This window comes from Pogonomyrmex barbatus, unplaced genomic scaffold (assembly GCF_055798465.1).
Source record: "Pogonomyrmex barbatus isolate J1 unplaced genomic scaffold, ASM5579846v1 scaffold9, whole genome shotgun sequence".
Classification (NCBI taxonomy): Eukaryota; Metazoa; Arthropoda; class Insecta; order Hymenoptera; family Formicidae; genus Pogonomyrmex; species Pogonomyrmex barbatus.
In genome coordinates this window covers 2,735,130-2,971,967 of record NW_028297193.1, presented here as the reverse complement: position 1 = coordinate 2,971,967, position 236,838 = coordinate 2,735,130, and the positions used below count along the sequence as shown (strand labels likewise).

Genomic DNA, 236,838 nt, shown 5'->3' with positions numbered 1-236,838 from the left:
CTTTAATGAAATTGCTTGAGTATATAATCTCAAAAACATAGACAAGTTCTTTAATTAAACATAGCTATTAATAAATAATAACTAGAGAAAAAGTGAAAAACGTTATAAAACTTTAAGAATTAATTAAAAGTCAAATAAATTTTTTCTACGTTAAAACTTTGTGTTTTTCATGAAAAATCTAATTTTAGAAGACACGTTATTCGCACAGCTGCTTAATTTGTCGCAATGCTGTTAACAAAACTAATATAAAATTAAAAGCTTGAGCCAAAGTGGCACATTTTTACTAGAATCCATTACGTATACTTCTATGCGCATTACGTTAACTATACGTGTTAGATATAACGCGGCTGGTTTTGTAACTTTTCACGAAGTAGCGTTATATCTTTCACGTTTGCTGGCATAGCACGCTGAGAACGTGAGATGATGTTGTCTTTATGGTTGCTCTCTATCTTTGTGTAAAACAGTCTACTCTTGCAGAAAAAAAACAAAATATAACATAGATTAAAAGATAATAAAAATTTGATCATTTTTATGATTAAAAAGAATAAAAGCCAGCTCATTATCATGATTTTATTATTACGTTTAATAGAATTGTTTTGTAAAAATTAAGACATCACATGTCATGTTTATTTAATTAAAAGAAATAAACAAATAGAAAAATTTAATATTTCTATTTGTTTATTTCTTTTATTTTTACATTTAAGTTTTATATTTTGTGAAGAAATGTAACAAAATCAAATAAATGTAGAATAAAATATTAATTTTAATTAATATATTATATTAATATATTTTGTATTAATTTTAATTAATAAATTTTAATTAATATATTTACATTTGTATATAAATGTATATATTTTTTTTTTCTTAAATCAATTTATTTCAAGTTTAACGCTTCGAAAATATACACAATACGATATCACTTCTTATTGATTATAAATTAGTTAAGATTTAATCATTCTTTTTATATTCTTGCACAACACGACATGAATGAAAAAACTCTTATCCTCACTCGCAACTATCGAAATAAATTAAATATAGTAACAATCAATGTACTTAGTAATTTAAGAGTGATGATTTAGCTGTAACATTGTATTTACTTTCTCTTTATCTTATTTAACGAAAGAAAAAGTAATATTCTAGGAATATAATTTTGGATAACTTGCACAAATCTAGCTTAATTTATTTTTTTATTTTAGAGAAAAATTTATTTAAAAATGAAAATATTTTCTTCAAATATATTTAATTTTTAATGAGCATAATTAAATCTCTTAATTTATTATTAAATTTCTAAAATATCCTTTCAGCTATTCTGTTAATTACTATATAGATAAGATAATAACATAAAAGATATAATAAATATCATAAATTTAAATAATTTATCTTTTCGATAACAAAAAATAATTATTGATTTGTAAGAAAAATGCTATATATTTTTTATTCTAGAAAACGACGATAAAATAAAAAATTTTTATTAAAAATGTATGTACTGTTATTTTATTTTTATATGTCTCTTATATTTTGATTATATGATTTTATATCAATTTTTATATTATTTTAATATTTATATAAGAAATATTTTGTGTGTCATTATAAATACACGATATTTCGAATGTGTCATCACAAGTAAATACAAGCATTGTGTAACTAAAACGTTGATATGTGATCGATTTTTTATGTATGAAACTAATACTCATATATATTGTACATTTATCTATTAATCTCATTTTGTTTATACATTACATATATTTTGTTTATACAATTACATTTAGATTTTGTTCATTATTATTAATAAAATTATTATTAATAAAATCAAATAATTTTTTCGAAGTTTTACATTAAATCCCGCTAAATATTCTAATAATATCCGAAAATTTATCTTCGTTAATAAAATATTCGTTATGAAAATAAGTATTTCAAAATAATAATTCTTAGTTTCAAAAATTATGCATCTCTTTGCGTTTGTGTATGTGACGGAGAAAAGATTTTGCTATTTAGAACAATAATCAAAAGCTGATTTTATTTTACATGTAAAAATATGTGTAATTTCCGGTACGTTATACAATTTTTAATAAATGTGTTATTCTCAAACAAAATATTAAAATGTATTTCATGTAAACGGAAATGGTTTTCCATATTTTTTCTTGATATTAAACATTAATAATCTCCATAAGGCTTCCTTATAATAAGGATTCATTTCTTGAGTACGCTTATTATATGATATCTTATGTTGTAGACCACGCTGTTTCAATGCATATTCACACATTACTTTCCACTTCTTAGAAACACTTCTTGCGGTGATAAGTGATTTAGTATCCAGCATTTGTAATATTTTTTGAATAATATCAATTGGCAATTCGCTAATAAAATCTACCTTGCATTCATTAGGTAAATCGATAAACATTACATTCTCATTCATTTTCGGAACTTCTGAAACACACGTACATTATATATAGTTATATTTTTAATACAAGGATGATTAAAAAGCAGTGAAATGTATGTATATATATATATATATATATATATATATATATATATATATATATATAAAGAGTGTGTGTGTGTGTGTGTGTGTGTGTGTGTGTGTGTGTGTGTGTGTCACATAATTTATATATATGAATATATACATATATATATATATATATATAAAGTATACATATATATATATATATATATAAAGGCACACACACGCGCGCGCGCGCGCGCACACACGCACGCACCATACACATCACACTCTCTTGCGGCATTTTTCTATATGAGTTAAATTTCTATCTTTTTTTACTTTATATTTTATACTTTTTTTTACTTTATATTATATACTTTATATTAATTACAAAAATTGACATAATTTATTACAAATCAAGATTTGAATTTAAATAAGATATTTTTATTCAGGAATATTTTAGAATTTTCAAGTAATTCAAATTTAATAAAAAAAAAATAATTTTCACTTACTTGGTGAAGAATCAGTCTTATAAACATTTTTATTTCTTACATCCAAACAGAACTGTTGTTTTGCACTATTCTATAGAAAATCAATAAATAATAACATTGACTTTATATCTCAAATTTACTTTATATCTTTTTAAATTTTAAATTTTATGTATTAAGAAGAAATACTATCTTAAATTTTCTTAATTTAATAAAAGAATTGAAGAACTAGATCATAAAAAGCTATTAATTTCTTTTTATAATTTTACAGGAATAACACGTGCTTCTTTCAAAGAAATTGTGTGAAATGAAATTGAAAACTGAATGTATAAGAAATATAAAAGCATTGATAATAGAAGAATCCAAGTAAATATTTGAACAGAAAAAAATTGATTGATTAAAATTCTAACCCAAATAATAAGCAAAACTTACCTGAAATTAATGTACACTTTTAACATACTAATGATATATCCTCAAATGTACGATAAATATTGGGATAGGGAAAAAAATCTGTTTACATATAGCCGACAGATGGAGATCTGGTCGATTTTTTAAGTGCCACTATTGTGTAACTTATTAAATTAATTTTATATATATATATATATGTGTGTATATATATATATATTAATCGAATCCAATCTATCATTTGAGCGTTAAAACTTAATCGAGTCAATCGTTATTGAGATCCAATAATCTGGAGTATTCGCAATTCACCGATTCACATAAAGATACACGGTAGTATTTCGATTGTCATATGAGTAATATTACCTCATCAAATCTGCTTCAATATAACTTATTATGTTGGAAACATAAAAAAGGTAATATTTTATTATTTATGTTGTAATATGTAATGTTATAATATATAATTTTACAAAAAATTTTTTTAAACTATTTTTAATACTAAATGATTATTTAGACACTTTTTTAACAGAATCACTGATAATAAACTTAAAATTTTAATAAATTTTGATAATTATATTTTTTTTTTCTTCGAACATATGTTTCATGTATAAAATAGTCTAAATATTCTAAAAAACAGGCAAGAAAAAACAAATTTGATTGAAAAATAAGATGGAAAATTTTTTCGTTATGTTATTACTTTTTATACTTGTAAGAACTGAATTTTTATTAAGTAAATTCAAGATCAACTTTCTAAACCAGGACGTAAGTCGTGCAGCTATTCGTGAACTTGTTCCTATATTAATGTGTATATGTGATATTGATAATATCACATTGTGATTTATCTTATTTAAAACGTTTGCATGCAAGTCAAGTCAAGACTAACTATAAGTCTTTATATTATATAGTTATATAAATTTTTATATAATACAGGAATAAATAATTAATTCTACAAAATATCTCTCACACATATGTACAGCTTACGACATGATAATTCTAGCAATGTAAAATAAAATTAAAAACCTAAACTTCTAGCGTGCCTTTATATTATTTATACTAAAAATAATTATAATTAGTTAAATAAAATTTAATTAATTTTGTTAAGTATATTTAGTATGTATCATAAAAATTTGAATGAGAGAAATTGAAAAAGAGATTTTGTTTGATCTTGTTTTATGGGTATCTTCCATTAATGTACTGTTTGTATTTTTCATTACTTGATTGCTTTCAGCTTTAGATCGTAAATTAAATGGTAACTTCATTGTAAGTTGAAACCGAATATCATGAGAGACAATCTTCTTTTGAATAAAGGGATAGAAGATAAGCTTTTTTTGTATTTCATAAATCATCCTTTTATTCAAGATACTATCTAATAAAACTGTCTTTCTCTCTCTCTTTTTTTTCTCTTTTTCTTTTTTATTATAATATTTTTCTACAAACAATTTATGATTTTTTTGTGGAGGCAAAGCAAAATTATTGTTGTTGTGAAAGGTATTTTATATTTACACGCGGATATTGAAAATAGCAATATAACGAAAAGTATCGTAATGTTTATTTATGTAACATTGATTGAAAATACATATTTTATCATATTTGAATTGTATCGTTTACTCTGACAATAGATATCGCACGTGCGGTCCATGTGATTCTGCAGCATTAATTAGAAGATACGGCAGATTGCATCCGGTGAACAGAGGCTTACGGCACGAATAATGACGCAGCCGCCGGCCAATTTCGCCCCTGGCCAAAACGTTCAATTAAATGGTCCGTAAATCACCATTGTCGCGCGACGTAGGCGCAGATCAGTGATAAAATTAGCAATTTCTAGCGCGCAAGGTGAGATTTGCGCAAGCTTATTTGGTGTGAAAGTACAGACAAGATTGACTATGTTTTTGTTTTATTCATTGCTCTCGTTAGAAAATCAATCGCCTCGAATATGAATCGATCTATGTCTTCTACATTATAATTAGTATAAATATTTAATAATTGCAATAGTATATATATATATATATATATATATATATATATAGAGCAGCAAATTACCATATTGTAAAATTATTTCATGTGTACTGATATAAATAATTGTAGATCAAAGTTTATATAATTGCCTGCTTTCGTAATAATGTAATTAAATATATTTTTTCTCTTTTAATTTATAAAGAAATTATAAATTATAGATATATAAATGTAAATAATTTATAAATTATGTAAGTTTATATAACTTATAGTGTATTAATATTTTGTGATTGCATTAGTTATTTAATTTGATTTGTATGATATACACTATCATAACACATACTTTTGAAAACTTTTTTCTCATAGATAACATAACAGATAAATTCTGATTGGACGAATTAATCCTCGATAATTCATTTCGACTTTCTATCGCCAATTCGGCCACCAATTAATTCAATTCTGGTTTCAACATCGCGAAACTAAATTAAATTTTCCGCTAGCAAATATCGGAATACGATGAATCAAACAAAAACGCGTCAATGTTCGTTAAATACTTGTAATATAATGATACAGATCGTGGACATTAATATTTGATACGTAATGAACACATGCGATACATTATAAAGCATAATCCGATGAAATATGCATCGTATATTTTAAATAAAGTCAAGCATCAGATATAAATTTATATAAATTTAAGTTCTATGTTGTAAATGCAATAAGAAAACGTACACTTTAATTAAAACATAATTATGCGATGTATTAAAATATATCACTTGATAATAAATTCTCTACTATATTTCTTATTAGAAATTTATATAAATTGTATTTAACAATTTTGAAAATAATAACATTAATACATAAATTAATACATAATATAAATCAATGAAATTTTCGATAAAAATATAATTTCTAAAAATATTTAAGTATTATGTAATATATGCGTATTATGTAATATATACATATTCATAAAGTAATATCTTTTTATATATTTTTTATTCAGGAATATATCTCAGGAATTTTTCGCAGGAATATATTATAAATTTAAAAAATAAATTCCTTTGTCAAATTATGTTCATATGATAATTAAAAAAATTACGCAAAACAGGCAAATGATGTTTTTCCTGACTCTTTAGACCACCCATGTCTGCTGAAAGCTACATTTACTTGCGAATTGGTTGGATAACAAATTGCCTCGAGTACCTAAGTAAATACCTGTTTCGAAACTAAAGTCTCCAAGATCTATATCGGTATCTTAGCGCATTTCCAAGGTAAAAGAAAGTTTCTGCAAATTCTTTAGACGAAGATTGGAATTGTTAGTTAGACAGATTGTGTCCAGAACAGAATATTGAAGAAATACGGGTAAAAAGTAAAGAAATTGAAAAGCTTTCTTTTAATGATATAACTTAATGATACAACTAATCTAATACAAAGTGTAAAAATAAAAAGAAATACATATAATAAGTCAATCAATAAAAAAAATAATTTGTAAAAAATGTCTATAAATATCAGTAGTGATACAAATTATAATGAGTATAACTGTGAAATAAAATTTATTATTTTCTTATAATTATTTTCACATTTTTTAATTTTTGTTTTTAAATTTTTATAATAATAATTTCCGCTCTATAAATATTTGTATCAAATAGTATAGAATACTTAAAGTATTTTCTTGATCTTTTCTATTATATTTCTATATATTATATTTTTATATATAATATGATAATGATAATATGATAATATAATATTTCTATATTATCATATTAATATATTACCACTGAATAAAGCTTTTGCATTATTATTAGATTTTTCAAAACGACGTATTCCTGAATGTATAAAATAAAACTATAGAACAATACTGCTTGATGATACTTTTTAGCAAGATATACAGAGAATAATAGGAGACCTATATGGCCTTATTTCGTCTCTCAGCCGTATATTATAAACAATCCACACAAACAATACATAGTCCACAGTTTCATTTCGCTTGAAAGCTTTCATAGTAAACTATTGTGTTGACTGCCAGTTCGATTGCGCAGGAAACACCTGCTTATAGGAAATGTACTTGTTATAGGATGCATATGAATTACACGCAATAAACAACTGTTTATGATTATCTATAATTATAAACTAATTATAATAAATTATAACTAATTATAATCTGTCCTAACAGCAAATAGTAATAATGGGTAATCGATCTATTATATTGACGAGTTTATAATCTGCGTTTATAATCTGTATTTTAATAAAAATAAAATATTATATAATTTACAATTAGAAAATTTCAATAAATTGTTTGACAACTGTTTATAATCTATCTTTTTTTACTTTTTAAACAGAGAGGTTTTAAGAATTTTTAAACTATAGGATAAAAAAATGAAAAGTATTTCTCAAAGCATTAAACCGATAAGAAGTAAAGTTGACTTTTTATTTAAAATTATTTTAATTATAGTTTACATTTTAACAAAAATCCATTTAAAGGACTTAATTAAGAAGATACAAATTGCAGAATATTAGAAAGTGTAATAGATTTTTTTTGATCTTTCATGAACATTTGTTTAAATTAGTGTTGAAAAATCTATCAGTAAAATTAAAACCAAAATATTTTCAGATATTCTGTCTATATAATTATCAATATTATAAAAAAATCAGAGATTGCGTCTTTTATGTAGAGACTAGAGTCTGCATCTCTCGTATGCTATCAAAAAATATTTCATGTAGACCATTTGACATTTCCAACTTGATCGTGATTTTTCCATTATATGCGGATTCGTATGGGTGTACACGATGTTTTTTTAAAATATGATACTGGCTTTTCCATAGCGTGAATATTAACTTACCTGGATATCAATACGCCCATCATCCCACTTTGACAGTTGTACGTAACGCAATGGACCTTTCCAAGAAGTCCGATATTTTTCAATACATACAATACCAGTACTTTGCTGAAACAGAACATATTGCAATCAGATTAATTTAAGCCACAAAATATTATTTTAATTATGACATTTGTATTTTAATTTTTATTATTGTATTACAATATTGGAATTATAATACTATTCTTTTTTCTATCTTATATCTTTATTTAGATTATACCATGAACTGTATGTCATGTGCATGATTGATATAATAAAAAAAATATAGAAGAAAAGAATACAAGAATATAAATTATTGAATAAATTAATATTAACCTGTATTACACCTAAGTTATAATATTAATGAACATCAGAATTTAAAACAATATTAAATAAAAAATAAAAACAATATTAAATAAAAATTTTTTATACATAACATTTTCTTATTTAATTGCAATGTTATACTTAATCATTTAAAAAAAGACACAATATTATTATTAAATATTTAATTTGCATACGGTAATGATTAAATAATTTGATCAAAAGTTAAACTCATAACATTTGCATGCGTATCTGGGTTGGAATATATTAAAGTTTCAGACTTGTACATGCATTCGAAAATATTTTCATGTGAATTCGACGAATGCATTAAATTCACATATGGCACAATAAATGTTTCGTGAGCCTGAAATCATAGAAATATTAGCGTGCTTGGCTCGCGTGCTTTGTTTAAAAGCACTGCAATTATATGCGCATACTATGTGATAGATTATCTCCGAATGTTTTATATCGTTCAAAGATTGATGATTTAATAATTCACCGAATGATACAGACTTGTGATAAAAAAAGGAATGTAAGCGATATAATTTAAACGGAGTCTCGACTTGATTGATCACGATTGAGTGTCCTCGAGAATGTCAACCATTCGAAACTTCAAATCATGAGTCATCACTAGTCAATTTACTTGTTCTTCAAGTTTCACTCATCACGTTTTTTCTTTATGTGTCGTTACCTTTAACGTGAATCCTTCCAGTTTCCTTTCACAAAAAACTCATGACAAATATGGATATATCGAATGCTCTTACTCACTTTTATGGCTTGGAGTAAACGGGAAAGACAGCCCGTAATAATTTTCATGGTGCGCTTCCAAGTCGATCTTCAATAAACGATAATGTTTTAGTATCCCCGAGCAGCAGCCCTTATAAGCGCGTGAAATACGATCGCCTTAAAGTTTTCGCAGCGTCGGAGGGTTGACCGCGCGCGCGGAGGGTTCCGTACGTCCGTAGAGTTTTAAAGAGGCGACAGTAAGGAAGTGATAAAAATTATACCGCCGGCATAGTTAACAAGTTTGTATACGCGTAAATTACAAAACGAGCGAATTATGGCGTCTTTTATATAAAATAAATGACCCATTAAAGAAATTCGATAACGCCACGTGGCTTCTTTCATGCTCCCAGTTTTTAAAACATTACCAGCATAATATCTCAAAAAGAACAGTAGAAAATTATGGCAGGAATCTCTTCAATCTTTTAGCTAAAATATTAAAAAATTTCATTATTTATATTAATTTTTTATTTTAATTCTATAATCGCTAATTATTTCTAATTATTTCTTAATATAATAAAGTTGATTCTTGTTTTTCTGACAACGCATTTAAACATGATATATGTGTGTGTATATATATATATATATATATATATATATATATAATGCAATATATGTATATTTTACTATTACTTACAAAGACGCATAAATTAATAAAAAAATGTCTATAATTATAAATTATAAATAATAATAATAATATTATATTATAATAATATTATATTGTATTCAATATGTACTCAAAGTGATAATTTTCTTATCTCAGATTTCTAAAAAAATGAAAATATAACCAAATATATATAATAAGCAAAATATATTTTATACATAAATATCAAGTTTATCAAACATGTAAGAAGGATAATAAAAGAATAACAAATTAAAAGATAATATATTTCTAATTAATAAGCACATTACTATGACTACATATAACTTTATATACTTTGTGAAAATAAAGATGCAATTCTGATTTATCTAATATGTAACCTGAATTATTACAACAAAAATAAACATTTTAAAAATAATAATTAGGTTAACATTAAATTTTAAAAAGATTATGTATAAGATTATGTATAATTTCATTTTCTTTCTAAAATTGTGCAAAACTATTTATTTGATTAAATTTAAAAAATAAGCATATATCGAGAGCACAGTAAGCTTTGATAAAGAGCAAAGCATGATAAAACTGATAGAAAAAGCCAATCTCGTTTTTCTAACTCGTCGATTATTGCCTTGTCTGTTCACTTCGAAGAAAGTAGGATCTGCATCTATAAGACATCAAGTAAAACTAAAATAAACTTTGCACGCGAACATTGAAACGCAGATGGCTTTTTCGCGCAGCATGCCACTTGGAAGAAGACACACTTGACCTTTTTCTTTCGCCTGTTCCTCATTTTCCAATCCCGGAGTTGAAGCTGAAGTTCAGTAAGTCTGTTCTCTCTCGTCTTCCTCGATTTGTCTTCCAGATGAAAGCCAAAAGAGCTAGCGAAAAACGAGTTCCTTTGAAATGATATATTCCTTGTAAAGTAAATTCATTCATCTGTGCGTAAAGGGCAACCTCTGCGATTGGCCGCCTCTATTGCAAGCAATTTTCTTCGTGGAACCTCGAGGCGAACACGCTTTCTTCTTACATCTGCACTTAAAACGTAAAGTAACGAACGCAAATCTTCTTTTGGCATATTTTTATTTCTTTCCTATCTAGTTGACAAAAAGATTTCTTAGCTATTTTCTATTCTTATATCTTTAGTGAAAGTTCGATATAATTATAATAAAGAAATAAAAATTGATTATGGAGAAAAAAATATTTATTTTTCTTAATATTTAAGTAAGTATAAAAACGAGCATCACAGGAGTATGAAATACATGTATATCTTTTAATAACAATTTTAATATTCTAAAAATAAGCTTAAAAATAATAATTCTACAAATCCTTTTCTTATCATATGAAAAATATATTTATATATTACCCACACATACAAGTAATTTTATTTCTAATAATGTTTTTACGGATTCAAAATTAAAAAAAATGTATATCTTTGAGTTCTATTAAACATTTTAGATATCTATGAAATTTATAAGAGCTCTATGAGATTTTGTAAACAATATTTTTAATAAAAGAAATAATACTATTAAACAAAAAATAATTAAATAAATAAGAAATTTTTGCATTTTTAAAACTTAGCATGTTTTTTTTATAAAATATGTAACTCACTTATAGAATTACCTTGTAATGATCACGTATAGAAAATTCTTAATAAATTCAAATTCTATACAAGAAGAAGAAAGGTATATCAAATACTTGTTTTACTAGACCACTTTCGTACTAGCAAGGGAAGGGTGAAAAACTAGGAGAAAGAGTTCATTTGTCCTATATAAGACTGTGTGTTACTCTCGATCACTTACACTTGTCATGGTTTCTACGTTCGATTTAATATCACTGTCAAAATTTTCAAATACCACAAGTTAATATATACTAACTTTAATTATAAAAATTAGTTTTGAAGTTTTAAAAATTATTTGCGATAAAAAGATAAATAATCATTCATGACATACAAAATGCAAATCTTGGTGAGCTTCTTGTAAAAATCATCCATGTGATTATGACATTTCTAAACGTGAGTGTCTTCATCTGTCTTCAGGTTGTCGTCGTAATAATGACGGTGATATCTACAGAAACGTACGAAATTAAGGGAGATGTCATTTTCTCTGATGCGGGTGTCATATCTCATCGCAAGTCTCGTCCACGAAATTTCTTTCTTGATCAATCATTTATCGACAAGACAATCAGTCCGCAAACTTCGCCCGCAATAACAGCGAGAGATCGAATTGTCAGCCAGCGAGCTCTTCGCGATGTGTCCTTGAAAGATCAAGCTATCTATCCGTCCGATTTTCCAATTTTTCATCATCAGCCGATCAAACAGAACTCTTTTACGATAACGTCGTTTAGAGATAAACCATTGTTCAGAGACGCAATACTGAAGAATCGACAATTGCGTGGAGAACGGGCGAACTTCAGAGACAATTCTTTAGAAGAACAATTGCTTACGCCAGAGGAAATCTTCGAGGGACAAGCGTCAACGTATAGAAGCCAAGCACCGTTCAAAGAACAATTGTTTAAAAACTTATTCCACGGACAATCATCCTTGGCTGAACAAGCATCGTTTCAGAAACAAGCGGCTTTCGTCGAATCACCGTTCATCTCTAACTCAATCAAGTCCTATCGAGATGATTATATTAAACCAATCGATTCGTATGGACGATATAAGGATATATTGACTTCGTTTGACGGAAAATCTCCGATGTATACGATGGATTTATGTATGTTACACAATTTCAAAGACATGTAGACATTTTTCATACAATATTACAATAGCAATTTTTTTCTGTTGATAGACAATTCATTTTTTTTAAGCTTTTTATTTAATCTTAAAGCGCAAAATTGATTTTACGACAATACAATATTAAACTTTTTAGAATATGTATAAAGCACTTTATCAACTGAAACATTAGATGATTTTATCCCCTCGGCACTTTAATTTTATTGTAGCGTAGAATAATTTTCGGCTATTAAGTTAAATGTCTACTTACGTGTAATATTTATCTTCGAGTTAAAAAATTATGAATTATGAGAGGCAACTTTGTTTTCCTCCCTTGTTCTAGATATTGAACAATTGTTGTTTTGTCGGAATGTTGGGAAATGTTTAGTGTATAGTGTGTGTTCGAATGTTGATAACAATATTTTACTTTGCAGATAATCATATGCCTGGATTATCTTCAATGCAGATGAGTTCTTCTTCCGAATATGTCCTTCCGTCAAACACCGAAATGCCCATAACGCCTCCATCAACGCCTGTCGTTATGCATGGAGCTAATCCCGCCATGTCTTCTGTTTCCTCTGGTATGAACCAAGCTCATTCCTCAAGAGCTTCCAAAATGGAACTCGGCCCGACACTAACGTCGGCGATCAACTGCAATGCGGTGAGCAAAATCTGTGACAGTTAATATATTTCGGTTTTACAAAACGGGATATTATATAATCAGAATTTAATCCTGTCTGTTGAATCTGATACTCAACTGAAGGCAAAATCTATTTCGCGAAAATTTTGACATATCCATTTTACGGTGAATAATTGCAATTGTAAATGAAAACCGTCATAACTCTGTCAACCTTATCAAGTTTTGCTACATATATCTATTCCCAATTAAAATAATGAAAAATAGTTAAAAAATTTTTGAATATTATTTTATATTTCATATTATCTAATTTTATAGTTATTTCACGTTTACATTAATTATTGCAATGTTACGTGTACATGTACGTTATAATGTCAATTATATATTAAATTTGTATTTATACATTATAATATTGTTCCTTAATATTAATTTTGATTTTTATTTTTATTGTTTATACGTACATTTTACATCTTATTTATTGTAAAATTTGTAATTAATAATATTTTTATTGATTCTCTACTGTACAAAATTTAAAAAATAATTATTTAATTTATTATATAATTTCATATTTTAATAATTGTATAACTGTAATATACAATTAAAACTGAAAATTATAGCAATATAAAATAAAGCATAAACAAGAGTGAACGTACTACTGAAGAAACGTACATTTGATACGAATCAACAGCGCGCAAGACTAATAAATGTTTGTATTGCTTTTAGCCGGTTGACAGCTCACCAACAACCGTTCCATCAATCTCAGTTAGCACAAACCAATCCTCGATTGTAGGTCACATCTTAACGAGTTTAACAACCAAGCCCAGTTCGCCTGTCATGGCTACGGCACCAATAGCACCGTTCGCCGGAAAGTACGTAATGGTTAGCCCGAGCTTTATTATTCGCCCGGTCGGTTACAAGATTGTAACAGAATATGCAATGTAAACTCGTGAAGTTACTCGATTGCTGAACAAGAATGTCATTTGAATACCATTATTAGAGACATCATTAGATTTGAGGCAATCGCATCACATCATGCAATTGCAATTGGCTTTGCATAGAATTAATATAATAAAATTATTTAAAATGAGATGCAGACGTATTTATATTCAATTAATTTTATTTTGTTTAATAATTGTTTGTTATCACAATGTAAATGCATGATGTTAAAATAATAAAAAGTTTTTTACTAATATAAAAACTACTTATAAATAAAATAAATAATAATAAGTAAACTTCTAAGTAATTTTTATATTCGTTAATATTTATTGATTTTGCGAGGCCAAAATTAAACTTCATTATTTTGTATTATTTTATTGTATTCTTTTTAATAATTATTCTTATAATTATTATCTTATATTATATATCTTCTAATTGTAGATGCATTTATGACCTGCAAATTAAGAAATGAAAACAAAGCTAATCAATTAATTTACAAAATAATAATGCAATTATCTTATTTTAAAATTTGGATTTTTTTATGTAGGATTCCCGAACCGATTTATTTTCATGCTACTAAACATGGGGCTGTCACATTTTCTCCTCCTACTTTGAGTGAATTGAATAACATGCATTCCAATTTGTTTTCACCGAAGAGCAGCCTCAAGATCAACGAGCACGATTTTAAATTTCTAGCTCTAGAAACGCCGAAAAACGATATGAAAGTTGAGACTCAAAACCCCATGTTGAACTATATTCTTTCTGAAGAGCACAAGAGCGGACTGAAGGGTATTCAGAACTCCTTTGCGGACTATATGCTACCCGTGAAACTTAAACACGACTGGCCTTTACAATTCTCACAACAGGAAACATCGTCCAATTATATTCCGTTGTTTCTGAGCGGAAAGACGAAGCTTGTTTTGCCTGTCACACCTATTTCTTGGCCAGTAGAGGTTAAAAGCGACATTTCTACAATGCTACCATTGAAATCCATAATGACATCTAACGTAATGACAAGCAATATGCCATTAGGTATGATTTCGTAGCGACATGGTGATTTATTACAAATAATAAATAACTATTAAAACTTATAAAATAATTATATTTAATATAATTATTTTTAAAATATTTTAATTTTGTAAGATCGCTTTCTCTACGTTTGAATATTAATACTAGAGAAGAATATTTTGATAATTATATAATACAATCTTTATTTATACTTTATTACAGGCATAGACTTACCTGCGGACTTCACGGCAAGCATGCCAAACAGTCTGACTCCAAGTACACCCAATGGTATATCTGGAAGCATAACTGGGGGCATATCAACGGGCATACCTGATGGCATGACGGCGGACATACCTGCAAGCATACCAACTTTGAACCTCGAGCAAAGTTTACATCGCGTAGAACAATTACGACAAACTCAAGGAGCAAGAAATCCATGGTACCCCACAGGTATCTTAGTTCTACACGCTAAGCAAGTTTTACATCTTCGGTTTCGATCGTGACCATACGTTTAATGCAAGATTCAGAGTCTCTCTGAAGATACATGAATTCGTCAAGAGTGTTTCGGAATTTAATGGAATAGCGGAGTGATGCAACGTGTTTCAATATTTCGAGGCAAGAATTTATGTGAGAAATTCTTGAAATCTTGACATGAAAATTATTGGACGTAAATGGAAAATTTTGCGCGACACACTGATATGAGATGAAACTTTGACTAAACTTTAAATAATAAAATTTATAAGATTGGTCAAATTCTAAAATTTATATGATAACATTTTAAATAACGCTCATAATATTATTAAGTCTCATCAATTTAATATATATATATATATATATATATATATATATATCTTTTCACTTATTTTGATTTTATGAACCGTTAATTTTATAACCGTTAATTTTATTTATATATAATAATATCTGATCGAAATTATATCCAACAGTATTTATACGTACATATCTCATTTCTTTGTTCTCGCACCTTCGGTACGAGTCTTTCCAACAATTCGATCTCCTGATTACGCTCGTGTATTCAACAACTCTTTCACGCGCAATCGGCAGGCGTAACGCAATTAACGTACTTTGCAGGTTTGCAGTTGGAACTGGGCGGTTTCGGCGGAATAAATTACACCTTACATACGGGTAATCCTGCCACGAGGCCGATGGAGCCTGGGATCGCAAAAGCGGGTTTAACTCTGTTGAAATTACCGCAACCGCACACTCCCGCATTTGCAAAAGTGAGTTTTCAAGGCACAATTGCGAGTTTCGCGATGCGCGATACTTACGTCGCTCGAAAGCTTTCTTAACAATGGCACGTGGTATTACTTTGGTCGCTTTTATTAGCTTCGTGTCTGCTAGTTACGAGCAGCCCACTCTTCGTTTCTTCTTTTCTTCTACATCTCGTGTTCTCTGTATCTTCATCCCCGTACGTACCACGTTTTTCTTTTCTCTCTTATTTTACGACATTTTTCTATTATGTTTTATTTCGCTCCAATGGCATTGAAGTATCGAAATACCATACATTTTTACGAGTAAATCAAGCACGTAATAATTTGTCAAATGGACATACTTTATACATTATTCGAAATAAAGTAGCCGCATTTCTCTGAATATGCGCAAAGAGCAAATAAAAATTAAAAAAAAAGAAATTACAATACTGTTTCAGAGTTTGTCATAAAACTTAATATGCATTCGCATATTTCTGCATTACGCATACAGCTACCAACTCGTTAAGTTCATTATACCTTTTAATTAATTGAATAATTCAATCCCCATTTACCTATGCCAAGCTAAACATAAATGTCATTTGTGCTTTAATGACTATTGTATAATTGTGAAATATGACAATAATTCTTTCTGTGTAATGTTTCCTTTGAGAACAATTTACATTTTATTAAGATTCTAATAGTGTTGCATATTGAAATAATTATCATGTGATTTTTCTTGCTATTGTAGCAAATAAGATACGTATATACAGCTTTAGAGAATTAAAATATTTAAAAACTTATATTAAAATTTATTATTTCATATATATATATATATATATATATATATACATATATTTATATATTATTAAATAGAAAGATAGGACAAAAAAGAAATAACGTGTATCATAATTCCTTGTTAAACTCTAAAACAGTATAAAATAAATATCATTAGAATATTAAAATATTATAATTATGTTAATTTATTTTTAGATAGAAAAGTATTTATAATTTTCTAATCGTTAAAATCCGAGAATTCATTAAATACGAGCGTATAATTCAAAATTCTATAATTATTCATAGGCAAACATATATTAGATATATTGCAAAGTGAAAATTTCAATACTATTCTATATAGTAGATTCCTAATTATCATTTGGAAGTACGTCTATTTGCTTCGGCAAATGCCATCGAACGCTGAAAGTTTACTGGCAGAAGCTTATGAATATGGAACGCGTATTCACGAGATATTAATTAGTAAACCAATTTTGCTAATCATATACGTTGGTACCTGATAATTCTATAGGTCTATAGGTCTATTGACATACGTAAACTCGTACCATTCGATCGAAAGGCAAAACCAGTTTATTCCACTGTTACAATAAAACGAATTTTATTTTGCATAAATTTCTTGCAAAGTTTATTAAATTAATCTACAAATTGTTTGTCCAATATGCGTAAAAGCTTCAGAATCTTTTTTTTCCATTTTTATTCGTCTATCAATCATCGTAATTCCTGTAATAAATGTGTATGAAAGTAATATAAAGTCGTAATAAAATATCGATTTTTAGCAAACACTTTATGAATCATTTTATTACAAAAAATTTCATTTTCAATAAAATTAATAAAATATTAAAATATTGCAATATGTAAAATCACATAATAATTTATAACAGACTGATATTAAATTTTAAAACTGCAGCATTAACAAATTATAAAGAAAGATAAATGTTTAAATTTTTTAAATTAAAACGTTGTACATCTTCGTCGATATTACTTTCGCAAAAAGACAGCCGTGTTACATTTCTTCAGGGACGAGCGGTGAAATGTGTGTGTTCTCCGAGAATGAAAGTTTTCCGCTTTGCGCAAAAGCGCAAATAAAATGTTCCGCGTACTTTCCGTTCAAGCACAATGTCGCTCGTAAATCCTTCAAAAATTTAACGCAAGATACGGCTGTGGCCATTCCGCGTATCAAGTGCCGCAGGTGCCGACTTCCTTTCCGCGAGGCCGTAAGGTAGAAGGAATGAAGGTAGGCAGAGAGAAATGAGGCATCTCGTCCGTAGTCCTCTAAGTTTCTTATTTACATTAATTACACCCGGAGAAGTTTCTATCTTGGCCGAGAGAAGACAGGAGGAAGCGCGTAGCGTGGGCCATTGCTTGTTTTGCAGCAGCGGCAATTATTTTTCGCAGTCAGTAAATATGATTAATCACGAGGGATTAAAGATGAAACAAGTCCCGACGTCGGCCAGAACAAATTGTGCTCGTTGAAATATCGAGCGGCGTATGCTCACGTTCGCATTGTTTATCTTTACAGAGCATTCTCCGAGGAAGTGCATATGAAGAGAATTTAATTAAATTAATTGAAACAAGATACACAAGATGAATTACAACTAGGTTCGAAATGGCGTATTTGTGGATCGCGTATAGATTGAATTACGTTACATTAAATACAATTCTATTAAAATTTAGGGGATATTTAGAGTATCCATTAAATTTCATTAAGGTTTAATTAAATTTAATTGCAGAACACATATTTGTATACATCGAGTTTAATAAAATCTTAAATACGGATTTGAAATGCAAATTAAAATTTAAAATAATAAACAGTCACAAGGTAAATGATGTGCGAATTATAAAATAGTGCAGAAACTGCTTATTGGAATATTTTCATAATTTATTTCACAGCTTTTCAACTTATCATTAGAGAAAATTACACGATTAATACACGTCCCTAATGTTTCTAAGTAATTTATCGTTTGTATTATTTAGAGAAATTATGATTGCTGTGCTGCATCGTTTTATGATAGATGTAATTATTTCTAATATTTTTCTAAGGTGTAAAATATTATTTCAGATTGGAGTTGAATACCATCCATAAATGGTCCGATCTGCATTCATCGAGAGACTAGGACCATCATCTCTCTGGACCATCATCTACCGGGGGGATTCGAGAGAATATACATGTATATATGTATATTGTGATATATGTATATACGTATCACTGTATTGTTGACGTGTTATGCTAAACACATTATTTGCGATAAATATCATCACATGCCTCTGTAATCGAAAGGATAAGATATCTGTTCGGTAAGCAGGAGATCCAGGTTCGACTCCCGATTGAAGTGGTATTTTTTCGCAAAATAATTACAAGTTTTCACGACTGGTTCGTGGTTGGGCCCCGCCGTGGCACACCCTCCCTTCTTTTTTGGGATTATGTGACCATTATTATTGTAGATTGCATTATATGATGTACATGTCATATTTGGAATACAAATTATTGTTATGACTAGAAAAAAATTATCAAAAGCGTTACTCCTACACAAGTGACGTTATCTTTTGTAATTACTCACAATGATATTTAATCAGTTTTAGACATTATCTAGTATTAGAATTTCTTGTTTTTGTTAATATTAAATAAATATATTATATATTAATATATGTTATACATTATTAATAAAATTTTTTTATTTTGCAAAATCATTGGATTAATTAATTTCTTTTTATAATCAAAAACATTTTGTTTAGAAAATTATTATACAATTTTCTTATTCTTTATCTTATCTTATTTTACACATGTTATACATTTATTTTATATTAATGTTACAGTAATATAATTTTTTAGAATTTTATATAAAATGAAATATAACAATTTTTGTTCAATTTGCAGAAATATACTAATAATTCAGAATTTGTGCCAATAAATATTGAATAAAAAAGAATTAAATTAATTAAATTTCTGTTTCTCATCCGTTTTCATATTAGCTATTTTACTATTTTACTATTTATTTGTCTATTTTCATTCGGCTCTTCTTCCTCTTTCGTTTATCACAACAGCCAAGTACCTCAATGCTCATATTGATATAAACGGCCGAAATCCCGGGATATCTTTTATTCTTCAAACGTCTGTAAAAGTTGACACCAAACGATTTCGCTGCAGATTGAATTTCGGTAGCGGCCGCGACCATTGTCACTGCAGATTGTATTGAACCAAATCAATGTAGTCACACATATTGGTTGACTCGAGCTGCAATATCTTGAAAAAAAGTTGTCACATCCAGCTACAGAAATTATCTGTTCCGAATAATTGACTTTCACGAGGATATAAATAGAAATAAATTGAATGTATAACCAGCAATAAAATGTGAGTATATACTTATATTAAATTTATTTAAATATATATTTTTAATCGTGAAAAAATAAATGATACTGATTTTGTTTTTTATTGCTGATTACAGTTTTTTATTGCTGATTTTAATTAATTTTTCATCTATATTTTTAGATATGATGAAGTCACAATTCACCATATTGCTATTCTCTCATGCATATATTTAACAGCAAATAAATAATTAGATATTTAAAGCATGTATAATTCTTCATTTATATTAAACCTTTCACAAACTGAACGTTTCGGTATGTAGCGAGTTTGATACAGATATTCATATTCCACTGTCGCATTGCATTTCGAGTTCATCTCCATTTGAGTTGTCAAGCTATTATATAGGATAATTGTGTGTTTCTCATATCGTCGTTGTTTTACGAATATATGCGATTTAACTCGGTAGATTGCACATCCATCCGCCATTTTCATTATTTTTTGCAATGGGCCGACTGACTGGGAGCCGTTGTAAGTTTCACACTTAATTACGGTCTGGCGAGAATAATATAGGTTTATCTCGTTTTCCTTCCTAGAGAATTTCTCCGCGCCATAGAGTGAATAATCTACCGTCGGCTTATGTTAGATTACTCCATTCGTGCATTTTATGGAGAGAGCATGAGCGATTTAATTGCAAATTAGATCCGCCCGGATTCTTTCGTTATTTTTCATTATTTTAATCGTAATTGAAACTGTTGCGATTACGAACTCCTTTCATCACGCGCGTTTTCGACTACGGAATCGCGACTCATTTTAATACACGTGCCGTGTATGTCGAAACTCATTAGCGATGTTATTTTACGCGGTTCATTAATAAGCGAGATGTTGCAGAAAGGAACTTGCATACTGCGCATTTATTTACTATTTTGAGCGTCTGAATCAATCATATTCATTACAAATTTAATTATTTATATGTTTACGTTTACTTTATTCCTTCTGAAATGTCAAATGGCCGAGAAGCAAAAAAGAAATGCGATTCGAAGGTAGAAATCATAAAAAATTCACTTTTAATTTATACTATAATTTATTATTTTTAACAAGTGTCCTGTTTTGTGTTTGTATGTCCATATCGTGTGTGAATGTATCTTCGCATATTTTTCGCGCATTTTTAAGTATGTATAGGTATTGCCTTCAGTATACATACAGCATGTTTTATTTTTTTACGTTCTCATTCCGCGGCTTAAATCTCAGCAAATTAAAGATTCTTTTCTTAAATCTATGCCCTGTATAGACCATTGGTGATAATAAATAAGAAATTCATAGGAAAACACAGCATCCGATCTCACGCATCGGCGTAACACGGCGTACATTACGTCGTATAATATATTATGTATAATATATATATATATATATATATATATATATATATATATATCTTTCTTTTTTTTTAAATATAATTATAACATTCCAACACTTTCATTCTCGAAAGACAACGTGCCAACGTGATGGTTTCGCGCAAATAGGAAGTTTCTGTAATTCGCACTCAATTGAGAAACTCCATCGTATCCTCCCACGTACACCCATACATACAATAGACGCAAACATGCCTCCCCAATTAGATGTATATTTACACAGATATACAGTACTACGTTGACTTGATCTCGCAAATTGTGACATCGTTTTCACGCACGTATCGCATATATCGTTATGTGTATTGATACATATCATATACATGTGTCGCGTATATATACAGAGGGGAAAGTATCAGGTTAGAAAAATACAGCCATCTTACTCAGAATTATAAGAAACTTTTTAACATCTTTCGAAGTGTCACGCTATAACAGAAGACTAGGCTTATCTCTCTCTCCCTTTCTCTCTCTCTCTCTCTCTCTCTCTCTCTCTCTCTCTCTCTCTCTTTCTCATTCTTGCTCTTTTCGCTTGGATATATTTTTAACTATCCTTTATATGTCTTTATCTAGGACTGTTAAAAGTTTCACGATTCTCTAATTCTTTCATCAGGTTGAAATTCTATATCTTCGCTAAGCATTTGTCAGCACTGACGTCATCTGATGCGCGTTTTAATTTATTAATTGGCCTCAGAGGGTAAGACTTCGGGATCAGATAGCCACCTAGTGTAGTGCTAAACGCGATGCAAAATGGGGATGAGATTACGGCTCTCAAGATCCATATGGAAACGCGAGGATTTCGCGGGGATGTCCGTCACACTTTTATCCCCTGCGCTTCGTTAGCGACACAAGCGAAGCATGTGAATTCGATAATTAAGAAGCGACCAACTTCCGGAAGTCTCTTCACCCTTTACAACGACGTTAAGTGGCACATGGCGCGATCTGCGAAGGTATATAAGAGACGGGAGCAATTCCCGCGGGAGATAATCTGAAAGGTGATCGGTCGACAAGCGAGAGAGAGAAAGTCGACAAACTTCCTGGCGGAGTTATGAAAGGACTTAAAACTTCACAGCCGGCTTGTGCGGATTCATTGTGGCCGAACCGACTTAAGTAGGCTTTATTCCTTTCAGAGGTTTACATAAATTAAAAGATTTATCCCCGAATTGAAAGCCGCGGCTTTAAGCCCGGGCGTCTCTCTTCGCTTCCGTCAAATTATATTTCACTCCACGATGAAGTCGTTCTCGTGTTCTTTCCCGAGAGAGTTTAAACGTTATCGTAACACGGATATTGTCTTGCGCATTGCCAAAATGCTGTTATCTTGTCTCGCGAAGGAAGAAGTTAAAAGTATTCGACGAAACTCGTAAAAATTCTAAGAAACGGAATCCGCGATATTGCATCAAGTTATTCGCAATAATTTTTATTTTTTGTAACTATTTCGCAAGAAGACTTTATAAATTTATCATTATTCTCGTACCATTAGTCGCATATTACTTTAAATAAGATAAATACGTGTAACCAATTACACAAAATGGCGGGATGGATAGTGTTATTAACGGGTTAAAAGGAAAGTCGTGTCGTACAATTTTCCCGGACTTGCAAAATTTACTCATTTAACGAATTAGTTAATGAAGTAATTTCTTGTTTCGCGGAAAGTCCGATCATGACAAATGTTGTATAATTCTGCGACAGGATGTTTGTCAAGCTCGTGTGAACGCACATGTCATTTATCGCAAGTAATCGTGTACTCATTCCAGTTGCATGCGGCATGAAACGTAAACGCGAGATGCGTTTTATCTAAATCAATTCGATCGAATACTCGTCGTAAACCACGCCACATGTAACATGAAACCATACGTAACGATAGGATTGACGGAACTGTTCGTACAACTCGTAGAATATTTACAAATGTACATCGGAGGCTTAAAGCTATGTCGTACGGCATTCAAAAAGTCCATCGAGTAAAAAGCTTTGATTGTAGACGTTATTGCAACAGCACAGGATGCGCACATCGAACTCAACGATATCGTGATTAATGATTTACTCGCAATACTCCGGATGGTGGATAAACTTGCATCTGGATTAATTTAAACGCGTATCACTGTATAAACTTTAATTATATCTAATAATTTAAAAAGATGTTATAAATAAAAAATTATTTAAAGAAAAACGACTACTAGATAAAAAGATTACGTATCATTTTATTTAGTTTTTAGAACATTCAAATAAAATCATCAAATCGATTATTCTTCCTAAAAAGTAAAAATTTATTATCTACAGAGACTGTTTTATTTCAGTTATAAATTTGTCAATTACTTAAATCTTAATATATTTCAAATATTACAAAAGGGACAAAATTCGCTTTTAGCATGATAGATTTCAAGATTTTGCAATTGACAGTGCCAATTTTTGCATAATAAATCTCGAGATTTTGCGATTGACAGCGCCAATTTTATTTTATTCAAAGCGGCAGTAATCGAGAGCTTACATCGACATTGCTAGATAAGTAAAGCATCATTAGATTTCTTATTAAGAAACTTGTTTCCAATGTGATATAATCGAAAGCATGTTTGACGCAAAGTTTCTGGATAAAGGGAAATGGTAATTTTCGTCATTCGTGCAATAAACACAGTCACGTTCGACTGATTGATTTTGCATCTGGCATCGTTGCGCTACCGCATCTCTTGATGATCTAATATATCTCCGACAATTTAATATTAACAAATTGCGAAATACCGCTATTAAATTATACTCTCTCTATACATGAGCTTATAATTATTAGAAACTTCTAATTGTATAACATTTAACATTATTGTTCATTTTCATATTATATAAATAAAGCATTTTCAAACAATTACCTAAATGTTTCACTCTGTTATACATTCTCCGGATAAAAAAAGCACTAATCGCTTGACTTATTTTTAAAACCCGAGACAATTTCCGCATTTTCGACGTGATATGAGATTGTCACATTATGTCGATCAAATATTGGTTGAAACATGAACTTCGTAATTTCGAAGAAAGTCGTGAAACTCTGGCTTAATCAAATAGAATACAGGTCGTATTCTGCGATTTTGCGCGCTTCCGTAATAAGGTTCGGATATGTTCGTTTCTTCTCCCAAATTAAAACTGACGAGTTCAATTTCTGATGCAATTAGGAACAAGGAAGTATATTTTATGCTAAATTTGAACAATTTTTATTCAAATTACATTACAAATAAGTAGAGAGATATTATCTTAGGAGATTGAGAAATTGGTTTCAACCTTTGTTCCATGATTTATTCTACTCGTGGATTTTAAAGACAAATAAAAAAATGAAAATACTTACCAGACTAACTTTGTTACATCAAGATGACGTAACATTCCATAAAATTTAACGCTGCTAAATTATTAAAATTTAAGCATTAATACATATTTATTGACTGCGACAGCAATATTGAACATCTCTGAAATATGAAATATTCACACATATTATCGTCAAGAAACGCGATAACGTCTCATGCCAAGTATAAAGAATAAGTACTAAATGTGTATCTTTCTCACAACATGTGTGATTGTAACAGAGACTAGATTTTTAAATAATATTAAGCAAGAAAAATAAATTAAATACTTTAAAGAACACTTTCACTCTGTTCCACAACAGTCACAGTCCTTAGCGAAGCACAGTTGGCTTTGATGAGAGCGTGAGTGTTGAACCGCACTGTCTCGTAACTCGATGGAAAAGTCTTGAATATACATAGCCGCAGTGACCATTTCACAAGAAGAAGAAAAAGATAAATAACATTGTTTAGAGCCAATTAGCTCTATTACGCTTGATTAATTCGTAGGCGGCTATCGCGCCGCATACTTGTAATTGATATGTTTAGAAATTCGGTCACGGTGAACTTCACGCTTGACCACAAACAGAGAACGTGAAAGATCGCCGAAACTTAGGACACGTACATGCATAGTGTCACGAGAAAGCTCGACACAACTCTCGAGTTAATCTATGAACAATAATCTCTCGTCAGAACTAATACAAAATTCGATAACAAATTCCTCATTAAACGTCTCTCTTATATTTTACATTTTTCCCGCTAGATTTATCTCTTTTTCTTTTTAGTCTTTATCTTTTTAGTTCTTTGTAAGGTATATTTTTTTCACCCGTATTCTTTAAGAGGAATCAATACTCCGCGATGATTTGCGCATCATACGTCACAGGCCCGTAAATCCCGATGTTGCGCTTTTGCGCTCGATCGAGCCGTGAAACCGAGATTGTATTTCCGATCTTCGTGTACGCCGTCATTGTTTCAAGTCCACCTGATTATTCATACAATTCGTAGCTGGTGGCATTAGTATTGGAATATCGTGACAAATCCTACATATCAAAACGCGCTGGAGCGATTGGGACAAGTTCCGGAATTTCGCCGTTCGATCGAGCACGTACGCGAGTCAAATGTGTGTGCGCCACGGCAAAATCGTAAAATAATGTATATCAGGAGTTCTCAATCCTTGCACGTTCACGCCTCGTTTACTATTTATACAACCTGCATAGTTTGCATTTGAATGATACAACTCTTCACAATTTGAGACGTTTAACTGCCACAGAATACAGGAAAGATATTTATATAACACATAAGTTTTATTTAATTTAATTAATAATGAATTAAAATAAAAACAAACATAATATAAAAATGAGTACTTTATATGTTAAATGTATATATGTTTATATGTAATGTATAAAACTTGTCTGCTTCCATAAATTATATCCATATAATTCTGCATATATGTTGTAAAATATACGTTTATCTATGTAATTTGATTTTAAGAAATTTGTGCATTTATTGTTTGATTATGATTCAACTGTCCATTTTTACAAAGCATGAGATTGTTGTATTGTTAATAATCATTCTTATTAATAACCATTCAGTGATTTTAAGAAAATAAAAGTATATAGATTAAATAAATTGTTATTTTTATTGTTATTTTTTTATAAGAAAAGAAGCGTTAAATTGAGAAACCCTAAGATATTCATACATGAAAATATCGAGTGACTAAGCGTTTTGAATTTTTTTAAAAACTCTTTTAATAAAAATTTATATTTATACACCAAGCACATGTTTTCGCAAAAATAATGATCCCAAAAGCTTCACTCAACCATTTTTCTCTTCACGTTCACAGAAAAATAGCTCATTTCTCGATGTACGGGTTTTAATAAGTATTTTGCTATTGTAACTCAGAAATAATTATATTTTCACATTTGATAGTATGAGTAATTCATTAAAGAGCGTTCAAACTAACATTTCCAAGGTACACTATTCCCAATAATTTCTCTTCCTCCATGTTGTCCTAAAGCTTCTGCCTCGTACATGGTGTCACCCTGTATCGTGGAAGGAACGACGTAAATTCTTTTATGTAGTGTATATTTAATACATCTTTTTCTCCCTCTTCTTCTCTTACATTTCCTCTCTCTTTTTCTAATTCTCTATATTTTCCGACGTATAAATACGTACAGTTACACTGCAACACGCGAGTAGCATGTTCCTATGTATCGTCGTACAAACGGCGGTTCCTTTTGCTTTGAGCAAAAAAATATTGCTATACCTTACACCCTACGTTAATACTGTCATGGCGTACTTAATCATCCAGACGGAGACGTAGTATAGTGTGTAATATATGTTCGCATAATAAATACACCTCTAACAGCTTTAATCCTTCGTGCTCTCTCTCCCTTTTCGGATCTCATTATTATTACTGCGAACTTAAAATTATCTTCCAGGGGTATAACCTCCCTTACGAACACGCGATTATTACACTTTAACACAGATCTAGCCTGTCTCTAACGAGTCCCTCGGGCGCCGTAAACGTTTGTCGCGTGTGATTTGTACAGATTATCTAAATTTCCTGCTAATTCGCGCGATACCGCGCGATTGATCGACGCGACGTGTTGGCTTTTGCTTCGCAAAGCCTTACTTAGCAATTACTTGAGCTACTCGTGCGAGAATTCAACTCTGCAGTTCGTGCACGTGTATTCTAGCGCACCTATGTGTCCTCCACAACGCGTCACGTCACAATAGTTCGATATCACAGTGCACGCATTTTCACGCACATGGACGCGATGAATTGTTGCTGCATTCAATAACAACGAGTTTGCCAGCATACAATTTTCACCATCTGATCGCGTGTCAATTTTAATCAGAAGCGAAGAGATATCTTCTCCATACAAAAACAAATATCTTCTTCGTAGTAGAGAGAAAAATATAAAATATGTGAAAGAAATTTAATTAAATAAAAATATTATTTCCAATTTCCATTATCTTAATAATTTTTTTGCAAAGAAATTATTTTCACGAAACGCATAGCTCAAACATGACCGATTATCGAAAATAATGTTTTTGTCTTTTCTTTCTACGTATATCACTTAAATTTTAGAAAATGAGGAATGTTTTGTGAAATTCGGATTTCTCATTTGCTTGGGAAACGATTGACACGCAACAGAACGCGAAAACCGATAGGCAAACGCAGCTGCTGCGGTTCCAAATACAAGAACAACAGTACCTGTTGCGAGCTTGCCGAGAGTCTACGAAATCTCGTTGTTACATCACAAATACGATGATTCACACCGAGTTACGTTTGTTGTCCCGTTATCTCTTCTTCAGAGGAAGGGGTGAATCGCTCGCTTATATGCTGATCAGCTTGCGGAAGGCCTTACGGAATTCGGGGTTGAACACAGTGTATATTACGGGATTCACGAAACTGTTCATGTAGCCCAACCAAGAAGTGACGATGAAGGCCGTAACGCCAGGCTGACAAGCCTTCGTCAGCTTCGTGCAGATTGCATCCATGATGTTGCAAGTAAAGAAGGGCACCCAGCATATTAGAAAGACACCTGTGACATTTATTACGTGAAGATAAATGTATTAGCGAGGTAAAGGATATATAATTGATAAACTATATTTTTTTATAATATAACAAAATTTAATTATTATTATTAATTTCTGATATATTTTTTCGTTTTTGATAATCATTTGTTTGTTAAAAACGTTATTATGTTATTATATATATAATTAATTTGTTAATGTTAATATAATGTTAATTATGATTATATCTTTCAATAAATGTTTATTGTTCTTATTCTTTGATAATAAATCTTATGTAATAAAAAGAATCCAGTAAATCATGCTCAGTATCTATCAAACTCGAATATATAAATGTTTTATACATTTTATGTTAATGCTTCATATTCAATAAAAATATTTTATGTATTCGTAACTTATTAATATATAAATAAAAATATTTGAAAAAGCTATATATTCTCTTTAATTGTTTATACAGAAGTAAAGTTTTAACGTTTTAAAAAATAATGCAATTTGATTTTTTATTCTTATTTATAATCCATAATGCAATATTTATGGTTAAAAATTATAAAATATTTGTGTCCTAAATTAATATAATTATTTCCTATGAAGTAAATATTTTATGCTATTAACACTTTGTTCAATTTGCAAAATATATTTTGTTAGCGGTTTTAACACACCAAGGACTTCGGGAAATTTTCATCATCTGTTATTAAACTTATCCTTTGATGTTTTATATATCAGAAATATTTGTTGCAAAGTACAAACTATCTTTCTAATCCTCTCTTTCATTCAACCTCACAATAGACTTTATTCAAAACAGGTTTGACAAGCTTTAAAGCTTCTTAATGCCGAGATTTTCGTACCGGCAAAGAGAATTTATAAAGTCTTCTTCTCTGTAGTAATACGCGATATTCTTCACGAATACTTCTTCCTATCGATTTTAACGTTTCAATATTCAAGTAAATTCACATTCCGAGAGATAAAAATAGCAATCCGTATCGACATTTATCGCTGTTTATTTATTACTTGCAAGAAATAGTTACAGAGAGAAATAGCTCGGTTCGATCGCAATCATCATGCAGGACATGTAACTAATCTCCTAATCTTTCGGTGGTCTTCTTAAACCACTCGTCTATCCGCTCTACGACCATGTTCAGACTTTCACGTATATATATATATATATATATATATATATATATATATATATATATATATATATATATCCATCTTTAATATCGCGCTGCATTTTCTCGTTCCTACGTTTTAACTCGCGAGCTCATCAATAACAGATGCGAAAGCAAGCTACCGAGCTATCAAGCTGCTTATCAATGCGGTGGCACGCGAGTAACCTACCTAATACGATCGCCAGAGTCTTCGTGGCCTTGCGCTCCTTCTTAGCCGAGCTTTTCTCCCTTTTCTTCTTGCTCGCCTTGTTGGCCTTGTATATCGTGAACCTTGACCCGGACGACGCGTTCTTTCGGTCCTTCTTGCAGGAAGACGACAGCACGCTGGGTGTTCTCGCGAGCTGCAGCGGCAAGAGCGAACCGGCGCTCTTCAGCCGCTTCAGCTCCTGTTTGTTCGTGCCGCCGTTGTTACCGTTCCTCTTTGCCGTCTGCGACATCGAGGACACGCTGGTCGGGATCCGCGCCGGCGGAGGCGACGATGAGGTCGACGAGGACGGTGGGCCCGACGTGATCCGCGGATTCGGGCTGGGACTTGAATTCGTTTCGAGTGGTTCGTGTATCATCGTACTGCTCGCCGCGCCATCGTAACCGCTGGAATCATTCCGCTGCACGTGGGGTGTCCCGGTCAGCTGGGCCTGCGCCACCGCGCTGAAACGACAACTGCCATTCGAGTGTCAGGAAAACCTGGCATTCACCACGCTTCAATTAACATTAAAGTTTACAGACGGCTTCTTATGCATTACAGTTCAATATTTGCCTTAGGAGACAGTACTCGTTGTATAAAATATGCATGCAAATGACAAGAAGAGTTTTACATCTCTCAGAGGTGAGAATACGGAAAGATAAAAAAAAATGTCCTGAACAAATACACAGCAAGATCCAATTTATTGTATTTCCTATTATAAGACCGTCTTTATAAGACCGTTCTTATCTTCTTACGTAATTTATCGTTTAATATAAATTGTCGTATCTTGTTTTTCATTAAAATTTACTTAATGCTATATTTTTTTATCTTTTTACATAATTCTTTAGAATTGTTATTAAAAGCAAGAATACCATTATTAAAATTTCTTTTTTATTTTGACAAATTGTATCCTATTCAAAGGTCTATCGTAATTAATTCATCATAATTCATTCAATATAATCTCACGCATGCCAAAATACATAATAATATTACTCGAGTGCTGAAAATATTAATTAATAACCATGAAGTACTCATGTATGCGGAGTTGATTGGCTCATTTTCAACATAAGTGGCTAGATGCAAATTGCTCGCGGACAAAGAGGCCGTCCCATCGCGATTAGCTCGCGAACTTCCGGATTACTATCGGAACGACGAGTTCCCGTTAAATGAGTAGTGTGCGCGTGCTTTGAATGGAGTTTTGGAAATAGAGAAAGAGATTAGAAGTGAACACGCGGATTCTCACACAATTTCCGAGTGATTTTCACGATTATCGAAAGAGTGAAAAAAATAATTACGAGATCACCGGCTTTTCGCCGCTCGGCCTACCGTACTCTCCTCATCATCGCAAATTTTTTTGTTTTGCTTCATCGTTCAACGCGCATGAACTTTCGAATATCCAACTTGTCAGCCATCTGGAATATCGACGTGACTTCCTGTCCGAGTTTTCCGATCAAGCGGAGTTCCGACGTAGTCCTGAATTGTCTTCGCCTTTTTATCCGTCCAAGACAAATCACCGAAAGGTGCTTTTAAAAAATGAGAAAGTCGACATAAATGCTCTATTTAAAGAACAAAAAAAACATAACTTGAAAAATTTATTAGCCACGATGTTTAAAAAAATGTTTTGCTTCTTTGTAAAAATGACACTCCTTTTTAAGCAAAAAATTCAAAGTTTTTTTACATACATATATTTATATATTAAACTAAAACTAATTTTTATGACTTCATAAAGTAATATGTATATACATTATACTGCAGGTACTGTTATATATTATTATATCTAAAAAACAAAAACAGCCATCGCTTGCTTAAAAAGTATTCGTAACTTTTCTTATGTAATCTGAACAGAATTCGGACGGAAGGGATACAAACCCGCAAATTTTACGACACGCGAGACAAAAGTAATATCCTCTTAATTAAAGACTTTCAATTGGCCAATTAAACCGCAGATTGAAACTTCTGATTGACTCAAAGTCTCTTCGTGTCTCTTGAAACTTTCCAGAAAAGGCAGGAAAATAATTATTGCTCAGTGAGATCTACGTGCTCACGTCATTGTATTCATCTGCTTTATTTAACATATTACTTTTTCTCTTTCGTGCCGTTCGCCGATCTAACTAAAATTTTGCCAATCTCATTTGCCTTATAGCCATTATATGTCAAGTAGAAAATAATAGTACGGCACCCGAAAAGTTCATGGAGTCGTTCGATGGAATTCTTTTAGAAATATAAGTCAAATTACCTAGTGAAGGAAATTTAATTCGACATCAATAAGCTCTTTTAACCTCCTTTTAATTTCGTGTTTCGTGCTTTTCTCAAATTGCAAGAAGAATGAGACAGAGGGAAAAGCTGTTCCGTGTGATAACGATACAAAGACTTTCAGATCAAATCATTTTGAACGGTGCGTAATGAAAAGAATTGTTACATTTCTTTATTTTTTCTACTATACGGATGAAATATCGTCTATAATCATCTCTCTTGCCTCTCAGGCATCCACAGCTTTTTAACCATTCGTTTCATTTCTTGGAGCTTAGCGAAAGCAGATAAAAAGAAAAATTGTATCTTGGTTATACAGCACCCTTCGTTATGTATATAAGTCGTTTTATAAATTATCCATCATTTTCCATATACATAAAGTGAACTTAATTTTATAATTTATTTAGTATACTTTAAAAAGAAATGCCCATTATATTTTTATTACTTTTGTTATCTTATTTTTATTGGATATAAAAACGCCGTTATTTTAATGTAATATTTCTTTTAATGACGCTATAAAGAATAAAAAAAAAAGATTACATATTATGTTAAAATAATTTTGTAGGAAAATTGAATATATTTATTGAATTATACGCTATTGATTTTAATAATTTCCGCAATAATTGGGACGAATAGTTGGTATCAAATGTAAAGTTTGGTGATAATTAAATGTAAAGCAGAGTATAATTTACCGCGATATTTATCATTCTCGAAATACCTTGCAAATCCTCTTTGATCACTCAATTTCATATTGTATCTGTCATCTCAAGTACACATTTCAAACTGAACGACATTAACAATCTTGAGAGACGGTAACTGTTTCAGAGATGATGCATCCGTACGACTTTTTGCGTTGATGGTCGATTTGACGAGTCGCGTCGCGCAACGTCATGACAATGCGATCAGATATCGTTGAAAGAAAATTCCGACATCTTCCTTCCGTTCGGGGCGCGCAGAGAAGGGAAAGAGGAATGAATGATAAGAAGATATGATGAAATTCTTACGCTGCTTCCTCGACGACCGTGGCTAAAAAGAATTCCGTGCTCTTGTCATTGGAGATGACGACGACGGGATCGAGGGGCGTCTCATCCTCGTCCTCGTTGCTGCCGGAAGCGGTGTTCGTCGGTTCCTCGATTCCAGGTGCCACCAGGGCGGCTGCCCCCAGCGCCGTTTCCGCAAACCTTGCCACAGAATACCCACTACGTGATCTTAGTCAAAAGCCTCTAGAAAAGCCTCTACACCTATCATGCACTTCCTTGCTTATCCAGCATCCCTCAGCGTTAATCCGGTAAGTAGCGTATCTATCATGCATAAAGCGACGACACGCTTTTTGACAGCACCTGCAAGATCCTGAGTGACAGAGCGTCGCTGTTTCCTTTTTACGGAGGAGGTCTCAAACAAATCTTTAATTTGTTACGTCAACCAAGATGAGACATCACGATAAATCACAATCTTTTTTGTAATTTTGGGTATAATAAATATATTTAGTTTATTTGTAGTTTAATACTTTTATTCTTACTGTTTGCAAGAAAAATTATGTTTATAACAATGTAGCAAAAAGAAACTCAACATATTTAATTATAAATATCTAAAAATTAATGAAAAGAAAATCAAAGAAGAAGGGAAAAAGACGAAGAATTAATGATTTTAATTGAATGCACACTAATACAAATTAAAATCCGTTGCATTTTATCTAACTACAACTGCATTGCGTCTTGATCAATTAAGTATCCAATATGTTTTGTAATGTAATGTAACAATAATTTGTATTGCGTATTGGATTTGTATTTAGTATAAATTAAAGCTAATATTAAGTATAAATCATTACATTAATTTATGTACAACAAGTCTTAATATGTTAATAAATTATCCGGATTTGCTATAAAATTTTTAATATCCTTTATAATTATAAAATTCATTTTTCTAAAAAGTTGAATATTTTCTATAAATAGTATCGTCAAAGTTTTAGCTGCTTGGATAATGCAGAACTGCGTTACAATGTTTAATTTTCTTGAATTCGTGCAAAACTCATTTTGCATTGCAAAACAATTCATATATTTGGCAAAAGAGACTGCGATTTGAACTGCCATAAGCTTTATTAATACTTCTATTCGTAAATCGAGAATTTCCTTGTTAGATATTGCATTATTAAATTTCAAAGCGATAGTATCCGTGATATACTTCGACAATGTAACATCAGGAGATACGTTCAAAAATCGTGTGCTTAAAGCATGACACAGCATTTCCATACGTTGCACATTTCTGTATACGATAAAACATATATCTAAGCATGAATAAATTTTCCACGATGGCGGAAGGTTCTTGAAATGAGAAAATTAATTTTCTTTGACTAAAAATATAAATACATTTGAAGAAATTTTAATCAAAAGTCTCCAATTGTGTTTATTTTTAAATTTGGAATAATATATCTTCTTATTAAAATAACAAAAAGTTACAAACTTTCCGAGATATATATCTATATTAAAAAGCATCTACACCTGTTAATTTTTACAATAGTAACAATAAATATATTGAAAGAAAAATATATTATATGAATAAGTGTAAAAGAGAAATTAACAAACAATTTCTCTGCTGTGTAACTATTTTATTAAGAAAAATTTTTAATGTATTTAATTTAATTAAAATTAAATTAAATTAAATTAAATTAATTAAAACTGTCTTGGATTGTATTAGAAAGAGGAGAAATATACATGAAAGAAAACATATTCTGATGTAACTTTACAATCATAATTCAAAATAATATTTTTTTATCCATTCTTATCTTATTTTATCTTATTTTAATCTTAACACAAACAATTTTGGTTTTACATGCGTCATCATATGGAATAATTATTAATTATATTGATCAAGGCTAAACATAGCCTCAGGATGGGATACACGTGCTGTAGCAGCAGAATTCGTGCATTAGATTGCCAATATAAATATCAAAATTTTGGTGCTTTTGACCGAGCCTCGCTCCGCGCGATAACAAAGTCGATAAAGGGACAACGTGGCCAGCGTGGGTGCATGTGGGCGGATTAACCGAGACGCCAGATTATGTCGGATACATCGCATCCCAGAGAGATATCAAAATGCGGATGAAGTTACCAAATTGCGATTGCGACTGTAAACACCTAAGTTTAATTTATTGTTCGTCACTTGAACATCATGCGGCATTGTGAAATGCGCGATTAAAGTTGAATCAAGAGGAATTATCAATTTTCCAAAATGCACTTTCTTTAATCTCTTAATTGACTATATATAAAGAGGACATATTATTCTAAACTAATTATAAGAATGAGATAAAATTTAAAAATTTTTATGTCAAAGAATGTTTTAAGAATTAGAGAATTTTAAAATCATCCAATTCTTATAAAAGAATTAATGGACCAGCACATAATCAGATATATTCTTCGGATATTACAATTAAAGCTATTACAAATTTATGGCTGTATATTTTAAATATCATATTATTATTAAATTAAATTGTTTTGTACCGATGTTATTTATTGCATGTTGTTCAATGATTAAATATTTTCTTCTATCTTATAGAAAATTGTTTTATACAGAAAAAGATTAATTAAACCTATTAAAATTAATTATTAAACTGATTAGCATTACATTACTTTTTTATAGTACAGTCCTATAATGTGGTACAAGAAAAGATAAGAATTCGTGATATAATGCTGCTTCTACTTTTTCAACTTAAACGACATCTTTCATGCAGCGGCCAGCCTTGCTTTTCGACCATTCTTCCCTAGTACGTGCCATTTTCGCGTTCAGGCGCTTAAATACTTAAATTTTCTGCACTCTTCGCTGGAAGGAAAGTAAATAGGAGTTTGTTGAGAAGTTCCGTTTACCTTCGTGGTACTCTCGTTGGGTGGTCTAAAGTACTTAACGAAGCGCTTTAATATTTTTCGAAAATCTTCTTAGGTAACTAGGGATGTCGAGTATTTACAAACGTATACACTTGCTAAGCATGGTTCTGTATAGATTATTCCAAAAATACCGCGACTCGCGTCTTTCGGATCGAATTCAACGACTATCTACTTTGGCCAATTTGTAATTGAATAAAACTTTGATTGGATGCTACCATCGCTCGCAACTTTTTAATTTTCAGTATTATATCAGTATATCTTTCTAACTCTAGATCGAAAATTAAAGTGGAAACCAATTTCAGTTAATCGAAATATAAGAGGTTGTCATCCATCGCTAGAATTTAATTCGAGAAAAGTTTTTTTAATTTAACGCTAATGCAGTTATTATTCTTTTCAATTAATAATATAACGTCTGAGGTGTAAAAAGATGATTGTACTTTTTGGACATCCTATATTTAATTAAAATTTGTACACATTTTGAATCGTATATACATGATAGTAACAGATAGATATGATAAAGTTGAATATTTTGCATTTCCCTTTAAAGCTATCATCGCGATACTTTGCGAGATAAATAATCCTTATATTGAACTTGCGAGCTACGGGTAACATTATATACGATTCCAATGCATCGGGGGCAGATGATATTGCACATACATAAACACGAATACTATTATCTCGGTTTATGACATTACGCATGATAGCAGCGCGAATTTTATGCAGTTGCGGATATTCACTTTGCATGATGACAATAAAACATCGCAAAATGTTTATCGCCATATTTCAAATTCTATACTTGGGATACAGCCGAGTTATTTTTGTCTCTCTCAAAACAAAATAACAGTCATTGTTACCAGTGCAATTTCTCTTCAAAACAAAACAAATTATAATATTCCAAAATAGAAAATTTGTTCCTTCAAATACATTTTTATGCATATTAACAAAACAATCTGTGATGCGCCATCATCTTTCTATTATGAACGTTTAAACGTCAATAAAGAATATTCTTCCCGATAATATTCAATTTGCATGAACTTTAAACGTGAAAAGACGAACAAGGAAGACGTAATGTGCCCGGCATGTCTGGGAAGGTACGCAAGCAAAAAGGTCGGCGATTAAGCGACGTACAAGTAGTTGGCTATTCAAGACGAGGCTGCCCTCGTCAGCACAGCGGAAATGAAAGCACGTGCGGAGGCGTGCGAGAAAAGCGAATTATCCAGGGATGCTCGGGACTTAACCCTCGGTCGTCCCGTCTCTCAACTCGCGCCACACCAGCCGGCGCCAATCTCCGCGAGAAATTGTCTCGTTGGAATGCGAGCCTTACGCGGTCGCGAAAATTGAAAAGAATCGTCGCGCATCGTATGCGCGACGTGCTCCAAATGTTGGCGGACTGTTCTCGCGCTTATCACGCCGGCAAACGGGCCAGATAACGTCGTAGGACGACCGCATGAATAAATTTTCACTTGCGATATTTTCTCGTGGGACAATTTATCTGAGCGGACATGCGAATCATACAGATCAATCCTAATTAGATCTGTCACTTCGATCGCAGCTTTCTTGCCCGATTTAGAGACAATTTATTCTCGGTAAAAGTGTAAAAGAAAGATTAATTATTCGAATGATTTGATACATTTTAATCTAATTCTTTAATCACATCTTTTTGTAACAAAGTTTTTTTAAAAATTGATTAATTGTAAGATCAAAATATTTTTTTTGTTTTCTATAAGTATAATATATGTGATTGTTTAAAAATTATAAACATTTTGAAATTTTCATTATAAGAAAATTTAAATTCATTAAATAAAAAATCTGTAAGAATAAAATATACTTCATTAAGTTGCAAATAAATTTATATAAAAGCAGTACTTTTAAGTAAATATATATGTTTATATAATATATATGCATGTGTATCGTATTATTTATATATAACATTATGTATTACATTAAAAGCAGTATATCTTTCAAGTAACATATATAAATGACAATTATTTATATATCAAAATAAAAAACAGATATCGCTGTCTAACAGCTGGTTTTAAAGAATGAGTCTGCAACTCATTTAAAAATTTAAGAACCAGGGAAAAAGTATCGAGGGACATAAGAAAAGTTAAAAATTCAAGAATTTATAGACCAAGATTGGCTCGGGAATCGAAAATGCAATGGTTCAAGGATGTGTAAAAAAGGTACACGTGTACGTAAAAAATTTATCATTCGTACTATGCGTTATTTTTCCAAGCATTGCTTATACTTTGATATTATTGATTAGATAGCAAGACACAAGACAAACGCTAAATTAAAAAATAAAAAGGTCTTCTTCAATTTAATTTATCTTTATAAGATATGAACTCTTACTAAATCACAATTTAATTTCGAACTCTATTAAGACTCCATCCGCTTGTTGTTTCTTTTCACAAAATTACATGAAAGTTCACAAAATTACATGAAAGTCAGAATAAGGAAGCAGAGACGACAATATACATATGTAATATATGCATGCGTCACATGCAATATGTTAGTTTAGTGAAAGATGCAGCAAAGATAATACATTTTTTAATTACTCGTGATCAAAAAAAAAAATATTTCAAATTAAAACAACGAGAATTACTTTCCTCAAATGTTTGATGGCAAATGTAATTTTAAAATTATAAGAATATATTTATTTTCCAGATAAATAAAAAATATTTAATGATAAGAATATTTGCGTAAAGGAAAATTAAGTAAATTGTGAAAATCGTTCTTGCTATAACTTTCACAATGTAAAAAGGCGATAACTAAAGATTAAACAATTTATACAATCAAGTACTCACCTACGCGTATGTGCAATATTCTCGATGATACTTCCTGGTTTTATATCACCTAAATTCGGTTTTTTGCTAGCACGAGCTCTTCTCGCTCTGTTTCGCAAAGCCTGAAACGATCAATTGAAAATTTACATTGTAAAGTAAATCAGACAAAGGATTGCAAACGAGAGAGATAAACGTATAACATAAATCTTTTCTGCAGATAACACCCGAGACGTTATCGAGCATCTATCTACGAACAACTAGATTTATTTTGACAGTTTTACGAGAGAAAATCTTCGTTCAGTTATAGCATCATAATATTTTTGTTGAACAGCGACAAAAAAAGTTTCGTTTTTCTTGTAAGTTTAAAAGAGATTATATATTTCTTTATGTTTGTTCTTTGCGATACAATCTTGGAAATATTTCCACTTTTTTAGAAACAACTGAAGTTTTTTTTATAATACAGATAATTATGATAAAAAAGATATGATCCAACTTATGATATTTCCTTTTATTACAATGTTATTTTAAAATTACAAAATCTCTCAATAAATGAATAAATTATTATAACATAATAATATAGTAAATTAAACAACTAATTTGTATTTTACTTATATATTTTATAGTGTATTTTTACTTGTATTTGCATTTGCTTATGTGAGAAGTATATGGGAAAAACTATGTGGGAAGTGTATGCGAACAATTATGTGGGAAGTGTATGGGAAAAAACTATGTGGGACGTATGTTGGAAAAACTATGTGGAAAGAATGTGGGAAAAACTATATAGGAAGTATATGGGAAAAACTATGTGGGAAGAATATGGGAAAAACTATGTGGAAAGTATATGGGAAAAACTATGTGGGAAGTATATAGGAAAAACTATAAGGGAAGTAAACGGGAAAAACCATGTGGGAAGAATATTGGAAAAACTGTTTGGGAAGTATATGGGAAAAACTATATAGGAAGAATATGGGAAAAACTATGTGGAAACTAGATGGGAAAAATTATATGGGGAGTATATGGGAAAAACTATGTGGGAAGTATATGGGAAAAACTATGTTCATGCTTCGCAATATTATTTGGATAATTAAAATGTGAAATTTGTTTTAATTATTTAAGCTAGGAATTAAATCACAATGAAGGCGCAAATAGAGGAAATTTCCTCAATTGAAAAAGTAACTTGCTTTGCATCTTACCGTCCTGTGCGTGAATCTATTCCATTAAACAGACTATCGATTTCTTTTGAATTAAAAAAAGGTAGACGGAACGAAAGACGCATATACGATTAAAAACAAAATTTTTGTTCCATATTGAAATTTCACTATATCTTTCTTCCGAAAACTTGGATTCTTCGAATATTTCTTTATTCAACTAAAATTATATTCTTTATATTTTTAATAAATTTCATAAAATTCAACAGAAATTGTTTTATAAGCGATGCCGTTAATAATGCACTCTAATTTTATGAAGGATACGAGTTCATAATATACCGCACGCGAATGATGTGATAACTATATTGAAAATATAAAGCCGTGTATCAATATTATTACTGTATTTCGCGTTGAGGTATTATACGCATAATTGCCGCAAATACGAAATTAACAGTGCAATCGAAATATTACAGTGCGTGCGAAATACTTCGCACGCTACAAACGTGGAAATTGTCGGAGCCGTATTTACGATCTATCGCAATATGATAGCGACCATTATATAAACCGCAATGCACTTTGTTCCATCTGCGCCCGAGATTAATCACATAAAATTTGAACGCAATTTTTATTATGAACATGCCGAACACGAGAAATCCGAGATAGATAGACAAAGTTGATTTTATATGTTTGTTTATGGCAAAACTGTTTGCCTACGCTCCAATATTTAGATATGCGAACGCTTGATATTCGAAACACACAACATTTTTCTACGGACATATTACAGCTTTATGTCGGCTATATTACGATGTGCACATGCGTATTTTAATTATTATGATTTGTCATTTATCTCTTTTCGATTTTTATTTCCGAGAGAAATATTAAAAAATTCCATGCCGTAAGTAATAAAATCGGATTAATTTTAGTAGTACCTCACGCGCGGCGTATACGTGACAATTAAATTACGAAGACAGCGGATTCGCCTTTACAAGAGCTACCTTTCATGGTGCAGCCAATTTCGCGATCAGTTCACGTTTCTGAAGTAATCATCGAGATAAAAGAGGCACGAATAAATTTTTGTCCTTTTGTAATCGAGCTAGAGATAATTCCTTTTGCGTCTTGTCATCGCGTGCGTCGATTCGACTACAAAGCCAGCTATTGATTTCTTTTTGGAGCAGAATCTTTGAAATAAATTTCACTACGCGGTCTCTGTGAAACTGCTATACAACAGTGGCATCACAAAAGCCATACGCTTTCAAATTTGTCGCAGATATAATTTCAATCAAAGATTGTATCTTACTTTAATGTTAATTAATTTTTAATAATATATTCTAGAATCAGCGATTTATCGGACATTTAAAAATTCAACTATTTAATTGTAAATTTTTAGTTATCACATCAAAATTTGTTCATGTCGTGCACAACTTGCACTATATTGGCGATGATAATGACGGTTTATTTAATCTACGTGTTTGTTTAATGCGTAATTTCGATTACCCGTATGATCCTATATTTTCCGCTGGTCGGCTTGACCTATTAATACCAGCGTTTCTCAACCAGTGAAAAAATTTTTTCTCTCACTTATACTATACACGTTCGTATTACAAGAAAAAGATTTACAATAAAAATTATATAAGAAAAATTATTTCTTTAAAATTCATAACTTGATGAAACTTGAAAATAAGGATGATCATATATATTGATATATACCGGTTGATGCTTAGTCACAATGAATACGGACTTTTCCGTCGATTCTTAAGTGCGAAAAAAATATAGGTTCACACGATGGTGTGCTTATATGCATAATCACAAAAAATTGCATGGTTCTCACCTTGAATATATTGTAGTAAAGGAATACCATGATGATGCAGGGTATGTAGAAGCTGGACAGGCTCGAGTAGATGATAAAATCCGTATTGTAAAACAGACATTGATCCGGTATCCGGTCCGGGGTGTTATTCAGGCCTAGGACAATCGGGCTGCCGATCGCGGCCGATATTGCCCAGACCAACAGTATCGTCAACCATACTCTTCTATTGTTCTTGTGCTTCGCGTACTTTATCGGCTGGGTCACTGCTATATATCTGTAATTCAAAATCGGTTCGCGTGCATTGCAATTCTATCCCATACGACGAGCATTATATCGTCGCTAAACCGTCTGTACAGATCTCCAACGGTTCTAGTTTGATCCTTTCTTTAGAAATCTCATCTCTATGATTATAACGTATTTAGTGTACTATTATCACTGTGACCAATTGTCACTCTTAGTGTTTGTTTCGAAATAAGACGAGATTTTTTTAATAGCTCTTGTAAACGTACATATATGTATAAAATATAATTTAAAGAAATTTAAAACAAATTTATATGACTATATAAATAATATATACTTTATTTACTAGTAGGTTTACTTCAAAATAATGATAAAAAGTTAATGCTTTATTAATAAATTATTTTAAATGCATTTTTATTGCTCGCAGAAATTTGTAGTTGATTATATAAACTTTGTGCAAAGAAATGAAAAGACCGTAAAAGGTTATTTTCAAGCTATTGTATTCAGGACATTCGAAGTTTGAAAGAGTGATGCTACAGAACAATCTTAAAGCTCGAAGTTTCTCTTTGAGAAACTCTCAAAATGTTTTTAGTATTTGACATAGCTTTTAACAATCTATTGTTACAATTCTTTTGAATAAAAAGTTATCTAAATAAATAACTTAACATTTATTTACATATTTCTTATCATGACTTAATAACAATTTATTTTTACACACTTTATTATTTCTTTAACAATATTACCTAATATCTATTAACTAATTATTAATTAATTTTTCGTAACATATAAATCTTTATTTATAAAAGATTAAACTCTGCATTTTTAAATCTCTAGAATGTTTAATTTTGCTAACAACAAATTGCATTTCGAGCATAAATGCTTCTGCTTGCGTTTTATTCAAGGCACGTAAACCAAGTAAAATCAGCCTACCCTACTTTTTCCTGATTTCCAAACTTTTCCGGTAATCACTGCGGGTTCTTTTATGACCACAAAAATAGGCGAAAGCACATGTTTGAACGTTAATTTCTTCCACTGTCGCAATTTAAGAAAGAACGTGGAAGATTGTGCGGTAATTCGATTCATTAATCATTTGCGTGTAAAAAATTTAACACAATTGCGAAATCTATTTGGCAACAACAAATGGTAATATTTTTATTATTTTCATGTTTTGTAACAAAATCTTATAAAATTATAAAAGATAATATTATTGAAACGCGTTTGCGATTCTGTATCTGATATTGAATAAATTTAATAAATTGATCTATAGATATTAAATATTCAAAGAAATATAAATTATTAAAAAAGAAGTTTCCAAGCGATATCTCCGAACTGTTTTGATTCTTGTGTAAGTAAAAGTATGTTTACCTGTCTATTGAAATAGCCACGAGATTGAATATAGAGCTGGTACTGCAAGTCACATCCATTGCGATATAAAAATCACAAACAAACCCAGGCAAACTCCAAGAGCCGTTCACCTGTAAAGATAAATAAAAAGAAATAATCTCAATAAAAAATTACAAATTATAATTAATAATACATTTATCTTGTGTTTTATGATATACAAAATTACACATTTGTTTCCAGCCATTAACTCATGTGTAATTATTATTATTGTAAATATATTTGTATTTTCCACTGTAACATATTTAAAACATTTTTTAATATAAATATTAATCCAAAACTCATTTATGAAATCAAGATAGAAGAATTAAAAGCATGTACAAATCAGATGCAAATGATGATGTAAACAGATGTAAACATTCAAAGCAAGACAGCTCTAAAATGTTATTCTAATTTATTATTTAATTTATTATTTTTATACTGTATTAGCTGGAAATAATCTTAAATAAAAATTAAAATGTATTACTACATATTCGGACTTGTCTTAAAACTATCATCATGTACAATTGTTTGATATCTTTCTCTGTACTGTTAAAATATTCTTAAAATTTTAAACTTTTTAAAATATGTACTATATGTATTATAAAGTCACTATTCTGTCAAATCAGATTAAATAATGAAAGTCTATATATACAATTTATTAACATGTTATAAATTTCTCAATATTAATGAATTATTTTTTCATATAAACTTTAAAACAATTTTATAATTATTCAAAACAATAATAATTATAAAAGAGCAATGGATGATAAAAACCACTTAACAAGACCAATAACAAGAGGTAAAAATATATTTTGTTACATTTAGTAATATTACAAAGGTTTAATTGGATTCCAATCATCTTACAGCTGATTCGGCGCATTCGTGCGCTGCCCGAAAGCGTTCTCGTTCCATTCATCTTTCCTCGCAGATGAAAGTAATCTCGTCTGAAAATCGCGCGTGTACCGAAACGATCGTATGTCGCACAGCGATTTTGCACATCGCCGGACAAGCATGTGTGTGCGGTCGCCAACAAATTCAAACGAGATGCATTTTTCAGCGGATTGCAGTCCGCCATACTCCGATTACATCGTGCGTTAGTGCAATATATGTGATGCGTTTTATCGCCATGGCCTACATTACGATACCGATTATTTATTTCGATTTCTCCGTGCACCGCGCTTCGCGAAATGTATCTCGCCCGATAAGACTCCGTATTTCCGTATAAAATTTTTTCATGTTTTATTACACACCCCCGCGGTCGAATGATTGCAATTTGCTCAATAGCAAATTGATAAGTCGACCAAGATTCATTCATATTTATTGGTGAAAAAATGGAAAGTATTAATTTGAAGTTCAGCTAATTGTAACAAATGTTTATAAAAATAAACACATTTTTTAATTCAATCAAAGATTGATTATGTGTTATTCTTATCACATGCGTTCAAAAATCTATTATGAGATTATTGAATGCAATGTAAAATTAAGATAGCATAAATTCATAAATCCATTAATTTCAGATTAAAAATTTTTATTAAAGAATTGAAACATATTTTCGTGTTTATTGAAAAGACGAGTTGCGAACGAAACGCTTGCGGACGGGATAAAAATTATTATTCAAATATTTTAGTCTCTGAAGCATATATATTTACTCAATAAATCGAAAGATGAACTCTCCGCTTTCTTTTCGAAATTCCAAACTGGTTTTTCTCTATCCGCGCATCGTTCCGCCCTTTTTGTTCATTCAGAAAAGCGTACCCTCTCGTACTCACTACCCTCGTGAATCTCTCTACCGCGGGAGTCAGAAGAGTCTTGATTTATTTGCAACGTTCGTGCCTCGTGTACGAAATATCCTGCGACCGAAACCCGTTTGAAACATTCGGTCACATATCTGTCCCCACGTTCCCATCCCTGCAGAGCTGTTTTCATCCGTGAAACGTTTGCGTGAGTAACTCTGGCAGATAATAGGATATTTCTGGCAAGATGTGATTATTCCACCGATTTCCATACAATTTACCACATATTGATTTATTACACCCTTAGCTCAGTCGCGTGTATTTTCGATCAGATTTTTCAGTATGCCAATTATACGAAAATTTTGAAAGTTTAACGACGTGTTTGCGTCTTCCAAACCTGTAAATTCAATTTAAATTTTCAAATATTATATGTATTGAAATTTATATCCTCATGTTACTCCTCCTGTTAAAAAAATTCTTCGTTATTCCTTTGATAAGACCACTTAGGTGCATTGGGAATTTGTCTCATCCTACTTTAGTCTTTCATGGTACGTTATCGCACGTACGGGAATCGACGAGTTCGTGTCAAAGGCACGTACGGGAAAAATTATTTATATCTTCGCAATCTTGAATTTAATGCTCAGTTTGCAAAAAAATCCGTACCTGTATTTACAACTGTGTAAATACATTTCTGTTCAATCAGAAATCAATTTCTGTTTGTTGTTTTATTTTTTTGAAAGATGTAATATTTTAGCAGTATTTTAGATATTTCCTGAATTATTTATATGTTATTACAATGATATATTACACGCGTGTAATGCCTGTGAAAGAAAATTAGAATAATTCTTAATAACACTTGTAAGTATTTTATCATGTAAAATACAATATTTGGAAAGCGTTTTCCACATGTACGATTATATCGTAACTCTCTTACGCACGTTTCAACAAGCCGCAAAAGAATATATAAACGCAAGTGTAAAGATAAAAATTCAAGTTTAAAGCGGGAAGCAGAGGAATTTAATTCAGACCGTTTAAATATGTGCAATCTGTACACGTAATGTCGTCCCTTGTATTCTTTCTCGGGTAAAGGGGGCAGAAAAATAGTACGAGCACGTTACGCTTCCGCAGCGTACACGGAGCGGGAAATTTTCACTTCTGTAACTCTTGGTTATATATGTGGCGCAGGATATGCTCCACGGTAAACACACGCATACGTGAATACGGAATAATATTCCGTGGCGAGATGTACACGGCGCGACGGTATGCATTAATACGAGGTCTAATATAGGTATTCCCATGTGCCATAATACAGGCATGAATCGCAGTTATTGCGATATTTCAGACTGCTTGTTAGCTTCATTTTCGTCGGTTTTCTGGAAAACTTGGATTATCTACTTGCGCATATATTTTATGAGGTTGCTAACTTTATCTTCTCCTAGCAGCCCAACAACGTATCTTATAATGTTAGCAACATTCTAACTAATTAGCAACATTCTAACATTCAACTAGTTCTGATGTTAAATAATGGATGGAAAATAATAAATCTAATATAAATTATATCCTGATGTGTCTATCTAAGATTTTAATTTTTATTTTATCATCTATTCTTATTAATTATTTATAACAAATCAAAATGCTTTGTACACAAAGAAAAGCAAAGATAAGCAAGAAAGGGAGAAAAAAAGACAGAGAGAGAGAGAGAGAGAGAGAGAGAGAGAGAGAGAGAGAAGAGGGAGAAAGTATGTTTATTTATAAACTATAAATTATAAAATGAGAATATAGACACTGATCTATTTATGATAATTTTTAATCAATAATAACTTGTAGTATTCATCCTATATACAAAAAATTTTTAATTTAAAATATTATAAGTCAAATTAATTTAAATAGCAGTTTAACTATTTATAATTGTATTTTAATTAATTTAAACAGCAATTTTATTATTTATCATATTTTAAATAATTATCAATTGTCACTGCATACATTTAAATTTATATTATTATTTAAATATATTTAATGGTTTACTTTGTTCTCACAATTCTTATCACGTTTTACTTATTCTATTTTAAAAATTTAAAGAAACAAAAAAATAGTAAATAAAAAAAGTAAATTAACAAAAATTTATAAACCAATTAGCAAGTATAGCAAGATTTGTATAGCAAAATTTGGCCCATACATTTGCACAAAATTCACTTCCTTAGTGTCGCGGCGTTGTAAATTATTGGCAATCTACGTTGCGCTGTTTTGCATTAAAAACTAGTGCAAACTAAATTTCCGATAACGTTCGCGGCGGCATATAGCGAAGTAACTATTATCGCCCCTTGTCGTAACTTCCCTTGTTACACGCCCTATCAGAGCGTTACGCCAGTTTATATATACACGATGGCTTTCGCACGTAAAAGCGTACGTACGCGCGCGTCTCCATCTAAGATTAGCGAGTTCCCGCGTGTTTTTAGCGAACGGGGCACCGCGTTCGATTACGATCGGATCCATAATTGGGCTCTAACCTGGGCCACAGCCGCGCGATAAGCGTACGCGATGTTTACGAGCAAATGAGGTCTGCGTTATGAGCGTGTCGGAGTTTCAATGACGAAAGAGCCAACCACATGCGATGCGTGTGTGGCACGCGAATTGCGCACGAGCCCAGCGAAACTTGTTTCCCCGTATCGCGTTTTACCGTGATTAATTATTTAATTGCCCACGTAATTTTAAATTATTGTACGAATTATTCCTATATTAACGAGAATCGAGCTCGTTTACCTTTAATAAATCTTGATCATTTAATCAACCATATTTATAATAACAAATATTTAATTTGTATACATTTTAATATTAATTATTATATATTATAATTATTACAGCTTTACAAATATAATTTTAAAATCAAATTAGTTTATTTAATTCAGCAATTCAATTTATGTGCTAATGTACTTGACGGAGATAGATTGATAAATTTCATTTGAAATATTCATTACATTGGTGCATTATGTTATATAATGCGAAATGTTTCATACAAATAGTTTGTTAAATGATATTGCATTAATTTTCAGAAATGATAAATTCAATTAAATTAAAATATGGTACTACAGAGACTAGTGACCTGCAATATATAGATAAACAACATTTTTCCGATAAAGGAAAATGGGAAAGCTGCACTTCTCAGAGAATTCCGTTTTCATTCGACACAACGTATCGATATATGTCCCCAGTATGCAGTCATATATGGGAAGTGACAATAATGGTGTCTCTTGGGGGATGTTTCACATTTCTCATTACCACATTTGATCGAAGTAGGTTTTACTCGACTTTGTAGAAGCTCTTGAAGAAGATGTAGAATGTGATTCATATCCCTTGAGGTATCGTTAAATTTTATAATGACAAGATCTCAGAGGCAAAGCCTCTGTAGAGAAAATAAAAAAGCTAAAAATTGAGTTGACATATCACAAAAGATTATACGTACGTAGTGATAATATATATAATTATTAAAATGTGGATATAAAATAATTAAAAATTAATAATATTCATTTACAATACAATACAATTTACAATACAATATAAATATTATATTATTTGCTTGTTACAAAATAAATATTATACTACAAATTAGAATTCGTAAATTGTTTAATTGTAAATTATTTTCTCTTTTATACAATTAAATAATTACAAAAACGTCAAGGTATAATTAAAAGTTAAATTTCAACATCGCAAGATAGAAGTATCTAGCATCAGATTCTTAAAAACTGCAGCAAGTGTTCTCAGAGAACTACGGAGAATTTTGAATCCCAAGGATGTGTGCTAGGTTTTGCACAGAGATGCTTGCAACAAAAAAGACACAGCAAATTTAGCGGCTCTTTACCTCGACGAAAAGAACCGTCTTAACTACCGCAAATTTTGTTTCGGCGAGCTCGCAAAATTAAACTTTTTTTGTTACACACCGACGAAAGTATTTGCGGCTTCGTCAGCACGAAGTTTCGCCAGTTTGTAACTTTGTCGCGTCGCCACTGCCGTCGTCATCGTCGCCGCATTTACCACTTGAAATGCGAGTCTTTCCGGTATAGTTCCTTTTGTCAACGGCAGTTTGTTAAGTTTGTCAACGACGGACGTGCTTCGAAACAAGCGTGCCCCTCTGAAACGTAACCAGTTGACGTAATAAATTTCCGATGGCGTGCTATTAATTAGCCCTACCGCTATTTAAATCCCAACATGGCCAGGCTGCCGGATGTCGCAGTGTTCGCCCTCGTTCGAAGTTGAATCGCGGCCAAGATGTCAATGGAGCATCTAGGCCAAAGTAATTTAAGCGCGTTTCGTCCGTTCGATGTGTCAAAATCGCTTGCCCACGTTGTCCGCTTTTAAGTCCACACGAGATTCATCGCTTTTTTAAACTTTATGTCGCATCAAACTTGATAAGAGCACGGTTTGCTGTCGCAAAAAGCTCTGTTATTGGCGTCGAGTCCAATCTATATATTTTTCAGCCGTAATAATATGCAAATTTCCTTTCTACAAGTAAAACAGCTTTTGAAATCTTCAGTGAATTGCAGTGAAATTATTATTGAATTTTTATTGAAATAATTAGTCGGATAAAAAAAAAGTTTGTTCTTTCCAGGATGTATTTTTACGATAGTGCAAATCTTGTTGAATATAACGGAGCTTTTCGAATAAATCGTTTTCATGTTATGCAAACGTCCCACTAGGTGTTTCCTGAATAAATTGCTTTAAAACAAACAAACCATGTCAATCACCTACAGCATTTGTTTTCTCCGAACGATACTAAATGATGTAAACGTTTAATCATATCAATATTCATTCAATTGTCATTCGTATCAATTTAATATTATTTTTTTCATGTAACTTAAGTTTGAAACGACTACAGTGAGATATAGCTTTTTCAAAATATATTTATTTTAATAATACAAAATTAAACATATGAGATGGACATAATTGTTTGTTTATTTATTAAAATGTTTACGATGTCTTCAAGTATGTAAAACTGTAAAATGTAAAATTTTATATACGATAGATTATAGCTACATTTTATATAAATTAAAAACAAAAAATCAATTTATTATTATTTATTATATTTATTGTTGTTGAAAATCTATATTTTAAATAAGATATAATCGCTAACATAGAATACTACAGATCTTTCACAAAATCCAGAAGCTTTTCTTCTCTTTAAAACGTTCTCGATGTACAGGATTCTCTGCAGACTATCCAATACAACGTAGAGCAACCATTTGTAAGGATGGCAATCAAGCCGCAGTATATAAGATAGCGGATATTGCGACGTTAAAACGCGAGCAGTTTCGTGCAGAGACACAGATGCGTGCGTAAAGTTAATTGCGCTATTCGTCGAGCACAATCGTTAACAATAAGTGTCTATTTGGAAAGCACGCCGGCGTGAATCGTTTCTCGACAAGAGGTGATGCACGAGCAAATTTCGTGCTTGGCGAGATGATACCTCGTTCAACATATTGTCATGAATCCTCGGAAGGAATAACGTGCGCGACATCGTGTATAATTATAGTGCCCAGCAGAAATTATGTTGACGTTTACGCACTGGCGCCTCGGCTAACCCGGGAAAACGTCACGTCAAAGCAAACATACTGACATTTTAATTGACTCAACGAGACGTTGAAAGCAACGGAATGAGAAATTGCGTCAATTTAGAGCGATCAGCTATAATAGTTACAAATTATACGTTAATTGTGGTGTCATTTTTTTCTTCAAAATAACGCTTCTGTTGCTTGTATGAACAAGTAATTAAATTATGAAAGCTACACCTTTTACTTCTTTTTAAGTATTCTTAAGCTTAATATTTATTATATCATTAAAATAAATAAAAAATAATTTGAGTTTAGGTTTTTATATTTATAATTATTTTAAATAGAATTATGAGTTTAATATGAAATAAAAGCAAATAACATAATTTTTTTCTTGTATTAAAAACAAACGTGGTAACAATCTTATATGATTGATTGTTGGAAGCAGTGTTATACATATTTTATATAAAGTCCAAACTATATACTAGCGTAATGTGGAATCGTAGATAATGACACTCTCTGATGGAACCTCCGCAACGTGCATATTCCTGATCATGCCATTTGCGGCCATCGCGCATTGTGGTGTAATTAGACATCAGGGTAATATGAGAATTTCACATGTTTGACTAACCTTAGAGGTGCCGCATTTGCGCCAATATCAATCGAATTTCGCTCCGTCACTATGGAGAACGCTAATCCAAGGATGTTTTTGCTAGCAATGCTATTTCGTGCGATCAAGTAGCACGTATTTGTGCGAACAGATGTTGAAATTTCTTTCAATGATGAACCTAATGGTATGTCACAAAATTATTTTAAAAAATCATGTGTAGCAAATCTGTTACAGATTTCATCAGTTTTATTTTTGGACTATGTTGCGATATGTCATTCCGATTTTTCTTGCAAAAAATCACATAATTGAAGAAATAGTTTTATAGTGTTTCATCCGGATATTATACTGTTCGCATATGGTAACCCATCTCTCACGGGAGCGAATTCTACACCGCACAAAGTGGAGTAGCAGACAGTAATAGATGGTTAGCAATGGCGTACGCCGGACAATAGAACATTAAGCCACACAGGATGCTTGCGACGATTACAATAGATGACAATCCGCACTCAAGTCAATTTGGCAGCTATTAATTAACGGCACCCTTCGTGCATCCGCGACTGACTCGCGGAAATGCGATTGCTGGCGAAGAGCGTCGTCACGCATGTGAGGAAAACCATGGCGGACTCTCCGAAAGTCCGGAGGTGGATTTATATCACGCGTCATATCATCGTACATTCACTTTAATGCACTCGACATAATGTACTCGATTGTCGTACATAACGCGATCGACCGATGGAATATATACAGAACACTCGCGCCATGCAGAATGTACGGGACATGAAGGACACGGACGAGGTACTCGACTATAGTTGAGCACGAATGTCGAGAATCTAGTAGGACAATGCTCCTGTTAATTTTACGCGGACTGCGTACGTGTAAAAAATCGTTTGCGCCACGCACTTAGATTCTGTCTAGAAATATGTCAGGGAGAGATTAATCCCACTTCGCCATTTTGCAATATATGTAAATTTACTGGTTTTTCGCCAATCGGACAGACAGCATATCATTGCACATATTTTGCTATCGAAATCAACAAATATAAATTAAAATTCATTTTTTTGTTTAAAGTCACGAGCGATTCAATTTGTGTTTTTGTTCCGGAAGAATGCACCCACTGTAGCATTCTATTATCTTTTTGTTTCCAAATGAAAAGATTTCATTAGGTTTTTAGATTGGTAAAAGAGAATCTTTTTTTTGCTTTCATCACACTTCGGATAATCAATTAAAATATTTATATCAGAGTAAAGTTTATGATAGATATAATGTTAATATGTAATAGAAATTAATGATAAAAGTGTATTATATAATATATAATACATTTTATATATATATTTGTGTATACTATATTATCTCTATACATATATATTATTATATAAATAATTCGCATAATTCGGTTATTATATTATAAACACGACCAATATATAGGACTAACTATTATATTAGTTTGCATTGAGCTTGCGTCATGATATATGTTATGATTTAAAGAATTAAAGCTTCTTTCTCGATATAAAATATTACTTGAAAAACGCAAATAACATCTATTATGAAAATCGTGTATTTAAAGCCTATCAGCGAAAAATTTGTGCTAAAAAAATCAATGATACTTTCGAATAAATCATTCATCGACAAACCGGTAAACAAATTGAATAAATATGTATATCACGTTTCTCTCTATGCAGTCACGAAACATCGGATGATCTGCAAAATGTGTGGTTCTCGGGCGAGTTCATGAATTTTTCAGATATGTACAAATTTGAAATAATTTTTTATCTAGATGTAACACTTGATTTTTTTAATCTTGTTGATAGAAATACCCGTTGAAATATTTCAATATATTTATATAAATATAACTGCTGCGACGCACACGTAACAAAAAAAGCAATTAAAATGGATTTTTACAATTAGCAATCCGTGTTTTGTATGAGGAAATCTTTAATACTACGAATACAATTTTAACAAAAAATTAGAAAAGCATATATAACGAAACTGAAAATAAATAGACAATACGAAAAGCAAATGAATGTTTTAAAAATATATTATCGCTTATTTCGAGACGCATCCCTGTTTTATATGCATATAACTGTCGTAAGCGTATTAAATCGGAAATTTATATTCCCGTTCCACTGCAAGAATCATATCGGAATACAATGTTTAATGGAACATGCTTTTATGCCATTTGGCGGAGGAGTGATCCGACACTGTCATAGCGCACTGTCATCCGAGAGGAGAAATAATAGCAAACATTAAAATGACAAGATGGATTGAGCGATACATACCAAAGGCAATATAGTTTTCCAGTGACCGTATTTTCCATCGACGTCGACTATCATATCGAGCGCTTAAATGGGTAACGTCGCTCCCATTAATTCCCGTATCGAGCGGCTGCAATACTCGAAGCGATTCACCCCTTGTAATTCAATGACGTGACGGCAGTGAGAGGGGTGGGGCGGGGTGCGGAGGATGTTGGTAAAATTGATTTGGAATTGATATAATCACCAAAGTTAGACTTATGGATGGAGATGCCGAGAGGCTGAGAAATGTAGAAGAGAGGACGGAGAGGGAAGGAAGATGAAAATGAAACTGATGAAAGAGAAGTCTCGAGGCAAACCAAATGCGAGAAGCAATAAGGGGTGATGAGAATCTGTCTTAGGTGGATAAAATCTTTTCGTGCAGGCAAGAATCAATCGAGGGTATGGGTGGTTTGTAGGAAGAGAAAGGGACAGAGGGTGAACGGGTGGCAGGAAGGGCGGGGAAGAGGTGGCATCACTAAGGTAAAATCGCTCGTCCGCGCAAAGGGATGATCGATCGAAGCAGGTAGTCGAAGTTACGCTTTTTGGCTTTCCGATCTTGCCGTGCGGCAAATTAATTGCTTTCAGACCGCCGACGATTGACGGCTGACAGGTACTACAGGTGTTTCTAAAGGGATGCTGCTTGCTTTCTCATCCTCATCCCTTCTCCTCAGTTCGTTACAGTTCGTCTTAAAGATACGTATTTTATCCAAGTAATTCTTTCTCGTGATTATTCTCGTGATTATCGTGATACTTTTGCGAGATCTAACAAAGTAGTTTCAAAGGAATAAGAAACGTGCCGCTTGTCAGAAACAGAGAAAAAAAACAGCGATGCGATTATACTTCAAGTGGAATACTCATTACATTAGTGGAAAATATGATGCAAGTTGATGCAACGTGAATGATGCATTTCATTTCGTAATCTTGTTTCGCGGAAAGATATTCTACGAGGGCAGAAAGACGTGTAGAAATAACACAGAATTGAGATATTATCACAATATGAAAATTGCATTTCTTCATAAATACATTGCACAATCCTATGCTTTTTAAATTTTATGATTACAAAAATGTTATTCATAATTTACTAAATAAAGAAGAAAAGTCCTAAATTTCTTTTTGTATTTTATCTCAAAAGTATATTTCATTTATCACACACATGCAAATATCAACATGTAAGCTAATAAATACACGTAATAATTTATAATAATTCCGATTGTTTTTGTTATAATAAATGTCAAAAAATATGTTTTAATTTATATTAGATTTAGAACCTGCAAGAAATAAATGCTCATTTCTGAAAATTTAATTAATATGTCTCAGAGCGCGATTTTGTGTGGGAATAATGGTGTCTCGTTAAAAATCTCAAAAGAATAGAAGTTCTTATGACATTATCAAAGCAATCAACAGTCCGACAATGTTATTGCCGTCAGAAATTCCAAGACCGACATTAAAAATCCATTAAGTAGAAATGAAGCTGGATCTTGTATCCGCAAATCGGTGACTTTCTAACAGCGTCTGAGAAGCAGTGTCGAGGGGCGAGTTTGAGATTACAGTAATCTTCGCCAATGATTCTTACTGCAAGCGAACGGGATATGCTGGATCATCTGCTCTGTGCGAATCCTTATTTCAATGTTCGTGAACGGCTATCCAACGTTCCATACCTTTCAAACTACGAAAAGAATTGAAAGTAGTTTACCAGAATACCCACGAGTTAAATTGCTGATCCTCGACAATAGCTGGATAAGTGGATATATTTTTCGTGGTCTTTGTTTCTTCAAAATTAATTTCAATATATCGACAGAAAACAGATATAACATAGATTTATTAAATTACATTTATATATAACAAATTATTAAATGTTGTCAATATTATTTTTGTAAAATAATACATTTCTAAAACTCATGAGAAAAATGCAAACAGAGAGAGAGAGAGAGAGAGAGAGAGAGAGAGATGCAGAACATTATCGTGTAAAATAATATAAATTATAAACAAAGAATTAAGGAAAAATAAAACAAATTAAACAAGTAAATATATAAGCTGTAAGTTAAAAAATAGTAAGATAAAAGGTACCAAAAACTGATAACAAAATATTAAACACGCGTATTTAATTAATCTTAATTTAGAATTATTCTTCGGTGATCAACGTGGTTTAATTTGCTTCTGACATAAAGTTTATTACAACAAGCGACTTTCTGTGCGAAACGATCCAACGTGTGCATTCGACAAATGGAAACTCTGCCAACGACTGACTGTAGGTAAGTACAATAAAATATGCAGAGTCCTTAAGCGGGGATACTCCGCCGGAAGATATTTTGGGTGTGCATATCGCTCGCCAAAGCGTATGTAAAAGAGTTAGATACCGTTTCCATTGAAAATTGCATGATGCAAACGGCAAAACGAGCACGAGAGATGATGGCAGCCGTTAAACTTCCCGGGGTTAAAACTGTCAGAAGCAGTAGCAATTTCGGCAATGTCGAATCGCACACGTGAATCGCGAAGTGATCATGCAAGCGCGACGCTTGCAAGGATCATTACCGACCACTAATATTAATTATGCAAGATAGTTTCGCCAGACTATTTCATACGTAAATCATACTTAAGCTTGAGTCACTCAGTTAACGTATCGTTTCGATATTTCACGAAAAGAGAGACTGTTTCAATTAAAAAAGTGATAAAATTGATAAAATTTCTGTAAAATTTCAATGTTAAAATACTTAAGCAAAAAGATTTATTCAAGTTTATATATAAGATATCACAAAATTTTCAAAATTATTCAAAACGAATTCTCATAGTTCCAAAATTCTAACGATGCATTCATTCATCTCTGATGTCATAATAAATATGCAATATTCTACTTTTATATAAGTGACTTTATAATTTTTTACAGAGTGAGAAGCAGAGTAATACGAGAAGCAATCCAAATAATTGCACGCGCTTCTACAAATATCACGAAACGCAGGTGACGGTTGGGTCTAACTCAACGAGATTCGGATACGTAAGTTAGAACTTGGATGAGATCAGATTAAATTTACCTATTCACCTAGCGGCACGTGGTAGGACAAGAAGAGTGGGCGGGTAACGCGGAAGTTCATGTAGACTGGAAACATCGAGGTGCTGCGGTTCACTTGGCGCAAATTCAGACGGTCACGAAGCTCCCGCATAGTTCAGCATCAGTACCGGACTGGCATTATTACCAGCCGCGGAAATACGTGCCGGTGATATAGATTGCCGATATCGCTGTGATTTGATAAGCCATGGCAACAAAAATAGGATCCAATTGACGCAGAGTTTTCTCGATCAGTACAGAGTTAACTCCCACGATTCGAAGTGTGATTGTAGTAATAAAATGTTCAAGATAATGGCAATAATGCATAATAATAGTGTTAAAGCATTTAATAAATAATTATATTATAAATATAGTTTGATAATTAAAAACTATATTTGATAAGTGCTAATATTTTTCAAATATTAAAAACTGTCGTAAAATAAAAATATAACTTTAATTTTTTTTTTTTTTTGGTATTGTGAATATTTATTTAATTTCATCGTATTTATTTCAGCCACAATACTAATATTCAACGCGTTTGCATTTGTGCATCTGTCTTTAATTATACGAAAGATTGAAATATCGGGACAGAGTATTAAGCAAAGTAAGTTTATATTCATTCTGGGTTTTGTTGTTTTTGCTAAATGAGTTTTGCAATCAAATTGGCGGAAAGTTGATATTGGGGAAGCTATTTCTAGGTATAGACGCTCTCTTTACGGATTGCATTCTTTCTGTGAAAAACTAAATACTATGCCGAGTTATAATCTCAAACCTTGGCACAACAAAAAGCACAAAATTAAAGTAATCTCTATACGTACACCGGTAGTTTGTACCAAACATGCGCTTTATTTGCTAAAGCTGCCAGCTCTGCTAAGCGCTGCTTTAATGCATTCCATTTTCAGAAGCTCAAGTTGCTTAGATCTCAACCGCTTTCTCTCTTTTTTAATTCCTTTTTCTGCGTTATCCGACCAGTCCGGTGCTCACATTTGATTACGCTTTGCTATGAAAATAACCTTCTCCCCTCATTTCTTCGATAATTCGAAATTAGCATGCGGTACCGTGAGTTTAGAGCACGAAACTATGGGATAAGTTAAGGGTGCACGTATGACCACCTCGCAGGTAGCTAATTAATTTAACGCCGATTCTCTATTTCGTTTTGTAAATTTTTATGTGATAACGATATGATATTATGTAAAAAATAAAGTCCAGCGAAATAGTTTCCTGCTAAACATTGTAATAGTTCTGATGAGAGAGCATTGAATCAAAATTTAGGAAAATTGAATGTAACTTTAAATGAAAGTTATAATCACATACATATATATAAGAATAAAATTTTCATCTGGACGAGAAGTTTTGGGTACTTCAACTTTTCCATATTTACAGCCATGAAAGTTACGCAAGTTAGACTGAAGTTCCAATGTCTAAAACTCTCGACGACATTATTTTAGATATTACAGTTAGATAGTGCCTCAATAGTGCAGCAAAAGAATTTTAATTTAAACTTTTACATATTGGACAATATAAAGAATGCCCCTTCTTTCATTTTTACAAATTTCATCGTGATTATCTCTATTATTTTTTTTTTTTTATAATAAAAAGCCAATTTCCAATAACATGCAGCCGTTCGCCATATTACCTCGCGTACAGAGTAATTCAAGTTTTTAATAACATTCTATTCTAACCGCTTTGAAGAACTTTAACTTTTTAAACGTAGAACGCGGTTGAGCATTAAACACATATTACACTGTGAAACGTTCAAAAAAAAAAAAGAATAAATTTATTGTTCATAGCAACTTTATCCGTCGGAGTCTTTTGTTTCTGATGTACACGTATATAGTATATATACACGCGAGATATACGATACACACTCATAGTATTAGAAGGACGACATGTGGCGTACATAATACAAGATGTATCTAGTGACAATCGTTAACGATTGAGACCTTCATCGCGCCGAGCGACAGCTGGAATCCTCATTTGTCTATGCCAGGACCTCACCGAATTCTCACTATGTTACTACGATGTATATCCGTGCGGAATATTCGATCGAAGAATATCGAATAGCCGCGATCCCCTTTTGACGCGGCAAGAGCGCGTCTTCGTGAATAATTTGAAAATTATGCGATACCTTCTTACTTCCTTCTTCATATATCTTCAGTCACTCCTACCGCTATTACTCCACGAAACTATCCGAGGAGTTCGGATACCGGTTGAAGAGACGAGATGGAACGAGTGCGAAAACAGAGATACCGCTTGAAAATACCCCTTTATCGCACATGAGCGGACTGCGTTAATATATCGCCTATCCTACTTTCCGTAAGAGTACGTAAGATACTTAGGACTGATTAGGTTTCTGATGCGGAAATTTGATGCGCATATTGAAGGCGTTGATGCATGCTTTAGTTGAATACTTGTTTACTGCAAAGCGAACTTCCTCGAGAGTTGAGTGTTAAGTTTCTTATCGGGACAGTCAGTTATTGCAGATTCTGCAACCTGACTATGTGACTACATATGTCAACTCATCTTATCTTAGATTTTTAAAATTTTCAAAATGTCACAAATATACTTCAATATCTTTCATAGAAATTTATATATATATATCAATTTTTTTGATATATATATATCAATATATTACGTGCATAATATTAAGCTCACAAAAAATATACAATTTTAAATACGTATTTTTACATCACATGCTGTAATATTGTCTCATGATTCATTATTATTATATGTGCACTTTTCGTCTTCTTGAAAACGAAAATATGTCAAAATAGATACAAATTGATTTTTATATATGTAATTATGAATGAAAACAGCTAATAACTCGTATTAACGATATTTCAAGAAGATAGAGTTATTTTCTATACATGTCTATTGCATTCAACAACAAATCGAGATGATTACTCGCTAATTATTCGCTTCCAAACTGATTATTGAGGACATCACACAAACGGTACGATATACGATCCCTTTAACTTGGGATATATTATGAGAAACCGCCTTGAGGGTTTCCTCAATCCAACGTAATCAGTGAATTCAAATCAAACACTGTATAGGGTAACCAGTGAACAGGATACTTCGACAAGTATACAGCACACAATCATAGAACGATAGAATGCAATCTCTTAGTGGTATTTGCCCAGTGCCATTTATTTAAATAACATATTAGAAATATCGAAACTTTTTAAATAAATTATTAAATTAATAATATTAATAAATGCTTGTGGTGCGCTAAATATGTGACATATTTTTAATAATAATCTTATAATAATAAAAAATAAAATTACCTTAATTAATATTTATTAAAAGTATAAGAATACGTTCTAAATTAAATTATTTTTAAATAATTTGTATAAGAAAATAATTTATTATAAATAGCTCGCTAATATATTCTTTTGTCAATGTTAAAATAAGTTAATATTTAATTAGCAATGTGAAATAAGCAACTGTTAATAATTACTTGTTAAAATTCATTAATATCGCACAAGTGTTAATTGCTGTAAAAGAAATAATTATTCTATAATTTTTTTAGATTAAACTTTGTTATCATAAAATCTAATAACAAACTTTAATCAGAAGATGATCATTCTATTGAACATTTTCTACTAAACATTTATTCAACATACATGAGAAGTTAAAAATCATTGCCAAAGAAAATTCTAAATAATGTTGCATTTTATTGTCTAATTCACAATATATTTTCTAAAATATATGTTCCATTATTTATACCGGACACAGTTTGCTAAATAATGAGCTGTTGAAATCCATGTGACGGTGCAGAGTTCAAATTTTCAACATTCTCTTGCTAATGTTATGCGAACGTTAATCGAATCAGAGAGAAAAATTTATCAATTGATGTGGCATATAAATTCATTAATTTCTATGATATTTAAAATCTAATTATTTACGATATAATATAAATATCTATTATTAATTCATATAGTATGTATATATTGTTCATTAATGTAATCAAGATGGAATAAAGTAAAATTGCTAAACGAAATACGTATTCCTATGATTATTAAATAAAACGAAGCAAGTAGCAGCAAGCTTTCTGTTATCATCTTGTTTGAGAGATATTGAGGAAAATTTCCTAAATAGGATTTTCTTAAGACATACAGGTAATTTCACGAGATATAGATAACCTAGCTCACGAAGTATATCGTAAAATATTTTGCAACGAAGATGTTTCCACGTAGAAGCGAAGCGTGTAATCATCAAATATAGAAATCCGTAATATAATATTTATTAAATTTCTCTAGTAAATCCGGTAAACTTGTAAGCATATAAATATTCTTTAAACCAGGATTACAGAATTACAGAATGAATAAATTTCAGATGCGATGTTTCAGTTTTTACGATAATCCATGGCAAAGATTTGCGTCACGAAATTAATCTGCCTTAAGGAATCTCATAAATTTATTCCTCGTTATTCGAATGAATCGATATAATTAAATAGGATTTGAGTGAACATTCGACCCGACTACAAAGATCATCTGAGCCTCGTCTGACGTATCAATTTCCAGTTTCATCAAACTAGTTCCGCATGAAACTTCCTTCGATGATTCGGCTGAACGATTTAGCGAACGGTGAAACGTTCGGATTCTTACGTAACTCTCCCTGTGGGTATTCCGTTACGAAGCCCCAACGTATCTCTCTCTTCAAAGGGTTCTTAAACAACGTCTCTTACGTCTTATTGTAAGTTAAGACGCACTAGTGACTTCGTTACAACATTCGCGTGTGTGTTTATACTCGTTTCACAGAAGGTGGAGTAGGTAATATCACGAAACCTAAAGCATATACTCTTCTTGCACAATGTGCGTTACTATGTGTCACAAAGGGTGAAATATGTATATATGTAGATAAGAGAACAACATGATGCAAACTAAACTCATTCCCGAAGGAATATGTGCGTGAATTTCTAATCAGAGGATGAGAGTAATAAACTTAGAATTGAAACAAACTGGCGCAAATCATTTGACACGCGCATGCATAAATATAATTGTTGCAATATCGAGAGAAAGTCAAAGTTTGAAACAAGTAATTTCTCCGAAAAATAGATGCAATCGTATGCAAATAGATCGTACTCTTTTTGAATATAAATAGTAATTTCAATGTCAATAAAATTTGAATAGGTTTGTTTCCACATAATAAAAATTAAATAATAAAACAATTGATAATTTCTATTCTCTGCCGCTTCAATTTCTAGTTTAAATACACAAATAAATATGTGTAGAATAAATATGTGCTTCTCTAAATAACCATCGCCATAATCATGCGGGCTAATTATGCAGGGGAATAATCGCTTTTTCTCTTTGTATTTATCTTCACTGTATTTCAACGAATAATAAATAACGCGACAATACATGATCGTTCAAGTCTCGTAAGATTGGTCTCAAGACATAAGACAAGTCTCGCGACTTGTAAGATGATCGCACGTAACCAATATTCCGTACGCCCCAATAAACAAGTGCCGAATTCTGTGCACCAGCCAATTCGTTTTCATGACATACCTAACTCACAAGATAAATGCAAACTGAATTCGACCCTTTGTATTTCACGCCAATTTAGATAAATAGACTATTTATCGTATATTAAACGTAATATTTATTTGAAGAATAAAGTTTATTTTTATTTTAATTAAAAAAATAATAATTACGCAAATTAACATATTTAATATACGCGTGTCAGATACGGTGTGCTAGATTATTTTATTGATTTTAAATAATTATAAAATAATAATAAAAAATAGAAATATGAAGTTTACTAAAGATACAAAAATGTATTTTTTAATTTTTTTTTTATTGCTTAAATATTACTGCTATTAAATATTAAACAGCTTGCGTAATTTATTATTATTGAGACGAAACAACTGCTTCCATTCAAATATGATATGATATAAAAGATAAAAAAAATTCAGAGTAAACACATTTATGTATGCTTGGAGATAATTAAGGCAGAATATAATCACAGATACAAATATAGTATTTAATGTAAATATAACAATGAAAACTTTTCGAAATTGGAACGACAGCAGTTTCCTGTATAGCAAGGCCTTAATGACCCCAAGAATGAAATCTTAATGATCTATTTGTTGAAAAGTTTTAAATGAATGGCGATTCTTTTGGGACTCGTAGAATCGAGTCATTAAGATTATCTTGGGTGGAAGAAATCTCGCAAATGGCAATAAAATAGAGGATACGTAAAATTAATCTAGAATACATCAATTACACAGTACTTTTTAACTTAGAATAATAATAATTAAGATAATAACAATGCAGCTTGTCTGCTTCTCATCAAAAGCACCTTGTTTATATTTTGCTGTCATAAAATTTATAAACAATACAGACAATGTAATTTACAAAATGTAATAAACGATATCATAAGCAAGCGCTTGACAAAAATTTGTTTCTTCTTTTATATTATATAAATCCAAAAAAGAATTATTAGGCACCTAAAATCCTGCTTGCTTAAGTATTATATTTTATTATTTGAACATACTCTTAGCTTATTAAATTGATTTGTTTAAAATAATTTTTATTAAGATACATTATGTTTAGTATCAATAGTGGTTATAAAAATTATAATTACTAGGTACAATAATAAAAAAAATAAATATTTCATTCATGATTTTTACCAAGGAAAATGTCTTTTCCTGAAATAATCAAACTATTCATGTTTTTTTTTTTTTTTTTTTTTTTTTTTTTTTTTTTTTAATGAGCATGATGAAGGAGGTCGCAGTCATTGTCATTGGCGATCGAATTCGATTCAATTGATGTACAATCTCATCTCGTGTCATTCTTTTATTCTGCAACCATGCCTTCTACTTGGAATCCAGTATTAGCAAGACAATACACGCGTACACCCCTATCTCCCTCCGCCCCCGCGCTGTTTATCATGTACGACACATCGCGATGAATGTGCCCGTGGATCCTATAATCTCCGATTGTCGTGGCAGCTATTGTGCGGATTATGCATGATCTTCTATCACATAGGAGAATTTCGGAAACATGGCTTACGGAAATCTACGAAACGGCGAGTTAGCGTTACCGATATCGCCTTTAAAGGTCACGTATGAAAAGGTATTTCACGTATTTTCGAATTTTTGGAGGCAATAATACAATTCCTATATCCTGTAATAAAATATTCAATAATAATCTAGGGATGATATTTTATAATAAAGAATCTCAAATAAAATGCGATATCGCAAAATCCAATGTGCTTAAAATTAAAAATGGATAAAATATATCCATATTATGTAAGCGCAAATAAGTGTGGAAAATATCTTATGCTATTTTGGCACAAAATAAAATATGTTTCGTTACGTACATTACATTAATTTGAGGAAGCATTTAACTTCGAGTCAGAATTTCGCAAAATTTCGTGGAATTGTGCATCTCACGTTTTTATATGCAGATTATATTAGCCATAATTCTTCACGGACGTGCGCATACAAATATTGTTTATAGTTGCTATCCTATGACGAATGTTCTACTAAATCCTTATTGTTAGTAACATGTGCACAAAAGAATTTTACGGCGTAAACATCGTTTATAGATTTTTGCGATGATTGAAGCTTTTTTTATGTTACAAAAATTATTTGTAATCGGATTACATTTGAATCTATAGAAAATCATATGTCAATATTACATATTTTCGAAAAAACTCGAAATATTAATACGAAACATTTATATACAATATATTGTTTACAAAAAATTTATGACATTTTATAAATTCTTGAATAAACAAAATAAAATGTTATATTTCCATTTTCTTTCTTTCAAATACTTCTAAAGGTAATCTTAGGCAACTTCGTTGGGTGTGCTTCTTTCAAAATGCTATTAATTTTTTGCTAGTCATAATGTCATATAAATCAGATATCTTGTTATTTATTCCACTCATAGTTTGCGGTATTCAAACGTGCGGAGGGTACCGCTGACACTCAGAAATGGAGTGTCGGGGCAACCACTGACGACACAATGTGAAATTTATTGGTCGCGTGTGCAGATTCTTCAAAGAGAAACGTGTTGGATATAAAATTTCCTCGTACATCACGATACATGGCGAACTGTCGAAATTATTGAAGCCTTGTTCTGACATTTCAAACGCGAATCAAAACAAAAAGGGGTAATTTATATTTCAAGACTTGTAAAGATACGTTAAAGATTTCTTATTTTTACGCATCAAGATATATCTATTCTTACCGCGTATATTATAATGATACAAAAATTTTACATTCATTATGAATGCGATTTACATTAATTTATTCTTTGTCCGAAAAAAATTTGCAAATTACATTGCAGAAAAATGGCGTGAAATTTATTCCATAGTAAGATTATAATATAATAACATGGCCTTTATACGATTTTTAATGTGCATATTGCATTAATTTCCTTTGCATTATTAATAATTGCATACAAATAGATAAATTAAATGTTTGGTAGAATATTCAAAAGCGAAAATGAGAAATCCATCAATATTTACGCTAATGACACCTTTTATCGTGACGGTTCTAATACATATTCATAATTGAGGTGAGCCGCATGCTTGCAATGCTCGGTTAATCAGCATTCGTTGATTACTATTTACTTTACTTTAACACCGCCAATACTACCCGGATTCTTTTTAAAAAACAACGCGGAATGATGGAACTTTCAATCGAGTTTCTGTCTGTCGAGTGTCTAACGATCCTTCTTCTATCGGGATTCTAACTTTACCAATCGTGTTCGAAAGACACTATAGCGAAACAAAGTTTAACTCGCGCGCTTTTAATCACGAAACTTTCGGAATTGTTTACTTTTTATTATCTTCAGTTCATTTCATTATTCAGTCCATGTTAGAGAGAGCGTTGCTCGCGTAGCATACTGTCACGTAAAATGCAACAAGGTTAACGGATATGTTAAAGTGTAGCGAATAAATTAGCTGCACGCTCTTGCATAAGTTTATTAATTTTTAACGAGAGATAAAATTCGATAGAAGAGATATTACACGAATCACCGAAAATAATGCAGAATTAAAACATTTCAAAGGATAGAGGGTATGTGTAATTTTTAAGACAAAATCGTTCTGCTTCTTCAGATAACATTGTTCTAATTAAATGTCTAACCGCTGAGAGATTGTCGATTCATGACTTGAAGAATTTCAAAGTCTTAATCAGTAGCAGACCTGATCTAATCAATTGCAATTTAATTACATTAATTATCAAAGCTACTTAGACAGAACAAGTTCTATGAATAATGAATAGCCATTATGGGACAGTAATAATTAATCGATCTGCGCTAGGTAAATTATTGTTGTAATTAGCCGGTATAATATTACGCGACACATTTGTCGGACAACAATTGTTACCGAACACACGACTAATCATAAACCGACATTAATATACGCATGTAGCTCACAAATTGAGCAACATGCGCAGTGCATTAAAACGAATGCATTATTGAAGGAAATGGCTTCAAATTTGCGTGCTGGATCAATGAGACGATTTATAAGACATACCTCTTCGATTTTATCCGATCGAAGATGAATGCATCTCTTCGTCCGGATAGATCTCAAGTAATTTCGACCTTTTTCAGCAACCGAATCGAGAACGGCAGGAGAGGAGGGACAGAGGTAGAAAAGTCGATTATTATGAAGTGAAGACGATTTACACTCTTGGCAGAGAAGACCCCACTTTATGCCCGGTGATTATCATAGAAAGGCAATTTCAGTCTCAAACGAGACTGCAAGAATAAACGCGCAATTTCGACGACGGCACACTCGAAGTTTGTCCCGATTTACGTTCCCGCTCGAACTCTCCTGAGCGATGAACGAAGTGATGCTTTCCAACGTTTTATTAAGCTTGCGTGTCGGTGAATTTAGAATTATTACTGATAATACTTTAAGAAAAGTTATAATTAATTTTAAAAGTTTAAGTTATAATTAAAATTAAAAATAGTGCGTCAAGATATTTGTTTTTATTTGTACATTATCCCGAATCCGATATTTCATTTAACATGTCATTTTTAAGCAGCTATCAGCATTTAGTATCCATTTGATTATGTTTCCCACGTTTCCCATATTTGTAATATTAATGATAGATCGTAACGTGTATAGAAATAATTACTTTCTATAACGACAATTGTCATGATTCATCGACCGTTCTCAAAATATAAACATATTAATTTTATGTCTACAAAGAAAGATTATACTTTATAAAGTAATTGTATTTCAAGAAACTTCCCAAATAATTTTTTGAATTGTTGTTAACGTAAGTATTTTATTTAAAGACGAGAAGCTTGCCTGGCTGACAAGGGAAAAAGCGTGAAAAAAAGCGATTTCTCGCAGGCTCATTCAGTGGGTCATGAACGAAGTACGTGCCAGCAAAAAACGTGAGCGGTTACTCCTCTCCCGGTTCTCAGGATCGATAATTCTCGGGTCGGATAATTCATTTGCCCGTCATGGGATTTGCCGCGGCAAGAAAAGTGGCTCTGTTTCCTCATAACGGAAATAGAGCGACGAGCTAAGGGATAGGGAGATGGGGAAACGTGGGACATAATCGAACGGATACTAAATACTGATAGTTGCAACGTTGCTTAAAAGTGATTAAACGAAACATCGGATTCGGGATAAATCGCGATAGCATGATAAACATAAATATTTAAACATAAATATTCAAACATAAACGTAATACTAGGATTGACCACGGACGATTTAATTAACGTATTCCGGTAATCGCGGATTGTCTGTTTAATTAAATTCGTGTATGCCCTTCGGAAATATCGTAAACCCCGAGGCACACAGATATTTTTATATTCATTTCTGTGCATCTTTTACCTAATCAATTCTTGTCGCATCAACTAGTGCTTTAATCAACTTTTTCCTAGTACTCGGGGATGCATTCTGACGAGCTAAAAACGAATGACGCATATGGAATTTATCTTCTCCCTTGTCACTGTATCAATATCAATAAATGTCATTCTATATTTATCGATAAATGCATAGGACAAAAAGGAGAATCGCGATCTATCGCGTATTTGACAATCAAACACTGCCAAAATGCTGCGGAAAAAAATGTTACCGTTCAACGTATGGATTGTTTGTCAGTAAAAAGTCTAATTAAAAGACATCTATTTTACCGTGATATCATCATGCAGCGTAGTAATGTTTTAATAACAGTTTATATAAAAAGTTACTCTGCGCATATTTCTTAATTTGTTAATTGGTTCAAAAATTTGGTAAGTCGAATAAATTGGAAATCGGGGTCGATCATCTCTCTATAAGAGATAACGATCCATTATCAGATGTCCGTTATCCATTTACATCGTTGGCTTTATTACTGTGGAACGACTTCACTCGACATTTATGCAGGCAACAGCGTAACCAGTAGCACTGACTACGTACGTGTCTAATGGGCTTTAATCCTCCGATGTTATATATATTGCCGTCGTTCCAGGTCTACAGAACAGTCACGTTCAACGTCCGGCAAACAAATCAGCCGGACTTCGGATGGCGCGGCCAATTCCATTTGACTCGCAAATTGGTCGGGCGTAGATAGGTAGATAGAGGTAGGTAGGTGGCTAGGTAGGTAGTCGGGTATCGCTCTCCTTGAACGTGCGTATTACACGACGCATCCTCCATCTCGTTCGGATACTCGACGGAGATCCGCTATATCGCCAACCGTCCAGTTTGTGGATCAACGCAGGGGTTGGCTCTCGGCGCCGATATCGGGGCTGTCCAGGAGTGTACTGGGACTGACTCATATTTGCGGGATGAATCGACGTATAAGAGAATGAGAGAAAGCAAGAGAGAGAGAGAGAGAGAGAGAGAGAGAGAGAGAGAATACGTCTTTCCATCCCGGCTTACGCGACACGATAAAATGGATCTGCGAGAGGAGAATTGCGCCTCGAATTGGCAAGAAAGCCGTTCCCGGAGGAACATTACGCGTGCAAGTGCGATGCGTCAGGCGGATAGGGAAAATTTTTCTCGTGAATCCCTAGCCACTGCCTGATATATTCTTTCGTGAAGGAGCAAGGAATTTAATAACACTACTTGCGCGAATCATTTAATTTCGCCAACAAGTATAAATACGTTACATCTTCCTCGTCTTTGTCTTAAAATCCTTGGCAATCTCGTTAAATTTTTGATATTATTGTATTACTGTACCGTAAACTGTAATACATAATGGAGCACGAAATGTTTCCAAGATTAATTCTCATCATCAATACTTCGTAAGTATGTCGATTTAATGCAATGCGAAATGGAAACTTGATCTCGACGATGCTTAGATATTGTTTCCGTTTATGAAATAAACTTTCTCTGACGCGCATGTAATATTTCAGTTGTTATTACGGGAAGTTAAATAAAGATCTATGTAAATTATGTTATTAAAACATTGTGCGTGTTGAGGCGGCACAAGTAATTCTATATTCATGCTAATTACAATAATTATCACTGTAGCATATTGTATTAATATTAATTTCAATGGCATTGCTGTTACTGTATTATATCAACAATATTCTAAATTACAATTTGATGTAGAACAAAATGTATAAAAGTTACATAATAAAATAATCTGCCTAAATAATCTTGGCGTTTAGTTTGTACAAGAATGTATCACTTTTTATTCCTTCTCAAACTTTCTAAAATTTTTATCTATTGAAAAAGAAGGAAACAAAGGAAAAGAAGGAAGTTTCGAAAACGGTGTAAATAATAATATTTCTTTAATGTGAGAACGTTCCAAATCCTCAATTTCCACGGATCTTCCAATAAATAAAAGAAGGATACTGCAATTCAATGCAAAGTCTCTCACCGGGTTAGAAATTCAGTAGTATCGTCGCTTCAAAGTTGGCTTTCTCAAAAGTAGTCTACCGACCGATTCCTTAGCTTTTTCTCACCTGGTCTCTGAGCAATACAACGGAGTGGTCAATTCGCTCAAGGGAGCCCCGGCCGGCGACTCCTAGATATCGGTTTGTGCTTTCCCTCGGGACGTACACGTGCACGAAATCGATTGATTTTACCTTTCTTAACAGATAAGTTTCAGGCTCAGCTGGGCGCAACATTGACAGACATTAACCATTAGCGACGAACTACTCACACAAATGTAAAAAGTTTGTGTCGTCATGTAGAATGCAGTGTGATAAATAAAATAAAGAGAGAAAACGAAATTTAAGGTTATTTCCAGTAAGCTCTTGCATTTTTCCCGAGTTTTTTTATAATAGAGTAAACGTTTGTCGATGATTAACTTTTAAGTACAATGAAACATGACAAGTGAAGAAAAGGAACATAATAGTCTTTATAGTGAGTGCTTGTAAAAATTTCAAAAAGAAACAGTATAATCTGTCTATTGTATTTATAATCGCTAAATTATTCAAGTATCTGATAAAATTATAATAATATAAAACATTACTCTGTCAAAACAAAAAAAATTATTAAATAAGTATATTTTCTTTAGTTAAATTTGCATCACTGTAATATCCAAAATTTATTTATATATTCAACATTTTTTCTAAAAAAATTGTTGTAATTATATTATGATATTTTGTCCAAATTAAATTGTCAAATGTCCTAACATTTCAATGCACAGAAAAATAATAAAATTTGAAATATATTACTAGATATTACTAGATAACAGATATTTTATAAAGCGATAATTCTATAATTTTAAAGCAATTTTACGGAGTATTCAAGAGACGATTAATCATGCTACTGTCAATTGCACCACTTTTAACACACATGTCAAGGACTCAAAGGATCAAATTAGCTAATTGATGGGAGAGATCATGGTATTTTATGTATTTCAATACTATACACGGCGATGAATAATGTTAACGCGCTCGGAGACCACCGATGTTGTGCTATGAGTTACTTATGAAATCGTGTCTGGCAAAGAGGATTTGTAATCCCGTTCGCCATCGTCAACAAAAGCCTGTTATGCCATCCGCCGGATTCCATTCGTCCGTTTTAGATCTCGCATAGATCCGCAATATGCACGCATGTCTCTCCGGATGCATTCCCAATCCGGTGTATTACATTAGGGAGCAGAGTCTGTAAGAGTCTGTGGTTTCTTGTACTCGCACGATAATTAATAGCCGGCGGCAACTTGGAACTTACAGCCAACCAACCGACCCGTCGCCCTTAGGGTTGCGAAACCACTTCGAGATTTGACGCAATGTGAAATTCCGTTTAGCGTTAATTCGATTCCGCAAATCGCAGAAGTTGCGGAAGATTCCTACAGTCGGCAGTCGAAAGATCCAAACCAGTGGATTGGCAATCGGCAAATCAGCAATCGGAAATGCGCCGTTCAAAATCGCTGCACTCTCCTTTGCTTTGCTTTTGATTAAATCTCATCAATGGATTTCTATGAAATGTACTATTATATAAGATGTTAAAAACAACTCACGTTTTAAATATTAGGCGACATATTTTTCACGGAAGCACCCAAATTGGAATGGGTATTTATTTTATAAATAAATATGATTCTACAAATAAATTCAATAAATACAAACCATAAAAAAAAGATCACGTAAATAAATATTTATTCAAACATGTCCACGTTACCGCGTATGTTTTTTAAATATAATTTTAGAGTTTTGTACATCTCCATACTAAAAAAGTATAAATGAATTTTTTTTCAGATAACAGTAAAATAAATCCATCTACTCTGTTGTAACCACGGTAGTATTAACGTGAAGTAACAATGACAGACTCTGAAAAAAATCATTAAGCTAACGTGTCATGCGACTTTGGATAGAAAAAAAAGAAAACAAACTAAATTGAAGATTTATTTTGCAGCAATATTTTGTATTTCCATATGATGCCTCAGAATATAATTGTGCAGCTTGAATTAAACAAAGCAATTGTCACAATTTCAACGAGAGCAACAAATTTATTCTTTAATTAACTCGGAAATCGAACGAGAAGGAAAACGCATTATAGCGGTCGAAAATTAATCTCCCTTCTTGAAATTGAAATAATCTGGTACATTAATAAAAGTGATCGAAAAATATAAAGCTTTAGAGTCAGCACGCGTGAAAGACGTAATTATGTCGACGTTGCTAGAAAAGATAACAGAGTCATTTATTACGGTGTTTACGGAAAACAGTCCAATCAAATTTCATTATCCTCGCTAATTACGGCCAAAGAAAATTTATGAAAGTCTTCACGTCAATGCAATCAGAATTTATTCTTATAAATACGTTTTTTTAAAACACATTTGCATATTATTTTCTATATTATTATTTATATTATATTTTATTATAATATTGAACAGTAATAAATTATATGTTTTAGAAGAATTATATGCTTTATCACTAAATTCTCATTCTTCCATTATATTGCATATTACAAATATCTCTGCAAGTTTTATTTTATTTTTTTCCATTAATATGCCAATTTCTAATCTCTTCTTCTCGCTTTTATAAAAAACCAAAGACATTAATTCTCTCGATATTGTACTTTATTTCTGTGTTTAAGATGATTAAGTTTCGAAACCTCACATGCATTTTTATAAAATATAAAAGTATTTGAATTTTTATCGGCACTTTACCGCTTCCAGCACATTTTCTTTCCGTTTTATACTTAATATCGCGTGTACATGCGGGCAAATATTAATGGAACTCAATGTTATCCGACGCAATACGTATTCGCCATCAGTAACTCTAAGCGAAAAGTATCCGTCGGGGAACTATTTTCGAGAGATACGCAAAGAAGCACCACAGAACGAGCGCATTTTATCACTTTGCCGAGCGCGTCTGGTTACGAATAATAAAAATACGGTCATACGATAAAAAACTTTATTCCCTCACAACAGAGAAGCATAAATCTCGGATTAAACTCCCGGCAGAAAATCGTTTTCGCGCCGTAATACGTACGATTCGCGGCAGTTACGGCAACGGCTATACTTGAACTAAATTACTCGGTAGAGCAGAAATACGTCTATCCACATATACTGAACAAGCTAATGCTGATTACTCGTCATTTGGCTTAGCGTTTTGTGGCATTATACCTCGGGAAAGTCAGACATCGTTGATCACAAACGCACATTACGATATTCGATACGATATTCAATCTATTTGCGCTCATATGCCAAATACTAACACGCATCGCGCCAGGGTGTAATAAAGTAGTTTTCGCAAATCGTCCAATACCATTTCATTCTATCTCGACGCGCTCGTTTGTTTCCATTTTTTATCCTCGTGAAAATTGGTCTCGTTAATCTGAAAAATCCGTTCTCGTCAAATATTGTTCAGTAACAGATATTTCTGTTGTTATTTATTTTCACGGAAATCTCGAAGACATTTTCAACAAATGCAACAAGCGCACCAAGATCTGCAAGTAATATATTTAAGATATATATTTAAGATACGACGATGATGATTATAACGATGGATTGCGCAATAACAACTGATTTACACTATTATGCGACAATCGATGAAGCAGTTGGCGTGACTACAAAATCCAATACAATTTGTTGGTGTAATGCGAAACAAATGCAAATCTCTTACGTAAGAGCGCTCAATCAAAATATCGATCTTTCAAAATAATGATCGTCCGATTTCTCGAATTATGCAATCCCTGATAATGGCACTTACTATAAACGACCATGACCGCAAAGTGGCCTAATTCGGGGTTGCACGCGGGATTCGCTTTCTGCTGGACGAGCCCTTCGTCAATATTCGCAAAGGAGAGAAATTGCAAGAAAATAACGCTATATACAAATATTAAAAGTGCTAATGATTTATTGCGTAAGTTTAAAAGGAAATAATGTTAAATATTTAGCAGTTTACAGCAAAAGTTTCTTAAATAACTTATTTTTATTTTATATACATATGTATAATACATTTTATTCTGATCTTCATCATATATGAAATAAGAACATTATGAAGAAATTTTTATATTCTAAAGTATCAAATATTTTTCTTCTTATACTTTTGCTTTATTTCCTTTTTCTCGTTATTTATTTAAATAAGAAATGTAAAAGTTTTAACAATTATGCTTCAAAATATTTCAAAAGTACTTACAAATTGCATTATTAATATATAATGTAGTATAGTATTCTTTATAGTATTCTTCCTGAAGATCTCATTTTAAAATACTTAACAAACAGCACTTATATAATATCTTATCAAATTCAGAAACAATTTTTCTTTTGACAAAATATTGTATCTTCTTTTATTTTTTAGTTTTGTCTATCTATAAAACATTATTTATTGCTTTTATATGAATAGTTCAAGTTTGTTTTAGGGCGAAGTAGTATCAGTGATAACCAATACTTAAATAACTCGAAAACGTAACGGTCACATGATATTTTAATACTCTCGTTTGCTAATTTTTTATAAGAAACAACTTTCAAAAGATAAAAAGCCTTCAGCGCTAAATGTTTTTCATTAAAAAACAAACTGCAAGAATTTATTAATCGCAAGTATTAATAAACGTTATTCATTATACCTGTCTCGAAAAATAATAATGTGAAGATATATGGAGCGACACGCAAAACTGCCACTTTGAAACATGAAACACGAATGGTAGCGTAATGTTTATACATAACGCTACATAACGTTGCTCGCATCAAAACAAATATCAAGACCGCCAAAGAACCATCGCCCCGAAATTTTTAGTATTTTAAAATTCACGAATACTCTTGAATATTCTCTTTCTTATATTTCAAATCATACGAATAAATTATTGTATTTATCCTTGAATTATATATTATCCACTATTACGCTGTACTCTCCGAAAAAAGAAAGTTAAATTAGATTTTTAATTCATCGAAAAATTTTAAACACAACTCTTTTAAACTTAAATTTTACGAAAACAGTTATATTATTCATAAATGTCAAGAAACAGTAATTCTGATTTCTATTATCTCACGTTTTTTGATTCGTACTTTTTTTTTAAAGTATCACGTTTTAAAAGATTTGTATGTATTTTTGACAATTTCTACTGTAGTATCAGCAAGTTTTCGCGTAATAATTTTTTTTATTTATTTAAAGAGAGAAGTAATTATTTGTCGTGAGACGTACATTATTTGTCGTGTATATTAAATCTATAACGTTTATTTAAATAATAAAATTTATTTAATTATCTAAACTTTTATTTAAATACTAGAAGTTAAAATCAAATAAAAAATAAAACATGTGTAAATTGTAACGTGAACACGTAAGTTAACTTGTTGCAACGTAAAACAAAACGTGAACTTTGTAAAATATCTGATATTTCTTCTCTTTATTATCAAGCTTATTTTCATTCATTACACCTTGTTTTTCTCGCTCGCATGCGAATAATCCTCATTATGGTGGGCGTCAGAATATCGGCGGTCACATTTCCGGACCGGTCCATCGCAAAAAAGCTCCAACAAATTGGCACAGCTTCAATGAGAACTCTCCATAAAGACTTTTGTGCCACGTAAAGATAGTCTCTTATAATAAATTGACCATTAGTATAAAAAGAGCACTCTCGAGGAATGATTCAACTGCATTCAACTTAATTATTAAGTAATTGCACGCTGAAAAGTCTCGTTTTGATTCATTTTAGGTCGCCTATTAATTCTTTGTATATATATCATTATATTCTTCAAGTTTTCAAGACCAAGATATGAAAAAAATTAATTTATTATTCTTACATCTTTTAAAAATTTTTACAATGCTTTTGATAAATAAAAAAATATTTTATATTTTTTATAATAATTTAATATAAGTCATTTGAATTATCAAAACGTAAAATATTTAATAATTTATTTCTCTCAAAAGATAAATTTGTATGTAAATGAAAGTAATAACAATAAACTATTTCACACAAATACGTTTTTGATCAGAAAGAACAAAATGTTAGTAAACTTTATTCTCTGACTGAATGTTATAGATTTAATATACAATAATAACTGAATGTTATAGATTTAATATACAATAATAACTTATTAAAGAGAATTTTGAAATACAAAGAATAAATTAATTGACATACATTTAAGTTTATTTTAAACAATTTATAATTTACTTTTTTATTAAAACTCGAGATAGAATTCTGCATATGATTTTCATATAATATATAGAATATAAATGTAGAATTAAAAATTTTTCGAATTATCGGATATATATTCGAATTTATTGATTTTCTAGAACTGAAATGGTTATAATATGAGAAATCATTTAAAAAATTAAACATACTTACATAATATATATATATATATATATTGAAACACACACACACACACACACACACACACACACACACACACACACACACACAAATATATTTTAAATCACATTGATATATAAAATTACAGAAATCGATTTTGAATTCTGACCTGATTAAAAATCCGAATTTAAATCCAAATGAACTTAGAAGACAAAAATGATTATGAACAAATATTTATGTATAAGCAAACGTGGATGAATGTAATATACACTGTTCTTTTGGATATTCTATGAAGATATGGAAGGTATATTCATCGATGTAAATTTAAATTCTATCGCGAACATCCATTCGTTAAAGCAAGTTTGTTTGTTCACATTTGTCCACGTGTTTACTCTAGATCCTCTAAATCTAGAATGAGCTTTACTTTGTATAACATTAATATTTTGTCGCAATCGACACGCACGCACACACGCGACTCAGCGACTACTTTGTTTTGTACGCGGCATAAACAACGTAGTTTTGTTTACACACGCTCGCTGCGGTACCATTCGTGCGGCGACTCTCAAGGTGGTGGTATCTCAAAGCGGTATCTCAGCCGATCGATTTTCTAATACTTAACGATGTCTCTATCGTATTAACGTATAGCTATAACGTATTATCGTATAGCTATAACGTATAGCGTTGTACACTCACGTATATCTGTATAGTTAAATTCGATTTTAAATTATCTTTCTTATTTCTTTTAATCCCTGAAAGCTTAAAAGACATGAGCTTACAAATAGAAAAGAAAAATACCGACCATCACAACCGAGTAATCTTACCATCGTATCATCGGTGATTGATCGATTTGTTTACCGTTCAAATCTTACTGCTTTTTCTATGTCGCGGCTCGTAGCCAATTGGGATATTTCGCACGATTTACTTGGTTCAAGTAGGAATAAATACCGAAAGGGAGATCGAGAGGGAAAATGTTTTTCTGCGATGTTAACGGTTATTTAACGCTGTTCGGATTCGTACATTTTTTTCCCTTCCTCGCATTGGCCTTCGAATTTTTCATCTATTTAAGTGCGTTATCGCGAAGCATCACGGAAATAAGAAATAGATCGAGTTTTCCGAGTCCAGTATACAATCGCGATTAATCTTTCATTTTTATATTCATTAGTGGCATAAATTCGGCGTATGTACATATGTGTGCGTACGTGTACGTGTGCATCAGTAATTAAAACCCTCTGCCGCTCGAGATACGTCCGTCGCAGTAATTTGCGAAACGTCACAGATGTCAGGCGTATTGTAACATAGCGTACTTTTTTACGCGTTGCGACGCATAATACTAATGCGCACGTCGCGCATATGATTAACGTCGGGAGTGCCGTTTAAAGGGCCGTGCGATCGTAATTAACCGTATTTTTGCGAGTGCTATAAAGAAACATGAAGGAAAAAATAAGAGAGGAAAAATAAAAGAGGAAAAAATAAGGAAGAACGAAGAGGAAAAGAAGAAGGCTCGAAGAGAAGATATCGGCGATGATGAGGCAATTTTAGGTAAATAATTTTATCTTATTATTCTTATCTTATTTATCAATTGCGAGGAACAAATTGTTTATAATCGTTTATACATAACAATTATTTTTAGAATTATTAATTGTTTCGAGTATTGTTATAATTTAAGTATGTATTTTATAATTCGATGGATTTCTCGATGTAATTCCATTAATTATATTAATTTATTAATTAATGATACATTTCCGTATCTTTTATATAATGCAATATTAATTAACAGATATACCAATCGTTTAAAATTTATAAGATCGTCTTGCATACACATGTACAGTAATAAGAATAAACAATTAGTTGCGCATTCAAAAACAGGTAACAAATTATTACCTATGTTAAAAGTTTAAATTACATCAAACTGTTCACAATTCTAATAAATAATTTATATGAAAATGTTCGATTTTACTCTTTGAGAAAAATATTATACCGGTTGTAAAATCCTATACATATATAACATCAAATTTAAAATCAGTAAAGTTTAATGTAATTTTAATTATGTAATATATTAACACGAGAAAAAACTAAAATTAACTAATGTAAAATGAATATAGTTTATAATTTTATGCAGCGGCTTATGTGATGAAGTGATGTAATCCGCGATTTTACATAATGGTTCTGGGATTAAAGTTATTTGAGACTTTGTGGATACAAATTTGAAGCCCATAAGCTGCACGGCTGCATAATGCAGCGTATGTATATATGTATATAAAGCATTAATGCACTTTTATTGCATTTTTCGATCCTCATGCCCGGGACGAAAAATTTGGATGGGTAATAAAAAATTTAAGCAAATGTATGCGTATGTGTGGTCAAATAATAAATGCGGAACGTAAAATAATGTGAATATCTATATGTTTTGTTTGACGAGATTTCCGTTCGAACTGAAAAATAGTAGAACAAAAATAATGACTGCTGTGTCGCGTATAAATTCCGTACGCAGTAATGTAAGCTATGAAAATACATCTGAAATGGATAAATACGTCACTCACTTATGCGCTTTTTTTATCATGTAACTGAACATAGTACGCATTTCTTTTATGTTTAAATTTTTCACGTGGAATGCAAACAAACGACAAAATAAAAATTTAACGAGTAAGCTTTCTATAACTATCTGTAAATATCGTGATATGGTAAGAGATATAAGATACACAAGCTTTAATTTGTTTGCTTATAGATTTAAAAGACATGTTTGCTACACGTTAATAATTGAGATTTCGCATAAGATATCATAAAATTGTACCGAACATATATACATTTTTAATCACATATATTATATATAAGTTTTTCTATAAAGGTGAATGTCAAATTATCAGAAACTTTAATACATTAAGTTCCAGTATATTATAAGATGATAATAAAAGTCTGAATTTAATTTATTTGACGAAAATGTATGTAACACGCATCTCTCTCTCTCTCTCTCTCTCTCTCTCTCTCTCTCTCTCTCTCTCTCTCTCTCTCTCTCTCTCTCTCCTTTAATTTTAATATTATAGAATATTTTAGACGTTCACTATGATATAAAATTATTGTAAATTATAATTTTATATATATAAAGAAAATATAAAAATATAAAGATATAAATCAGTTCATCAAATAACGACTTTATTATAAAAAATATTGATGATGGTCGTTTCAACAAACATGTCTCGGGCATTGTCTCTACACATTAAAAACAGAAAGCTTGCGAAGTACGGAAACAGATGCATAAATTATTCTTTCTGTTCCATTAAAATATGTGTCTTTTTTTGAATAAAGTTAAATTACATCCCGGGCTATGAGCTTACAAAATTTCGCAATTCGCATTGGAAATATTCAAATGTACGGTGAACTCTTCGCGGGCATTACCGAGCGACGGGTATGATGGCAACAGTTCGCACAATGTATTGCGAAAAGCCTCGTTACGTGCATTTGAATGTCAAACGTACTAGCATTGGAAACGTTATTATGTAAAAAACAGTGTTCGTGGTTTTATTCGATGGGGTGAACCATCGAACGAGCTTGCGCTTATCCTCTCTGCATTTTGGTCTCGCACGCGCATAAAATCCACTTTACACAGCTAAACTTAACTCTCATGTTAAAATTAGCGGTTAAAATTAACGCGCGTAAGCTCTTATTGTATGAAATTCTTGCTTGCGATTTCCCGTGAGCTCTACAAATTCGATAAATTGGAAAGAGCAAAGTGTCTATTTGGTCTCCGTTCATTCTAAGATTCCACATTACGATTATGAGGAGTATGTTTTATAATATTTAAAATGTTTCTAGTTTCTCATATAAGAGATATTTAAATCCTTAAATTTAGATTCTTTCTTTCTTGCCTTGTTTTTGTTTTTATATGTGTATTTTTCGTATTTTATATAAAAGAATCTTTTAAAAGATCTTTTACAAAAGATATCTAAAATTAATATTAATTTATAATTACCAGTAAAATCTAATAAAGTTATCTTATCTTTATTATATTAATCAACGCAGTTTTAATTCTCTATAAAAAAGCATTATGAAATTATATTTAGAAATAGTTAATTTAGAAATTATATTATACTTTATTTTGAAAAATTGAATATAAAATATCTCGTAATTCATATTTCAATTACATTATCTTCTTGATTACCGTGATACTTACAATACAATAATAATAAGATAAATCCATTTTTGTGGAGAAGACATATAATTGCTTTAAAAAGATATGCGTTTTGTAATGTACGATTACAATACATATTCTTTTTATTTTAATATTTTACTTTAATATTATATAATGCAAAATAAATTAATAACATGTTACTCCTTGACATACGAAATTTTTATTCGTTCATGCAGCGACGATATTATTATTTAAAGAAGATATTAGGACTAATAGTAGAGAAGAATACTTGACGCAGCAAAATAGTTTCTTATAGCGCAAACTCATTGAAAATAAGAGCTACTTTATATCACGAGATAAATGTATATAATGCGCGTTAAATGCACAGTAAATTCGAAATTCGTGTTTCACACATTTCCAAACTTACACAATATTATGCCACTGCCGCCCACAGATCAAGTACAGTTGCGAAACGCGCGTTAATGCTGCACGGAAACAGGCGTTATTGCGCCGTTACTGTTACAGCTGTGATATCAATCGTGATGCAATCTGCAGCGCGCGACTGCAACGGGACAGCGCGAAATGCTCCTTTCCACGGATAACGTTGTCAACGAGGGCGAGAGAAACGTGCCAGAAATTCGGAGGTTGTGATTGCTTTGCAGTGCTCTCCCATTGAGAGTTCGCCGAAATTATTTTCACCGTCCATTCGTTCGTTCGTTCATTCGTGCGAATGGTCGATCGTTCGATCGATCGTGAATCGCGACACGCTTTTCGCCAACTCACGGCCAAATGCGAAGACACCGGAGTCGATTTATGAGACTGATTCCTGACTTTTCTCTCTTTTCTTTCTCCTTTCTACTCGTGTCACATTCCTCCGTTAAGATAATCGCCGGATGAATGGAAAGTGGGTTAAGTCTGTTTCTGGGAAAATTAAGCCGTCCGAGAAACTTTCGACGATAGCTCGGCATGAGCGACAATAGGAATGACCGGAAGCAGCGAGCAGCATCCTCGCGAAAAGTTCGTCTTTCGTTCCTCTACATTTGCGATGTATTCGTTACCTTGAGTTTGTAAAAATATTCCTCTACTTCTTTCGACAGATTCTAAATAAGCTACCAGATTAAAGCGATATAACTTTAAATATGAGCGGAGGAGATTAAAGCGATATAACTTTAAATATGAGCGGAGCATAAGACCTTAAATCTTTAGAAGTTTTTTAAGTATTGCATAAACGATTAAATATAAATTCCTTCAAAATTATTATATTATACCGAAATTATAACATCGAAACTTTTTAAATTATAAATAAGTTAAGAACAGTTACAAATCGCTGACATGTTGAATATTAAATGCGCGCACTAGTAAATCTTAATTTTTATTAATTAATTAAATCTTAATAAAATTTTAATCTGAGAAAATGTAATTCATCATTTAATCGAATTTCTATTAAAAAATATTGGTTGCAATAATTTTAGAGAGATCTCGGTAGTTTCGGGACAGTTCGTGCAACTGAGTTTCCAAAGTGTCATTTCCATCTCTGCCATAAATTCTTGTCATTATTCATATTCCGGCACACTTATCGTTTACTTATCTCGATTGTTAATATCGCCTTGCCTTCTCGGTGATTCTGCTTACGAAGGCAAGCACCGCAAATTCCAACGCGTTTGTCGTACGTTTACGTTTTCGCTTTGTGTCTCTCTCTTTCTTCTCTCTCTCTCTCTCTCTCTCTCTCTCTCCCTCTCTGTCTCTTTATCCCTTTCACGCAGATTATATGTCTCGCCGGAGCTTGCCAATATTTCAAAGACGTGCTATCGAGCGGCATTTACGTAAAATACTCTCCGCGGCGTTCTAATAGCGAAATTTGAAGTTGGTCGATTGAGGAGGGGAGGAGGCAGGGATGAGCGGAGTGGGCGAAAGAGAGGCGGAAGCACAACAGCGTTCGAGATGGGTGCAGGGGCAATTTCTGACGGTGAATAGACCGAGTAGGACTTCAATGGCAAATATTATGTTAAATCTCTCGTGAATAGGACAATGCTGGCGGCGCCCTATTATCAGGGTCTTAAACGCGAGTATAAGGTATCATATTAGAGCCATATTGTGTTATATCGTGCGCAGGTAGGCTCGCCATAAAGGGGAACTCCCATGGGAAATATACGTAACTCTTGAAAGTTCTTTCGCTGGATGAAAAATTTATCTGAACCGCTGCACGGGCTCAAAAGCGGAAAAGAGCGAGATGAGAATCGGGAAACTGCGAGTGCCTAACATCACCGTCATGGGGCCGAATCCGCGATAATTCAGACACCTGTTAACTGTACCCCACGTGTGAATATAAATAACCGTGGGAAATAATGTTCTCTGCATAAATTCGGTGCTCGCTTTGCAGAAATTTACTTAGAAATTGATTGAAAAAAATCACTTTTTCTCTTCTTATTTTATTAGTTAAAAAAGATATATTATTTTTATATCCTGTTATATCCTGTTTTATATCCCTAACATTAAGTGGATTGGTTTTAAAATTCATTTAAATGCAAAGTCGAATGTGACAGATTGTTTCAATAAGATTAAATTAATTATACTTCTTGAAGCGAATTTCTGAATAGATATGATTTTCTAACTGATGCTTTATATACCATAATTAACGTTTTTAACGATTTAACGCTTTTAATACAATAATTTAATTTTAATGTAATAATTAAATGAATAATACTATTAATTTTATATTTGTTATGAAAGCTTTTTATATTAATAATTACTACCGCAAACTTTGATTTTAATCGATATTTTAAAGAAAGAAATTTTTTAATTAATTTATTAAGCTATAATAGTAAAAATATTGATATTCCAAAATTATGATGCATGATATGCTATTATATTCATGTAATTAAAAATATACTTCTTGAAATAACTTATCATGCTAACAATTAGGATTAAACGAGATAATTTGTGCATTTGAATTATATGTACATACATTTGAGATCAGTAATATTTACTGTCACATCAATTTTTACTGTCTGTTAAACTGGATATTCAAATAATATTAGCCGCGTTAGGCGATTAAAACGATAACATTAAACGAAATTATACGCGTTCCGGAATGTTTCATTCAGCAGGACACATTGGATCTCAATCGATATAATTATTCATGGATTTCACTTGACGTTTCGCCGCAGAAGGACACGTATTCTCGATCAAAGTGCAAATTTCTACAAGTTAGGGACCAAATTCCCTGGTCCCAATGTAGCACCTGATGCTACAGGTGAAATAATAATAAGGCCGATATGCAATTCATGTACATATCACGTCGCACGACCCTATTTCGGATATACATAACTTACCTTAGTTGCAACTTTGGAAGTAGAAACAGAGTGGAATAGTACAGATAGAGTTGCATATTTCAAATACGGACAGACTTAGGAACAATTGGGCGGACAAAATCATCACATTATAAAAAATTTAGAATATATTGATAAAAGAGGTGTTTAATTTTAAGACATTAAAGTGTTTTATTCCTTGTCTCCATTTTTGAAATATTTTAATTATAAACGGATGTGACAAATGTTTAGATTTAAAACACTAAAACATTTAATTTTGAAACATTTATTATTATTAAACGTTTGTATTAAATAAAACGTTTTAAATTTAGATGTTTTCTTCATGTCACTTTTTACGGTGTAACCAATAATTATTAATAATTTCGTAGATACCTTTACGATGTTCAAATAAAAAATGTAACTATATTGAAAACAACGAATAGGTACGTGTATTACATTGTCACGAAATTGTGTTCAACAAAACTTTTATTTCTATCACAGTGAATATTTATATTAAAAATTTGCCACTAACTTAAAACAATTTAATAGACCTGTATTAATTGTAAAAATATATTGTTTACTCTCGACATTCTTTAAGTGTCTTCCAAATGTTAGCTTCCGACGAGCATTCATTAAAATTGCAAGAAAGTCCAACATATAGAATCTTGGGTGAGAAATGGAGTTTCGAACTTTCAATATTTCAAGCTCTTTCGTGTTGTCCGTAGAAATGGGAAGCGTTAAAAGACTAACAACTGCTGTCTTACAGTTTAGAAGTAGAAGGTGCGAATTCTCTCTTTTGAGGGAATCCGCACCTTCAGTTTTCAAGTTCATATCGTGAGAGTTTCTCGAGAGCATCGTCATTGAGCCAACTCACAGACTTGCGAATCCTTGTATTAGTCACGAATCGTTTTCCTTTAAGCCACCTTCGGTACATGCCCGGCAATATCTGTTTCTCGTAAAAGCTTCATTCTCCTTATCCCAAATTAAAAATAAACCTGGCTGCTCAATTTCACGGTTAATATCATATAAGAAAAAGAAAGAAAAAAATGGAGAAGGAAGCTGAAACTCACTTAGAAACTTAATAAAAAGACAATATTTAAACAGACTAATGTATAAAGAAATAACCATATAGAATCGGTTATTTGCATGTTGAGAACTAAGGATGATTACATCTGTTTGCACATACGTGCTTTTTAATGAATAAACAACAATAATTTTTAAGTGAGTAATGGGATGATCAGATGATGTGTCAAAGAAAAATTTGACTACAATTAATTAACGCTCTTCTCTTGTATGTAATGTGAATTTCTACTTCGCGACCTGAATAAATTTCGCGAAATTGTACCCGCGACTTGTGGCACGTCACGCGTTGCCGTGAGCTAATAAAGTCTCGTTATTGTCTTTTGAATAATTGAGAGCAACAGGATGAGGCTCTCGTTCCTCAAACATAAAGGTGTCATAATCAGACGACTAGATGAGACCTACTTTGTCTTAAAATATGCTCTTTTTGTCTTTTGAATAAACTTCATTATATATACGTGGTTAATTAATACCAATTAAAATAATTTTTGGTAATATAAATGTTAATGTTGAAAATTTGATAATTAAAATATTATGAAAATGTTTTGAGCTACGATAAATGAAGATAAAACTTTTATTTTATGTGTTTAGTAATTATTTTTAATTTGAAATTGTGAAAGAAAATAAAACAAAGTACGCTTTTTAATTTTGATTCAATGATGTATATTACTTTGAACTTATTCAATGAAGTTGAATTCAATAATATTATTAATACTTTGAAATAATACTTTTTATTTAAAAAAGAAGGTATACATAATTATATTTCTATAAATTTTTATAAGACATGCATACAATAATTCAGTGTCCATAAACTATAATATTTTAATTCAATTTAAGTTTAATTTAATTTAACTTTAATTTATTTTAATTTAACTATAACATTTTAATTTAATTATTAATACAATAATATTTTAGTTGAGTTTAATAGATTTTTTAATTTGTTTACAAGATAACTTTGCAGAGAAAATAATGTAAGACTATAAAAAATAAGTAATATTCATAGATGACGAATAAAAATAAGGTAGATATAGTTTAGCAGCTTACCAGTAATTTAGCACTGTCAGAAATATCAAATTGATTTAGTGCGTTTTAGAATATGATCCTCTAAGTGCAATGTAACCATATAAACTACGTCAAAGTGATAAAATACACGCATATGTGGTATCGTAAAGTCTCGGCATATCATATATCTCCGAGTATAACCAAATGCGAGGATATTGAAGGATATTCGATTTTACAAACGCTCTATAAATATTTTATTACTCTTCTTCGGGATCATAACAAGTGCCAATAGTGTTCGCTCAATGATTTTCTAGGTGGCATACATCACTTATAGTCTAAAATTAACACCGTTTGCTCCATAAATATTAATCTTGTATCCATTTGTTGCAAATAATTGTAAATATATCGATGAAAAGTACGTATTCTTTTAGCGAGAGTAAAATATCTGCCTCTTTCTCTCTCTCTCTCTCTCTCTCTCTCTCTCTCTCTTAATTAAGAAATTAAGTTATAACGGCAGACTTAGGTTTTCTGATCTTAATTTACAACGGCAGACTTAAGTTTCCTGATCGTTAACTCTTTAATGGTCGCATCAAATTTCCAAATATAAAGAATCATTAAGATCGTTTAAGATATTGAACATATTCTATGTAAAATATATAATTTATAACAAATAATTAAATGATTTTTTAAAAATATAATTAAAAATCGAATATTTTAGAGAAAATTAATATTTTTACATCGATTTTTAAATTTTCATTTCAGAAATATATTTTTATAAAATGCATTTACATCATATTTAAAATAAAAATTATAAAATGATATAAAATATTGCGTATCTACAACCAACGAATGATTAATAAATGTTATCATTGCACGTAAAGTCATTTAGATAATTTTTAGCTTGACATATATCACACTATTTACATTTTATCAGAGAATTAAAAGTTTTGTCTTAGCTTACTTATAAATTTTTAGAAATCACGCGAATTCAACGGAAATCTCTCTGTAACTCTGGAACAACGTGCAACAGAAATGAATCGCTATTCGTAACCTCGGAAAGCCAGAAGTACTCGTTACCCTCTAGAGTTACTAATTAGAGTGAAATAACGTAAAACTTTCGGTGGAGGATCTTTTTTTTATTCTTGCTTTTTGATAAAATTAAATTTAGCTATCAGTGCATGTCTGTGCGCGCGACACTATGCAAATTACATCGGTGAAAAACGAAGGAGGGAGGGAGAGGGCGGAGAAAGAGATTGCGGACGAAAAAAATGGAAATGCAATTTGCAATTGGACCATGTAATTTTTCCAATTTAAATCTAATTCCCGGCGCGACACGATATAGAGATGCGTCAAGCGAGCCGAATCTGTCTCGCGCGTTCTCCTGCAGAGAATGTGTTACAATCTGCGGCGAGGAAAACGCACTGAACTTTTACAAAGCTCTTTTTGTTGCTCGCGGATCGACGCGCTCGCGAGTACGTTGCACGTGCTATTTACGTTGCAGCTCGGCGTAGCGCTATAGATGCAGTAGCAGGTTTCAAGCAACGGCTATCCCTACTCTCTCTTTTTTTTTCTCTCTTTTTATATGCGCGTCATGTCGTTTACATCGTTTAGCGCTAATCGACTAGTAAACAGCGTATTTTTGCGATAAAGGGGGGGGGGAGTAACTATGTTATTCCCGTTAATTTTGCCGGTCATCATTGCAAAACCCCATGTTTCCTCCTATTAAATTTCTACAAAGGAACACGATGTCAGTCAAAAAAGTATAATTATTTCTCTGGGTTTTGCTTTTGCCTGTATAAATAGTTAAACGTTGGCGCGAATATAATGATATTTAATTCGAGACGTTCTTGCAGTGTCTTTCTCTGAAATGTCTGGAACAAAGTAAAGCGGTACTTTTAAGTAGCTTTAGTCTGAGAAAAGTCTAAAGGACAAGCAAAATTATTAATAGAATATCCCGCTATAATAATCTCACAAATTCGCGAGGCTAACATCACGGTCATTAAGGTACTTACGTTCGCATATAAATTACTGCTACCCTGAGGCGCTGCTCCATCTCTCTACTGTACTACTTAATCCTCTCAGAATAATTGGCCTTATTATTATCCGTAACGCGGTACGCGTAAAGCGTAGTGCAATATTATATTCCGAGCTGTCGGCCAAAAAATATGAAATTATCGATAAGAAATTGAACATGCGTTTTAATTTTATTTTCCCAACAAAATAATTCTTTTCGCACATAATAATTCCTTTTTTTCAATAGCAAAGTAGAATATATTTTTTTAAATTGATTTTAAATTGATTTTAAATTGATTGTTACTAATACGCGTTATCCAATTCAAATTTACTTTTGTTCCATTTCTCTCCTGTTCTCTTTATGTATTAATTCAATTTCTTCTCACATATTTGGTTCCTGACATTATTTGCTATCTAATTGAGTTGAATTTGTGCAAGATTAATAACTCGAGTAATTTGTGAATGAGCATTAAAACATCTTGCCAAGCCAATTTGCAAGTAGCGCCTGAGATAGATACTCATAAGTAACAGCAATTAACTGCACGTTTGAGATAGACTTTATTGCGGTAAACACAGAGTTCTAATAATTTAAGTTAATTAAGCAGAGGAGAGAGAAATAAGTCTTATAATTGCAAATATTATTGTAATTCCTGTCAAACTGAGTATTTTAATATTAATTTAATATATATTCGTAACGCATACATTATGTGTTACATTATACAAAATAAATTATTTAATGCTAATATATTATATATTATTGATAAATTAATTTAATAATTATAAACCATTTGCCTTTTTCCTACACGAAGATTGTTAACAAGAAAAGGTTGTCTTAAACTTGCCTTCATTTTAATATCAGCGAGCGTTACGAAACTAGCGCATTTCTTTAAAGTCATGGACTCTTTAATGATCTCGATAAATTCTTTATTAGCGTAACTTTGACAGAGAAAGCCATTGCTAATTAAACTTCTTGATATTCAATAACCAACATCTTGGTGATGAAGCCGTAAATTAAATTTCCACTTTCCACTTTCTTGCAGTAATGGTTCTCAATTTGCCAAAATGTTTTAACTTCTGACTTCGGATTCATTATTCATGTGTTTTATCGAAATGCATCAATTCTGAAATCAACCGGAGCAGTCGATGTTATCAAATTTCGAAGTATCTGCGCTCAATTAATATTTTCTCAAACTTGTACGTGCTTGAGATGTACAAAATCTCGACAAAGTGTAAATGTCTTCCAGTAAACGTGCGGTAACACGTGCGCGAACATCCCCGTCGTACACACCATTGTAACAACCGTTCGCCATTTCGGACCCTACCGCAGTGTTGCTGGCAATCGATAATAGCCGTTACGACAAATATAGACTCTGCACTCGTGCAGCTTGCGCGCAATATTTTCTCTAAAGTCGGAGTACGAGTAAACAAGACATTTAGGATTTTCTGAGTGGCAACGAACGGTGGCATCGCGAGGATGCAATTCGGTTGGCTGATATCCGTAAAAGGCTGGGATCCGTAGAAGCGGGTTGGAATGAATCCTAGCTAAATTGGTTTTCGACGATCAGCCTGTGAGAAAAGAAAGAGGAAAAGAGAAGGAAAGAGAGCGAGAGAGTGCATCGCGCACATGCATCAAGCATTATCGCGCGCAGAACACGAGAGGCGGTAAGAAATGAGAAAAAGGAAGAGACAACAGCGGCGCGCGCGTTCGAAGCGCCGGGAAAATGAAAATATCCGACGGACGGCTGAGGGAAAAGGGTGTGAGTACGTTAGGGGAATCCGCGACGTGGAAAATAAAGCACGTCAATGAAGGGAGGAAAGAGCGCGTCGGAGGATATCGAGTCCGATGGTCGTCGTGAGAATTCCCGTCGGCGAGCAAGCAAATCCGAGATCAGATGAAATTCGGCTGTGTCCGCGCTTTCCACGTCCTTGAAATGCGGAGATTTACGAGAGAAGTGGTTTCAACTCTGACCTGGATGTTATTCTTTTGTTTAAGCGCGCATGATTAATATGCGAGAATTATGTCGAGATTTGGAGAAACCTGTGCCAGTTTCCAGGGAAAAGGAAATTCATTAAAAGACGTCAACTTTGCGTCGCGCAACGCGGTATTTATTTTTAACAAGTAAAACCATGAGATTACTTTGCGGGGTTACTTTACATGTTTAGTAAATATCATCACGAAAAGAAATGCGACGCTTCTATTTTTTTCTTTCGGTCCAAATAAATGAATGTTATTTTACTCTCATTTTCTTAACATATAATAATATATTATATAAATGAATTATCGAAAAATACTTCTTCTTAAATATTACGTAAAATTATTAAATTACGCATATACGAAATCATATTTCATTATTTATTGAAATACAAATTTTTTAAATGTATTATGTATTGAACAATGTTTTGGAGAAAGGCAAATCGTTTAAAAGCTAAGAAATTGAAAGCGCATCAATGTAACTTTAAAGATAAATATTGCAGAGCACGTCTTACTGCGGCACTTCAGTTGTTCTACTGCAATGTTATCTGATATCCAGAAGCATTACAGGAACAGCTGCGAATGACTCTTGTATACTTCTTTTGGCTAGGTAACGCAATCAATATATATATATATATATATATACATATATATACTTGCTGCTACATGTCGCGTCGACAGACAGTGTTTGGAACGAACTGTGTACAGGAAATCTGCGGAAAGATTCCAAGAGGTACCGAGGTCCAATCTCGATGATATACTTGAATGACATTCGGTCTATCACACGTGCGATTTTCAGAATTTTGTTTCATTCACTTTTTTTCTTGTTTCTTGAACATATTGTCATCTAATTCATTTTGTCGACTCGAAAGATCGGCATGTGCTACCATAATCTTTATCTTTCATCGATTGAAAAATGAATATTTAAAATATTATTATATAATAAACATCGCATAAGTAAATTATATCTACACACTTCTTCTATCACATAGATTTATTACTTTTTATATAACAATTAGAACAATAAGTAAGATATAAAATTAATATCTTTTTACCTGTTATCAAATATTTAGAATAAAAGATAATTTTATTTATTATATATAATTTATTATTATATATTATTATATATAATTTTGCATAGTAAATGCATAACTATTAATTAATTAATTCTTTTATTATGAAATAAAAATTTTATTAATAAATAAGAAATAGATATTATAATTACTTTGATGCATTAATGCATTTTTATTGAATCTGTATAAAAAGTAACATTTTCATGAAAAGATGACTGAAACAATTCAAATTGATCTGTCAAATTTAGATTTAGAATTGTCCATTAATCGAATCGCATTTTTTATTTTACTTAATCGACAATTTGCATATCGTTATCTTTTCTTTCGTTATCTGAATATTAAAATTACAGAGGAGATTTCTATTGGAAATACTAGATGCTCATATTGAACACGCAAATTCAATTTGGTATCTCTCATGAGAAACACAGATCCAATTCTGATTAAAGATGGGATACATATCGATACGATATATATGCAAAAAACGACATCACGAAATTCCATTAACATGAAAGTAAAGAGAAGAAAGTGCGAAAGTGAGATTAAATATTAAGATTCAAGTATAAAGCTGTATATGAACTGATCAAAATCGAAATCGAAATTTGTCTCTCTTCCTCTACTTTCTCCGTCAATTCGTAGCCATTTCTCGAAACGAGCACCTTCGCGCGTCCTCGGAAAGATGATGACTCCGCTGAAAGTAACTAGCGCTCGGTCGATTTAAGCGTTTTTTTTTCTTCTTTTTCCTGGCGAGGAAACGTCGTTACCCGCAGCCGACAGAAATTGCCATTTGCACGAGGCGCGCGGCTCCTTAATTAAAATCCCAGTTCACCACGTTGCTTCCATGCTCCTCTCGAGCTTCTCATTTCATAGCATAAGCACGAACACGCTGTTCCACCGAGATAAAAGTGCACGATGTCAATATAATAGTCATTTGTATGTAATTCACATTTATATAATTTGCGAGAAAGATCGTATTATCAAGCTTTTGGTTATTAAAATGTCGTGAAAGTGTTGGTTTCATATTTCATTCATTATGTTGGTATATATCTTGTCGGAATAATATTAAACCTGTACTACTACAGTAGAAGATCAAATGTGATTATGATGCCGATAAATTGTAAATTATCACAAAAATAGATTGTTGGATAAAGAAAAATCATATAACGCTTTAATAGAAAATTTAGGTTTGTGTAAATTTTAATGTTAATGCAACAAATAGTTATGTTTAATAAGAAAATAGGAAAAACTATTTTAAAAGAAAAAAAATATATATAATTATAGAAGAGACATGTATGATACGAAATTTTTATTTATTTATAATAGAAAAAAGTAAATCGCGATGTAAATCATTCATTACTAAATAATCAATAACTCATATAAATTTATGTATATAATAAATAAACGTCTCTCTTACATAAAATAGAAAATATTCTATTTATTATTTTAAAACGATTACAATAAAAAATAATTCTATGAATATATAAATAATTTATGAATTTATAAAATTTACATGTATTTACGATATTTATTTCGTGCGATAATGGCTAGAATATTTTCCGATAGATAAGAGATGAAGATTATAGTAACCAAATGTGACATTTTGAGTCCACGAAGAAAATTGAATGACAGTACATTTGGGAAACTGGGTAAGAAATAAAATTCCGGAAATAGCATGCATGATCTACAAAATGTCTAGTATACCGAGATTGCATCTTGGTATCTTTTGGAATTTTTCCACAATCTTCTAGTACATAATTTCTTTGTACTGCCTGACAATACGAAATATGGACAGTACATTTATTGTTGTGTATGTAACGAATAACTACAAAGTGAATGGATTATATCAAAATTTATTTATTGCATCAGTATGAATTGCTTTATGACAACTTAATTAGAGACGCCAATTGGCTATGTAAAATTTTTAGAATTTCCGTAAAACCTCCCCGATTATCGCAAAAGTTTTCCAATCCGATAACAGTCGGACAACTTGTCACACAACAGGCCGTAATAGCACTCTGTAATAGTAGACCGAATGCTATCACGTGGTGCAAAGTTTGAAGTATTTCCGCGCGATTAATCGAATGCGCGTTCATCATGCACGCACTAATCTCCCTTTAAAACCCCTGTAATGGCTGTGCGCGTTGCCTCGGGTAGCGAGTTACCCTTCCAAAGAGCGCGACACATTCTCGTCTCCCTCATCCCTACAATACGATACTACACGTGCAAGCTCGTACATGCCGGTAAATATATACCTATCCCGCGGAGCAAGAGGATCGCGTAAATAACGTTGAAGAGGAGCCGACGATATTGTCGCTGCTGTATGTCGTAAATAAGTAAGGACAAGGGACACGATTTGCGGAGGCGACCGCCCTACACGTTTAAGCATTTAGTGAGTTGCACGATCGATTCAGAAACACTAGGATTACTAGATACGATCAACATAAGAAGCACCTGCTTTACGGCCACACGACCGTTGCGTGCTGTGCTTCGCGCGTCGTCTGTGTCGCGTCGCATCGTGTTGCGGTGCGCATGCATACTTTCGCGGGTGAATTTGCACATTTTTGCATGTGTTTGTATTTGCACGATTGTAGGTCGAACTTGTTGCAGTTAGCACGTAGTCTGTTTGGGACGTGTTCTCAGTTTCGTCGCGACGTGAACGGAATGGAAGGAGGATGGTGTGGACAGCGAAGGGTAAACGAATTTGGTACGAGTGAGCGAAAGAAGATTGCTCGTTGCAATTGCAGAACAAATAATTCAACGTTAGCTTCTCACAAATTGAGGAAAAGAAATTTAATTTAAATAACTTAAGTCAATAGCTAAAAATTCTAGAAAGTTATTTGCAGTTGTTTGTAGAATAATCTATTTCCATCGCGCTTTGGGTAAAATCGACGGTTTAATTATTTCCTATATATTTTTGCTTTTAAAGTTGTTTGATATTGCGTTTGTAAAGTTGACAATAATATTAGCGCTGCAAAGTAACAGTAAATTGCCAACTGTAACGAGAAAGTTTATTCTGTTTGTTCACAAACTATGTAAACTTCAATTATATGTAAAGAAACACGCGAGTTGATAAATATAATATCTTATATTGGCAGAGAAAATTTGTTTACAGAGTTGATCATCTTACGATGTATTGTATGACGGCATAGAGAAACGCGTTATGACAAATCTAATTTGGCATACGCGAATTACATTCAAACGAGGAAGAGATGCAGAGAGTATTATCGATTCAGACGAAATGGAGTAAATGAGAGCTGGACTGATATAAACTGAGAAAATTTTTAACGGAATTTATATACGCAATTAATATCGAAGGACAATATCATAAAAATCTTTAATTGGACGTATATTACGCGATTGGTGACGACGGGGGATTTTAGATCAGCGGTCATTTTTCACCTCGAACGGCGTTAGCAACCAAGATTATTGTGATATTGAGTTTATTTTGCGAGCGTGCATCAAACATGTGGGAAATTTAATGCCGTCTGCCCGAAGAACAAAAGGCGACGGTACGGCATCGTTTTAATGAACTTGGTCTTTAAAGCGCCTGTCAAATCCATAATTCTAGCCCCCTATTATATTTACGTTATTGCTGTTGTATCGTTTATCCTTGGGTGTTTAATTTGAATGTATATTAAATTAAATAATATAAAAAGCCGAAAAAATTATGAAGTTTAAATTGTAGTAAATTATAAAAATGAAATTAAACAATTAAATTGTATTGATTGAAAAAATTAATGTAGACGATAAACTGTGATGAGTAAATTTTTTCTGTGTCTCGAGGATATTAAATAAATGTTATAATATATATTAATATAATATACATACAAAATAATTCTTGAAATTTCTATTAAAGTTTTAAATTAAGCAAAGTAAAAACGTATCACATTTTTTTCATTACATCCTGATTTCTGTACTTAAATAATAATAATTGTTATTTATGAAGGAGCACCAGTATGACAATCATTGAACTTAGAGCACACCGTTAATGTGCCATTCGCAGTATCATTCATTTTACTATCGCGCAATAATAAAAAGATTGCGTTAAGGCGAAGTACGGTTGAATTTAATATTAACGCACCTCTGTGCCCCGCGTAGCGGGGTCGAAATTGCCGCAGGATATTTTAGACAAAACTCGATTAGTAGGTGGAAGTTCTCTGCAGCGGCGTCTGCACCATTATTGTGAAAGCCACGGCGGGAAAGTACCTGCGACGACAAGAGCTATCTCCGCGTTTAATTAACGTGCATTCGAAGTAGCGTGCGAGGGTTACTTTACAACCGGACATTCATGCACTCGCGAGCGAGGAAAGAAAGGAAAAACGAGAGAGATCGCACAAAGAATTATATTTCTCTGATGCGTAGCACCAGATATCGCGGGTTCGGATAAATATTACAATGGTATCATGAATAATCCATGTTCCACGCACGCTCCAAAGTGCGAGAGGAATATAATCACCGCGCGTAAAACGGCGTAAAACGGCCAGGTAACGGCCGACGAAAATGAATTTTTATCTCATAGCGAGATAATCCGCTATCATTTGTCGTACGCGCCTATCTGCGCCGTTGCGTTGGTCTTATCGTCATTGCGCGTTGTCGTAAACTGAACGTTTATCGCGCGACACTAGCTAATAATGTTAAATCGCACTACAATAACAATTTCAAGTGATGCAGCTTTGTTAGCTATTTCGATTTCTTACGGATGCCGCATATCCGTCTTCCCACTTTCGTAATTTTTTCGAAAAAAATATAGAATAGAACTTACTAACAGAAATTTATTTATATTTAGGATATATATATATATATATATATATATATATATATATATATATAATAAGATAAAAAAGCGCGATTCTTTTAAGCTTGTGGATTTATATTTGTGATAATTCTTAGAATATTTAACGACAATCACTTTTTGACTAGAACGATTCCCAATTAATTCCTTCATAATGAATAGCTCGATACGTATCCATGCATGCATTATTGGGAATGCAGAGCTTATTCGAAGGATCGGTATGCTTTCGGCTTAAGCGTTAATTATCATTCATCAAATATCACAGTAACCTGAGATACCTGCGGATGTAGTTTAAAATCACTGTTCTGACATTGCAGACAAAATGCAATATTGTACATAGTATCGGTTTTATGTCGTTTTCGGATTCATTCTAATAAAATTTATATATTTCAATTAAATTATTATATTTTTTTACATCACGTTATTTTAGATATTAATTTCAACTATTCTCCTATTTATACATTATGTTTTTATTTTAAAAATTATATTAATATAAATTATCATATAAACAAAAAAATTAACTAATTTTTCTTAATTTTTTAATAGTTTTTATAAACTTTATTGTTACTTATACATGATTGTTACTCATGCATCTTCTCGAACTAGTCTTCGTATAAAGAATTCGTTGCGTTCTCATCTATCGATACTGTGCGGTTTCTATAAGGCCGTTGGCGATATTTGAGATCAATTGTCGATCTGTTGTCGATAATGCAATATCAGTCTTCATGGACTCTGATCGCAAACTCCTTTCTCGTAGATCCGTATAAAAACCTTCCTTTCGGCAGAGAAAGGAAGGTTGAAAAGTAAAGCGACGCAATGTTCTTTCAATACTCAGTGACTTGAGAAATGTAGGAAATTGAAGAAGCGAACTCATACAGCAAGAAAAATTTCGTCGCATATGAATTGTATATGCTACAATTGCGTGTACATGTTGAAAAAGATAAAGAAAGATTAGAAGGAAAAAAGAGGTTTCACAATGTAGCTTACAAGTAAGTCAAATATATGCGAAATACTTCTGAACAAGAAAAATGACAACAATCCATTGATATTGCTATAGTTATATTCCATTTGTAAGAAAAGCAACTAAAACTTGACTTTACGACATTATAAAATAAATTTGCAGAAAGAAACAAAAATTAATAACGGCCGTGCGTGTGTGTGCGCGCGCGCGTGTGTGGTGTGTGGTGTGTGTGTGTGTGTGTGTGTGTGTGTGTGTGTGTGTGTGTGTGTGTGTGTGTGTGTGTGTGTGTGGAGGGGGGGGTAGGATAATATAAAATTATGTTCATATAATACCAAAATTAATTATAATCTAATTAATTATTTAATTAAAACCTTAATCTTTTCTATGAACACATGAAAACTGTATAATATATTTTACTGCTTCTTACGCTAAATAATTTATAAATTAAAAAAGTAAATTATGATTTTTATAGTATTTGAAATGGTTGAATTTATATTGAAAATATTTAGAAATAATGCAGTTTAGTTTGAAAAATGTATAATACACGGAACTTATTATTAACATATTCGCATGAATTGCTTAATCCTATTTTATTTAAAGCTGGATTAATAAAGCCTCAAAATGATGCACCTAAATGATTATTGGAACAAATTAATCTGACGAGATGAAAATACAAACTAATCCGTTCCAGAATTAATTTCAACTCGTGATTGAAATACATCGCTGTTCAACTTTGTGCTCGATCGGTAGTATTTATTAAATTCATGCATAGGCTCTGTGACTCAACGTGAAACCATATTAATTGTTTGTCGAATGACTGAATTTTATTGAAAAATTTTACTAAAAAATAAAGAGACAATTCGGAAAATGCTTGAATAACTTTGAGAAGAATCTTCGATCATGAGTTTCTAAAGAATGTTTTGGCTAGAGATATGCATACTTTATATCATACTATGAAAAAAATTAAGACGATACAAAAAAGTTCAAATTACTAGCAAACTTCACTTTTTTCTCTTTAACATATTAACACGGTAAAATAACGTTATTTATGTAACTTGTCTTAGAAAAAAGGACTTTCATGCACGAAGAAAAAGTTTCCAGTGGAAAGATTGCAGCAATAACGATCGAACGATGTGATGCTGAACTAAAGAACTGCATATATTCTTTGATGAAAATTTGTGTCAATAATGAACACGTTAATTTTATTAAAGTTTCACAACAACGAAGCTAATTATAATGTTGACAGCTTTCTTTCTTTTTTTTTAAATACTAGAACATGACAAAACGTGCGCTTTGCGCGCTCTATTTATTGTTTAACATTACATATTTTCATATAAGATATATAATATTTATATCATATACTATATAACTTTACCATTAAAACCTTACACAAGTACTAATATTAACATTTAACGATTATGTTTGTGACACAAAGTGAACAAAGCGAAAGAAAAATCAACATCGCGGAAAACTATTAACAATTAAAATCTTATGGCCTTTTTATGAGTAGATTTTAATATAAAATTAATTTTAATATATTCACAGCATATTAATTAAATTTTGTGTAGAATATAAAAATTAGCAAACATATCATCGAAAGAGTTTAGTATAATTTATTCTATTATGATCAAAACGATATAATAATAGATTCTGATAATTACAAACGATTATTTTGATAATCTAAATCCAAATATTTTTAACATTGGGCATTTTTAAATGCGTATTCTGGATTTTATTATAATTTGCAAAATATTCTGTAACATATACATACATGTGTATAGCTCGTTTATTATTACAATTGTTTATTGTAATAAACATAAAATATATAAGATAATTACATATTTATCTTTGGTAAGTCGTAACGAATCTATTAAAAACAGTAAATGTACAATAATAAATTATTCAAAAGGAATTTAAAATATAATAATTATAAAATTAATTAATTTAATGTTGAATTATCAAAAGACATTTATAACATCTCGTGTCAATTAAATATTATTCTTATTGTGATATTGTTAAATATTTCGTTTTAAACACATTGTCGATGTTATAGCCTTGAGAATCCCGTTTACTGCGGCTGATACGTCACGTGCGCCACGTGTTTACAAACGCTACCATTCATTCACTGACGTTCGTAGAGACAGGTAGCAGCGCGCGTGATTTCGCATTTCTTCGCATTCTTTCATTCTTAAATGGTACCAAACATTATATGAATACAATAATAAATATTTATTAACGATTGATTAATGATTTATAAACGTATCGAAATAACAATTTTTTAACAAAGGATATATATATATATATATATATATATATATATATATATATATCGCAAAATTTATTCCTTTGAAATTTGACATTTGTAAATGAAAACCTCTCCAATGGGTAATTGCCTTGATATAGCGAAGGATACGACTGAGTATTCCGTATCCCAAAGATACGAAAGAAGAAGAAACTAACAGTACTAATTATTGCATAGTTACTAATAACATCAATATTAATGTTAGATAAAATTAATGTTATTAATAATGTATTAACACAGCTTAGCCACGAGTCATCCAATAGCTCCTATGCCAAATCCTATGTGACAAATGCGTTTCACACATTAGATTAATGATTCATAAGCGTATTAAAATGATAACTTTAACAAAATATATATACATACATTGTTTAATGCTTAATTATTAAAAGCGTTGTAATATTTCGTGTAAGTTAGATTATCTTATATTATTTGTAATATTTCATCAAATCATTGGTGACGTAGCCTTGAGAAATGTTTACGCGCCGTGTAGCGTGCGCCATTGTGTACGTATAGCGAGTAGTCGCGTGTTTGTTTATGAATGATTCACCTTCTACCATTCACTCGCCGGCGTTCGTACGGAACGCGTCGCTCCGCATTTCTTTGCATTTCTTTCATACTAAATATTAAACATTGCTATATATATTTGCTTATGAAATAGTATCTTATGTAACAATAAATAATGTTTACTAACTGACATGATTAACGATTCGTAAGCGTATCGAAACGACAACTCTATAACATATTTCGCGTGACTTATTTCTTTAAAATTTATGACTTTTTTTGTAATTGATAACCCCTCCCATGGGTATGGCCTTGACGTGGCAGAGGGGCTCAGTATTCCGAGGGGTTCCGTTGGGTTTCCCAACAGAATCCCAAAGACGAAGAAGCCAACAGTACCCGTTGCACCATTATTAATAATTTTAATATTAACATTAAGCAATATTATTATTATTAATAATGTACTAACACAGCATAGCCACGAGTCGTGAAATGGCTCTTATGTGGCAAAGTTGATTAATGTGTTTTACGCATTAATCATCGGTTTTTGAACCGACATTCCGCCGCCGATTTTAATTGTTAATGAACGAACTGCAGCCAGTTCGTCGCGTCGCGCGTTTTGCTTCGGGAGTGACCGTAAGTGATCGGACTGAAAGATTTTTCCTCGTCCTGCGAGGATAAGAAAAGACTCGTTTAAGAAATATCATAGTTCGTGCCGGGAGTCGCATTGTCAAGGGGTGCAGGGAGCACGGGATCTCATTGAGACGTAGTCGGCTACGTCTTCACGCCACGTGCGCCGCGGCACGCGGTGATGCCGGCTGTGAATGTTACACGCACTCGCTACCGCTTGATGTGTTGTGTCTCGCACAGTTGCAAACTGCATTAAATGGCTGATTGAGAACACGCTCTGTCTTCGACAAGTGGTTCGGTCCCAATCGGTAAGATTTCAATCGGCTGACTCGGTTTCCGTCGCTTTTCTTGATTTCTTATTTTCGACACAGCATTGCCACGAGTCGTGAAAGGACTCCTATGTGGCGCGTGCGTTTCACGCACTGATTGTCGCGATTATTTAAAAGCGCGGCGCTCACACTTTTTTTTATTTTTGACACAGCATTGCCACGAGTCGTGAAAGGGCTCCTATGTGGCGCGTGCGATTATTTAGTCGCCAATGATTTTTTTTTTTTTACCTTTGTTTTCCCTTCATTCTTCAACAAATCGCATTTAATCTGATTCGATCAAAGCTTAGTACGGGCGGTTATTGCGTGTGCCGAGAGACTGGATCCCAGTTGCCCGATTGTTTAGATTGTTAGGCATCGGCGGTGGGTACCTTCTCTCTCGTCACATCTACCAGCCTTTTCGATAACCCGGGTGACGTTTGATATCACGTGTATGATATCCGCCCTGGTGATTCGATCTGAACCGTTGGCTATGTGATGGTTGAGTCAATTTTAGACGTGATTTTTAAGAAACAAGAAACGTCGGACGTCAAGTCAGTCGATTCGTCTTCTTCCGTTTCGGTTCTAGCCCTTGCTTGAGGAGTTACCGTGTGTCCCGAAAAGCTCACCGATTCGGGTGCCGACTGGACCGACGGAACTTGATATTTTCACGGGCAGCTAAACGCGGAGTGCCGTCAAAGTATCGCGCGAAAGACTTTTATTGAAAGTTAGTCCGCGCGCGTTGTTAAAATAATTCGCGAATGTTTTTCGCGAGTGTCCTGTGCTGCGAGGACATCCGACGACCCGACATCTCGAGAGGAGGAGGAGGTCTAGGAGAGACATCGGGCACCGGCGGAGCAACCTTGCGGTAAGTGTACATTTTTTATCAAGATTTAAATTAATCGTTTTCTCATCTATTTGGATTATTAAATTATTGGATTTGATAATTTAAAATTCATAGTTTGGAAAAGAAAAACAAATTTAAAATTTAATACAAATTTATTTCCATAAAGATCATTTTTAGAAATTATATAATTATTTTAATAAATATTTAATTGAAAAACAAGTAAATTCGATACATAAAAATTATACTACTATATTTAAAACATTTATTATTTAGAGCGCTGCTATAATTTGCATGTTCTATTTGTGTTACAGAATCATCGTAGCTACGTTGCAGATAACTCCGATGATGCGCATCGGATCGGTGAGTGATAAATTTTTTATATTGGGGTAACAAATCTGTGAAATTTTTTATTAGATTATTTTTATGTATTTATTGTAAAAGTATTACAGTTGGATATATCTTCACAGATTTGTTGCCTTAAAATGGATAGACTTAAACAGTTTAAGATGTATATTTGATCTTGGTGACATAATTTATTGATTTATTGTATTGTAATATATTTGTACAGACACATAGAGAAAGAATTCATTGTGTCGATATTTCATTATTTTATGTTGTCTTTTGCATTTCAATTACAAGACGTGTTAATTACTTAAAATCAAACAATCTCGCAAAAAGGTGTAAGTAAAATAATTTAATTGTTAAGAAATTAAATATAATCACATGCAGCATATAAAGTAATATGGATAAATTAAAAATAATAGAATTTAATTTATTAAGTATTTCTTTAGAAACACATTAATATGTAGAATTTATTAAATTCATTAAATTTTTGAATTTTTTAAATAAATATTTAACAATAACAAAAATGGCAGAAAATCGCGTAAAAGAATCGCTTCAATTAAGTAATTAGTATTTTTCAAAAACATAAGTTTCCATTTAGATATTTTTATAATATATATTTCTCAATATAAAAATAGAAACAAAGATTACAAAAAGATATTTTATATTTATGTTTAATGAGAATATATATGAATATATTATGTGTATTTTTTATTTACCTATCTCTTCTATTCCTCCTATTTTACCAGGATTAAATATCTAAATCGATGCATAAAAAAATATAGTAAATAGTAGATAGTATATAGTAGTAAATATATATACACATATATATATATATATATATATATATGTTCAAAAACTTTTAAATAATGGACAAATATAAAACAATTAGTTTACAAATATTAAACAATAGTAAACAATTAACAAACAATAATAATAAATTATGTACAACAAACATGCCGATTTGATTTGAATCATGTATAATCTATCCATATATATTAATTAATAACTTGACTTTACGTAAGTAAAGCAAAATTTAATATGACGTGAGATTTAGTAAATATTTTGTCTCGCGGAATATAAATTATAATTATATATTACAAATTTACTTTTATTTAAAATACATTTGTTTTATATTAAAATCTTTGAAAGTTTATTTTCAATTTAAATCTTGACTTAATACAAACATTGTTAATATCATAGATTTTCGCATCTACATTGTTTATTAAATTTATTATTACTTACATTATTGTATTTGATAAATTATGTAGATGCATATACCTAGTATTTAAAATTTATATTGATCACAATTTGTAAAATTGTATATTGTGTATTGGTATTATGCAATATTGGTATTATGCAAGAAATTTATTATCTCGCTCGAATCTCATGTCATTATTTTGAATTTTTTATGTCGTTCTCACCTGAGTCCCCCATGATGAAATTTACCATATATGATGGTTTTGATCGTATGCGAATAATATGGGCCTTAGATTTTTTCCGTTTGAATATATATTATTAATTACATAGATTACGTTTTTATTTTCATTTTTCTATTTTGTAATATTTTTAATTTATTATTCAATTTTCCTAAATTTTATTTATAATATATAATTAATTTTTTTACTTTGAATCGAAGGTTAAATATGTGTATTGTAAAACCGCGATATTATTAATAAATTAACTTTAAAAAAACGTTATCATAAATTTCATACTTTATTAATGTTTGAATGGCCCTCGCGATCGATATGATTTTATGATCAACATATGCGTAAAAATCGAGGATAGAATCTGCCGGCATTGATAATTAGCCGGTAATTGAAGGATATATCTCCTTCCTATCGTCTCTGGCTATATGAGAATCTCTGGTTATACGACCAGATCGACGATGAAGCAAGCCAGTGGTCAGAAACAATAAAAGGTAGGTTCAATCTGGCCTGAAGGATTATAAAAAGTAATCAATAATATATTGATCAAAATGATAAAAATGAGGAAATGGTTGGTAAAGATTTTTACAATATGTGCGATTATATATAATTATGGGGGGAAATAATAAAATGCTTTCTACGTCTGGACATAAATTTTAATATTAATTGAATTCTTCTTCTAAATACATTTCCTATTTAATGATTGCGGGTTAGGACCCTGCTGGATTAGCCAGCACAAAATAGGGATTTGACTAAATAGGGAGATTATTAGAAAATTTGCGGGTAGGTAGGGATACCATTAAAATTCGCAAGTAGATAACAATAGTATGAAAATAAAAATTCGGATGGGAAAAAATTGAAGATATAAGAAATGTTATAATTTAAAAAAATTTATGATGAATCCATTCAAATTCATTTAAGTGTAAAACATTAATTAATAAATAATACGGATAGATAGGGATGCTTTAAAAATTTGGATAAATAATTTATAATTATAACCATTATAACCATTATATGTTTATATAAATGATGTAAATTAAAAATTTTGGGTTGAGTTTCCGGCCGAGTAGCTAGGGATACTATAAAATTTAGGCAAATAAAAAAATAGTTATAAACTAGGAATTAAAAATTGCTAAATCTGTATTTTAAATGTTAATTCTAAAATTTTAATTGAGAAGTTAATTATCTAATTATTTTGGAAAATTAATTATTTAAGTATCATATTTTAAATAGGTTTTAACTATATTTTTATTAAAATTTATCACAGCTTCAAGAACAAATAATTTGAGAACTGAAATTATCTCTTTCGTGTATTCTCCGAATTTTCTACATCAGAATTGTACACATTAAATCTGTTTAAATATTACCAGTAGCTTCTTGCTCATGATATGTCGCGTCAACATTACCTTCGTTTATATAAGGATTAATGTTGCGTTTACACCACACATGGTTAATGTGCCCGCATTTACTCAACGTAAAGAGAAGGAATGTAAGTTTGACCACGTAAATGGTATGAAAATAATTCGAAATGCTTTGGAAAGAAAGTTAGCACGATTATCTTCAGACACATTATAGTCTTTTTTCAATCAACATTAAAAATTGCCAGAATTTTTTTAACTAAATTTATAGTGAAGAATGTAATAACTGAAATTCTGAGATGTCACATAATGTTTTTTATGTTTATCAACTTTAATTTCTATTTATTTATATTTGATTAATCACAAGCATTACAAGATAGATTTATTACGTACTTTTCTTATTTCTTTAAAGTATAAATTTTAATCTTTAAAATTGTTATATTAGCAAACAAACAGATTCTCTCTAAATTGTTTCTGTAGAGAATAAAATATTTAAAAAACTAGAGAGTAACTGGATTTTGCGGATTCTCTCATGAACAATGCAACGAATGCATCATTGCAAATTCAATAGTACATTAGATTGGAAAATATATTGAACGTTAATTTATTCTTTTTTTTATTAATGTGATGTATTAAAAATGAAACGACGGAATATTTGGCGTATATATAATATAAATTTATTTTGTTTTTGCGCTTTTATACATTGTATAAATTTTACTTAGATATTTTAAAGATATTTTTTATTTTAAATTAGTTGAATCCGATACTATATTTACGATACGTTTTATAATTTGATAAGTTTAAACATATTGCGAATAACAAAACAAAATAAAACACTTCTTGAAGATGAAAATATTATACTAAAGTTAATCCATTGCCAATTTTAAATTGTATGAAGCTTAAGATCAAATTGACAAACTTGACGCATCTGGATCGTATTAAGATATTTTAAAATTCTTTTTATTGATATTCAGAGATCATATTTATTTTATTATCTTTACCCAATTTATTTTTGATTTTATATAGTGGACTCTTTTCTCTTTCTCTTTCTACATTTCCATACAATTAGTACGCGCGAATATTAGTACAGTTGCACTAATATTATTATAAGATTATTTAAAGCTTTATAACTTGGCAAGATATTAATAATTTAGAATTATTATATTCGCAACAGGTTATTAACCAAAGTACTGCTTTTTCCGGTATGCGTATCTGATAAGTAACGCGAAGGCAATTTGTCTAAAAGTTTCGACGATGATACTCGATATCCAAGGTAAAATGTCGAAACACACAAATACACATATGCATACATACACAAGATTTTATAACATACAAAACCCTATCGTGCGAAATCACATATTCGTGAAATCGCGCTAAATGCAGGTCGTATGTCTATTCGCGTTGCTCTACGACTCGCGGTTTCGATAAACCGCATGCCGGGACACCTATGTCACACGTCGACCGTGGTATTCGTGACGTGTTTCATACCGCATGTGGCGCGCGATTATATAATATTCCCCTCGCAGTTCACTGTGGTAATATCGGTGAGGTAGATGAAAGGGTGAAAAGTGGCACGAATTGCGTAGGCCGAGAGGCAGCGAGGGTGCGTTGCTTTATCTGAGCATTTGAATTTTCAGCGTTTGAACCAAAAATTATGCGAGTCGCATACGAAAGTAAACATGTACGCATCGTTAATATTAAATTATATTTACAAGACAAGGCGTGTACATATCATAATTATTAACATCCTTGGGCATAATCACAAGCTGCTAACGCCTCTCCTGCCGTTCCAACGCTCGCAAAGCTGGATTAAATTAATCAATCTAACATAATTGAAAGGCTAAGGGCAACAAGAACTTAACTCAAATATTCTGCTTTCAAAATGAACGAGAAATTGAGATGATACTCAAGACGAGATTGACTTGTCTCGAGTGGGCTTTATTCTCGGGCAACCTATAATTTGCAGCAAAATTCAGAACAGAACTCTAGAATTTTAAATTTTAAATACCTTGCGTTTATTCTGACGTACATTATAGTATTTAATATACATATATTTTGACACATATATATATATATATATATATATATATATATATATATATAGTACATATTTGGATGTTTGCATGTTTCACACATGTATCATTATATATTATAATGAGATTATAAGAGAATTCTGTCCTGAATTTTGTCCCTTCTCCCCCCTCCCCCTCTCTCCTTCCCCCCTCCTCCTCTCTCTCCTTCTCTCTCTCTCTCTCTCTCTCTCTCTCTCTCTCTCTCTCTTTCTTTCTCTCTCCTTGTCATGAATCATATATCATCTACAAAGTGGATTTAAATTAGTTAGTTAAACGCTGGCTTCTCTCTTAATACATGAAAGCTGGAAATGTTATATAAGCATAAGTATTATTCAACAGCTGAACACGTATTGCCTATGAAACAAAGTGCACCAAAATCAGCGAATAAATTCGCAGGAAAATGATAAAATGAATTTAAGTTCTTTTAAGTAGAGTATTGCATTCCTAAAATAAAATAATATATGCATAAAGCGATCAAATCTATAAAAGAATAAAAAAAAATATATATATATATATATATATATATATATTTTGTTAGCTGCATTATATTTGTTAATTCCGATATTTCATGAAAGCTATTGTATTTCAAGGAAACTGTGTACAATATGCTCGTCATCCCGATATATTAAATCCCGATCACGAGCGTGCTTATAATAAAAGTGTCGAGATAGTTTTGCCGTCAGTCGCGACAGCCGGCGAGATTTTCAATTAAATCGCTTCGCTGAGGAATGTTTCGCTGGGAAATTTACAGAATGCTATATTTCCGCTGCTTCCGTCTCGACGCGTACTCTTCGCTATTCAACACCGCCTTTCTACCAAACGGGAATGGATCGACGGGTTTCGTACTGTTAACAAGGTTTGTTGAATTTAATTACATCACTTGGTCTCCTAATCCAGCAATTCATCGCCCCGTTTTTTCATGTTCGTTGCGATATTATTGGTCTCGAATGCGAAGTGTCTCCACAATAACGTTAATGACGGTTTCTCTCCTATATGCCAACGCTTCTACATTTTCTCTTAATTTTGTAGATTAACCAAGTATTGTAATATTATTTGTAAATACAAATATATCATATTGTATATACTATTGTAAATACGAATTAGTTATTTATTAAGAATTAAAAAAATAGTAAGAATGACTTGTAAGTTAATTGTATAATTGTATAAAATGCGCTTTTTTCATCATTATTGTTTAATTTCACTTGTTACTAAAGATTACACTTCTCTTACAAATTATGATTTTCTTAAATATTGCATACTTATGTTATATTGAACTCATTTCATATACATATATTAAAATATTCAAATTATAAATTCTTCCGAAATAGGGAAAATAATTATTATCGTGATCAAAACAACTGAATTTAGATTTGATGTTCACTTGTTGATTATCTAGGTTAAGCACATTCGATAATCATTATGATAATTAATGGAGATTTACCATGAACAGAGTACATACATAATTATGCCTATGCTACTTGATTCTTTAATGAAGAGACTTAAGTAATTTCTATATCGATAGTACTACAAAGCATGCTCAATCGATCGAATGAACTTCCAAAGCTTCTTCAACCGATAGAATTATTTTGTAATTAAAACATTTTTGAAATATTTGCTCTGCTTTTCATTTATATAAAAACTTAATGTTTCCTTACATTTTGATCGCGTTTGAGATTAGACGCGATACTCACGGAATTAATTAGAACACTTTGTTTGAAAAATTACAAACAACGTGCACATTTAATTAAGAACTTCATTGAGGATCTTGTATTAAAGCCATGCAAAAACGATTGAAATTATCGGATAATTCAACGAGACTAATCGCACACATTCATCCGTTTGTCGCAAAATTGAGCGAGATTCACTATGCATGCATCATCAAGTGCTCTGGAAAAGCGCAGCGTAGGTAAACTCAATTACCGAGGTGTTACGCATACAATCAGTTTTCAAGTGCGTACATGACTGTGACACGTTTACACAATTTTAAGTAATCGATTGTCACGGACATCGCGCTCGAACCCTTGTTATCTCGCTTTACCGCCGTCTGCTATCCTCCCGTCTTTTATCTGCTTTGCACACTCTTTAGAAAATTATCTTCTTATTCGTTTGAGAAAAAAAGAGTTGCTGTGATCGAATAAAATACACAAAAAAAAATCTCACGTTCGTTCTGCTTTGAATACGCGCCATTATTTTTCTGTGCCATTACGAATGACGTACTGACTCGTGGAAATTTAAATTTTATTAGATGCCATCTATCAGTCTTAAATTTTTTGATCTCTCTTTTTTGTACTCCTTCATCCAATCTCTTCCTCTTCTGTCTGTAGCTCAAAAAAAAGCGTCAAAGACATTAAAGTCTACTAATAAAAAAAAGCACTAGCTTTTTTTTTTAAAAAGTTTTGCATAATATATTATCTATAAGTGACATAATGTAAAAATAATTTATACTGCAATTTTTTATAATTAAAGTCAAACAAGAATTTTTTTATTTTTCTACTTTAAAATAGTGGATTTTATGCAGAGAAGTCTAAACTCTAAATCATACTTTCTTTTATTTGTATATTTTTTTCGTTTAATCTGGAATAAAAATTTTCTAAGTAAAAATTTGTGTGATGATTCTCTTCATTCATCGCACTAGTTTGCAATTAGCTCTTCAGTATTTTTCTTGTTAAGTATTTCAAAAAGCAAATTAAAATTCTGCCGTGATCCAGTTTAACCCGAAATTAATTGAAGCTATCATGCAATTTTTACGAAAGCTGTTATATGTAAAAAAGCGAGCATATAGAGAGTTGATAATGGAATTCCACAGTTATATAACGGAGAGAAGACTATAATATGTCGAATTATTTTATATGGCTTTTATATCCGAAATATGAAATGAATATGGTATCACAAATTATCTTTTCCGTTCCATATCAAGTTGGCAACGTATATATAACTTCGTAATACGTTCTGTATTAAATGCGCGATTTGCCTCTGTACCTCCACGAATCGTTGGATAATAGCAAGATATCCCCGAGGCGCCGTGATGAAAGCACGTTAAAGGGATGTACAGCGCTGGTGAGGCAAATATTTTCACACGACGTTCTCCTGCTTGCCGTTCCGATTTTGCTCGACCTGAAGGATTTATGCGTCGGTCGATTATCACGATTCTGGATTCACCTGAATTCATCCTGGAACGCCGTACCGACGACTGGAAATTTATGCAGCTGCAGATTATCGTTGATACTACGAGATTCGACGAAACGTGCAAAAACATCAGTATGCACCTGGGGTAGCGAAAGCTAGAGATTAATTAGACGTTTCACAGTTTAGATATTACATTCCACCTCATAACTGCCTCAACGTTCAGTAAACGCATTTTTTAGACAAATTTCGAAAAAACACATCTCTTTTGACATTAATGTATTGTAACTAGTAAACCGTAAGATAAGAAAAAAAAAATAATAATTTGCAGCTAGCGATTAAAACGTTCTTTATCATGTTCTATATATATATATATATATATATATATATATTTAAATTATATGAAAATCATTAGTAGAAAAATCGCATTAGCAGATAATTTTTGAAATTTTGAATTCGTATAAGTAAATTACAATTTAATTATTTTTCGAGAAAATTTTTTAATTAATTGCTCTATACTGTGTGTTTTTTATAGCAGACTGAAATTGGAAATTGGAAAGAGTAATGCTAGTAATTTAATGCGATTCTTAGGATTTTTGCCAAAGTTTGAGTTAATATACCGAAACTTCCGGTAAAGTGATCCACGCTGACAGGATCAGCGGCAGTACCGCTTATTACTATTAGACAGGTTCGTTCGCGAATTTCCGGATGATATGCCGCAAGCAGTAATTTCCGTTGGCGGAAGCAGAGATCGGATTAAAGCTATACATATACAAACCGGGTAACAAAAACAGAAACAGAAACGTTGCGTGGCATATAGGTTTACCTGCGAAAAAATATTACGACGTAGGATTTTTTTAGTTATGAATAATACATTGCATATACGAAGGTAATCTATCTCTGAATGTAATCCGAAAACTGTGAAAGAATTTATGTCGAGGAAAATTATTTAGCAATAATGAAAAAGCAATAATGAAAAGATATAAAAATATCAAGAATAATGATAAAATTAATTATTTACTTATTGTAATTTTGCAATCGAATGTTATAACAAATTTGAATATTATAAAATCCTTGCAGATATGTATATTGAAATACTATAAAATAAATAATTGAAAAAAATTATTAAATAAATATTTGAAATAATTTAATTAAATAAATAAAACTTATAAATAAAATAAAAAAGTAAATAATTTATATTTTTTTGTTTATTACATTGAAAAATTAAATCCTTTTATTCAACTTTAGTTTATTTTTTAACAAAAAATTTATATATTAGAAAAATTTTTGCAGATTTGCATATTAGAAATTAAAAATTTTTTTTTTAATTTTAATTCTGTATTCTTAAGTTTTAATTTACTATGATCTTTTCGCATGAATAATTTCATATTTATGTCAATTTATCTTTTACAAGTACAGTCTGTGGCCGTACTATGTTCATTTTATAAAGAAAGCTAATTTAGCTAATAAAAAGATCATTGGAAAAAATGTCGGCAGTTTACCTTTTCCGCATACATGAAGTAAAGAGTTTCTGGATTACATCGTATAACTTACACCTCTCGATGTAATTGCTCTTGCGTCGTGACCATTTATTTAATCGTGGAAATCCCATCTCGTACTCGAGTAATGCGAAGGTGCGAATCGCGGAAACCGTACGAAACCAATTAAAATAATGTAATCCATTTTACTCGCGCTCTAAACTTCAATCCTGGCAGATAACCGTCGCTTATACGAAACAAAACAGGAAATTGCGTCTTTCCCGTTTCATCTTTTTACAATGGATCCCGTTTTATTTATTAGCTTATTCAAATACGCTCTTTAGATTGAAACAAGGATCAATATTAGCCTCTAATATGTGATGCAATAAGGAAGCAAGGGATAATAAATCATTATTACTGAAATTGCCGCTGAAACGGAGATATCTAAATAAACGCGTTCCATATTGACACGTTACATGTTTGTTCGTGTAGCAAACAAATAAGAGTTTAATAATATTCCATCTCTTCATTTTAAAGAACAAAAATAATTTCCGATTGTATTATTCTATTCACGTTGTCCACGTTGAGTGGTGTGGTGAAATTTCAATAGAAAAGTTACGATATGCGAAAAGAAGTAATTACGAATGAAATACGTCAATCGATAAGACGTGCGGCCCTTCCGTGTCGTGTTTTATCAAAGTGCTCCTCTTCTGCAGGACTTGCAACAAGAAGATAAGGAGCGACAGACGTTGTTTTAATGGACAATCTGTTTCTCCAGCAGCCAAGGTGATAGACGGCGTGTTTAATTAAAAGAAGAATTGCGACAATAGCTAACGACGACGTCACCATCGTCGTCCTTGTTGTCAGAACGCTATACAGATCCAACAACCGCGTAGTATTGTCACCGAGACGAGAACTTTTGCGTTCCTTTCGGGAAGCTAGCGCATTATCTATCTCAAAGAAAGTAATTTTCCGGCTTACTCAGCCATTTAATTGGATTCGAGGATTAAGACGTCGCGCTTTGTTTTGCCGATTATCGCAGATCATCAATAAGTACCGATCATTTTATCCGTTAAGAATAGGGCGCGACTACTTCGTTTCTTTCGTCTCTCGTGTCGCATTGTGTTTTTGTAACAAGAACGATGGCACCCGCATAATCGTTTACACTAGATAAACGGCGAGATAGTTAAGTCTGGTGTTTTTGCTAAGTGGACTGTCATGTTCAGAAAGTTGTAAAAAAGATACGCTCTCTTCGTTGAAGAAGAAAAATGATTGTTCCAATGCACTTTCAAGAAAGTGCATTAATCGTCATAGCTAATAAGAAATTTACGAGCAGAGCTTTCAATAAAAGTAGCAACATAAAATTTAATAACAAATTAAGAAATTTTTTTTTTTTGAACATTGTTGAAAATAATACGAATATTAATATTAGAAAAAGTTTAGAAATAATCAATAACAGGTTCTAACATTAGCTTTTACGCATAATTCCCAATCACACTTTATAAATGCAAAAATAAATTCCATGGTACTAGAATGTATACAACGCAGTTTTTTGTTTATTTTAATTAAATAGACATTGGTTCTGTTTGTTGAATTAACAATTTCACAACAGCGAGCTTTATCATTACACTCCGTGCTTTATCGCCAATCGGTATTTACTAACGCCGCAAATTCGTGCAAAACGTTCTAATCGATGCGGGCGAGTAATCCTAAACAGCTGGTTTGCGGCTGTTTAGGAGTTTCAACACGGTATCAATCGATATCACAAAGTAATGTAAATGTAATGAGTTCCCGGCTACCTGGCGCGAAAGTCGTATCGCTGTCGAAACTTTCGTGGCGATCGGTCATGAAAGTAGGATCGCAGAGAATGTTTCGCAGTGAGTTTCGCGATTCAACTTTGTTTCAACTTCGCCGTTGATTAATTAGATCACAGACAAGCTTAACTATATATGTATATACAGAAAGAGAAATGTTTCCACCACATGAAATTTGTAACATTATTAACATCGTGCGACTGCACTCCAGCTTGCGAAAGATTGTCGTCCCTCTTTGATATCACAATACGATTTTAATGTCTATATACAAATGTAATTTTACCGATACAAAACCAATTGTGTGCAATTTTACTAAATCAATAACAATACAATAGCAGATTTAAATTTAAATTTCTATGCGGACTTATTCAATCCGCAAACTGCAGTTGAAATGATAAATTTATTTCCGTCAAACGGCGTGCTTTTATCTTCGCCTGAACACGCAAGAAATTCCATTTCGATTCGCGGTTGTAACGTGGCTAATTGGAATTTGGAAACTCCAATTAATGTTACGACGCATTTAACGAAACATGCAATTACGTACTGAAATACGGATGCGCGTTTAAATTTGTATATCTTCGTCGTCTCACATTCGATGGGCCAAAGCTGTAAAAACTGGCACAGAAACGCGACGGGCTAATGAGATTCACGGATGAGAGCAAACGCTAGGCCGAAGCTACGGCGAAACGGCAAAATCGTTGCTTTTGATATCATTGCGCTCGCATAGTTCCAAATTATTCTGCCGTTAACGAGACTGTACCTTGTACTAAATGTTAGCAGTGCGTGAAATTACGTTTGTATCGACTTACGTCAAGGTGCGAGCTGAGAAGCCCTCGGCCATATATGTTACAGCAGCACAATTTCTTTCATCAGCGCAAAAATTTGATTCTAGATTTCCAAAATACATAAAATATTGTGCTTACAATGATGCCAATTACATCTAACGATAAAGTTTTTTTTAAACTCATGGAATTGATCTTTTATAAAAAAGTATAGAGGTTTCATTAATTTACAATTAATTATTAAATTAAAATAATTTATTTCATGTTTTATGAATTTAAAATAGATTTTACTAAATTGTTAATTAATAACTGAGTTGTAAAAATATATAGTAATGACGAAGTCGATTGTTGCATGGACTTCGTCATTAATCGCAAATTAATCGTAAAATTCATTGTAATTTACTGTAATTATGCAGACACCTTGCATAAATTTTCGGTGACTATTAACTTCGTAAACGCGTGCCATTGTTAACGAGCAATTAACGGCGCGTGAAATTGGCTTTACACCGACTACAAGGAAGAGTTTACAACCACTTTGTAACTGCAGCGGCGATGTGTATCTTCAATCGCGACAGTACTTTCGAAACGATACCGCGCTCGAGTTGAGGGTGCTTTCAAAAAATTGAGCACAAATGAAACTTGCGTCTTTCAGGCAGCAAGTAATGTCCGTCTAAGGACCCTTTCGCGCTTTATCGAGTGCAAAGTCAACAGAAATCGTAAAGTCCGACGTTTCCGACTGACGTGGAATTATTCTAAAACTTCTTTCTGCAAAACACGTACATGTACGGTGATGTGTAAAGTTGATTCACGAGAACATACTCCAAATCCAAAGAGCACAAAGAAGATAATATAGTACAATGATAAAATTATCATTATAATAATAATAATTTTATGTTTTTCTTGATAAATATTTGATTGTTGAAATATTTAATTTAATTACAAGTTGTTGGCAGAGTCCGTTAATTACAAAAATGCACTGAAAAAGTTTTTTCGAATAAAACTACCAGAAATAAATAAGCTTAATCTAACTAATCAATTTGCGGTAGTATTTAGCACGAAAAACTTACTGTACCGAAAATGTAATTAATTACTAAACTAAAGCGGCATTCAACACTAACATTGAAAATAGAAAGAAAAATGTTTTGCATTTTTGTAAAAGAGAAAAACTACTTTCCATTCTTTTATTTTTATGGAGAATTTTCAAAAGTTCTTGTTTTTGAAAAGTAATTAGAGTTTGATTATCGAGAGATTTGCAGTTAATGCAAAAAATGGTTTTGAAGTAACACTCTTACAAATTGACGATTCAAACACAGCAAATTGATTTCAGAACTTTTAGTATAATTTGTATTGCGTCGAAGAAAGAGAGGAATGTTCGCATCGAGTCTCAGTGAGTTCTCGGAAATATTATCGCAATTTTTTTCATTATTTTAACCGAATCAACATTGCATAAGTAAAAGCGATCTTCAGACGATTTATATTTGTCCGTAGTACACGACGTCGTCACAAATTTCCGCATTAATCGATCCTACACAAAACCATGTTACACGCGGGAAGAATTAATTTCCCAGCATCGTGAAAAACTAGTTAGTAAACTAATTAGCGAAATAACTATGTAATTATCTTAGTTTTACCGATATAAACAACGTCCGTAAAATTATCACCGTGGTCGTCGTGAGAACAAGATTAAATTGACGGCGAACATAAACGCATTCTCACTTCTGCAGCACGATCGCGGCATTAGACCTGTGATTAAGCCTCCTCCGGGGGAAAAAGTGGTTCATCCACGAGATTTACGTTCGCGCTTACGTTTTATATATATATATATATATATATATATATATATATATATATATATATATACGATAAGTATACTTTGGACGGCCGGGTCGCGAACGATTGCGCATGGCCCCTAATTTACCCCGAGATATTGCGGTCACCGCGGCGGGGTTGCGGCACGATCGTGTATCGCGCGGGGAGGCTGCGGGCCTCGTAAAGATCCGTATAGGCTGACGGCGGATAAAAAGGGAACGATGCACACGGAGCGGATGCGCGAGGGGGGTATATACCAGGAATCGGAGGGAAAATCGATGATATACGGCCGCGCGACTTAACCTAATTTTTTCGCCACCCGCTATCTATGAAATTTATCGACGAGATAAAGGCCCTCTACGACCGCGCGCGTATTCCTCCCCGTTCGTTCTCCCGTCCCTTCTCGTGAAACGAGGCCCTCTCTCTACGGGCGGTCGCTCTGAGTGGACGATCGAAGCCGAGGGACAGAACAGCACAGACCTAATGAGGGAAAATCTGGTCTGGCTAACCTTTGAGTGCCTGCGGCCGCGTCCGCCGGACGTTTTACCGCGCGATACATTAACGGCTGGTTTCATCCGCGTCGATCAATTTCATCTTTAGTTTAACTAATGCATCCGCTGCTGTTTCTGATTCCAATTCCAGAGAAAAGCGAGCGATCGCGATAATTGATCAACATTTTAAATTTTGCCATAGTTTCGCTAACATTTCGACAAAATGATTCTCTCTGCATTCCAGAAGAGAAGATTTAGAGACAAAATGTTTATTTTTATAGCTTATGCGATCACATACATCTTTTTTCGTAAATAACTGCATGTGCAATTTTGAAACTAATACTGTGCTGGCGTACTATGTCAACATTTCGTTGTTACGACGTGAATATTTTCGTGAGAGAGACAATCGGAAGCTTTTTATACGCGATCTATAATCTTCTCGTTAGCGGGCTCATTGTTTTAACTTCTGGTACAAGCGTTCGTACTTTCACGTTTATCCACTTCCCTCACTTCGTTCTAAGGATTTTCGGAGCTTTCGGACTGTCATCCTCTACTTACATAGAGCTTATCGTGCCAGTGTTCTCAACGAAAAGGATTTTTATCAGAGATACACCCCTGCGATCGGATCTCAACAACAAACTCGGCCGCATATTTCGTTCTATTTTCCCTGGACCATTTTTCCCTTACCTTAACTCAGTCTTCCTCAATCTTCATTAGATATAACATTCCGAAGAAATGATCCTAAGCGAGCAATTTTTTTCGCTGACCATATTTGATTCCCTCTTTACAATATTGGTATTTATTACATATGATTACCAATTTTATATCAATGTAAATTTATAGAGCATTATATATAATCAATGCAAATGTATAAAGCATTATTTATGCCATTATCAACAGATTTATTATAGAAATAATAAAGAAATATAAAATAGGAGATATTCTAAATATTATTTTGTTGAAAAATGTACAAATATGATGAGTTTTAAAAGGGCACATTTTTTATTTTGTTTTATAAAAACTACACAGTTTTTATTATTGAAATGATCGATTTTATAAATTTATTATTTAAAATTATTTAAAAGAAATTATTTAGATTTCTTTTAAACATTACATTAATAAAATGTTAATTAAAATAGTTTTTCAATGTTTATAATAAAAAGTATTTTAAAATTTTTTTGAAATAAACATTTTAAATTAAAATATTTTCTATATATGTAACTTAATATTTTTACATTAATTTTTAAATATAAATTTAGCATTTTTTAATAAATCAGATATTATTTTTATCTTAATTTATTTTCTTCTGTGTCTTACATATGTGTGTGTGTGTGTGTGTGTGTGTGTGTGTGTGTGTGTGTGTGTGTGTGTGTGTGTGTGTGTGTGTGTGTGTGTGTGTGTGTGTGTGTGTGTGTGTGTGTGTGTGTGTGTGTGTGTGTGTGTGTGTGTGTGTGTGTGTGTGTGTGTGTGTGTGTGTGTGTGTGTATGATTTGCATTTGCTTTCAGAATTTTTCTTTCGTAGAGTTCGTTGATCATTTTTCTAATATACGTTTTCTCGTTTTTTAAACAAGAACAATAATGGCACATCATATTTTACCGTAGTCAATCCTCAGTCTCAATCGATTTCACATTTACTTCATTTGTTTCAATAGAATGTTCTGACGTACAATAAGAACAAAATCGAGTAAGACATTTTTATATATGAATACAGAGGATTTTTTTACGATTTTTTTTTCATTAATAATGGCGAAATATAAAAGAAAAATATATGAGACATTAAAAGAATGATGGTTACACTCAAAGAATTTTCTATATCTACGATGCAATTTTTCTGAAAAATATCTGTTCATCTGTAATCATTTGTCAGTAATCTTAGAGTGTCAAAAGAATAATTATTGACAGCGAGACCGACCAACTGTGATATTCAGAGTGGCATCTTTTGTGTGGCGCGCACCGAAGTGGCTGCAGCAGAAAAGCTTCTTCGTAGAAATTCGCAATTCTACGAATCGCGACCTTTTCTTTTGCGAAAGACCATATAACTCGTTGATACTCTTCTCGCTCTGTTGCCTGAAAGCGGAATTAGTTTCTCCGTGGAGAAAGAATTCGCTGTCACTCCGATCCGGGTCGCCCTTGAAAGAGTCACGTGGCGGACGGTCACGGTAATGTTCGGAAAGAATCGAGAGCGACGGAATGTTCTTCGAACACTGGGTCATCGGATACGGATTGCCGCGAAACCGACAGCGTGAAATAGTCAGGAATAGGATCGGGCAGTTTCGGAGAAGCAACATAGCCAGTGGAGCGGCGACCGATCGCATCGCGTATTCTCATCGTGCGCGTCCAGTTCGGTATTATAAAAATGCAATGAGAAGGCTGAAACCGGCTCTCCGTGTCGCGACTTTAATTCGATTTCCGTGTTCGAACGCTTGGCCGGAAACTCGTAAGCTTGCAGTAAATGAGTCAATTGGGACGCAATAAAATTCTTGATGGCTTTCGACGTGGCCGGACATTCGAAGTCCGGCGCCAACGCGAAGAGAGCAGCCGATAAATATAATTAATAAAATTGCGGTCCTCTTCTCTCCTGGTCTTATGTTGACATCATACGAGAGACGGAGCTATCCTCCGGCTCTTCCATAAAATGAGGGAAACGCCGCCTCCATCGGCGCGACTAAGCTCGATATTCTACGATAAATCTTGTCGGGATTTCTAAGGACTTCTCGAAAGATTGGAGACAGGAAATAGGATTAAGGAAAGAGTTCACTAATTGACTCGTTACCCGTAAAATCCCGAGATCCTCGGGAAAAAGGATGAGCCTGTGCGACGATCGCTCGAGTTTCATTTTCTCGAGTTTTATAGCGATATAAAGAGCATTCACGTTCGTTTTTCCTCGATTCGTTACTGATGCGAAGTTACGATGTTATTCATCACGTTGTAGTCGTTCAATTTGCAACGATTATTGCTGCATGACCATGGCGGCGTGTTACGTGAACGTTAACGTTTTGTTGAATTTAAACGCGCACCAAACTATGAACTTGAAGCATTTTAGATTTACACACCAATTTGTGGTAAGCAGAATCGCGCTGCCATAACGCTGTGCAAATGTTCAAATTCATTGTAATATGACTTCCTGCATGAGAATAGAGAGTAGCGCATAGAGGAACATTTGCGATCATAAATCATATTGACTCTTATGATTCTCACTGCTCTACAATCGCTGTCTTTTCAGCTGCAAATTATTTCGCAAGTCCATTAGCGGATTATCGAGATAAGAGACAGTCACTAAAATGTTTAATTAAGTAATCTCTTCTTTTGATAAATCAAAATGCAATTACAATTATATACAGAACGACACGCGATAAAAGTTGAAAATTTGTCTGCGCCCGCAATACTGGCAAATGTCTATTTTTAAAGTTTCACGTTAAGAGCAACGAATTTTTATTACCACCAGTATCTTTCTGAAGTTTTTACGAGGCCCAGCCGTACGTTCGTGTAACCCTCGGGTCTTTCACGTACTACATTCAAGGATCAGCGACAATCATAGAAGTGAGATTTGAGAGAATAAGATATGAAAAAGTAAATACAATTTTTGAATCGAAATCGTAAAAATTTAATTTGCAAACAGATAAATAAAAATAATCTTTTTTATCAGAATATTTCAAGCACAAAACAAGAAACAATAAAAATATATATATATATATATATATATATATATGTAAAATATGAAGAATATATATATATATGTTTACGAAACACGTTCAAGTATCAAGTTAATTTGCCGTGCTATATTATTCTTGGGTTAATGGCGATTTATTGGCGCATGGATCTTTCGTTCACATTATAAATCCTATGCATGTATAATGAAGTAATTATACTGCCTTTCATTATTATCGCGCGTTGCATTAAAATGTCAAAAATACAAATATCGAAAGAGGGCATTGTAACAACATGAATTATACCATTAAAGTAGAGTATATAATTTCTTTTCGCGTAATATTAATAAATTCTGATAAAATTATCTTTATAATATCGATATTACTTCAGTTTGATTATTTTCATTCTCTCTGTATAATACAATATGTGTTATATTATTTCTGAAATATTATACAGAAATATATGTGACAATTCGTTATACGTTATATCTAAGCTATTCATTGCAAGATCAGCGCTTCGAAATATGATTTATGATTGACCTATGATTTTATGATTATTATCGAAATAAGATAATATTTTTCAATTGTTAGATATGGCTGTAACGATAGCTCATGGAAAGAGAAGTATCGATTTTCTACGCAGTTGAAGGGCGGTATATTTGGTCTTGAAATCTTATTATCCTAGTTGTCGGAGTTCAAAATTAAATCCTGCCGTTTAGCTTTGATTCGTGAAACGTAAACCATCCTATCTTTTTGAAAGCGTCCAATCTTTATTTGCACCGCAATTACTGCAAATTTGTTTGCAAAAGTGCGGTATATAATGTTATTTGCAATATCTACACTGATAAATACAACAAATACTTTTAGTTCAATTTTTAAAATATATTCTGGACATATATTTGAACTGTAACAATAATTGTAACAAATAATATTAGTTTTATTTATTTATCATTGTCCATTATTCTTAGAAAGTTATAAAAAAATCAACCCAATTTTTCTAGTAACTATAAATATCTTATAACAAAATCATAACGTATGATAAGATATTTACATATACATATATAACTTCTTAATTATTAATATAACACTAAATTAAGCCAAAACAATTTCTCTTGATATCTCAGTTTAAAACAACATAATACTTTTTGCGATTCGAGCTATGATTAAGATTATTATATTTATGATTATAAGATTAACATTTTATAGGACATCTGCACTGAAGGTGTATTGTCAAGTATCCGATACTTCTTTCGCGCGATACTCTCTTCGCTTCCGATTTGAGTATCTATATCGATATGATGGCCCTCAGTATCGAATAAGGATACCGGAAATTTGTAGATTCACGGAAGTCGAAGTACGAGAAATGTGCTATGAACAACGTTTGCTTTCTCCCGTTCTCGCGCGCGTTTCCACTTCAAAGTGGCTCCTTGATCCACATTTCTCCGATTCGAGGAAATCGGGCTGGAAAGTTCAATCTGTGATAGATTCACCTGCACGTGGTTGCAGGTCAACGACAAGCTATCAAAGGGAATGAAAGAAATCGAACATCACGCAGGATATAGTCAAGTAGAGTAACTCTATCTCTTCCATTTGTATACCGTTTTCTAACTCGTATATTCATTTAAGGAAATACACATGATACGCCAAACATATCTTTTAAGAGCTATAGTTTTGAACAGATTTGAATACGATAAATACAATTTGTAAAATGATAAAATAAGATAAACATAATTTAATGTTGTTAATTTGAAAATAAAATTAAAACCATAAATATATAAATACAAAATAATATATAAATACAATATAATGTATAAATACAAAATAATATATAAATACAAAATAATAACTAAATAATTTATTAAAACATATAAATAACTTATTTGTGTTTTCAATTAAAAATATAAAATTAAAAATGTCTGTAGAAAAATACAAAAGAATTGAAAGAAATAATTTTAAATTTAATAGCTTTCCTGTTAAAATATTACGATATTTCTATGAAATAATGGAAAATGTGATTCTTCAATACGAACAAAGCATTTTTCTGGATCTTTTTAGATATTTTAATATCATATATTGCAATAAATTTTGAAATTTAATGTGTTCTATAAATACATATTTGGTATTGACAAATTACAGCAAAATCTTAATTATTATTATAAATTATTTTATTCTTCTTTTAATACAACTTTAATTGAATAAAATTAAACATTATTTTAAACGACAATTAACTAATTTATTATAAACAAAGCGCAGAGCTTACAATAACAATTCATTTATCGCAGTTAATTGACAACGCAAAAACAAATTGAATATGTAACACTTATTTGTCTATATTTATTCAGAATATATTAAATATATCGTAATGACTAACATTAGGTACTCGACACTTTTTTTGCGATACTATAGACAATTATTTTTTTAACAAAGTTTGGAAATTCATATGTATCTTGCGATCAAAACATCGTTTGCACATCGTGTTCAAAAACTGTTTGTTGCGTTAATCTACGTGGATGTCAGATAAATTGTAACTTCGCACGATCACACTTTTTCCCCTTCGCGTTCCCCTTCTGTCTCGATATAATAAATTGTACGTCATGTACGATTAACGTCATGCCAGTCAGGGCTTCTGTAAAAATATAGATTGTTGTACTCTCATAATTATTCTTATAATTTTACGAATGTGACTATATATATCATAAAAAAATAAGAAGAAAAAAGAAAGAAACATAAGGTGAAATAATCTTAATTATTTATTTCTCATTACTTGAATTTAATTACACAGAATTAATCGTTTACTTATGCACAATAATTTTATTTCTGCCCATCCTCTCGACTACGCTATTAAAGTATTATACTTTGATTTTGCGACTCGTTTATATAAACGTAAATACAGACAGATCTATCGTGCAGTATCGCGCTGAAGGATAGAGCGATTGTACGAAAAATAAAAATGTCGCGTGGCACACGTCGCAACGGATTGGAACAGCGGTGCGTTTGCCGTCTGAATTTTTATTCGGAACCGGGCATGCATAATCGAGCGTTTCACGTGAAACGCTTCCGCTACCGCGCCAAATCGATAGCCTTCCTTTTCGTTCGATTTCGAGAGCTATCGCGACAACGTCGACTGTTTGTAGCTAGAACGTGAAGGAAAGTTAAAGCACGATAGAAGAGATGGTGCGTCTCATCCTAAGATGAGATTTCCCGCTTAATGTATACCATGGGAATAGCGCCGCTCTTGATCTTTGACGACTATCTTTTGTAATCTAAATTGAATCTGGAAAAATAGTTATTGCAATATTAAAGTATTGGTAGTTATGAAAGAATGCATTAAAATATTAATATTTAGAAAAAAAAAGGTGATAGTTAAATAACAATTAATAATAAAGCTTAACAAACTTTTTTCGAACTTCAAAAATGAATGGAAAGCAATGGAATGAATGGATAATAAAAATACCATCTCACTTTTGTTTTATTATCCTCTTTGTAAATCTCTAATATATTAATTACTTCTATTTTTTATAAAAGGAATGCGTTTGTATTGACGTGCAGCGACACGCGTAAATTAACTGTCACAAATCGATGGCGATTTCGATCAGTGATCAGAGCCCGCAAAAAGCGACCGGGCGTGATTCAATGCAGATTCTCAAAGTCCCCCCCCCTCGTGCTTGACCGATTCGCGAATTTCCGCTTCCCTTGTTCGACCCCGAAGATCGCCATATCTTCGCGGATATTGAGACGGATATCGGACGTGCAGCGTAATGGAGAAAGACCGTGGCTGCAATATCCGACGGTCTCCGAAAGACTAGAGAGATAAAGAGAAGCATTGAGAGAGATAGAGGAAGGAGGGGGGGAGGGGGGGGGAGTTGCGGACCGCAAATTCAATACCCACTGGGCTTTGTTTCGCCGGTCAGGATAAATTAGCAGCCGCGCAGAGCGCGATGCGGCGAACTTGTTCACGACCAACTTTAGTCTCGCGTAACAAAGTACGGACCAGCCCGGGTTGCGACGGGTTCACGAGTAAGTAGTCCAGAATCTCAGCAGCAGGATGTAACTACAGTTGCTGGAACTATCGGGAAGTATCTTAACGGGACGGATTGATCCTTCTGTTGCTATGCGAGACCGCGCGGGTGACAGCTTCGTTATGTCTAGGGCGGCGGGAGTTCAGTTTGATAACTTGTTCCGATCAACATTACGGGGGGGAGGGGGATATTGGAAACATCGCTGCTGATGAATCATCGTCTACCCTGTGTTCGCGAATTTCAAGACTGTCTGATTGAACGGAACATAATAGAATACAATGACTTCAACAATTCAAGCTAGTAAGCAATTTATTATCTGATATAAATAACAGTCTCAAACACGCAATTATAATTGATTAAATTTATTGAGCTTTAAAACTAGATGAATATAGATATTATTATTATTATTATTATTATTTTATTATTTTATTATTTTATTATTACGGCATGAAGATATCCAAACAAATTTATTTTGCTAATAGAAATATTTTATTCTAACTTTTGAAAAGCTTCTCAAAGCTGATGTTAATGTGTGTAATTATCGCATGAGTAATGATTAATGACTTCTGATTCGGTCATCACGGTCGGATAACTCGTGTCATTCGTGTCGGTCAATCGTTTGATCAATGCGCGTACGATTGCGATTTGGCAGCGTACGTAAGCTTGATTTTAGACGCTATATCGCGATTGGTATTCACATGCTTCAGAGATTCGTAAAGATATCGTCTATTTTCCGGATGTAACGCTCGTTAACATGTCAGAACGAATTAGCAGCCGTGTATCGGTAAACTTCCGGATGGACAACTTCATTTGCAGCCAAGAGTGCGCTCGCGGAACATCAAGTTCTAGAAAGTAGCGGAAACGGATGCACCGATGCGCTCGAGGCGCATTGCGAAGTAACTTCAGACTGAAGTTTTAGTCAAAACTCATATGTGCCCATCGAGAAGATGTGCTTCAGTTTCGGGAAAACTTCTCTTTCATTAAACACATTAAACAACTACCAGTCGCAATCTGCTGTCTGTGATTAATCTGAGAAAAAGTTTCGAGAACCTTATTTAACGCCATTCGCTGTAAGTAATGGGGGGAAAATAAAATTTGTGTAAAAGAGAAACGGGAAAGCCTTTATTCGCGAGCTGTCAGAAGAGTAATTACAATTTATCAATGAAATAACTATCTTCTTTAACTATCCTAATGGTTGTAAATTGGATATAAATTAAACTTTCGCCAAGTTCGATTGCAGCATTGTCGCAAGTTGAGTTACATCATTTTGGTCGCTCGAGACAAACGGCATCTAATTCATTGCGTATTCGCTTTATATGTCCTTTTGAGCAAGATTACATTTACAACAATGGTGCTGCGCGTATTTATCCTGACGATCCTCAAAGCAGCCATTGTCTTGTCACGCCAATTTAAGCGCGCGCAGCTTACAAGCTCGGCAACAACATTTCGGGAATAATTCGAGCGTGTAATTACTTTTTTTAATTAATAAAGCGCCTCACGCACGTGAAGACGAGCTTTGTTAAGGAAGACGAAGGGGGTTAAAGGGGAGCGGAAGTGGTGTACTTACGCGGCTGACACGCGCACGCGATTATATTCCGTGGCGACGGAATGAGGACGATGCAGCGAAAATTCCTCTCTGCGCAATCCTTTTAGAAACGTTATACCGTAAAATAAAGGAGACGTTCGCGCGTTACTCGCATTTTCTCCGTGTACATCACAAAGCAGATGCGTTTTACAGGTGCGACGTGTCCTTTCCTTTTCCAAAAACTGAGCACGAGCACAAGTTATTTTACGCATGTCAAGGCGACTGACGTTATTTGAGAAACGGGGTAAACTTCCACGCGACTCGGGGCTAGTCGAGGCGTGAATTAGTCGCGATGGGTTAAAAATGTAAATCTACACCACAATTCCGTTAAGGTACTCAACTGTCATGCCCATCCTCCAAGTTTGTCGCAAGAAACTTGTTGCTTGCCCGTCACCTTTTAATTAATTAATCATTTCTCCGAGCTTGCTGGAACTATCCGAGAACGGATAGTGCATATATCCTTGCAGTACACCCTTACTTCTTTGAGCGCTGTACTGAAAGATTAATTTATTATTTTTCAAAGGTTAATTAAATATCAAGTGTAGAATTAAGTTAGTTAGCGCGTAGACGTACACTTGTATTCGTTTGGATATTCGGGTGAAGTTAACAAAGTGAACGCTATCATGCGTAAATTAACAAATTAGTCGGAAATAGAGAAGCTAGAATAGAGTGACTAGAATATTAGACTTATGTAGGATATGAAAGTACGCGTACGTACGGACCGAATAACGGCAGTGGCAGGTGTAAACGGCGGAGCACAAGGAAAATTGGATTATTAAGTTCTCAGTTAGGGATCCCTTTCACGGTATTGAGTTAGCAGACTTCAGGAAGTCAGCCAGCCAGCAGATGGGAGGAGCGAACGAAAAAGCAATAAAGACGGGGATGGCGAAACAAAGGGATAATGGGGCAACCTGGTAATAGCACTAACTGGGACTTGTTTCGGGTGGCTGAAAGCAGAGAGTGCACACGGTGACAAGACTGACGGAATACGTAATGCACGTTGCGCACGATAAGATTTCTCTCGTCTGTTACAAACGCGAATATTACAGTAATGATTCTCTCAAACGATTCTTCCAATGTAAATCACAACTACATATTATTTTTATATGCATCAGCTTTTACGGAAGACATATTAATAACTGTCATGTATCAGAGCACAAGAAATTACATCTGATTGAATAATGAGGGAATTTCCAGAAAATATACTCTTGATTGATAAAAATGAAGCCCTCGCAACATGGCGCGCTGTATATTTCAATATACGTATTGATTTACATATTTTATGCGAAACACAAGCGGGATTGACCATGTATCAGCGTAGCAGGTGTAGATTTGAACTGTGCTTGCATACGGTGCGGATGCATTTGAATTTATCATGCGACCACACACCATTTCGCTGTGTGCCCCAACTTATATACACGTATACAGTGTACGCATTTTCTCAGCAGCCATTCTCCATTCGCTTGGATTGATATGAAAATCGTACGTAAATCCAAAGAATCAATCATCGAAAACTTGCTATCGTAAAACTCACTGTGATATTGAAATGCTCATGAGCAAAAAGTTTTTCAAAGCTTTATAAATTAAATGCAGAAATTCAACAAGCGGTCAATTAGTAATTCAAACAATTTCAAACAAATGTTACGTCGGACTGATAGCAGTTACTATGGTAAATAAGAAAAAATTACAACGGTTATAATTTATTTAGAACTTTTGGAATTAATTTATTGAGCTTTTGATTAAAATACAATACAGCTGTTAACAATTACTAACGTACAATAATTTATTAAGCCTTAAATTGCATACTGTCTGTTTAGCATAGTTTATTATTCATTAAAAATAAAAAGTTCAAATTTACTATTAATAAAATAAAAACAGCTTTAGCGGACTGTTCATTTTTCTTAATGTTTTTCTTTGAGAAATAGAGAGAAAAGACAGAGACTTTTCATTAATTTTTAATAAATTTAGTAAACTTTGCTGTTGCTTTGGTTGTAAATTGTTAGCGAAAACTTGTTAAAGCTTGTTTGTACGGAAAACCTGATTCCAAAGTAAAAGCTTTCGTAGAGGATGTACCAGGGCAATTTTAGAAACTAATGTAATAACCACGAAACTTTTGCCATTCAAAATATTTAAATGATTCTTATTACGTTATATTTAAGGTTGAAATTTCAATATTTAAGCTTATTTATATATGAGCGTATCCTGGAAAAGATATTAAAGCGAAATGATAGTTAGTAAGCTTATGGAGTAGTTGCAAAAGTTTACTAAAACTCGCAGTAAATGATATATCATAAAATAACGAAAGAAATGGAATAAAATATAATAAAGAAATAGAAATATGTATTAAGTAACAAAAATCGCGTTTTAATAAATCCTTTAAATTTTGATTTCCATTATTTAACTGACAATATTTAAAATTATGATTAAAACAAATCATAATTAATTTTTCTGTCATTTCATAATATATATGCGGAATAATATGCTCTTTTAATAACGCACCAAAAATATTATATTACAAAGATTATTTTAATTAAAACATAGACTTCAGTTTCCTTTAAGATTGATATTTCGCATTTACTTCTATGTTTTTAAGAACACCACACAAAATCGATACAAACGGTATATATGTATTCCGAAGAAATAGTAAAACAAAAATATAATTATGAGCGAACTGTGCCAAATTATGGTAATAAAAAGGATTTGGCACGCATCTCGCTTTTTAACACACAATTACATCTCTGATTTATAGTTAATTTCTCTTCTATATTTCTTCTGTTAATCATTTTAAAAAAAGGTAATTTAATCCGATTTTATGTTTATCTATAACAAATAAGAAAATCTTTTATTAAAAGAAATTAAAATATATAAAAAATGTAATTAATATTGAAATATAATAAAATATAATAAAAAAGTTTTTTACCTATGCATACAATTATATAATTAAAATTCTTCTTTTAAGCTTCTTGATTTTAATGTATTTGTTACTTTTTAAGATATATATTCTACAATGTCAGAAGTTTGAAAAAAAGATTTATGATTCTTACTGAGAGCTTTTGAAATGCTTCTTTTCAGAGTTACTTTTATCCCGCTGTCAAAATCAGAAATTCTTCATCTAACATAACTTTCGTTTTTAATTTCTAAAATAACATGAAAATCAATGAAAGAGAATCGACAAAAAAGTTATGCAGAGATTATTACAAGCACGAGTATTAATAATAAATTATATTCTTGGCCTACTTTTTTTAATAATGGTCTAGAAGTAAATCCTTTTGATCTTGTCAAAGTTTATTCCAGTTTATTTTTTACACCTGACTAGTGATGTAAACTATGCTCGATTGAGAAATATCGAGACAGGTTGAAAATTGAAAGACATTTGCGGCTAACGACGGAAGACATACCAGACGTACCATAATAGAACGAAACAATTGTATTTGTAACAAGCGTGCATTCGTTATCGTCACGCGACGCTCATTATTTGGAAAATAGAATCCATTTTTTTAGACTCGCGCACGTTCTCGAATGTCGATACATCGCGATATCGATGCGACGGGAATCCTCGTGGAATACTCATTGGTAGACTGTGCCTAGCACGATAACTCGCATATTGCCGAGGACAGAGAAGTCGGCTAGATGACTGCCGCAAAAGTTCCTTAATATTTTATTCATGGGCAAACTTGTGTCATAAAAGCAATCCCCATGCTTCTATCCCCTTCGCCCCGTCTATTCTTCTTTCCATGTTTTCGTCGCTCTTTTCTATTTTTCATCTTTCTATTAACTTAGACTTAATGCATGCCGGAGGGATAGTAAGTGAGATAAATTACCCCATTAAGTCTTCTGTTACTTCAATAAAGCACACTATTTATGCATATGACTATGCATTTACATTTACTTTGTTTTATTATTATAAAACATAGTATTCTTACAATTTTTTATTTTTTACAGCAACAAAAGACGTTCTATATCTATGTCTATATTTCAAATGGATATTACATTTTAATAAAATAATTGAGAAGCTCTAAAAGCGCGTGCAAAGTACATGATAAAACATTAATGGACCGATAGGATTGCCGCAACTAAATTATTCGGGCCATAAATGTACCGAAAGATCGTGATTTCCGCCATGTAACTTATGCAAAACGGACGATCAGAAATCGGTGACGCATAACATTGACCCATTCGCCAGTTGGCTATATAAAATATCAACCAACATCGGAACTTTCGACGATTCCATTACGCGCGATTTAACCAAGAGCTTATCTATCACACCGATTTTATATGCGTTATATATATTATTATTTGACGTACTTCGAATATGACATAAACAATTCCAAAAATATGTTTAGAGCACATACATATTAAAATAAAAAGAGAAATTGGCAGTAAATACTTCGCAATAAGTCATCATATGCATAAGACTTTTATGTATAATATATTAACGCCTATTAAAAAATAGAAATTATATTAATGAAAATTATATTTATGGATATTTTTCACAAAATTAAAATACATAAATAAAAGTTTATCTCTTGGTTTTATAATAGTATTACTAACAACGTCTTTAAATATGGATGAAGCTACTTGCATAATATTGCTTGAGGATACCATTGGCGCAAAATTGTCCTAATGAAAAAAACAAGAAGAAAAGAAAGAAAAAAGTTTATAATTCGTTTTATCAAATAATTAAATAAATAAATATTATTTATAGATAAATAGTTAAATAAATGGGTTGAATGAGTAAACAATTAATAATTATTAAATTTAAGCATATGAATATTTATCGAGAATAATTTAAAATTGAAATAGATTTTATTTTTACGAAAATCTATTGAATTAGTTAACCATTGGTTAAACCATTCATTATTTGAACTGGGAATAATATATTTCTAATAGAATCTAATCTAAATCATCATAATTTTCTGTAGCAACTTTCACTCTGTTCACTCTGTAACAATAGCTATGCAAATATTTGGTTTATTTAACGAGATTATTGCGAAACGGACGTAAAAGCACCCATAATACCATATGCACTTATGAAAGCAATCTCTCTAAGTGAAACCGTGTGAAAGCGCAGTAAAATTAAAAATGTCTTAAAGCCATATACGATATTGAAAAATGTTTAAAATTATTACTTACTAACATTACTGCTAATCTGAGTCATATATTAGTTTCTTAAATATATAACATCTAATATAATATTATATTAGGCTTATTTTCTAATCTTAAGTTTTACGTGAGTGATTGCTTCTCTCGACTTGAATCGATTAGATATAATTACTTCAAACTATTTCCATTTCAAGATATAAAATTTCATACCAATTCATTATGACGCGCTATCTTGAAGAGAAATTCAAATAGCGTCTTAAAAAACGGAATCTAAATCTCCTTAAAATGAATCTCTTTCTTTCACGATTGCGCCCGTCGACATCGTTTCCGCGTCGTCAACTCGCTCGGATGTCGACTATAATTCTATTATGTCGAGCTCGTAATAGTAGGGCCGAGGTGTTGACGCGTCGTACTGTAACGTGAAGTTGACACATTCTCGATCAATCACGCGTCACACGCAGCTGCCTGCGCATCCCCGTATGTACCCTGTTAATCCTGTATCGGCAGTGAAGCTACCACTACCTAGTCTCGCATCTTTATTATCAACGAAGTTGAAAAAAATAGATATACCACAATAATAAAGAAACAGTCTTCATAATTATAATGATTCTAATGCAGCTTCTTGAAAATATTACACTTTGTAAATGTTACACTTTTGGCGAATAATAATCGTTGGATTAAATTTTCCGATGAGAATACGTTCCATTGTAGAAATATTGGGCAAAATATTATGATTAGGACAGTAAATTCGTTAAATAACAAAATTATGTTAATTAAAAATATGTTGCAGTTGAAGACAGTTAGTCAAGAAATATTGTAGTTGTGACAAATGTGCGTGTGCTTTTTGACTTTTCACTTTAAAATAAAATGAATAATCTATATTTATACCACAGTTGTTTCACAGTTGAACCTATATTAAATGTATATATTCCTTTATTTTTGTGGCTTTATTTTCCTACGCCTCTGCAAAATCATATTTATCGCACTGTGCAAAATTATTCTGCATGAACGAATTAAAGAGATATAATGGAAATCTTGAGCTTGAAATCACGTTTCTCTCATTTCCTATCCAGCTGATAGGAAGTTTTCCTCGATCTCGCGCAGTCGCGTCGATTTTGCAGAAGTTTATCAGGGATCGATTCGGTACTTTCATAATGGGATTTACGTGAGTGCACGCCAGCGCGTACGCCTACCAGGGAGAGACGTTCAAGATCTGATCGCCATTTATCACAGGGGGTGGCCACCCCGGCGCGCGCGATGGTCGGCGTAGCGTACGAGTTGCGTCGAGTTTCGAGGCTGTGGATGCACCTGAGCGCGCGCCGCATTACCTGGCTCTGCTCCGTTAAATGCCCCACCGCGTCACAATTGTGATTGCGTGTTGGGCTATTGCGGGGCATAGCGCGGCAGCCGGCGGTGCCTAACGATTCATGCACCGCGCTAATTAGCGAACGCGCTCAAGCGGCCAGCGAAGATACGTCGCGCGCGCGCGACGACCGCGAAATTAGAATTTCCGGATTTCGGCGTGGCCGCCACATTTCCCTCACCAAGCGCGACATTTCCCTCACCAAAGGTTTTTTTTTAACCCCGTTTGGCATGGCAAAACTAATTTTCGAGAATAGTTTGTATTGTAAACGAGAGTTTCAGCGTACAAATTGGAAAAAGGAATGAGTGTGTAACGCGATTCGCGAACTCGATTCTCGTCGCACACGCAAGTGCCACCGCGAGCCAATTTTAAGGCCAGCGGTGAACGCTACTCTCTCTTGTATGCGTGATACGCGACAGTTAATTTTACAATCCGGAGTAGATATTGCCGTTTCGTTATTCAAATCAGAAAATTTGTTGAAAAGTTAAAGATAAGATAGGAAGAGAGAAAAAGAAAGAGAGACAAGAAATTTGAGAATTTAAATTAAACAGTATTTATTACAATTAAATTCTAATTTAGGATAAGTAGATCCAGTTAACCTTGACTTTTTCTTAATTTGGTTATTACACGCTTTTCATATTATAAAAGAGAACACCTATAGCATGCAAGAAGGTAATAATCTTTCCTGGTAACCTGCTCTGATTTTCATAGCAAATTTTGTTGGCACAGGGTTGTGAAAGCAGCAGAGAGAATCCCACCAGACTCTATATCATTTTAGACATAATTTTACATCACAATGACGCATAATAAGGAAATTTTAAAAAGAGATGTATACCATTATTCAAACTATTCTTTATTCTTTATGTAGCATAAATTTTATTACTGTACCTATTTATTTATATATAAATATACGCATCCATCTAAAATTTTTTAAATATTTAATATTTATATATTAATGCACGTGTACGTTCTCCTATCTGCATTGATTAAAAATTTTTTATTTAGTTTCATAAATTTTTGAAATATTGAGAAAATAATTTTATAAAATTAATAAATGATAACGTGTATATATGTTAGCATATATATTATATGCTTTAATTGCGCTTTTTAGTATTTTTGATTTATATAACTACTTATTTAAATTTCATTTTTGAAAAGAAACAAATATTGTTTATGATATTTATCAATATTTATATCGTCTATAATATTTATCTACATTTATAAATATATGTAGATATGAGTAGATGTAGGGTAGAAACGTAAAACTCGTGTTTTTTATGAAAATAGATTGTTGTTAAGGCTTGAATATGTGTTATTTAGATAGATGAATCATTGTGTTCAAACTGAATAAATAGCGTTTTTTATTTATTATTAACGTCGAAAATCGGAATTTTATCATAATTAGAAATCTGAACTTGTAATGTGAAAAAAATGTATCTGCATCAAGAATAGACTTGTTACTTGCAAACATGTTTTTCTTCGGGCAACCTATATATCCGGAATTGATCCTATCAGCGCGATACACTCGCTTACGTGTGATAAGCCAACGTCTTGCGACCACCCTTATTGGAGGGAACGGCAATAGAGAGATTATGGCCGAATACTCGTGTATACTCGTTTCATATGTGTGCGAACAAGCGCTACTGAGCGATAAAGCATACACGTTTGAATAGCGGGAAGGTTATTGAAAATTTTCGACCACAATCTATTTATCTAAATAAATCGCTTTCCCTCCTGCAAGTCCTGGTAACAGCCAATTCTTATCAAAAAATAAAAGTTGACGCTTGACGTTCTCATAACATCTTTCTTTTATGATATTTATATCAATAAACGCCTTAGATACCATGTAGATATAACTTGTTTTTCTTTAACAATAACATTTAAAAGTATTTTATTTATATGAAGCATAATTTAACATTAAATAGATATATTGAAACATATGAAGTAGATACGCGCAAGAATATAATTTTTATTATTATAGTATATACTATTTGTCAGAATTATTTTTTATAAATAAAATTAACGCAAAATTTATTATATGCACTGCATCCGTCATCGTTTGTTGGAAATGGATATGTCGATGTCGTTATAAAGTATGAAGAAAATTGCATATCGATTGACGCTTCATCCCTTCTAACCTCCGTTATTAGCACCCCTCGATATATTAACCAGCTAATGCGATTTACATCATCGCCGTTCTCGTTAGTACGATCATTTCTCCTCGAGGCGTACTCTTGTTGATCTCATCGCGCATTAATCAATCGTCGTCATCATTAATGAATAATAAATAACTATATAATTAAAGACAAAAAGATTATTAACAAAAATTTTAAAAATACTTTATTACTTTAGTTATTATACTTACTCCTACAATTTAACTTTTTGGTACTTTTTTTGCAGAGCATGAATAATTAAAATACATTTAAAAGCTTGTTACGTATTTCTAATTTTAAAAAACTTTATTTTTAACATTAATCAAGTCGCTCGATTTATTATAGAGAATCATTTAAATGCAAAGCATTTTAATTAACGTTCCACGTATCAGCCGTTTTTAAGGAATAATTAAAGAAGCGTGACTTTGGTGCCGCCGCTGTCTGCGGAACTTAACTCCATCAGCGGAAGTTTAATGGCTTATCGTTAATTTCCCTAGAGAGATGCACCTGACCAAATTCCTTATCAATTACTCTTGGCGTTTCCGTAACTTGCAGAAAGCATTGCGAACCTACATTTGCTAACATTTCTTGCTAACTACTATGCTCCAAAACTATATTACGTAATATGTTCCACTGTAATTATTTTAAATGTGCCCAATTCCAGAATTCATCTTTAAATGTCGAGAGAAGATATTACATTCTTTTAACTTTTAACATTACTTTCAATCTTTGTAATTAAGCATCAAATGAAGAAAATCCACGCGAAATTCCAACCAAAGGCTACACAAATATGTTGCTCCTTTTCTATTCTCGAGGTTAATTTGCTCGAGAAATTTTTTTAGTTGCAATTTTTAATTACTCGAGATTGTTAGAAAATTCCGCGCATTAGCTGTTTCTCAAGTATTCTAAAGATTCTTAGCGCTGATATGCGGAGATTCTGAGATTCTTCTTTCGGCTTTGCGCCATCGCAACGAAGTTAACGACAGCAATGCTAGTGAATTCCTCTGCGGCGCGCTTTAATGTGGCGCAACAGGGCCAACGGCGCGTAGCCGTAAATCGCAATCAGTTTAATGCGGCTTGCATGTTGCAATTACGAAACGAGTTCGCAAAGTGCAGCACAGCGCCGCCAGGTACTCTTCATGCGTTCCAGCAAGAGTAAGGACACCGCAGTTGCGAGAAAGGACGAAGAATGAGAGAAATAGGATGAGAGAGATAGGAGAGGAAGAGAGAGAGAGAGAGAGAGAGAGAGAGAGAGAGAGAGAGAACAAGAAAGAAGAAGAGATGAACGATAGAAAGGTCGAGCTGAGAAAAAAAGAGAAAGAGAAAGAGAATTGGACGCGTCGATCGATTAGCTCTCCGCTTCGTTTCTGATCTTCTTGTGAATGCAATTATGATTTATTCTCTCTCAGTCTTCGTCCTTTTTCCTTTCTCTCTCTCTCTCTCTCTCTCTCTCTCTCTCTCTCTCTCTCCCCCGCCTTTTTCTTAAGCCTACTTGTATAACGCATTTTTTTCCATCTACTTCTTTGTTACTAGTTTTTCTTTTCTCTTCTTGCGGCTTTGTCAGAAGTCGAAACTAATACCCTTGGTTCCTTCAGCACGCTTGATCCGTTTTGCGTTGTTCATTCCATTCTCGTTTATTATTCCCTTTCTCTTTCTCGCTCTCCTCTCCTCTCCGTGTCCCCACTCGCGCACATCTCTCGTGAATTTCTGTACCTTTCCCCAATATTTCTGCTACGTTCCTATCATTCTCCAGTTGAAATTCCGCAGCAATTATTTTAGCCACGGTGGTGACACGGAAATTGAAATGGAGAACTTTTTGTGCCTTCTGTTTTTCATCGCACACAAATGATCGCTAAATGGAGGAGCATCTTCATTAAAATCTGAAATTCAAAAGATCTTCGGCGTTATGCACTTTCCGTGCTGAAAATAAAATGTATTTGCTAAATTGATTATATTTTTTATTGGTGAATTTTAATATAGTTTTTTTATTCGACATTGCAGTGATTAATATATATATTCGATTAAACTTGTCGTCGAAGAAGTGCATACCGTAAACTTACAATCGTTTAAAAATTTGTATTATATTAAAAATGTATTGTTATCAAAAGTATTGCGACGCACAAAAGAACATCGATTCTTCTTTGGGACGTTTAAATTAAAGAAATGCAACAAGTTAAAGTTGCAAGGTAGTCTTATCATGCAGCTGTGGAAAGTTAATACTTCATACTAAGCACGTCCGTTTTGATCGCATCGTAGAGCGACAATATTAATCCATCGGCAAATCCACCTGAACTTTCGTATTCGCCGCTCGGACGAATCCGCCGTACGTTGAAATCGTTATTCGCTGTTCGTTATTCAAGGATTCGTGGACCGAATTGCGAGCATTAATCCCTCTTACATGTTCGCGCACGAGTCGGTATCGTCGATTACAGTTAAAATCGGAGCCAGCGATCTTCTCACCCTCATCTCTTTCCCCAATAAACCTTAATTGCCTCCCATTTAATTCACCATTAGCACAGGCGATCTACTTAAAAATGCGCACACATCTGCCGCCGTCTCTCCGCGTCATCCCCCATCGTCGGCACACCAGTCTTTCCCCCGTAGAACGCGGACATTGCTATTCAGTTCACGCAACGATAATGGAGTTTTCAGCCGCGAGTTGCCGCCCGTCTTAAACTCCTCGCTCGTATTTTTCGTGGCGTCCCCTTTCCGACCAAGGCCGGCCCCAGCATCCGTGGCTTCCTACCCTCAGCCACATCCTCTCGCGTTCATTTTCCTTCAACTTTCTTCGTCCCTTCGCAAATCACGCCTACAGACGCTCCCTTTCGCCTTCCCTCCCTCCTCGTAACTCAATGATACGAAATTATACCTTTTCGGTAAATTATAGTTAGGGGGCACAGCATGTGAAATTGTGACAAATTCAGCTTGTACAAGCTACACAAAATTCGCCATACGTTCACTCTTAGTAGAAAGTATTTCTTAGTGAGTATAGAAAATGAATTTTTCCTTGACAATAAATTTCTTTCACCTTAATCTTCATATAGATTTTATTTTTATTCCTCATGATATTATAATAATTTATTTCATTCATTCGCTCATATTCTTTTATTACATTGCTGTTATAGTCATTATCTTTTACATATTTTTTCTTTCTTTTCTCGATATTACTATTATATATTTCTTCCACGAGGAAATTATCTGTGTCTTACACACTAAATATGACATTTCGAAATAAATCCAATATATCGTAATATTGAGCTTTATTTATGTCATAAATACTTCCTTTTAAGGAAGTAAGCTGACAATCGAAAACGTGCAGTTTTAGTAGTCTCTTGTCTCACTTTTCAGTGGATTATCTCGTCCACGATTAAGATTATATTCCTACCTGATCCATTGTTAAGCCGATTCTCTGTATCCACCTACGATAAAAGGGTCATTCGATTTATTCGATCAGATTCGAGTATCCTATTCCGATATTCTACTGCCTCTTCTCTTACTCCCTCTTTTCTCTGCCTCATTTTTAATTGCATAGATTACCCAAATCCCGCATGATAAGCTAGATACTATAAGATTCAAGCTTAAGTCTTACTTTATCTTATAGTACTAAATCTGTACACGTTATCATCATTAGACATTAATAAATGACGATATTTAATATTAAGCTATTTGCATGCCATATTGATTATGTTTATTTTTACATTTGTCACATCAGTTACATTAGTTACCTCAAGTTTAGTTATTTATAGTTAATATTATTTTTTCTTATTCACAATAGTTACATAATTTAAAAGAAAGAATCTACAAAATAATGTAACTTAATTTCAAGAAATAACTTTAAGTTAATTTGTAACAAAGAAATTAATGATAATGAGAAATTAATGATAATGATAATGAGAAATGCAAGTAAAAATTCATATACTTCGTTTTTCGCTTGCTGGATTGTTCCGCGATCAGTCATTCCACTGACGGTGAACGACGCGAAAGCACTTAAGTTCATATAGATCGGTAAAATAATCTGTCACCCTGCGCTTCGCTGATGAACTCTTGGTTTTAAAGCAAAGTATATAACGTTATACATACGTTTCATGTATGCCACTAATATATTTTACCATTGTAAATATTTAATGAAATTCTGTCAAATTTGAGTTTAACTCTTGATTTAAAATAAGATATCACTTATCCATGATAATAAATTGTGACTGAATCTTTGTATGTAACAACCAATATAATATTATATTTTTTAAATATAAAGTAAAATAAATAATTAAAACAAAAATGATAAGTATGCACAAATATGCGCAATATATTGCGTATAAATACATTTTCTTCATCGCGATTATGTACTTAATGATTTGCTGTTACAATTACTGATTACCAGCAATGCATTAAGCAACGTGAACACGGAGGTAGCGATCCATCACGAATGTTTCCACTTTAGGCATCCGCATCGAATCATGTCGGCGGAAGATCGTCGAATCCTCTCTCATCGAATCAGCTTTCGCGCAGAGGAGAGCGAAAGAGAGGTGCAGAGGTAGAACAGGGATTTATTTCATATCCTAGGAGGTAAGCTCTCCCAGAACACGTAACATAAAGAAAGCAGATAGAAAAAATAAGATGGATCGCCGGTACAATACGACCAAGACGAGAAAAAGAAGCGAAAGAAAAAAAAAAAAGAAGAAAGGTAAAGAGAGGTAAATGAATTTATTATTATTAAAAGGGAAGGAGCTCTCTCTCTCATTGAGAACTGAATTCCACTCGGGAAAGACGAGAGACGTGGTCGAGTAGCCTCGCGCGTTCGTATATACGTGTCTTAATAGCGAAATCTGATTTGCATAAAATTAGGTGGCGACGCGGTGCCAATTAGTTACCAAATTACCAGGCGTTTCACGTACGCTGCTCTCCGTGCGATATTCACCCGCATTCCTGCCGCAGGGAATGGTCCGCCGGGGTGACTTGAGGATCTCCGATCGAATAACCGCCGCTAGCCGAGATTAGATTTCGCACAATCCGGTAAACCTCCGAAGAACCGGCGCGGAAGAAATTTCACGCGCGCTAAGAATCGATATGTCCAAAATTGTTTCACGGTGTTTCTCGGCACGTTAGAGCGAAACTGCAAGATGAGTTTAATAGACGCGCAGGTCTCTCGCGGGAATTTCTGAAAGACGACGAAGATAAAAGACGTACGACGAGAAGTCATTAGACGATTAATAAAGCACGTGCTACGTCAGACAGAAATATTCGTTTACCAAGCTGCTATAACGAGCAAGAATAGCTTGAAATATTTTCGTTTTCTCTGTTACACGTAAAATCGATAATTATCTTAAGCGAGGAATCGGATATATGCGAAATATTTTCTTAGTTGTTTATATAACAATGTCGGCATAGCAACTAATATTGACGTTAAAAGAGGAACAAAGAGATCATATTGAAATTTACGTTACACAGAGCTAGAGAATATTGTATAAGCATTTCTCATAGACATTCTTCCAACAGCCTGTGGAAATATCGAGTAAAGTATAATGTGAAGTACAATCAATGAGAATGTAATGCAAAGCCGGCAGCTATTAACGAACGAAACTGCTGAGAAGATAAAAGAATAAACGGTTGCTTATATATCGGAGGGGAGAATTGTAGGACGAAGTCGTACAAGAAACGTACGAAGAGATTCGGAAAGCTCTTTCGTATTCGTATCCGCGAAAACCCCTATTTTATAGGGAAGTAAAAAAGGAAAAATAAGGTACTAACGGCGAGTTTATCTTGCAGGAAAGAGCCTTGGACGAAGGCTGAATACATTCAATTCCAACATTAGTTGTAAATCTCGATTCATAAGTAATCAGATTTTAACATTAGCTTTATAATTCCACGTAAATAGAGATATTTTATATATTATAAGAATTGTAAATATTAGAAGAGCTGGATGTTAACAAATAATAACAAAAATCTTTTTTATATGTACGTTTTTTGACAAATTGGTTTGAGACATTTTGCAGATATAATTATAAAGAAAAATATTACAATATAAAAATATATAAAATGAATTTATTATTTATTTAAATTAATTCAAATTAATTTAAATTTGCTTTTGTTTAATAAAATTATATAAACAAATTATATTTAAGCTTTAAACTAATGTGCTTTGTTAGCTTTAATTATGCAAATATTGAATGAATTATTAAATTTAATAAAATATATTAATTAAATCCACCCATATGCGCCATATAGACATTTCTGAATTCTAACAATTACACATTTATAGAAATTTTCTGCCCTCAATGCAAAGAATATCTTTTTTTCTAATAAAAGACATCAAAATGAGTTTCAATTTAGTAATTGAATTGATTTTTTTTACTTTCTTCTTTTCTTCTTTTGCAAGTAGATTTTACAGTAAATGATATAATGCACTTTCATTAATATTTTTTGTGCACAGATAATTTGATTGTAAATATAATGCTGTTATTATTCTTTCATTATTTTTCATTGTTTAAAATACATACATCAAAATTGATAACAAGGAAAAACATTTGCATGAGAAACTTCTCGATAGAGACTATGGTCGTTCGAAATAATTCATTTTCACAAATCTACTTTAACGGTGAGTATTCTATATTAACGTGTGAACGGCACTTTTTAAAGATGACTAAAATATACGCGTACCAGCGCGCGTACTAGTGGATACGTTGACATTGCAGGTGCACTTGAACGATGTGAATTTCCAGTTATGACTCGCTGGCGAAAGAATTCGACAAAACCCATTGAAATAGCGTAGAAGGACGTCGCCAAGAATTCGTGAAAGGTCGCGTATAATTTATGGCCCCTGACGCAGCGGTGACAGCGTAGAAAAGTTCCGCCGTCTCCTTGCCGTTTTCCTCTCTACGCCGCCCCCTCCACGCGATGTGATACAATCCTCGATCGTAAAAACGATTTTCCCGTCGTTCCCCGCAACAGTGGCCGTCCCTGGGACGTTGCTTTCCCGGCTAATATTTTGCACAAAAGACCGTCCGAGAATTATAACGTCTCCAACCTCTCGCAAGAAGTACCGCGATTCTTCGTTGGCACGCGTATAATCCAAGTCGCCCGTAATCGCTCATCAATCGTACGTGTCGATGTCCTATGATAAATGAAATTACTCGCTGGGGAGTAACCTCCATACTTTCGCGGAACGGTGAACTCTTCGAAAGTCCTGTCGTGCAGCGGGCGTAGATCAGCCATCGGAAAAATCGTCCCGGTAATACGCGCGTTCCTTTTCTTCGAGTATACTCGCACAAGATAGCCATCTTGTTGTTCGTCAGAAATCAGATCTTGTCAAATCAGTTTCACTCGAGTAACGTAATATCGTATTTCGATCTGTACTTCCATCGCCGCGTTTACCGCTAAACGCGCCTGTCTGCTGCTAGTAGAACGCAATAGAACGCTATTTTCGTAATAAGCTAATCAAAGGCAGACTCTGGGAAATCGTAATCAGCCGTAAATGCAACACTGAATAGAGACAGAAAGTACATATCATTGCCAAATATTCAAACGCGCGTGCGTGCGTGTGACGTCGGAACATTGCTGGAATCAGGCATCTTGTTGCTAGTGCTAGTAAAAGTCGGAAATTGACAGCGATATGGAATTTATTTACAGTTTGGCTCGTATTTGGAAAAGAGGGAGCAATGAATAATTGAACGTAACTGGCTGCCAAATTGCCGCGATGCATATGCATGAGGATCATATTGTTGAGCTTCCGCGTTTCCTTTCTTTCGCTCTTTCTGGAAACTAAGATATGCAATAGATCTACATCCACGTTTGTTCCGCCGATAAAGTCCTCTTCGTTCTCTATTTTCTGAAATATATTTATCGAACAACAGTATTTTACATGACTCACACACGTTCCCTTCTCGCTTATAAATAAACATTATCTGACTAAAGCTATCAGAACACACATTATTAATAAATATGAGTGCGAATATTCTTTATGCATACAATGATATATGCTAAGTTCTTAAGAAAAATTTTCATTCTAATAATAAATTATAATATTCTATTTATTGCTTTCGAGTCTTCTCTTTCCTTTCTCTCTTTGTACTTACTTCCGAATATAAATTCGAGCTTTTACCCGTGACAATCTTAGATCTTTTCCGGTCGGATCCAAACATCGTCCAATTTTATGGACACTTATCTTTTGTTCAATTGTTCGTCGTTTTAGACTCTTTCGTCTGCTATCCGTTCGACGATAGCAGGATATAATGGGATTCCGCTATCCAGCCATCTTTTCCCCCGATCTCTTTTCTATCGTCGCAATTTTACTTGCCGTTACTCGTGTCGGGCGCTGGACCACGCATTAGCTATACTACATATCTCAGTGCAGTGCATTCATTTTCGCGAAACTAATCTGTCAGACCGATTCGTCGCTCGTCTCTTCCATTTATAATGCAGGAACCCGCAGTACGCTTTAAATTCCGAGAGAGATCTACCGCTTTGTGCGTGGTCGAATGGCACACGGTGAAAATTGGTAACATGATACGACGTATTCCGCGTACGCCGTACTATCGGCTATAAACTGATGATGGAAATGATGTAACGCGATCAATTGTACTACTTTAATGTATCAGATTCTTTAATCAAGAAAAAAACACGTCGCTCAAAACGCTCAAAACGTGCACTCAGTTGATTTCTAATTCTCGTTTCTCTCAACAATTGTTTTTGTCAATCTTAGTGTGAATACAGTTAGTGAAAATCCTTATTATTAAAGAAAACCAATTTTGTTAAGCTAAATTATTGCGGGGAATTTTGAAGCTTTATACGCAATTAAAAGTTTTAATTAATACATTTTGATAAATTTATTTGTTATAATACTCGTGCCGCTCTTAGTTAACCACTTTAAAGGGTAATATTACTTGAGACATTTTCCTGATATGCGTGTCAATTTATAGTCACCATTTATAACAGACTTTAGTAATTAAAAATTTTAATTACAAATTGTAAAAATTACGTTTGCATCGAGACAAATATGCTGATAGTTTTCTCTTTCTCTCTCGTGTTTTATTTATTCAATAATCTCTAGGAATTTATATAATCCATCTAAGAAACACTTATTTAATTTATATTGAAGTAACGTAGCGTGTTCATCGGTGATCTTCATTGTTATTAATCGCCGTTATTAATCGTGCTCATAATCTGCTCTTAAGACGGCGAAGCGTTTTCCAGATGATCGACGAGCTAACGAAAATGACTGCAGCCCTTAATGGATTTCCTATACGTCGCTAGAGTTCAGTTCCGCCCCGCAGGCGAGAATCTCTCCCCTAGAGAAGATCGAAACGAGATACTTTCCTTCTTGAGCTTTCGCTTCACAAGATAGTCATGAAGAAGTTTCAAGCCACGCAGGCCGAAAGTTTGCGGACGCTGGGGAAAAGTTACCAATATCGTTCCACGCATGGCTTTAGGTCAGCCAGGAAAGGATACGATAATGCACATCCAGCTGCGGAAAGTCACCGCGCGTTTCGCTCCGCTGGGCTGGATCAGCGAGGACTCTTAAGTCTCCGAAGTAGCGCGAGGGGCGGATAAAGTGTGATACTTTGTCAGCGTTAGGGATCGATAACGACCCTTCGAATTTGGTCATTATCGATTCCTGGCGCTGTTGGGAATGCTGGCAAAGTATCGCTTTCCTTGGATGTAATAAAATTTAACTAAGTCGAGGTCACTCTTATCGGTTATTGACCGTACCTTTAATTAGTAGAAGTACGTTATTTACGAGTGTGTATTTTTCTTGCTTTCAACGTCGGATGCCGTAGTAAAAATATGTTATACGTGTACTTTTGAAAACTTTAACTATTGCGCTTTAATAAAAATTTTTGTTGATATTACGTCATAAATTGTCGAAAGTCATAGATTCAGAAATATTTCAAATTTTTGTATAAATATCTATGCTATGAGGATCTTTTTGTTTTAGTAAAATGACATTTACATAGAAAAGCATGAAAAACGTAGAAAGTTTATTGGAAAAAACATGCTTATTGCACATTTCTCAATGTCAAATTCGTGTAGTTGTATTTCAAAAATCGAATTAAAATACTAATTGTTTTGAACACCAGCGAAATATTTCGGACAATCTCGCGTATTAACCGGGAAACCTCGTGCTTTTGCTCTGACAGATCGATTCAAATCGAACAACGACGTTGGATACGCGATGTATATCATTCCGAGAAATGCAATTTTGCGAACTGCTAACGAAGTAAAAGCAATCTAATTTGTTGCTGATATGTACATCGGACAAAAGTCGCTGAGTAACGAGATTTTATGTGAGACATATTAATGGTGTTTACGCGAAACCGAATCCCGCTCTAGATATGACGCGAATACCTCTAGATAGACGCAAACTAGACCTTTCATCATTTGGTCGTGATGATCAGGAAATTGTTGTCAAGTACAGTTTTAGCAAGGAAATTATATATCAAATTTAAATATCCCGTACATGAAGAGACACAAATATATAAATAGTGTCGTTACTTTAAGATGTAAAATATTGTCCTAGTTACAAAATTATTACAATACATAAAACTTGTCAAAAGTCCAATGAACATTAGCAAATCAATAATTTTATCAATAATAAACTTGATATCAGTATAATTTATAATAAAATGTTTTAAAAATATATAATGTATACCTTATATGTTTAAATAAAGACAGTAAATAATAAATTGTAATAAAATTAAAGAAGCAATGGAGATTAGTTAAAAATAGATATTATCTGTTTATCATTCAGTTATATATTGATTATAATGATATAATAGTAATATATTTATTTATATCTAAACAAAATAAAATTATGATCAATTCTATTTTTTTTTTTAGCATATGTGTCAACTGTTTCTCTCTTCGCGATCCCCAAAACTCGGCAACAAACCACCAGTATCATGGTGAAAAATATATTTTCACATCGTGCCAACATTGTGTTTGGTAGCATTCGATGCTGGATAAAAGTCGTATATACTGACAGTTCTCCATTTACCTCTTTTTTTATCAAAAGTGTTACACCAGGCAGGCGCGATTTGTGATGTGCCCGATTTTTAGAAGTGGAAGGAAAAGAGGAAGAGCGCGGAAAGGCCGATCGATAATATTTCTTCCTTATATTTCGTCCAAACACAAACAGAAAAATAGCTTTGCATTATAACATACTTTCAAGACAATATGAAATGGAAACGAATTGTATTGTTGCATACAAATTCCAAATATATTACATTACAATTACTCTAGTCCCACATATGTAATGTTTACGAATGTGCCACGAAAGAGAGCATATTAAATTGATTATTTGCACAAATATAATAGCACGAAAGACAGAAATTTAATTAAGCCAGTTAACACGATTAGTTGAATTCTCGTGCGCGAATTCGCACGGTGACAACGAAATATTTTGCGTGTGATGTGGAAGTCGATCTTCAGTTTTGGAGATAGTTTACGTAACATAGAGATAATTCTAAAATATCACAACATATACATACTCGATCGAAATTGATCTACGTAATTAATATCTAGATATTATCAAATTGTATATATAACTGCAAGTAGTATTAATTGTTAATTAATAGAGATTTATTAAAAATAGTCTTATAGTATTTATGTAAAAATTATCTTGTGTAGTATAATAATTCTTATCACATTATTACATTTTTCAAGCAAACAATCTATTTTACTTCGGCAACCAATTAAATATTCCTAAAATAACAAATTCAAAAATAAATATTTTTATAAATACATTTATTTAACAGGATTCCTTAGTGCAACAGATTTTGCATCAATATCAAATAATTGGTTATGCTAGTAAAGTTTGATTGCTTTCGCATCGAATATGCAACAGCAAATACAATTTTATTGCGATAGGAAAATCCTTTATATCCATAGATCCATGCATCACTCAAAGTATATTCAAGTATTGATATCTTTAATTATTCAAATTATACGTAAAGCTTAAATTAATTTTGTAATCTGAATTTTTACATAACCGAGAAATAATTGGAATTATCAAATATATATATGAATTTAAATTAGATACCGGTCATACATCAAATACCCAGAAATATTGAAATATATGAAACCTCTATTTTTAACGGAATAACAATAATTAAATTCTGTTCAGTGTCATAACGTATGTAGAAAATACATTTGATACGAGAGAATAGATTAAAAAGAATCTGCATAGGAAATAGCATGTATACGGTACAAATAGTATTATCTTAAATAGCATAAATAAATAACAATAAAAACTGATTGTATTCAGCTCGTTCTTTCTCTTCATATGCTGTACAATGTTCATGCGCTGAGCGAGCAAAAAATTTATCTTGCTATTTATCTTATTACCCGAATCATGAATGAAGTCATCAGATACAATCAAGCATCGATGATCGAATAGCTTGTTCCAAACGAATAAAATGAACATTAAAAAATTCAAAAACATTTCAGAACGTTTGTCAAACGCTCGTTCAACTGTGTGTCGAAAAATATAGCTTTTATAAAAGTACGACATTTTTTTATATGTAGATGAACAAATAGATTTTCCAAAATACATATATCGGCAAATCTGCTTTTGTTGTATTTGACAATTTTTTTTTGCATATTAAAAGAACAAAACAAACAAAGAATAAAATTTCTGAAATATTAACAATCATGTTCAGAAAAAGATTTTATAACAATCAAAATAATTCGAAATCTTTTAATCAATTAATTTGGGAACATGATTGTTAATATTTCAGAAATTTTATTTTTTGATTTATTTTTTTATTGGCTTTCTCTTTTTTTCTCTCTCACACTTTCTCTTTTCTCTTCGTCTCTTTTTCTCTTTCTCTATCTCTTTTTATTTTGCAAATTTTTATTCTGTGAATTCAACTAAATTTTTCAAGAAGAAGCTATCTTTTGAACTGCACAGATAAAATGTTCACAGAGGATGCATGAAATCGTAATGAATTCGACAAGCAACGAATCGACAAGATGTGAAAACTAATACTGTCGGATACCCGCCAGAATGAAGCGAAAATCAGCTCAACCTCGCGCGATGAATAGCGGCCTAACTAGGACCGGTTCTCCATCGTAGCTACCTAATACCGTAATTAAAACCGATTAAGCGAACGGAAACGCGACGCGGAATTGAAAACCGGCAATCAACCGGAAGTCGGTGAGAAAAACACGCGCGCGTGGAAGTAGGTGGATAGAAGAAAGCCGGAGGATTACGGGAATACAAGAAAAAATCAATATGTGTGGTAGGCTTGCCGTTCGATATCAGCGCTGATGAAGATAAATAAAAGATTTCTCATAGAAGACGATCGAGTTCTGAAGCAGTGGTTGCCAGACTTTGCTTCGTCTATTGACCGGCGTAATTGTCAAACTTCTTCTCACTTAATGATTGGCATGTTCTTTTATATATCTTATGTTAAATCTGCGAGATTTTCTGACGTTCTGCGAATATTTTTACGAGATATTGTTGAAGAGTAAGAAAATTCTTCGGAAGATAGGTGCCTTGAGAAATATTCGTGGAACGATATGGCGGAAGAACACTCCATCTACTTTTGTTAGGTCAATTTAACGTGCTGAACTAAATTCTTTACATTCACACAGAAATAGATTTATATCAATTTTATTATTAATTTTCATTAAATGCTATTTTTCTTCAAATTCTTTTTCATAAATCTAACCGTTTTTTAGCATTTTGGAATAGATTATAAACGTCTTATTTTTGTAAATATTCCATTCCTGTTTATAATTATCTTTACAAAAATATTGAATAAATAAGTGTGGTAAATTAAGATTGCTAAATATAAACATACACATATAAATTATAATAATTAATTAATATTAATAATCTCTCACCAAAAAATGGGGCCATCATAGTTAACGAATATTTATGATTCTTCATTCCATACATACCTGAAAAAAATAAAAGGAAAGTATTATGTAAAGTTTTCTGTTATTTATAAAATTTTTAAGATAATCAACCTACAGAGAGAAATAAAGAAAAACAGAAAGGAAATGGGAGGCACGTGAGCGTTTAAATTCCAAAAGTTAATAATTCCAAGTTTAACAATTTTATTCATCCAAGAATTACATGCAACAAACATAATTTCCTTAATATATTATTACATTAAGTATATTATTACTTAGTATATTATTACTTAGTATATTATTATTTAGTATATTATTACTTAAGTAATAATATTACCGATTGAAAATATGACAAAGGAGATTGCAGCACAATTTTTATTCTATATGTGAAAAGATGTAAGAAGATAAAAAAGAACACGTACGCAGGTTAAGCGAGAAAGAGATCATGAGCATTAATATAGCGTTTAAACTTCTTAGCATCTTCGAATGTCGATGTGAATCAATTTACTTGTGAATACATCTTGTATATTAGACAGGTACATGCGTGAGCGTATGTATTAGGTAAACATGCCTATTTCCAGCGTCTTTGATCCAATCCGACACCATTGAGGCAGTCGGCGGGAGACTCGATGGCTTTCGATCGTGCCGCCGAAGCTTCAAAGCTACGAAGATCGCGCAATCGAGGGTCATATGTCTCGTCACCTGGCCTTTCATCATGAAAATTTGATTGGGAAAATCGAAGCTTATTTTCATTAAATCTGAAATGTAGTGCTAATGCTACAATAAGCATAACTACAATGTATAAAAATTTTGCCAAAATTTCAAAGAGAAATATTTAGTAATTTTTTTTATATGTGTATAATTTCAAAAACTTAGTAGATAATTTATTAAAAATATTGTTAAAGACTTTTAAAATGATATTAAAAGTTTATTTTATAAATTAATAGGTTGTGAAAAGATTTAATTACTACTCGTGTGTCTCTTGATTGCTCAAGAAAAGCATATACTTTATCTTATAAACAGACTTATGCAAAGAGTTAAGTGATTAAGAAATTGAAATTTATTCTCATAGTTCTGATTTCCTGAACAAGAAGTTTTTATTGAGTTATAGCTTTATAATATCTTAAGGTACACGGAAGTTATTTTCATATTTTATGACGGTGAGTTCCGAGCATGCATTTGCATTTTAATTATTTCTTTATGGAAGTAAACATCTTCCTGATTACGAAGTTTCGTCGCTGTTTGCAAAGTAGTACAACGACAATCTGTTTATAATTAATATACACATGAGGAGTGAAAGACACTACATAAAATATAATTATAATGTTATTATCAGTTCTACACAAGTTCTAAAACAAATTTTTTATAACTTTATTTATTTGTTTTGTAATGAATTTAAAATAAATAAAATACATTTATATATAGTGCGGTGTTTCTTTGTTCGTTTAAATATAAAATAAAGCTTCGAAAAGTTGTAATAATGTAAATACTCGTAAAGAATAGACATCTGCACGGTTTGAAATCGTGGAATGCATGTAATAAAATCGAAATATCGCTCGCGCGCTTTCTCAAACGACGTGAAAAACTTATCTTGCAAAAAGTTCACGATTGGCGCAATCATACCAAAAGCAGAAAGTTTCAGGGAATCTATTACATCCGGTAATGGCACGCGATGCGCTCGAATGTGGAAATAAGCCGCCGGTCGTGTGTGAGCGCGTGATATCGGGCGTTCTCCGCTTTCTTTTCGTCATTCTCGCTATGAAAACTGCGGATCGTAATCGTTATAATCCTCTTTCGCCGGATTATTTCGTCGAAAAGAGCAAATATCGCAAATATTTAGTTACGACTATGTCGTTGTGAAATACATAAAAAATGACTAACTTTAATTAAAGCACATTCGAATCGCACGCAGTCGCTTTTACCGTGTTTATCGTACCTATCGCTTCGCAATCGAACAACGAAGTTTTAACTAGGAAATTCTTGTATATGTGCATATATATTGTTTGTGTGTATGTGTATATATGTGTAGTATCGCTGTACGATGATCAAACGCTACAGACGATATTGCCAATAGGCCGATGGTTTTGGACGCGAGCTGCGAATTGTTTGTGTATATGGGTATTATACGCATGGGTATTATACGCATATATGGGTACGTATAAATGGAACGCACACATCTTCTATGGTTTTGCAGGCGCTCATAAACACTCGTGAACATATGTTCACTCATTTAACAGTGCGCACTGAAAATCTATACGCAGCAATGCAACCCGCTTTGTAAGCACACGCGCAAACACGCTGAATAATATTGAGAATCTATATTAATGCACGCTTAATAACGGCTACGTATATATCATATTCTGTATGTACACATTCTGTAGATTAATTTGCAGGATATATGAATCCGTAAAGTGAATCACCAAACTACAACTTATATTTTATTTATCAAAAATATAACTTTTATTATATATTTATTGTACGGTATAAACTACGTTTCGTAATTCTCTCGGGAAACGTTTCTTCCGATCTATGATCGTATGCTTTCTCTTTTTTTTTTTTTAATCTTTAAAGTGAGAATAAGTTTAAAAGTGCAGAATAAGTTTAAAAGTTCGGCAATCTATTTCGGACATTATCCTGTACTGTCGCAAAAAATCCTAAAAATAATTTGGCCTAATATATAACTTGTGCTAATTCTAACAGGCTGAATCTCTGAACGTGTATAATAGCCTTCTCTCTATATCCGTTTTTACCCACTCATAAAACACTCTTGAATTTATGACTTTCCCGTTTCCTCCGTCAGATTGTATCATTTTACGCCTTCTTTCTTGCTCTTTCTCTCTATAAATTTCTGATATACTATCGCGCCGAATGCCGCACGCTACTTTTTCTTTTCCTCCTCTCAATTCTCTTTCGTCGATTCCGTTCGATCGCCTCCACAATATTCCTCTTCATCTTTCCACATTCATCTCGGATTTCATTTCTCGCGCGATGATCTCATCTCGCCCTCTCAGCCCTCTTCCTCGATTTCCTACGCGCCATTATTTTCTCGCCATCGCATCTTTTACCACCTCTTTCTCGTCTCCTTTCGCCTCCTGCAGCTCGTCGTCGCACGCTGCAAGGCGCGTCCGATCTCACGCTATCCTCTTACGTGTCGTCGATTCTTTACCCGCGACACCTTTCATCCTTCCACCCGCGCGTCCTTCTTACTGTCCGAAGGACACTGGAATCGCATAAAGCTTTACGCCGGATTTTCCATGCCGCCATTTCCGCCAGTCGCGATGAAAGGGGGTATTCGTCATGGCGGCCGATCCGGCCGTAGAGAAATGGGGAGATCTCGTTTGAACGAGGTCGGACGAAATTTCCTTGGCCTTTTGTCAAATGTTCTGATGCAGAGCGACGACTGAGAAAAGGAAGCGGTTGCAATCGAGACCGATAGATAGCGGCGAAAGGGACGAGGGAGGAAGAGAGGAATGGAGGAAGGAACAAGAAAGAACGATTTAGCGGAAGAAAAGAGCGGGAGCGCAGTTACAAGTCACTGTTGTCTTCCTCGTTCGCGTTTATCCTGGGGAAGATGAATGTCTCCGGGCTGCTTCTTCCGACGGTGCTTCTTGCTTCATCTATATCGTCGCGGCTTCCAACAGGCGTGCATAAGTTGCAAGGTTTCTCTCCGGTTCTTTCCTTTTGTTGCCAGCGAAAAGGACAAATAGCGTGTTCGTTCTATGAAAAGAGGCGAAGGTCTTCCTTTACTTGCCGACCAATTCTGTCGCGATCCTCACGAGAGGGGATCACTACGGTCTCGCTGCTACAAATGCTTGTTTACGTTAAAATCAACGGCGCTTTCCGGGACGTATTCGCGTCATTATGTACGAGGCATCGCTCGCTGCACAAAGAATTCATCAACGAACATTCGGACTATGCTTTGCTTGATAATGCACTTTTGCTCGGGCGGAAAGGTAATGCTTCATCCCACGAGAGAGAAACACGGTTCACAATTTTAATGATATGGAATGCTCTTTCATGTTTATTTAAATGACGCGATTATATCATTAGTCGTAATCAAAGGCACGAGCTTTGTCGCATTAGCAGCCCGAAGAAGTACAGCACAATGTAAGATTACAATGTAAGATTAACGTGACTTAAACTACATACTTCTTTACCATTTTTATCATAAGAAAAATCGGTATGTATAAAGATATGTAAAAATATTGACTAATCTTAATTTCTGTAATAATAACAAATTGCAACTATTTGTTTAATAATATGGTTATGATATTTCATATAATTTCACGTGTATCCATAATGAGCCTCTCATGTTACATCGTCGTTCGCGGGCCAGAGAGATGTATAAACAGATACTGCAAATATAATTTGCGTCAGGGAAAAAGGTCATAGCTTAAACACAGAAATGAGAAACGCAATATGAGATCGTATAAAAATGTAATTTTAGATCTGTTTATATCTTCATAATATTAGAACTTATGCGCGTGCGTATAAAAGTTGCACATATACGAATATTCTCTATAATATAAAACAAGATTATATAACTGCATTAAGAAGAGAATGAAGCATTTAGAATATGAAAGAAAACGAATGTCATACAAAGCCCATATTAAAAATTCCTTTCCACATTCTTACTAGAAAATTGAGATCATTGTTTGCGAAGCAATTATATGTACATAGTATTTTAATGACTTACATTTATTATCGCTTTGTCTGATGTTAATTATTATAGGCTATTAAGAAATACTTGAGAAGTAATACTTAAAATTATCTTTTCACAAGAGAGATACAAAAATTTCAAGAAAATCATGATTCTCTAAATAAATTTTATTTTTATGATAAAATATCAGAATAAATATAAATAAATTCAGATAAATTAAAATTTATACAAAAAACATAGAAAATACATTTTTTATTGAATTCTTGAATTATTTATATAAAATAATGTTTCAAATAATGTCACAAGCATAATTTTTAAAAGTTTAAAAGTTAGGTATCTTATAATCACATTGTTTCTTTTTCGAGCATAAACTTGTCTGCTTTCAGAAACAGAAACGCAAGTGCGTACGATCAAATACGGCAAATTCATGATTGCTGGATTAAAGTCCGCTGACAGAGCATTAGCACGAAATTACCGTCAGGTCTTCTCGAAACCCGCGGAAACGGCTATCGGTTTAATTACATCTCGTGGGCGCAATTACACGGGCCAATTTAGAGGGCAATTTGAAATGTAATTGTCAGTCAAATCAGATGCCACCAGATTCACTCTTGGACGAATAGTAACTCTGCCTCAAAGCGTTCGGATACTTGATAACTGTTATATCGTGTTTATCGACGAACACGAGGTGCATACGTTGTAATAGATGCACGAGTTAACTAATTCTATTTACTTATGCTATGTGAACTCTATTAATGCATTGCATCTGGATTAAAGAAACTGAAAAAACATTAATGTATTGTTGTAAATTTAGTAAAAAAAAGATAAGAAATAAAAGAAAATGAGAAAAGATTAATGAAAAAGCTTCTTGTATTGCAATTTCGACGTTTAATGTTCTTTCACACAAAGATGTAGCATTCTGCTTAGCGAACGATTTTGTTATTAATTACCTGTCGTGACAAACAAATGTCGCTATTGCGCAAGATGATCTTTGACAGAGATACACGAGGAAATGGGATAGCTGTAGGATCGTTCCTGTCATTCGCGGCATATCTGCGATTTCTCGTCGAACGCTTACACAACCATGAAGACTTTAAGACATCCCATTTATCATGCTTCAACCTCGTGTCTTGTCTAACAGCTGAAATCTGCCGTTGCTTGAACGGCGTTCAATAGTCCCGCAGGACACGCTTGTCCCTTGACAAACTCCGCATCGCGAATATGATATTCTAGTCGCTCGTATGAGCACAAGATACAAGGGACATTCTCGCGAATAACCCCAACAGGTGCGTATCACGAAAGTTCGATGAACGATGTATCAAGAGAGACACGAGTTTGTTTCTCCAAGACTATTGTTCGGGTCATATATAATGGCGCGCATGATTCATGGACACTGACGTACGAGCCTTTGCTAGTATGAAGAAAAAGACCGAAATAAATCAGAGCACCAAAAGTAATACCGGGCACGGCGTTGCATAAATCACGGTGAACGGAGTCGCACGTGTTGCATATATCGCCCGCTGGACGGGTATTAATGACTTATGGACTTATGAACAGACCGGAAGGTCCTGTTAAAGTAGTTTCGCTCAGAGATCGGCTGAGTTAGCGTTTTTAGTCCAAAATTTTCAACTCTCGTCGTAAATATATATATATATATATATACACACACACACACACACGCGCGCGCGCGCGCGCGTGTGTGTGTGTGTGTGTGTGTGTGTGTGTGTGTGTGTGTGTGTGTGTGTGTGTGTGTGTGTGTGTGTGTGTGTGTGTGTGTGTGTGTGTGTGTGTGTGTGTGTGTGTGTGTGTGTGTGATGAATCTATATAATTTATTTTATGGTTTATCGAGTCACCTTACCGTTTTTCACATTACACGTTACAGCTTTAAAATCGTAACTTGGTATAACGCGAGAGTGTTCGGTCTAACGCAAAAATTCACGATGTAATTTATTTTGCAGCGATGCGAGAGAATAAGCTCTTAAGAGAATAAGCTCTTAAAGTTACGTAAGATATACAGTTGTACGTTTCCGAGTATTGCAATTATATGTCGACGGACTATAAGAAAGTCGCGTAACGCCCGAGAAAATAACGACGACGGTCTGTTTTTTGTGTCCGCATTTCCGTATTACTGGGCAAAGTTATTAACGTTATGCGTTACAGACCGTGTACCGAGAGTGCCTCGTTTACAAGCGCCATCTTAAAAAGTCTCTCAAGCTTAAAATTCGCACTCCGGAGATGTTCATCATTCGTGTTAATATGCGGCCCACGGTGTCCCGTCACGTCGCCATAAGTGAATAAATCGAAGAGGACTCAATGTGGGAACGTGTCAGACCACGCACGGACATGCACTCTGATCGATGCATCCGCGAAAACGTCATAGTAACATCCGCATGTAATGCACAATGTCGCGTTAATACCACAAAGCTAGCGCGCGGAATAACGAGAAAATTGCGCAAATGACGCAAATCATCGGTGAGCGAGAAGCTCTATTGAAACCAAGCCAATTTCATTTGCCGATCATTTCAATAATGGGTCGTGTTTCATACCGCAGTGGTTTGCTTGTCACATTAAAACATTAAAAATGTCCAATTTATAGAGGTGTTTCTCTCGTGACATTCCTTCTCCCTTTTGCAAAAATAAATCTTCAAATTTTATTTTTATTTCGCAATGTCAATTGTTTTTGTTTAGTAAGCCTCGCGTCATCATGAGCTTATGGATTTCGATATGTGAAGCAGCTTGCGAGAAATCTTGCGAGTATCCTCCATATTTTATTGATGCATTTCGGAGAATTTTGCACATTAATGTGGCGCTTTGAGATGATCTGAAAAGCACAAAATATGAATATTTATAAAATATTTATAAAATATGAATATTTCCGCCGGAGCAGACCGCCCGCCGCAAAGGTTTCTGCCGGCTGTAGGTGTTTTATTCATGACGAAACATACGCCATTATACGTATCCGCGACGTGCATCGTAACCACGAAACGTCCGGCTACGGATAATGCATTTTCTCGCAGGGCGGACGCGCGTCGATTGACAGAAAATTGTTGTTCAACTTCGTTGGAAATACAATTCAACGTAGACATCGTTACAGAAAGGGACAGCTGTAACATCGACAGCACGTCGTCCGACAAGGGTGGCAGATTTTGTGCGTCGACGTAACGAGAAGCTTCGCGCTCTTGGGAAATCTTTGCGAAATGAACCGACGATGTCATTATACTGTAATAAATGCATCGACCGCGCCGGTGTCGCGAGCAGATTCTGGAAAATTAATTTCCAGTGTTAATTTGCAGATTATTATCTCGCTCGCGTTGAAAATATGGTCTGCGGTTGTGTTAATAATTTGATATTCAATTTTTACAATAAAGCAATAACAGATCGTGTTCGAAACGAAGTTACGATGAAATGTAAATACTTTACATATTTTTATACCTCACGGTATAAAAATTCTAGATGTTGCAATGACAATCTCTCTGTTAATTGTTTTAAAGTAAATTTTATAATTTATGAGGTAAAATTCTACAATTATAAAATTACACAATTATATAAAGATAAGAATATTATATTAATTTATTTTATTCACACACCCGTATATATGTTTTTTATTACTTGTCTTTTTATTGATATTATTTTTATATTATTTCTTAATCTTATTATACACATCTCTGCGTACGTGACTTTGCCATACAATGTCCACTTCGATGATGTTAAACATTAAATTTAGATAAAAGGGATGACAAAAGTAATAGGCTTATTAGTAAAGGAACGGTATATTATGAGCTCTAGTCTTTTTGTAGATGTCTTCCCAATTTCCCGCATTAAATTTCACTGTCGGATACAATTATCTCGAGAAAAAGAGAGAAGCAGCATATACAGGCTGCGGAGGTTGCACGGATGAAAGAAATCGACAGTCTGGATATAATCGAATTCTGAGTATCCCGGATAAAGTCCGTTTGATATCTTCTGCCCAGCGGCATCGTCTATGCGGAATGAAATCCTTGCGTGAGGTGTATCCCACGTCAGCTTTCTATATTGGGAAATATCGTTCCTGATCGGTCCGATTTATTCTTGTAATAAAGCCGAAAGTTTTCCCCTTTGTGAGTCAGGTTGCTAAGACACCCGCACGTACGAAAGAAACCGCTGCGTTGGCATACTTAATTATCGATATCATATAGAGATATTTACATGCCATTATCTTGAAAAAGATTAGAAAAGTTATAATCATCGTGATATATTTATATATATTATTAATATTTTGTTGTAGAAGTTATTGGTATCAGAAATAAACTTTATTCAATGTATATATTCTTACATTGCATATACAAATACAGATATATAGAATTGAAACACTCTAAACATAACTTTTTTGCAGATGTTACATAACAAAAATGTTTTATTTATTTTTACTTGATATATTAAAAAACTACGTTAAAAAAGATTCAATTCATTTAATGCAAATTGATTCGACGAAGTTTCATGTAGAATTTAAGCTATATTAAAATTTTCATTTCAAAGCTTTATTACATCAGAAATGAAATTGTACGTTTATATATAGATATATGAGATAACTAGATTTATCAATAATAAATAAATTACAAAAAAATATCGCAAACACGTTACGAATAGGACGACTGTAGTAATTTTTTATTTAAAATCTTTCGATAATTTTAAAGATTACCGTTTTGAATTTATATTAGATGCCCCCTTATTCGCCCAATTTGCACGGATTGAAATGCGGAGGATAATTTCATTTATCGCCCGTCATGTAAGATAAGAAAAGTGACGGCTCTGTGCGCATGTTGCAAACTTATATTCTAGAGTTCCTCCTTTCCGCACATTAACTAAACTATTCGATGCTGTAATATAATCACAATAAATTTTCGGTAAATATATATTATTTCCTTGTTAAAAAATTATTTTTCTTAGTGCTTAAAGAAAAAGTAATATTAATAATAACGATTCAAATATTTCACTTTCTGTAGAAGAAAAAAGTTTATAGAAAAGTTAAAAGTTTTAAGCGATATTGCATCACCATGATGTTCCCGGGGCAAAGATGGAATGTAAAAATGAAGCAAAAGGCACTCGGTAAAAATCCATCTTACAACTAACGACCATTAACTTGAGTTTATCACGCATTAATCTTACTTTCGGTGCTCTGCACGTTGCGTTTCACGCACCGTTAGCTGCCAGAGTGGGGTTTGAGCGTCGTATCTACGGAATATCGAGAGATCGATCACGGGTCAGGCGAACGCGAAAAACCGTCCAAGAAACGCAAAGTAATTCCCTAAGATGGTAAAGCAAACAACGACATGGCGGAAAAATCGGTTGTTTGGATACCGCTCGAAACTTTCCCCGAAAAGAAAGTTTTTACTTCGAGATCGTATGAAAAAGCGAGATGGAGCTCTCTCCGCCTGGGAGTTGCTCGGCGATCGCGAATCAATAAGTTTACGTGGTCCGATATCGAGTGGCGCTATTATGAAGCTGTTCTCCTTGCGCTTTTAAATTTTTTCCGCGCCGATAAGACTGAAACTTTTGTAACTTCATGGTACTGGACGTGCTCCGTTATATAGAAATAGTTTTTCCGCGTGCTCGGTCTTTGCGAGCTTCGATCGCGCAAGTAGATATATTTAGCACCAATTATTCCTTTAAAAAAAATAGCGCACAGACACGCACTCAAACGTTCATTTCTAATGCAACGTTCCGTGCAAAATGCTATTCATGATGAATATAATATGAAGAAAAAGATACCTGAAACGTGTCGCAAAGTAGACATGAAGAAAGTGTGCGAATGAATTGCGCTCTTTAGCACGGTGAATTTAATGTTATTCATGTTATTCAAGTAGTCTTTTATTTGATGCCACAGGAAATGCCGAGTCGCTATATCAAGTCGCTTTGCTTTGTCAGAAAATCATTTACATTGTTTAAGAAAATAAGAGAACGAAAAACGAAAGAAAATAAATACAGGAAGAGGATTGAAAATAAGGAGAAAGAGAAGGAAAACTATCACTTTAAACAAAGTCTGTTTCTCATTTTCGACCAACGAGTCCTAATGGATTTACTACAAGACATTCGGGAGAACCCATTTGCAAGTGATTACATTAACGTTTTCATTGCGTTGTCGCAGCTGTATTCCAATTGCTCGTTTGACCGCATGTTAAACCGATTCCTCGTGGCACAGACAATCGATTCTTGGACACGTCGAACAAACTGCTATTATAGTTTATTCGGCCATTAATCATCCTGGAAAGCTAAGGGGACGCACAAGGATTTCAGTAAGGGTTGCTACTAGAGTTTGCGACTTTGATAAGACAGCTTGGACTGTCCCAAAATGTTTAGAATATTCTTTGTCTTTCACTAAACAATCGTACGTATTCTTAAAATTTTTAAACAGATAAGTTTTACATGCAGATTTACACAAGAGATTTTATCTTCAATAAAATATCAATATTTTCAAATATTTATAAATTGTTATTTAAAATTTTTGGAAAATCATATATGTTATCACTTTTTAATTATGCCTGAATATAATATAGAAAAGAACAATCATTTTTTTAAAATTTTACTAATTAATTATAACATAATTATTTATTAAAAATTATTCTAGTCTAAACTTTAAATATTTCTAACTTTTGTGAAGAAATGGTTTCAAAATGAAATATAGACAAAAGTCACTTTTCAACATGAATAACGAAAATGATTGATTTTTTTATAAATTTTTATTTAAGATTTTTATATTGTTTTTCAATTTATTCTTCAAGTGAAATAAATAAAAATTATTTTTGCGGCAGAGATTTAAAATCTTTAAAATCTTGAAATTTGAGAATAAAATGATCAAAATTGGTCATATATTTTTTGAGATATTAACTCGTTACTTTATGTACATACAATATAAAATATAATTTCTAATGTACGTAATGGTAAGGTACAACAATAATTTATTACTTTTTTAATAAAAAATGCAAGAAACATTATGTTGTACAAAATATTAAATAAAATCTACGAAGTTTTTAACTCATATGTGATAAAAGCATGTCTATTCATAGACATCTGCGGAATGTGGAACAGAGAAGATTAATCTTTATCCCCTGCCTTTAAGTCCATTTTTCGTGAAATTATAGCATTTTGAAAAACTAACGCGCGCGTTCTGTACATGAAAGAACGTCGCGCACACTTTTTTGCTTATAAGTTCACATCTCAGGTAACAGATCACCAAAAGAGATGTGAAAATGTGTGTAGTAAACGTGCTTTGAAATATGATACGCTTTCGAAGAAGCACATATGCGCTTGAGCTGTGTCCAATATTTGCTCGAAATCATAAGTCGATATAATCATTATCAATATTTTTGCATAGACAAATTGCAGCGAAATCTTAATCTTCCTTAAAAGTTACAACTTTATCGCTCCTAATCGATAATAACCAAAAAATTATACTTTATACATTTTTTTACGTATATTCGCAGATGGTTTTTGTTATATTTTATGTATTAGAATTTTAATTCTTAAAAAAATATATAAGTTGAATAATATCACATACATGTGATTACTTTTTGAATGTTCGACAATTGCGAAACTTTTATATTTGAACTATCTTATTAAGAACAACTTTTTCTTTGTACATAAGATCTAGTTGTCATTTTAGGAAAAATATCTCTCGGCGAAGCAAATTCCTACACAAAAGAAGTATGCAACATTGCTAGCGAGACATAAGAATTGGATATTCAACAAGATTTCAATTACTATTGTTTTGTTTCCATACTTCTTGAGTCGCGTTTCTATTTTTCAACGTCAAATATAAAGACGCAGTTTACAAATGGCAAACTAAATAGCGTATCAGAATCGATTTATATAAGATTAATTAAAATATAAAAAAGACTGCTAGATCATATTAAATTTATTGATCTTACAATTCTGTAAAAAATTTCCAGCGTTTTCTCATTACGTTTAACGACTCAGTTATGATTGACAATTTTAATCAGACGTAAATATTACCGTCTTATATATTCGCACAATTAAATCGGTATAATAACGATAATTATTAGTTACAAGCATTTCTGAGAGATGTTACTTTATCACGTCAATTCATGACGTCTTTGGTCCAAAGATATCGACGTGCTCGATATTCACGTCATTTGATTGCTGTAACAATTTCTCTCCGCGTCACTGACTCTTTTGTCATCGAGGAGATCTTTTCCAAAAATTCTCACAATAAGAATTTATCATTTATTATGCACTCGTCCATGATAGTATTCCATGTTTCGTTAACTTTAACGGAACGAAATATATTTTTCCTGCCAGATGTCTGGACAGAGTCAAAGATCAAACGACTTTGCTCTCTCTATATAGTCATCTTCATCGTTCTTAGCTTATTAAAGCTTATTAAATTACTTTATCGCAATGCGCCATTGAAACAAACAAATTCTTCAGGACACAAGTTTACTATATCTCGTATTCTCAAGAATAAAACATAATGCAGCAAATTGTATCACGACTAAAAAAATTGTAAATGTCATTGAACAAGCTCCACTTCTTTCCTTGTAAAACGAATTGAGATTATCGTTAAATGAAAGTATCAGTCAAATGATATTAAAAAGCATATATTATTTCGATAAAAATGTTTAAAAAGCACTTTAGAAAAATGTATGTTTTAAAAAATATATTTTAAAATATATTTTTAAAAATTTCATTTGTCCAGAATAAATTAAAAATTTATAAAAACTAAAGGGTAAGCTATATGCAACCCATTCTTTTAATCCATCAAATAAGGTTCAATTATTTTCTGTCGTTTGTATTTTGATAAATTCACAATGAGAATAATTAATTTTTCTTGCATCCCTCCATCCCTTTCATCGTTGTCACAAGATAATATCAATTTCCTCTGTTTTCAAGGCATTAAATTCTGTGAAAGCAATCATGATAATCACATCGATAAGTGCTCTTTGGGATCGTTCTAAACGCAATTTAATTGCAATTTATTATATTCAACTGCAGTATCCAATGTTATTTTTCCGCTCTGCATGATTCAACGATTTTGCGGTTCCTCGATGCAAGACAGCAAACGAAATTTACTCACGGTCAGCGTCACAGAAAAACCGTGGAATGAAGAAATACGGCGATATAGGAAAAGAGAATTCAACCGCGGAACGAATCGCGCCGGAATGTTTCTCCCCGTTCCTCTTTTTGCTCCTGGATTTGCTCCCTTGGCGGTGGACATACAGATGGACAATTCTTGTGTAAACGCGAACACCAGCCACGGTGGTCCTCCACGGTAAAACGGCACCGGTATGCAAAATACCACGGCGAACGCAATTTCTGGTCCTTCACGCGCGCGTTTTCCATCTTCCCCGCTGTTTCACTCTTCGCATCCTCGCGAAAACGAAGCTTTTTCCCCGCTGCTTTATTTTACTGCTTGAATGCGTGAACACGATGTCATCAACAGCGGGTGAAGCTCGCCCTGCGAATTTTGCTTAAATCATCATAGGAGTGACCAAAGGTAAAGAGACTTATGGGAAATGATAATCATACAAGAAATACTTATTATTAATGAAAATACATTAAAAATTAATGTTACCTATCTATGAAACATTGATTACTTGATTACTAAATTAATTTTTTACATTGAATAGTAATGCAGTTTGATCTATATTACATAAACAAGATGTAAAAATCCTGAAAATTCTTTTTAAATTTTTAAAATTTTTTAGATTAAGTTAAAATAATTTATATATCATCTTGCATTGATATAATTATTGATACAATATTTACAATCTACTTCATAGGCTGTATAAATAAAAAGCGTGAGACATCGAATCGAACCGTTTGACATACGGATATAGACAAAGTTAGGTGTGTTTGCTTAGGTGAAACGGATATCTGTATCGAACGTATCTGTATTTGATATGATATAGGGAGAAAACGATAGAGAAACGGGAAAATACGCACGGTCACAGTATGGCGAAACTATTTCGTTGAAAATTGGTCGGTGTAGTACAAAGGTTTCGTTCGTGTGATATACGCGCGTATTTTATATGCACGCTTGTCACAGTTATCAGCAAGCTTTTAACATCTCGCGTGAGTTAACTTCAGAGACCGTATCCAGATAACGCGAGCTGGTTTGATAAATGGAAGACACGCGAAAAGTTCACAAACCTTCAGAGAAACTTTCTGCCAAAGAAATGACGAGTCCGACTTGTCGCAAGAATAGCGATAGGATCCTTCTCTAGTGTTATAACTATAACTTCTAATGACATTCTGTGTAACGCGAGATATTTGAAAATTTATTAATAGTTCTTATAAATTTTTGTTAATTTAAAAAATTTTTTTTTAATTTATTGCATATTTTCAAGAATCAAAAAATATTAAATTTATTAGATTATTTTATTTTACTAATAATATTATTACAATAATAATAATAATAATAATAATACTGTTCGTGAACATCATTTTCGTTGGAATAACGATAGGTTTTGACGTGGGCTTCAAGAAAAGCAGAACTCATAGGTGAAACACATGTTCGCGAAAAATCAAGTCGGTGAAGGCGGTAATTTCGACGTCGCCGCAGCCTCGATCAGAGAACGGAGTAAAGTACCTGGAAACCGTCTTTGGCGAACAGCTTCGCAGCAAATTACTTCGGAATGCTGTTCACGAATGTTAGCGAAAAAACGAAAAAGAAGTCGGTCTCTCTATAAAATGATTCAAGCGCGCGGTAATTTTGAAAGAGAAAATTTCGATGAAAGAAACGGTCGGCCAAAGCCTTCCTAGAACGACCTGAATGACGTTCTTCCCTTTTCGATCTTTACAAGGAAAGCACGCGTCAGAATACGTATAGTATATAATATACATATCACTTAATATACACATAGCATTGCTTAAAATAACGATTTGATTCACTCGATTGAATAACTACGACGGACTAATAGAGAGATATAATTTGCATCTTAATTTGATGAAAGTACGTAATTTGATATTATACTTATACTCTCTTTCTCTCTCTCTCTCTTTCTCTCTCTCTCTCTCTCTCTCTCTCTCTCTCTCTCTCTCTTTCTCTCTCTCCCCCTCTCTCTCTCTCTCTCTTGTGACGCCAACGAACCTGTAAACGTTATTGCGCAAAATGTGTAACAATAGCCGTTTTATTGAAATTAAACAAGGTTAGAATTTTCAAACAAATTTGCTTTGTAAAACATTAAATGTTTCGTAAAATTGGCGCGCGGCATTCGCCGTTTATTGATTCCATGCGGTGTGTACGTAATAAACAATGGTATACATAACGTATATTGTATACATAAGATCACTACGCGCTATCATTCGGGCGATGACACGCGAGTTGATAGGCAGCAACGTAAGTCGCTCCCTCGTGTTACCCTTCGAATTCGATTATTTCTCAATTTAACAATTAGATATTATTGACTCGACTGATAAACTCGACGAGTGATAAACTAAGCACATTGAAACGATAGATTTATTTATTACAGATATCTCGTGCGATTTACACATTTGAAATATCAAAGTGATAAAAGATGCGCGTTACAGATTATTTGCCGAGGAAAATTATTTGTCTTACGATGCTTGAATTTATTTACTCTCGCAATGCAATTATGTTATTCAAAGTGTGGAAAATGCACGAAAGTGCGAGCAACAGGTATAACACATTGTCGCCACAGATAGCACGTGAAATTGACCGTATGATTTTCGAATTTCTTTCACGTTTGAGATTCGTTGCAAGACGCGGCGTTAAATAAATCCTAGTTTCGCGTGACTTTTTTCTTTCTTTCTTTATTTCATTACGACAAAAAATGTTGAGCGACATTAGCATTGGAAGCGTTATATGAATCTCGCATGATTCTAATAATTAGTGTCGAGCACGATTAATGTAATTAACCGCGTTTTCGCGAGTGTTGTGTGCTACGATGGAGAAATCTGATTGTGAGAGGAAAAGAAGAACGAGAGGCATCGGACGGATAGTGAAACAACTCTGAAGTGAGTAATTTCTTTTATTTCTTATTTGTTACTATGCATGTGGAATTTATTTTTGTTTATGTTGTTCCTTTATCTCAATTCATAAGAATTAAAAGAAAGAAAATTTTAACTTCCAAAATTTTATGAATGTTTATATTTAAAGAAAGAATAAGAAAAGATCTTTCTCCGAATAATATCAATAGATTAAATCGATATCATATCAAAATCTTCTAGAGGAAGAAAACTATTTAAAAAATGATTAAATAGAAACAGTTATTTTTGATTATTTTTTACTTATAATAGAAGAGTAATTATTAGATTTAATAATTAAAAATATTGCAAAATTATTTTTAATCTTTACTATCAAATATTCCTATTTTTGTTTATTCGATTATGTATCTTTATGAATACATAACTATAGGCGTTATCTACGGATCTAACAAACTCGATAATGAGCTGCAATTGCGGATAATAGGAATAATTAACCTATTTGTGTATCGCATTGATTATATTTATGCTCTCTTTCATGAGTTATGACGTTCGACAAAATGATAGTTCTGAAATAATCCCATAAATACGCAGCAAATATTTCTTATTTATTTCACAAAGACAAGATTTCTTTCAAATATGTATATATCCTAATATTTATTAAAAATATTAAAAATAATATGATACAATATTATACAAATATTATATACTATTATTCAATTTGGAATATTATTATTATATTATGTAATTTAATGTAAATTAAAAAAACGATAATTGTCTAGAAGAAATTTTTAAACGAGCATTTTTTTCATCTTTTTCATGTTATCATATAGAAAAAAATAGAGTTTAAGCGAATTAACTTGAGGATTAAATTTAAAATAGATATGGAAGCATTTTTCGTGTAAAACATACGAGACGAATGATATTTTTCAATAGAATTGTGTAAAAATCGTGTAAAGCTCTCTATAAAATGACTACAAAGACAGTAGGAAATGTTCCACAAAATTCATTAATCGCATTCGTCTATTCCGTTCTCGTAACGTTGTCGGAAAATTTCGCCTTTCGAAGATAAATATTATTTTTCTCAACTCGCTCTCGTCTATGACACATCTATCCGTTTCCAAATTCTTGCAGATCCGCCGTTGACATTTACTGAATTAATCTATCTCCGGCGTGCGTATTGTATTTCGAGCTTTTAATGAAACCCGTAGTGCCATCCCGTGCGTTTAAATCAAATCCCGAAATATACGAAAAACTTTTGGCGAGGAGAAGGCAATCGGTTGGCTTCGAAATGCAAATTCCTACAGGCACGTCCGTCTCTCTTTTCTCCTCTCTTTTTCTTCTCTATCTTTTTCTCTCCATTTATCTCTTACTCCATTTATCTCTATCTCTGCTCTCTACGCCCCGTTAAAACTAGGACCGAATATCTGTCGTTTCCGAAATTTTTTTTTTTATTTTTTCGTTATTGTTTTCACTCGATCGATGCGTGACGATTCATCGCGTCTCCACCTCTGTGCGAACATCCTGCAATCGCTCCAACCTAACGCACGACGGATTTTCGCGTCGACATATGGATCAGAAACGCATATATATAACTTTGACGTTTGACTGGTCGACAAGCTGATGCAGTTTACGTGGCTCCACTCAGTTGATCTTACTATTCCAAACTGTCAAAAGATATAACGGATAACATACAACAGTGTGAAAGAAACATTTTACACGAACAAGAACAAATTGAATATAAATTATTCCTTTGGAATTATCCCTTTAATAATAAAATTATTATTATTTAAAGAATTATTGTGTAAATTTGCATATAAAAACCGCATTACGTTAAAATAATATGGCCGTGAAAGAAAAAGAATATTATTTTGTGATACATCTTCAAGCCATTTGAAACTGACACGGTGCGCAAATCGCATCTCTACTTTCTTCTTTCAAGCAGATTAAATATAAGATAACGCGCGTAAAATATAATATCTATGATCTTAAGAATTTAAAGCACAGAAAAATGCCAACGGTAAATGATAAGCGCAACAAGTGCAGCACTTTGCTCAACGAAGCGATTAAAGGCGACTGCCTTTACTCTGCACCAGTCTTTTGTCTCTTTATGCCTTGTATAAAAATGAGGATATTTTATCTTGGACGTTTCTTTGATCGCTATAAATGACGATATAAAGCTGCGTCTTGATCTATCGGCGATTGTTTCGTGGAGATTGAGAATAAATCTGTATCATTCAATCTGGAAGCAACCGATACGTAACGATAGTGGTCTTAATGCGTGCTTCACCGAACCGGGATATCTGAAATACAGGCAAAACATATTGCATATGACACGCGAGTCTTTATTGCCGCTGGATTTGTCAATAAATTCAAATAATCCTCGATTATTCGCGGATGCGGAAAAAATCCTATAAATCTTATATCTTCTCAGGAATATCCACTCGAGAATCGGAATTCGATGACGCGGATATATTCGGATTACTTGCAGCGCACATGATCACAGTTTATATCCGCACGTCTGTCCTCGTCTTGCGTAATTATTGAAACGCATTTGATTTTACGGCAAAAATCGAGACAATTTCTGAAGAGAGTAATCAAATTCAAATGTGAAACATTTATGTTCTGCTCAATAATTAATCGTATAAGCTCGGAAACTCAATTCTATATTTGTTAATAATTAATGTGAAAACTTACTTTAGAAAGAACTTATTCACAGGACAAATTAAACTTGGTCGATGCTACAAATTCATGGGTAGTCCACAAGCCACTTGCACGTGCCTGTTCAGTTTCAATGGAAGTATAAATTATTCTGGCATTCGAATTCTCACAGTTAGCAGTTAAAACAATACGCGGCGTGTTTGATTAACCATAGCTGCGAGAAGAATGCGTGTTCACGTATAGCTGATATTACGAAAATACCCTCGATAATTAATAGTGATTTTAGTAGCGACTACTAGTAAAATTTCTGTCCGGGTAAAAGATATTCTCTCAGTAGTCTTCGACAGATAATCATAAATCAAACGTACAAACGTCGCGATGTGCTTTAGGGACTCTTAAGAATTCTTTGAAAGAAACGTGAATCTCGTGAAAGTTCGTACGTTCTTATTGGCGATCTATCTTTTCTGCTTTATCACCGACATTCTGACGGACAGGATCTGTATCTATCTGATAAAAGAATACCAGCGTTGCCGTTTGCTATTCGGTCATTGGTCAAATCACAATTGCAGATAAACATCGACGATTAAATGAAAGCGCGACTCACGTTTAACGTCCAATGACAAAATACCTCACGTGCAAACGAAGCGAAAAACGAAACGTTTTGGGACGAGCGTTTTCTACTGAAACAACTGAAACGTGCGAAATTGAAATTCCTATTAAAGAGGTAGCAGCAACATCATTCGTATTTCAGCTCCGCTGAGCATTAAATAGTTGCCGTGTGTACTTCGATCTACGGATTTTATAGTTACGTAACACGTCAAATTAATTATGCTTGAAAACAATTATGGAGTTATAAATTTACAAGTACGCTGTTAAAAATTTGATAGATAAAAAATGCAGCTTAGTGGCCGAATATTGAAATTTATTAAGCTTGCATTTTACAAATTTCAAATATTTTAAATATCCTGAAAATGTTGGTAAAATTCTTACATATAAGATATGAATTAATAATATAATTACATGATGTAATTATAATAGAAAATCGTGAAAAAGGAAAGGAAAAGAAAAAAAATTTGAAACAGAGAAGGAGAGAGAAGATAAATTATACGTATTTTATGTTTGACATAATATATTATAAAGTAATATAATTTTTATAAAAAAATATATCTCTAACGTATATTTTATTTATAACATATAATATTGTAACAACATATAATATTGTTTACTTATAACATATAATATGCTGACAAAATAATAACAAATTAATCACAATTAATAATAAATTACCATTTATAAAAGTAAAATTCAATGATCAAATTTGTGATTACAAATTCTATCTATTAACAAATATAATCTTTTTATAACAATATTGAATGAATATCGCTTTATTCTTTTCTAACCACTTGCGATACTGTGAGAATATTTTTTTTTATTATGCGATTGAATATTCCTCTCATGCGCGATTTTCGGTCGCGATTTGAAGGAATCATAATGTTCGACGATTATCATTCTGTCGCAGGATAAGGAGGATTTAAGCGATACGTGCGAGAATCTCGGTTGGCGATCAAATCGAGCAGGCACAACTCCACGTATCCCACATGCAAAACGAGGAACTCGAACTTATATCTATTGACAACTCACCTCGACGAGCGTTCGAATAATGGAGATAAGCGGGAGAGTCGTTGGCGAAATCGGGTGCCAAGAGATAATCTCTTCGATGTTCAATTACAAATGCATAAACATCGGGCATTCATAATCGACATTTCTCGTACGTGCAATTTTACGGTTAAAGAATGTTTTTGAAAGTATAATCGAATTCTTATGACAGATGTATCAATTTTTAGTCTTTGTTGCACCATTAAAATCAATTTTATGATATAACATGTAATTTTCTTTCAAGTATCTTAATGAATTCAATTATTGATTTATGTAGCATACGTGAAAATTTAAAGATATTATGTCTATTTGACGCATCAGTCAATTAACAATAAAATTTTAAATACTTTCATCAGTTTAATTTATTTTTTATAATAATTCTAAATAAGTTGTTGGCTAATATACATAATATAACATAATATAATATAATATAATAGAATATAATATAATATAATATAATATATCTATAATCGATATTATACATATTTAATTTGCTTCTAAACATTCCAATATATTATTATTATGTGTAACAAATTATATCTACGTTAATTAATAGACATTTAATATTACGCTCCTAATTAGTTCTAGTCAATCATCTCTTATATAGAATGATATTTGTAACATATGTATTGTGAATTTTACGTGCTCACAAAAATTGAGATATTTCAGATTAATTGCATTTTCACAATGGTAATTCGATGTTCGTTTGTATTCATTCGTTTTGTATTCGGTTAATGAATTTCTGAACTTTTTGGCCAATGTATTTACGATGTTTTCATAAAATATCGTTTAATAATTACAGAATTCTAAAACTGTAGAAATACCAAAATTTTTTGTATTTAATGTTGCTGTAGTAGTAACATAAATGTAAATCATGTTGAAGCTATTACCATTATAAATGTAGTAATAGATGTTTTTCCATATTCTAGTTAAATACAATCAAAAGATTCTATGCAATATTGCGATTATTAAAAAAAAATAGAAAGAAAACGATTGAAGATTAGGAAGAAAGATTTTAGAAGAAATGATAATTAAGCTCATTAAAAGGTATTTTGCTGCTTTCTTATAAAAAAAAAAAAAATAAAAAATATGATCGCACGCAGAATGGCGTACCATTGCAATAAAGAATTCAATGAAAGAGAGATTGAAGAGTATCGGGTTATATGGCTAAAATGGAGCACATAAATGAATTAGCTTAGAGTACTTATCGAAGCATATGCTTTAAGAAATATTAAAAATATTGTTATATAAAGAGTACTTATTTCTTGTAATAAAAAATTAAAAAAAGTTTCGTGAATAAAGTGATGTAAGAGATGTAAGAAAAATGAACTTGCGTGCGCTATTACTGTCAATATCTGTTCTAACTACAATGACATTTACAAGCAATTATTTCAGGATAAATGTTTCATAGTAAATATAAAATATTATTTATGACTAACATACGTTTTAGAATGTTTTTATTTCATGCTTTTACTTTAAAAAGCATGCTTTAAAATGCTTCCGCTTCTATCTACTTTTTTTCACTAAAAAGCATTTACCTCACTCTTATTCTCATACAACTCATTTTGTATATTACACTCATTTGTCGGTTTGCATCTGTTCCCATTTCGTTTTATATCTCGATAATTCTCGTCGGAAACTATATCTCTGATACTATTCTATATAACTATCGACCACGCAGTCGCTTGCTAACGTCATTGATTATTATTAATTAGCGCGGTTCGCGGTGGGTGGTGCATCAGCCACGTCATTAATCCAGGAAAGATGTCGAATTTTGATAAACGCTTGATACCAAAAAGCGAATGGCGGTAAATATTCGTCATTGGAACGGTTCGACGCGTCCACACGTTTCACGAGCCAGCGAACATTTCGGTCGCACCAGTTATTTCCGACATGTCAGTGGCGAGAGGGATATTTTTTGTACAGGTCGATTTAATGTCTCTTCATTAGTCAGCGTTATTTTTCCTTTATGACCTTATCTAACACATGCCTTGATTAGACACTTGATTAATACGTTTTATTTGCGTATTGTGCATGACGTTAATAATCTAGAAAATATGCATGTGCACATCATTTAATTTAATCTAATAAAATTAAATTAGTATGATTGAATCAAAGCAATTACTATTTAAAGGTATTATTTGGAGATATATAGGTTTAACCTTTTTATAAATAATAAAAATAACATAATTTAATTTTATGTAAAGATAATTTTATACATATATCATGTCTTCATAAAAGAATACTCAAACAAGATTTTCCAATTCAGTGTTATTAAATTTTTTTTATATGTAATTTTTTACATATAATTTTTTTAATAATTTTTATAATATAAATTTTATAAAATAAATAAAGGTATATAAATATTTATATATAATAAAAGCATTTGTACTTTTTTTATTTAATTAATTTTTAAAAATTATATTTTATATATATATATATATATATATATATATATATCTATATGTTATTATTACATAAATATTATTTACGTCATCAGAATTATATCAGAATTAAATTTATATAAAATAATATAGCAATAATTTATTTTAAATATAACATTAATTAAATGTGTAGTTGTAAATTATTGAATTTATTAAAAATCGATAATAAAAACGTGCGAGTAACTGAGTTTTTATTAGTATTATAAATTGTCATATACGTTTTATTGGCTGGCACCATACAGAAATCATAAAAATTTTATATGTCTGAGTGTCTAAGCAGGAAAAAGATGGCACATGCAAGATACTATTATTCAAAAAAGCTAATAACGTCCGCGTATATGAAGGTGGCTAGTATATATGTATATAACCAGATTATATATAAGTCGGTCACAACTCGACTTTGCAATTTAAACTCTCTTGAGTGTGAACAACTCTCTAAGTTTATAACGACGATAGAGAAATAAATGTAATGTAAAATCCGATTTCTGCCTGATTATTAACGCAAAAACATAAGCAAATGTACTGCAATAATAAATTTTATACCTGATGATCGAAGTAATAGCAAGAATCATGTTATTCAATTTATTTTTTTCCAAATATGATTTTTTTTATATGAAAAGAATTAAAAAATATATTTTTAACAATTTTATTACATAATATATAGTTAAAATTTGTAATATATTGACATAGATTGTTAAACTGCTTTGTAAAATACAAATAGAATCGATTTGATTAAATGTTATTTATTAAGATTTTGACGTTTCTGCGTGTTTTATTTTTGAAAAAGAACAATCGTTGACAAGTAAAATGTAAAATTCAGGAAAATCCTAAAATATTTGTTGGAAGATATGAATTTCAGTAAATCTTACTTCTATTCTCTTCTCGTTTTCTTCGTGGCAGAATTGAGACGTCTTTGCGAGCGACACGAATGTGTCTTTCCGCAATCTCGCGTGTTTACTGACTGTGAGATATTCGATATACCAACGGGACGGATGATATGATACGTGGATGTTGCCTCGAGTATACATTCGCTTATCCGTCATCCAAACTCCATGTAATAACTGTTTCGCGACCCGAAATACTCGCGAAGATTTTTCTATCGACTTCGAATATTTCAAGTGGAATTTCTAAGAAAGTCATATTCCTAATTCCAATACGATAATTGTATTATGCATTTCATTAAACAAAAGATAATTTTTGTTTTATAATTATTTAATTAACATAAATATTATAAGTAAATAATATTGGAAAAGTTATACAGTTTTGAACAAAGTAAAATATATAGACATACTTGATTCTTAATATTAACATAGTATTAAAACAATAATCAAAAAATTCTCACTTATAGATATTCTTGTGACAAAAGTTATTTCGATTGATAAGAAGTTAAAATACATAAATTAAATACATAAGTTAAAATAAATAAAAAGTTAAAAAATTAAATTTTTCCTTTAGGTTTTCTTTACTTTTTAATAATGAGGATAAACCGTGGAAAGAATCTGCAATATATTCGAATATATCGTGCATTTTAATCAGTTCGGTTGCAACGGTGAAGGAAAGTGGATAAGATACGCGTGTAGGCAGACAGTTAGACAATCGGGTCTAACGTAAAGGGATTCACTCGTGGGAGCTCGTTTTAGTTTACTGCCAAAAAAACCCGGCACGCTTCACCGCTGCTCGCTTAGAAACTCTTAGAAAAGTCTAAGCTCCTTGGCTTGGCTCGCAGGGTGGTGGAAAAATGACGACGAGCGAAAACTTTGGCGGCGCATTAGCATCTTTTATGCGTCCCTCGACGGTGCGACTCGTTCTGCATTTTTTCCTCCTTCCAAAGAAAAAGCCTTTGAATTCCTTGCCTCGCGCCCGCCTCTCTGTATTCGCCAATTTTCTCGAACACGTCGCAAGCATTATTTTCCAAGCTACAACCGCGCATAAAAGCTCCTTGAAGCACGCCTCGGGTATTTACAACCGACGAGGCAAAAATTCGGCTTTTCCGCCGCGCGGTTATTTTTCGCGAGTTTCGAGGCGACGAACCTTTTCAAAGCTGCCCGGCTAATTTAACGCTGCAAGGACTCTTACAATCTTACAATGAATCCTGAAGAGGAAGTTAAGAACTCGGAAGTCGGTCAGGAATTCACCCGATCGTTGTATTTACTTAGATGTAGACAAAAATTGTGAAGAGAAAATAAGTAAAGAGAATCTTAAATGTGCGCAAAATAAAATCATTAATTTTAATCGCTCTTGCAATTATTAAGAGATGTTATGAAGAAATAAGATAATATAACCTGAGGAGTAATATTATTATGCAAGTTATGAAACTCTGCATATATAATTAAAATGTAAATGTAATTAAAAGTTTTTATCTCCGTTTTCGATGTTTGATTTATATTTAATTTATATCAGTGTATGTATTTTCTACTAAGAAGCTTAGCAATTTATATATCTTACTCCGCAGTACCGTGCCGACTTTGTTTTAAGTTGCATATTTCACGGAGCGCTTTTATCGTATACATAAGAAAACAGGTGACATTTTCCATTTTTGAAGAAATTGAAGTTCAAATGCTTTAAGACAAATAGCTGCCACAGTTACTGATCTTCAACTCGTAACACTTTACTTCACTTTTAACAGCGAGACAGTCGCGATACGACGGAGGGAAATGAAACTCGTAGCATTTAACTTTAAATATGACGTGCCTGTTAAATATTCTTGAGGGAACAGTATAGCAAAATAAAAATAAAAACATGCGGCTGTAGTTGCGCATGTGTTGCGTGTAACATGATAATGCAAAAAGAAGTACCTTTTGTACATTAATCGATATACATCGAATTTGCGTTAATCGCAAAGTAAATCGATTTATAATACAAGCGTAATACTAATCAATTCGCTTCGGAAAATCTTGCACGCGATCCACGTCGTTTCGAAAGCGCCATTTTTAACGACGCCATTACTTAGTATCGGAAGAACGGAGCGCAAATCTACTGGGGAATTAAACCGCTCTAGTCGATATCAGAACAGATTTCGCGAAACTTACGCCACTTAAAAGTATCTGTTGATTCATAATAAACGAAGCTCGTAATGTCGAAAAAGGGAATGTAAGATCGGGCTTGAAGAAAAAAATGTAGCGGAAGATTAAAAGAATCTTTATCGAGCGACCGCTTTTACCTACGCAAAACTTTTTAATCAAATTTGCTCGATATTAACTTCCGTTCGGATTGGCTCACGAAAAGTCATTTGATCACGGTTATTCGAGTTATACTTTTCGCCATCTTTCGACTTCCCGGCGCGCATCCGTGCAGAATTCAATGGCATCGAGAAAATCCAAAAGTTTGATTTATTGACATATGCAAGAGCATATAACTTCGCATCTTTAAAAGTTAATCTCATTGATTTTGTATATATGAATAATTTCAGACATTTTGATTGCATTGTTCTTTATTTTTCAAGCTTGATACTAATTTTTTGTCTTCTTGGATTCTATGCTCGTTACTTTCGACAAATTGTTACGCTATTATTGAAGGCGAAAAGTAATAGAGGTTGCGGGCAATGGACGTTTACAAACGTGGCAAGAGGGTACGCGGCAGATTCGCCCTCTCGTAAAGAAGGGCTACGTTTAAAAATACCATCGTAATTAGCAAACGGTTTGTCTCGGTGTCCGGTGTCCCGAGAGTTTAAAAACAGAAACCGTAAATTTATCTACTAATCCTGCAATATTCTAGCGCACCGGATCTCTTTGTAAAATCGTACGGGTGTATTTAAAGATGAACATGTCGCATAAAATACAAATAATATGATTAAAAATGATTATAATATATGTGAACAATTAATAATATTTTAAAAGAGAAAAATATGTGTTACATTGTTACAAATGATAAATTATAGCAGATTCAAGCAACAATATTTTACTAAAAATAATCTTTACAGCGCAAAGAACACAAAAAGAGATTTCTGGTATATTCCGCTTTGGGGATAATAATAAATCACAATTATCTTGGTATTTAATCAAGAATTAGTTATATCGTTATTAATACCTTGATAAAGATATTCGTTACGAATGAGAAACAAAGAAATCGGAAATCTGCTTATCTTTCTTTTACTTTTCTCCTTTTCTTCTCATAATTTTTTTCATAACTATATGTTATCCTTTAATATTTGATGTAACATTCAGCATTGATCTCTTTTCGATTTCACATGTATGTCCAGTGGAAAAGTCTTGTCGTCGAGAAGAGGATAGAAATGAAGCTAGCGGAATATTATGCCGTCGCCAACTCCGGATTGATCTTTTTCTTCGGAAAGAATTTCCATTGGAATATATTGCAGCTTTCGTTTGTATTCGGTTCGAATTCTCAAACACGAGGTCCGTAGGCATGTGCATATGTTTTTATAGCGAGTGAACTGCAAATCGAGTTTGTCCGCATAATCTTATCCAATGCTACATTTTTGCTCTTTGCAATATGCAGATTCTAAATCCAACGATTTTATGCCGAATATTTCAAACGTTACTTTTCACACGAATGCGTTTTAACCAAGATTAAAATTATTTAATTACTTTGGCTAAAAATATGGTAAATTTCGATGTTTAAATGATTGTAGTTTATATTTATGTAGTTCCATTTTTCTTTATTTTCTCAAATTATTTCAATATTAAATCTGAATTTAAACTTTATCTACTATCTATTTTAATTAATTAATTAAAATAAGATTGAAAGTATTTATAATATTAATTTATAGTATTAATATTTACATTTATTATTAAAAAAAGTACTTACACGGGTATAATACACGGGTAAATTTAAATCATTCACAAAATTTTTATATATATATATATATATATATATAAATATATATAAATTATATATATATATATATATATATATAAATTTTGTGAATGATTTAAATTTACCCGTGTATTATAAGTATCTTTTATATATATATATATATATATATATAATACAATTAAAGATGATTGTAATATGTGAACAATTAATAATATTTTTTTTTAAAAAAAGGAAAAGTATACATATTACATTAATTCGGAAGAATATTTGATTATTTAATAATTTCTTAATAATGCGCAAAGTAAGTAACAGATCATTTTTATGCAAATATTTAAATCAAACAGTAAGGACGACAGTGACTTTTATCAAATATTCAGATCGTTTTCGCGAGGAACATTCCAGGAATATATCGTTAACTTGAATGGGACGTGCCTCGAATTTTCGAACTTGCCGCAATACGGATTTCCGTCTATGCACGCATATGTGATTTTTGTAAGAAGGAGGCTCGCCCAAAAATAAAGTTTTGTTGCGCACCTCGCATCTGTCTCGAATTTCAATCAAGATTGAAATCTTTTTCACGGATATTGACGTCTTACGTCTGTCAATAACAAATTGCAACAACGGAGAAATTACGATTGACGCTGATAAAAAAAAAGGACGAGAAGTAAATCCAACATAATTAGATCGATGAAGTTTAGCCTCTGAAAGAAATTGTTCTCGCAAACAAAGTTTTTATGCCCGGCTCCTTGCCGAACGTTAGGAAAGCAAGAAAGATTAAAGCACCGGGGCCGTCCCCCGAGCGTGCTAAGCGGTACTTAGAACATGAGTAACTTACATTTGCGTCACTCAGCTCGCCACGGTTGCCAGGAGAGATGAAGATCGTTATTAATGCACGCGTTCAGTTCCCAAGAAGTCCCACGAAACTATCGAGCTGCGGACGAACGTGGCATCTAACAAAGCAAATCTCGTATAAACTCCAATCTCATTAGCATAACGTACTGTTAACTGGTTACCTAACGTGCACATGCCCGCTGTTGAATTCGATAGTATTGTTAACGAGGACTTGTACCCCGACACTTGTCAGCGTGAATTGTTCCGTTATTGCTAATGAAATTCGGTGACAGGCGATAGGTTACAAAGTTTGTCGCGCTCGCCGATATTCTACGTTAACATAGTATTTATTTACATTAATATTACACTTCTCTTATAAGAACGAAAGTATGCCACTTTGACACATTTTACTTTACGAAATATTAACAATTCTACATCAATTCTTATTTTAATATAATTATTATTAAATATCTTTATTCTTAAAGTTAATATATTTAAAACACATACAGTTGAAATTTAAGAGATTTATTAGAGATTTTTTAGAGATTTATTTAGAATTCAGTGAAAGTAAATATATTTTGAATTAATTACAAAAAAACTTAATAAAACCGTACTGAATTCATTAATTTCTCTATAAGATTAAACAAATCAAAAGTTGTTTTATATGAAATTTTTACATTAAATTTTTTAATGTAGTGTTAGGTAAGTTATAAATAAGGATGTACGGACATAAAAGAACACGTATGGAATAAACATAACCATTATTATAAAGATAACTCCTTGAAATGGAGCACATTATATGTCGTGATAGTAATGAGAAATTCTCGCAACATAATACTAAAGTGCGTGTCAAGCAAACATATAAAAAGACGGAGAGTAACATAAATTCTGAAAGCCGGCGAGAAAATGTCTTATATTTTACTTTCTTTTTGTTCTATACTACATCCTATCGATTAGCAAGGTCCGCCATTGTTTAATAGATGGAAAACGGCGTTTCTGAACTCGGGAACTCGGAAAATGATCGTTCCTTTGTTTTCGTGGGTAGAAAATTTTATGGCATGCACCAAAGCACCAGTCTCACCCGTGCCATTATCGGACCTCTGAGAACAGCTGTTAGAACAAACACAGAGCCCGTCGCATTTTAATCTACGTACGTGTCTACGCTTCCATTTTCTGCCTTTAATGGACGGTCCGAGAGATCGGTTAGATCTATCGAAAAATAACGGAAATCGGTAACGAGGTGCAAACAATCATGAAATTATAATTTTATGCCTGTAATAATAATTCAAGATAACTCTAATGTTTTTCGCAAAGAGACCTACGTTATAAAAATTTAAACTAAAATAAACGGTTTCAAATATATTGATCTTTTAATAAAAATAAGGGAACAATAGAATAGGAAAGACACGGAGAAATAAGCATGAAGGAAAATAATTAATACATTTAGAGCTTATTTTAACAGAGACACATATATTTAAAAATTTTCATAAATGAAAGATTTAATGGCAAACACCATCTGTTCCTATTAATTTCACTGCGAGAATTTGAAAGAAGACGAGACGTTATTTTTAGATTAAATAAGTAATATAGAATATATGCGATGTTAATAGAAAAATCGGAAGACCGTTGGCATAATGGAATGTCAATTCATAGCTTCAGATTAATCGGATATTATCCAAGTTTGGTTATTAAGTAGATAGAGTCAGTGTATGGCGAGCCATTGGCCGTTCATGTGTACCTTGCAATGGAATGCATAATGCTACTGCACATTGAAGCCTCGCGAATTGTTTGTCTGCGATTAACGCAGTGCCAATAATTGCTTTGCAAGCATCACGTTGCATGGTACATATATTCTCAATGCGCAATGCAATCAACAAGTTTTATATGTGCAGATATCGTTCGAAGTAATTAAGAAGTACGACTTAAATATACAATAAAATCTTATTTATTTATATGGATATATATCCATATATAAATAAGAATGTTCATAAGAATCGGAAAAAGAAAATGATATATTTATATAAAAAAACTTAGTTTAGAAAGATAAAATAAAGATTGATCTATTTCTAAAGAATCTAAGTGAAGATGTATGACTTGGCAAGAGATGTTGGCACAGATGTTACAACGCAATATTTCAGATATAATATTTGTTACATTTAAACACAATATATTAAAACACAAATTGTATTTAATTTTGATTTATAATTAGATTTTCTTAGTCAAAGTTTTATTAATTAATTTATTTATTTATTAAAAAAATAAAAGTCTTTCAATTGAACGCGCCACAACGTGGTTTTAATAAAAAGCGATAAGAATGCGTAACGCGATGAAAAGTTCTTTTCTTCTTCCTCAGCTTTAATTCCGATAACGCTGCATCATGCGACACAAGAATAGGTATCTCATCAAAGTTTTACGGGCGGTTTTACAACGGCTCGATGTAATAGTTTTAAGACGCGCGATGAGATTACACGCGCGCAAACTCCAGTTTTGTCGTTGCTACACGCGCGTGAAAATATATCAGACTCTTTAGCGAGCGGAATTCTTCGGAGCGGAACGGGATTTCTTCTCCTCTACGTCCATAAATTCCGCATGCTGGACCCTTCTTATTGGTTCTCGCGGTTTCAACCACAGAAACGATATATAGTCTGGCAGAGGCACGGTCCGGAAATGGAAAAACAAATGTTCACGTCCGGAGAAACGACACGTAACCACGTTTAAACTTTTTGGAACGAGAAAGAGGACCCCGCGTAGATTCACGGGCACGTATGATGCACCTTGGGAGTTGCGTTGCACCTCGGCGTAATGGTGGCAATGTTTCTGTCAGTCGTGTCCAGAAACTCAAGATTTTGGAAGAGTAGAGTAGAGAGTAAGCTCGATCGCATACGGTACTTTCTGAAGTTTGAAAGTTTGACAGTGACCAAAGAAATCTTTCCGAAAACATTATCATTGCGAAAATGACACTTTTTGCAATAAAAAAAAAAATATATCTTTCCGACACAGTTTAATTTTTTTAAAGAGATTTTGACTTTATTTTTGAATACAATATTTCTTGTAACTTTTTATAATTTTGTAATTTTTGTATTTTTAATAAATCAATTACAAATTAATTTGAAGATTACATAGATATTAATAATTGTTTTTACGATTATATTTTTTGAACAATCCTCTATGAAAATTCTTTTGAGCCATAATTATATTATGATTTTATACAATTTTAATATTTCACTTTGATTTAATTAACAATTTATTTTAATATAATGTTGATATTACTATTAATGTTTAATTAATAATTTACTTTAAACGTTAATTTAATATTACCTATCCTTTTAAGCCCAATAATATGTAATATCGACTCGAGCATAAAGTAAATTGCATAGAAAATTCGTTTTTATTTCGACAGATTTATCCTCAAGCTAGTGCAGAGAATAAAGTTAAATAATGTCACGTACATTAACGTTTTTACGCAATATTTCACATTTTCTTTATGACCGTACACCTCTTACTGCTTTTCAAGAACTCGCATTCGAATTCCCCTTGCACTTTGTGATCGCATATCTTCGCGTATGCACGTAATCTGAGTTCCTATAAACGTTTGTGTAATCGGAGTCGCCGTTTTCTCTTTTACGCAGCGGTGTTAAAAAGAGCGAAATACAAAAAGATATTCGAAAACACAGGGCGACACAATCTTTTCGTTTCGTTTTAATTAGCGCGATCTTCATTTGCGCGTATCGATCGAGGCCTTCATCTCAAGTCTCATTTTGTTGCTTTATATTGTGAAATACAGCTACGAAAGTGATCGAATAGTTCTGCACATAAAATTCCATTTCGCGACAGCATTCTCGCACCCGCGCAATAATACGCTTCGCCGGTATTTATATCCTCTCATCAATCTCTGTCCCGGCACAGAAATTCCGTAGCACCAGCCAAAATATGACCTGTACGCGGCCGCTACGTCTTTCCACCCTATTTGCGTACGTTTCTCAGACATGTTAATCACAAATGAAAGTTAATGATGTCGAGTACCGTCGTTGCTTATCTTATACGACATCTTCTATGAAAGATATATTTGCGCTTTTTGATGAAATGTGAAATCACTTCTCTATCAACTGCCACATTTGCTGCTAATATCAGCATAATTAATACTTAATTTAATATCTGAAAAGATATAATATGATTTATGCTGTCTTATTTTTGGATTAAGGAGATTTTCTCCAATTAGAAATACGCTGTTTCTGCATTAGCTTTATTAATAAAACCACTTTTCTGCGCAAAATATAAATGTGCAGAATGGCTGAGTGAAAATAAAGATAACTGCGAAGAGAAGCAAGAACGGTGAAGAAAAATTCGTATAGTATGATTTTACCCGGACTTATAATTTCGACCCCATTTATGTCGAGAAAGATGCTAAGTACGATTGATTACTTAAAGTATGGGTTCGATATAGAAAAATCCCCTCGAGAGAAGACTGCCGGAGAAACTTTTAACTGATTTCTCGAGAAGAAAGCAGTGAGCAACTTTCGCTTCTTTCACGCTGGAGAAATATATTTTAATATCTCTCGGAGAGATATTTAAATTAATTGACATTTTTAAAGAAACGATTAACAAAATTATTGAATTCCATTAAAAAGCATAGATAAAGAACGAAAGATGAGAAGATGGAAAGATAGAAAAAGCAAGAAAAAGAAAGGAGGGAGGTGAAATTAGAAAAGGGATTAGATAAAATTCTTTTGCTAATATTTTATCAATATCAAATGCGCTTATCTAAATATTTTTAAGAAGAACAATTCTGACAAACTGAAAAAAAGATAAAACAGACTTTTTCGACGATTGTTTATTTACGGATACAATATGTATATTTGTCGGACTCAACAATGTCCATATCTACATAAATATATATTTACGAAAAACTATCAAACTATTAGTATGTATATACATGCAATACACGTAGTAACACTTGCGTGACCTGATCCGGAAATCACACTGAAATTCAGTCACGTTGTCAGAGATCACCGGGGTGGTATTAGCCGGTGTTAGATTTCAGTCTCGTCTAATCCGTGACTGATGGCTTATGGGTTTGCGCGTTGAGAACTTTGTAGTAATGTAAGCTTCAGAATGTTCAATGAATCTGCCTATCGCAAAAATGATTTAAGAATACTCTACAAATACTCTTGCAAAATTATCTTCTATGTGTTACTGTTAATCTAAACATTAACTATTCAATTATCTGAATATACAAACTTCTAATTAACAAATTGTTTAAAATACTATATATAACAAAATAAGTAAATTTAATCTGTTATTCGTAATGTATGTTGACACTGTTTAGTTATTGAAAATGGAGTTGGAAACATAATGTAATAACCCTGGATATATAATGAATATCAACATTTGCGTGTGCTGTATTGTAAACCGAAATTGATGGTTTAACTTGTATATTAATACTTTAATAAAGGAAGTTCTCATTGAAAGTAATCTCGTTTGATGTATTCTTTGAAATATACTGTTTGATAATTATGAAAATATACTAATATTTACGATATATCTTAAAGTTGTTTAAATTTTATCTAAAATAAAAAATTGAAGAAAAAAATTAAATAAATAATTTATTATAAATGTTAACATATAATAGTTTGAAAGTTTCGTTTCATAATGAAACGATAAAACTGTAAAAGAGATGAAAAGAGATATTCAGAACTTTACTTTTATGATTTGTGAACAGTGCCGACCGTCGCAACGTTCGAATTCCGCCGTACTCTCGCGAAATTCTCCGGAAGTCCAATCGAAAAGTTCCGTCGCCAAGTAAGAAATCAATTAGAGGAAACATGGCGCCGAGTGATCGTACAATGAACGTCTGGCCATCGTTAATTCTTATTATTTCTCTCTCGCTTTCCTTTCTCAATCCGGCCCATTATAAAACTTCTTCATCTGTATCGTCAAAATGAAAGTATCTTTGAGCAGTTATTACGAATGATTGTTTGACCTTCTCCTTGTGTTTCGTTTCTTGCTTTTCTTGTTTCGCGTGTATTCAGACTCAATAAAGGCTTTATCGGGTTTATATCTCTATCCGCGAGATAATATTTTGTCAGAAGAAAGAAAGAAAACAGGAATATAGATAGTCTCATTTCAAGATACGTCCAAACGAGACATTACTTTTAGACATTACTCTTGAAATTGTCGAGTATTTGCCAAGTTTATAGTATCTTTCTGATTTCAATTTTAAGAAATTTTTTTTATATGTTTCATATTATCGGATAATCAAGAGAAAAAATATGTTCGCAGCTATTTAAGGCATTGTTTGAAAATGTAGTTTAAATTACTATAATTAATATAAATTTTAATTCGCAATTGTAAACAAATCTCTTTAAAAATTTATGAACGTTCTGTTGACGATATATAGGCTCAAGTATTTATTAGTTATCGGTTTTTTTTACTTTTCATACCTAACTCGTAGCAAAATATTTTTGAGATATTTAAAAAATGTTTTACATAAAACTTTTTCGTTTATCACAGGGAATATATGTACGTACGTAAAAAAATCCGCAAACCGAAATAAATGCCCTTTTATGCTTTATTTATAATTAAGTTGGAAATTCTAATCTCTCAAAGCGCATTGTAATCCACTTAGCGCTGTCGCAGCAGAAACTCGACATGTCCTGAGCAATCCAATTCAAAATTCAGACACCCCGAGAGTTGTGTCGACATCGCCAAGGTTCTCTGATATTTAAATCCCGAGATGTTATTTCGTCAGCGTTCCGCGAGGCATCCACATCGCTGAGCGTTAACGAGATTTCTTAGTTGCCCGAATTTTCAAGTAACGCGGCCAGCCTTTGAGAGAAGGAATACATGTCGCCTTGCTATTCGAAGGGGCAGCGTTGAAAGTCCTCCCAGGAGCCTATTTCGGCAACGGCAGTGGAATCCCTTTGATCCTGTAGGCGGAACGTCCATCAACAGGTGTACGAGTCGGTCGGTGAAAATATAGAAGGTATTCTCTCTCTATCTCCCTCCCTTTCCATCTCTTCTTCTTTTACCCTCTATTTTGTCTCTCTTTCTCTTCTCAGCGTTATCTCATTCTCCCATTGAATAGGGAAATTCACATAGGAACGGTTACATGTGCTATTTTTAACACCGGTATGAGAAAACAATGGACGTGTCTGACGATGGATGGTCCCCTCCGGTCGTGGCTGGTCACGGTGGTTTCCCCTTTACCCTCCAAAATGCGATGCCTTTGATGATGGTGTTACGACCGCGTATCGATTCCCATGAGACATCGTTTTGGGAAGCTGGACAGACGCGTTAACTATGATGCTGCCACCCGTCAGACGAACCAGCCCCTTTAACTCTCAGTAGCTTTGGCGATTACTCTCTCGACAAAATTTCATATAACTGTGCTACTTAAAAGCACAGTGCCGCTTTTGAAAATTGAGATATTATAGGAATCCATATTTTTAGAAAAGTAAATTAAAATATTGAATTTGTACGAAAATACATTTCAGAGCTGTCGGTATAAAAGTCGCCAAGCAATCAATATTCGATCATATTTATTAATTAATTAAGGATATAAATTGATAAGAATTTCGAACGTCTAATTTCTTCGAAAAATCGATACTTTTTATCTCCATGTGTTTATAGCACTTTAAATATTTTAATATCTCGATTATTCTGTAAAATTAGATTATCGAATCGATTATCTGTGTGCGAAAGAAGATTTTACGTTATGGAATTAAGTGCACTAAGAAGATATTTTTTTTCGCCAAATCACTCAAAATAGTTTTTTCGAAAATATGAAAAGATTCGTTAAAAATACATTTAAGTCTAAATTTACTACTGCCTTTGTCACAGTCATTTTATTCGCAAGTGTATAATTGTGTAATAAATAAATGTATAATCGTATGACCAAGGCTATATGCAATCGTTTGTAACATTATGCTGGTGTGTCACAGCATTTTGCGAGACGTTTCGGAGCATTTCACGGTGTTAAGCTCCAGAGAGTTCACATAATTATTTTATCTCACAGGCTTAACCGGCTATCTCTCGCCGACGAAGTTTGGGGATTCTAACTAAGCGATTGCGGTATATAGGTCGAATGCTCTCGCGTATCGTAACTTATAGTATCATTACGTCTTAATATTGCCTCCAACGGTCGCCTTCCACGCGTTTAGGCGATAGTGCGGTGCTATTATTCTTAATTGCGAGAAAGCAGGTTGTTACGATACCGTTTGATATTCGCTCTCTTCCAGCGCTTTCGAAACGCGATCCTCACCACGCTCTTGATGACAGCTAAAGAGGTAACAGGGGTATCGATTTTCACGAAATGGAAAAAGCCGGACTAGCGGACAGCAATCGCAAAAACGTCTGATCCGAAACTTTATACATAAGTCAGATATATCCTATCTGCGAGCTGAGAGAAAACTTTGAGATATACGTCATATCCTATATTCGCGATTAAATCGAAAGTTTAAGCTTTCCAAGATATTAAATAAGGAAGATTTTACTTTTTTCTGCATGCATAGTACTTCGTGCACGCCATCATTCAAACTTATAAGTCGTCTTTGAAATTCCATTAACATCAGAATTACTTCCTATCTTAATTATTACAATTGCGCGGGAATGATATACAGCGTCACATTTTCGGCTGCATTCTAAGCAGCTTAATTAAACGTACCACCAACGTTAGCATAAGTAAAGGGATAATTTAACCTTTCATAACGCGTAACGAGCCGACGAACGAAATTCACACAACTCTCACGCTTTCCCACAATCTTCAACTTTCCTCGAAGGAGACCCTTGTGCGGCGCAGATTGCGAGCCGAGTGTTCCGGCGTGGCAAGATTTATGAAACATAAGCGATTTTCTCTAAAATACTTGAGAACGTGAGTAGCGTACGTGCCTTTCGTTCATAAAGTCGATCCGAGCTTCGATTGATCCATCTCTCGATTTTGGTCCCACTTGTCTTACATCCTGTCCAATATTCTATTCAATGTGCATTCCACTCGTGACATTATTTTTGATATGGAATACTTTTCAGAAAACGATTATATATTAAAGAATAATTAATTATTTATTGATTGACAATTTTACAATATAATACGTAACCCAAGATCGAAGAGCGTGGACTGCATATTGAATTTATAGACTTCTTCATTCTTTCATTTAAATATATCAGTCAGAGGAGGGAATTTAAATCGGGCAGGGAACACTTCGATCGATCCCCAGGGGCATTCTTTTTTCACAAAATCTGCGATCTGGCAAGTTCATTTCCTGGGCTTAGCTTGCAGCGCGGATGATCGATCAAGTTTAGATTACAGTTTAATGGCAGAGTGCCGGATTGATACATCGCAACTGAAGAATATAATGAGTGGGTATCGATAACATTTACTTAGACAAAGAGCATCGATTTGCGCATAGGATGAAATTTCTCGATCTACTGCTCGCAGCTGTTGATGTACTCCGTTTCCTCCGTTTCAAAAAAATTGGAATACTCCAGTTTTTTTTTACTTATAAATTTTAACACCGTATGTATAAGATGCGAAATTATTTGATCGAATATCGACTGCCTTTCAATAAATTCAATCTGTAATAAGAGCTATACAAACTTGGAGCTCGCGCGAAACGACGACCGTCGAATCCCGTGATAAACCGATAATATAACACTTGAAAATGGATGCTATATATCACCGTCTGCTTATAAAACGATTTCCGGCTGTTTTTTCGAGAGGCAATCTCAGAACCCTTCCGAATCTCAATACCAAAGGCTTCCTTCCCGTGAAGCGCATCCGTGACCTGAGGCCTAGAACGCGGGAACGTTTCTGATTAGATCAATATCCACGTCAATTTCCATGCTTACTCGATATTCATTCGCACGATAACTTCTTCTCTCTTACAAACACACTGGCTTTCAAAGATATCGCTTTGATCGTACAAGTATAAGAAGAATAATCCCCCCGCGTCGTGACATTCGTGTCACTTCAAGTCTTGCACGATCGATTATGAAATATAGAATAAACATGTTTACTACATGCAATGCAATCTCTGACGTTTAGCTGGATAATCGCAACTGAGGCATATCGATATCATGCACGAAAGATTGCCTTTCTTCTTCACAGTCATGAACAAATACATAACGTGCATCGTATGCTTGGGTATTGTATACAACTTGTTGATATTTGGAGTTATATTTAGCTACGACGATCAATGATAATTCTGAACGAGTGTTATCTTACAAAAGAATCGAAATTATAATTTATTGACGGAATTTTCATTTGCTTAATGTTATTACGCGCAGTTTTTTGTGACAGGCAAGTGACTGAACGCAGGCAATAATTGACAATTATTTACGCGATCATTGATTTAAAGTATCACCTCTTTTGCAAGTCCTTTGTTCTGTGAGGGTCAGAAGTTTCCTTAACACTTTTCCTCACCTCTATTTGGGTCTCCATTTATCACTTCGAGTAAAATTGGGGGAACAAACGACAAGAGACAGAACCTCCATCTAAATGCGTGAACTTATCTCAAAAAATAATAAGACTATATTTATTATTTTGCAAAACTGTTCTATACTAATATTTTGTTTGAGCGGAAAACTCAAATAACAAAATAATTAATTGTCAAAAGATGTATTTTGTTATAAGAATTAATGATGTAAATACAAAAATACGTAGAATTGGATAATAGAAATTATGTAGCAATAAGAACGATAATTTACGGTTTCAATCACATTAATCACCACTTATATTTAATATTTATATTTTTCAATTTATATATATATATGAATTTTTAAAAAATAATTATTATGTATCACAATTTACGCAATTGTAAATTATTATTGTTAGATATTTCTATTCAAAATACTTATTAATCACTTTCTATAAATACTTATGTTATAATTAAAAAATTAAACAACATTTTTATGAATTAAATAAATAAGGAAAAATGATAAAAGTTATTATGTTAAAATTATTATATTACATGCAGGCCAGTTTAAATTTAATAAAAATCTCAAAATTAAATTAACTCTCTATTAAATTTTTGTAGCCAAGTGCAGAGCATTTTTGCATTGTAATTTATAATAGTATAACTGTTTAATTGTATGTACATTGTATAAAATGATATAAATGTGGACGAAACATTTATATGGAATAAATGAAAATAACTGAAACAAATTGGCCGCTGTAAAACGTTTCGTTAAATCCCTCATCCAAAGCACAACGCGATTTTTCCATTCGATAAAGCCGCAATAATCGAAATTCTGTTGCGTAAAGTTATATCGATTGTCGAACATTCGTCGAGTGCCTCGTAACAACCCTGCGGCGATTTATCATTTACCAACTGCGTAAATAACGCCTGATGAAAAACTATGCCTGAGGTGGACGTTTCATGGACGTGTCTCGTATTCCACTCAGACGCATTTTGCACTTTCTGAAATTGCGTGGGAGTTTCGTTTAATGAAAATTATTCGTTTCGCAACAATGTATTTCAAAAGTTCACGATTTGAAGTGTGTGGAAAGTACAAAGCCTGAATTACGACATTACGGACGGCGCACTAAATAATAGTTTGCAAGAGCGCTTATTATGAAATAATATGAATTCCAGTAAAACAAAGGCTTTTTTATTATAATTGTTACGAAAATACAATACATACAATTTGTAAATGTAGAAAGCTGGTTCCTGAGCTTCTTTCCTCTCCGTACAGAAAAAAATAATATATTCTCGTATATGTGTATTTAAGGGGCAATACGATAAATTATAGGCAATAAAAATTATCGGCATGACAGTAATTTAAAATGCGATAATATAAAATTGGATTTTATTATAAATTTGGATTTTATTATAAACAAACTGATTGTGCTATCCTTTTACACGTGTGTAATGTAACAGTACCTTTTCACTGATCCAATGATAAACACTTAATCACGTTCGCTCGAAACGGTTGTTTCCAGCAACACCATCTTCACGGAAGATTGCAGAATTTAATGTATTGCAGATACGCAATCTGTGCCTTATGCCTTGCCGTAACAATAGTCGCGTTTCGGGGTCGATATTGGAGCCTCCTACCAGCTAACCACAACGTGGGATTTATAGCGTACTAAAATTATTCCGTATTTCCCATTCTCTTTACGGTGTACGGTGTGAATGATTAGAGACCCGTGGCTCACATCATTAGGCCACTGTCAGAAATGCGAAGGGTCTTGGTCCGAATAGAATGAAGCGAGAAAAAAAAAGACAAGGGGAGCAAATCAAAAAACGAAAGTCCGGACCGTTCGCGGTCGAAAGGTCGGGAAGACAATCAGAAAGGAAGAAAAGCAGACGCGAGAAGAGCAAACAGCAGTTTGAAAGTAGGGCGCACATTTTTACGGGAATATTGTCTTGGCTTCAACGAAAATTCGCAAGAATTCTCAGAAAGTAGCAAACAGCCGGCATCTTGGGTCGGTGAGGAGTGATCTCATAAGAAGAGATGGTACTTTAGTTAACCGTGCGCGATTTGTTCGAAACTCGACCATATTTTCCAACGAGATGTAAAAGACTTAAGAAGAAATGGCATCGAGCATCTGGACATTGTACATATAATAATAACATGCATAAATATTATGCATAAATATTATGCATAAACGTGTATTGCGTAATAATATGCGCGTAATAAGTTAGATATATTGTATCGAAGTTACACGAAGATTTGTTAAATCTTGCATCACGTTGCCACAGATTTGTTATTTCGAACGAATTGCGACGTATCGTTTTACAATGATAAACGGGTAGGTGAGAGGCAGGACCTGCGAACGAGTTTGCGGCTCGAAAATCGGGACGCATGTATCTACGAGCTCATAAATCTGAGGAGGACATTTAATCGAGAAACGATGGATTCTCTTTATCGCGTTTTAAGTATAGTTCCCTCTTGCGCTACCGAGATGTGGGATAGTATTTCTGCGAAAGGATCGTAGGATTTAAAATGCGGAATGCATACATTTCACAACTATAAATTTAAAAGACACATTTATGTGTATGAGAAATATCTCATATCTTATAAAGAGTTATTTCCCTGTCCAAAGGTAATGCTAACTAAAAAAATCGCAGTGTATGCTATTTAAATTCTGATTGTCTTATTTTTACATTTGATATTTATCAAATTCTTTCTATAAAAAAATTAAATTTCCGTCTAACGTGATAAGCTTAAAATTTTTTAAATCTTTGAAAATGTTTGAATAACATCTATCTTCTCGTTTGACTTTTGATTCCCAAGGTAGTTAAGTGTACAGGGAGTGCCTTCTCGTTTTCGTAAGCGCATCAGAATACAATTGGTCGCGAATTTGGTCGGTACATATGTACAAAGCGCAAGCAAGTGCATTTCATTCCCGATAGACGTTGGCCACTTCGTTAACAAGTTACCCTCTCGCGTAGGCCTAGATCGCGGTCCGATGCAGATTACGCTCGGCCGCAATCTAACGGACCGGTTGAACATTACTGCGGAAACGTCGATATTTATAGTGGTGACTGTAATTCGAGTACGCATGGGAGAGGCGTCACGAATATATCACAGGAGCGTGAAAGTGCTTCGTGTGGCCGATCGCTTCAAGCAAAAGCCCATCGTGTGCACGTGCAAGTCGAGATAACGGTATCGGTCCGGACGCTGGGCGCGAGTTTTCCGAGTGTCTCGCGTTGGATATTTTGGCCATCCTCCAGACTACTAATGACGAGTCGATCGTGCCGCGCATCGACTAACTGGGTCAGAGTACGAGAGCCGAAATGTATCGTCGGCGTAACTAATTTCACGTTCCGCCTCTACCAGCCACCCGCGCGCCGCACTTATCGCTCGTTTTCCGATACATCGGATCGTACATCCGTAACGCTTACGAATCAATTTGCACACGGGATGAATTAATAAACACTAGATATTCCCGCGTGGGTAAGCGGCAAAAATGCACTGTAAATTAACACTCGCGAAATACGCAGAGATAACGTGAGTGTAACCAAAAAAGGAGGCCGAAATATGTATCGATGTAAAAAAGAGATAAAAATCACAAAATTATTTTTTTAATAATATTCAAATGTGAAATTATAGAAATTTATTTAATTTGTGAAACGTTATATTAAAAATGTAAAGTCGTCTGTCCTAGTTAAATTGACAAAACAATTGAAAGTATAAAAAAAAACATTTGACATATTAACATTTAAAATAATATAACTGCATATTTAAAATTAAACATTTTAACATTAAAAAATATAGCTGTACGTTTTAATTGATAAATATAGCGATATTCAATTTCAAGTAATGGTATCTTTGATATTTTATATTTAAATTCAACGCAATTTGCATAAAATTAAGAAAGGAAATAATATTCGTTTAAAACGTAATTGTTCAAAACATAAACATAATTTTTTATTAGACTTACTTTGCGATCTCAATTTAGCGGTTTGGGAGGAATTTAGGGTAACCACACATATCGGTGCATGTTCTCGCTAATAGCAAGCGCATAAAGCATGTACAACGCATATATATCTGTACATACCAATGTCTACATAGCCGTATCTAATAACAAGAGCAGAAAAAATTTCAAGTATTCCGGAGAAATATTCATCATAGGCTCTATACAAGCTTTCTGGCATTATATAACAGAACGGATGCCCGAGTCTTGAGTTACTAAATTCAACCACATCCTAAAGTAGATGTTTAGCCGTGACTCGTGCAAAATTCATTCTCATTTCCTTCGCTCTGATTAATTCCGTGCATCTGCGCTCAGTCATCCTTAGAAAATGTAGTGGTAGCATGAAGTTGTAAGATAATTTAATGCAATTTTCCATCCAATGTCATTAATAAATATAACTTGAATGAAATATACACGAACAAAATGCAATAAAATCGAGTTATGAAAAAATTTAATAATATAAATTCAGACAATGTAATATAGAAATATACTCTTTTTATTACTTACATACGATAATTTAAAAATGACAAGACATATCTGAGCGAGGCGTGAGATGCTTTACGTTATTTTTAAGAATTATCAAGTTTCTTACAATAATTTAATATTTTTTAAAGTTAATCTAATAGAAGAGCATTCTATTCTATCATATTCGTATCTACGAGCATTCAATATTGCTAAGGGTAAGGTTGCCTTATAAGAAATATAGCGTGACCTCTATTTGCTCCACTACTTTCCCACAGTATCGTTCTCCCGTTGATCGAAGTTTCTATAAGAACGATCTCGGACTGAAAAATTCGATTCCGTAACGAACTGACTTTCTGCCACTTAGGAAACATATAAGGATGAAGTTGCTCGCTGAAACGTACTCGGTAAAGGCCACCTTTCCCGAGACGTTTCTTTCATTTTTTGGCGTCTGTCGCGCGCACGGGTGTCAGAAGAAACCTCCGCACTTTCTGCGATTTTCCCATTTCAGCCCCATGCCATCGGCCAGCCCACTACGTGATTTTCGAGCCCTTTGATCTTGCCTCGGCTTGACGTGGTTTCCGGGTTGATTCTGCGTCGCACCTTGCTCTTTTCGCGAATTCTCTCTGGTCAGAACATCATCACGCCGCACTTTCCGAGTTTTACTGTGAGCAGCGATCTAATCTCCTCTTTTCGCTCTCTCCATCTTCCCCTTCGCAAATATACAACGTAAATACTCCCACGTAATTGCAATGTTATCAGATTTCAAATACAAGTACCGTAAAACTAGTGCAATTTTCTCTCGGCTATTGTTTTTGGAACAATTTGAAATCAGTCTTTTCTTAGGATTTTAGTTTGATTAGAGAACGCTGAATTCCTTAACTCATTCAGACTTTAACAATCTGATTCAATCCTGGATTCAAATTTCGTTAAAGTAAAATCAATTTCAGGTTATTTACATAAGTCATTTAGAACTTGTCAGTTTGATATTTTCTCTTTAATACCGATCATAAATTGGTCAACAAAAGCTGCGACTTATATTCATTCAGTTACATGGTGATATCATAAACAGCAATACATACAATACACACAAGAATACAAAGATAACTTTGTACTATATCCATATACATTAAAAATGATTCTAGCAAATTTGTAAATAAATGACCAATATATAAAAGCTGAATATAATATTTCAATAAAACAATAGGATTTCCATTCTATATAATCCGATGCATGCAACGCACAAAAGAACAACAATCAGAGTAATCTGATTATTCAATTATGTTTTATTTATGTTTTATTTTTTCACACAATTCATTCCCAATATAAAAATGAATAAATTTCTTAATAATTATCACTGATCAAATGACAGATCTAAAAATTTAATTACTATAGATACAAAATTTTACACTCGGATTATAAAATAATATTTATCTGTATATTAAAAAATATTTTTATTTTGTGCAATGTTTATTAAATTTATACACATAATATTTTCACGGATATTAATTTAGAAATAAGATAATAAATAAAATAATGAAGGGTATGTAACAAAAATGTAAAAATATATCAAATATAAATATAAATATATCAAATATAAATATATTTTCTTGCCAATTTTTCTTTAACAGTAATTTTAATCATATTACTATAAAATAATTAAATTTTATTTAAATTTCATTTAAATTTATGAAAGTAAGCAAATATATTTTATTAAAAAAATTAATTATCTTATAAGTATAATTTTAGTTCTGAATTGATTTTAATTAAACAACATTTTTACTTCAAAATTTAATGTATAATATTGTATTATTTTATAAATTGTATTAAAATATAAATTTGTATTATATGTTTTATTCAACATATTATTTAATACGAATATTTAATAAGAAGATACGTTCTTCTTAATAACAAAAATAGTAGAAAATTCCGACATATTTGATAGTTTCGAAACATTTCACTGAGCGTAATTATGTGATTAAAACTAGTTTTTATCCCAAGATTTCTCGGATGTAACAAATGTTTTAAAACAATCGCTGTACACCACTGAAAAATGACTAATAAAATCCACACATTAAGTTCACACGTCTGTCTTTTATAGTACTTGCAAAATTTCCATCCTTCTTGGCAGTTGTTTCCATAGATAAAAATTCCCATGGTTTCTACGGCTGACACACAGCTATACACTAGAATTTACGAGAGCCACATAGTTTATTGATCACAATGTTAGAGCTTTACGGACGAAACAGAAATTATTTTCTTCGAACGCTTTTCCCCGTTGCAAGGTACGTGCTTTAATCGTACCGACTACATCGCAAAGCTCGGAATCGGCAATTGCACTTCTACGAGCGTTTAACCATTGCAATTTTGATGGCTACAGTCTGCAAAGAGAAAACTTTTGTTTCAAATAAGTCAATAAATTTGTATATGTGTGTAGTCGAATTGTTAATAAAAAGTAAGTATGATAAGATAGAATGCAAAATACACCGGTATTATTCAACTGCCGTCTTACTTCTGTTCTCTTATATAAATAACTTGATTAAAACGTGTATAAAAAATATACTTTATGAAGCTGTGGAATTATAAGTAAAATATCTTGAAATTATTTCTTCTTTTGTGACTATGACAAAACGCTGCTATGTACCACGATTTTTATTTATTACCGGAAGGAAACTACGGCATACATATTCGTAACCAGAGATGATGGTAACGGAAGACAAACTCTTTAGTCTTGTTTTCATTCGCCGACCTAATTCCCGGGCTTTCTCAGAAGCTCGCACTTCTATCACTGCGGTTGAAGCGAAGAACGCGCCGAGCGTACCTCCAGTGTATCGTAATAGTAAGGCGCGGAAAGAGATAAGTTGGATGAAAGCCGCCATCGGCTAATTAGGTATCCGTTATTGCTTAATATTCGCCGTGGAAAATGGAGAGACGGAGAACTACGATAAGAAAATTTAATAACCCCACGGAGCGGCCGAAGAGCGTTCAAAGTATTAAAGTGTCTGCGCGTATCCTTCCGACAAGCGTGTCTATTGCAGCGTATAATGTAAACGCGATAAAAGATATTACATTTTGACGAAGAAGCTATATTTCGAATATAGCTATATTTCACCAATGTACAATTCCGGCCTTTAATCTTAATCCCATTATACGTTTGTTTCATGCACAAAACGTACATCACTTAAAATTTCATATAACATTTAAATATAAATCGCATAAGTTCCATATGTACACGGAATTTGCATTAAGCTTTCTACGGGGGGAGAGGGGGAGGGTCTCAAAAATTTTCTACAAATAGCAACAACCCGAGAATCTTGCTTACTCTTCAAAATGTTTGGTTTTACGTCAGTATCTAGCTATCCATCATATTACTCACACATTATATTACTCTCGAACACAGTATACCCAAGTATTTGGATAATCAGGTATCATCAATATTAACTATATTCCAATTATGGCCATAGAGAATGTTTTAATAAAGATTGTTTTTGTGATTTCATAATTATATATGCACTTTGTACAAGTATTTTGTTTTGGTTTCTAACGAGGAAATTTTGGAGTATATATACAATTGTACATAAAAATTATACACGAAAAATTTAACCTTTTACTTTAAGAAATGTTTTGCAATTATTTTAATAACTTTAAATAAAATTCTTTTCTTAAACTGCAGAGAAAAAATCTTTCAATTTAAATCGTTGTACTCGAAATGTTAAGGCGTATATTTTGCTCGGATTTGGATTTTGTTCTAATTCGGATTCTTCGCGCTTGCAGCGAAATTTGATAGAAACATTAAGCATTTTGCAAGCCGCAAAGTCTGGTAAGAGTAAGTTTAGGGCGAAGGGCTCATTGTTAATTTGTCAAACTGAAACTCTCTCGGTCTAACTTGCACGGTTGAAGTCAGACCGGATGAAGGGACCAACTACCACTCATCTTACAGAAACTCTGCGAAGAGGTTTATGCGCGGTAACTGACGCTGCTGAAACGTGAGATTGTGCTTAATACATATTTCAAAGTTACTCTTGTTGCTCAAATGACTGTCACAGTAATGTAATAATACAAAGCAATGTGTACATATATAAAATTCGGCGCGAAGTACATATAGAACACGGGAAAACTTCTTGTACACTTGAAAGTCAAGGTAACGCGTATTGAGCTGCAAACTTCTGCAAAGCAGCCAATGTGATATATATGCGCAATATAAATCAAAAGTACGAGTCATAAAACCATTTACTTGTGTCTCTTGACACAATTTCATCTAATAATTATAAAAATAAATTTTTAAATTTTTTACAATTTATTACAATTGTGAAAATAATTATATTTGTGAAAAAATATGCTTAGCGTATAGAATGTTATCATTTATGCAAAATTAATTCTCAATTTATTGCATGCTGTCAAATAACGAGGAAAAATTGAAGATGGCAAATTTTTGCAAATGTAATCAATATTAAATATATTACATTCTCTTCTTTTTTGTCGGAAAATGTTAATGACGCAGAATAAATCAAAACACACAATGGAAAATGGTCGTCCCTTTTTTCCATTATACTTCGACGAGTGAAAGTTTATTATGACACGCCTCAATAACGATGTTTCGAAAAGATTGTAAAATCGAACGGTTCGATAAAGATAATATATCAAGCCGTTACATTCACATCGATATAATATTTTTCGAGACGTGGAAACGCTTCATTTCCATACTGGCTGTCATAAAGAACGAAGGAGCCGATCGAGCATAGTTCCCGAAGTGAAAAAATACATATTCCCACGGGGAAGAATAAAACGCCTATCTCAGGTGCTGATTTCGTTGAAAACGACTTTTCCCTCGCACAATGGTATTCCCGACTGTACTTCGTGGAAGTATCAATGCGACGGAAGCAACCATTCGCGAAGATGCAAATCTGTGATTGCATCGTATCGGGTCGAGTGAACGATCGACTGTTTTTCGAAATGGCTTGCTGCGGCTGTTTAACGCGCCCATGTTTTAAACCCGCGTCTTTGTTCGCGTTTACATCCATCTTTGGCGGATCGGTTATTCGTCAAAGATAATGTGGACCACGCTTACACGCGCCTCGCCCAGAGCTTATCGATGTAACTTTGCTGTAAAACGCAAGGTCAGAAGGTCAATACTGACCTTTCATCTTTGACATAAACCATAGATACGTCGGCCTTAAAATAAAAATTGTCGCGGTGAGAATACATTTGAATATTCGCGCACGATATGTCTCTAAAATTATGTTCTGGGGAAATCGCGTAGCTTGCTGAATATCGATCGTTGAACATCGCGCGATATGAATGTGACATTGAGGAATTTCCGACATATGTTTGCAAATTAAAACAATTTTATGCAAGAAGGATCGATATAGAATTGGTTAAGGAACTATGTGTGAAAGGAGTTCTCTCTTCGATGTCAAATTCTTGTCAAATCGTTTTATATTAAATTAATTATTTCTACAAAATTGTATAAATATATCACTAGATTTGATATGATTAAACAATGATATCTCTTCAAAAGATATTTAAATTATAAATAGGGCTATTTAATATCCTTCTGCGAGTGTTGAAATTCTCTCAATATAATTTAAATTTCTTTTTATAAATTTTCTTAAAAAAATACTTAAAAATATGTATTCTCTTTGTGTCAAGCGAAGATTATATAGTGCATTTTGCATTTCCCAATTATAGCATCAGATGCGTACACAAAGTCTCTTATTCATCTTGCCTTGCAAACGTGCAAGATGCAACGTAATGAAATGGCAAATGTTGTCGTGCGTTGTACGACAGAAATCCATTCATATCGACGTCGTGTAGAATCAGAACGAGTTTATTATATACTCGGGGGGCTTGACTGGTCGAGTCATGATCGCAGTCGCATCTGCGAATTATTGCACATGTCGTCGACGTGAGTTGAACCGCAAACAATAACATAGTATTATTTTATGGAGTTTGAGTAAAAAGAATTGCACGATGAAAACGCGGAAATGGATTTCTTTAATAAAAAAAGAAACTTTCGCAAGCTTTATAACGCATTGCTTTCCGATTCGATTTGCCGAGATGCACGCGTTATATAATTGTTAATTGTTTATGACATCTGTACGTAAAAAAGAAAAAGCTTAAAAAAATACCGCAACATAAAATAATAAAAGAAAAAATGAACCTGTTATTGATCATCGAAATGATAAAATAAAATATTCGAGCAGTCGAAACATTTCTATAAAATAATATGATCCATTATTAGTATCAAATCTGTATTACTAATTACTAATATAAAGTAAATCAAATCAACGTTTTCAAAGAAATGTTTCCATAGAAAATAAAAATAAATTCTAAAATAAAATAAAATTTTAAATTGCACATTTATTATATAATTTTTATTACATACGCAAATTTATTAAAATATGCGACTTTAATACTTGTAACTTTTTAATATATACAAAAGAAATTAATAATAAATAAGATAATTGAAACCTTTTTTTATACTATTTTTAACCTATTATGAATGTGTTGAGCAAAATTAATATTTTGTAAAATTTTATATTTTTTCTTTTTATTATTTTTCAAGCAAACAAATCGTGATGCTTGTAAAATAGTACAAGAGTAATTTATTATATTAACAAAGTTCAATCAAAATACGCAAATTGTGTTGAAAAAACAACAAATATAAATATAAAAAATAATTTCAAATAATATCTCTTCTTCAAAATAATTTTAATTTCAATTAATTTTATTAATTTTATTAATCTTATTAATTTTATTAATTTTATTAATTTTATTAATTTTATTAATTATTTTAATTTTAATTTCAATTTGCTTTTTTATTTTATCTTCTTTATTTTTATATTTCTCTTATATGCACTCTTTGTACCTGGCTGAACCACTTTTGTTACACCTTACATTTATCAAAGCAACCTCTCCGTAAACATGCTGCTAAGACACGGGCGTCTTGCGATTCTTTATGCAGACTATAAACAAAGAAGAAACATGCACCGAAAGCGCTCTAAAAATGGGTAAGTTTTTAAAGGAATATAAAATGAGAATTCGCAAAGCGTTGCATGTTATATCGTACGGCAATAAATTATATTTTCCGATATCAATTCCAAAACGATATTTTGTGTACCAGATAAAGCCTGCATTGTGGTTGGAATGCTTCTGATTTATATTGCATAAAGCGCAAAATTAAAATCTTTATGCCTAATATAAATCAGTCTCAAAAATATAATTTGCCTGACGAAGCTTCTCCGTCAACGTCAACGCATATAAAGATTCATCTCGTCGATATATATGAATCCAGAGAAAACAATAATAAATGATAAAACATCAGTGTCAAAAGAATTTTTGACATTTACTTATACCAACTTGTTTGAGCATCATTTCCAATCAAATCATTTCAATGGATTATAACAGTTAACATAATGGAATAATGATGTTCATCAGATTCGTTAAATGCAAAATGAATGCAATAATTTAAGCATAATTTAATTTGCAAACTATTAAGAAAGTATAATGAATAATATCAGTTGGCTTATATTAATTTATATGCTTTATTAATGAAGCAAATGTTTTAGAAAATCATGAAAATCATGAAAAATGTGTACAATTAAATAATTACATTATAAATTATTTAAAATACATATATTTTATAATAAATATTCAATTATTTCCTAAAATCAAAACATGTTTTTGTATAAAATTTTGATCAATAACTATTTTTCCAGAGTTTTTAATTTTGAATATTATGATAAAGTCTATTTAGAAATGCTCTTTTCTGTTTAGCAATTTTGAGTGATTTTCAATTATTTTAAATTCTAAGCTAGTGCTTTAAAATCTTTATTAAAAAATAATTTACTCGACAGGAAAAAGAAACATTGATCTAGATATTGCTAAAAGTATTAAAAGGTTTTTTTTTCCATTTTGCTATCATTTCCTATCTCGCCATTTTCTGTTTTTTTTTTCTATCTTTGTCGTTTTCTAAAGCCGTGGGTAAACATCAATTGCAATGAATAAAGCCTTATCGGGATAAGATGTTTAAATGCAGTGTCTTATGAATGCAGGTATTGAAAATTATAGATTAAAAATTAAAATTTCATTTTATCATAAGTAGCGAGGATCTCAGTAGCATCGTTTTTATTATGAATCATTCGATCGCAACTATCACAAATTTCGTAGTAATTATAATCTTCGTTTCCGCATCGCGCGACATGCTATTTGCACGTAGATAAGCAACTATTACAACTTCGTCAACATTGTTCCTGGATATATAGAGGAGGATCGAACCAACGGCATCGTCGTGTTAAATTCGCGCGGAGATGCAAACACGTAGTGCGGTTGAACGCGCGTCTACGTTAAACCCGATGAAGTTTCGTATTAGCATTAACAACGTCATTGGAGATTACAGGCTGCTGCTTTTTTCCCTTTCCTCAGCTGTTTCACGTAAGCAAAGTTCAGAGAGCCTTGTGCAACTTAATACTGTCATGCCATTAAACGCGTGCAACAGTTACGTTAAATCAAAAGCCTCCGCGTTTTTAACGACTAGTTCCATAACTATGTATAATAACTATTCTACCGCCGTATTTATAAAACGTAATGAAATTGAAACTTTCATCATGAGAAACTTCTTCGTCCAGCACGTAGAAATAAATTTTTTATTAAATATTCACTTTGACTTACTTTAGTTAGCTTATCTTGGTAAGCGGCAAACTTTGTATTAATTAAAAATATCAATTTTTTTTAACCAAAGTTAAATTATTGCAATAATTGCACTGCAATTTTTGACTTATTGTTTAAAGATAAAATATAATAATCTATATGTACACGTTTTAATTAATTTGCATGAGAATTTGAAATTTTAAGTAATATTGAAGAAAAAATGGTCATTTAAATTATTTACAAAATATTTTAATGTAATTTTTTTCTTTTTTCTTTAATACACATTCTCTTAATATAGCAAATTTAAATAAATTAATTAATTGGTATATAAGCTTGCAGTGTAAGTTCCATACAATAAAAGAATTATGCATAATTTTATTATAAGGTATGGAGTTCAGCAATTTTAATTTTAATTTTTCTATTAAATATAATATTAAGTAATTTAAATCTGAGAAAAATGTCTCGCTCCAAAAATGCAAGGAAAAGAATCATGCATTATAGAAAACAATATTTCTTAAATAATTTTTATAAAAAGATTCATCTCGTATGCATAATTAAGTTGAACACGTTTTTGAATAATGTATACATTACATCAAGAATTCTTCAGATGTACTTAATCCTAAGGAGATAGACAGATTGAAAAATTATAATTCCCTCATTTTCTCTTGTCTTAACCCTCTCCTAGCTTCATTAATGAAAAAAGATGATTTGCGCGCGATGGGACTGACAAATGATTGTGTCCATAACGATGCAAAGAAAAATACTTCGAGTAAAAAGTGTTCTTGTCACGACCTACTTCCCCGCATTTTTCTCGCTTCTTCCTGTACGAGTACATTCGATTTGAATAAAACGCTTTAATTTTGCAAAACCACGCTTCTTCTCCGCTACGAAAACTCTTAACTGCCGTAGCAAACAACGTACATTCAAATCCGCGGTGACGCCTCCTCCGCAACTCCCATACCACCACGTGTTGCAACTGTGAAGAAAATGAAAAGAGAAAAAAAACAAACGATGTCGCATCCTCAGTTATGCTGCCATCCTGTATCGTCGTCATCGCGCATGCAAAATTGGCGAATAATTGTTTTGTAAACTCACGGAAAACATTTTTGCGCGCTTGGTGCTCACCGCAAAATTTAACGTGAGCAAAACTCGGGTAATTTAATATAATCCGACGAAGGAAATTAATATAAACGCACGTTATTTACTTATATAATGCTTTTAAATTTGTCGAGTCTCAATCATTGCAAATTGATTGACATGACATGATTTACAGCCTTGACTATTGGAATACAATTCCCATGTTTGTGAGTGCAAGCAGAAGAATAAACTGAAATATAAAATATACAAAATGTCAAGATTGAAAAATAAGATAAATATCCGTTTTTATTTATCATGTCAAGTCCATAGTAACTCTTAAAAGTCTGGTCCATAGTAACACTTAAAATATTAGATACAAAAAAATGTGTAGCAGTATGTAGCAGTATGTACAAAGAACTTTATAAATAACAATACAATTCTTTCTCAGTAATTGAAGTGAGTTTTTACTAACTACTTCTACATGAATCGAATCCTATGTGAGGTCACACTAAATAAAAACTGCGATAGTTTCTATCCGTATAATAGAATTATCGTTGAAAGAAGAAACAAAGCAGCTCTTGTGTAGATTTTAATCGCATTACGGCTAAACACCGATCGCGCAACGCGAGTAGAAATAACGCCATGTTAACTTAATCCTATAACAACCGCAGGAGAAATTATGCCACAGGCAGTTAGTTATTTCGCCAACACTAATGACTAGTAATAACCGCAAAAAAAGCCCTTTTATGGGGAGCGTAATCCCGGGAAGAGTGGACTGTGGGCGTCGGGAAAAAGTGCAATCTCGAGAGGCGTTAATCTTACTCCCAACGCCATGCGCCGGCATAGTTCAACTGCAAAAAGGACAATAATGAATGCATCACATACGAGCGGATTCTTTTTAGGATGGAGTAGTGTGGGATAATTAATGTAGGCAGGGATGGATCGCAAACATAAAGGACAAGCGTGAATGCTCGCGTGTCCGCGAAGGTGGACGCAACCATGGATGAGAGTATCGTCGATAAAATATTTCTATAGCGAGTGAGAGAGAAAAAGTGAAACGGTGAAAGAGGGAACAAGGGAGAGTTCGGACGTCATACGGATAAACGTAGGAACTGCTGTCGCTTCGGTAACGCTAACGTTTCAAAGAGCCGTCGTAAACTTTGCATTGGAACGAGAACATGGGACGCAACAGGAAATGTCAGGGATTGCGTTATGTGTGAATGCGCAAGATATATTATCCATATATTGGCGATTCACAAATCTCCGGTGATTTGCAAAAGTGCAATCGGGAATTTCGTACTCTAGCAAGTTCTGGATTCCACGATTAATTTCAAATTATAAATATTTTTCAAACATAATACAATAATTCTCCCTTTAACAAAAAAATTTGCACGCAAATTTAGATGATATATTTTACACACACACACACACACACGCGCGCGCGCGCGCGCGCGCGCACGCACGCACGCACGCACGCACGTACGCACACACATTCGTGCTTGATTTTTAAAGTTGAGCAGATTAATTAAGAAATTTAAATCAAAAGGCAAAAAGAGAAAAATATTAGTGAATTTATTTATCAAATGATTTGTTTTCGTTTCAATATTATGCGAGATCAAATCATTAATTTGTAACAATGTTAATTAGAAAATGACTTCTCATTACGATCATAAACATTAAGCAATTAAAATTGCTCATTTTATAATATGCTACACTCAAAATTTATTTTGCACGCATATTGCAATACATCTAAAATACCCTGTACACATATGAATGATTAATAGTTTATTTAATTTATTTCTAACGGTTTAATTATTACTAAATATGTCATAGTAATCTCATTTTGAATGCGTTTCACATCGCTGTTGATCCATCACCATAAATTAATAATGCAAAATAATAATAGATAAAATTTATTTTCGTAATTAGTAGTTTGATTGACAGTACAATTTATATAAATTTAATATAGTATACGTCACACAGAATTCAAACATAAACAACATAAAAATGCAAAAAATATATCTTGCAATAAAATAAATTTATAAAATATTGAATACTAAATCACTTTGATGAAAATATGAAAATATTCATGTTTTCTGAAAAAATCACATGCTTTGAAAAAATATCACATACTTTGAAATAATATTATATTATATATTACATGCTTTGAAATATGTTTCTCAATAATTTGTATACTGTTTAAGTAATGTATGATTAATATTTCCGTCTGCTTATATATTTTGGTTTCAACAAAATTTGTTTATTTACTTGTGTAAAATAATTAAATTATTCGAGACATTTTAGAGTTTCTTACTTTTTATTATTTAATTCAAAATTATCTTAATTTATCTAACAAGTAAAAAGATAAAAAAAGAAATTGAGGATTGATAACTTTTAGTGCTTTAAATTGAAATGATCAACATCAAGTTTAACATCAAGTAATTGCTTATTCATTTTTAACAAATATATTTCATAAATTTAAATAAAAAACACACAGTCAAAATAAAATAATAAAACTGTTTATTATTTATATATTATTTTTAAAAACTGTTTATTATTCATAAATTATATTTTTTTACACTAATAAGTAATCATCATCATAACGTCTGACTTTAATGAAATTCCTTTTAGTGTCTTTACTGTCAATTTTCTCAGAAACGCGTTTTTTCTTTTGTTATTATTGATTTTTAAATCAATATGCATCAACTGGCACAATTATGCATTGCAGAAAAATTTTATTCGCTGTTCATTATATCCGCGCATCGCGAATGTAATACACATAGCATTACAAATATGTGCCAGGTCGATTAATTAGGGTGCAGTTCAATATTACTCGGCTAACAGATCGAACGCGCGAATATTGTTCGACATTCTTGTTCTCCGTTACGAAATTCTTGTCATACCGTTGATTTGAATTTAAAGATGATGGAGTCGATTCTAAATAGATGAAAATATGACAAGTAGTCTGGCGCATCGAGCTCTCGTACGTCGCATTTTAGGGCCGCTTATCAGAGAATCGGAATGTCAGGCGCGACATGAGTTGAACATGGGTTTAGCCACGTTTGCATACTACACCGCAATTTTAGTCGTATACCTAAACCCGAAACTCATGAAAGGGGGGGGGGCTGATAATCGGAGATGAATGCAGTTTAAAGGCCAAATGAAATGAATTCATCAAAAGTAAAATTACAAGTTAATAGCTTAACTGCCAGCATCGTTCCAGCTTTTAAAAAAGAGATGTTTTTACACTCGCAATTTTTAACAATTTCTCTGTGAGCGAAATACAAGCTATTGAACAAAGTGATAATATAAGCTGGTTAATAAATTCTAGTTTTTAGTAAGTATAATGTTAATTCTAGATTTTCCGCCCTGCAATTTTTCTCATTTTATGTTCTCGAGTATAATATCATAAAGTAGCTGAGTTTTATATTAAGTATCTTTAAAAACGTTTTTGTCGGTGAAATGGAAGATGTGAAATGAATGTGTCTGTGTGCGTGTGTGTGTTTTTAATATGTTAATTGATACAATTTTTTTTCACTTTAGAGTCTCTTAAATAAGAAACTGCAATTACAGAAGCATATAATATAAATATGTAAAATTTGCAACAATATTTGCAACAATAATGAGAACAAGTATAACATTGCTAATTACACATACATACATATTGGTGATAAAAAATTATATTAATTATTAATGTGTAATAATAATTTCTCAACTTTACTTTTTTATAGCACGCTAATAAGTCGTTGATATTCGTTGTCGATTTATCATATGCATACCTTGTTGCTACTATTCGCGATCCTATCGGCAAGTTACTCAAATTACTTTTTCACAGTAAATATTGCTCGTTCGTTTCCGTAATTCTTACTTTTTTTATTTAGTCTTCATCGATGTGAAATCCTGCTGCATTGCACCACGTTTGCAGAGAGTTTTATTTTTCAGGATACATTCCATTCGGTTTCGTGAATTTGACTAATGTATACCTGCATTGCACTGCAGTAGTATCTATCCACGTTCTTTTTTCTTGCTCGATAAAACTATCAGATATCAGACATTCTACATGTTTCATACTGGAAACGTCGTTACATGTCATTACATGAAATAGACTTTTCAATACATATAGAAATATCCTGATGTATATAATAATTTCAATTAGCTTTTAGGTATAGTTTAAATTTATTGGTAATCTATCTTATAACATGAATATTTATTAGCGATTTTAAGAGATTAGATACATATATGTAATTTATATGTACATTTATATGTAATACATTTGTAATAGTAATTGATTGACAATTCAAAATGCAATTGTTAAATATCCTTATGCCAATTAAAAACCTTAGAAAATTTTAATAAGATATTTCTAAAATTTGCTATGTATGAAGGTGACGGATACACATCACTTACTGTCTGAGTGCAAATGCGAAATATACGCTTACATTCCATCCGACCGAGGCAAGGGCTTTTAGTTTGCAGTATGCACTATAGCACAAGTCTTCGATGGCGCATTGAGCGGAAAGTAAGAAGGGTGAGTGCGCAGTATACATTTTATAAGGATCGCAGTGGTGACATAAATAAATAAGGGATCTAACCGTGACACTTTATCATAGGCCAATCATAGGCTTCACCTAGAAAATATTGTTATAAAATATAAATTTTAACAATACGTCTCTCTCCGTTTTAATATTAAAGACAATTTTATTCGATGATTTTCGGAAAAACGCACAAAATTTTGAGAATGTGAATGATGCAATGAACGATTATAATAATTGTCAAAATAAAATGTACAATGCATGATACATTTCTTGAATCTTTATACTAATATCTTTATATTATCATAATCGCTCGTTGTACTCACGGTTCAACACATTTTCACAATTCTTTGCGCATTTAAAAAATTATTAAAAAAAGTTTCGCAATTTTTTATTGACAGATTGTTTATGAGAGTAATAAGTAATATTTGAAAGAAATTTTACAACATTCATTATAAAACTTTAAGAAGCGTTGCAAAGGTAAGAATGATTAATATATTCGACGAGGTTCTAACAAATTAGAAGTAAAATGCGAGGCTTGAAGGGTCATTACGTATCCCCTTCGTTAGTCATCGCCCTAAAGCAGTAGCGCAACAATAAGGATCTGAGGGTTGCAAGATAGTCGAGACTAGGTGTCCTAACTGGGTGAATACGCTCATTTGACTCGTGTCAAAATTACACTTGTTATCGCTAAGGACAATTATGCTTGTTGGTAGGAAATTAAGGGATTCATACGGTTGGCTTTGATACTGCTGCACTTGAGTGATTAATGTAGCCTCTTCATATACGAGCGATTGCCACGAAACTACTGTAAAGTACAAATTATCGTCGCACAGTTTCTTTTCCTACAAATTATATTTAATTATAAATTATTTTCTAGATAGTATCATATTATTATATATTATTTTCTGTAGTTCCAAAATATAACGAAATTAAGAATAAGAAGATAAGTTCGGTTAGTTTATATCAAAGCTACAAATTTATCTATAATTGCATATAAATAGCTTTTGTTCAGAATGTAACTTATATCTTGTTAAATGTGCGCTTCTTATTTCTGTTAGTAATTATTTCTCAACGTCACAGTACATATGCCGGAATCTAGTTGTCTATGTGTCTAATATAGTATTTTCTCGTGTCGCCTAACGGAATCAAGATAGAATTAACATTGATTTCGCCATCCAGCCACCGCTTTCAATTGCAGTAAACACGCGCGCAGATCGGGGACTGCAATTCGTGCAGCTGGCATTCGCGTAACCGCCCATTACCCTCTCGGTGTGTGCAAGATTTGAATACATATCCCGGCAGCACGCACGTAACTCCGTCTCACTTGGCCAATCAGAAAATTCTGCGTAGCCAATTACCCGGCACCCCGAAATTCCGGTTAGTCTCAAATTCGCTCCTGGCCTCAGGAATTGCGTCTATAGTCCGGAATTCATCGATACCTCGCATATAACGCGGGCTCACGTACACGTTCACGTACACCCGCAGACGCCGTAGAGCAATGTCGATCCGTGGCCGCGCGACGGCGGATCGTAGCTCGTAGCGAGATCGTGGGGAGAGATCAATTTTAACGGGCGACATTTGTTTATACGCGCACCCTACGGACCCGTTTAAAGCCAGGGAACGGCTAGGGGGTAGCGCGTGACGTCCACGGGGTTCATGCTTGAGCGAGCTGTCGCTCGGCGATCGCTCGGTCGTTACGCTTCATCGCGCGATGCGATGCACGCGACAATGCTCTCCCACGTGCGTGCACGTGCCCGCGCGCGAGCACGCGTGCACCGACCGACGACGCTTTACCGTTCGTCTTCTTTTTTTTTTTTTTTTTTTCATCCTTCCCTCGACGCCCCAGAAGCGCTTCAACTCGAGCGGAATGCGAAAACTTCCGGCGGCGGAACACACACGGCGCGATCGCCGAAATGAACTCTGAGAGGAGAACGAAACTTCGCGTAGAAAGCAAATATTTCTCGGTGTACTCGTCTCAAGTCCGTGATAACCGTGATGGTGACCGAAATATACGCATACAACGTTGCATTTTAGATATATAAGAAAAAGATACTATTTATTTATCTTTGACTTTACTTGCGTTATAAAAATCAAGAGAGAGAGAGAGAGAGAGACAGAGAGAGAGAGAGAGAGAGAGAGAGAGAGAGAGAGAGAGAGAGAGACAAGAATTAAATTAAAACGTACGGAACGCAAATCATGAACAATATAACAACGTACAATATAACAGCGTGATTTAAATATTTTCATCTACTTGATCGTTTTACTCTTGCATATTATCTCTTCTTTACGTTTTTAATTTTTCTTCTCGGAAAAGTTGGAAGGGTCTAAAGAGCACACGTCGAGAAAACTATTACCGCTCTGACAGCGCGAGAGACTGGAACTGGCTAGGCGGTTGGCAGTGGAGGGCATAGGACGGAGAGAGGTTGAAAATTATGACGGGTACGTGCGACACGGAAGGACGTATCTCCGTCATTATAGAGCGCAAGATGCCGCGGGGACGTAGCTGCGGGCGAAAACGAATGAAAGAGGCGGGCGCGACGGGCTTGATGGCCTGCACAGCTTGTGCGCGCGACATCGAGGGCTTCGTCGTCATCGTCGTCGTTGTCGTCGTCGTCGTCGTCGTCGTCGTCGTCGTCGTCGTCGTAGTCGTCGCACCCAACTCGGTGATTTATGGCGAAACGCTGCGAGTCCTTTTCTTCTACAAGCGGCTTTCTCTCGCGCCTGTTTGCGGTGAACGGTGAGCTCATGGAGAATCGTTGACGAATTTTACGCTACTCGTTTCTATGCCGGCTCGTTACTTACGTCCGAGCACTTCGTTCAACGAGCCCGCGATTTATCTCGACGCCGCACCATGAAAGGCAGTGAAAGGCGAGTGGCGAACGACGTTATTTGCGCTCGAAACATTGACCTATACTACAAGAATGATCGAATTTTAAAATTATGAAAGAAACAGTTTCCTTCTCAAACGTCGCGTTAGTTTAACTGCAATTTATTCTTTGTCTTTTTTTCACAAAAGAAGAACTAGGAAAAGAATAAATAAATAATTAAATGAATAACGCATGAAATTATGAAATTATCTAGATTCTAAATATATCAAGTAAACATCAAATAAAAATCTGATCATGGAGATACACGACTTCTCAATCTCTAATAATTATCGCATTCATTTAACGTCACAGATAATTATTCAGTTTAAATAAGCTGCTGAATTTAGATAGATGATCCTTATAGTTAGATCGCTAAATGAACAGAATACAGACAATTATGAATTTGAAAGTTGTGATCATTCATTTTGCGTTTTTTATTCTTTTTCCAACGATAGTACATCGCAAAGGAAGATCTTGAACTTGATCCAAACTTTACTCGATTCTCTTTCTCTTCCAACTCTCGTTTCGAAAGTTTACTTCGTGAGCTTATTTCATCATAAGCGGTGAGATTAATGGGACTTTGATGACAAGTAAGGGTAACTAATCGAAGCTGTCACGCGAGCCATTTTGATATTAATATATACGACCTGAAACAGCATTTGAATATTACTAATTAAGGTCGCTTTGATGCTTGTGTCTAATCAACGCCACTTTAAGATGTTATCTACGAATTTCATCCAATTACTTCTATATATTTCTTTTATTGCATTTATATAACAATACAAGGAATTCCTTTTCTCTAGAGAGCTAACAGATGATTTTTAATTTTAATTAACAATTTTATTTATAAATAAATGAAGTAATTTGATTCTATGGTGACGCATTCGATCGGATATAAATACAAAATTTTTACTCACTGTGTTCCTTTATTCTTTAGAAGTCCTTGAAAATTCAGATTCGGTTTTGACAAATTTTTGAATGTAACGCAAGTGATATTTAACCATTTAATCGTGGATGTGTTTCTTCGGCAAATCTGAAACAGCGTTCGCATGAATATTCCACGACATTCGTTCAATGAACGTCCCTAAAATGCTAGCTTTCGGGAAAATCAGCGGAAGAATCGCCCTTAGAAATCTAATTCACTTCAAAAGCTTTAGCTGGATGCTCGCACTATGAGAAATGCTCGGCCAGGAAAATCGCACAGTTGCGCTCTTAATCTTGTGAATAGCCTTCCTCGCGTTGTGTGCGTTCCTCATAGACGAACTACCATGAGTCGTCGAAACGTACGCTTCGTCGAATTTCACGGCACTCATCCTGCGCCGTTACTTACATGCACGTACTTCAACGAGTTAGTGATTTATTTCCGTGCCGCGCGCGCGAAAGGAAAGCATGAACATTATGTGCTCGCGAGTTTGATACTTTTCGATAAAACTATTCCAACAACCCCCTTTGTAAGAAAATGATTTTGCCTTTCTTAAGTTTCCATATCTCACGCAGTTAATTGTAAAACGCGAAGAATATTTGCAGTTACTTGTGCAAAATATAAAATGTACCAAATTACTAAAATTATTTAGACATCAGTTGTCTGCTAACTTTTACAGAAAAAATTTTGTTTTTTTGCAGTGAATTTTATATGTAATATATTTGATTTAATATAATATACATATGTGTAAATTTGTATCTTATAAAATTAAGCATTAATTTTAATTTATTGAAAAGTTTCTTTAGATTAAAATTCATTTAGTGTAGAACAATTGTTTTCCTCTATTCATATTTCAAAATAGTATGATGAATCTTTTATTTTATCTTTAGAACAGCTTATAAATAGATAAAATATTAGCAAAGAATATGACATTACATAAAAAATAATTCATATTTTATTCATTATTTGAAAGCAGTACAGTATAAAGCATAAGATTTTAAAAACTATATCTATTTCAACGACTACTTTTAGGCAATACAAATTATTTAAGATATAACCGCATGGGCGTGTAAAGAATTTATGCAATGTAACCGTCAGTCAAGATTACATTTAAATTATATACGCGTGTACAAAGAACATATTTTTTATTTTAACGAATTTAACTTAAATAAGTAAATACATTGTTTTTTTTTGCAAATTTTTTCCTGACTAAGAGTCGGATGAAATAGTATATAAGTAAAAGTTATATTGCAAGCTTTGTTATACGTGACATAATACAGTGAAAAATATATAATGAATCGTCAAGAATAGAAAGTTTAATCGATACAAGTTACATCAATAAAAGGTTTAATAAAGCTGAAGCAAATCTTCACGGAAATCTTCATATAGACCTAAATAATCACGCAATCACCTATTTTTCAATATCAATAACATTACATAGCTTGCGAGTCACATGCATTAAGCACGTCAGAGAAAAGTTGTTAGTCAGTATTTTGCTGTCTAAGTAATTTACGACTTATATAGAGTGACCTAAGAACTTTAGTTATAATAAAAGAACGAACTTGCTAACAAGAAAAGACATGTTGATAAGTTAATGGTTTAAGTGATAAATTAGGCAAAAGTACCGCAATTACCAACTAATCTACACAGCAATTATTCGAAGACACATAATGGTTCCTTTACTTGCATCAAATTAACTTCAAATTAAGACATTGTTAGGCAAAATTTAATCAAAGTTAAATACAGTTAAAAAATCTTGTCTTTTATTTTAATTTCTGATGCTTAATTTATTATAATTTTCTTATACTACTGTAATAATGTAATATAAAATAATTATTTTAATCTATTTTTAAGAAAATAATTTTATAATTATATGCCTGCGAAAATTATTGAAATCTACAACACGTGTGAAAAGAGATTTAGTCACGATTAAATTTATTTATTTTCAGGCACTTGAACATTTAACTCATCATATATTTTTGCCCACCATTTTATATTGGAGCATAAAATAAAGGAAAAAATAGAGGTTATTGTTTATTGAAGAATACAAATAAAATTGTAAATTCTTTTTACAAAGCAATATTTTATTATTTCTGCAAGTACTGTATTCAATTTTTGATAATAAATACTAATCTTCTCCAACAACTAACATCGGAAAATATAAAATGTACTGTCGTATCTCAGAATGAGAACGTTCAATGGCATCAATGGATCGAATCGGTCATCATGTGGCGTGCTTTCGAGGGCAAGAGCCAAGGTTAGTCGACAAGTAAGAGACAATCAAATGCCTCGTCAAGGACGGCCGTTCTTCCGGCATTGCTTCTACGGTCGGGCGCAACTATTTCCAGAAGAAAAGTGACCATTCCGTGCCGCGAGTATTAATATTCATGTTCGCAGCACTCTGCCGCGGTGTGTGTTACGGGCGTGTGTAGCCAGCACGAATCAAAACCGGAGCTGGCACGGTTAAATAATAAGCATGCATGCGATGAAGTGATCCGCGTTATTAACATAGACCTTGCCCTAGCGATCTTGCCGTGCTGTTCCAGCCGGTGAGACAGCCGGGGGCGCTGGGGCCACCCACGATTCGTGCGGGTAGGCGCTGAGGGGGAGACGTCGCTCGAAATTACTCGCGGTCACGCCAGCACCCCTCGACAAAATCCTCCAGAAGCACTCCACGCTCATGCCTCTCTCTCTCTCTCTCTCTCTCTCTCTCTCTCTCTCTCTCTCTCTCTCTCTCTCTCTCTCTCTCTCTCTCTCTCTCTCTCTCTCTCTCTCTCTCTCTCTCTCTCTCTCTCTCTCTCTCTCTCTCTCCGCTCCTCTGACCGTTTTGAGTAGTAGCACGCACGTGTTCTGCCAAAATTGTAATATTCCTGCCGCAATTTCGATCGAACAGCGATGTATCTTTGCATTATCCTCCTTCCTCTCGTACGTTGATAGAAAAAAGATTGCGATAATGGGGTAACTATTATTTAATGGCGGAATTCCTCCAAACAAGAACCTTTCGCAGATTTGTTACTCTTTTTTTTTTAACACCAGCTGTCATATTATTCGACACTTTCTGCTTTATGCTAATTTTAACAATAATTTATAGTATGCGGAAATTTTTTGAAAAAATTTAATACAGTTTTTGAAAGCGATATTAATAATATTAATATGGAAAATTTTGTTAGAAATTCTATTTTTTTATTTAAAAAAAAGTGAATGTTTCGAAAGAAATTACTGCACGGATTATCCTGAATGATGTAAAGATCGCATTATTTTCTGAATAATGAAAACGCATAATGAAGTTGTATCGACTTCTCGTTTTGCAAATAATCAAAGTTGCAAATCACATCTTGATTTAGCTCTTCCTTTCACCGACGCATAAAAAAGCTTAATGGAACTTTGTGCAATGGAAATGCAACATATTAGATGCATGGTTTATTACTCTTGCCATCTTTTACGCCATGCGTTTCTCACCTCCTTTATGTAATGTAAAGTAACCGGATTGTACTAAAACGAATCAGTTCGTACCGCAATAAAGGTACGTTCTTTACTTTTCCTTGCACTCGAATGCGATCGAAACGCTATACGGAAATACATGACGGGCTAAATTTGCATGCTCAAGTGCCTGGAAATTAATGGCCATGACTAAACAAGTTTCTCTTCAAATATAGAGTGTTTCTGAAATTCTTGCAATTAATTTTATCTTTATTTGATAAAAATGTTAGCATTAAAAAATAATTTTGCAATTTATATTTAGGAATAATAGTAAATAATGCAGATTCTTTTTTTACTAATTCAATTTCAATTTTATTGTAATAATACCTTAATTTGAAATTTAGTTGTAAATTAGATTTTTAACTTAGCGTCTTATTAAAATTATTGAAGTATTTTTCTAAAAATAATAGCTTCTTCTTTATTTTCAAGAAATAAGAGATGTTTTTAAAAAGAGTAAAAAGTTGTTCTTAAAGTTAATCCACGAAAGTTAATTCCCTCTTACAGGTTCGCTGAAATGACTGTTATGTCTTAATCTTTTCATACTGAATTTCATTATGATAAAAACTATTTTTAAGTTTTTAAGTCTGTAAGTTAACTGTTCCACAAGCTCATAGTTACAGCATCTGGAAAAAAGTACTGTATACTATCTATAATGCATGGAAATGATAAGAATTTTATATTTCTTACATTTTATCATTTTAATTTGTTAAGCAATTTTCTAAAATAATAAGAATCTTGAAAAAAAATTAATACTTGTGCTTACAATTTTGATTTTATTTTACTAGTAAAGTTATATAAATTGATCATTTTTCTATATTTATTTATATTATGCGTATCGTACAATTTTAATAACAATAGGGAATAATTATATCAACGCCAGTAAAAGATTTGTCTGTTAAAACAGGAGAAGAACGGATTTTAATTCATATTTTGTTTGAAAACGATGAAAATTTCCTGAAATATGCGGAGCTTTAAATTTTGCGCGCTTAAATGCCTAAAAGCAAATGAATGAGAATGAATGAATACCAAGTTGTATAATCCTTGCGGAGGTATGAAGTTACTCACTCGTTGTGAAAAATCTGATTTTTACCGCTCATAACGTTTACAATACGAATGTACAAAGCACAGTTGTGTGCAAAATTACAATGACGTCATAGTTACATTTCTCGTGACCGATATTTACACGCGAAAATACGCAACGTTGATATGCATATTATTTTGAAATTGAGTACAGAGATTCTCCTCTCTATTGTTACAAACAATTTTATAAAAGTTATTAATATCATTTAATGTTATATTTAAAAAATTTTCCTTGTTAGTTACAATCTAGTTACCAAAGATAAATAAAAACTGTGATAAAAAGAAACCGAAATAAAATAGAATTCCGGTATTGCGTAAAAAATAAAATAATATTGAATTTAACTTATAACTAAATATTCTTTATATTCTTTATATTCTTTAATTTTATATCGACTGCACATTTTCAATGTTAAATAATTATTTTGAAACTTATCTAAATTATAATTATATAGAAATGTATTTTCCTTAACATTAAAGTATAAACTTAAAATACCAAGTTATGTTTAAAATTATGAAAAAATTTTAGTCGTAGTAAAAATTATTATTCTAAAAAAGTACATAAATACCAAGTGCATTAACATACGCAATGCACGTATATCTTGAAACAACATTTATTATTTTACATGGAACATTATGGCGAAGCTTTACTCTTGCGCGCTTTACTAATTTCTTTGCATCTTTGACGAAACCACGCAATTTGCACGCTATGCTTGTTAGTGCGAAGAGAAATTGCAATATCCAGGAGACTGCCATATAAAAATAACATCGATATTATAAAATATCAGGCGCGCACAATTGCGAAACAAAAATAGCACAAAGAAACTTTACTTTGGTGGGGGATGCTTGTGATTCTATCTGTCTGTTCTGTAACAATGGTGGAAACGTGAGTTCCGGCGCCATCGGCTGGAAACTGGAAACAGGAACGGGGTTACTCGCGAAGAACACAGATATCTCGCGGATTCGAAGCGTAAATGCGTTGCGCGCGAGCATCGTCATTTTTCACTTTACGTTAGAAAGCGAGAACTCACGACATTACGTGACAAAAGCCGTAAAAAAGTAACACCGTTCGGTAAGAAAGATAACGGGAGGAGTTATTAAGGCCGCGTGCTTAACAAGCTTATGATAACAAGTATGACGTGTTTTGCATACACGTGGGAGTTTATTAGTCAATTTCTGAAATTAATGAATACTAACGAAACTGCAATAAGAGTAATAATAAATAGCGGAATTAACAAGTATTATTACAGATAAGAAAAATAGATCTAAATTTCATTTTAAAATATATTTTTGAGAATATTTAAATATTCGATGTGCAAGATGTAAGATAAATATAATAGATGTAAGATATAAATAATACAAATAAAATAAATAAAATCGTATAAATAATATATTTACTATTTGTAAACACGTTACTAGATTTAATATATATATATATATATATATTATTTATTTATAAAATAAAATATTGATGTGAACCTTTTCGTAATAGACAAGAATAATCCACGATTCTTTGCATTTTTTTTTGTAACATAATCATCTCCGTAATAATTTTGATATATAAATCCTTCGGAAACAATTCCCTGCTAGATAAAAAATATCAAATTTTTTTTGTTGCATTCCTTTTACTGGATGGTATGACAAGATTGTTTGAGTACAAGAGCTTGGATCGCAACTTACGACTTAGCTACGGAGACCTCGCGGAATATCGTCGCGGAAGCGCATAGCTGAAGGAATTCAAGGTGCAAACGCGTTGAAAGCAACCATTTTTCACTCGTCGTTAAAGGGAGGATGACGCTGCCACACCAAGCACACTGCGAAGAGCGTAAAGTGCCCCGGACTCAACAACGACGCTTTCGTCGCTGCGCATACACACATGCGACGCTAGTAAATCGTTTAATGCGAGACTCCGGAACGGCCGTTTAAGCGACCGAAGAACGATCCCGACACGTTCCGTCGTGTTTGCACTTAGACGAAGATGCACCTTGATTTCATCGTACCGATGTAATCTGGTGTAACCTGCGGCGCAGGTTATTAGCCGGCTTGGCGGGATGTCAAGGATACGAGAGCGGAAGAGGATTATTCGAGATGCAATTAAAACAAAACACTCATTTACGCCCGTTGCAAAATTAATGGGAAATCAACAGACATTCGTCTCCTCCAACTATCAGAAATTTATCGATTATATGGTCGTGAACTTTCGTGAACTGCAGCATCCAGTTATTACATGAATATCCATATTAATGCGAAAATTGTAATTCGTACTAACTCAATCTTAAAACCAGCAAATTATTCGGTCGAAGTCGTTATTTAACTCTGATGCAGTGACATGAGATGCTTGAGTGAGCAAAACTCTATCAACGTATCAAATTGTGTAATAATACACTAGCGAATTAAACGTATAATAAGTAAACTATTCAGAAAATTTTTAAATGAACATATATAATATTCAATTTTTAACAAATTGGAGTGGAATGGAAAAAAAATTTAATAAAAACTTCTGAAAAGTCATTTTCTAACTCTGATTACCGAGGCAATCTGAGAATATGTCAGGTATTCTATGACGCGGTCAGAGAAAACAAATTTCAATTTGGATTTTTTGGCAATCTGTCTTCGTTGACAATTCCACCTAAAATACACACTCGCGCGCGAACGCGTATATACGCACAATCACGATGAAGTTGCGTGCCGCAGGAAATGTGGGATGCGTCCAGACATGCACGAAAACTGCATTGACGAGCGTTCGCACGCGGTATTACGGACGTGGCCTTAATTGACCGATCGCACTTTTGTCTCGTTCAATATGTAGGACGTACACTGCCGAAATCGAGATCGTGGACCGAGGCTGGATCGAGCAAACCGTTTATGGGACTATGCCTGGGGATTTCCCATTTTCAGAAAATTGCCGTTTGTTCGTGTTTTCCGCAATCCGTATCCCCATTCCTTTTCCGTTTCAGTCCTGCGTTTTTAAAGACGAGAACGAAAATGCAGCTCGAGAACGAAACGTGTCGTATGGATCTTCCAGCACTGACCACTTTAAAATAAGATCACGTTTAGAGTGCAGTATAATTTACACGAAACATGCTGGAGTAAGTAAAGAGTTTGCTAACGATTGAAAGAAAAATCTTTTTGATTAATTTTATTATAATTAATCTCATTTCTCTACTCTTTTTGATTTATTACTAATATAAAAATTAACATTGCATATGTATTTCTATATTATCCCTGTATCGATCTTTCGGCGTTTGTTTCAAATAGTTTGTTTAAATATTTAATTACATCGCACTTCTGTTTGCGTGTAATTTATAATAGCACTCTGACCTTTCAAGCTGATTTTGTAATTATTGAGCTTTTTTATTTTTACACTGTTTAATTTTATTGTTCTGTATTTAACTTCCGCTCTTCTCTTAACTGTATTTATTTTACTATTTCCATCACACATCTTCATTTTTATAGCCGTTTTTATTCACGTATCTTATTTTTCTCGGATTAATTAATTAATTTCTTCTGCTTTGCTCTATTTGTTCACTATAATGTCAAAGGAATAACAAAAAAAATTTACTGAGCAAAAATGTATCTCTGCACGTATACATCATAATAGAGTCGGCGAAAACTGTTTCCGACTACTGGAAGTTTGATAGACGTGGCTAAATAGCATTTAGCTTCGACATCATCTTCATAATTGGGGCTATTCCAGCACCGTCACCGCTGCATGTATTTAATTGACGATTAAACCAACTGCATGAAAGTCCACTGGATAAATTTAATACAGGTGATTCGCGTTATATCGTTCTCATATCGTACTCAATGCCTCGATTATAAATAATTTTCTCTTTTTTTTGTCGCGTTATGCATTATCGTCACGCAATATCGTAATTGGCAACATCTTAGTTCCTTACGTGACGTAAAGTTTCATATAATTTATAGCTCTTGAAACATTTTTAGATTTATATGCATTTATTTTCTTCCTGCTAATATTTGCATTCTAATATTTGGATCAAATTCTTTCTCAAGTAAAATTTCGATATTTTTAATAATTATAAAATGGATTCTGAAATAGCTGTATTAACGAACAATGAATGATATGCTAGCAATTATTTATAAAATTAGCTAAATAGTTTTAAGAAAATAATTTTATTTCGGATTACCCACAATGCGTTAGAATAAATTGCTTTAACAAAACCATTTTTATAAATAATTTCTTGTATGATTTACAAATTTCAAAGCACTTACAATAATTATAAAATTTTGACTTAATATTATTCACTGAACGGAAATGTAAAATACGAATTCTTATGACGAATCTTGTTGTTTTAATTTTTAGTTGTTTTAGCTTTTTCTAAAAAGTTTTATTTTATCTCTTGATTAATAGAAACATAATCTCTAATATTTTTAATAACTGGCATATGTGTTAGCGAGATCAAAGTGTTCAAAAGTGAACACTATTCAATTTCCTTTTCTCCTTGTATTTTGAAGGTGAGGGCAGTAATTGAGTGCATGCAAACGCTGTGTAATGTACAGTGTCTAATTAGCAGCTAAACTCGCGATCGATGCGAGACTCCGCCCTCTGGAATTTTCAGCTTATTTACAAATTATACAACAATCTATAATTAGAAATATTAATTCCATTAATTGTGTTAGCGGAATAGAACTGGTGGTATGATAAATCTTTATATTTCATTCAAATGCCTTACATAATTAACGCGCGACAGAAGTATTGCTCTAAAATTTTTACTTGCCAGATGAACGATAAGTGGATTATGTGAGTTATAAATCTTTATGTACAACTACATGCCTCCGTATTCGTGTAATAAGAACGCGATAATCAGCAGAAGTAATGTTTCCTATAGCTATATAACTATCGCGGTCGAGATAAGCATTAATTTAACAATTATCATTATAATTTCTTTTCTTAGTTCGCTACACATCTAGAATATATTATTCCTTCGAAAAACATTAAAGAGATGTTTCAAGATATTTGAAAGAATATACGTTTTGTTACATTATCTCTGTAATACAACATTTATCGAAAACTTAATAGTTCTAAAGTAAATGTTGGAGCATAATAAGATAAAGGCATAAATTTCGTAGGCTTACGACTTACCAGTACGTAGACTGCGAATGGCATAACGAGCACCGCCACGAGAAGGTCGGCGACCGCCAGGCTGACAATGAAATAATTGGTGACAGTCTGCAATGCCCGTTCCTTCACCACCGCCAAGATGACGAGCACGTTACCAAAGAGCGTCAAACACGGCACGATTACGAGTATTAGCGCCCACCAGCTGTTCGCATTCGATTTCTCGTCGACCGTCCCGGCACACTCGCCCGGTCTAACGACGCCCCCGACACCTCCGGTGACTATCGACGACGTGCAATTGACGCTACTGAGATTCAGACCCGCGCCGCCGTCGTAGTAGGCCGTCAGGTTCACGAGGACACTGTAGTTGAATTTGTTGATGTAATCGCTCAGGTCGTCGAAGGCGAAGAGGTCGGACACGCTGCCGGTGTAATTGTCCACGCTCGGGGTGGAATACGACGTGGAGTCCGCGAAGGACGAGGAGGCCGACAGAGTCGAGAAGGCGACGGTCGTCGATTCGTTGAACCAACCAGACTCGTTGCCATCGACGTCGCTGTCGTTCCCCGCGAGGGCATCGCCCAGAAAGTCCACCATCTTCTCCTCCTGCACGGTCGTGGTGACAACATCGATGACGTTCGTGGCTGTCTCTCCTCCAGGTGGCTCGTCCGGGTACCGATACTCGCGGGTCAGCGAGAAGTTTCGAAGGATCGACCTGACGAACGAATCGTTCGCTCTTGCCTCCATCGCGATCGATTTGCGCGATCGATTATATCCTCGGCCAGACGCTGACACCAATCACGAGATCTTCGAACGTCTCGCCCGGGATTCCATTTCTCTGCCCGCGCCCGACATCTTTACTTATCTTTTCCCAGCTCCGTTTAAGTTCTCTACCCTCTTTTATTCCCCCTTCCTCTTCCACTCCGCCGCCTTTTCCTTCTTCTGATTCTTTTTCTTCGACTAGGTTGCAAGTACGATAAGGCTTTCTTGATCCTCTTTGCGAGCAAGAAAAGAGGTACTGTTTCTAGTCGGCCCTTTGGCCGGTCGCACAGTTTTCCAGGATTCCTGGCTTAGATGCGTATCAGTTGAATCCTTCCTCCAGGATTTCTGTAATGGAAGAAAAGTTGGTGGTCACTGCTATCGTTCGCTTTTATGGAAAAACATGCAACCAGAACAAAAGTTTGTTTCCAAATTTTGTTCGGGAAATTGCCAAACAAAAATTTTTCACCTGTAAAATGTTACCCAAAACCGATACCGCGTTCAATCTGTATGTACATATGCGCAAATATAAACTATGTTTTCCTAACTTTTTATTTTAAATTTTTATGAAGGCACGAGTAAAATAACAATCTCAATTTTAGTTGTCAATTTAATGGCTAGCCGGTTATTTATTGCTTGACTGATAAATTATTGGAGTGCCAGAAATTTCATAATAGTTCTGACCGAATTCTTTTTTAGATTTATTTTATTATTTATCAACATTTATTTTATTATTTATTACTCTAACAGTCAATATATCACTTGATATTTATTTGTTGAATTAACTTTAACTTTTGAAAGTATATCATTTAAATATAGGACAACGAGGTTTTATTATTTCATTATATCCTAAAAATTCATGCGCGAACAGCCTTTAATTATAAAATAAATAAATTAAAAATAAACAGAAATAAATTTTAAAATAAATAAAAGAAATTATTAAATATTTTTTACTTCTATTCTACTAATATTTCTTATGGGATAATGATGTCTAAGATTACCTCGCAACACTGCCGTTCTCAAACGCTCTTTCTAAGTAGAACAAACGCGCTCCATTACTTCGCTCGTGATCGCACGATGATTTTAATCCCGATCAAACTTTCCAAGCGAGACGATAAATTTACGCAAGGAAACTATCCGGGCTATCGAGTGTCTCCTCCCTAATGAAACGTGGAAGGAAAAACTCGCGGGATCCCATCTGCGCCAACGTTCGAGACGAGTGCCTCGTGGCGCAATCTCGGAATTAAACAAAAGCTCACGGTTGTTTCCACCCATCCGCCCACAGATCGCTCGGAATGGGACGCCGTTTCGTCCCCGGTAGGCGAAAGATCGAAGGTACGAGGAGAAGGTCGGATTGATAGGCATTATGGTGTTTTTTTTTCTGGCAACACGGTACGTCCGGGTGAGATGGAGGTGTGAGAAATACAGAGAGGAAGGTGGAGAGAAAGAGAGAGAGAATAGGGATAGGCCTTGGAAGATTTCAACGCCACGACGGTAGACCCTCTTAAGGATAGAAATCATCTCCTTATCCCACGAGACCTTCCATCTCCGCCGATTCCCTGCTCTACATAGAGCCCAGAAGGGCGAAGTGCCGCCGGTATATATCGCCTGGCAATATCTTTCAGACTGTAAATTCCTCAGAGTATCGCAGTCTACTGACTGTAAAGTTCGTGGGATATATATGTAGCGTATAATAGCATCCGGTATCCGCTATCTGAATTCTCCCGGCCATGGAGTTGGCAATGTTCGTGTAAGCTGACGGAGGAGGGGCAGGGATAGAATCTATGCGGAGGGGGGAGGGGCTCGTACACGCTGGTGGGAAAACGGGGGACAAAGCGGCTCCGGAGCTAGAGGTTCCTGTTAAAAGCCTATGTCGGTCTCTTTCCTTCGTTCATCGGACGATGGATCTATCCATTCTTTATCGACGGCTATTCGTGCCCACGCTTGCGAAAATTGAATTCCATTGTGGCGGCTATTGCAGGCGACCGCGGCGAGTCACCCGTTTAATGCATTAAGCGCAGCGAATCCGCGAATATGCGAGCCGATCGTGTGTCGGCTTGTACTGTTTTGGGTTGCAAATGTCCACCACGCGCGACCTTTTATTTTTCCCTCGCGCGAATGCGCGCGGCTGATACATTTGTTCCGCGCGGAGACGCGTTACGTATCGACAGTGGGAGGGGTGTGACATCATGGGGGAGCGCGATTATTTAAGATTCAAGTTATGCGAAAAGATCAAGATAGACAGATGATTATCATAAGTGTAACGCGAAACACACACATATCGATTATATTATAAAAGGGTGTAATAATATACAAAATAGATTTATATATACATTTATATATTTCCACACCGAAGAAATATTGCTCAGTATTTTAAATTGTGAATATTTTGATTATAAATAATCTTGTTTCTATCGTGTATTGAGAAGAAAAGAGGGAGCGGAATACATATATCGAATAAAAATGAGAATATATATACCTTTAAAACTAATAAACTAACTAATAACTTGTGTTCGGGCTTTGTAACTTGTGACTATTTTTATCATGTAGAGATAAACAACCTAAAAATGAAGCTTAAATAAATAAAATTGCCTAAAAGAAACAACCAGGAACAGCAATTTTGCAAAAATATAATCTTTTAGCAAAAAATTTACATGCATATCAAATTTATATTTATGAGAATTTTAGCATATTTCATTAAAGTAGTGTAACTAAAAAGAAATTAAAAGCACAAAATTTTTTAGAAAATAAGTATCAACAAGATGAATATTTGTAAGTAATCATAGAAAAGTATTTATTTAAAATAAAAACGAATTTGTATCATTGTATGTATAAATAAATAAAATAAATAAAATATATAAATAATATTTTTATTATTTAAATTTTATTTTTTGTTATTTAATTTTATATAAATCAATTATAAGGATAACGATTAAAAGCTAGAAATAGTATTAAAAATAATGAAATCAATATGCATTTTAATATTATATTATTAATATTATAGATTTTTCATTTTAGATTGCATCATATTTTTATTAAATTTTTTTTACATTGCATATATAACACGCATATAAATTTAATAACATATATGTATTAATAATTGTAGCCTATATAATCTTTGATATATTAATATACTTATCGATCTTTGCTAAGGTCAATGTATATAGAAGGAAAAACTTTTACAGAAGTTTATCTTTGCTTTAATAAAAGACACATATAATGCAGTATGTCCGATCTCGCGAAAACCATTGGGAAAAAAATGCGAAACGGAGACGACCCAGAAAAGGAAACAGCACGCATCCTGTAATTCACCCCATATTCCCTCTCATCCCTTTCCCCTTTCACCCTCAACATGCTCTTCTTTTTTTTTTACTTCATATGTCGCGACCTTCGTTCTCTGGCAAGGTATATTGCGTAGGAACTGAAGAAAGGTGACTGAATTTTATTAGGAGGAAAATATACACTGCAAACGTCAGATCTTAAACGTTGTTCCGAGGCCATCGACATTTTAGACTGTCTCCTGGATATCGACATTTTGAAAATGTTCGCGAATGCCATTCCTAACTCCGCTTTCTCCCGCGAATTTGAAGAAAAGATAAAATGCTGTGGTGCGCGAATAGTGTTTTATATGGCGGCTTATAAGAATAATATTGCTTTACTATTCGTTACTCATAAACTACTATATAAAATTGCTCCAACGATAATACACTGCTCTTGCAACTTCATTTATTTTTATATCTTCCTTTTCCCAGCCCTGATTATATATTTAGTTTCTTATGTGAGACTCATTTTTTATTTTATTTTTATACTATATATTTTATGTCATAAAACTCAATGTTTATCTTTCCATAATTAACAATTTGTAAGATGAAAAAGATTGAAAAAGTTATTTATATTTTCGAAAAAATATAAAATCTTGAAACTGCAAAAGAGATTTTAAAAAATTAGCGATGAAATGTCTCAATAATATCTAACTACAAAATTTTTAATATTTTTAATAAAATATTCTAGACATCGTCTTGTTCTTCTATCTATTACGTATATAAAGTATAATTCTGAGTGCGCAGATAAATTATTCATAAAAATATGTATATGTATCATGAAATTTCTATTTTAAAAGTAATTCTACAGAAATATCCAATTTTTATTAATGAATCATAAAGATCATAACGATTAATTAACTCACGATTACGATACTAACCATTAACGCCAATCCAAGTAATAAGTGAATCTAGTAAGAATATTCTCTTTCCACTGCCTCAACAAGAAACGTGGCATTACTTGAATATGTAAATATGCAAAACGATATTAATCCCTAGTGAAGAACACAGTGTTGAAATTTTGTTCTCGACATTTGGCGTCGTTGTTGCCACCCGCTCTTCCTTCCGTAAAACTTCATGCATTATTCTGCGCTTATGCACAGAAAAGAGAAAATACCGAAATTTGACATTTCATTTCCTCCAAACCTGACGTAGTGCGCGCGTTAAGGAAAGGATGAACATTACGCATTCAAATATCTCGCAATATTTCAGAACAGGAAACGTTTACATACAAGGAAAGAAGTGATGCGGATTTAAAGATTCAAAGACGTACTTCATTAAAAAAAATATAAATTTATTAGGACTTATTCTGTAACATTTAATCATTTTGTTGTATGAGTAAGTAATTCTACGGCAGAGAGTGCGCGCTAGACGTGGATAATACAATAATTTCTTAAAATTAATTATATTAACTAAAGATAAAAATAAATTAACACAATTAATAACAAATATCAAAATTAATCAATATTATTGTTGTTATTAATTTAACAATATTATATAATATAATTAATTTTTGACAATATTTATTAACGTTAACCACACATTTATAACGAAAGGTCGAAAGGTCTAGAATGGTTCTCACTATCAATAATTCTGAGGTTAATTGACTCTGGTTTTTTTATGGCAATAGGTTTTCGATATTTTCCTCTCAACTGAGGTCGGTCGTAAATCATTTGAAAACGGACCATTTTGTTTTAGTTCTTTCGTCCAACCAACAGTTATAAATCGCATCGATGTATTTTGAAAATTGCATCCCCTTGGAACGATTATCATATTTCGGTAAATTTTTCTTTGATATTTGTTTTCAGAAAAAAAAATTATACATCGCTATAAGAATACAAATAATTTTTCTCATAAGAATATTCTACTCTTTCATATCTTTCACGGTATACATTTGAGACACATTATTCGTTACCGAAACGAAATATTCGTTTCAAGAATTCCTCTCTCCTTTTTTTTTCTATTAAAAATTGCATGACGTAATTTAAGCTTTGGTATCAGATCCATTCAACTGAGAAAAATTGAGTAGCAACGCGATGCAAATATAAGAGGCTTCAACCACATGCAGCGCTTGCGCTCTAGGAAAAAATGATCCAGTTTTCAAGTGAGTATTATATATAAGGAACATGCGGAATATAAAAAGGCACGTGCACGCAGAAAATCTCGCAGGCGTGAGTAATGCGAGTTCGTCCACTCTCGCGTAGATTAGTCTCAAAGGATTGCGTTGTCGGCGAGCTAACTTTCGCGAGCACGCAAACAAGCCTCAAGTATAACTTTGCCCTGATCCGACCCTCTCTGAGAATTACGCGCAAGAACGTTGCTATTCGCGTTGATGACAAACGTTGCGAGTGCTATAACTGGATTAACGCGAACGCGTGCCGATGAACGTCGATAATCGATACACACGTTAGTCTTATTCCACTACTTAAGTAATGAAGATAAGAGCCGGTAATATTGCGTAACAATGTTGCAAAATACATCTGTTGAAGAAAGAGTTTTCTATATTACGACATTAATAAAACAGCACCAAAATTCGTGAATGAAAACGGTGATGCTTTGCGTTCATAATTAGTGAGGCAAAACGCATTGGATACCATAAAAATGGATAATGGTTTAGTAATATGTTATTAATGTTGTAATATGCAGTTCTTTTACGGGAATTAAAAGCCAAATTTATTAATCGTGCCTCTCATACATTTCCGATGTATTCCAATTAATTCTTCTTTCTCGTAAATGCAACACACGCTGGCTCATATAACGTGTGGTATACTGAAGTTTAATAGAGTTGCGTGTGGCTGTAATAAAACACGCTCGCTGTATAAATAAATAAATGAACGCTTCCTATCTACAGCGGTAAGTGTAGCACGAGAAATAAAAGTATCGCGCTAATTGTGAATTGGCGCTAATTAATCTATGCGTCAATGTCATATAATCATTTGTGATTTGATTTTAAAATGTTAGAATTGCAATTTCCAACTCGACCAGAAAGCAATATTTAAAAACACTCTAACATTAGAATATTGCTATAGTCATTAAATTCTACAATTTCTTAACTGACCAATCGATTATTATTTTATAAAAAAAATCTATTAAAATTAGTTAAGTAACTTTTTTATGTAACTGTCTCATCTGCGATTTGATTTTTGCGAAGATGAAATAAATGGGTATTCCATGTACTGCTGTTTATAAATTTCCGGTATGCTGCTATCAATTTTAGATTTTTCAAGATGCGCTGCCATGCTTCCCGAAACATTCGATGCACGGATATGTGTAAAAAATCAAAATTGTTTTCAAATATTAAATCGTTGCTGTAACGGTGTTAGTTTCTCATACGGCAAAGCCAGAAAATATTTCCGCAATATATTCTTCCGCAATTTTCATCTCGCCGGGAAAGCAACATCTTTCTTCTTCTTTGTACATAACATCGTTTTCTGTCTTTCACAAAAAAAAATAGAAAAAAGAAATGAAATCATATCTCCCTAGATTGATCGCTCTTAATGCAGCAGTTGCGACAAAGAATACCGTATCGAGGAAAAATATGATGCTCTACCACCGCAGTGAGCCTGACTTAGATTAATCGGCGAAATAATGATATAATTAATTACGTACAATTAGCACGAAACTTCGCTAATGCGGAGTCCTTCCTGCCCGCTGTTCTGTTAGACATTTGGTGCGCCATTTGGGTGAGAAATGATCCCGAGGAATTATCCCGAGTACTGCAATATGTATCTAAAGTGGGTCTCTTTCTCTCTCATTCTGATATTTAATTTTAATTTAAAAAATGACAAATGTCTCCAACTTAATAATCATCCGAAATACTTTCGTGTTTACAATGCCTTTGGTTGAAAGTACTTCATTTCCGAATGTATGAGATACGAATATAATTATAAACGTATATATAACTCGATGACACCGAATAGAAAAATAAAATTTAAACGAATAAATTAGACACGTGATGTTTGATACGAAAATTAATGTGATAAAATCTGAAATTGAATCAAAGTACACACCGGCGTACATCTATAAATAAATCGGCATAATCGAAATTTCAATATTAATACGCGGTTATAAAAGAGACCGTTGTATTAACTTTATACGCGCCGAAAGGTTTCTCTTCGACTGAATAATTAACAGTTTAGTCTGTGAAATAATATGTGATAATTACTAGCTGCCACAGGGCAAATATAATATATAGTATAATACACATATCGACGAGTGTTATACAGGCATAATTAAACGAAACCAACCAAAAAATCCAACAATGTATGTTAACAATTTTAAACTATGTCACACGCATTTATCGTAAATTATCATATAAAAGCATGTCTTATTATATAGGATCGATCGTATTATGATTTATGAACTTCTCATGAAATATCAGAAAATGATGACGAATTTCTTTTAATATTTATTAGGACTCTTTATTCTGAAAATATGGTAATAGTGTTATTTGTAAATAGTTTTCTTCCGACAAAATGTGTAATAATATTAACTTGCAGAGAGAGATATCACTTCGAATTATTAACTAATTTAACAAAATTTTTTTGAATAATTAAAATATAATTATTGAGTTATAATTTATATATTATAGGTACATATATATATTAACAAAACAACGTTAATACAACTATTACAATAAATAACTATTACAATAATGGTTTCTTGTATTATGATATGCATAATAAATTAATAAATAATAATTTAATAAATTATATAATTATTTATTAATATTAATTAACGTTATTGTAAACTAAAAAAGTTTGTAACTAATATACATTCTCCAACATTTATCTTCTTCAAGAACTTGTAACCAGAAACATATCAAATATAAATGGAACATACGTAATAGCGAGAAGATGAATAAGAAATACCCGTCCCCGAATGACACAGTCGTCATTTTTCTTCGTCGAAGTCATGCTGGCACACGTAATAATGGGTGAACGCAACAGGTAATGGCATAGAGGCGTGTTCTATTAAATTAACTGAAAAAGATTTCTGCTTTTCTTACCGCGTGACTGCACCCGATCGATTATCTAAAGATGCGACGGCATTGCATATGTATCCGAGATTTGGTTTTTCAATTTTCTTTCTGCTTCGTGATAACTTTCAATTTGTTCTAGTAAGAACAAAAGTGAACAGGAAACAAACAATATATAATTTCTGATTATCCGTGATTATTTTTATCTTTCTTGAAAAAAATTACGAATAAATTTTGCCGGTTATGGCTGCACTCTAGTTGCATCGAAGTTTTGTACAATCTTATCAAGGCAAAACAGATCCGATAAGTTTTCTGATGACATTTAATGTGCATTAACATCACGAAGGAATGCCTAAATTCTTTTCGAAAGGAGTATCTTTATGAATATTATTTGAAAATATATATTCTTAAAATAAATTTGTACAGCAAATATGAATTGTCTCTGACGATTCATACTTCGAGAGTATTTCCGATAAAATTATCTATAAAATTTCCGTAAAGGATAAATAAACCTAGAATTACCTACACTCGTTTGCTGATTAATATTATTTACATTTATTTGACTTTAATTTGTATAAATGTTTAAGTAAAACAAATTTTACAGTATAAGAAATAATAGTTTTTCTCTTCTGTCGATGAAGAGATTAGTATAAAGAGATTAGTATAAAAGCGATTGTCACTAATTTTTCTCTAATACCACTTACGGTACAATAATCAACTAGATACGGAGATCGTAGCTTTTTATGGAAATGACTCAATATGCTAAATACACGGATCGCAAGTAGCTCAGAATTTGTAAAATACCGGGCATTCAGGGAATTACTGGAATTACCTTGTCAACTAGTGGACTGGAGGACTGCCGTGAGTGCCGGCGGATTCAATTGCGCCTAAAAAAGCAGAGTGGCCTGCCGAGAGCCCAAAATCCAACGATTGCACAAAATCCAACGACTTGCTACTCCCACAGCTTATGCTACCGTGTAATTTCGAAAACATCGACAACGCTTTAAAATGCTCGTGTCTCGTAATACTGCGAAGCGCAGTAACTTTGCTAGGATGAATCGGATCAACAATACGATGTCAAGATAGTCAGATACATCTAACACGTGTAATGTGACTACAGATTTTTATATATACAAACGCTTACATCGTCGAGTTCGAGTCGTGTATGTTCAGTATTATGTGAATTAGTCAAGGTATGTGATTTTTAGTTTAACAATATTTTATTTTAGTTTAACAATATTGTAAAAGATGATACAATACTTTAACAGATAATACTTTAGTTTATTAGATATAAAGATAGCTAGCTCATTGTCAAATTTATGGAACATGACATACAATACGCACGTATATATTCTCGCAGTAGATATCACGAAAATTATTTCTGATATCACGCAGTTGTATTCTAAACAGTTTGCTATGTAGAATACGCTATGAGTTTTCTCGTATAATTAAAAATTAGTGGGAAATTGTATTAATATACATAAACAAATTATAAAATAGAATGCATTATGCATCATTATTACGGCATATTTCGTATTACCTAGCTCCTTTACTTCTGAAAAACTATACATATAATTAAGAGAAGAATGAACTATGAAAGAGAGAAAATGAGAATAAGTGTGATTTTATTTATACATTCATTTCACTAATAATATTTATGTCATCATAAATATCATATAATTACTATGCAAAATCCAATCTAAATTATTTATATGTAATTTGTACTCGCCACGGTTCGTTATTTACTCACGTCGGATAAAAGGCAATTTAAATGGAATAGCTTGGACGAAAACTAACGATTAACAACTGTCGGGATTAATTTTGCATTTGATAAACATTCTATTATAAATGCCCATGCCACGAAAATGACATTTTTCTAATTATGCTGAAAAGAGCGCGTATATGCGTGTTGTTGCGTGAATTTAATAAAAATAATTCAATGTTCTCTAAAGTCGAAAAGGGGCAAAAAAGGGACACAGTGGCAACCGAATACATTCGATTCCCCTTTCGCAATCCACTTTGCCCTGCGCCCTCGTGTAGAAAGGCTTATCAACCCGCGTGCATTCCCAGAGAGGACGGTAATGAAAATGCCTCCGGAATATTTTACGTGCCCCTTTAATACATCAAGGGAGAGAGAAGTGGAAAGTGAGAGAGGAGTAGGAACGAAGGAAAAGCTGTACAGTCGATGCCGGAACAGAAGGCGAAGTAAAAGGGTCATAAAAGAATCCTTTTTTCATCCCTGCGTACTATACCCTTTGCTCTGCGCGGTCTTCTCATTTATAGTCCTTAATTCGAGCGACACAAAGTTAGTCCAGAGCATCTCTTTATCTTGCTCCGCCTTCATTATCATGAAATTGTCCACTCATTGTTATGGGCGCATCAAAAAAAGTTACGCGTCGCAATACGGCGAAATAAACCAAACGCGACTGTATTCAGCGTTATTGCGTAACTGTTCAACGACGTATAGGATCTTATATTTTTAATTTAGCTCAATACGAGAAATTTTTATCGCGCAGCATACGGAAAAAAATTAAAAATAAAATTATAATGTAATGTATTACATAATATATTTATTATATATATAATGTTGAAAGACATGTTTTTTTTAAATATAATAAATATAATATATTTATTTGTTCTATTATTAAAATTCAATAACGTATCTGAATTTTAAGATTCTTTAGAAGTGAAATAAATATCCCTTGTATTTTCTGTTTGTATATTTTACGTAATATTTTTGTCTGTGTAATCTTTTTTTTAAAAAGAGAAAACAATCGTTTTGTAATATGTTTTTCGGCTCCATTGTAAAACGGGGCAAGCGGTGCACCAACTTCACGCTCGTCTCAAGTATTTTCCTCGCCAATAATAAATCCCCGTCTCCCTCACATCGTATTTTAATTAATCAGTGATCAAGGTCTGCTTAGCAATTCAAATCGCACACGTGACTACACCCTTGACACCGGCGCGGCAGCCGACGTGGAGGACCTTGGGCCAACGAAATTGGCATGCCAGCACGCGACAGCGACGCGCGTCCACACCGCTAATGATTTGTGACTTACCGTCCATTCCGGCAGCAACGTCGCTCGACGATCGACGATTATCCGCGATGGGACGTTCCCAGATCACGGCAGGTTTTCGCGATCGATCCATCGAGCCGTGACGTCGCGGTTTACGGATCCCTGTATCCGCGTTGTCGTGGACCCGGCAGGTCGGAATCTCGTCCCGCTGACACCCCTCGACGTGCCGAGGGGTGCACCGTCACTTTCGACGTGGGCCACGGGCGGACGACGTGTCACGCACAGACATCGACATGATGTCATGCGTACATGGCGAAGCGCTCCTGGTGTCGCATGTTCGCCATGGTTAAAATCGAGCCGACGAAGAGAGAGAGAGAGAGAGAGAGAGAGAGAGAGAGAGAGAGAGAGAGAGAAGGGAGGGAGATGGAAAAAGAGAGAAGCGGGAAAGAGTAGAGAGGGATCACGACCACGAGGGAAAAGCTTTCGGGTTCTTCAGTCTACTATCGCTTCGATTATCCGCGCTGCGCGATTACGGCGATACACACGGGAAGCCGTCTTAAGCCGTGCCATTCAGTGCCGACGGATCGTCTGAAATATTTTGCGACAGCGGATCGGAAAGCCCAACGACGTCGTATTCGATCTATGGGGAGAGCGCTTCGTGGGGCTTATTAAATTCTCCGTGGAAATGGCACTCGTGCTCCTTCTCAGCCGCGATCCTTCCTCAATCTTTCTCGCAAAACTTCCACCCTTCTCTCAACTTCTCTCATCAGTTGTCCGCACCACTGCGTCTCCCTTCCCTCCTTTGCGGCTTAGCTCTGTTTTAATCTTCGTTTCTTGCGATTGATTCACTGTCACTGTTTGAGCCTCCAATCGGATCGGTAGCCATTATTAGGTATGATAGAATCACTATTCGCAACGATGACAACCATGTTAATCCGACTCGCCGGCACTTCCGACTAATTTTGCCGCGTCGCTGCCACGCCGATCGACGTTGAATTTCCTGACCGGAAATTTGGCCCCGCGGCAGTTGAAACGGAGCCGCGCTGACGAAACGCGTGCACGCCTCGCACGCTGGTCCATAAGGGTCATCACTGATCGGAAGTAAGTGATTATCCCCGATCGATCACCGTTCACGTCCTCTCTTGTTCGCTCGCGCGTTTCGATCTTGGAGCCAATCGATTTTCCGGTCGAGTATCGCCTTAAACCCTTCAGTGTCCTTACAAATTGTCTTGCTCTCGCGATCTCGTGACTGGCAGAGCCCGTATGTTACATGAGATTTTTACGAACTATCGAAGTATTATGAAAACGTAATGTTTCTCGATCGATCCCGGTCAATTCGCGGCGACAGCTGTCCGATCCGGCCGTTCATTTCGCGAACACTATTGACCTCCATGGTGCACTTGCGGAGGTACCTGTGGATTCTGGCGAGCGACGATCGACGATCGAGTAATCGGGACGGGCAAGATCGCCAAGTGTTGATCGACGTTTCAAGACGACGGCGAGTCACGATATGGACCAGAGTCGACTGACCTCGTCGCCGAGGATTGGCATTACACCGTCGTCATCGTCGTCGTCGTCGTCGTCGTCGTCGTCGTCGTCGTCGTCGTCGTCGTCGTCGTCGTCGTCGTTTATCTCGATCGGCCAGGCAGCACTCTCGAGCCACGTCGTGAAGCGTACGGCGAGCGACTGGCTGTCTGCTCGAGTTTCCACATCGCCTCGAATCCCGAATGCTCGCGCGCGCTCGAGAGGGGTTGGAAACGAGCGAGAGAGGGCGTGAGAAAGGGAGAGAACGAGAGAGCGAGAGAGCGAGAGAGCGAAGGTGAGAGGGAAAGAGAGAGAAAGCGCAAGAGGGGAACTCCACCCTCTCCCTCTCTGGCAAAACCCTCTCGCGCGCACGCTGCCTGCGACCAACCCCTAATTCTCAGCCCTCCTCTATCAGCCACCTTCTACTCCTCCTCTGTGTCACGCTGGCCGTTCCCTGGCCATCCAATGCGTCTGTTTCTTTCTCTTTTTCTCTCTCTCTCTCTCTCTCTCTCTCTTTTTCTTCCTTTTCCCATGGTATTTCTTTTGCAATCTTTTCTTGCTCATCTCGAGGTTTTCGAGTCTCTCCAAATTCGTTGGCGCAGGACCTACCGTTATCTGCCAGCGGATATGACGACACGGGACTTTGATTACCAGCGGCGCGTCTGTCTCGTGCTATCTGTTACTACTAGCGCGGAGGGAATCGCGCGTTATGGAACAAGTGTCGGTCGCTCCGACGAATTCGAGTATGTTTTCCAACTGACTTTCTTCCCTTGAGAATCAACTTAGCAAATATCAAACAATATCGTGCAAATGTCAATCTTAGATATTTGAAAAAAAATCTGAATTATTTAAATTGTTTAATATTAAATACTAATATGAGAAAGGACTGAGATTTTATTAAATAATAATATCAAATAATTGGGTTAAACATTAACATTACAAATCATACATTAACATTACGAATCTAAATTTTAAAATTAAAATGATTAAAATAATTAAAAGAGCAAAAGAGAAAAAGAATCTAAAGAGGCAAACTAATTATACAAAATCGTAAACTCAATACAAAAAGACATTAAAATCATTTTTCACATATGTTAAGTTTAATTAACAGTCGTACATGAAAAGACAAATACGTATATTTTATAAACATATTTGTAGGAATTTATTCTATTCTTCTCATATTCAGTATTTATGAAATGTAGAAATATTAAGATATTTTGTAATTATTTCTATTTTGTCAGTAGGAGATACATATCTTATATACAAGTTTGTAATTTATAAATATTGGTACATTTATACTTATGATATAACGTAAAAACTCGTTTTTCATTATTTTAATGTGAAGTTTTATGAAAAATTTTGCTTACTGAATTCTATTTTAGACAATGTCTAGAATTCGTATCAGAATCTAAAATAAAATTCTATTTGTAATTTTATATGCCATACATTTTGATGTGTACACGTATTTTCTGATGTAATTATTGTATAAATCTTTATTTCTTACTTTTTATATATTACAGAGCATATAAAATTATAAAACTTTATCACAAATAATAAATTGATTATTTCGACATTGATTATTTTCGTTTCTTGATACAATGAAATATTTTATACAGATAATTAACTAAAAATTTTGATTCGTTATGCCTAATGATTAAATATATTAATTTTATTTTTATAATTAGAAAGACATTCAAAATATGGAAATGATATATTATTACATTGCATATATTTACTAGACTTATTTGTTATTAATTTTCTTCTCTAGATTACATTTATGATAAAAATGCCGTAGCTTAAGCTATGACAAAAATCAATAATCTATAGTCATATCTCCTTGATTCGCGATCGCTTGACCTATATAATTTTTTAGCCGTATAATTTTCATAATGGATGAAGTAACATCGACATGCTTGTTTTGAACACATCAAATTAACATTACAATTAGTCTTCATCAGAATTACGTCAATTACAGTTAATAAACTAGAATAACGAAGACAGAATATGTATAATCTATTTTAGATAGACGGTCTGCATGATATAAATCTTTCAAAATTCTAATAAAATATTTTTCTACAAAATGTACACCAGAAAGTATTTGCGTAACACTTTTTTACTGACTTAGTTTATTTATTATCGAAAAAAAAAACTGTTTTAACTACTTCTTACGATTCATCTTTTGTAACATTCATCTTTTGATAATAATATTTTCTTTTTACATAAGAAGTATTCGCGTTGTGATGTAACAGAATTAATGACGAGTATTATCATATATAAATATCAATCAAGTGATAACGCAATTCGCGGATGAACATCGCGTAAATGATATTAAGTACGAAATTCTATTTTGGGTTTCAAATGACGCAGGTTCATAAACCATCTCGTAAAGATCGGAAGGGGGGGGTTTCTCGTGGGTAGCGTCGACAAGCTGAATTCGGCGTGCATGGGGACGGTGGAGAAAGCAAAGAAATTTATAGTTTTCAATTTTCCGTCTGTCCGAGTTTGCGCGACGCCCTGCAGTCATATGCAAGACACTCTCTCATTTAATCCGTCCGATATGACATGCTTTCTCTTCCTAGAAAATGAGATAGGTTTGCTTTCTTTTACATGCGCACACACAGGAGGATTTCCCATCATCAGTTATCGATAATCCACAACCTCGTAATAACGAAGTACGATATGCGATACACGATTATGCGGTTTCGCCGTAATAGCGAAAGGAATATATCCCCCAATCCAAAATATATTTACAGCTTTTTTAATTGTAACCTAAATTCTGATATTTCTTTATGTAAAAAAGAATATTACAAAAATTGCATGCATGCTGCTACTGCTGCTGCTTGCATTCCCGTGTTTGCTTTGATTCCTACAAGTTAATGCCGTTATCACAAGTTAAATCCGTTACTGCTCATATTTGCGCACCACGTTCTTGAGAGCCCTTGTGTTTTAGACGTATCGTTTTCACAGCAGCGGTAGACACGTCCGTGTCTCAACATCTCAAAGGTGTTTACCTCAAAGGAAAATCTGTTTACTTACTCCTTTGTCTGACAAGGTATAGTCACGATGGAAACTGCCTAAATCGGAAGCGGATAAAGCGAGAAATTCTCAAAACTCAGGTTCTCTTCTGATTTCTCTTTACAGTTTTCTTGACACTTTAGAAAAAAAAATTTGCACAATCTCTTACGGTTTGTAAAAAAGTTATAAATTCAGTGTATAATATCTCGGATTGCTCGAAATACACACGTTTCTCTCAAGTTGATTTGAGATGTATGGAATTGGTGTTTGACAATTGCAGCTTGTATGCATTCTCGATTACAACGCAAGCCGAAATAATATGAATAATTTGAAAAATAAATCATCGTTTCACGAACAGAAATTGAATTGACGAACAAAAGACTGAAAATCACGTTGATGAGCCGTAATTCTACGAATTGACATAAATGATATATTTACCATTAAAGTTGACATCGATACAATTTGTTCGATTCTACTATTCGGTATCCCTCAAACTCTCTGCGGTCGCGTCAACAGGAAAAGGCTATTTATGTATTTATTTATCTGTCGATCCGTTGGTATGTTGGACTGATTAGCGTTTAATCGATTATTACAACATGTTGAAGCAAGAATTGAATGTAACACACGGCTTCGTAAATGACGCAAATAAATGATCGAATTTATGATATAATTCCACACAATTTGACCGCTCTTGTTCGAACGATTCCTCATTAGTCAGTTGCGGTGCAATTCATTCGGTGCGATGAAACGCAAAAATATTCGATATCTTACGATTCGATCGTAAAGTGAAATAAGCAGGTTACCATCAAAAAATCGTTTATCGCCATTGCAAATGAAATCAATTATGTAAATTAGTTTGCTCATTGTACAGGCCGTAATCAACGTTGATGCACATTTAGCGGTACATTATCTCATGCAGAAATCCCACACGTTTGCCTCAACACCGACGATTGCTCATTTACATATCATTGCATACGATACGACATATTAGATGGATTACAAATTCACTGGGCGCCACGCGAGCGATTAAATGCCCATAAGTCGTTTTACGATATAATCGAATTCTTCCGAAGACAGGAGTATAATAAAAAAATTAATGATGATAAATTACGAGAGATATTAATATAAAGCAAGTGCCGATACAAAGTGAGATATAAGTGCTTTAAAAAGTTTAAAAGAGCACATTAGCAAGTCCAATTGTAAAAAGAAATGAATAATAGATATGACAATAATAGATAGAAATGAATAATAGATAGAAATCAAATTATAATTGCTTCTTTTACAATACAAATCGTGATCAATGAATTCTTATTTGCTTTTCTCTTTTTCTATTTGAAGAGAAGGAGAGTAATGAAGAGAAGGAGAGTTATCAATATTAAGTTGAAGGTTACTAGCAGAACGTGCTAAACACTTCAAATCAGCGTTTCTGGCTCATTCTGTCCCAAGTCAGTTTCTCACTCTGCGAACATAGATGGAGGTCTATTCTCAAAGTTAGAGCCGGGAGATGCTTC

At 33.1% G+C, this 236,838-nt stretch overlaps 2 protein-coding genes and 2 long non-coding RNA genes across 8 annotated transcripts; 1 reads left to right on the top strand and 3 right to left on the bottom strand.

The window, feature by feature from the left end:
- Positions 1-1,178: 1,178 nt before the first annotated feature.
- On the bottom strand, positions 1,179-5,023 carry LOC148934532 (uncharacterized). Its single transcript, XR_016141244.1, has 3 exons — positions 3,361-5,023; positions 2,953-3,022; positions 1,179-2,427 (listed from the first exon to the last, which is right to left on the bottom strand). It is a non-coding gene; the product is annotated as an uncharacterized LOC148934532 (long non-coding RNA).
- Positions 5,024-11,836: 6,813 nt separating this feature from the next.
- On the top strand, positions 11,837-20,053 carry LOC105428794 (uncharacterized). 2 transcript variants are annotated; one of them, XM_089084857.1, is made up of 7 exons: positions 11,837-12,554; positions 12,988-13,214; positions 13,914-14,059; positions 14,674-15,158; positions 15,357-15,584; positions 16,224-16,372; positions 19,194-20,053. In XM_089084857.1, exons 1-7 carry the CDS (start codon positions 11,837-11,839, stop codon positions 19,215-19,217), a joined length of 1,977 nt encoding a protein of 658 aa, XP_088940983.1. In that variant the 3' UTR covers positions 19,218-20,053. The 2 variants fall into 2 exon arrangements, with proteins under 2 accessions (XP_088940983.1, XP_088940982.1); XM_089084856.1 differs by lacking the exon at positions 19,194-20,053 and having other exon boundaries at positions 16,224-17,122.
- Positions 20,054-21,500: 1,447 nt separating this feature from the next.
- On the bottom strand, positions 21,501-232,489 carry Dop2R (dopamine D2-like receptor). 4 transcript variants are annotated; one of them, XM_011641287.2, is made up of 8 exons: positions 230,831-232,489; positions 218,742-219,821; positions 43,520-43,629; positions 41,936-42,188; positions 38,981-39,081; positions 33,300-33,494; positions 30,031-30,521; positions 21,501-28,706 (listed from the first exon to the last, which is right to left on the bottom strand). In XM_011641287.2, the coding sequence occupies exons 2-8, from the start codon at positions 219,459-219,461 to the stop codon at positions 28,498-28,500; spliced, it is 2,079 nt and encodes a 692-aa protein (XP_011639589.2). In that variant the 5' UTR covers positions 219,462-219,821; positions 230,831-232,489; the 3' UTR covers positions 21,501-28,497. The 4 variants fall into 4 exon arrangements, with proteins under 4 accessions (XP_011639589.2, XP_011639590.2, XP_011639591.2 ...); XM_011641288.2 differs by having other exon boundaries at positions 30,031-30,509; XM_011641289.2 differs by having other exon boundaries at positions 33,300-33,476.
- LOC148934531 (uncharacterized) lies at positions 198,969-218,732 on the bottom strand. Its single transcript, XR_016141299.1, has 2 exons — positions 214,469-218,732; positions 198,969-214,386 (listed from the first exon to the last, which is right to left on the bottom strand). It is a non-coding gene; the product is annotated as an uncharacterized LOC148934531 (long non-coding RNA).
- Positions 232,490-236,838: the final 4,349 nt, after the last annotated feature.

Bases quoted from the DNA above. Each gene is read 5' to 3' on its own strand.
- Dop2R (XM_011641287.2), bottom strand. From the start codon at position 219,461: ATGGAGGCAAGAGCGAACGATTCGTTCGTCAGGTCGATCCTTCGAAAC. The intron at 39,082-41,935 runs GTGAGAACCATG...TGATCGTTTCAG, and splicing joins TTTACTACAATATATTCAAG to GCTTTGCGAAACAGAGCGAG. The intron at 30,522-33,299 runs GTAAGAATTTCA...CTCGAATGGCAG, and splicing joins ACGGTCGTCGAGGAAGCAGC to TTGTCGTTTCAGCGCGGTGG.
- LOC105428794 (XM_089084856.1), top strand. From the start codon at position 11,837: ATGACATTTCTAAACGTGAGTGTCTTCATCTGTCTTCAGGTTGTCGTC. The intron at 12,555-12,987 runs GTATGTTACACA...TTTACTTTGCAG, and splicing joins GATGTATACGATGGATTTAT to ATAATCATATGCCTGGATTA. The intron at 15,585-16,223 runs GTATCTTAGTTC...CGTACTTTGCAG, and splicing joins AAATCCATGGTACCCCACAG to GTTTGCAGTTGGAACTGGGC.